The sequence below is a fragment of the Solea solea genome, chromosome 12 (genome assembly GCF_958295425.1).
Source record: "Solea solea chromosome 12, fSolSol10.1, whole genome shotgun sequence".
NCBI lineage: Eukaryota > Metazoa > Chordata > Actinopteri > Pleuronectiformes > Soleidae > Solea > Solea solea.
Window position 1 is genome coordinate 22,312,192 of NC_081145.1, and position 283,310 is coordinate 22,595,501.

Sequence of the window (283,310 nt, forward strand, 5' to 3'; positions counted from 1 at the left end):
ATGTATGTATTTATCATTATGTAAAAAAGTGGATTCCACTGCGTTTGGTTGTACTGTCGTCCTCCTCGTGCTCCACTTGAGTCTTTATAATGCTACTGACATGTTGTGAAAACAAGTTCAGCCAGAGATATACAGAGATATAAACCATATAAACAACCCTCTCTCTTTCTCACTTACACACACAGGTTTGCACATCTATTCTTCTCGGGACATTGCACTGACTTCTATCCATTTGGACGGCCTAAACAAAGCATTATCCCTAACCTGTTAATGCCTAACCCTCACCTTAACCTAACCACAATTCACATTGTAACGTACCCATTTCCCCAGAAAAGAGGTTCTACCTCATTAGGACCAGGTTCATGGTCTCCATGAGGACTATACTGGTCCTGACAAGGTCAGTGTTTATGCCAGAAATGGTACTAAAGAGGTAACAAATACAGGTTTGAAAAAGCTGCTGCTCCTGAATGATTTCCAAGAGGTTTATTATAGTAGAGGCTCCATAAATCTCTCGCAGAGTGAAAGCACTTCCACAGCAGCTGTGCTGCAATGGCCACATTTAGATTTTACTTTGCACGCTGGCACATCTGTCTCAGGAAGGCTACTGGGTTTGCATGGTGAGGGAGGATCATCTTTAATAATGTAAACCCAGCCAAAAAAAAAAATAAACTCAGCCGTATAATTTAGAGATTAAATCAGTTTGCATGTAAGTGATGAGGCTTGGCATGCCGTATTTTTCTTTCTTTCTTTCTTTCTGTTATTTTGACATCCCTATTATCAGTCTGTGTTCCCGTCATAAACCGCCTCCCGTCTCCTACACCATTTTCTTATTTCAGTGCTGGTATATTTATATTTATTTAAGGACTAAATCTGTGAGTGATGCAAACTTACCAAATAAGGCAGCAGTAGACCTGCGGCTCCTCTGTCACTGCAACCTACAAGTGACAGTTTCCTTGATGGACTTTGGTAGAGGGGAATGAATGGTTTTTCGAAGTTCCAACTGGAAACGGAAAATGGCTCTCTAATGTCGAATAAAGTGACAAATTTGTTTGAAAATATTTTTAAGATGGCATACACTAAAATGTACGAACAGTTTATTCAGTGAGATAGTTGTGGTAAGTGGCTAAAAACCTTGATATCCCTGCTGAGGGCGTGCACACAGGGAAGTTAGTGCCTCATACAACCATGATTAAAAAACCTTAATTATAAGGTTTATTATAAAACAGGGCACTGTTGCTTTAAATAAAGGAGTAAACACTGCATCCAGAACACTTTCATTGTGTTATGTAGCAGGATGCTACAGTATTTGTGGACATTCACAATAAGAGTGTGGCTCTTTCATTTCTTTTGAAACTATTTTGGAGACCCAATAGATCTTCATAGCAGATTGGAATATAAAAGTACTTTTTTTGTTTGTTTTATTTTATTGTATTTTGTGCCTTTTTCTGCCTTTTTTGACAATAGAAAAAAAAATTGAAACGTATTTGAGAATTAGTTTTCTCATTTCAGATGCCGAGATGTCTTCCTGGATTTGGAGGTGTCACCGTGGATCTGCTGTTTGATATGTAAACATATTCAGATATTCGGCTCCAGTGGGGAGGCTGGCACTATGAGCCTCTGTGGGCCTAAATTATGTTAGAGCATATGTGCAGCGGTGGATCAGGAGATGGGGTGGAAACATACTGGATGTATCATCTCTGAGTTACAGTCTGCCCGAGATTCATTATAGCTGAGGAACTGCACTGCATCACTGAGCGCTCAGTAAAGGAAGATCACCAGTAGCGGTCACCAGGAGCCACTGAGGAGTGCCCTGCACACCACAAACGGTGTTGTTTGATCGTGAAACAATAGACATGTGAGCATCATTTTCTAACTAATAGAGATGCAGAGTTCCACTGATAAATAAAATATGAAACAGATGGACATGACAAAAAATAGATCCATAGGTGTCAGAGTTGTGATGCAGTTTAAATCATTCAGTTGTGCTATCTATCTATCTATCTATCTATCTATCTATCTATCTATCTATCTATCTATCTATCTATCTATCTATCTATCTATCTATCTATCTATCTATCTATCTATCTATCTATCTATCTATCTATCTATCTATCTATCTATCTATCTGCAAGGTAAACATTTTGGTCCCATTTAGAAACAAATAGACCATAAACAGAGGTAGAAAGAGTACTGAAATATTGTCTACCCAAGTAAAAGTACCACTATTTGCGTACAAATAAAAGTACTTGTCTTAAAATGTACTCAAGTAAGAGAGTAGCTTGTTTAAAAGTTACTCGGAGTAAAAATTCGTCGTTCATCTGTCCTCATCGTTCACCTGTCCTTGTTGTTCACCTGTCCTTGTCCATCACCTGTCCTCGTCGCTCATCTGTCCTCGTCGTTCACCTGTCCTCGTCGTTCATCTGTCCTCGTCGTTCACCTGTCCTCATACTTTGACACTTGGATGGTACATATCTTAATTGTTCCTACTGTTGCATTGTTTATACAGATTCCTGTTGTTCCTTCTGTAAATTCATTACACCAATGAGAATTATCCAAGCTTAACTCAGCTCAAGCAAGTCCAGTTGCCTCCAGTCAACTACGGAAGATCACTCTACTCGTGACAGTGACCACAGTGCAACTATGAATCATCTTCCCTCTGATCTGTTGAACAAAGATGGTCTATGAATCATCACACGTAATGACGTCCGGCAGTAACAGCAGACGCAAGGACCCATGCCATCCCAAGCTCCTGCAGTGTATGCTGTCCCAAAGACTATTATTCACAGATGGGAGAAAGTCACACACATACGCTAAGTTTCAAGTCTCAAGAAAGTCCAAAGTTATTCTTACACAAATCAAGCAAGTCAAGTGGAGTCCCTGCTTTAAACCAAGCAAGTTACAGGTCAAGTTTTATGAATACAGATGAAGATGATTTCCCAGGTATTCCACATTTAAATCTAAACATCTAAAAACTGGAAATCAATGTCATGCCCTAATCATGATCAGCTTTTGACCCACCAAGATGTTAACAAGTGTTAGTTTAAAATAGCAACCAACTGACTTCCTCTCTTTCCTTCCTTTGTGGGATTTGAAGTGTCGATTTGAACCTACAGTAGTGGTGTTGGTGTCGCTCGGTTGCCAGGTTTGTACGCAAGGCCTCAGAAGCAGACACCCAATGTTTTTACATCGTTTCGTCAAGTCATTTCGAGTCATTTCACTCAAGTCTAAGTCAAGTTGAGTCTTTTTCCAACGTTAGTCATCAAGTCTGAAGTTTTCAAATTCACAGCAATCATTTTCTTTTTTTACTGGGTGAGCCTTTTGTTAAAATGGTTAAAATCTGTTTTCCTTGTGCCCACACTGCCAGCCATGTTTTCAGTGAAAGCAAACATCCATGTCTTATTTTTTTTTTTATGTCAGTCAGTGGCCGAATTTGCAAAGTGGGTGCAACCCGCTGTGATGTGAACAAACTGCAGCCTTTTGTGTATTCAGATAAAACTAGTTCTCATTCTACTCACACGAGACCTTGTGCAGCAACTCATTACCCGAGGGCTCGTCCTCAGACAAGAATGGAGCTTTTCAAGGATCACTGCAAAGCCACTCAAATCAGGAAAGGCAACACGCCTGCTGTAATTGTTGGATGTTTCCAGTGTATCAGACACTGTTTCCCTTCTGTAGGTGGAGAGATTTCTTTTAATGGTCTCTTTGGGGCTTCAGGTCTCTATGATTTAAATCCTGTTATGGCTTCCATGCATTTCCTTGTTGGGACTTTGAGATAAACTGTATCATGGTGGTTTGCCCAAATGAACATCTTGACGATCTGAATCTGAACCTCAAAATGAATAATCTTATCTAATCTCGAAAAACAAAGTTTGCTGTATGCCTCAGGCATTACCGACACTACTGTTTGACAAACACATTCTGTGCATGCCATGTAAAAGTCAACGACTTTGCCGTCCTGAATGATAAACTGGGACAAAGAACTCCAGAGAAGGACATCTAATCTCTCACCTCTCACTTTGGGTTTCTGGTAACACATTTAGTGCAGGTTCTTGCATACCTGAGATTCCACAGACCTCAAAAGCCTCAAACATACAGTGTTTACCCAAACCACTTTCCTGGTGGAGTATTATCTAATTTCATTATCTAAACTTTTGCTTTGAGTGACAGAAACCTAAACGGGCACCTCCTCCAGGCACATCTTTGTGCTTCGGTTACACCTCCAACGTTTGGGTTGAATGCATGAGTAGCTTGTGTCTATGAGACGACATCGGGAACACTGTGCCTTTGTACTGTAAACACTTTTAGTGCATGTGGTTTTTTTCTTATGGTGTGACTGCATTTAGGAGGTATTTAAAGAGACCATTCATTCCTTCCTGTGGTGACTAAGCTTACTCCTTACAGGCCAAAAAAGAAGCAGCACTAAATGTGATGGGAGCGAGTTCAAGTGTTGGGCCTCCTGGGCCCTTTCACAGCTCAATCTCAGGCTATGTTTTTTTTCTAAATCTCCACCTAAGCTAAACTGTGCTCCCTGTGCCAAGTCCCATCAGACCTGTGGCGGTGCCCAGAGTGTGAATACGATTTCATAGGGGAGATGGTGAAGATGTTTGATATGTGACATTTGGTGAGGCATACAGTGCATGCCCTGCCTTCTTGGCTCTATGGGGCATTAACCTTATCTCACAGTCACATAATAGCCTATTGAGTCCTGCCCATATCTATCCTATGGCTCCAAGTTCAATGACGTCTGATGTCTTTTTTTTTCCTCTGAGGGGACTTTTTTGATTCAGCACACCACCAGGATTAAGGCTTCATTTCCAGCTGAGGCTCACAATTTATACATCACTGATGCTCAAGAACCTAAGAACACTTAAAATGGCCAACTTTTTATTTTGTGCTATCCTTCAGTTTTGAGCTATTAGGAGAGACAGATAAAGGTCGAGCGAATGAGTAAATGAAGAAGGAGGTTTATAAACACCTCTTGTATAAAAGTTAACATTCATCTCACATGCAAATATCCGTCTTGTGTATATGAATATTCCCCCTGTTTGAACAGATGAGTCCTGGAAAATGTAATCCTGGTGGCTTACTTTGCCGTAATCATGAATCTCAAACTGACTCCGTTCATGTGCTTTCTCCCCTTAAATGCCTTGTACAACTGCGTTGCTAATGATCAATAATGTGTTGACATTATTAAGAGAGCTGACTGGTCGTCCGTGAGTCTCACGCAGAATCTTAATGGGCTGCTTTCTCCTGCTGCAGGTCCATGCAAAGGAAGGTCCTCTAGAGACCAAGCACTCCAGCTGAGGCCCAGCAGAGCTGGCACAGATCAGTGTATATGAACCTGTTTGAAATGCGATTGAAAGGGAAAACAGTGTTTTGATCATGAAATGACACTTGGAATTAACATGGATTGTTTGACGATTTGCATCATTTAATTTCCAGAACATGCCCACAACTTTGAAGATGTTTTTTTATTATTATTATTGTGAGCAAACAAATAGAACAACATAACAGAAAAAGCATTTTCTTTGATGGTTAAATTTGAACCTCATCAGACCAGAGCACCTTCCTCTATACATTTTGAGAGTCTCCCAAAATGTTCCATTTAGATTTTTGCTGAAAGTAATGGATTTCTTCTGGCCACTCTGCCATAAAGCCCAACCCTATGGAGCGTAAGGCTTATTGTCATCCCATGTACAGGTACTCCAGTCTCTGCTGTGGAACTCTGCAGCTCCTCCAGTGTTACCATAGGTCTCTGTGCTGTCTCTCCGATGAATGCCCTCCTTGCCCGGTCCATGAGTTTTGGTGGGTGGCCGTCTCTTGGCAGGTTCGCTGTTGTGCCATGTTCTTTCCATTTGGTTATGATAGATTTGACGGTGCTCTTGGGAATCATCAAAGATTTGGATATTTTTTTATAACCTAACCCTGACTTTTACTTCTCGACAACATTGTCCCTTACTTGTTTGGAGAGTTCCTTGGTCTTCATGGCAGTGTTTGGTTAGTGGTGCCTCTTGCTTAGGTGTTGCTCTGGGGCCTTTCAAAAAAGGTGTGTTTACATACTGATAGATCATGTGACACTTAGATTGCACAGAGGTGGACATAATTTCACTAATTATGTGACATAACGGGGTGAATACATATGCACATGCCAATTTTCAGTTTTTTATTTCTAAAAGATAGTTTTATGTATTTATTTTTCTCATTTCACTTCACCAACTTAGACTAGTGTTCTGATCCACCACATAACATTCAGATTATTGCACTATAAGGGTGTCATACCATAAGTCTGGTAAAGAGTGGCCGGTTTAGAAGAACAAGAGTGAAAAAAACAAAACAACATTTTAAAATTATAATTAATTTCATATCCCATTTTTAATAGTGATATAAAGTAGCAATACTTTAATCACAAAATAGACAAGTGAACATTGAACTGTGACATATTTCCAAATTTCACAAATACAATTCAATTTTCTAAACATTGTGAGTACTTTTTTCTCAGATATGTTTATATAGTTGGTGAAAATTTAAAAAAAAATGTTTCACCCGATTGCCTAAATTTGTGATTGTGTTTAAAAAAAAAAGGATGTTAAACACCAACAAAGCTTTTTAAATGTATCATTTAATGTTGAATGTAATACATTCAATAATGTGATAGTTACAGCCAAATTGCTCCTCGTGTTCACGTAGCAGGCAGCTCTAAAGAACAAGCTCGTGAGTCGCGGCATCCGACAGAAGCAGAGTTTTCAGTATAAGGAGCAACTTGATATTAAGTAATGCCCGTCAGCGCTCAAGGAAATCAGATCCTACTGTGTGGAGCATTTTGTTCTGCAATAGGATAGCAAACAGATGTAGGCTACTTGTTGCAAATAAGCATCCCAGGAAGAAGAAATGAGGAGTGAGGACAATTGCTGTGTGACATTAGATACAGCACTGAGAGGGAATACTTTACTTCCTGTTGCTACAACACCCGAGTCCAAGATTTCTGCAGCCATTTTAGCGTCCGTGTAAGACTGCGTGAAGAGCAACACCCACAGGGTGTGTTTCTCAGACAAAAGAGGTGTTGGACTATATACAAACACTAAATGCTGCTTGTATTCTTCCTCCACTATGTGGTGAGAACTTATTCTTATATGAAAAAAATATATATATCATGTGTCTTTTTTTTTTTTACAGTGACAGCGGTGTAATTAACTGGTCGTGTCCGAGTGGCAAGGAAACAACAAATACCTAAGAGAGAAAAAATTAGATATTATACTCCCATACACCATTATGTAAAATCGCATGTTTTTTTTAATGGATTTTGGTGCGGCATATGAACAACACGACAAACATCAGTTTCCACATGGGAAAGGCTGTCTAAGAATAAGAAATAGTGGCAAGCAGACTCTCCTTATTCTAGATTAATTAAGACTGATCCAGTCAACGTTTGAAACGTGAGGCATCTCTTCATACCTGTTGCAAAACAGGTATTTTTAAAATACAGGACCACTGTCTGTCTCCTGTGTTTTCTGGCACCAGTATTATGGCTCTGCCACTGCCTGAAGAAATAATAAACCCAGTCTATTTCACTTTCTGAGTTTTCATTTAGGACGTGCGTGCGTTTGTCTCCACTGCCTCGTTATTTTGATCCGTCCTCTGTGCACAGTGATGTTTTCCTCCCTCGTTGTTCATCTGAGCTGAAGGTGCATTTTGAGGGAGCCACTCAGCCGAGGAACGTACAGCGATGATTCATCTTTAACCTACTCTGTAATACATCGCAGTCGCGAGCATTAAAAACTAAATTCCTCAAGAGAACACAAGTGACAAGACACAAGCGACAAGTGATTCAGTCAAATGACTCCATAAATCTCCTTATTCATGACTCTATTTGTCATATTCCTAGATGTTTTGGCCTTACATAACCTGTTTGCATCATGGCAATGGAGGAAATGTTATTATTTTGTGGTCCTCCATGTCTAACAATAAGAAGTTTCAACTCCCAGTTTGAGCAATTCTCTCAGGATGTGCTGATTGAGGTTACTGGAGACTGTAGGTGAGAATTGAGTGAGAATGCTTGTTTGAGTGTGTATATGTGCTGTAGCTGTTTTCAGACATGAACTCCAGGTAATGTCTGAACAACAGCTTCTGGACGTTCTCCAGTCTTTGCTGTTCACAAATGACAAAACACGTCTCTCTGTTACTTGAGTTCAAAACAGCAAAGTAAGTCTTTGTACAATTACACCTTATAACACCGTCTAAGATAGTCACGACTCAAACCACACACCGCCACTGCACAGCGGAGAGCGCGCAGCTCCAGCAAGTGTGCAAAATGTCAGCCTGTAACTGGCTGCTCCCATCCCTGCTGAGATTTTCACACGTATAACAAGGCAACAGGATGATTGGAGTGCAGAAGGACTGGCTTCATTTTTTCTCCCTCTGCTGGTGTGATGTTTGGTCACACGCAGTGAACAAAGTGAAAACTCTCTTAACAGTCCTGGAACTGCTATCTTTGCTGGATGAAGCAAACAGAAACAAAGGAACAGAAACTTTTTTTAAGTCAATCAAGAAGCCAAGGAAATGTACACCAAAGTGCATCAAGGACAATTTTCTATAACCACCAGAAGTTTACTGGAGGTCCTTGTCTTTTCACTTAGGTCAATACTGCATAAGCAAAAAACTGTAGGTATTACAATTGCTGCCATTTTAACATCTCTTAAGGAATAAAAAATAATACACTTAAAAAAGTAGATCCCCATATATAATGTTTTTGAAACCTGTTCATCCTTTCACACATTAATTCATGTTTTTCTCAAATTAAATAAAATGAGAAGTTAGTGACGTGGGAGTGAAATGATCCTCTAAGGGTCGACGTTCATTCCCATGAGGGGAAAAGCCTCCTGACCCTGCACAAGACAGTCTGCCATGGCCGAGCAACACCATCTCCTCCTCGAACACTACCACCACGCAGCCAACACTGCCACTTTCTCTCATCTTTTTTTGTGTTTTATATGATGCCACTAAGTGCTCCCTCATGACGGCAGCACTCTACCAACTTCTATCTTCCACGATGAAAAGATAAGTGAACCTGCTGCATCCTCCGCCCAGCCCCCCTCTCCCCCCATTTTTCCATAAGTGGTTTCAGAGCCGCACTTGTGTCGTCACTTCAGACAAATGTCACTCTGACGTGTCCGCCCTCAACTGACGGAGGTCACTTCAAAGTGTTGGTTGTTAATATTAGTTAAACACTGATTTCAACCTCCTCCAGATCATTTTAGACCTGTGAATAAATGGATGCCTGGTCTGAATTAACGTGGACAGCTATTAAGGGTTTAAGATTAATGACTTAGTTCAAACAAAGACAAAAGAAACAACAATTCAGTTTGGTGTGAAAGATCCTCACTGTCCTTGGTGAATTCTGATAAAAAACAGTTACATTACAGCACACACAAGTTCTTGATTTACTGCAGTGGTGGTTTAAAGCTCTTCATAAGACACTTTGTTTGAATGAGTGTCTCAAAATACCAAATTAGAATTAGTATTAGAGAGTTGCTTATTCTCTGTGTTTGACAGATAACAGAGCTGTTCCTCAAGACTGTATCACATTTGGACCAGCAGGTGGAGTGACAGACTAAGTATTCACCACTTGTCTGAGCACTATGAAAGTATGGAGACACCCAAAATACCATGCTGTAGTGTGAGTGCTGAACATCAAAATTCACACCAATGAAAACCTTTTAGGTGAAGGTAAAAACTTTCCAGCAGGTTAGATTTACACCCTAAAGCTTCCATCAAATTATTTTATTGCAGGTAACAATGTATACTTTTTTTTCCTTAGACTATTGATAAATTCATATTTGCCAAATTCCAAAATATCCATATGATGTATCAAAACAGTGATGATAATGTCATATACTGTACATGTAAGTTAAGTATGAATTTTGACAAATATAAAAGTGAAATTGAGATGCAATATTTATTAACAGTGTATACATAGAAAATATACAGTTTTTCAGTTGATTCTTCTTTCTTAGTTTGCCATAAAAAGGCCTAAAGAAATGTGTATGCATACTAATGGCGAGTGAATATCTGTCACTTGAGCACTGAAGCAAATAGTGTTGGTCATATGCTGCCATCTAGTGGCCTCAAGAAGAGCTACATATTTCACATCTCCACACGAACAGATTCCAGGGTGATTAAATGTTGAAAACATTCCAAAACACAAGTAAACTCAACATACCATGCGTACTGCTTCAACACAGACCAATTTTTTGTTTACTAGAACTACTAATTTGATGTTTACAATTGCTGTATCATGCCAAGCAAACACTTCTTAAACTTTTTGAATTGTTTTTAAACAGATTATATTTGGCTGTTTTGGTTATATGTAGCCTACTATAAATTGAACGTTTGCCAGTTGCGTTGACATCACATACTGTGGGTATACTGTACTAACCTATGACTTTTTTGTCACGTTTTCGACGACATACTAACCTATGACATTTTTGTCACATTTTGGACAACATACTAACCTATGACTTTTTTGTCACATTTTGCACGACATACTAACATATGACTTTTTTGTCACATTTTGGACAACATACTAACCTATGACTTTTTTGTCACATTTTGGACGACATACTAACCTATGACTTTTTTGTCACATTTTGGACGACATACTAACCTATGACTTTTTTGTCAGATTTTGGACGACATACTAACCTATGACTTTTTTGTCACATTTTGGACGACATACTAACCTATGACTTTTTTGTCACATTTTGGACGACATACTAACCTATGACTTTTTTGTCACATTTTGGACGACATACTAACCTATGACTTTTTTGTCACATTTTGGACGACATACTAAAGTATGACTTTTTTGTCACTTTTTGGACGACATAGTAACCTATGACTTTTTTGTCACGTTTTCGACGACATACTAACCTATGACTTTTTTGTCACATTTTGGACGACATACTAACCTATGACTTTTTTGTCACATTTTGGACGACATACTAACATATGACTTTTTTGTCACATTTTGGACGACATACTAACCTATGACTTTTTTGTCACATTTTGGACGACATACTAACCTATGACTTTTTTGTCACATTTTGGACGACATACTAACCTATGACTTTTTTGTCACATTTTGGACGACATACTAACCTATGACTTTTTTGTCACATTTTGGACGACATACTAAAGTATGACTTTTTTGTCACTTTTTGGACGACATAGTAACCTATGACTTTTTTGTCACGTTTTCGACGACATACTAACCTATGACTTTTTTGTCACATTTTGGACGACATACTAACCTATGACTTTTTTGTCACATTTTGGACGACATACTAACATATGACTTTTTTGTCACATTTTGGACGACATACTAACCTATGACTTTTTTGTCACATTTTGGACGACATACTAACATATGACTTTTTTGTCACATTTTGGCAACACACTAACCTATGACTTTTTTGTCACATTTTGGACGAACTAACCTATGACTTTTTTGTCACATTTTGGACGACATACTAACCTATGATTTTTTTGTCACTTTTTGGACGACATAGTAACCTATGACTTTTTTGTCACGTTTTCGACGACATACTAACCAATGACTTTTTTGTCACTTTTTGTACGACATACTAACCTATGACTTTTTTGTCACATTTTCGACAACATACTAACCTATGACTTTTTTGTCACATTTTGGACGACATACTAACCTATGACTTTTTTGTCACATTTTGGACGACATACTAAAGTATGACTTTTTTGTCACATTTTGGACGACATACTAACCTATGACTTTTTTGTCACATTTTGCACGACATACTAACATATGACTTTTTTGTCACATTTTGGACGACATACTGACCTATGACTTTTTTGTCACATTTTGGACGACACACTAACCTATGACTTTTTTGTCACATTTTGGACGACATACTGACCTATGACTTTTTTGTCACATTTTGGAAGACATACTAACCTATGACTTTTTTGTCACATTTTGCACGACATACTAACATATGACTTTTTTGTCACATTTTGGACGACATATTAACCTATGACTTTTTTGTCACATTTTGCACGACATACTAACATATGACTTTTTTGTCACATTTTGGACGACATAGTAACCTATGACTTTTTTGTCACATTTTGGACGACATACTAACCTATGACTTTTTTGTCACATTTTGGACGACATACTAACCTATGACTTTTTTGTCACATTTTGGACGACATACTAACCTATGACTTTTTTGTCACATTTTGGACGACATACTAACCTATGGCTTTTTTGTCACTTTTTGGACGACAAACTAACCTATGACTTTTTTGTCACATTTTCGACGACATACTAAAGTATGACTTTTTTGTCACATTTTGGACGACATACTAAAGTATGACTTTTTTGTCACATTTTGGACGACATACTGACCTATGACTTTTTTGTCACATTATGGAAGACATACTAAAGTATGACTTTTTTGTCCCATTTTGGACGACATACTAACCTATGACATTTTTGTCACATTTTGGACGACACACTAACCTATGACTTTTTTGTCACATTTTGGACGAACTAACCTATGACTTTTTTGTCACATTTTGGACGACATACTAACCTATGATTTTTTTGTCACTTTTTGGACGACATAGTAACCTATGACTTTTTTGTCACGTTTTCGACGACATACTAACCAATGACTTTTTTGTCACTTTTTGTACGACATACTAACCTATGACTTTTTTGTCACATTTTCGACAACATACTAACCTATGACTTTTTTGTCACATTTTGGACGACATACTAACCTATGACTTTTTTGTCACATTTTGGACGACATACTAAAGTATGACTTTTTTGTCACATTTTGGACGACATACTAACCTATGACTTTTTTGTCACATTTTGCACGACATACTAACATATGACTTTTTTGTCACATTTTGGACGACATACTGACCTATGACTTTTTTGTCACATTTTGGACGACACACTAACCTATGACTTTTTTGTCACATTTTCGACGACATACTAAAGTATGACTTTTTTGTCACATTTTGGACGACATACTAAAGTATGACTTTTTTGTCACATTTTGGACGACATACTGACCTATGACTTTTTTGTCACATTATGGAAGACATACTAACCTATGACTTTTTTGTCACATTTTGGACGACATACTGACCTATGACTTTTTTGTCACATTATGGAAGACATACTAACCTATGACTTTTTTGTCACATTTTGCACGACATACTAACATATGACTTTTTTGTCACATTTTGGACAACATACTAACCTATGACTTTTTTGTCACATTTTGCACGACATACTAACATATGACTTTTTTGTCACATTTTGGACGACATACTAACCTATGACTTTTTTGTCACATTTTGGACGACATACTAACCTATGACGTTTTTGTCACATTTTGGACGACATACTAACCTATGGCTTTTTTGTCACTTTTTGGACGACAAACTAACCTATGACTTTTTTGTCACATTTTCGACGACATACTAAAGTATGACTTTTTTGTCACATTTTGGACGACATACTAAAGTATGACTTTTTTGTCACATTTTCGACGACATACTGACCTATGACTTTTTTGTCACATTATGGAAGACATACTAACCTATGACTTTTTTGTCACATTTTGCACGACATACTAACATATGACTTTTTTGTCACATTTTGGACAACATACTAACATATGACTTTTTTGTCACATTTTGGACAACATACTAACCTATGACTTTTTTGTCACATTTTGGACGACACACTAACCTATGACTTTTTTGTCACATTTTGGACGACATACTGACCTATGACTTTTTTGTCACATTTTGGAAGACACACCAACCTATGACTTTTTTGTCACATTTTGCACGACATACTGACCTATGACTTTTTTGTCACATTTTGGAAGACACACTAACCTATGACTTTTTTGTCACATTTTGCACGACATACTAACATATGACTTTTTTGTCACATTTTGGACGACATACTAACATATGACTTTTTTTTCACATTTTGGACGACATACTAACATATGACTTTTTTGTCACATTTTGGACGACATACTAACATATGACTTTTTTGTCACATTTTGGACGACATACTAACCTATGACTTTTTTGTCACTTTTTGGACAACATACTAACCTATGACTTTTTTGTCACATTTTGGACGACATACTAACCTATGACTTTTTTGTCACATTTTGGACGACATACTAACATATGACTTTTTTGTCAGATTTTGGACGACATACTGACCTATGACTTTTTTGTCACATTTTGGACGACACACTAACCTATGACTTTTTTGTCACATTTTGGACGACATACTGACCTATGACTTTTTTGTCACATTTTGGAAGACACACTAACCTATGACTTTTTTGTCACATTTTGCACGACATACTGACCTATGACTTTTTTGTCACATTTTGGAAGACACACTAACCTATGACTTTTTTGTCACATTTTGCACGACATACTAACATATGACTTTTTTGTCACATTTTGGACGACATACTAACATATGACTTTTTTGTCACATTTTGGACGACACACTAACCTATGACTTTTTTGTCACATTTTGGACGACATACTAACCTATGACTTTTTTGTCACATTTTGGACGACACACTAACCTATGACTTTTTTGTCACATTTTGGACGACATACTAACCTATGACTTTTTTGTCACATTTTGGACGACACACTAACCTATGACTTTTTTGTCACATTTTGGACGACATACTAACATATGACTTTTTTGTCACATTTTGGACGACATACTAACCTATGACTTTTTTGTCACTTTTTGGACGACATACTAACCTATGACTTTTTTGTCACATTTTGGACGACATACTAACCTATGACTTTTTTGTCACATTTTGGACGACATACTAACCTATGACTTTTTTGTCACATTTTGGACGACATACTAACCTATGACTTTTTTGTCACATTTTGGACGACATACTAACATATGACTTTTTTGTCACATTTTGGACGACATACTAACCTATGACTTTTTTGTCACTTTTTGGACAACATACTAACCGATGACGTTTTTGTCACATTTTGGACGACATACTAAAGTATGACTTTTTTGTCACATTTTGGACGACATACTAACCTATGACGTTTTTGTCACATTTCGGACGACATACTAACCTATGACATTTTTGTCACATTTTGGACGACATACTAACCTATGACGTTTTTGTCACATTTCGGACGACATACTAACCTATGACATTTTTGTCACCTTTTGGACGACATACTAACCTATGACGTTTTTGTCACATTTCGGACGACATACTAACCTATGACTTTTTTGTCACTTTTTGGACGACATACTAACCTATGACTTTTTTGTCACATTTTGGACGACATACTAACCTATGACTTTTTTGTCACATTTTGGACGACATACTAACCTATGACTTTTTTGTCACATTTTGGACGACATACTAACCTATGACTTTTTTGTCACATTTTGGACGACATACTAACCTATGACGTTTTTGTCACATTTTGGACGACATACTTACCTATGACGTTTTTGTCACATTTTGGACGACATACTAACCTATGACTTTTTTGTCACACTTTGGACGACATACTAACCTATGACGTTTTTGTCACATTTTGGACGACATACTTACCTATGACGTTTTTGTCACATTTTGGACGACATACTAACCTATGACGTTTTTGTCACATTTTGGACGACATACTAACCTATGACTTTTTTGTCACATTTTGGACGACATACTAACCTATGACTTTTTTGTCACATTTTGGACGACATACTAACCTATGTCTTTTTTGTCACATTTTGGACGACATACTAAAGTATGACGTTTTTGTCACATTTTGGACGACATACTAACCTATGACGTTTTTGTCACATTTTGGACGACATACTAACCTATGACGTTTTTGTCACATTTTGGACGACATACTAACCTATGACTTTTTTGTCACATTTTGGACGACATACTAAAGTATGACGTTTTTGTCACATTTTGGACGACATACTAAAGTATGACTTTTTTGTCACATTTTGGACGACATACTAACCTATGACTTTTTTGTCACATTTTGGACGACATACTAACCTATGACGTTTTTGGACGACATACTAACCTATGACTTTTTTGTCACATTTTGGACGACATATTAACCTATGACTTTTTTGTCACATTTTGGACGACATATTAACCTATGACTTTTTTGTTAAAATTTGGGCGACATACTAAAATGAAACTTTTATTTTGGACTACATTGTAACTTGTGATTTGGTTGATGACATACCATGACACTTTTGGGACACCTTACTCTATCACTTTGGTTGCTACAGAAGGGACTTGAACCCACAATCCTTGGTTTACGGGGATTGTCATATCCATTAGGCCACCGAGGCTGACGAGTGTCTATGTCACGTTGTTTTTTGTCACCATTTTAATGTCTTACTAAACGAGGACAGTTCTGTGCAATGTTGGACGACATACTTACCTATGACGTTTTTGTCACATTTTGGACGACATACTAACCTATGACTTTTTTGTCACATTTTGGACGACATACTAACCTATGACGTTTTTGTCACATTTCGGACGACATACTAACCTATGACGTTTTTGTCACATTTCGAACGACATACTAACCTATGACGTTTTTGTCACATTTTGGACGACATACTAACCTATGACTTTTTTGTCACATTTTGGACGACATACTAACCTATGACTTTTTTGTCAGATTTTGGACGACATACTAACCTATGACTTTTTTGTCACATTTTGGACGACATATGACGTTTTTGTCACATTTTGGACGACATACTAACCTATGACTTTTTTGTCACATTTGGGACGACATACTAACCTATGACTTTTTTGTCACATTTTGGACGACATACTGAAGTATGACTTTTTTGTCACATTTTGGACGACATACTAACCTATGACGTTTTTGTCACATTTTGGACGACATACTAACCTATGACGTTTTTGTCACATTTCGGACGACATACTAACCTATGACGTTTTTGTCACAATTTGGACGACATACTAACCTATGACGTTTTTGTCACATTTTGGACGACATACTTACCTATGACGTTTTTGTCACATTTTGGACGACATACTAAAGTATGACGTTTTTGTCACATTTTGGACGACATACTAAAGTATGACTTTTTTGTCACATTTTGGACGACATACTAACCTATGACTTTTTTGTCACATTTTGGACGACATACTAAAGTATGACGTTTTTGTCACATTTTGGACGACATACTAAAGTATGACTTTTTTGTCACATTTTGGACGACATACTAAAGTATGACTTTTTTGTCACATTTTGGACGACATACTGACCTATGACTTTTTTGTCACATTATGGAAGACATACTAAAGTATGACTTTTTTGTCCCATTTTGGACGACATACTAACCTATGACATTTTTGTCACATTTTGGACGACACACTAACCTATGACTTTTTTGTCACATTTTGGACGAACTAACCTATGACTTTTTTGTCACATTTTGGACGACATACTAACCTATGATTTTTTTGTCACTTTTTGGACGACATAGTAACCTATGACTTTTTTGTCACGTTTTCGACGACATACTAACCAATGACTTTTTTGTCACTTTTTGTACGACATACTAACCTATGACTTTTTTGTCACATTTTCGACAACATACTAACCTATGACTTTTTTGTCACATTTTGGACGACATACTAACCTATGACTTTTTTGTCACATTTTGGACGACATACTAAAGTATGACTTTTTTGTCACATTTTGGACGACATACTAACCTATGACTTTTTTGTCACATTTTGCACGACATACTAACATATGACTTTTTTGTCACATTTTGGACGACATACTGACCTATGACTTTTTTGTCACATTTTGGACGACACACTAACCTATGACTTTTTTGTCACATTTTCGACGACATACTAAAGTATGACTTTTTTGTCACATTTTGGACGACATACTAAAGTATGACTTTTTTGTCACATTTTGGACGACATACTGACCTATGACTTTTTTGTCACATTATGGAAGACATACTAACCTATGACTTTTTTGTCACATTTTGGACGACATACTGACCTATGACTTTTTTGTCACATTATGGAAGACATACTAACCTATGACTTTTTTGTCACATTTTGCACGACATACTAACATATGACTTTTTTGTCACATTTTGGACAACATACTAACCTATGACTTTTTTGTCACATTTTGCACGACATACTAACATATGACTTTTTTGTCACATTTTGGACGACATACTAACCTATGACTTTTTTGTCACATTTTGGACGACATACTAACCTATGACGTTTTTGTCACATTTTGGACGACATACTAACCTATGGCTTTTTTGTCACTTTTTGGACGACAAACTAACCTATGACTTTTTTGTCACATTTTCGACGACATACTAAAGTATGACTTTTTTGTCACATTTTGGACGACATACTAAAGTATGACTTTTTTGTCACTTTTTGGACAACATACTAACCGATGACGTTTTTGTCACATTTTGGACGACATACTAAAGTATGACTTTTTTGTCACATTTTGGACGACATACTAACCTATGACGTTTTTGTCACATTTCGGACGACATACTAACCTATGACATTTTTGTCACATTTTGGACGACATACTAACCTATGACGTTTTTGTCACATTTCGGACGACATACTAACCTATGACATTTTTGTCACCTTTTGGACGACATACTAACCTATGACGTTTTTGTCACATTTCGGACGACATACTAACCTATGACTTTTTTGTCACTTTTTGGACGACATACTAACCTATGACTTTTTTGTCACATTTTGGACGACATACTAACCTATGACTTTTTTGTCACATTTTGGACGACATACTAACCTATGACTTTTTTGTCACATTTTGGACGACATACTAACCTATGACTTTTTTGTCACATTTTGGACGACATACTAACCTATGACGTTTTTGTCACATTTTGGACGACATACTTACCTATGACGTTTTTGTCACATTTTGGACGACATACTAACCTATGACTTTTTTGTCACACTTTGGACGACATACTAACCTATGACGTTTTTGTCACATTTTGGACGACATACTTACCTATGACGTTTTTGTCACATTTTGGACGACATACTAACCTATGACGTTTTTGTCACATTTTGGACGACATACTAACCTATGACTTTTTTGTCACATTTTGGACGACATACTAACCTATGACTTTTTTGTCACATTTTGGACGACATACTAACCTATGTCTTTTTTGTCACATTTTGGACGACATACTAAAGTATGACGTTTTTGTCACATTTTGGACGACATACTAACCTATGACGTTTTTGTCACATTTTGGACGACATACTAACCTATGACGTTTTTGTCACATTTTGGACGACATACTAACCTATGACTTTTTTGTCACATTTTGGACGACATACTAAAGTATGACGTTTTTGTCACATTTTGGACGACATACTAAAGTATGACTTTTTTGTCACATTTTGGACGACATACTAACCTATGACTTTTTTGTCACATTTTGGACGACATACTAACCTATGACGTTTTTGGACGACATACTAACCTATGACTTTTTTGTCACATTTTGGACGACATATTAACCTATGACTTTTTTGTCACATTTTGGACGACATATTAACCTATGACTTTTTTGTTAAAATTTGGGCGACATACTAAAATGAAACTTTTATTTTGGACTACATTGTAACTTGTGATTTGGTTGATGACATACCATGACACTTTTGGGACACCTTACTCTATCACTTTGGTTGCTACAGAAGGGACTTGAACCCACAATCCTTGGTTTACGGGGATTGTCATATCCATTAGGCCACCGAGGCTGACGAGTGTCTATGTCACGTTGTTTTTTGTCACCATTTTAATGTCTTACTAAACGAGGACAGTTCTGTGCAATGTTGGACGACATACTTACCTATGACGTTTTTGTCACATTTTGGACGACATACTAACCTATGACTTTTTTGTCACATTTTGGACGACATACTAACCTATGACGTTTTTGTCACATTTCGGACGACATACTAACCTATGACGTTTTTGTCACATTTCGAACGACATACTAACCTATGACGTTTTTGTCACATTTTGGACGACATACTAACCTATGACTTTTTTGTCACATTTTGGACGACATACTAACCTATGACTTTTTTGTCAGATTTTGGACGACATACTAACCTATGACTTTTTTGTCACATTTTGGACGACATATGACGTTTTTGTCACATTTTGGACGACATACTAACCTATGACTTTTTTGTCACATTTGGGACGACATACTAACCTATGACTTTTTTGTCACATTTTGGACGACATACTGAAGTATGACTTTTTTGTCACATTTTGGACGACATACTAACCTATGACGTTTTTGTCACATTTTGGACGACATACTAACCTATGACGTTTTTGTCACATTTCGGACGACATACTAACCTATGACGTTTTTGTCACAATTTGGACGACATACTAACCTATGACGTTTTTGTCACATTTTGGACGACATACTTACCTATGACGTTTTTGTCACATTTTGGACGACATACTAAAGTATGACGTTTTTGTCACATTTTGGACGACATACTAAAGTATGACTTTTTTGTCACATTTTGGACGACATACTAACCTATGACTTTTTTGTCACATTTTGGACGACATACTAAAGTATGACGTTTTTGTCACATTTTGGACGACATACTAAAGTATGACTTTTTTGTCACATTTTGGACGACATACTAACCTATGACTTTTTTGTCACATTTTGGACGACATACTAACCTATGACGTTTTTGGACGACATACTAACCTATGACTTTTTTGTCACATTTTGGACGACATATTAACCTATGACTTTTTTGTCACATTTTGGACGACATATTAACCTATGACTTTTTTGTTAAAATTTGGGCGACATACTAAAATGAAACTTTTATTTTGGACTACATTGTAACTTGTGATTTGGTTGATGACATACCATGACACTTTTGGGACACCTTACTCTATCACTTTGGTTGCTACAGAAGGGACTTGAACCCACAATCCTTGGTTTACGGGGATTGTCATATCCATTAGGCCACCGAGGCTGACGAGTGTCTATGTCACGTTGTTTTTTGTCACCATTTTAATGTCTTACTAAACGAGGACAGTTCTGTGCAATGTTGGACGACATACTTACCTATGACGTTTTTGTCACATTTTGGACGACATACTAACCTATGACTTTTTTATCACATTTTGGACGACATACTAACCTATGACGTTTTTGTCACATTTCGGACGACATACTAACCTATGACGTTTTTGTCACATTTCGAACGACATACTAACCTATGACGTTTTTGTCACATTTTGGACGACATACTAACCTATGACTTTTTTGTCACATTTTGGACGACATACTAACCTATGACTTTTTTGTCAGATTTTGGACGACATACTAACCTATGACTTTTTTGTCACATTTTGGACGACATATGACGTTTTTGTCACATTTTGGACGACATACTAACCTATGACGTTTTTGTCACATTTTGGACGACATACTAACCTATGACGTTTTTGTCACAATTTGGACGACATACTAACCTATGACGTTTTTGTCACAATTTGGACGACATACTAACCTATGACGTTTTTGTCACATTTTGGACGACATACTAACCTATGACGTTTTTGTCACATTTTGGACGACATACTAAAGTATGACTTTTTTGTCACATTTTGGACGACATACTAACCTATGACTTTTTTGTCACATTTTGGACGACATACTAACCTATGACTTTTTTGTCACATTTTGGACGACATACTAACCTATGTCTTTTTTGTCACATTTTGGACGACATACTAACCTATGACGTTTTTGTCACATTTTGGACGACATACTAACCTATGACTTTTTTGTCACATTTGGGACGACATACTAACCTATGACTTTTTTGTCACATTTTGGACGACATACTAAAGTATGACTTTTTTGTCACATTTTGGACGACATACTAACCTATGACGTTTTTGTCACATTTTGGACGACATACTAACCTATGACGTTTTTGTCACATTTCGGACGACATACTAACCTATGACGTTTTTGTCACAATTTGGACGACATACTAACCTATGACGTTTTTGTCACATTTTGGACGACATACTTACCTATGACGTTTTTGTCACATTTTGGACGACATACTAAAGTATGACGTTTTTGTCACATTTTGGACGACATACTAAAGTATGACTTTTTTGTCACATTTTGGACGACATACTAACCTATGATTTTTTGTCACATTTTGGACGACATACTAACCTATGACTTTTTTGTCACATTTTGGACGACATACTAACCTATGACGTTTTTGTCACATTTTGGACGACATACTAACCTATGACTTTTTTGTCACATTTTGGACGACATATTAACCTATGACTTTTTTGTTAAAATTTGGGCGACATACTAAAATGAAACTTTTATTTTGGACTACATTGTAACTTGTGATTTGGTTGATGACATACCATGACACTTTTGGGACACCTTACTCTATCACTTTGGTTGCTACAGAAGGGACTTGAACCCACAATCCTTGGTTTACGGGGATGTTGTCATATCCATTAGGCCACCGAGGCTGACGAGTGTCTATGTCACGTTGTTTTTTGTCACCATTTTAATGTCTTACTAAACGAGGACAGTTCTGTGCAATGTTGGACGACATACTTACCTATGACGTTTTTGTCACATTTTGGACGACATACTAACCTATGACTTTTTTGTCACATTTTGGACGACATACTAACCTATGACTTTTTTGTCAGATTTTGGACGACATACAAACCTATGACTTTTTTGTCACATTTTGGACGACATACTCACCTATGACGTTTTTGTCACATTTCGGACGACATACTAACCTATGACGTTTTTGTCACATTTCGGACGACATACTAACCTATGACGTTTTTGTCACATTTCGGACGACATACTAACCTATGACTTTTTTGTCACATTTTGGACGACATACTAAAGTATGACTTTTTTGTCACATTTTGGACAACATACTAACCTATGACGTTTTTGTCACAATTTGGACGACATACTAACCTATAACGTTTTTGTCACATTTTGGACGACATACTAACCTATGACGTTTTTGTCACATTTCGGACGACATACTAACCTATGACGTTTTTGTCACATTTCGGACGACATACTAACCTATGACGTTTTTGTCACATTTCGAACGACATACTAACCTATGACGTTTTTGTCACATTTTGGACGACATACTAACCTATGACTTTTTTGTCACATTTTGGACGACATACTAACCTATGACGTTTTTGTCAGATTTTGGACGACATACTAACCTATGACTTTTTTGTCACATTTTGGACGACATACTAACCTATGACGTTTTTGTCACAACTTGGACGACATACTAACCTATGACTTTTTTGTCACATTTCGGACGACATACTAAAGTATGACTTTTTTGTCACATTTTGGACGACATACTAACCTATGACATTTTTGTCACATTTCGGACGACATACTAACTATGACTTTTTTGTCACATTTCGGACGACATACTAACCTATGACGTTTTTGTCACATTTTGGACGACATACTAACCTATGACTTTTTTGTCACATTTCGGACGACATACTAACCTTTGACGTTTTTGTCACATTTTGGACGACATACTAACCTATGACTTTTTTGTCACATTTCGGACGACATACTAACCTATGACTTTTTTGTCACATTTTGGACGACATACTAAAGTATGACTTTTTTGTCACATTTTGGACGACATACTAACCTATGACTTTTTTGTCACATTTTGGACGACATACTAACCTATGACGTTTTTGTCACATTTCGGACGACATACTAACCTATGACGTTTTTGTCACATTTTGGACGACATACTAACCTATGACGTTTTTGTCACATTTCGGACGACATACTAACCTATGACGTATTTGTCACAATTTGGACGACATACTAACCTATGACGTTTTTGTCACATTTTGGACGACATACTTACCTATGACGTTTTTGTCACATTTTGGACGACATACTAACCTATGACGTTTTTGTCACATTTTGGACGACATACTTACCGATGACGTTTTTGTCACATTTTGAACGACATACTAACCTATGACTTTTTTGTCACACTTTGGACGACATACTAACCTATGACGTTTTTGTCACATTTTGGACGACATACTTACCTATGACGTTTTTGTCACATTTTGGACGACATACTAACCTATGACGTTTTTGTCACATTTTGGACGACATACTAACCTATGACTTTTTTGTCACATTTTGGACGACATACTAACCTATGACTTTTTGGTTAAAATTTGGGCGACATACTAAAATGAAACTTTTATTTTGGACTACATTGTAACTTATGATTTGGTTGATGACATACTATGACACTTTTGGGACACCTTACTCTATAACTTTGGTTGCTACAGAAGGGACTTGAACCCACAATCCCTGGTTTACGGGGATGTTGTCATATCCATTAGGCCACCGAGGCTGACGAATGGGTATGTCATGTTGTTTTTTGTCACCATTTTAATGTCTTACTAAACGAGGACAGTTCTGTGCAATGTTGGACGACATACTAACATATGACGTTTTTGTCACATTTTGGACGACATACTAACCTATGACTTTTTTGTCACATTTTGGACGACATACTAACCTATGACTTTTTTGTCAGATTTTGGACAACATACTAACCTATGACTTTTTTGTCACATTTTGGACGACATACTAAAGTATGACTTTTTTGTCACATTTTGGACGACATACTAACCTATGACATTTTTGTCACATTTTGGACGACATACTAACCTATGACGTTTTTGTCACATTTTGGACGACATACTAAAGTATGACTTTTTTGTCACATTTTGGACGACATACTAACCTATGACATTTTTGTCACATTTTGGACGACATACTAAAGTATGACGTTTTTGTCACATTTTGGACGACATACTAACCTATGACTTTTTTTGTCACATTTTGGACGACATACTAACCTATGACATTTTTGTCTCATTTTGGACGACATACTAACCTATGACTTTTTTGTCACATTTTGGACGACATACTAACCTATGACGTTTTTGTCACATTTTGGACGACATACTAACCTATGACGTTTTTGTCACATTTTGGACGACATACTAACCTATGACTTTTTTGTCACATTTTGGACGACATACTAACCTATGACGTTTTTGTCACAATTTGGACGACATACTAACCTATGACGTTTTTTTCACATTTTGGACGACATACTAAAGTATGACTTTTTTGTCACATTTTGACAACATACTAACCTATGACATTTTTGTCACATTTTGGACGACATACTAAAGTATGACTTTTTTGTCCCATTTTGGACGACATACTAACCTATGACATTTTTGTCACATTTTGGACGACATACTAACCTATGACGTTTTTGTCACATTTTGGACGACATACTAACCTATGACGTTTTTGTCACATTTTGGACGACATACTAACCTATGACGTTTTTGTCACATTTTGGACGACATACTAACCTATGACTTTTTTGTCACATTTTGGACGACATACTAACCTATGACGTTTTTGTCACATTTTGGACGACATACTAACCTATGACTTTTTTGTCACATTTTGGACAACATACTGACCTATGACTTTTTTGTCACATTTTGGAAGACATACTGACCTATGACTTTTTTGCCACATTTTGGACAACATACTGACCTATGACGTTTTTGTCACATTTTGGACGACATACTAACCAATGACTTTTTTGTCAGATTTTGGACGACATACTAACCTATGACGTTTTTGTCACATTTTGGACGACATACTAACCTATGACTTTTTTGTCAGATTTTGGACGACATACTAACCTATGACGTTTTTGTCACATTTTGGACGACATATGACGTTTTTGTCACATTTTGGACGACATACTAACCTATGACGTTTTTTTCACATTTTGGACGACATACTAAAGTATGACTTTTTTGTCACATTTTGACAACATACTAACCTATGACATTTTTGTCACATTTTGGACGACATACTAAAGTATGACTTTTTTGTCCCATTTTGGATGACATACTAACCTATGACGTTTTTGTCACATTTTGGACGACATACTAACCTATGACGTTTTTGTCACATTTTGGACGACATACTAAAGTATGACTTTTTTGTCACATTTTGGACGACATCCTAACCTATGACTTTTTTGTCACATTTTGGACGACATACTAACCTATGACTTTTTTGTCACATTTTGGACGACATACTAAAGTATGACTTTTTTGTCACATTTTGGACGACATCCTAACCTATGACTTTTTTGTCACATTTTGGACGACATACTAACCTATGACTTTTTTGTCACATTTTGGACGACATACTGACCTATGACGTTTTTGTCACATTTTGGACGACATACTGACCTATGACGTTTTTGTCACATTTTGGACGACATACTGACCTATGACTTTTTTGTCACATTTTGGACAACATACTGACCTATGACTTTTTTGTCACATTTTGGAAGACATACTGACCTATGACTTTTTTGCCACATTTTGGACAACATACTGACCTATGACTGTTTTGTCACATTTTGGACGACACACTAAAGTATGACTTTTTTGTCACATTTTGGATGACATACCACTTTGAGGTCGAACTTTATTATTTGAACTTTGAAGGCTGTGTAAGCAAACTCAGCATAATGGGAGGATAATAAATTTAGAACGTGGGCAGCCTCCATTATTTTTTCTCACGTCAGGGGTCACAAATGATGTAAGGGCTGGTCACAGGCAGCAGGTGGCAGTGTTGTTTCACTAATCTGATATCTTGCTCTGCAGTGTGAGTGAATGATTGGCTCCAGGATTGCAATCCATTTGTCAAGACAGGGAAAAGAACAAGAGTCTCCAGAATTTTTTTTTATGTTCTTTTTTGTTTGTGTCTAAAAATGAATTTGCTGTTAAAAATGCCTTTTTATCTCTTCTACTGTTTCATTATTCCTAGGTTTGTGTCACGTAGGTAAAGGTAAACAAAGGATTCATAACAGCATTCGAAAAAACTTTCTGGGCTTTCTGATACTCAACTCTGTGCCATGATGTAAAATTTAGCCTCAATTTCCTGTTGGAAATGGTTCTCCAACATATATTTAAGTTATTGTAGACTTTATGTGTTTTTTACTGACAGCAGGCCTGTCTGTCTTCCACAGTGTGGTAATTCTTGCTATGTATCAGTAAGTCAAACTTCATTTAAACATTCATTCAATGCTGTGCAGACACAATGATCCTCTTTTTCAGACTCAAAAATCCACAAACTGTATTTAAAAACAAAATAATCCTAAATTAATTTTTGGTCTAGCTCAGAAATTATATGTGTTGTACAGTATAATGTATGTTCTCAATTTCAAGTAAGCCATGATCTGCTACAAACGATGTGAGATATTAGATTTCCAGTATCCTGCCCCAGTCTACTGCTCGTGTGCCTTTGCTCCTAAGCATATTTATAGCATAAATGAACTTTATGAACTACCTGGAGATGTAAGGCAAACACAGCCATGTCAGATATATGGGCCACTGAGGGACTCCAGTGGAGCCGAACTGTAGTTTGGTTTGGCCATCACACAGCGAGAGCCATCACCTTCCCTGTCAGCTGTCATGTGGAGGAAACGTTCATCTCTGTGATGACAAAAAGATCACAGCGCACAGTGTGTGCTGTCTCTCTTTTGTCCCAGGCCACTCCTGCTACTGGAAATATGCCGTGGAGCTTTTCCTCTTCTGCTCTGCTTTAATGAAACTGTTTGATTTTATTATGTTTAGTTAGGGATGACAAAAAAGTCACAGATGTCATTCTGCATTTATGTGTTTTTTCTTCACAGATACAGTCGCAGTTTGTTCATTTTCCTCACAAATCTCCAGTACATTTTTTGGTCCTCAGTGGGGGACACAAGTTCTGGACTAATCCATTTGTGATATATCTTAGTATCTTGTGAAGCACAAGTACTGAATGTGGCCCAAAAAAGCATCACCAAAGTAGGACAATACATTGGAATGGAAGGGAAATGGGAATTTGATCAGATATGCGAAACCTCACTTTAGTATGGCTGGAACCACAAGTCACAAGTGTATGCATAAGCGGAACGTGGGTACATGGGTGTGGGTGCCTTATGTATTAGTGCCTCATACAGCCATGCTTAAAAAAAAATATCTTGAACTATCTCTTTAAATGTGTACCTTTAAAAAAAAGGTGATGATGATGCTGTATCTGAAGAGTGCACTGATGTCATGTAGAGTGGGGACGTGACATCAGTGATTAGGTAAGAGCCAGTTAGATTCTCCATTTGTCACGCCGAAATTGACACATTCACCAGGGGAAGAGTTTGACACTTGACCTGAATATGTGTGTGTGTGTGTACATCCAACCATAGCCATTATAGTGTACAAACAAAGAGAAAATGTGATGCACATGAACATGTTGAAGGTAAAAGACGCACTCATACTGACCTCTATCTTACACATGCATGCAGGTTTGCACAGCTATTCTTCTCAGGACACTGCATTGACTTCCATTCATTTATTCAGCCTAAACTTTGACCATGACCAACAAATACCTAACCCTTAACCTAACCACAATTTAAATCCTAAACCTAAACATAACCAGTTCCTCAGATATTAGGTTCTGCATCACTAGGACCAGGCTTTGGTGTCCATTAGGACTAATAGTCCTGGTAAGGTCGGTGTTTATGAAGAGGTCCTTAACACACACACACACACTGGTAACTGGACACCTGCTTTCTCCTGCTCTGACTGACAGGCAGCAGCAGACAGTCCAGATCCAGTCCCGGCTCTTCCTAATTGGATTTGTGAGGCATCCTGCTACAGGCCTCTAATAGCCTCTTGTAAGTCGCCTCGGGCCCGTTGTGAACCACTTCCTCCCCGCGTTGAGAATAAGGGACCTCCTGAAAGGCATTTTTGGCTGCACACCATGATTCCTCTGAGCTATTAGGCACTTGTAGATTTTGAGGAGCTTTGACAACAATGTCAGAACAACAGGAGATATGGCAGGGAAGAAAAAGAAACATTAACTGGGTGCAAGGTTGTAGCATTAAAAGGCGGCAGCCACTGCCAACAGATGGTGGTTTTGAATTTTGGAATTGTACCACAGTCAGTCCAGGATAATTCATCAATTATATGAGCCTGTGTTTGACTTTCAAACCTAAGCAAGGAAATGAGAAATAAAAAGAACATTTTTAAAATTTACTGTATATCCTTGAACTAATGAAACTCACCCTTAAAAACCCACAGAGGGACTTATTGAATAAGCATTACATATCAACCAACCAACCAACCAACCAACCTACCTACCTACCAACATACATACATAGAGTTTTAAAGAAATGTCAGTTTTAGAGAAAAGTTAAAAGTCCCATATTTATACTTTTAATCAAAAACGTATCAATTTTGAGATGTACTAAAAATGTACTAAAAAAGTTCTGACCAAGACTGACTAGGTTGTGTTCAGGACTTCTATGGCTACTAGAATACTGCAAATCAGAAAGTTTTACTGTACAGTTTTAGAAACATTTCAAATTGTCCCATATTTGCACTTTTTAACCCAACAGGTTAAACCCAAATCAAAACATATGCATATCACTGCAAATATTTCCATTTCTTATGTTTTGTCTTGGCCAATTATTATTACACATCCTTCAAAATCCACAACCCTTTAAACTTCTCAACCTTCAAAGTGTGCAGGCTTGTAATTTCACAACCTTCAGAGTTCTTGGCCTTTAAAGTTAAAGTCCACAACCATAAAAGTTGGTCTTTAAAGTTTACAAACTTCAAAGTTCACAACCTTTACAACGTTTAAAGTGTGCAACGTTTAAAGTGTGCAACCTTCCAAGTAAGTATTTGACACTTCAAAGTTCATAACCTTCAAAGTTCAGATTTCACAGCCTACAAAGTCCATGGCCTTCACAGTCCAAACCCTTCAAAGTTCACATTATACAGCCTTCAAAGTCCACAACCTTAAGTAATGTCAGTAATGCCAAATAAAAAAAAATATTTGTTTCATTGCATTAACTGATTTACCTAATGTAGTTTTACTATGTTTTATGATTTAACACATAGGTCTGTGTGCTGCTCTCTTGTTTATTTTGTAATGATTGCTGGATTTCATACAGTCAGAACTGTCTGTGTTCCTTTTTTTCAAAGTCTAAGGTCAGCTCCAAGGCTCCTGATCAAACTCATTGACTAACACCTTTTTAGATGCAAGTCTTTGCCAACTGTGTTGTTATAATATACAGAATCCTCAACTCATGAAGTTTGCCTTTGCCACAGTCTGACAACAAAGACTTATATTAAATGGCCTTCGAAGAACTTTGAAATATTGCCGCGAGTCAGGGAGAGGGCTTCTGAGAAATCACTGTGCTTCCAGGGGAAATAAAGAAAAAGAGAGAAAAAGAAGATGGACTGGTAGTGAGCTGGTCTAACTGTTCCAGAGCTGAAGAAGAAGGAGTAGAACATCAGCGCTGAGTGATTAGAATAACAACAGTGGGTAGACTGCATTTTAGATCTCTGCTGTGGAACATGCGTGACCGATAACTCAATTTTTCAACCGCCAACATTTGATCTAGCTCTATTTCTTCAAGTCAACAGCTGTGTGTGTGAGTGCGAGTGTGTGTGTGTGTGTGTGTAAGAAGCCTGTCCTCCCCTGCGTGAGGTAGTGCGGGAAGTAGGGAGGCAGGGGAGGGAAGCTCTTATATTAATGGCTGCGGTTAACCTGGAAGGGTCAAACCCATTGGAGCTGTTGATGGATCTGGTCTGCAGGAGCCCTCTGTCTCTCTCACTCTCCCAATCTCTCACTCTCTCTTTATCATTTACATAAACACTCGTACTTGCCCACATGTTTGCAGACCTGCATGGTTGCATGATCAGTCTGTGGCTGTGGGCTCACAGATGATGATGACAATGGTCACTACAATAGTAATTAGAAGGGGACACACAGAGGAGTTGTTGTTTGTCAGAGACAGAGGAAGAAATCGTGTCATTGCATGAGGTCAACCTGAGTGGGTGGAGCCGCATAACAACTGTGTTTTTCAAGGAGTGAAACAAAAACTTTCCTTTTATTCTTTACCATGAAAAACTTAATCAAAACAGTTTGTGTGTTTTCCAGTTCGAGCCAGCACTGTGTTCCCACGACGCTACAGTAAACAAGACGGTGGAGTGTTGCTAAGAGTCTCCGCTGTCAAAGTCAGATGATGTGTCCACTAAACCGTTCCCACCGCGAGCGCTCGACGACCCGTAACAATCCCTGTTTCTCATAATCGATGAGGACCCAAACATACAGTTTAAAGTGATAAAATGAGGGACAGATGGTGACGGGCTCCAGTGAAGAATGTTTCCGCTGAAAGGTCGACGTTCAGTCTATTACTTCCACTGCATATAAAAGTGGACATAAACCAGATCCCAATGTTTCCCTAAAGTTTTAAAGGGATAGTGTGTGATTTAACGACATACTGATATATAATATATGTGAGCGTGAAACCCACATTAGGCAACCAGGTACGCTGTAGGTGAAACTATGGCTGCCAAGAGGGTCAACAGGAAACAGATTTTACTCAACAAAAGGCTCAGGCTACGTAATACTATGTCTGTGATCTCTTGAGAATAGGTTTGTCAATTTACTTTGCCATTACACAGCCTTTACTGTGTGGAAACTTTGTAAACTCTCCCACACCAAAGAGAAAATCATGTTTTTTTTAGCTCAAACAGACACATGGGCTGCTGCTCTCCTGCTGCTTTGAAGGATTTCAAACACCTAAAAGTCAGAAAACAACACATTTGAACTGGCTGTAGTGCAATAGATCAACAACTCCTGTGTGCCGTGATGTAATACCGTTGATTGTCTTGATGGACTTTGGTGCATGAAGTGACAAAGCGCCACAAACATCACTTTACAGCAGGAAAAGGACTGCAGTGAACATGTCAGAGATTTAAACAGGTTCAAATGTGTTTGTCCATGTGTTGAGCAACGGTTTTACTATAGCATGACATCTCAACAGGGAAGTGCAACTCAAGAAAGGTTTGCCTCACATTGCTCTACATCATAACAACAAGAGATTTGCTACATTGCAAAAAAGTGGTGCTTGCACGAGCACGGACTGCCAAGAGTTTTATTACACATTGTGCAAGTGGATTCAGAGAGACACACCCCAAACATGTAATGACCTCATTGTTCTTGTTCTCAGTAAAACAAGCCAGTCAGAAACCCCTCATAGTAAACGTGGCTTGTCAGCTGGCACGTAATCTTTACTGATACTGAAAGCGTCTCCAATTAATAATCAACAAATGAAGCCGGAGGACCGAAAACGCGGGAGCAGGAGGACAAAGAAACAACCCCGCTGCAACATCGGGAAACGTGTCCAAAACCATGGACCAAACCATTTCCATGGACACAACATGATCAAAGCCGTTGTGTTGTGATGCGTGCAGATAACATTCTTGGGTTTGTCCTTGTGAATAGCAGCAACCAGGAAGTACCCCAAGGAAACAAACTTGTTTCCAAACCAAAGCATCTGACACAAGTTACGGCCCTAATTGAATCAAGCCCAGCGATGGGTTTCCCTGAGACGCCATCCACTGCTGACTGTGATCCCAGAGCAAAAACAAAGAGATGACATCAGAGAGGAAACAAAGGGGGAAAGCAGGAAAAAAAAGAATAGAAAAGAAAATGCTCCCAATTATGAGACAGTGTCACAGATTAAAGAACAAGGACTGCACATCTTAGGGGGAAACATGCAGCACTGCAGCCACATGGAAAAAAGCTACGACTGATGAATGAGGAGATTAGCGGTGTTTAATGACATGAGAGGAGATGGCTTCAAGGGTCAGCCATGAATTCTGTGGAGTTTAAAGGATAAGCTTTATCTGATACAACTTCATAATTCTCCTGTGCCACAGGGCAATATTGTTGTTCGACCACTATTAAACACACATTAAAGTCATAGTTTAGGGGGCTTTTTAAAGTGTGGTTGCACAAGGTACTGACAGTCAGTACTGCCGGACCCCCGTGCCGGGCCCCTGAACCAGTGAAAACAGGCATGATTGTGCTCCGTGACTGTAAGGACGCAAAGAAAAAAAAAAAAATCACCTATATCTGCTGCTAAAATCAGCCCCAAATTTGTACATCATGACGACTCGTATGTGCCGTGATGTAAAGAAAAACAGACACAAGAGTTCTAACCGTGAGAAAAAGCAGAAAACATATTCTAACGATTTCACGGGCTAAAGTGGGTGGATATTTTATAAGGGATTTATATGGGTGAACTGACAACAATCTGTTTTTCCTTATGTTGCCGCTGGCAGCCATGTTCTCCGGGAAGATGAGCCTGAGTGTCTCAAGCTGGTTCCAAGTTTAAGACAGAAAATGGCACACAGCAAAGACAGCGCCGGGCGACGTGCCAGCATCGCATACACACACGGCCGCACGGAGCATAACCTTTTAAGAAGAGTGCAGTCATCGTGGAGTCAAGCAACAATTCATTTATTATGCTTACACCGGATAAATTCATATCACAAACACGATATTAGAGTCTGCCTCCGCCGCCTGCGTCTCATTCCTGTGATACAGTGCAGAGGCGGAGGACACACGTTTACAGAGCTTTGCTGCAAAGCACATGGACACGTCAGTATGTCAAGTCAGTATTTGTCTCTGCTGCACTGCTCGTCCTCGGTCCTGAGCTGGAACGAGGGAGGAGGATGAAGGGGGGGGGGGGGGGGCCGCAAGGTAGAGAAACCTTTTTCACAGTGCTTAGAAATGGGGGTAGTGGTTTGGGTCCCCTCTCCTCGGGGTCCCACATGTGCCCGCGATGACGCTCTCACTTGCCCTTTGCTTATGTGTTGGCCTCAGAAGAGAGCACGCTGAGCGCATGAACGACAAAAGATTACAGCTCTCAACTCCGCACCTCGCAAAGGAATCAGTAAAACATTGCCCTTAACGTCTGAATGATATGAATGTGTCTGACTGGAAAACTTGATTCTGATAACGCCAGTGCAGACCTGCCTTACAGCAAAGATGCTGCTGATTATCTGTCACAAACCATTACGGCTGTTTCAACTGTCAGGATTATGCAGAAAATCTGTCCACTCGTGCTGCTCGTCTTCTCGCGACTGGATAGATAAAAATCTGGCTATGCGTTACACGCGACGATGCGGATCTAATTAGCAGGGCAGTGTGATTTGCTAAAAAAATTGTCCACATCACTCAAGACAACAGAGAAGCGACATCTAATCTGTAGATGACAAAGAAATTGTTGATATATTTTTTTTACTGAGTTACTTTTTAAATATCATTTCAGACTCTTAGGGCAATCCACACATTTTTTCTAAAAGCATTATCCAAACTTTTTCTCCAGGATCACATGGCCCAGGAGATGTTGGCCGTGTGCTCCTTGGCCTTCATGCGCAGCACAGCGATGCTGGACGAGCGTCTCTCAAACTCGGGCTTGGTCTCGAAGGCGTGGTGGCCGTTGGGGGCCGGTGTGAGCAGGGAGTCTGCGCTGAAGAAGTTGTTGAGGGAGACGTGGCCGAACTGGTTCTGTTGATTGGGGAAGCCCATGTAGCCGTGGTCGGCGGCGCCGGCGGCGGAGCGCGGGGAGTGCGGGTAGGAAGTGACGCAGGGCGGGGATCCTCGGGGCAGAACACAGGAAGAGACCACGGAGCCGCCGGAAGCTGGGCTCGGCCACAGGTTGTTGGAGATCTGTTGGGTTAAGAGGACGTTAGATTCTGGGAGGAATGACTTTGAGTGTTGATTCATAAAGAGCTATGTTTAATTTGATGAGTTGTGTTTTGTACGGTACTGTTTTTAACCATGAGTGTCCTGCAGCTGCTGCGGTGTTTCGTTACACAATAAGAGGGCAGATAAGTACGGAGACGTCGACGGAGAAAAGATATGAAACCATCTGGCCATTTTTTTTTTTTTTTTTAAAGGGAGGAACATCAGTCCACAGAGCAGCACAGGAGTTCAGTCAAACTGACGAGACAAGCCAGTGTGACTACTGCGAGCACGTGAGAGGCACCGTGATTCATTAATCCCGAGACTGCATTCGCTCAAAAGTGAGTCAGTGAAACATGCAACGACAACTTTCCTGACTAAAATAAATGGCAATAAGTGCAGCACATTCAGAGAATGAAAGTATCCTGATTAAACAAACAAGGGCTGCTCAGATTAAATGATAATAATAATAATCAATTATGAAATTAATAGCAAAGTATTTTGATGATTTGTGTCAGTGTTTTTTTTTGTAAAATTAAAACAAAAAGTTCCTTATTTTTCAGCATCCTAGCACATTTATAATTAGAATTTTGTATTATTTTTTTTTTTTTTTACATTTCCTATAATGTGTCTAATCCATGCTTACAATTACTTTCTTTCACTTTTTACAATCATTTACGCTGCTGTAACACTTGTTCCTTGATCTTATCTTATCCTATCTTTAAATTGTGTATATATTGCAGTGGTGGAAAGTAACAAAGTACATTTACTCGCGAGTAGGTACTTATAATAGTAATTTTTTAAATTTGTAATTTTACTTTTGCTTAAGTATGTTTACTTTGCTACATTTGAAATGACATCTGTTACTGTGTTGGCCTGAAAAAGAATTGATGGTTGCAGGTGAATTGGCGTTAATTACTGTCCCTGAGTTAGTGAGAACGTTGAAGCATTTGTGACCTTTGACCTATGTTGACACATTATGTGTTTACATATTTTGTGAACTTGTAAACATTTGCCTAAAGACAATTCATGTGAGATTTGTGTCCCCTTGTTTAAAAAAAAAAAGTACATTTCAAAACAAGCTACTTATTTACTTTAACTTAGGTACATTTTTAGACCAGTACTTTTACTTGTACTTCAAAATAACGGTACTTTTACTTGAGTAGAATCTTTCAGTACTCTTTCCACCTCTGAGTGGCTGTTGCTCAACACCACATGCGAACTGTGTTGTTGTGGTGAAGAGTAAAAGTCAAAATTTGACACAAAGATAAACTGTTGCACAAAAGTGTACAGATATGGCATGAGAACCAGCTTGGCCCACGTCATATGTTTCTCCAGCAACAGCGTCTTCCTGACAACATGTGTCATTGATAAGCAAGCGTTTTCTAACTTTGCCCAAAAGGCAGCAACAATGGCCACAACCTGACAGTCAACAGAAGAAGACCAGAATCTTTCAAAAGCCAAAAGAATGCAGCCCGTGCCCACTTTGTTTAAGGAACACAGAAACCGCCACTTGCCCACGCGGTTACTTTAGGACGGTCTCTTTTTCTTTTTTTTTTTTTTCATGACAGTCGTGTGGAGGAGCTGCAGGGACAGGGACATGTATTAGAAACATGTGTGAGACAGTTGAGCGGAGTTGTTGACCCACTCTTTGGCCAGGACGTGCCCAACATGCAAGGTCTCCAGAATCACATGTTGCCATTGTATGTTTCCACAAACCGCAGAGGGCTCACGTTTCTCGACCAAAATGACGTATTTACATGTCTCACAGCACAGGCGAGCATATTAAAGTGATTGTGCTTTAACTGCTTTTGGCGGAAAACGAGGAAGTGAGGGTGATGATAACCGTTTTTTTTCTCTCCATGGATGTGGTTAGATTTGGGTAAACCTGTGTTTAGGTGCAACAAAAAGTGGTTATGGCTATGAAAAGTAACTTATAGCAATAAATTATCTATAAAACACAACTGTATTGCAGGGATAAAACAAACCAGGATCATGTGACACTGTAATCCTGATTTATCCAGGTGTAACTCTGGGCTGACACTGTCACATGTGGGTCTAATTTATTCTCATTCAGGTCTATAATGACAATATTTAACAAAGACATATTATAATAAACTTGATTCTAGGTCAGTATTACACAAATTAACATGCAAGAAAGCAATTTAGTCAAATAGAACTTGAACAATGTCAATAAAATCTGAGAATTTTGCCTCAAAAACTCAAATATTAAATGTTGGTATGAGACCTTTGAGTGGCACAGAATCCAGCTTTTTTTCTCGGGCTATCAGAGCTTTCTTTTTTCATCTATTGGCCTAAAATACAAAAACACACACACTTTTCTGAGAAGCTGCTGTCAGCATATTTCCATCTCTGGAAAAAAAATTAAAAAGAGAGTCAACTCGCAGGCTTGACAAGAGTCGGAGGCCCAATCTCAGTGTCTGATATACCCAGAGGACAAATTGACGCCGTGCGTCTCCTCTCACCTCATCTTGTACCTGACCTTTGTCCGAAGTGCAAGATAAATGTTCAGCCAACATGAAATCTGATATTGGAGCCCATTCATTCCGCCGTGACACCCTCGCGCAATCCTCTCTAATCAGCGCTCGCGCGGAATGGACACAGTTTTCATAATAAGTGATTCATTGTGCGTCAGTGACGGGTGACTGGGACTCGCAAAGTGCAAATGAAACTATGAAGCTATATCTTAAACGCATTTAAAAATACATGGGGATTTATTGTGCAGCTGTTGAGGCCTGTTGTTATTTTTATTTTATTTTTTATCTTATATTTTTTATTTGCACAGCTGTGCTTTGTTAAGCAGGAAATGAAAATCTGTCAAATGTTTTATTTTGTTCTCAATATTTTTATTTTATTTTGCGATGATGGCATTGAGTCAGAACTGAAAGTTTAGCACATTTTTTTAATATAAAATGCCCATTATACTGTATATGTGTACTGGCAGGTACATTTTGAGCCACTGTGCATTATTATTATTATTTGGTGAAATTAACTCTAGTGCTTCAAAAGTAAACTCAATGACTGATAATGTGGATTTACATTCTTCTTAAAGGCTGGATTATTTGAGAGACACTGGTCCTAGGAAGAGGAATCAGAGGCCGCTGACGCGCACCATTACGCACGAGAGTCCCCGCGTCCTGTGCGTTAATCTCCAATAATTAGAAGTTTATTTTAAGACTATAGGTAAAATATTAATTAGAACAAAATGGTGGACTTGGACTCGCCTGTGTGTAGCTGTCGCTCCTCGGTAACACTGATAAATCATAGGTGGCTGCAAAGTGACTTTTGGCTTGTTGGATCTGGCCGTAGCGCTCCCTCTTCCTCCACTTGGCTCTTCTGTTCTGGAACCACACCTGAAGAGGGGACAAGGATGGACACATGAAATACAAGAACTATAATGTTAAATATGATATATATATATATAAAAGATAGACAACAATATTACAATATAGACAAACAGTATTAATGACCTAAACCTCATAAAGACCTTTTTTGGGGAAATAATTCTGGTGAGTAAAAGAAACCATGTTTATATACAGTTAAATTATTAAACTATACAATTATATGAAATTATGTGTATTTGAAAAAAAAATGTTAATGGTCAGTTGAATTCAATCAGCACAGACGAAAAACAGTAACACATACTGTGAAGAAAAACACAAAACAATTATTGCAGAACAATTAATTAAATAAATAAATAAATAAATAAAATATATTACACGTGTAAAAATATCAGATTTGTTTCACGGGGAATTAAAAAAAAAAGGGTTTGATCTTGCAACGTTTGTTCATTTCGATCCAAAATTGGAGACGTTAATAGACGAAGAGTCGGTCGATGAATTACCTGCACTCTGGCCTCGGTTAGCTCCGTCCTCATGGCCAGCTGCTCCCGCACATACACGTCCGGATAGTGCGTCTTCTGGAACACCTTCTCCAGCTCTTCCAGCTGCGCGCTGGTGAACGTTGTCCGGTGTCTCCTCTTCTTGCTGCTGGACACGTTGCTGTCGCACTTGTCCCCCATGTCGTCCAGGTCCGTCTTGTCTTGTGGGCTGGTCACCGGGGACGCGCGCAGAGTGCAGCAGCCGTCCATCGACCTGCCGAGGTCCGAGTGCAGAGGGTCGTCGTCTGTTTTTGGCACCGCGTACGAGCCTGCGGGGAAGAACACGCAGGTGATTATACATCATTATTCATAGGGGGAATAAATAAATAAATCAGCAGCCAAGTGTATTTCCATGTGTGGTGTACTCACATATTGAATTCCATAAACTGGCATATGTAGAAAATGTTTCTAATAATGTACATATACACATGTTTCCACGTGTATTACTGTATTTATTACACATACATATGTCATATTTTACATTTCCATATGGGCTTTCTTGCTCCCCTACATATTTCAGTCAATATGTAAATGCAAAGAAACTCATAAAAACATAAAACATAACATTATGACAGAATAAATCACATTTAATATAAATTAATATTTGAGCTCCCTAATTTACAAAAACAACAATTGTGGGGGGGGGAAACAAAAGAAACACTTAGAATATAATCTACTGGGATTATTTACACAGACACAGATCAGTTCAGGGTGACACAGCTGATCGTATGTGTTTTACGCACCGTTCTGGTCTCCGCAGGGCGAGGAGCGATGTTCGCTGCTCTGCAGCCCGAAGGCCTGCGCGCATTTCGGGGAGGACTTGGCGAAGTACTGCGCGCTGTCCAGACTCTCCATGACCTGGTCCATGTAGTAGTCGCTGGCCTTCAGCGCTTGACCTTTCAAGGCAAACTTATCCTCCATGTACTCCATCATCTTCAATCGAGTCCGCTAATAATCAAATGGCAACATTAAAAGAAAAATAAAGACGAAAGGAACGAAAGAAAGAAAGAAAGAAAGAAAGACAATAATCGCCAACGATTAGCGGGGCGATGATTTGTGTGATGCAATAACTTTTTGCCAATGGAGTTGATTTGCTGTGTCTTGAAGGCGAAATGTCTTTAGAGTCCCGAAGAGAAGAAGAAGGAGACCTTAAAAGAGTATGCTCCCTCCCTCTTCTCCCCCTTCTCTCCCTCCCTCTCTCTCCATCAGTGGATATGAAACAGCAGCAACAGCCAACTCCTCCCATCGCGTCCAGACCAGAGAACCGAGGGTGTGTGAAGGGATCCCGGGTCCACGACGACTCTGAGAGGGAGGCGCGCGCACGCGCACACACACACACTCCACAGTGACTTTAATTCACAGCGTGTTCAGATCAGACGTCCACGTTTATTCGCATCTACAGGTTGTAAATGAGATTTCATCAGAGTTGAGATGATGGGAGCAAACCGAGAGAAGCTGCTGCTGCTGCTGCTGCGCAATCGTTCTACACGCAGGACCAATTTCTCTGAAATTCAACTTTATTATTATTTTATTTTTTATTTTATTTTATTTTATTGATTCATGTCAGGTCCAAGAGTAAAAGCCCCTTAAGCTTATTATTCAATATTTAAGCTTCGGCGCAAGTTATGGGAAAGTAAAATGTGAACTTTTCATCTTGGGAAAAAAGAAACTTGTTAAATATATTATATATTATATGTTTCTTTAGTCCAATTTATTTATTTAATTGTTTCTTTATTTATCCAAAACTACATATTCGTTTTATATACAGATCTGTTTCCACTTGCAATTATGCTCAGTGTCTATTTATTGATGTTAAATTATTTCATTGCCTCAGTTTGTACTGCGTTGCCATTCCTCTTGTTCTATTTATTTTTCTTATTTTCTTTTTGATGTTCGTCAATTAAAGATTGTATGTTTTTCATTATTATTTCGATTGAAAAGAAGTAAAAGCACAAGCTGATTTAACAATGGAGTTAGAACTATAATAATCCCGCAAATGCAATTTCTTAAAGTTCTTTATTAGTATTATTTCTGAACATTAAGGTTTGAATTGAACATGCTAGAAACACTATTATGAACATTTGCAATATCTATTCAGATCTGCATGAAATGTTTCGCTCATTATTGGTTGTGATTGAAAGTAAATCTGAGAATTGTTTGATTCTTTCTCTCGTGTCAGCCGCAGTGCGCAGAATAATTTGCTTTTAGTGAAGTGAATCACGTGACTGCAAGAGACAATTGATACGTTATTTGATTATTGATTGATTGATTTTTTTTGGTGACGAATTATTAAAACCACACTCGAGCAGAGCAAACACTACTCTCAGTAGACCACACCACACATAACCAGGCTCCTCATTCCTCCCTTCCACGTGCAATATACTTATACATATTTATACTGTAAATATCAAGTCCATACTGTGTATATTCTGCAAACTGTCTATAATGTACATTCTACATTCTATTTTATTTTTTATAGTCTAAGTGTTAATATCTTTTTATATTTATAATTGTTTTGGTAATGCATATTTATTATTTATTATCTTCATCTTTACTGTCTTTGCTGCTGTAACAATGTACATTTCCCCACTGCGGGACAAATAAAGGACTATCTTATCTTATCAAGTGATCATGAAAGGCCACAATAAAATATGCAATAAATAATAATAATGAAAAAAGAAATATGACAATTTATTTGTTGAAAAAATAAAATATAAATGAATAAACCTCAGGATTCTATGTTTTTATCATGTTATATTATTGTCTCGTGGAGCAGTGCTTCTATTGGGGTACATGTTACCCTATTTTAATAATCATTCCTGATAAATAAAGTCCTATTTTTAATTTTAAAAACATACATTTTCACATAATAATCTGAACTAGATTATAAATGTCTTTCTAATTGAACAGCTAATTATCACAATATGTTAAGGAGAATACATGAGAAGGTCCCCAGAAGAGTTTTGATCCATGAAAAATGAGGTGGAAAAAAACCCAAAAAAAACTAACTCTCTAAGAAAGGACATTATCTTGCTAAAGTTAAAGGGACAGTTCAGGTTTTTCTTTTTTTTGCTGCATGAGGTTCTGTGACATCTGCACTCACTGAACGCCCCCTTCACTGAAAACCAGACACACAGACTCACTCTCATTGAAAACATGGCTGCCAGTGGGGGGAACAAGGTAAAAGAAAAACTGACTTATGAGACTCTTACATCATGTCTGTTTGTTGATATCTTTATTCTGCTGTTTAACTGCCTTTTCTAACAGTGTTTCCTTTATTCCCCACAAATAAAAATAAATAAATAAATTAATTAATTAAATAAAGGGAGGAAAGAAACTTTGGCATTTGAAACCTTTGGTTTCTGAAGAAGGCAAACATTAGACCACAGTTCTGTTGTCCACACAAGCTTAAAACACAGACTTTGTCTTTGTGGGCATTTCTTACAAGAAGATCAAGTGGTAGAAAAAAATGCATAAGACAATGTAGGATGAATGCAATTCTACACACAAACTATTGGTGGCAGTAACGCAGTAAAAAGGAATGTTTACCGTCGATAAAACTTAACAGAACTTTTACCTGTAGGGATGCACCACTGCACTTCCTCACCACTGCATCTCTTCTGGAATACAGATGGTTTTGCTCGGAACAGATGAGATTTTTTTTCATTTGCTAATTTCGTCGGGGGATTTGCAACGGCAACAACTTCTGCTTACAAGCACCATTCCCTTCCACTTGGCCATGGTCTGTAATAATCCATCAGATTTGTAATGCACTCACTCACTCACCTCACCGCACTTCAAAAAATCCGAATTATCCCTTTAAAGGGCAAACGTTTTGGGGGGGGTGGGGGGTTTGGCGTGAGATGTCTTTGAACTCATGCAGCCCTCAGGAGCACAACACTGGACTTAACAGGAAGTGAGCTCCTTCTATTTCTCCTTATTGGTGGAGTTGTGTTACCACTAACCAAAGCCTCACTTCCACCAGCACATCTCCACCCTCATAGGCCCAACACCACCTGCCATGCACACCATGCATAGCTTTGGTTCGCTCGGGGGTCAGTGGCAGTTACCTGGGGCTGCAAAGCGCCATGGGAGAAAGTATCAAAACAAATAGAGGTGCTCTTAAGTAGCAGGGGAGGGGAGGGGGGGGAGACGGACGGACGTCTAAGATGGTCTCATAAGATGACCCCACGCACTGGCTCATGCTGAGAAGAAAATGTGAAAAGTTCACATGCGGTTGGTTGGTGGCTGGAAATGTTCCTGCCACAATGTAGATACAGCGTAAGTCAGCTGAGTCACCTGGAAACGTGTCAAAATACAGTTTTTAGTCAAAAAAAACCAAAAAAAAAAAAAATAAATATGACTGAAGTGAACTAATCGTCATTCATTTGGGTCCTAATGTGACTGAACGTCATCCAGCACAACCAGAGCGAAACCAGAGAGGCCCGAGAGTGTGCCACTTCAGAAGGCAGTGACATCATGATGCCTGAAGCCACCCTTGTGTTTAATTCAATCTCTTGAAATGTCATTTGGCTGGCTATGAAACGCATAGATTCCCCCCACCACCACCACCACCACCACCGAAAGCACACATATCGTGGAGGTTATGGAAGTCATCTGAGTCTGCAGAGCATTTGGCTCACGGAGCTGGGACATCCAAAAAAAGAAAGGAGTGCATGTGTGCTTTTAAAAAGGTTGTGTTTTCATTTTGTCTGTTTCTGACAAAGCTCGGCTTCACTTGACGATACATCACCATGAGGCTCCGTGTCCACATGCTGCGCAGGTCAGCTGTGACAGAGAGCACATCAAAGGAGCCAGGGGGCCTAAATCCATACAAGACGAGACGTTAACGGCAGCACAAATGAGAGCAGGAATACTTTTCGTCAGTTTAAATACCGCTTCTCAGAATGACAGTATTTTACATTTTAAAGATACATGAGATTTAAAGGAAAACTGAAAATGGTACCACTTTACGACGACACTAAGGAGTTATAAATGTGTCAAACATGGGTGATTCATTTCAAACACACATGACATAACATATAAATCATAACTGATTTAACAGGGATTTATTGCTTGCCAAATAGTGAGCCTGCATGTTTCTATGCACTACTCGTATGAAGACAGTTTCATATACCTGGTTGACTTTGATTTGAAAGAACCTTTTTAATTTTAACTTGTGTCAGAGTTACCATTTAAATCTGTCACGTTCATCCAATATTTCCTTTTCCGTATAACCTTCACAGTCAAAGTTGAATTTACCATCAATGTCATCGTCAAATAAACAAACTCAGGCTTTGGCAGATTTGTTTACCTGGACATTTTCAGCATGATGACGTGAGAGTAGTGCCTCACAAGCATTATTTCTCCAACGGGTGATTCTGTCGGTGCCCTTATATTAGTAACCATAAGGATGAGTATATTGTACTCTTTTTCTTACAATTATATTAAGTGTTAACAAACAAATTAGTGACATAATTATAAATCAAATAAAAACAGTTAGACTGAGTGGTTTAGGCATTGATTTTTTGATATTTGAGCACAGAGGTGTAAACACGTCTTTAAAATGTAGTATGAATTATCATAAATAGACAAAAGAAAAAGGTGTCTGCATGTATTTGAATTTGCATTTTAAAAGGCTAATTTATATTCTAATAAATGTGTAAAAAAAACTGCATGTATGCACGTGTTTTTATCCATAAATGCCCTCTGTATATGTGTAAAAAAAACACCAAATACCCTCAGTCTCGGAGCTGAAGAGGCCGATATGGATCAGAATCTATAGCAGTTGTCACTCAGGGCATAAATCAACTTGACTGACTTTTACCAGACTTTTGTCCACGGTGGCGCACTTTCTCCTTGTCTGGCTTTATGTTTCCAGGAGAACACGCACACTGAAGTCAATAAGAAAAGGACATTTATTCGGTCATTTGTCTTTGGAGTTAAGGCTACTTTACATCCTGGAGTACAATTTCAATGATACAATTAACAGTGTCTGTGTACATATATATATATATATATATATATATATATATACTAAAGATTTTCATTAAATTGCTTCTGCTATATAAATTGTATAAATGTAAAATAAAAAGAACCTGCAGGTTCTCCATAACAACCTGGAATGACTTTCAGAGTTTTGAGATCATTAAGAAATATTTTTTATATATTATGATATTCATTCATCAGTGTTGCTGTTCCAAATTTAAACATTTTTGACCATCGTATTATTGAAAAATTGGGTAAGACGGAGGCAGACGATCCGCTGTAGTGATCCCTAAAGGGAAAACCCAAAAGAAAAAAGTGTTATTTATCTGATGATTGTCTGCAAAGCTACACACGTGTCACACATGTTTTACACGGTTACTAATCATTTTCCTGATGATGTCGGCTACTAGACTTTATTTAAATTTACATTATTGCAATATTGTTATATTATAGGTGTTTGGGATAATTTTGGATATACACTATTGAAACATGCAAGATACTTAATTTCTAGGTTACTGTTGTAATGTAATAATAATATAGCACTGATAAACAGACTTGATTAGTGTAATTAATTACAATCAGTATGCTATCACTGTCAAACAGACAGAAATAAAAGTAAAATGTAAATAAATAAACAAAAACAAACCTAAAACGTCTGAATGCATTCATTCCTGTCAGCTGAAATATATTTGTTGCTAAAAAGTCCAAAAACCCCCACAGTTATACTGTAGCCCTTTAATGTGTTTCAGGACAGCGCAGTGGACGGATGTGGAGACAGAACCTCTCTGTGCCAGACTTGAGGTCAGGCTGGCAGCCTCGTCGTCGATGCTCGTCGTCTTATCTGAAAGTGTGGCAAAGTGCTCGTCTCACCACGCCAGTGGATTTTTTTCCCCTTTTTGGTCTCCTCGGGTTTCACATAATTCCTCCATAATGCAAAGTAAACACGTGTAATGAAGGCTGGTGGGTGATGGTTCAACAGTATCATTTCAAAAGTGAATTCGAGGGTACGAGAGCGTCTGGGAGAACTCGTGTCAAACAGAGCAAAACTTGTGACTAGATGTGCACATGTCACCTGTCTGCTCGTATTAGAGAAGCAACAACAACAACATGAATTTTCCAGTTGTGTGAGTGTATAACGACGATTTGTTGACAGAAAGCTGGGGGTCCTCTATATGGAGCTTGACCAATCAGTCTCCCACCCTGAGGGAGGACACTGCTCTTGGGTTTCACAACAGCCTCCAAGTGGGTAGCACCATCAGCACGTTTGTGGAGGAAAGCTAGAATCCCCATCAGCAGCTCGCGTACAGTCAAAACACACACACACACACACACACCGTCCAGACATGTGTAAGTGAAAGATAGAAGGAAAATAAATAGAGAGCCGTGCATTTCCTGCCAGGGAGCAGCTCCGCAGCTCAGACTATTTGTTTTGACATTAATTAAGTTATCATTTCCAGGCATCCGACCAGCGAGGAACCTCCGAGCCCGAGGTTCACTGCCTGCGGGAGGACGGTGTTTGTGCGCGGACGCCTTCGTCCAAACACACAAGAAAAGGCCATTCTAATCGACTGGCTGGAAATAAAGCAGAGAGGCCTCTAATTCTCACAACAGTGTTTGTGTTTGGCTCATAAAAGCAGTAATTACAAGCCCACTGTTGGTAAGAGCTAAACATACACACAGACTTTTTAAATTTTGATTAAATTTTACTCTTAGGAGTGTACAGCAGTGGAAAAAGCACATTTCTTCCCATGGTTGCAAAGGATATTTACTTTATTCCTGTTGACAGAGTGTCTAGACGAGAGTTCGGCATGTTGGGAAACATGAATCCGCAGGTACAACGGGTTCCTGCTTCTTATTTCCTGCCGTCATTTGCATACGGAGCGTGTCATTCGCCGATTTGCGACTTTGCTGCGTGGTGTTTTGGTGCTGGATGGCTGCAATCACAGTCAGGCACAGAGTTCAGCTTCAGCCGTGCCCGAGGATATTTGGGCTGTTCCAGTTCCTATTGGTCTGGATTCATTTCCAGCAGAGGGAGTCGAAGCAGATTCAGCACAGGTGATATAAAGAAATAAATAAATAGATACTCTTAAAATAAAACTAAATAAAGTCTTAACTACAGAGTCAGTTGCTAAACTCCTTCTTTCCATCTTTCCTGAGAAATCTACACAACCTCACGTCAATGAAAAGACTTTTCTACCTTATATTGCCCTCAGTTTGCATAGCTTGCATACCAAATCCCATGTAGAAAATCTATAATTTCCCATCATAGGACACAGGAGGTGTTGATCCACTGCTGCTTTGTTTGCAAATTTCTTATTCTGTTACTTTGGTGTATAAAATCCTTAGTTCTAAGTGACAGAATCTTACCAAAGGAGGCAGAATTTTCAGTTTCTAGTCCGAAAAGTCGGTCTAACGGTGACATAAATGTGTGATCATCATCTAAAAATAGCATAAATGGGGGGTTATGAGGGTTCTAGGCACAAAGGGATTTTACAGTGCAGTCCTATACCTAATACAATCTAATACAAATTTGTTCAAAAAACCTGAACTATTCCTTTCGTGCTATAGGCTTAAAGCTTAAAGTGTCCGTATTTATTCAGGTTACCAAGGTAACAAAGTAAAAACGGTTCCACCTTAGTATCTTCTTTAAATAGGTGCTGGGTCACAGTTCAAAGAAATTTGTGTTTTACTTGTGCACTTGACCCTTGACCCTCTTCTTGCCACCTCCCCAGCCGCCGCTCAGCTGGACGGGGTTATCTCGGAAGGAGATGCGTTCCTTTTTTACCGGAGCAGAGTCGGCTCGTTGGGGAGACGGGAGCTCTTTTCCTGCTGGAGATGTTGAGAGAGAGAGAGAGAGAGAGATTTTATTTTCTATTTTTTTTCTGCAAAGCATAGACTATGTTACATTTGTACATTCTATAAAGACAAAATGTCTGAATCTGACATTTTGATATAAAGTTTCAGTAGCAATGGCTGACAAATAAAAACATCCTAATGACATCTCTGGTGGTGCATCTTCATGACCATACCATTCCTACTCTGGTCTTTGAATAAATACAATGATATAAAACAGGCTTCTATGGCAACTGTAGGAATTCTAGTTCTACTTCTTCCTTCCCAGAAACGAGTGCGGTTCGGAGAACTCATTTAATTCTTACTTTCTACCAGGAAAATTTGATTCAGCTTCAATGCAGGAAATTCTGAGAGGAGAAGAATTGTGAAGTGCACTGTCGTCACCGCATGAGCTCAACTCTCTGCGCTTCACGGGGAAGAATGTCCACTTCACGTATGCCGAGTGGAGAGCGACAAAAAACTGAAAACAGTTGACTTTGTGTGTAGAATGAGATAATGAAGAAAAAGGAGTTACATTAGGACATGTAAAAGCTTAAGGGAATAAGGGAAAGGTCACATAGTTGCTTTCATATGGGGACTTTAAACAATAGGACACGATGTTAACGTACTCCAGGTCTTGAGTAAAAGTCTAATGTAATAAAATGGAATACATTTGCTGCTTTATCTCAGCATTAGACAGACATTTCCCTGCAGAAACTGAAGTCTGCTTGCATCACTTTGTAAACGGCTCACAGCGACTTCACATCGGCGTAGTTACACGACGGTTTGTGCTATTGGAAAAAGTCACGTGTTAAAGCCGACGTGTGGTTATTACGGTAATTTCATTCGCGCTGTTGCAGGGAGCCGGCGAATCAGCGTCTTTGTCACCAGAGAGGAGAGAGTTGGAAAAACACCTGTGCATAGTTTCAATTTTTTTGGCCTGTTTTTGGACATTGAGACAAAGACAAAGAATAACCAAATGTGATTTTAAATATGATTTAAATTGTTCAAATTTCCAAATAGTTCAGAAATGTCTGTGTACAGCGTTTTTTTCTTACTAAAACTTTAAGCTTTTCTTCATTTTAAATTGTTAATACACCATTTTAACAAGCAGTAAATTGTAAACAACTGCCAGATATTGAAAGTTATTCTGGAAACGACATTTTCTGGCCCTTTTGTGGGTGAAAGAAGTCTAAAGGTCCAGGGTTAAATGGTATTAAAGGGTTAAATCCTTAAATGACATTTAAATACATTTGAGTTAAGTTGTGTGTAAGTTACCTCATATGACCACACGGCAAAAGAGCTGAACTGTTCCTTTAATTAGTTAGCAGATACAATGAGCCTGTGGTGTCTGACTCAGTGGACAGTAAAGACTACCGAGTCAAAAAAGACTTAAACACTTAAGCATTGTGTGTGTGTGTGTGTGTGTGTGTGTGTGTGTGTGTGTAAACGTGCACTCGCATGCCTGTGTGTGTGTGTGTGTGTTCCCCCGGGGGCACTGTGTGCCGTATCGCAGCCCCTTCAATTTCACCTGGGGATCAGCACAAAGCTTTTCAAACACACAGAACAAAGGCAGCGCCTCCACGAGGCATGATGCGTTCCACGTGTAGAGCCGAGGCGCGCGGTCCACCACGGCCAAACCACACAGGGAGCCAAACAGTGGGGCGAGGTGGAGAGGCCCGAGACGCATCACAGGTACTGACCCGGCTCCAAATATCTGCACAGCTGGCACTCTGTATTGAATATCTCTCCTGTCACGAGTCATACCTAAGCTCAAACTCTCTAGTTTTTGATTCCATGGCGTAGCACTGTGCTTATCTTCTCACCTCGTGTAGTTTTAGGATAAAGCGCCCTACAGTAAAGTAGTCTTTGGTGAAACTTCAGTCCTTCTTTCATGGCTGAGTTTAACATATTAAATCATTTCTTTTTTTTGTCCAATTATCTGTCCTCAATGAAAAGCAGAATCCCCGGAGCCTTGATGCACATGTTGCTCATTTCGACGCGGGCCGTGCGGCCGTGCTAATACACGTGCAGAGATAAAGAAACGGCCACACAATATTTCGACTCAACCGCTGTGACCAAACAAATTGTTTTCCGTCGCTTTCCTCCGATTATCGCCGAGCGGCGGACGGCATCGAGGGGAGCAGATACGCGACTTAAGTGGTTTCCTCTGCGCACATAATGAAAATATTTTGTGAGGCTGGGGAACGCAGTTTATGGCATTGTCCCAGCGAGCGGCGGGTGTCGCGTTGCAACAGGTTATGGAGTCGGTTCTCGAGTATTTATATAGTCTTTACTGCTATGGCAGAGCGAGTGAACCCTCCAACTTTGAACCTTCACTTTGATGTGTGCGTGCCACGTCCCAGGAAAAGGAATTATACGACAGTGTTAGTATAAAGTTTGCCTTTTAGAGTCACACGTTTACTCCTCTTTTCCTCCTGATTATCTCATTTAACCCAAGTAACCAATTTCCCGTGATTTGACCTGGTCCTGCACGGACATCATTACGGCTGCAGCCACAAGCCAATTAATAATCAGCCACTTGAATGAATGAATGAATGAATGACGCATTTTGATAATCAGTGAATCAGTTTTTTCTTAAGAAGTAACAGGTTGTGTGTGACTTCTACAAGATAAGATTAGTCAGTGTCATCATTTTTAAGGTTTGCCAAACACCAATCAACATTTTCATCACGATGGACCAACAACTAAAAATAAATGTAATAGAATTTAAAAAAGAATAACTAAATAATTAGATTAGGAGATTAATAAGTAATTAAAACAGTCATTACAGAGATTTATAATCCTTGAAGAGGACTGCCTCATTGGTAATATTCTGATATTTGATCTAAAGCGCCACCAGCAGGTTTACATTTACATTACTTTGGTTGTCTTCTGCTTTTTCACTTTAGCACAAAAGTGTAACATTTTGGCAAAAAATCTGAACTACTTAATCAAACATACGGCCCACGGGCCAGAACCGGCCCACCAGTGGAGTCCAATCCGGCCCCAGAATGAAAATGATTACATTATACAGTTCCAGATACCAGTAAATGGTTAACTTAGGCATAATATTGTTGAAATTTGCATTTATTTTTCTTGAGAAATTTCAGGTTGTTCATAATATGTTTTGTAAAAAAGATACTTAATTTAATGTAAAATAAAGGGAAACATTTTGAGTGCTTGTTGTTAATAGGTTATTGCGATATTATTTGATTCAATTGTGCTGTATGTGGCCGCTGAACTAAAATGAGTTTGACACCCTTAACTTCATCAGTTGCCATCAGATGTACTTATCAAGTGATATAATGAGTTTTTAAGGGTTTTTTCGGGGGAAATAGAATACGTTTTAGATGCATGCACTAATTTTAGTTGGTTAAAAAAAAGTATCAAGTAAAAAAGTTGTGTCAAAGAACTGATATTTATATCAGTTTTTCCACAATTTTCTGGCATTTTGTGGACAATCATTTCATCCTAATTCATTAATAATGAAAATATTTGTTAGTTGCAGCCCTAGAGATCAACGAAACGCTTCCTTTCCGTGTTCATGAGTTATCTAATAACTTACTGAAATCCTTTTTTTGAACAGAACGCTCTAGCCTTACACATACGTTCATATTTCAATTTGCACTATGCTGTTTTCATGAGTGCAGACAAAGTTCCCTGCACCACAACAATAGTGTGTCTGCAGAGCATGGCAATGTCTGCTCCTGCTTCACCTCGTGGATATCATTTTGAAACGATCACCGGAATCCAATTTGGCTTCGTTAAACGGGGACAGGGACCTCCTTCACTCTGGACTCCTGAGCTTGTTTAATGTGATCATCTGCCGTGAGCCTGTCAGTAACATCTTTGTCGTTCAAACTCCTGAGCCCCATGTCTCCTGACAGAGGGACCAGTCATTATTCACTGAAAGGACTGACTTTTTTTTTTTTCTTTCCTCCTGCCCGTTTCCTGTCAGAGGAGAAATTCACGGCACTCTGTCCCCGCTCCGACCTTGCGGCACCCCCTCCCCTCTCCTCCCACACCAGCCGACCAGAGGACCCAGACTGGTCTGAGTAGACAGCCGCCTTTATCACTGCATGACTCTGTGCACTCAGCTCTGTGTGCAAACACTGAAACACATACTTGAACGTACATGTACATGCGTTTGAAACACGCGTGTGCACACAGGCTGAGCATGAAACTGCTCAGAAAGTTTGGCTTTTGGCCTCTGGTTTCTCCTGGTCTCAGTGTATTACTAGAAACACAGAAGGAAAAAAAGCAATAACACATTCACGATGAATCAATATGGAGAGAGAATAGGTGGAAAATCCAGCTCTGTTCAGTACGTTTGCTGGTGAAAATGAGAAAACATTATCACACCAATATCAATGTCCTGTCCCGCAGCGATGTTGGACACAAGTAAAGAAAAAGAGGACATTTTTCACTGCACACTTGTCCTTCAACAAACGCATAAATAGCAGCAGATAAAAAAAAAAAAAAACACTGGCTACAACAGAGGCATCGCAAATTGGAAAATGAAGAGATGAAATTGGCAAATTTCATAAAACGGAGCTAATAAACCACAGAATTAGGAATTAAGTCCATCTGTTTGATGAGAGATGAAAGAGGATCTATGAAACAAATGAGACGGGGACAACAAAAAAAACAAAAAACCCAGACTAATATGACCAAGATACTCCCTGAGCCAATCCTTAATATTTTTAAGATGAAAACATAAATGTACTTATGCGTCTAATAATCGTGGATCTTAGATCTTGACGTTACACTCTTTTATTTATAACTGAAATACATTTGGTTTTTCTTGTCCCCTTCTTTTCATTTCTTTGTTGTTTGTAATTATTATTGCAACAAATTATAGCGTAAGTGATACACACTGTAAAATAAAGCAGGATTTTTTGTTGGGTGTGGTTAGAGTGGGGGGATGGGATGTGGCCTATTTACGGCGGTTGTTGTAAAGTCGAGCTGCACCTCCCTTTTTTCTTGTCTTCTTCTCCTGTGGAGAAATAACTCCTGTAATATTCTGTCTCATCATTTCACTTCTTTCTCTTTTTTTTTTCCGGGGATACCAGTGTTTGTGTGAGAATGTTAGAAAGTGACAAAAATCATTTACTTTACAGAGAAGCATGGGCTGAACCTTTTAAGAAAACACATGTGTGTCTTGGACTCGGCTCAAAGTTCACTGTAACATTCCCAGCAACGCGGTGATCGTCGGTCGAAAAGGCGACTGTGAAATTGACAAAGACTCACTTGGACGACTCGCAGAGTTCCTGCGTGGATAATTTCTCTCTTTGCTCAGCTGGGCAGCTGAACTGCTGCTGGCCCACAATCCACTGGTGTGATGTAGATGCTCAGAGTAGCCTGGGTCAGCCTGCACACACACACACACACACACATATATATACACTACATGAAAGACTTTTCAACATGACACATCTCACGCAAGCAGTCCAGCATTTTTGAAAAACATTCAACAAGCAGCGGCTTTGCACTCTGAACATATCGAAGAAACAGGAGGAAGGGGGCGGCTCTCCTTGCCAGTGATCATAAGTCAAACCGCTGCATGAACTGCACAGGGAGACTTGCGGTTTCTGACTTCAAAGGGCGCGCACAAGCATCAGTATCGGACAAACTGCTCCGGAGTGACACTGACATTCCTGCGAGTGAAATAAAGAAATTGCAGCCGGTTGATCCAATCGAAAGTGTCACCGCGGAGCTAAACGTCCAACCCACCCCCATTTCCTCCTTTCAATCGAAGCTGACGAGACAGGCTCCAGGAGAGCGGGGGCCTACAACGCAGGACAGAACTCTGACTGGCGAAAGTAAATACTGCATACCTTCACATACAAGCAACTGCCCCGCACCCCGAAACTAAAAAAAAATGACACAAGTAAAGATTCATTCTGTTGCACGGGGGGGTGGGGGGGGGGACTGTACTCACCACCAGCTGCACTCTGCCGCCGTTCAAAATGTCCGAGCTGATCTCTGGCAAAAAGCGCTCGCTAAGATAGAGACAAAGAACAATAATGAGTTAAGTATAAGTGTTTTTTATTTCAAAAATGGTTTAAAGTGCTTACAAAACAGTGATGCTGTGGATGTACTTTGTAGATTTTACACATACAGAACATACGGAATGTGTACGTATTTCTAATTGTGCTTGCTTATTTTCTATTGTGTGTTTCTACTGAGAAAAGTGACATTTGACAACAGGGACCTTTTTTTTTTATCATGCGTCATGGATGATTAGTAGGTAACGTGCATTATCAGGATAATTCTGAACGAGAAAATGCATTAATATTTGATGTGAGTGACCAGAGTGAGTGTGAGTCTGGCTCACCAACACACAAATCTAATGATGTGATGTACTCATGTTTATCATGATCTCATCTGAGATTGTTGTATGTCACTTTAAACATCCGCTAAATATGTGTACCCTGTCTCTGATGGACAGTGAGTAAATATCACGTTTGAAAATATGCAACAGGAGTTTAAAAACTCAAGGTAATCACGTAAAAACATGTGGACATTACCTGATGTCTTGGGGTTGTCCAATTTTGGCACAGACTGGCACCATATGTGCCATTTGATATTTCTTAGATACCAAATTGTAAATTAAATTTTATTTAAATGTAACTATAGGTCTATAAAAATGTTTTTTTTACCACACATCAGTTTAAAAGCGGCTTTTTAAAATGCTTGCAATTGGGTTTTTTTTTTTCAGTCTGGTTAATCAAGACATTACATTTTCATACTGTCCAATGTGTGTATGATAATAAAGAGTCTTTATAAACGTCTCACTTTCCCCTAAGACTATAGACAAATTTAGGCGCCTTAAAATGTGTAATTTTGTGACAAATCCTTTGTTCTGATTCACCTCAGTGACAGTGGACCAGCATTTTCTTTGGCACATGAGAGTAAGCACTTTACAAACTTCAGTTTCCAGTGGCCAAAGGCCGTTTAAGCGTGAAATTAAGCAGTGAATAAAGTCTCACGATAACATGGACTTAGATGGACATCAATTTGATCACGTGAGCATTTAGTGAAGTGACTAAAATCAGTTTTTTTCTGGTATCCTTGGGAGCGAGTGTCCGTCTCTCAGGCAGGTTCTCAGCGCAGGGGAGTGACGCACTGTGCAGTCAGCGCTGATTATGTGTGAGCAACTTAAAAATATCCATCCCTCTAAAGTGCCTCACCTCTCTGAATCCCTGTCAGCCTGTTGGTGTAGCCACTGCTGGGCTCGCTCCTGCTTCACTTTCTCCATCTGCTTTGCTTGCCGCTCCGCTGTGCTCACTGCAGTCGACAGAAAACAATAAATGTAACAGGCAAACCTCTTGTCAGGTTAGTAACATTCTGGACGACACTTCTGTCAAAGAATGACTGCGCGGGGTAATCTTTAAAAGCTGTTTTGAAGGTGACGTGTTTCTAAAAATGACAGGTAAGCGTAAATACACGCACACGTTGTGTTAACATGCTGACCAACCGACGAGCTCGACAAATAAACAGCTCGGGGGCCTGATCTTTAGCAATGCTTGACATGTTCCCAGCACTCAGTGGCCACAGCTCCCAGCATTTATGTTTTGGCGTAAAGTGGCGTATTTTGGCGTGTATTACATGTATCATAAAGACGCAGTAAAGTAAGGTCGGTTTCGCGTCCCCCCCCCCCATCAGTTATTGGAACTTGTGGTTCTTTGTAAATGTAAAGCCAAGCAATGATCTGGCAGTTTGTTCGAAACAGAAAATGTGAAAGGCGGCTGATTTACGAGCTATGCTGGAATCCCATTATAAGGTCGTAATTCAAAGTAAACATTTATGTTGCGCTGACAGTAATGCTGCCGCGGATGGGTGTAAACCGATAATGAATTTTGACAGCTCCAAACGCTGGAACTAATGATGCATTTATTTAGGCCATTGACTTACTTTTGCCAAGCTGTAAAAAGAAAAGCGTTACAGTTTTCATGGGTTAATTGAGAAGCGCCACTAAAAACGTCGAGTGATGGATGCTTCCCCTCGGGGCAGCAAAGGCCAGGAAATGGCTACTTGCATTTCTCAAAGCTGAAAATACACAGACGGACCATCCAGTGAAAACCCCGGAGAAATTATTTTCAAAGAGCAAAGGTTCGGAATGATTTGGGGAGACTATCTATTTTTTTCTGGTGGATATTGCAATCTGATATTCACCGCGTAAAAGATTCAAAAAATGATTTAACATTCGATCAAAACAAATAATGCGCTCTATATACAAGCGTCCAACATTGTTCTAAATTGGCATTGACAACAGAACAATCAAAAATAGAATTGTCAAAATCTGTGACTGTATTCAACAAATTGAAGTATAAAGAACGGGTCAGATGTGCAAATTACAGCCTGTATGATTTACCAATTTTGACAATGATTACTTATACAGCAACAAGCTCAAATATTGTAATTGTTCATCCAAAGAAGGCCTCCCTACTGCTTCTTTACAGTATTCATATGTGCCATTCATATTGTAGAATATAGCCAGACCAAAAGCTGCTGCAACACGAGTGAACAATTTGGAACCACATACAATGTATATCTCGCTGTGGACACAAAACAAGAAACGTTTACATTCTTGTTGCACCGCGGTAGCATTAGGAGACTCGCCTCTCTGTTTTTCCCTCTGACCGCCCCACCGAAAAGAAAGAAAAAAAAACCCTCATGACATCCTCCAACCCGCTGAATCTGCCTCCAGTGCTCCTCCAGGACATCAGGAGGGGGCCTGTAGGAGTCACGCCTGTTAGGATGCAACTCTTAAGCACATTAAGAGACCTCATCTCCACTGAGGTGGGGAGAACCCAGACTTAATGTCAGACTCTTGGGGAGAAGGAAGGTGGAAGAAAGTGGAGGGTGGAGACAGCAAAGCAGAGGTGAAGGAAAGACAGAATTCTGGTTCCTCCTCCACTTCCAACATCACTGCAGAAACTAACAACACCGTGTCAATCAGCAATGTGGTTGTATGAGGTAATTACACATAGCCAGCGTCCGACACACACCACTCTTACTGTGCTAAGAAGCCGCAGGAGACAAACAAGCTGAACACTCAACTAATAAAATCAACAATAGCTTAAGTTTACATTATTGTAAGAATATGATAGCCTTTTCTTTGAGCCAATCACAAACCCCTGGCGTTGTAGAGGCAGGCGTAACGCGGTGACAACAGAGAAGCTACGTCGAGCAGCTTTTGTAAACACACATCCAACATGGCGGCCAGTAAGGAGAAGCTGTCTTTCCATTCAGCTCTTGCTTCCATTCTAAGCGACTTTCTCCTTGGAGCTCCCCCCGGGCAAAAGTCATTAGACACCAACCTTCTGATGACCTACAACAAGCACGTTTGTTGATAGTTTTTTTTCTTGCCCTGCATAGGTCTAGTTGACTACCCCTGGTGGTAGCCAATTAACAATTTAAAAAGTGATCTGGACTTCTGTTTCCAGTCAGAGAAGGTTGCCTGACAGAGACATTAAGTGGCAGACATATTCTTATAGGAAAACATCACCGATTAGCATTTAGCTTTGTATTACTAGAATAGGGGTAGTATTTTTGAAAAATTTCGCTTCCCAACCTCAGTCGAGAAATATCTTCATTCTTTTCTTTGTTACGTGCCCACCAGTGACACTTGGTCCAAGCCTTGGTCCGAGGCTTGAAACTTCAACACTAATTCCGCACTTTTTAGACCCACTCGTAGGGGGACGGGATCTCATTCCCAGAAGGTAAACAGTGTGCGCCATCTTTGCTAACAGTTACGCTAACAGGACCAAGTGTCACTGGTGGGCACATATCAAAGAAAAGAATGAAGATATTTCTCAACTCAGGGGAAACTGAGGTTGGGAAGAACAATTTTTCAAAAATACTACCCCCATTCTAGTAACACAACGCTAAATGCAAAAACCATTCTGTAATTATTAATCCAAAGAATGCTTCCGTACTGTGCTTCTTCCAACATCTCGATTATAGTGCAACCATATTTACGCACAAAAAGTCCTTCGGTGTGAACGGGCCGCAGTACTTGCCTTCTTTGTGTTTTTTTTGTGTTGGAAAATGTGACACAACAGCATGAAATGTTGCCTGAATCCTGTGCTCATGGCAAGAATAATCCCATTTTTAGTTGGAAGTTGGTCCGAGTGAGAAACTGCTGCCTCTGTGCATTGGCTCTGCGTACCTCTCCCACAAGTGTGCCAGTGCACCACAAAAACATACACCACGAGGACAGAGCTCCACTGCCTGAGATAAATAGAAGCTCCGAGATTACGGGGGTGAAATTGAATGCATATGAATGGTGGTAAATAAATCTGACACTAAGTTATTTTGGACGACGAATGATAAACAAGATGATTGTGTTTCAGTTGGACTTTGTAGAGGACCTGAAGTGTGAAATCGAGTTAAGTGCTCAGGAGGTGGAGGTTCCACGCTGGAATAAAAATATATACCCTTGTGTCTCTGACATGAGGACGGATGTTTGGTGAAGCTCACTCTAAATTTGGATGGAAGAAGAAGGTTGTGTGTGTGGTGAAAAGTAAGAGGAGAAACAAAGAGGACTGCCTGAAGGCATAAAACATCTCCAGCATCTGCAGTACCCAAACACTGGACAATACATATCATCTGAAAAAGGGAAGTGCATTGCTCTCTCGCTCTCGCTCTCTTCTTTGCCTTTAAAAGAAAATGTCTTGCGGCTCTGCTGCATATTCTCCCCCTCTCTGGGTATGTAAGCTGATACCCATTTCAAGTGGGTTACTCATGTCCAGCACATCCACACAAAAAGCCCGGATAAAATAAACACACCGCGTCGGATATCTTGGAAAGAATCTGTCATGGGTTTGGGGCTAATCACCTCCAGAAGGGGCTTGACTCAAAACCTGAAATGCTAGCCCCTGTCGGGGAGCACTGGCTGGGCCTGGGCTAGGCTGGCTCGGCCCCGGGCACTGGGGATGGATCCGCAGGAGGGAGTGCTTTACACAGGTCAGGACCAAGGAAGCAAAAGGGGTGGCTGGTTTGAGCCCATGCACACAACCTGGATCCCAGAGTCAGTTGAGTCTGCCTCATGGTTTTCCTTTTAAAAGGCAGCAGGACTTGTCTCGTCCAAGATAAACACATTTTACAGAACTAGGTCAGGAAACCAACTGAGGATGACTCCCACAAGTTTATCAGTGGCTGAAGCTTCTTCACTTGACATTGTCCAATGTGATAAATCATCAAGGCAAAGGTGGAGGGGAAAGAAAGGATACGGAAAGGAAACAGAACTTGAAATTCTGTTGTAAATCAACAGATTATTTCTTTGGAACCTGTCTTTAACGTCAAGTTGTTCTAAGAGCTGATCGAAACTTTACCAGTGAACATTCTCAAAGAAAAAAAACAAGAGGAGTCCCGCACGGGTGAGCCGCCCCAAAACAGATGAAGCAGAACGAAAAGCTTCCCAAAGTTGAGGGTACGATTCGTTCTGTTTCTTTTCGAACACGAAATCAACAGACTATGCTTCTCCAAAGCTTATTAGGGGGCATTTTATGCTTATGGCGGCACAGGAGTTGGACAAGCGTCAGAACCAGTTACTTTGTTGCCTGTTGGCAAACGCTGTTGTTGAAGCGTCACCCTGACTGCTGGATGACCGCAAGAGTCAAGCTCTCTGGATGTGAGGCCGTGACCCCCGTGGGTGGGGGTGGGGTGTAGAGAAAAGATAGAGACAGGCCCTCGCAATAAAAGCTGGCTGCCCACTGTTTTCTCTCCTGACCTGCCCCCACCTCTCCCCCACTTTTAAGTCTAGCTGTGGATGTAGTCTCTACACCTCGGGGCAAGAGATAGAGAGAGGAGGCTACTGACCTCAGACAACTACACATCACAGTCGACCTTTGGATGTTGCAACTTTGGTGAAATTGGCCTCAGATTCCTCATTAAGAGCGAAATGTATGTGCTGCTAAAGGGTTACCAAATGTGCAACATGTCCTAGGTCCTACCTCTCATGTGATTTCTCCTGTGTGGTGCAGGCCTGTTTCGTGTCGCCACTGGGCCCTGCTGGCAGACAAAGGGATCTAAGAGAATAAGGAAAAGAGGGTCAAAGAAGGACAAGGCAGACCTAAAACCAGAAGCAGAAGAACCAGGACCAAACATTCGGAAAATATTATAACAGCACTCTGCTTCCACTGAGGCAGATGCCATTCGCAGTTACAGCTGACATAGACCTGTGTGTCTGTGGACCGAGATGACAAGAACACTGCTCTTGGAATCAAGCGTTTGCAATTCAGATCAAAGCACTGCCTCACTCTACATGACCATGGCATGATATCCATAGTGGGACTACCGTTTCTTGGAGCAGAACAGAGGTGAGGTCACCTTTCCATGCAGCCGCACTCAACCACTACAATGAGAGAAAGTCATCGTGGGATGAATTGTCAAGAGGTTTCTTGGCAACCGCTATTTCCTTTGCAGGCTCTCAAATAAGGCCCAATAAGAGGCGACAGGTCCTGGCTTCTGCTGTCTGTTATGGCTCATTAACATATATTGGCTGGAAAGGTTCACTGCTGTTGAGGCTCAGTTGATGGAACAAAGATGATAATGATCAGAGGCAAAAAAATTAGTGTGGACCACCACCACCCCCCCAACCCCTTTAAGAATGTTTTTTTCTTTTTGCCATAAGAGCCATCCATTCCATATTGCCGGGATATTTTGGTGTTAAACATGTAGCAATAAGAGGACGGTATTTCGTAGAGATGATCTCTAAACAAAACAAACTTTCTGCTGGAGGTGATTTAGAAATAAACTGTCTGTTCTGCCTCTCCCAACCCCTTTAATCTAACTTTAAAGGGAAAGTTCAGGTTTTTGAAGTGTATCAATACTGACTGGAATAAGAGAGTTTGCCAATTAATGAAAGGCTTACTTAATAAAAGTCTATGAGATCTTAAGAATGCAACCACTGCTTAATCTCACTCCTATCCGTTTCTGACTCTAAACTAAGGTTTGTGTGACCTGTAATCCACTCACTCCCCTAAACGAAATCTATGGGAAAAAGAAATAGCAATTTTATATCACAGTAACACAGGAGTTGATGCTGTCTCCATATACATTCTCATAAGTAAGAAATTACTTTCTGCCCCATTAGGACCAGGCTTTGGTCCCCACAAGGACTGAGGGTCCTGACAGGGTCCATATGTATGCCCCAAAAGGTTCTAGACTTAATATGAATGCCAAGATTCCTGCCAATAAAATCTACACACACTCACCCTGATGTATCTTCTGATGTTGCTTCTGGGTTGTCCTCATCTTCTGTGCTCTCTTGAGCATCAGGAGAGCTGTGTTGCTGTCTTTAAACCCCCTGGAGTCCAAAACAACAGAAATTCCAATTCAGAGAAATAACAAATGCACACAGAAACAAGGCAAAAAAAATAGAGGATTTACCATTCTTCCACGATCTTTTCTGATTTTGCAGAGAGGCCGCTGAGCACTGAAGCTGCAGCCGATTTGAGTCTGAAATCACAAAGATGTCATTGTCCTGATTAGAAAACATCAGTTGCACATGTTGTGTCAATAAACCACAAAAGCGAAAAAGTATTTTGTGGCTTGAAAAACACATTACCACACTTAGTTTCGGTTTTCTCCTGCGTTCACTGAAACTCTCACAGCATTCGGTGTACTACTGAGAACTGTTCACTGTATAAATGTCGCTCCTTCGAGCATTCTTTCTTTTTCTGTATCAGATGTAGTGAAATAATGACGGAAACATATTGAAGCAGAGATAAAAATGGTTCATTCCTACATGTACGGGACAGTCAGACTGTGTCATGTGTCATCTTACCTGTTGGAACTCTCTGGAGAAGTTCTCTCCTCAGCAGGATCCACCTGCTCTCCATCCAACCAGGCCTGCTTTGGTCTCCAGTGTGGTATTGATGGGGTAGTGTGGTGGACATGTACAGGAGAGGGCCCAAGAGGCTGAAATGCATATTTGTTTGAGTATTTATCTCCTTGAGTGAAAACTGAATCTGTATCTGCGGTGTGTACACAATGTGGGGACATCTAAAGTCTAAACGGAAACATTGAGTTTAAAGGAATGGGTCAGGCATTTTGAAGTGGAGGTGTACAAGGTACTGACACAAGGTCAGATGTCACTGTGTGCACATTTGCTCCAATAACTCAGTGAAAATATGACTACCCCTGCCCAAGCTGACAATAGCATAATAGTATGTTTTCAGCTTTATCTAATTGTTAGCCCTTTCTGACTGGAAACTGAAGTTTTAGGGGACATGGAAGCAGTTGATCTACTGCTGCCTTGTTTGATTTGAAGTTTATTACTTGGCTAAATGTGAACGTAGGTCCTAATGGAGGCAGCAGTCGATTGCACCGTGATGTAAAAGTGCTGATTTTCTCTGTGGACTTTGACTTTAGCATCAAAAACTTTAATTTTGTGATGACGAATGGTGGAGGTAAAGCAGTGAACACAGGTGTAGATTTTATCTGTTTACCTGTATTTGTTAAGAGGTTTTTCCTTGACCTACGACCATGTTACAGAAAAACTAAAGTATCAATTTAAACCTCGTAATATGGAGTCATCAGTATCCCTAAGGGAAAAGGAAATATAATTTATAGAATAATGTTCACTCCCGTTTGACCAAACTGCATGTTTTGATTTGAGGTATTTGGCTGTCAATTTTTAACCAAGGCAAGTTTACACACTGAAGGAATGCTCATAACTAACAGCTTAATTACTCTCCTGGTCCCAGTTTCGCTTTGTCCAAGAGCTAAATTGTTCATCCCTGCCTTTGATGTATACCTCACTGTCAACACACTGAAATCAGCCATGACAGCAGCTGCACCACATCAGCTGACTTAAACTGGCGACCATGATGTACAGCGCTGAGCGTGCTCCAAAGAAAAGATCCAGCAAGAGGTAAAGGAAGGGGGGGAAAAAACGGGACGACAGTCCGCCAGTGTGAAAAATGACATCTGCTGGTGCTGAGCAACCTTCAGCCCTCCAGGAAACAATCTTGTTTTTCAAGAGAGTAAATCTCAAGATCAATCAGGGAGAGTGAGACAAATTCTTGAGGGGGCAATTATCTAGATGAAAAAGGGGGCAGGGTAAGCGGAACAAAAAAAAGTCTTCCACTGGTACCACACAACGGCTGGTGAATCCCAAACTTTATTGGCCACATTCGAAAGCAAAAAATAGGTTTTAAATGTCTTGGAGCAAGTTCTTTACCTTCAGAGAGAGCGGCTGCTGCGACACACGATGACGCCCTGAAGATGACGAGTCCTCAGAAAGCGTCAACGTCCAGCGTTTCTCTTCTGCTGCCTTTGAAAGAAATTAAAGGATTTAGTTTTACATGTTTACAGCATATTTCTTCCAGATATATTTTTAATAAGAATAAATAAAATGCTGTTGTTTTGTAGTGAAACAGTGTTTTCCCTTCATTACTGCAATTGTGACAACCCATCTTTAACTCATGTCAGCACAGTTTAAATGTTATAGACTGTATATAAAAATGGGCGTAGTCTTTTTCTATTGTGAAGCCTTGAGATTCAGGACTTGATTTTGATCATGTGAGGTTATGAAACCCAAAATTCACAGATGTCACCTACGTACAACCAATCTTCTATTGGGCGACATTAGCTGTCAATCACACTTGTGTCCACTCATTTGTGCTGTGTGCTTTATACACTAATTTCCACTAAATTTGCATACGCTTTACGAAAATGGACATCAGGGTCTATCGTAGAAGATCTGAAACTAGTAACTGATTAACCCAGTCTTTGTCTACTGCTTTAGCCTCCATATGAGGTTGGCAGGGAGATGGAGCCAATCCCAGCTGACATTTGGCGAAAGGCGGAGTTAAAATCTGGACAGGTCTACAAAACACGGCGAACCAGGATTCAAACCAGTACCCTTCTTGCTGTGAGTCAAAAGTGCTAGCCAATGTGACTTAAAGACCATTAAATGCTGAGCATTTTTTTTTTGACAGGCGCTATAAATCAAGTGAGAAGTAGGCTCATTAATCCGCAAACTTCCTTTGCAACCAGCAGAGTCTCGCCCCCTGGTGGCTAATTGCTACTTCTGTCTGACCTCGTAGACGATCCATTTTTTCTTTATACAGTGTACAGCGTATTAACAGCCGTGATATTATTGTAGTATAGTCAAACAGCGTGTTGCTACTATAAGTCTTTCCACATCATCCTGTTCTTTTGCATCATCTTCTCTTATCTTTCACCGCAGTAGATATTCAATCAAACAATGGCGTGCAGGAAACTTTTTACTCCTTCAAAGAAGCTCCTGGGGCTTAGGGGTCCTGGTAACGTATGGTGGAAATGTGGCTTTTGCAAATGTGGCTTGTTTCCATGTTGGTTTTATGTGTATATACTTTCTATTTATGCATCTGTGTTGCAGCCTGGGGTGCAGGTTTGTGTGTCAGAAGGGGGCTACGGGGGCTAAGGGATTACTGGGCCATGAAAGTGAATAACACATGAACTTGTGTGCATACCTCATCAAAGACAAATCCATCCACGTCGACTTCCTCAAAGGTTTCGTCCTCACCGCTGTCAGGCCATGTGACAACAGCGAGAGCAGATGCGAGCCTCCTCCTCAGAATGAAGCCCCTCCAGAATGCCTGACCGTACCCAAAAGAAAGAAATAGAAGGAACCTCTCCATGAATCATGCAGTAAACGTAAATATTGTGTGTTATCCCATTAGGGAGATAAAACATGTTAACCCCTCTTTTAATTGCTGAGCGTTCTGCTGTCTGAACTCTGCGTGACTCCTGGCTGTTCGGAGACAAATGGAGCTCCGGAGTGCCTCTAAATCCTCCAATTCCCAATAGGCTTGGGGGGGCGGCAACAGAGATCCTAGAGCTCCTACTACCACACTTCTTTGGAATCTGATTAATCACTGGGTACAACCCCAAAATACATATACACACACCAGTCTATTGCACCACCAACACCTACGTCTACCTCAGGGAGCCCTAAAGGACCCATCAAACACTTTTGTGCTGAGAAGGGAGTTGCGAGAAGTTGAGTGGCATGTTTTTTAGCAGAAGCGGAAGATTCCATGGCACGTATGAGGCATAAAGATGGATGTCTGAAAGGTGAAAATAGACCATTCTCAATCATACATGACGTTGAAACTCACTCGGACCTTCTGGCACAGCAAAGAAACCTGTGGCATTAGCTGGTGGCGTTTTAAATCTCTGCCCGACCTCCACGATCGTGATATGATGTTACTTATTTACATGCCTACAGCCAGGAAAATCAACATGATTTTGGTTCGGTGATGATGACATTTTCCTGGTTATGAATGTGGTTAGGTTTAGGCACAAAAAAAAGCAAAAAGGTAAAGCCTATAGTAAAAGATCATGCAGTTTTCCTCATCATGGATCAGCTGATCCGATACTTAATATCAGTGCTGGTCCAAGACTTGTCAAGATCAATGCATTGGATGTTAGAAAAAGAGAAATGCAAAAAAATCCAATTTGACTTTTCAATGCGAAACAATGGGAAAAGTCACATTTGTACAAAAAGGTTTTGTCAGACTGTGTCTTATCAAACGCATGTCATATCAATATTTCAATATCAATATTGATGGCGACATCTTAACACTGTTATGTTGATATAAAAGCATGTAGACATTTGAATTAGTAGCATCACAGAGGTTTGGAGAAACAATACAGTACAATGGCAACACTTGATTGGGTAGTCACACTTCATCTAAAACTTTGTTAGCAGGTCAAACATGAGACCAAACGAGTAAATATTTCTACTATTGGATTAAAACTCTCAAAAAAAAAGGTCTGGATTGTCAGGGAATGTTGCAGAAAGAGGCAAACTGTAAACTGCAAGTGAGTAAACGTGACAGAATGATGTGACATATTTTTTACCTGGATAGCAATTGCTGCATAATCTTGTTCAATAACGCTCCTGTCAACAGAAGACGATCCTGCGTCTGGCTCTCCTCTGTCTCCCACTCCTCCACCTCCCTTCTCAGCTGTGGGGGGGCAGCTGATGTTCCCACATTTCTCTCTGTATTTTCTCCACTGCTGCTGAATCACTGCCGCTGCTGTGCTGTGGACACACACACACACACACACACACACACATAAAGTGAGGGATATACATGATGTCATAGCACCTTTCAAAAACATAAAATATATTTCGGAGCAGACATCTGGAGAACAGGACTCTGGAAAGTTTAAGCCTGTCCAGAGTCACCCTTCATATCAAAGATCTATTGTCCTCCCATAGATAGCGCAGTGTTAATGATGAAGCTGCGTGTTAAAATGAATAGAATGTTCAACATCCTTGGCCGTAAATCATGCAGAGGAGGCTCCAATGATGACAAATGCTCTGCAGCAGAAACTAATAAAAACGCTGAGCTGCTATAAATAGAGAGCGAGCTAGCTCTCTCAATCAGCACCGTCCATACAGTATGCACCGTGGAAAAAAAAAAAAAAGGGTGAGATTTTCATTACAAACCAAGTATCAGCACTTACTGATATGTTGTCAACAGCATTGTGTCGGACTGAATTGATGTACAGACGTGGACATTATCCATCCGTTCACTGTATAAGCTGCCCTCCCTGACAAATATTGCTATTGTACTGACCTGCAAGTCACTGGAAATGTTAAATGTGTTCGTTCTGTACGAGATAAAAATGTTTGAATTCAATGTTTTATTTAAAAAAAGAGTCATGTCATGTTTTAGCACCGTTATGGTCACATGATGTCACCCATAAGAATTTGAAGTTCTGTTTAAAGCAGATGTGTTAAACATACAGCCCGTGGGCCAGAACCGGCCCACCTGAGGGTCCAATCCGGCCCGCAGGATGAATCTGTTAAAATTTCACTTTGTGATTACAGTCTAATCATAATGTGAAATACTAAAGTTGTCCCTTTCATATACCTGTGTGAAATGTTTCGTGCCTGTAAGTTGTGTGAATGTCAACTTTTGCATAATATTGTTAAAATTGCACTTATTTTTCTCACGAAATTTCAGGTTCATAATACGGTTTGTAAAAAGATACGTCATTAAATGTAAAACAAAAGGAAAAAACTTGTTTTTTGTAGTGTATTGTGCTATTATTTTACTGCTCCGGCCTACCTGAGATCTATATGCGTTGTATGTGACTCCTGAACTAAAATGAGTTTAACACCCCTGCTTTAAAGCCTCAAGAGTAATGATTTCGTCCAGCTTCTTCACTCCAAATGGTAACAAAATTTACAGCATTGTAAAAAAAAAAGACCTACAACTAATGATTGAGATCATTAAGTCCTCAGAAATATAGATAAAGTGAGAAACAGTGTCATTTTCTCATAGAATTCCATTCAAACATAATTCTGTTTGCACCCTCTAATGGCTGCTGAATATATTCTTACTTCCTGGTTGGCTTCAATGAGCAAACATGAAGACTACATCCACTTTTTTCACAGTTTATGGCCTTAACTCTGAGTTTTAACACTGTTATGGGGACATCCTGGTGTGATTTACCCTGTGATGTGTGATGTGTTTTGCTACAGAGATGTGATGTGTTTTGCTACAGAGATGTGAGCTCACACGTATCTGTGGCAATAGCAACAAAAAAAACGAGAGACTGAGTTGAGCCAATCCTACGAGCATTTGGTGAATTACTTTTTGGAGTCCAGTTCATGATGGTCAGACTCAGGTGCCATTTCCAGATGGAAGGAAGTTGGTTTTTCATTTGTTGTGGAGGAGTGAAAGCTCATCTCCGTGGCTGATTTATCCACTGGAATCATATTGCTTTGAATGACTGGTAGCTCTTTTTTACTGTCCATATCCGCTGTTTTCTCCACTGCAGTTTGGCCCAGTGTAGACACAGAGGTGTCCCCATATTCATGAGCAAATCTCTGCTCCACAGCCAGTTGCAGAGTCTCGGTGAAGTGTCGGCAGGAGCATTTCACAGCATCCAGGGGAGATGAGGCATTACTGCAAACCCACACATACACAAAATAAATATTATTTGCTATAGTGTAGATGATTAATTCACACAAAATGTAGAACAAATTTGAACCCTTTAACACAGAACGTATTACAGAAAACACATTTGTGCAAGCGCACTTTGCATTACCGTACATGTATTTACGCAGCAGTTGGTGCTATTGGAAAAATTCCAACGGTTTCTGAAAGCTGGGAAGTTGCCTGTGTGTGGTTATTACGGTAATTTCACTCGCGCTGTCTGTGAATCAGTGTCTTTGTTGACAGAAAAGGAAAAAGGGGGTAAAACGCCTGTACATAAGTTTCCATTTTTTGCCCTGTTTTTGGACACTGAAGCAAAATCTAAATTTTTTTATGTTCAATGGTTTATACTGTTCAACTTTCAAAATAAACACGAAGAATCTGGTGAACTATAGTGTTTGTTTTTGTTTTTCTTTATTTTAAATTGTTAACACACCATTTTAACATGCAGTAAATTGTAAATAACTGCCGGATATTGACAGTTATTCTGGAAAAATGGGCAAAAGCACTTACTCACGGGACATTTTCTGGCCCTTTTATAAATAAGCAAGGCTTAGGTGTAGTTCTATTTTGAACTGTGTGTTTTGAATGTACTTTACTACTTACCACTTTATAAAGAGGCACAGGAAACTTTTGGGTCCCTAGAAGGTTCTGTTTGATCACTGTCACATAATATATCATATAAAGAGGAAGGAGTAGCAAGATTTTATTCTCCTCATTGTTTTTGATACAGAATAATGCAGTTTATTTGTGCCATGGCCCATTTATCAAGTTTTAAAACCCTGTGCAAACACTTTTAACATCATGATGACAATTTTATTTTGTGTGTGTGTGTGTGTGTGTCTGTGTGTGTGCGTGCGTGCGTGCATGTGTGTGTGTCCCTAATACCATATAATGTCTCTTTCATTGAGGGGATAAACTGACTACAAAGCCACATCAATGGGAACTTAATGAATCTATTAGTGATGCTTGGCTCTGCACCCCGTCCCCACCCCGTCCTCAGGCCTGAGGGCCCAGAGACGCTTTAGTGCACAGTCAGTCTGGAAGGCCAGTACCCTTTGGTAGTCCGGCTTCATCTTCTCCACAAAGATCTACCTCTTCAATCTCAGTGGGATAAGAAACAGAGGCGTCGGGGGGGTCCAATACTACTGCGACCATAATGACCCCTACCCCTTGTACCTGCTGGTTCATTTTGGGGTCAAATTGACCATGTATGAAACTTTTATACAAGAGCAGGGAATTGAACCTGCAGTAAAGCATGTTCATAATGGACACATAATCATTAAAATAAACAGATGCATTGCTACCTCACTATATTTGTTCATTTTAGTTACATTTTAAAGACATCTTGAGACAAGAGGGCTCACTCTCACTCAGTAAAAACATGGCCACTTCACACCAAAGTCCATTGAGAAGGATCTGTGATTTTACATCATGGCACACAGGATCTGTGGACCCACTGCCGCCTCCACCAGTAAGTTCAAATGCACATTTTGCGACGTCCTTGTTGGAAATACGTCGACCTACCTACTTACCACAAGCTCCCCAACAAGCTTAAAACACAGATTTTATCTATGGGCTTTGGTGCACATGAATGACATTGTCTATTATCAGCAAAATAAGAGAGTGAGCCTCCGTGTCTCAGGCTGAAATTGTCATTCTATTTTACTGTGATGAAGGCGAATAAAGGATGTAGTTCTAGGGTGAGAAAAAAAAGAGAAAGCAAAGAAAAGTTCTTGTTTCTCTGTCACATATGATATAATATAATATAATATAATATATCAATATAGATTGATATAGAACCCAGTGGTTTCCCCACCTTACAGACTCCAGTGGACTGGCGTGTGGCACTCTTCTCACCTCCCCGAAACCTCAGTCTGACACAAGGTCAGGCCAGGGGTTAAATGGCTGTGTTGGTCATTGGGAAGCCCCCAGAAAGGCTCATTGTCCACAGGGCAGAGGGCTAGAGGGCACACAGTGAGGGGTGAAGCAAAGGGAGCACCGCGCCAACCCCCGAGCCATAGGAGTCCTCGGTGTGACCCGTACGGGGTAGCTGCCGCCTCGTTTCATCTTTTGTGTTGTGTAATTTGGAGGGGTCGTGAAGATAAGCAGGAAAGTTGACCACTGTTTTAAGTGTTGGTGGTCCGCCGTGCACAGGACCATCCATGTGTGCGGAGGCCAGTGACATCGAAGGACTTGTGAAAATAGATGGACGTTGTCTTTAGGGCTCGCTACACCCTCCGGATCAGACATAACAAAGGGGGATGGCTAACATTCCTGGCTGCTTCGTGTCTGTCTGTCTGGCAGGACGATCAGCACGTGTCCTTCAAAAGTGTAACATTACCTCTTATAAATACACTTTACAATTGTTTTGTTTCTTCACGGAAACATAAGTTTAGGTCATTTGATGATGAATTAATGAAGATTTTCAATTTGGGGTCTTTTTTGGGCCATTTAAGCATATTTATTTTTGCATTAATTACATTACTGAAATTGCAATTACTATGATGAGGATAATCATGACCTGATTCTTTAATAGCATCCCATGCCTCACTGTGACAGTTAACCAAATAATAAACAACTATTAAATGCATCGGCAACTGTTTTCAATGTGGAGGTCATTTGATTTAAGCATTTTAAATGTGAAAAAGTTGTTCATCCTCTACAACACTAACCTGAATATCATTGGTTTAAGGACTAAACAAGATGGTAGAAGGTTATTTTATGGATCAAAAAACTGATGGAATAATCAAGAAAATAATTGACACACCAGTCAACTATGAGAATTACTGTTATATGCAGCCCTAAAACTCGAGATGTTACCCATAAGAGTGTCATATACTGCATAGTTAATCCCTGTTGTCATTTTAACAGAATGTAATCATAATGAAAATAGAGAGATAACAGCAGCACACATTCTCATAGACAACCACATGCAGTAGACTGTAAGCATCGCTGTTCACCCACTTGCTGTGTACTTGTCCGTATCCTACACATCTTACTGGAGTATTCCACTAGGGGGCACACCACAGAACTCAGAACATACATTGCATATCATCTACAAAAAACATAGTGACACTAAAGGATGTTAAAGGAATACTTCACCGATTTGCATTTAGCTTTGTGTTACTAGAATAGGGGTAGTATTTTTGAAAAATTGTACTTCCCAGCCCCAGTTTCCCCTGCGTGGAGAAAAATCTTCATTCTTTTCTTTGTTACGTGCCCACCAGTGACACATGGTCCTGTTAGCGTAACTATTAGCAAAGATGGCGGACACTGTTTACATTCTGGGAATGAGGTCCCGTCCCCATATGAGTGGGTCTAAAAAGTGCAGAATTAGCGTTGCAGTTTCAAGCCTTGGACCAAGTGTCACTGGTTGGCACGTAACATAGAAAAGAATGAAGATATTTCTCAACTCAGTGGAAACTGAGTTTTTTTCAAAAATACTACTATTCTAGAGATACAAAGCTAAATGCAAATCCGTGTAGTATTCCTTGAACTGTTTTAACCACTGAAGCAATCACGGCACTATTGAAGGAGGCTTTCAAATCAACAACATCAGCTGTGACAATTACTATACTACCCTGCACTGCCCCCTAGTCTTCATGAGAGAACTGCACCTCATAAATGTGTCACATTATGTTTCTGAGGAACATCATTATTACCCTTAATGCCTTGGTGTGTCCATAACAGCTGAAGAAAGCAATGATAGCTAATTTTGGACACCATTCTGGCTCCTTTCACCGACCTCTGCCGAGAGCTCTCTCCTCCACACAAGACTCGGTGACAGTACTTCAGCACAAAGCAGTCCATAAAATCCCTATCTTACCTGAGCTCCCTGTGGTGCCGCTGCTGTAAATCACCCGTCTGTTTGAGCTGAGCCTGGCAAAACGTTAGGAAGCCGCCTGAGGCCAAGCTGACCTGTGGAACAGCGGGGGCCGACAGAAGGGAGTCTGTCTCCTTCCCATCAATGGTTCTCAGGCCTGCAACTGCTCTCTGCAGCACGGACCTGACAAAAGAGAGCAAACGGGATTAAACACGCACTTAGAGCCGTGATTTAATGGCCCTATTGTTTTGGCTGTTACAACACTGACGGCACTGTATATAATATTGACAATTCAAGCCGCCTGCTTAAAATGACGAAATGAGGAATGGTTTTGTATTTAACCAACGTATGAGAACAGTACAAATTTGTTTAGTACATAAAAGTGTGTTTTGGATGCACGCGTCAATATAACGGATGAATTCTACACTTAAATATAGAAATGTAATATCCGATACAATCCAAAAAATCCTATGTAAAAAACAAATAGAAGTAGAATAGAATATTCTTTTTTTGTGAGAACAATACTTGTTAGACAGTTGGAGAATTATGTCTGTGAAATGACTCGGCACAAATGTGTACCCAGACTCGAGTTTGGTTAGCTATTGGAGTTTGTGATATTGGTATCGGACACAAACATGAGGTAACGACTCATCCCTAAATAAAAAATTTTTTTTTTTAGAAGTATTCACACGTTAGTGAAAATGGTATAAATAGCAATATAACAAGTCAGAAAACACTGAGAGTATTTATGTATTTATGGTAATACAACACAGTTGCGTGAATGACATAACAGCTGTACTCCTGTCATGCTACACACACACACACACACACACACACACAGGCTGGCAAAGCATTGTGGGATGTGAGATTGTCGTGTCCACACCTTCACACGTCAACAGTTGATGACGATAAAGATTATGCAACAAGATGGAAGTAATGCTTGGTACCAGTGTTGCCAATGTTATAATAACCATGACTTTATAATAAAATACATCAGGAGAACTATGATTATTATTTCGGTAAACAGTGTATATACAGTATGTAGTTTCCGGCCATTCTCTGTTCATTTGACAGTTTTGGAACTACTCCCTGTACACACTGCTCTGTGTCCTCAGTGTTGTACGTTTTGTGCTCTAAGTAATCTATTTACAGTGATTTATATATGAACTTTATCCACTGGTATAACGACGCACACCGTTTACTGGCAATAAAGTCAAATTTAAGACTCCTAAAGGTTCAGTTACACAGCTACTTTGGATAAACCTCCCTACCGAATGGAGTATGTTAGGTAAGTATTAGCCCTTAAACTGGAGGGAAGCCCTGAACGGCCTTTTTTGATTCTGGGGGAGAGGTAACTGCCGCCTGAGGCTAAGGATGTGCAAACAGAAGAATCCCAACTATCTGCCAGAGAAACACAGACTCAGAGCATCGACCAGCGGAGCTTGAGCCAAATGTGGTTCAGTGTTCAGTGGGAAAATGTGGAGCTGGAAACTCTACAGGACACAAGGGACCAGCAACAATACAATCCACACGAAAAATACACAGTTTTAGGCCATGGAGTTGATTTTTAAATACATTAAGAACAACTGGATCTTTGATTCCCAGAGCACCATGTGCACAAAAGTCATGCCACCAGAGAAGGAGGAAACATGTGTTGAGGGTGAGCCTTTTCATTTCAGCAGCTCATAATATTTTGACCAATGCGTGGTTATAATAAGTCGATCTCTGGGTTATTTAAAACAAAAGCCCCGTTTTACACAGCTTATCAACATCAGTTGTGGAACCGAGGCAGCAAAACAAGTGAACGATGGAATGAGAGGAAATGATTTGCATGAAACAAACAAATAATTGTTTCTTTAGAATTATCACCAGCAAGATTATATTTTAAGTTTAAAAGACTGAAGCCTTGATGCAATAGCCTCAATTTGAAATTGCATAATGACATAGAAGTTTTACTACTTGTAAATTTGTTGTTGTTGTTGTTCATTCCTGGCCGACCTAATTGTGGATAATTGGTATTTCAGTTATTCCATGTACATTTGGTATCCTCATAATTTCATATTTTGTAAAACAAATAACCACGGATTGTGAAACGTTTAAAATAAAATGTACCAGCGATCGAACAGCTGCATAATATCAGGGTTTCAGCTGCTTAATTCTGTATTATGGATTTTATTCTGAGAAACAGTTTGTGTTGTGCACGCCACGAGACAGCGTCACCTGGAGTCAGAGATGTGACCACACAGGACAGAGGGATTCACTTTTCATGTGGCTCACTTTGACACAGAGGGATTAGATTAGATTCCAGGCCTTCGGGACACGTAATCTCTGACTGGCTGTCTACAGGTGCAGACTGTAATTCAGTTAAGGACTGAACCATACACACACATTCGGATGAAAATGGAGAAGATCCATGTAGTGTGTACAGAATACTTTTGTTCATTTCTCAATCCTCAAGAGAACCCGTTCACCCTCCGCATTGCTCGATCACTTCGTCGTTAACGCGGTTTCTCCGTCTTCTGGACAAAGTGCAAACGCTTTGTATTTATTGTACAACTGTCGTTATTTGCTAAATCACACTGTATAAATCCTACACGGCCAGAAAAGTTTCCAAACTCATAAAACTAAAGAAAAAAATAATCAGGATTTAAAAAGAAAGTGGTGGAACGAACTTTCCAAATACATATTTTAACTGGTGACACAAATGAATTAAGTTAAGGATGTGAAACTGTGTTCACATAACATGCTCTTTTTAAGGGTTTAGAAGCATTTATAAGGTGAGGCCCTTTGTTAAGTGAATAAACTCTGGCTGGTTTTGACTCACACAGTGTGTTTTTAATAATGTGCATTTACAGGGAAAATTCTAAATGCGATATTGAAATATCATATTTTTTACGCTCGAGGGAGGTGGAAAAGTTGGCGTATCGATAAAAGGTCAATGTGAATGAGTGAAATGGAAACAGTTTCCGTGAATAAAAGGGCAACTCGCTCCCACTTCCACATTTTGCAACACTGGAAATAACGTAAACACGGCAGATCCAGCGAGTGAGAGGAGAAACGTTTGTACAGCGACCGGAACATTTATCCACTTAATGCAAGAATACAATATTCCTTAACAAAACTGCACCATATTATTATTATTATTATTATTATTCGTTCAGCTTCTCCATTTCTTTTTTGAAACTTCTGCAATACAATAATAATGGAAACTGTTCATAGTGACTGTATGTGAAACATGAGAGGGATCACACAGAGGATTCTCTTCACCTACGCTATGAACCTCCTTCATTCTCTCATTCAACCTGATTCCTCTCTAAATTGATATAAATTTCCTCCTCCCTCCTCTCTTGGCTCACATTCCTTCGTCCTCGCTCACTCCGTATGAACACAAGTCCGTATTTCATTTAGTGAAGACTTCCTCCAAAACACTGGCTCTAAAAGTGGCCCTGATTAATCAAGCCCACCAGTGTTTTCTTCTTCCACGTCTCCAGGATCAGCAGCAGCGGCAGCAGCGGCAGCAACAGCGGCAACGGGGCAGGGGAATTCTTCACACCTCCCCCCTTTTTTCTGGAGCTCTAATTTAGCCCCGTGTTATCACTGGCTTGGGATGAAAGGGCCGGGGCATGAGCATGGGAATATGGAGGGTTAAGTCCACCGCTGGCAGTAGAGGTTAAGTAAAGTTCAATGAAATATTAAGGTAATGTTTCAGTTAAGGCTTAAGATGGGGAAAAATGTCTCTAAGTAACTCATGTTTTTTTTAATAGATGGATAAATAAGCGACTAAAACAAAGGACGTTTCATGCATTCATCTTATGAACAAACTGAAGCACTCAGTTGCTGATTTTGAGGCAGAGATGGATAAATCAGAGGGTTTTCTTGGGCAAACCTGAGCTCACTGCTAATGACAGACTGATAAAAACACGAAAAACATACTCAATGATAATTGTCCTAACACGGAAACAGCATTAAGGCACTGTGCTGCAAGTGAATATGCAGAAAAAGATAATTGTTCTTTCTGCCGTGTAAACATTTTGGGAATTACGTGATGTACTGTACGTGCTCGCAGGTGTCAGTGGCACGTCGCGGTAATCTAATAGCAGACGCGGATCACAGCGCTGATCCTGGGGAAATGGACGGGAAGGCCTGTGTTCTGCTGGAATGTTTGCACAATACCTGAGCCAACAGACCGCATTTGGGATCAAGAAATACTGGATTTCAACTGGTATGTTGCATCCATCACAGCCACTGAGTGATGTTTCAGGAAGCTGAAGCTGAAAGTAACGTTTAATACAATACTACTGGTTTGCATCTCCTACGTACTTCATACTACTACAACTAAAGCTATTACTCCTGCTTCTTACTTTTTATGACCTTACACTAGTAAAATAACACATTGACAACATTCAATAAAATGTATATAAAATAAATGTAGATACAAAACCAAACTACAATAAGCGATAATAATAATTCCAATTATTATTTCTAATTATATAGGATGTATAAAGTATACTCTTAATTGCAGACCTTACAATAATGACAGGTTATAGAGAGCTTTAAGAGTTAGTTAATGGATTTTAAAGTTATGTCATTGAGGCACACTGAAGTTAAATCATCATCAAACGTACGTTGAACACAACAAGGTTGAACAATTTTCCCAGTAGCAGGAGTTTGAATGACTTTATCAACTTTACAATAATGGACATACGTGAGGGGACAAATCCTCACCTAAATGTTCAGTTGTTGAGTAAAAGCAGAGTTTATTTTGAAAGACTTTGAAAGTTTCTTCTCCGGAGGAAAAAGCCCAGAGCGTTCAGAGCGTTCAGAGCGTTCCACTTACCTCCAGCTACTTTCTTGCTGAAGAGGATTCCCGGTGAGCTGGACGTCTCGCAGGAACTGACATCCCGCCACGCTCTCACACACACTGTGTAGTTCTGAGGGAGAAGCAGAATAAGTATAATAAATACTACACTAAATAGGATAAAGACAGGTTTTGTGTTCAATATGAAGGCAGGGGCATAAAATGGTGGAAACACAGGTGCGTCTACAATTTTTATGAAGTGAAATAAATCAATCTGCGGCTGAGTGGCTCGCCTGGATTTTATTTTACTATTGACGTCTTTACTTTGAGGTTAAACAGATAGTCCATGTGTTTGTTTTTTTGAAGTGTGGCTGAATAAGGTACTGACACATTGTCAGCGCTGCTAAAGACAGGTAAACTTATTCTTACTAAATATAACTAATCTGTCACTTATTTATAAAACACCTACCTGCTTAAGTCTACACATTATGTTTGCCACTGTATCTCAGTCACCAGTTTTGTTGAGGAGTTGTTGAGTGAAAAAAAAAAACCTTAGTGACAAAAAGCAGCTCCTGTGTCTCTGCCAGTAAAAAAACAAAAATGCAGATTTTCTCCTTGGACTTTGGTGCAGTACATCATTTTAAGGTGTTTTTTTTTCAATTGGAAAAAAAACTGTCTAATAGAAAGATAAAGATTCTATCATACTGTCTAATTAAGCACAATTTTCTGAGCTGAGCCGCTTGTTAATGACCTAAAAATCCGTTGTGACTGGTGTCGCTCCTTGTTTTCACTGATGGTGAGTTCACACACACTCACACAGCTCAGTGAGCATCATTTATCTCAAATAACTACAACCTAAACTATCACTCTGAAACCTCCTTTGCTTCACTTTTAACAAGAGGAAATAAAATAGTGTATAATTGATATTTAATCACACAACATGTTACCTGATATGCAGTTGAATCTCAGATCCAGGTTTGCAAGGGAAACAAAATCCGACATGGAAGGCAGGAGGGTGATTCTGTTGAACGAGACAAGGACATATTATATATATGTTTATATATATACATATATATATATATATATGTATATTATATACATATATATATATGAGTAGTACATGCAGTAGATATGCTGCTGTATAACATATGTGAGTCACAGAAACATTGAGTTTTGTTCTTTAACATAATCTCTAGTCTTAACATTGTTCTTCAGTTCATATGCTGTTCACAGTTAGTACCACTAGTGAGCGCTGTGGCACCACAAGAGGGAGATTTTGAGAAAGACCCGTTTGGACCTCACTAAAAAAAAAAGTGTCAGATCGGATAATTCAATTAATGAAATGAAGTTCCAAACTGACCTGGAAAAACATTGACCGTAAATGAAAAGCCTTCTGTTAATGTGACAACGAGACATTGCACAACAAAATTAAAAGTGCAGGTTTACCTAGTGCAGACATTTAGAAAAATAAAGAAGTGAGAAAATAAAATATAAATATATAAAAAATCTTATGGAATCTACCTGTTTTGAGCTGCAGACAGGTGCTGCATGAGGGGCAGCCAGCAGACAGCGAGGCCCTGCAGTGACGAGACGCTGTTGTCATCCAGGTGCAGCTCTCTGAGGAGGACGTGGTTGATAAGACTCGGGGGCTGAGAGACAAAAAAAAAGAAGACGGGGTTGGACAAACTAAATGACTCCGTCCATCTCTGTCAGTCAGTCGTTTTTATTCCTGCTGTATCAACAGTCATCACCGTGTGCAGTTCACACAGTCAAGTGTGTGTTTGAAAGAGTGAATACATTCTTAAACGGGTAATTACACAATGATTGAAGCAAAGAATCTGTCACAACATAATTTCCTCAGGCAGAGGTGGAAAGTAATGAATTACATTTACTCGCGTTACTGTAAATGAGTAGGTTTTTTTGTGTACTTTTTGTGTACATTTGTAATTTTCCGTTTACTTACGTATGTTTTTTTTACCCTGAATTTAAATAAATAATTACGTCCAGCCGGGAATGATGATGACAGGTGAAATGGTATTAAATTAAGGTGAGAGAGTTAAAGCATTTGTGACCTTTGACCCATTTTGACTGTTACATATATTTACAAATATCAGCACTTTAATTTGCCTTTAATTAAAAACCATTCATGTGAGATTCATGGCCCCTTGACCCTTTTGCATGACACAAGAAAGAACCTAGTTTTTAAAGTAACTTTTAGCTGCAACCTTTTACTAAAATGTTATCAAAATAGTGGTATTTTTACTTTCAATACTCCACCTCTGCAATCGGGCATGGAACAACAGGGAAATGATTGTTACTGACGATATTATTGCGATAAATGTCTCCAAAACCCACTGAAATCACATTATCTTACATTTTTTAGTGCAAAAACCAGAATCTTTACACAATTAGGTGCTGCATTTACAATAAATGTGCAGGTTCCTCCTTTGTGGCACTTTAAAATATATCATTAGGACTGTGAGTTGATGAGCTAGACAGCAGGAGACACATTTTACCAGCAAATGAACGTGATGTTCTGATGGTTTTGGGTCTAATTGAGGCCTTTGTTTGGCAGGAAAAAAGATTTTAGACACATTTCAGGGTTTTTTTGTTTGAGATTGTCCATGGACACCCCTGCATGCCTATACATACAGATTATTTTCAACCCTACAAGATGAAAAACGTTACGATGTGAGCTTAACTCGATAAATGAGGTCAGATGTACAGTGTTTTTACCTCAGTGATATTGTTGGACTTCAGGTCCAGCGTGTGCAGCAGAGCGTTGTTCTCCAGACCCTCCACCACAGCCAGGTGGTTGTGTGAGCAGTCCAGGTGAAGGAGGGTGGAGACGTCCCTCAGTCCTTTGGTGCTGATCAGCTGGTTGTGACCCAGCGACAGCGACTGCAGTCGTCTCGCAGACTCCAGACCAGCTGAGAGAATAAAACAGAAAAAAAAAAAGGAGAAGTCATTTCTTCAGAGTGAGGCGAGTCAAAAAAACATCATATCATGAGCGAGTTTAAAATCTTAATTTGACATAGAAATATCCTAAAGGCTCAATTTGTCAACACCATATAATTCTAGTTAAGTCACCATAATGTTATAAGTAAGTGGAGGTAAATCAATGCATTTAACTGCTTGTTTGGCCAATATCTATTTATAACTGCAGCTCAGAGCTGAGTCCAGTTTTTTAAATTACTTTTCAATATGGAAAAGTCAAGGAGATAAAAGAAGAGAGAGAGGCTGCCCTCTTGTGGAGGATTGCAGACTTGACAGGAGCTTTCCAGCATATTTTACTCCAAGAACAATAATACTTGGACACGTTGCTGGCTGCTCCAACAGTAGTGATAAAATTTAATAGAAATATACAAGACTTCATGTCTGTTCACCCATTTTTCTTAAATTCATGTATCTGCTGTGTAAAATGAACATTCTTAATAGTTTATGTTTAAAAGCTGGTACCTTTAAGTCCCATTTTTTTTGTAAATCCCTATTTTTTTCACTGACTACTTCCTAATAACAATTAATAAATATATCTATCAATTGATGTTTCTATTGTACAATTAATAATAATCAATGGAAGCTTTTACAACTCTTATGAAACACTTGAAAGATTTAGGGGAGAAAACGCTGGATTCTTCTCACCAATGCGGCTGATGAGGTTGTGCGAGAGGTCGAGAACGTCCAGATTCTCAGCGCCACTCAAACCGTGGATGGAAGTCAGCTTGTTGTGGCCGAGTTGAAGAACTCGTAAGCTCGCCATGTTTCCACAATCCACAAATGAGATGTCGTTCTCCTGGAACAACACGAAGTCAGTAAAGGCAACCTTTATAAAAGTAAAAAAGAGAGAGAGAGAGTCAGTAACACACCTGTACATCGACGCAGCAGAGGTTTGGTAAGTGGTTGAGACCTTCTAGTGATTTGAGGCCACAGCGTCTGAGGGTGAGCGACTGAAGGTGACGACACTGAGCAAGTGTGGATAAGCTACAGCCAGGTAAGTCCTCCAGGGTCACTGTGGTCACCTGACAGAGAGAGAGACACAGAGGGATGACAAAATCCTCCCACAAGAAAAAAGACATATTCTTAGCTGTGATGTTCAGTATATTACAATATGAGAAAATCTAGTCCTTATTCTAAAAACCCTATTCTAAAAGACTGAATCATTATAGGGTGCTTCGTTGGTAAAATCATGTAAAATCACTTATTTTGTCTATGGACTTTGGTGTGGGGTCACACGGTGGTGTAGTGGTGCATTTCCTATCAAAAATCTTTCATATCCATTCACACACAGCTGTCAACAGAGCAACGCAGGGTTAAGTGTCTTGCCCAAGGACACATAATAGACTAGCGGAGCCCGGAATCGAACCCACGACTCGCTCTACCTCTGAGCTACTGTCGCTTAATCTTAACTCGTCACGTTTTGAATACTTTTACTTCTCAAATTTAAGTACATTTTATACCAGACAATTGATACTTAAGTACAAAAGTAATTTTCTGGTAAAGATATTTGTTCTTTTAGTACATTTAGTGTCCTTCTTAATAATAAACTGACTTTGTGTCTCATTTGCAATAAAAACCTGAACTACCACTTTAACACTGCACTTCCCTTCCCTTTCATAAACAGTGTCACCAATGAACACACCTGCTGCAGGGATTCACAGCCTGTGGACATGAGCACAGTGTGAGGACAGACAGGAGACTGGAGACTGTCGCACTCTGACGTCCTGTTCGCTCTCCTCCGACTGTCAGCACCTCCTCTTCTCCTTTGCTTGTTCTTGTTCTGCAGAGACAGTTTGGACCACGGGACGCACTCGTTCATCCACGACAGTCTCTTCTGCTCCGGTTGCTCAGGGAGACACGCGTGTGAAGACACGTGGGACGTCACAGCCGCGCGGTGTTGGTCTTGTCGCACACTTGTTTCAGAGCTGCTGGGACTGGGTGTGGACTGGCTTTGTGAAGGACCAGGTCTTGAGGAGGACGTGATGGTGCTCAGCCTCTCCTCCTTTTCACTTTCCTTATCTTCTTTGAGTTGTATTTCTCCTGTTTTGGTCTTCTGTTCTTCTTTCTCTTCCTGCCTCTTTTCTTTGTCCACTTCATTCGTTTTATTCAGTTCCCTCTCTTTCTCGGGCCTTAATTCTTCTTCCATTTTTTGTTCTTCCTCCCTCCACTGTTTTTTCTCTTTTTCTTTTGCAGTTTTCTCTTCTTCGTTCCTTTTATTCTCATCCTTGGTTTCTCCATTTTCCTCTTCCTCTTTCTTCTTCATCCATACTTCAGCTTCTTTTGCCATCCTCTGCTCTTCCTCTCTTCTCTTATTTTCTTCATCACTGTTTTTCTTTTCACACTTCTTCACTTCTGTTTCCTCATCAGTGGTTCTCCTTCTATCTTCCTCCCTGAAGTTCTCAGTCTCCTCTCCTTCACATTTACTGTTTCTCTCCTTTTCCTTCTTTCTTGTGTCTTTTTGTATCTTGTTCTTCTCCTCTACCTCCTTCACACTCTTACACTCATCTTCCCCCATCCTTTTCCTCTCAATTTCTATCTCTCTCTGATTCATCTCCTCTTCCGATGTCCTCCTCTGCTCCTCCTCCTCCTTCTCTCTCTTCCTCTTCTCTTCCTCCTTCTTTTTCCTCTCACCCTCTTCATTTACAATTTCCTGCTCATCCTCCTTACTCCTCTTCTTCTCTTGTTTCTGTAAATCTCTGATCTCATTCTTCATCCTTACTTCATGTTCTATTGTCATCCTCTGCTCTTCCTCACTTCTCTTATCATCCAAGTCAGTGTTTATTGAGTCACCCTTTTCTTTCCCTCTCCACTCCTTCAGTCCTATATCTTCACTCAGTTTTCTCCTTTTGTCTTCCTCCGCCATGTTTTCAATTTGCCCTGTCTTGTTTCCCTTCATCTCTTTTATTTCCTCATTACCTTCCTTCCTTATCATTTCCTCTTGCTCTACGTGTCTCCTTGTCTTCTCATCCTTACATCTCGTGTCTTTTATACTTCTCTCTTCTTCCTTCTCCTCATGCATTCTGTTTTTCTCCTCATCTCTTTCCCCCTTTTCCTCATTCTCCACTCTCCTCCTTTCTTCTTCCTCCCTCCGCCGCTGTTCCTCCTCCTTTCTTCTGAGTTTTTCTTTGAGTCTCATTTCTTCTATTTTCCTCTTGCTGTCATCCTCCTTCTTCTTTCTAGTCTCTTCCTCCATCCTCTGCATCTCTCTCTTGTTTTTCTCTGCTTCCCTTTTCCTCCTCTCTTCTTCCTCCTCTTCTTTCTTCATCTTCTCTTCCATCTCCTTCCTTTTCTTCTCATCCTCGTCCTTTATCCTCTTGTGCTCCACCTCCATCTTCTTCCTCTCTTCATTCACTTGTCTCTGCAAGTCTCTGATCAGCTCCTGAGTGGGAAAAAAAATTAAATATCATCATTTCACTCAAACTTGTAACTAAATGAGTAAATATTTTAATTAGTTAATGAGGATTATTATTCAAATTAAACGTATTATTCCATTATTGTTATTAAATACAGATACACTGTACCTGCTGAAGCTGGAATTCCTGCTCAAGTTTTTCCTGAGCTCTCTTCCCCATCAATTCCAGCTCCTTCTGATGTAGCTGGATACAGACAGAAATAAAAAAATAACATAAGAACACAAGACACTCAGAGGCTGAAAACTTGCTGTTTAACATTCATCTGTTTGTTGTCTCTTTTCTTATATCCCAGAGGTTTATATCTGGGTGTAATATCTTGAAGAATCACTTAACAGCTATCCTGATCAAGAAAATAGCCTCAAAATGAAGTTCACAAGAATTCAACCTGAGCAAACCCCCAATAATAAGATGGGTTATGACATAAGAAAGCCCCTCATTTTACTTTTAAGTAGCGACATGTGTCAGACAAGAAGAACGGAAAGAGTCTCAAATGATTCACCTTCTCTGCCTCCATTATCTTCTTCAGCTCCTCCTGGAAGTTTATTTGGCTCCGTTTCCTTTCCTCCTCTTTCCTCTTCATCTCCTCCTGTTCCTCTCTGAGCTCCCGCTCGCACCGACTGCTTTGCTTTACCTCCTCTTCAGTCGTCGTCACTTCGACGTCCGCGTGTTTTTCACACCACCTGCACTCGTCCATTTCTGCCTCACCTATGACAGGTAACAAAAAAATGAGCACAAAGTGCCAAAGGGAGGTCAAATTGTTGTCTCTTATCACACATGGCAGAGAAGAGAAAGTACATCTCTCATTTTATCACCCTCAGAATTCAAAAGGTGGGATTACAGAGGCCTGGATCTCCATAATTACAGCTGACATTAAGTAGAACAAAACTAGGACAACACTGACCTCTTGTGGACTTTTTCTGACAATGCTTGAGTCTAGTGCAGGAAAATACAATGTCGTTTATTTGACGTCCTCTTGTCACGCTGTCATATCGAGCTGAATGCGCTTTTATTAAGCCCCAAAACAATAATGTTCTCTGTGCATTGAGTTTATTTAAGTTTGTCCAATAAGCTCTGAGAGAAAATCAGCAAACAGGAGTTGTTTCAATAAATGTTTCAAATGTGTTATTTGCAAAACTACTAAACAGCAGTGGGCAGCAGTAGACCAGCAGCTCCCATGAGCCTGGGTGGTAAAAAGTATTTGGTGCAAACATTTAAAGGGCCACTTCCCCAATAAATTCAGTTTTTTTTTTTTTACCAACTTCCAGAGATAAATGTGTTATTTGATCATCAGACAGTGGATCTGACAACTCATCCCAAAAATAAAATAAAATTGGCCAAAAAGTTGATTTTACCATCATTGCTGAGAGAGGACAAGTTTCCCTCGGGTTCTGTTTCACCAGGAACCTGCGTCACAAAGAAACAGTGTGGTCATTCTGATACAGTGACCAACTTAGGACCAGACAGAAGACTCAAAGTGTTTACCTGCATATTAAGACTCATCGTGTCCTTATCGGGTTCGTGAGGCGAGGTCATCCTGACGTCAGTGTAATGTGACGCAGGGAAGTCTGAGATGAGGTTTATAGACAGGGCAGAAGTCTTTATCATCATCGTCATCATCATCATCATCAAACATCATGATCTCATGAGGGGAAACAGAGGTTTCGAGCTGGTCCTTCTCCTCCCTCTTCTCTTGTTTCTGTAAATGTCTGATCTCATTCTTCATCCTTACTTCATGTTCTATCGTCATCCTCTGCTCTTCCTCACTTCACTTATCCTCTGTGTCAGTGTTTTTGAGTCATCCATTTCTTTCTCTCTCCACTTTCAGACCTTTTGTCCTCCTCCATCATGTTTTCCATTATCCCTGTCTTGTCCTCCTCATATTTTCCCTTCATATCCTTTATGTTCTCATTACCTTCCTTCCTTTTTCATTTCCATATCTCTCTTCTTCCTTCTCCCTTATGTCATCCTGTTATAACTTCTAACTGTGATTGGGAACTTGAGACTGTAGAGGGCAGCATTACATCTCAGAAATCACAAAACAGACAATATCATAAAACATGCAAAATGTAAGATCATTTCATATAATGACAAAGCCTATGAAGCCTACAGAAGCTCAAAGTCCCTCTGTCGTCATCTGATCAGGACAACTCTATACGATCTTCCTCAGGACCTGCCAACGGTAGAGGTCAGAGGTTCTGCAGCTAAACCCACCTTAACAAGCCGTCCAAGCCTATTCTTACTGGCCAGATTTATGCAGCTCTGTCTGTCCATAGACATTAAACTTAACTTAATTTAATATATAAATCTGATTTTGTTTTATTACAAGTTCCCATACCTTGAAGTTCCTCCAGGATGAGCTCCTCACAACGTGCTGCTCTGCATTTAGAGGTTTCAAAGTAGCTGAGCAGAGAAAGTGGAATATCGTCTGAGACCTATTGGGAGAAAGTCAATTTAATCTCATGTTGTGTTTCATTAAGATTGGTAAATTAAAGTGACAGTTCAGTCACTGACACAATGTAAGAGTGTGTCCTGTGTCCCTTGCAATTTGAAATCACCACTGTTTCTCTATGGACTGCACTATAAGGGGGTGAGAGCAGTTTACAAGGCGGCACAAACTTTCGTTTCCTGTCAGAAAAGGTTGTCAAACGGCGAGATAAAGCAGCAAACATATTTGTATGATATCTTAGATTGAAGCCAGCATGGGTGAAACTTTTGTTTTGTGTGGTTAAAATGTGTTTTTCCTCAGAGGAAGGTGTCAAACCCAAATGACATGGCGGCCAATGAGCGTCTAGTCTTGTCAAAAGTGTGAAGAAAGTAGTGTATGAGCAATATCTGCTTAAAATTATGACATAATACTCCATCATGGTATCACAATTAAGATATTCATGATGATATTTAAGGGAGTTTTAAAGTAACATGACTTTATGCAATAAAAGTGTCTTTATGACACAAACTAAAATCTATTTTACAAAAAAAGTTGAAAATGGAGTCAATAATAACATGAACAGCTGTAATAAAAACACTAAACAAGCTCATATAGAAATGTAATTTAAAGTTGTATGTGATACAAATGACTGGTTTTGGGTCTATTTTCTATGACCTCGCTGGCAGCTGTGCCTCTGTGTTTAAATACCTTCAACACCTCTGTCTCAGTGTGCGTGAGACACATTTCAAGCTGGTTCTAGTCAGTACTGACTATGTGTTATTTCCTACTACAACCACACGTTAAAAAACCTGAACTATCCCTTTAACATTGAGTCTGAGGGGGAATCTCTCTCTCTCACACACACACACACACATCTGTCAATTACGTAAAGTAAAATTAGAATAGAATAGAATAGACACCATGCACATGCTTTTTACCACATGACGTCTTCAGTGTCCTGTCCCGACTTGAGCGGTGGACACTTACACTCAGACACTCACCGTGTCCTCGCCGTCAGCACCACCTTCACACGCGACCGCATTATTCAGCTCACGCACGATGAATTCGCCCAACTCGCTGTCGTCCGTCATGACTTGAGTGAGTTTCCGCGGTCGCTCCGCGTCCGTCGATACATCCGTCTCCATGGAAACCGTGCTCCGCGGTACTACGGCACCTCGCAACGGACAAAATGTGCGAAAGGCAAATTGCTGCAAATCCTAGACCGAAGCAGAATTTTTCAGTTGCACATCATTTTTGAAATTTATAGTTATGTGCATTGTATATTACTTATAACATTAAATATATAATATCTTGACTAGTGAACTCATATATCTACATATATGTGTGTGTACATAAATAATAATATAATTATTATTATTTGTGATTATGTTATGTGAATTTATGTTTACACCCCTCGTGTTTTTGGCAGCCTGTGTTGTTAGATTGGAGAGATTTCGGTGACAGAGTGCGCGTCTGTCCTGCCGTGTTGGTATTAATAATATAATATAATATAATATAATATAATATAACATAGTGTTATAAAAGGAATCTGACTTCAACTGATGGGTTTGGAGGCCAAATTCTTTTTTCTTTTCTTTGTGACAATGAAATATTGTGTCATGGATTTGTGTGGGCATTTTGGGCATGCAGTCAGAGGGGGGGGTCAGTGAGCTAAAGACCTTGTAGGTGAGTCACAGGACCCGAAGAACAAAAACCAGTGAACAATCAATGGCCAGTGAACAATGTACACTTTTTCCATGCCATTTGTGATCACAAAGAGCGGTTCCTCTCTCCCATGGCGAGGGCTCTGCACTTGTGCTGTACTCGGCTGCTTTGAGGAGATTCCAGTGGCCCACACAGGTTTTCCCATACACATTCCTGAGCACTTTCTAAAAAGAACCCAGTCTCCTTCCTCAGAGTTTCAAAGAAAAACAGCATGTCCTCCATTCCCTGGCGTTTGGTCTCGAGACACCCTAAGGCCTGTTCTCCTTTCTCGTGATGATCCACGACAAAGAGAAAACAACGGAACGGCGCCACATCAGACTCATTTTCCCTTCAGGGGGCCAAAAAAAAATTAATTCCACAGTGGAAATGTAAAGCCTCACTTCCACAGCTCTTATGTGGCCCATAAGGCTGACACCGGTTCCTCACAGAAATGTTTTCACTGAGGTCATTAAGGGTCAACGCACAACCACCGTCCTGAGGCTGATAAGCGGAGATCGGACAGTTTGGTTGTGCCCTCGTCGTTGGAGTCAAACTGCCCTTCACTTATGTTTCATTAGGACCTCTTAGATCCTTTGACCAAGGTCAATTGCTCAAAAAGGCTCCATCAGCAAGCCTTGTCCGCTTCAATTAGGGCCAGGCCCTTTGTCAGTGGGCAAAGGTGACCGTCACTTTTGTCCAAGTGCACGGGACCCAGACAGCAGCTGGACGGAGAAAGGCTACAGATTTGTACAGCAGATTATGTCGGTCAGTGGCGGCTCTGACCCAAAGACAGCAGCAGTTTGGACAGACACTGTGTGTTTACACTGTCAAGGGTTTTGTGTTACTCGTCTTTAGCCAGTTATCTTGACAGTCACTGGGACTATCAAGCCTATCATTTCCATCGAGGGGCTTTGACCAAAGTAAAGGGGGAAAAAAGAAAAATGAACACCACCCAGACTGTCCTTTATTCTTCTATCACTGCACAGGTGGAATTTACAGACTTAATGATGCTTAAATATCAATTTATTCATTTATTTGTTTGTTTTGGGGTGTGTAATTTAAAAAAACACCTTAAATTACACCTTTAACACCTAAGCCTCAAACTGTCCATCCAGAATAACTTTCAATATCTGGCAGTTATTTGCAGTTTACTGCATGTTAAAATAGTGTATTAACAATTTCAAATGAAGAAAAACACTGTAGTTGTACACGAACCCAGAGTTTGCGTGCTAAATTTGAAATTTGAACAGTATAAAACATATTTGAAATATCATTGGTTTGTCCAAAAATAGGCCAAAAAATGGAAACTATGTACAGGCAAGTTTACCACCTTTCTCCTCTCTGGTGACAAAGCTGCTGCTTCGCCAGTTTCCTGCAACAGCACGAGAGAAATTACGGTAATAACTACATGTACATGCGTGATTGCGCTAATGTAAAGCACGCTTGCGCAAATGTGTCGTGATACAAAATAAACAATAAATCATAATATAAATTTAAAAAAAATATATATTTAACACTTACATTCTCCTACAAACACACCCAACTTTTCATAACAGTTCATTTAAAAATAATCTATCAGTCTATGACTTGGTTTAATATGACTGTGATGATTTGTTCTGATGCATTTCATGAACTCAACCTAAATCCCAGAGCTCTAACATGATGATGCTTCTCAATGCCCTGAGCCAGATTATAGTTTACTGAGAGTGAAATCACGTTCATGTAGACCTGATGGAAGCTTAAACATATTAAGCACATGTGAGGGGGGGGGGGGGGGGGGGGGGGGGGATATTTAAAGAAGCTAATCCTGCATGAATGCTGCTGTAAGCCCATAATTACTTCTATGTTGCATTCTTGTAGCTAAAAGTATGTAGTAAGTATGTTGTGTCCTTTGCGGTGTCAGCTCAAAGAGGTTACCTTTCTTTATCAATGGGAGGACAGAAGTATTAAACGGGACGGACTTGGATACAGACTCAGATTGTTATCATCACGCTGCCAGTGTGACCTGCAGAACACGTAAATCTGCTTCAAATGACTGTGAGATTAACGTAATCAGAATTCCCAGTAATAAGCTCCGGGGCTGGACAGAGTCTACCCTAATTTCAGAGAATTAAAGAAGCAGGGCTACAGTATTAAAGGGATAGTTACGGGAGAGTTGTATGACGTACTGACATATGACGCTGCTAAGTGTAGTTGTCAAGGTTACACAACTAAACAGCTTTCTCAGCCACTCACACTTCCACACCAAACACCCTTAGAGAAAATCATGCATCTTGATGTAAAATCTCCGATTTTTACTACGGACTAAGAGTAAGCTGTTTAACAACACAACATAAAACTTTAGGTTCCAGGTTCTTCAGTGAAAGCAAGCCTCTGTGTCTCAGGCTGACTACCTCACATTATGTCAATGCAGATAGTGTGTTTTTATAACGTCATAAAAAGAAAAAAAAAGCATGATTCCTTTCCCTGATCATGTGCTTTTTATATGCCCCCACTTAACCTAACCAAAAGCCCCTCCAGCAGTTAAAACACATTAATATCACATTAATATGCAAGTCTATAGACTCGTTTATAAAAGAAAAAAAACAATCTTGATACCAAAATGTGAGGTGACACATATTGGCAGAACTTAACGTGTGATCCTGGAGAGACTGGGTTGTTTCAAGGCTAAATCCAAGATTCTGCACTTTTTTTTGCAAGTACCACAGTCACATGCTGAGAACAGCATTCCGTACATGGCTATCGAGAGTAACACTGACAGCCAAGGGCAAAAAGGAAATGTGAGCTCTTTTGTTTCTTTCGCCATGGGACTGCATACGCGTAAACGTACAAATGTTTCAAGTTGAACTGTTCTGCAAGCAGTCTGTGCCCTGTGTTTGTAGAGCTCCACTGTGTGGAGACAGAATGGCTCCCAGTGAACGGACAAAGGTGGAGATCACGCTTGCTACTCTCTCTCTCTCTCTCCCTTTGTCTCTCAGAATATTCAACAGCAGATGAAACTTTTGTAGTAAGTTCATCTTTGTAATGGTAGAGGAACGATTGAATCGGACATAATATTTGTGCAGTTTGTTATTTCCAATATGTTATATTTACTACTTAGATTGTACCCATAATTATGTTTGTATAATTGTACAATCACATTCAAATACAAATTCTATCATTAGAATTTGCCTGTTACATGTACATGTACATGTTAGGGTTAGGGTTAACACTATGTCTTCTGCAGCAGCTGAAATGGAGAAAGAAAAAGAGGAAATTGCTGAGAAAGCAGGAGTATGGAGCCCGGGTAGGGTCATGGTGGGAAATATTTTTGGACCGAACTTTTGCGTTCCCTTGCAATATTTTTGCGTTCCCTCACCATATTTTTGCGTTCCCTCTCAGTCTTTTTGCGTTCCCTCACCATATTTTTGTGTCCCCTCGCAGTCTTTTTGCGTTCCCTCACCATATTTTTGCGTTTCCTCACCATATTTTTGCATTCCCTCACCATATTTTTGCGTTCCCTCACAATCTTTTTGAGTTCCATCACAATATTTTTGAGTTCCTTCGCAATATTTTTGAGTTTCCTCGCAATACTTTTTGCTTTCCCTCGCAATTCTTTTTGCTTTCCTTCAAAATATTAAAATATTTCCCACCATGACCCTACCCAGGCTCCGTACAAGAGAGCGGAGAGTGTTGTGAAAGAGGTTTTACACCATAGTTCCCTGGTTCACACGGGAAAGGGAATGGAGACGGTGAGTGGAAGAGTCCACTGTTTCATGCACGTTGCAGTGTCCCCATTAGATGCCATTAATTATTACACAGTGGTCCTTTAAATTCAGGTTAATTAAAGTGTGATTGTATGAGGTACAGACAAATGTAACCTTTGCAGAAAAGTATAATAGTAAGGTTGTTTTAGGAGACAAAACTCAAGGTCAATGGTAAACATGAGACCAAACAATTCAGGTTTCAAAGGTTTGGGGGGAAAAACATGGGCTTTCCAAAACTTTCATAAGGAAGGAAATGCATTTGTCATTCCACAAATATACACCGAAGCTACACACAATGCATGTAAACATACCTTTGTTTGATCGTAAGACAACTCCACGGGGCATCTTTAATCAACAGGGGATCTGAGGAAAACACCACAACAATATGAGTCCTTGGACCTGTAATTAAGCAATACCACACAAGAGGGAGTGCTATTTTACTGAAACAATAGAGTTTGATATTTTTTAATGAATTTTCAGATCTATATTTGTGTGTTCACAAAGAATTATAGTAGAGAGCACCTGTGCCCACTCAGTGGTTTGGATGGAGATATCCTGCTCCTTCTCTCCCCTCTTCTGGTGTCTATTTATAATTTAATTCAAGTGTTATTTCTGGAAAACAGAAATAGGTTGAAAGGGCCCAACAGTCAGTGTAATTATTGATTATTATGATAATACACCTGTGGAGTGGCGTGATACTACAGTTAAGAGTCGGAGTGTTGTTATAATTAACATCAATACTACATATAGTATAATATACCAAGATGGCAGGACACTGTTGTGGTCCACTGCTCTACAAAACGATCACAGACACTTTTTTTAAAAAGATGACACAGAAATACGTGCAGGGGAGTAAACCCGTTAAAAAACTAGAACACTTTGACTCAGACAAGACACAACATGGTGGGAGCAGATAGCATTTATCGCCATTCAGTGTGTCCATTTGTAATTCCAGTCATCAGCACTTTTCATGGCCTCACACTCTTATTCGTAGAATAGACAAAAAAAGTGAAGAGTGCATCAAGGCTGTTGCTGTGAAAATCATGTGCAGGGCACAAAGGCTTTCTCTCTGTTTGAAGGAGCTTCCTGACGGCACATGAAACATCCTCTTCCCCCCACCCCCGGTTACAAGAAAAGGAGCTTTTTAAGACAATTGCACACACCCTATATTCAGCCTTAGGTGTGTGTTTGTGGCGGTAAAAATAGCTTATCAAAACATAACCACTTTGCTATTACTGGATAATAGTCGCATGATGTTACCTTAGAGACTGCTGGGAGTAGCCATCAGAAGACGGCTAAAGATGGAGGCTTTAACAATGTCCAATTGTTACTAGAGGCCCCAAAGTGTGCCAAGAAATCACATCATTACACCAAAAATACCTGTTAGGATGGATGTGTGCTTTCATGTCATTTACACAAAATTCAGACTGTAGGCAATCTGTGTATATACAGTATTTACAGAGGGAGAGAGAAATTTGTATAATAGAGAAGCAAATTTATGTAATAAAATGAGGTGGAGTTTTGTCTTGTCTGTTCAAGCAATATGCAAAAAGGGGAATGAATGCTTTCTGCTTGTAATCGTGTAGCACAGCCAGTCCCATTTCCCCAGCCATTTAAGTTGAGAGCAATACACCTCTGTGCCACATAAGAGGAGCTTTTTCATTTAATACCACTCACTATTTCTGGGCGTAATAACGCACGATTCGGCAGCGAGACACAAGAAATGGGTGTTTGGATCTTCAATAAAGGCCCAGCTAAAGAGGAGACCGCAGCTAAAGTTAGCCAAACTAGTGCCCATCAGGCAACACACACGTTCAAGGTGGGATGATGTATTTTCACAAACAGATATAGACTGAATCTGCACCACATATTAATGTCGCACTCTACTAATGTACCACAAACTTTGACGCAATACTTAAAAAGAGAGCAGGCCACTTCGACCAAGTGAGCTATCTGGCACCCTACGGGGCAAAGGCAGTGTAGCCCGATGGAGAAATACAGAAATATTGCACCGCAACTTCAAAAGTATCGTTATTTTGACAAAATAAATCATACACACACTTACAAAAGTGCCAGGCCACTACATGTACATTTAATAGCAAAACTATGCTATTAAAACGGAGGTTTCGTCATTTGAAGGCAACTGTTCATTGCTTTACACACTAAACGGTCCGCGATGTGTCACGTCCGCAACCACATCCGATCTTACCCTTCAAAATACAAGCCAAAGGACCTACACACCGCGCCACTGCTTTTTAGCTTTTTACGAAAGTGGCGTAACTCAGAGCTGTGAAAATCAGCTCGGTAAAAACAGCCTACAACATATTTTGACATGAATATTCACACGACACCCAAGGCACATACATTAAGACAATGAACCCCTACTTCACAACACAAATAAGATAATACCAACCATAAAGAATAATTTACACTAGTTAAAATAGTCAAATTTTAAAGCTAACTGACAACTGCTGCTCCAAAGTGGTGATGCTTTACTTTACCAACGTGCTGCTAATGATGTGATTGGTTCGTTTTTGATTTGTTCAAGGAAACATCCAAATTGACGTAGATTTTTGAAATTATTTATCGTACAGATATAGTGGGTGAAAATATCGTAGATATTGTAGAACTTTCTAGCAGGCTTATCTTTCATTCTATTTATCTGTTGATTGTTAGCACCGTTGCATTTAAAGTGCCTTTAAGGTGCATTATCAAAGCCATGTTTTGTTATATATTAACCTTCGTATGTGCCTTTGAAAATGTATCTATTATCAGAACCTGTACGACTTGTCGGTTTTACAAACTAACTAACTCTAGTTAGTAGCTAACTTCTAACTGTCTAAACTAACTACTAACTGACTGCTGTCTAACTGCTATTTAACTGTGTATGTGGAATAAACCTTCAGAAAGACAGTCGAGATGTGCCCGCCGTACTTGTTCTGGTTACCCTTTCCAGAAGGGAGTAGAGCTGAAAGGAATGTGATTGTAGAAATCTGGACAGATATGATAGTTATCATATATCATATATCTGGCATCTAGCTAACCAGGTTATGTGTCCAAACTGCAGATTTTCCCCCTGGTGGCAATCCGCTATATTTCCACTTCCTATTTGGCTTTAGGGAAACCCAGAAGACTAAATCCAGTTTTTGAATCACATAACAGTTATATTATCTGTTGTTTTGCATGTGTGAATGTGAGGAATCAGTGGCAGCATCCAATCACTGACTCACCCATTCATGTCAGCTCTGGGTGATTCCCATTGGCTCAGGGCCTCCGTCTCAATTACGCAGTGAAAACCAATATGCCCTGACTTTCCATGGCCATGGGAGGGGGGGGGGGGGGGGGGGGCAAACTTGTGACGTCCAGATAACATTGTGTTAACAAAGTCGGAGTCCCTTCATGAAGAATTCATCATGTAGGCAGAGTAATCCGCCATCTGTGACTGGCTCTGCATGTGTTTACCAGCACAAAATCAAAACAACAACAACACAGAATGGGAAACAACAAGTAACAGCAGTCTGGGGGGGTCGTTCAAGGGACAAGAGGAAGGGTCAGACATGAAAAATCTCTTTTATAAATGATGAAGATATTACTTTATGAAGCTTTTGACAGCTGTTACAGACGTGCATATTAATGTCACACTGTTTTTACTGCATGTAGCACTTTTTTGCTGAAATGAGAAAAGGGGGTTGGTGATGTGGTGAACACACCATGTCACCACAACAGCATTAATACATGAAAATACGCCACAGCGTTAAAACACACCAGGATTTGGTCTCAACCTAAAATAAAAATCTAGACAAAATACAAAGATGGACATTTTTTTCAAAAAGGCAATATTACGAAGAAATGTTCGACCTGGTCATAAATACATGCCTTAGTGCCACTTCAGATGTGCTTTTATTTACATTTTTCTTTTCTGCCTTTATTATTATTATTTCCGCTTTTACCTGCTGTGACGTGAAGTACAAGGTCTTATCTGCTGCCTCAACCACCAAGTGTTCTCTTGGGCGATATGTGTCTTATTATCCTCATCTTTGTCCTTGAGTCACAGTGAACTGGCCCCCATACATGTTGCACGTAACACAGCCGGTCCTGAATGAAGTTGCACTTATCTTTGTATTCCATGCAAACAGTGACATCACTGAATAAGACACACATCAGAAAGCTCAGTGATAGTTCAAGGGTGTCTGTTGTAGCTCTTATCAATGATGTAAGAATGTGGACTCACTGCCACAACACACAACATCACAGTGAAATAAATAAATGGAGAGAGCAGTTGCCACTTTTTACATTGACCCTGAGATTTGCTAACTGTAACACATGGAGGACTCAACCCTCCCTTTTCCAAGCACATCAGGGAGCTTTGCATGTCATACTTCTTCCTTTGCATCATAAGCTTTCGCCGGAAATTGTATAAACTCACACTCTGGCTGGTTTATCTGCTTTGGAAACTTCGCTTCCACAAAGCAAGGTCCTCACATGTAAATGTCTTATTCTTAGGCTACAAAAACCAAAGAAGATTTTTATTTTGAAGCCAACAAACCTCCTAAATGTTACTGGACAGAGGACGTTGAAGATGGAGCTGCCACGCAGGAGGAAAAGAGGAAGACCACAGAGAAGGAGGATGCTGGGAAAGATGGAGGCAGATGATTCACTGTGGCGACGCCTAAAGGGTATAAGACTGAAAGAAGCAGCAGAAACCTCCTAGATGTTTAATATAATATATTATGTCGGAAATGAATTGCTCCCAAACTTTTTGTGTCGTCATCAGTTATTTCAAATGTTGCTACAGTTACTACAGCCACACTATTTAAATGTTTAGCTTATGTTTGTTTGTATGTTGGGCCCCTAAGGGCTCTTCACATAACCAAGGCTTCTTGCTGCTCTCAAGATTTACTGTATGTGCCGTCCTGCTGATGAGACAGAGGCTATTAACACCAATCAATAAGTGAGCTTCTGCAAAGGGAGAAAACTGCAGCGAGCAGCCAGTATTCCAGGGAATGAGGATGACAAACAAAACCCAAGGACATATTTCCAAAGGGACAAAAAAGAAAGAAAGAAATCAGGGCAGTAAGTCACAACGACAGCTTCAAAACTCCCATTGTCTGGACAAATGCACAACTTCCAGGAATACAGATTGAGTCTTAATAAAAAGAAGATTTGTTTCACCTTAATCTAATCAGGAGAAGCCTACTCAGATTAAAAATCTCAATTTTCAAGATAAGATGGGCAGCAGCTCATATACACAAAGTTCCAGCCAGAACCAAGGTTGATAAAAAAAAGAAAAAGAAAAAAGAAGCCTCTATGATTTCAGCTTCATAAACATTGCCACCTTGATGAATACAATATGTTCTTATCAGTGATGTGATGTAACAAATATTATCCATTAGTATTTTGGGGGAAGCATTTTTACTTTTTGATGAGTTTTAATATTGACAATGACTGTCTTTCTCCTAAATAAATTTCATATGTTTCCATTTTCCCCATGCATCTTTTCTAAGAAGACGTTTGGTAGCCGAAAACAATGCTGCGACCACTGACACAAAGTCTGGGATAGACAGCAAATCAGGGTTTGGCGAAGCTAGTTTGCAGTTTATGGTGTTCAAGTGCACACAGGCGTCACCGTGGATACATTTCCACGCAAACCCCATGCATGTCAGGTGTTTGCGACAACAATGATCTCGGGTAGAATGACAATCAAGGAAGGAGGAAGTACAAGTGTCGCCTGAAGAAGAGTTACTGTAAAGTTTGTTCTTCCAAGAGCAAGTGCCTCTTATGTCTAATATACAGAACATTAAGTAATGAGGGAAGAGGGAGGAAGGTGGGTAGGGAGGAGAGAGCTAGAGAAGGTCGCTTAGTGGCCTTAACATACCAGAAAGGATGTAGTTCTTTGTCTGTGGCTTCCAATCTAAGTTATAAAATACATGCTCTGACAAGGTTTCACCATTCACGCTGCTGGAACATGGTGCTTTAAGATGGATGCCATGTACTACGGATGGACCCTGAGCAAGAGTGAGCACAGACGACCCAAGCAGACCTGGCGCAGAACTGTGGAAGGCGAGATGAAAGACCTCGACCACACGCGGTCATCTCTCGGGAGGCTTGCCAAGGGCCGACAGCAGCGGAGGCTCTTCGTTGCTGCCCTAAACGCGAGCGTAATGAACGGTAACTGCCTTCATAAAGCAAGGCCCTTGACATTAGTAATTTTAAGTTAGTGATTACACAATAAACATAAATGTTATTTCTACCAATAAACCCTTTTAAATGTTACACATACTGGATCTTAAAGAAGTGCCCTGTACAAAAAAAACAGGTGAATTGTCTTTTTCCAACAACTTAATAGCACACTTAAGTACTTAACACATTTATAAGACCACCTGTAATAAAAAGATAAAATTAGAAATCTTTCAATAAATTGTTTATTTATATATTATTATTATTATTGTTATTATTATATTATATTCACATTGTTATACCCAAATTTAAAGTCGGAAATTAATCAAGCATAACATTCAACCAAATTTTTCTGTTCAGGAAATACCTATAATTTGACATCTTAATTAAGAAATAATAATGTTAATGTTTTGACAGAAACCACATAGTCTGTAGACTGAACTACTCCATTGGTCATGTTCTGTATCAGGCTGTGGAGGGATGATGGTATGCTTTGTGAATCCTTTGTGTCTCACCTGAGCTCGTGTGGATTTATTTCTCAGACATAAAAGGTGACGCGCGGAGGTGGTGGATGAGACGCACCGTGTCGACCTTGACCAACATATTCCTCCTTACAGTTTACACTTAATCACAAAATGTATGTATACCGTCAGTAAAATAATAATAAAACTAATTTTAAATTGAAAAAATCGCCTTCATATCGATGTTGATACATATCGAGTGGCCAAATGAGCGTTTATAAACAGAGGCACATTGCATCCATGAGCCAGCCCCTTTCCTTCTGGTAGTGGAGTGTACCAAGTCGACTAGAACAAAGGGTGGTGATGGAGGAGACAGGCGTTCGTTTTCACACACAAAAATAAATAAATGTGCCACACGTAACATGTTTCTTATCTCACAGCGGGGTGTGTGTAGACTTTGTCGGCGAAGTAATTGAATAAATACACGACGAGAGTGCGCTCGCATGTAAGCGCGTCGTACGCGATGCCCGCCCCCCCCCTCCGGGAGGGTGCATCCCTCCCAGCCTCATATGTAGCCGAAGCCGCGGCCCCGGAGAGACAGACGAGGAAACAACGCCACACACTGACACTACTAGACAACGTTACTTTGAAACCTGTGATAATGTCTCCGTGCATGTGTGCCCACAATTTCATTCCTTGAGGCTCTACATTTCTAACCCACACGGGTGAGTACACGCCATGAGGATGCTGTGTGTGTGTGTGTGTGTGTGTGTGTGGTACCAGTCCGCTGGATGTGATGAGACTGGCCAGTGAATGATGATGATAAAACACCACACACGGACGTGATTTCGTTAAAAACAAGGCGAAATGGAGGAGGTTAATGAATGAATGCGCATTAATAACTGCCTCAAATAGGTCCTGTTTACAGGAACGGGGCCACATGGCACATGTATGTGTGTGTATGTATGTATGTGCGCGTGAGGCTGACCGATGTGCCACAGTGCGCAGGATGGATGATGAAACACCTCCCGTGGATGAACGTGGAGGCTGGGGCTAAACGGAGCACAGTGGCCATTAAATAATGCGTTTTAATCACTGAACACATGGTTCGTGTGTATGTGTGTGTGTTTTCAGTGTTTTTTTTCCGCATTTTCGCAAACCGGCCGTCTTTGTGAATCATCATCATCATCATGTCTGAGTCATGTGCACCACGCCGCGAACAAGCCGCTGTAGTCTTTGTGCGCACAGACCTCATTTCCATACGACTGCCAACACCAGTGTGTCCATACAGTGATTCTCGTGCAACAGTGAAGGTTACACACATACACACACGCAGCATCAGCGATGCTCTGTGTTGTGTTGCGTTCACTGGATTGTGAAACAGCGGCTTTTTTTTTTCTTTTTTTTTTACAAACTGGGGCTACAAAGGAAACCTATTTTAATCCGGACAGTTGGGTTATGGTGAAAGACTCGATGATGGATGGGTGAGGTGTATCTGCGACATGGCCGCACCCTTAGTGTTTTAAATCTTTTTTTTTTTTTTTTATTGAATGAATGTGCCGGACGACCTCAGGGGGTGTCGAAATTGGAACGACAAAGATGTTGCGCATCAGAGAAAAAAAAAAAGCCGCCTCTGTCCAGGTAATATTCTCACCATTTGAGAATATGTGGAATAGTCAAACACGTAGTTAGGAGTAATTGTAGCAATAAAAAATACAAATAAAGAAGAAGCCGCTTCTTCCTCTTTCCCGTTAGTTTGGCGCACATTTTGCGCACCGTTAAACCTCACAGGCGGCCTTTTCATACAGTGTAAGACTTCAAGTGTTTGGGTTCGTATGCAAATGGACTCCTCCCTTCAATAATTCAGCAGGCTGTGAGCAGATACCGTGAACGCACCACAGTCACTCAACGTCCACAACCAGGCTAATGTTTCCAGCTCTGTTTTCTCTCTCTCTCTGTTCAAGGTTCTCTTGGCTCATTTTTATGAACAGAAACAAAATAAAAATGGTCCATTTTGTGACTTCTGTGCAATTACATCTGCTCCTAAGAAGACAGGAGGTGTGAAGGTTGTGAGAACACTAAAGGGTTAATAAAGTGAGCGTTTGTGTTCTCTTGAAGTGAAGTGTGACTCAAAAGAACTGGTACTAACACACAGTCACAGAGATCCAGCCCGATGGAGGCTCACTTGATAAAATCTGAAGATACAAGAATATAGTTTCCGCTTTAGCTCAGATTACCCAGCCTCCTCTGTCTGTGAACCACTTCCTTTTCCACACCAAAGTTCATTGAAAAAAAAGTTCTTATTTTCTTTGGTGCAAGACTTTACAAAGCAAAACAAACTTAGTTAGTCAAGCCTTTTGTTAAGAGGCTAAAATCTGGTGTTTTTAAAGGAGTGCACGTGTTAGTGGACTATAATATAATTATAATACTTCGTTTGTAATTTTACAATACTGTATATCCACCAGTAGAGTATTGTGTATTTGATACTTTGAAGGTATCTTGTGAAAATCATATATAAAAGAACCAAAACTAACTTATACATATTTGCATAACTAACAGAGTGTTTGCTTTTCTGTGCCACAGACATTTGGTTGAAAAGGAGACGTATTACAGACGACGGTACTAGCCTTGCCTTTCCAGCCTGCCAACTGAGAAGACTTTCCACCCCTTGCCCTTGATTGCTTTATCAAATGCCCAAAAACAGCAAGGCCGTCAAGAGAGAGCTTGACGACGATGTCACAGAGTCTGCCAGAGACCTGCTTTCCAACGAGGACGCCTGCGATGATTCCTTCAAGAAGAGCTCGCTGATCGTCAACAACCTCAATGGGGAAGGGAAAGACTGCGACGTGGAGGAAGGGGGTTCAGATGGAGAGGAGGAGGAGCGGCCAGCCTGGAACAGTAAACTCCAGTACATCCTGGCCCAGGTTGGCTTCTCTGTAGGCCTGGGAAACGTCTGGAGGTTCCCCTACCTGTGCCAGAAGAACGGAGGGGGTGAGTTACTGTCAGCAGGCCTCACTCAGTACCTATACACAGCAGGAGAGGGCAGTATGATAATCATAGGTACTTCTTCCTGTGTTGAAGGGTAATATTCACCAACCTGAGAGAAAAGGGCGCCAGATAGCTTAGCTGGTAGAGCCACCGTCCCACTGGGCAAAGGCCCATTGCAGTGTCCGGGGTTCAATTCGAACTTCACTGTCCTTATCCATTAAAGGCCAAGAAGCCATGTGTTGCATAGCTTTGATTATTGACTATTATTATTAAAATAATCGAGGAAATAGCAGAACACTAAGTTATGAGCTCTCATATTGTGAAAATTGTAAAAACTGTGGTAGCAAATTAGACTATGGCTATTTGTCCGGATTATTAATGGGACAAACCAGCAATGCCACTTTTTGTAAGTCCAAATAAGAATGGAGGCAAATATTCAGAAAAGTGTGTGAATATTGAAAGGAACCTGTCAAAGGTTTTACAAGACAATGGAATTCGATTCTGACTGAGGTAAAAGCTCTTAAAACCTGTGTCGCAAGTGAACCAGGATTAGATGTTTTCATATTAGTAAACACACTTAAAAAAACACACAGATTAACTTCCTGTCTGTGACCACTCCCAGTCCAGCTTAACCTGGGAGGGACAGCAGGATTCAGGAAAGAATCTGAATGAACAATAAACTCAGTTGAAACATGGTTTAAACTTATCTTTAAGAAACAATACACCCATGGTGGAAGTTTTGATGTTGTCATCAGTGACTCATGGCTCACACTACAGTACGTTGACTCACATACAGTGAATATAAATACTGGCTGGTTTAGTTTCGTGTCGCAAAAGGTTTTTCCAGCAGTGGCCACACAGATTTTCTGTGGCTTGTTGTCGAGGCCTATGATGCAATTTCTTATATTTTATTTATCTTATTTATCTCTGTTGTACAGCACTTTGTTTCAGCTGTTGTTTTTTAAAGTGCTTTATAAATAAAGATGGATTGGATTGGCTGAGAAACCTGAAAACCTTAACTCACACAGTGCACACAGTGGAAAAACCGGCCTCACTGCTTCAAAGACGATTCCCATTCCTTCCCACATGCAAAAGTAATATTAAAATGTCATTATTCTAATAAGCAAAAAAAAAAAAAAAAGTAAGAACAGGGTATATTTCATTTGTGTGGTTTTATGTTTGCTGTTTAATTTGATCTGATAGTGCACTATTGTTTAAATAACGTTTGTGGTTTGATTATATCTGTGCTTTTAATTATTTTTTACAATGCAATATTGCCTTTTGCTATGCATACTATGGGGAACTATGGGGAAACTGTACCGTTACAGTCATTGAGGTCATTTCAGACTTGGATGCAAATCATTGTGGCCATGTGCTGCTGGTAGACAGCTTCCAGGAAGTGAACAGGATGATGATGACACACTTTCACCTCTCTGTGTCTAACGTGCTGCTGTCTCTGTATGGTTTGCAATGGCAGGGGCGTACCTGGTGCCCTATCTCATCCTGCTGATATTGATTGGCATTCCACTGTTCTTCCTGGAGCTCGCTGTGGGACAACGGATCCGCAGGGGCAGCATTGGGGTGTGGAACTACATCAGCCCTCGGCTGGGGGGCATCGGTTTCGCCAGCTGCGTGGTGAGTCCGACACTGTGGTCTGCATTTGCTTTATTACATCGGGGATATTTGGGTTTGTGATTCTATGATGCACTGACGGCGCTGTGCTTAAAAACAAGGAAAAACGGATTTTAGCCACCAAACGAAAGGCTCGCTTAATGACGCACTCTTTAAATCCATAGAAATACATATTTCTATTCAGAAACGGACCGTTTTATTTTTTTTATTTATCAGCTTTAGCCGTCTCTGCTACAGCGAATGACGGGGAATCTGAAAAGAATAAACGTATAATGGAAATTATCCAAAGAGATTGGTTTGCGTGGAATATCTTAATATTAATAAAGTTATATTATAACATAGATGGGAAAAAAGGTGAGGAAATTCTGTTTCAAATAAGGTTGGGTGAAGTTTCACTTGAATGTTTATTTGGTGAAATTTTGAATTAATATTGGTCCTCCTTGTTGTGTTTGTCAGTGTAGACAAAGCGATCACTCGTTTGTCCTTGCTAGAACGGACAGAAGTGCCATAATTTTATCGGGGACCCATTGAATTTTCCCAGGGACACAATACAAATCAGCACCTGTGGGCCCTGGGACTCACTTCATTGAAAACCTATCATTATTCGGCACTAATGGATCACGACTACTCATTGCAATTTGTTGTGCTCTCTGCTGCAGAAGTTACTCCCGTAACAATGTCCGTGAAAAAAGGGTTTAAAGCTTTTGTTAAATGGCAAAAATCGCCATCGCCAGCCATACGTACAGTTTATTTTGTTAGTTTTGTGGATCTGTTTGTGTGCTAACATGATTATTTTGCCTGTAGGTGTGCTTCTTTGTGGCTCTCTACTACAATGTCATCATCAGCTGGAGTCTCTTCTACTTATCCCAGTCCTTCCAGCAACCTCTGCCATGGCACGAGTGTCCACTTATCAAGAACAATACCAGTCCATGTAAGACACAATTGCACATGTTGGCACTTCTGAGGCTTAGCCTTGAACCCCCTCTAGTGCTGTAAATGTTCACAAAAAGGTAACTCTTGCTGTTTTATTCCATAGACGTGGTGCTGGAGTGTGCCAAGAGCTCAGCCACCACCTACTATTGGTACCGCAAGGCCTTGGATATCTCCGACAGCATCTCCGATAGTGGAGGACTCAACTGGAAAATGACTCTGTGCCTGCTGGCTGCCTGGTCCATGGTTTGCCTCACCATGATCAAGGGAATCCAGTCTTCTGGGAAGGTAAGGATAAACAAACTGGATTTCTGTCTGCTCTACATCGCCGGTTGCCTCAGTCAGTTCTGCAGCCTGTGTCGCTCTTGCACTGCTTCAGGTTTACACAGTAAATGTGTTGTTGACACTTTGTGTGCTATGCTGCCCACTGTGTGGCCTTGATGAGGACTCAAATGTAACTTGCTTTCTCAGAAAGAAAAAAAAACAAAAAAAAACGCATTTCTCGCCAAGCTTTACAATCAGCTCACATTAAAGAGGAAGCCTACTGATTAAGCTGATTAAGTTCCTGGTTTTAAGGCACTGACGGTTGACTACAGTAATGTAACTTGGCAAATATTTCTAATGACCCAGTCTCAGATATGATCCTGTGAGCTCATGTGATCTTGTGTGGGATTTCTTAGCGTAGCATGACTCGCATCCAGAAGGGATTAGCCCACTGGCTAAAGGTTGACATTTGCCAATAATCTCACCCGACTCTTCCTCTCATTTTTTTCACAGGTGATCATTATTTTCTCTTAACATATGACAGGAATTAGCCAAGGTCACAGTCAAGCCTGCACTAATTGGGAAAATGGCCATGCTTTTAAAGATTCCCAGAGTATGCTTTGATGCAGAAGTTATTTGATTTTGATATTATCCCTACTTCTCATGTTAGAAGTGGGCTTGGGGTAAAACATAATCCACTCGGATAACTTTTCAGGAGTTCATGCATGAGTTTGAACCCAGTGAAACAAGTCTTGCTACGATTGTAGCCTACTATAGCTCGTTATTTTTGGTTTTACACTTTTTAAATTGTGGGCAACTGCCCTTGGTTAAATGGTGTAGGTGACTACGATAAAGAAATAAATCTTCATATATGATGATGAAGTCACCATGTTGTATGTTTCAACAATTGGTATGATGTGGCTCAGTCCAAATGTACATGAACAGGGGGTTTTATAGAGACCCATAGCGATGTGATGCGTCCGTTTTCCTGGTTGTGTGTTACAAGATGAAAAGATCTCCATTTTGTGGCTTTCAGAGCATCTTTTCATACTTGGGCCAAACAAGTGGGTCAAACTGCTCTTTGTTCACACCAAAATAAACTCCGATGTTGCTTTCTATTTTCTCCACACACGTATCAAACAGTGTGGTTTTATTTTCACGAGGATAAAATGGTGACATTTTGGGTTAAGGGCCCTCTGTCCTGAGCCTCTTTCACCAGAGGAGCACAGACAAATGCAAGTGCTCTTCACTTGAAACTCTCTGCTCATAGAACAGCGATCCCAAAATGCATTTAAATACTATGTGCCATAATAATTACCCTAATTTCCAGCATGCCTGCCAACTGCAGTTTTAGGGTTAAAATATTTGTCTTTGTAGAAAACAGGCTGGAATATAGAACTCCCACGATTCCACTGCAAGGTTAGTTTCCTCAGCTGCTGTGTGAACGTCGTCCTCAGTTCAAGTTTTCTTCCAACAGATGTCGACTGCATACTTGGGTTCACTGAGCGCTTCATTCACCTCAACAACAGACAAAACATGCCCTCAACAGTAACGGGGCCTTAACCTCAGTTCCTGCCACAATGACGTGCTGTGCTACACGGTGTCATTTCCCCCCCCCCGTCTGCCACATCACACAGCCTAGCCAGACGTGTCGCTGATAACCACGGTCTCTATCACGGTCATTCCACTGCCGTGTGAAATAAAATAAATGGCTAAAGCACAAACACAAACCACCCGTACTAATGGTTAATTGTCAGTGTGAGCCAACGCTCACCCTCTATTGACCTGCTGCTGAGTTTGTTTGGCCTTTTGAGTTGGCCATAGTAAAAATAAGTCTGATCTTTCCCCCTGAAGGGGCCAACTTGAAGCGTCTTTGAAGTTTAATCGGCACTGTGTGGCATAAAAGCATAAGAATGTCCTCTCCACCCATGTTCGCACAAAAGACCTTTCCAAGGAACATCCCTACTGCGATCTGCATTGCTCTCCCATTTGTGCATGTGGGCAGGCATGAAAGGGATCAGGCTGCTTTGGTTGCCATGGTTATACGCGCTCTTTTGGCTTTGTCCGATTGTCGAGCATGTGTCAAAAAGAGGGAGGGAGGGATCGCTGCCTTGTGGTGTTGGGGGGGGGGGGCTTGGCATAGATTTGGTAAAGTACTGTTGCTTTAAACGCGTCCAAAAATCTGTAATATTTTAAAATTAAGTTGGCTGATGAATGATGCATAGTTTCATAATAAACGGAACATTTTATTATTATTATTATTTAGAAGAATTGCAGCCAGTTTGGTTTGACTGGGATGATTTACAAGTTAAAAAAAAGACTAAGTGACGGAATGTATTCAAATTGATTTTATTTGTTTTTAAGTAAATCGGGTTTACATCTCATCAAAAATTATTTCATTAGCTTTTCACAAATAAAAGATGACTGTTTTTTTTTTGTGTCTGTGCCACCTCCTCTGCTGGTGGAGAGGAAAGTTCCCAGTATGATTTTCTCCAGTGCTAGAATATATTCAGGTTTCAAACACTGTCCTTGGCCACAGAACAAAGCTGTGGGGCACGCTGCACCTCTCACACAGAGGATCACAAACGCAGCAGAGTTGCTGGTTTCTGGGCGGGGAAAACTTCACACCATCACAACTACTACAGTACGAGTTGTGCTTTAATTCACTGTGAGCCCTCGCCTTCAAGAGGTGACATTATGCGGCGCCCATACGGACCACCATGTAGGCGACACACACAGGGTTTCAGAATCGCTCTAACTGTGCACATGACTCAAACCCATGCCACCTCTCCTTACCTGCACCCACACCCTGTAAACCCATGTGTCGCAATGTGCCGGCTGAGTCACGCCTTCATTATGGCTTTCAGTCTTTAACCACCATCTTGTCTATAGATGAGGGGGGCCCCCCAGGTTCAAAATGTTCAGTGTTCAACTAGAAAAGACCCAGAGGCCCAACATCTAATTAGCACAATAATGAGTTTTGGGAGAAGCCTGGCTCACTAACCAGCTACACCTTCACCATTGCACATTCTTTAAAATGGATCTTTGCTGTTTTAGTTCCAAAAGAAAAAAAATGTATATTATCAAGTGATTGTGTGTTCATCTCACAGCCCAGGACTTTAAATACGCGACTGTTTGGCAGCTGTATACAAATATTTTCATGAGCACTTCCTCCATTAAAGGTCAAGTGCTTGATATTTAGCAGGGTTTACCGTTAGAAATGGAATGTATTAGCCATGAGTTAGATTGGTTAAGTAAATAACCACCTGAAAATAAAAATGTGTTTGTTTTTCAATGAGCCTTTTACAGTAAATGCAGGACAAAACCAAAGATATTATACAGTAGAGAGTACTGTCACGCAGAAGCCCAATTCTTGATGTAATAAAAACTTCGGCACACACACACAAACAGATTAATTTCTAACTGTTATATAACTTTTCATGTAGCCAGTGGTAGCAGTATAAGTACAGAGAGCAGTTATTTCACCACTAATGTCTTAATCCGGGCGGAAAATCCAAATTATTGTTTTGTATGGAGTCACATGATCAGTGGATGGCTGCTTTCTCAAGGATTCAAAGGAAGAGAAGGGGAAGGTTAGATATGAGTCTTTTGCCTGAAACACCAGGAATAGGAGTGTGCTTTGAGAATAGGCTTAATTAGAGCTTCTTTATACCTTAAATACTGTGGTAGAGAGCATGGGAAAATCTTCACAAGCAGTCTACATGAGATGGGGCTGTTTTGGTCTACCGTGCTGGTGAAATATTAAGTTGCTTGCCTTTAGGGTCTTGTGGTAGCTATAACAATTTTTTTATTATTGTTAATATTATTATAATGAATTTAATCAGAATACTAACATTTGCTCCAAGAACCCAAATAACATGCATGAGTATAAAAGTATAGTATAAAAATGTGTCCTATGAAAATAAAGGTGTGTAGCAAATTACACAGCTATAAGTAACTATAATGTAAAGTATAAATGTTTTGGTTATTAATACAATTATCCATTTGCTTGCAGGTGATGTACTTCAGCTCCCTGTTCCCGTATGTCGTGTTGATTTGCTTCTTGGTTCGGGCTCTGCTGCTGAAGGGCTCCATTGACGGAATCCGCCACATGTTCACACCCAAGGTAACTGACGTTTCATGACTGAACTTCATATCTCTGAACTTACAAGGAGCAGCTGCTACAGTCAACCGTCAATCCCTGAGTTCCTGAACTGTTTTAAAATAGTGAAGAACTTTATTTTGCCAGAAGGTGACATCAGTGGTTTTTTTTCTGACAGAGAAATGCAAAACCATTATCTTTAAGATCTAAACTTGCACTGTGATTAGCTGGCTCCTCGGAGGCAACAAGCCAATGGCACGACAGAATATCAGTCGTGTTACCATGGCGATAGGAGTCACTGAGGCGTTATGCAAGCAGCCAGCCAAAGATGCTCAACTCACAGCGGAGTGTGTCTGTCACTTCTCAGTGTGTCTGCTCCGTCTCGTCAGCTGACATTACACAGATTCAAGGGACACGCTGTGTCCCTGTCCTCAGTGGACGTCAAAAGTCCTGCTGCATGTGTGATTCCAACTGTTTAGACAATGTTTTAACAGGAAAGGTACCAAGTGGAATCTTTCCAGATACCAGCAGGCACTGTCCACTGAGGGTCTGCAAAACAGACGCGCAGAGATGAATGTTTTTATGTTCATTCCGTGTCAGTGTTTCTTCAACTTTTTTATATGGGGGGGAAATCCACTTTTTAAAGACAACAATCTATTGTGACAAACTATTTTATGTACAATTTCTCTAACCGCGAATCTCATCTTGAAAGGGTAATACAGCCATAACATGTTTGATAATTGATTCACAACTAAAAACACGCTGCATTTATTGGAGCCGTGGAACTCCGGCTGGAGGATGAGTGTTGGCCTGGGGAACGGGGACCGTGGAGCTCTGGGGAGTTCTCACAGGGAGCGAGTGCCATGCCTGGGCAGACAGGGCAGTGTGAGGCACAGGGAGAGCTGGGGAACTTTGGGTAGCACCGGGGAGGGAAAAGTATTGTGAAGGAACGCAAAAAAGTATTGCGAGCGAATGCAAAAGTTCAGTGTCAAAATACTTTTCACCATAATCCTACCCAGGCTCCAGACAGGCAGCAGCAAACTGGAGATGCAAGCCTTTGGTGGAGAAACACAGTGTGCACTTACAGTAATATCAAATATTAGTATTAGTATCTGGCTCATTAATGTCTGTGTGCTCTCAGCTGCGGGTGATGTGCAAGTAAATAGAGAGCCTGACTGATTAGGCTGACAGACTTGTGTTTCTGGCAAATAGTAAAAGAAGTTATAGTGAGCCGTTTGCCTTGACTATCAGTTCTGTTTTAACATAGAACATATACATCATTTATACATTTTAGTTATAAAAGCTATTGAGGTAGGGCTGAAGGATTTTGAATAAATATCTAATTGTGATTATTTTGACAGGAATTATGATTGCATTATGATTCGCAATATCAGAGGGAAGTCATTTTTTACACCATTATTATCATTTTAATTCGAAAACTGTGTGATATTTGTGCAGATGTGTGAGAAACAAAGATGTTCTCTTCAGTCTGTAGAATAAGATATTTTGACACACATTTTGGCTTTAAAAAAAATATTGATCGAAAATATTGATCGATAAAATATCGATGAATTGTTCAGCCCTAATTGGAGGTCTCAAACTTGTGGCCTGCGAGCCACAAGAATTAAATGTTTGTTTTGGAATGTTATAGATGCATTTTGCATAATAAAGATGATTCTTATTGTGAACTATGTATTGTTCTGTATCAAAGCAAAATATTGTCACAAATGTTGTTAATGCTATATCATAATAGAATATTGTGATAAAAACTTGAGCTCAATTTTAATCAGTTGAATCAGTTGTGTTTTAAGGATGTGATTTAAATTGCTTCGAACATGAGTGCTTTACAGCACATCCAAGTGAGACAGCACAATAACTGTTTTAAATAATGAAAAGTAGACAATCTAATGAGAAAGTTAAAGACATTTTTTGGGAAAATATCAATCGCTCAACTACACTGTGTCATTAAATCGTCTTTCAGTTGGAGATCATGCTGGAACCTAAGGTGTGGCGAGAAGCAGCCACACAGGTCTTCTTCGCTCTGGGTCTCGGCTTTGGCGGTGTCATTGCGTTCTCCAGCTACAACAAGCGGGACAACAACTGCCACTTTGATGCCGTCTTGGTGTCTTTTATTAACTTCTTCACCTCAGTGCTGGCCACTCTGGTGGTGTTTGCTGTGCTGGGCTTCAAAGCCAACATCATGATCGGCGATTGTGTCCAAAAGTGAGTATGATCCCAGTCTCACGATTATGTATTTACAGTATAGACTGTCTCCCATCGACACACCTCACAGTAAATGATGTTTTGTGGATTATTTATTTTAGGAATACCATTAAGATTGTGGCTTTGTTGGCTAATGGCACCTTGGAAAACAGCCTGATCCCCCACCACATCAACCTGACTCAGGTTAATAACGTTACTGCTGAGGACTACCATCACATGATCAACATCATCAATGAGGTCGGGTACAACAACCTGGGACTGGATAACTGCAGCATTGAGGTCGAGCTTAATAAGGTATGAGCAGAAAACCAGTGCTAATTAGCATGTTGCAAGAGCATAGTTTTCAAAATAAAATCAGTATCAGTATATCACAAGAAGTTTTCATGTTATTTTATGACATACAACCTGAAGAAACTAAAATTTGTCTCATTATAAACATAAAGTGCTTCATGTAATAATGTAATAAATCATCTCACAATAATGTGGAATTAAAAAATGTCCATATTCCATTTCACAGCTCATTAGTTTAATCCCTAAAAGCTTTAAGGTGTGAAAAGGACATTGTGTTTTTTCAGTGCATTTATGTGCATGTTAAAAGTCTGATTTTAGTCAGACTAAGACAATAATTAGATTTTCTTAATGTCTTGTAAACACGCAAGTCCGACTAAAGTTCACCGTTTGTTTTTCTTTGACGTAAAAGGTCAACAGCAAACCAATTTATTATTATTATTTATTTTAGAGGTTTAGTTCATTATGTTTATTTTACTATGTTTCACAATCAAAGTGACTAAATGATAAATTATTAATCCTTAGATTTAAAAGAAAAAACAAACAAACAGATAAAAGTCTAGTCTAGTTAAGAGTCTGCCTTAAAATGGAGGTACAGTTGGTGTTAAATCTATTCTTCTTTAACCCTGACAGTCAGTCCAAGGCACAGGCTTGGCCTTCATTGCCTTCACAGAGGCCATGACCCACTTCCCAGCCTCGCCTTTCTGGTCCGTCATGTTCTTCCTCATGCTGGTTAACCTTGGCCTTGGCAGCATGTTCGGCACCATGGAGGGCATACTCACTCCGCTGATAGACACCTTCAAAGTCCGCAAGGAGTTTCTTACAGGTAAAGGATGACGGACAATAAAAGCTGTATGCTGCCTGCTTAAGTTGATTTAATTGATAGTGAACCTGTGTGATAGTGATCACTCGTGTCGAAACAGTGGGATATATGGAGGTGGTGAGGGTTTGGAAATATTGCAACAGAGAGCTCATGTAAGATTGAACAGCCGTTAAACAAGTGGTTAAAAAAAAGATGTCTGGGATGTCTAGTAATAGTTTTAAAGCTGTTAAGTAACAAAGATGGCACCTCCTTGATTTTGGGAGCAAGGAGCTTTGACAAGAGGGCCAAACAGGAGGAAGTGAGATGTGTTGATTCCCCACTTGCAGACCCAAGCTTCAATACTTTCAATACAGTCCCTTTCTTATCCAACATTGAATGTGAGAAGTGGCTTGTGCTGTAAAATGCAGTGTCTGTCAATTTACCCCTGAAGAAACTACATTAACCTGTCTCTCTCCTGCAGTGGGGTGCTGTGTGTTGACTTTCTCCATCGGTCTGCTGTTTGTTCAGCGCTCAGGGAACTACTTCGTAACCATGTTCGACGACTACTCGGCCACTTTGCCTCTGCTCATAGTGGTCATTCTTGAGAATGTGGCAATTGCTTGGGTTTATGGGATTGACAAGTGAGTATCATCATCATCATCATCTGTTGAAACTTTATCTGTAACTTTTAACTGTAATCCTAATCTTTGGGTGGAGCTGCATACTGTAACCAAGTAGGTACTTTCTTACTGAAAAAAATCAATGAACTCAATGAACTGAAACATTGGAGCACTTTTACTTTCAATAGGGAAGAGAAAGTGGTGTGTTTGGGAGGCATTACAGATAACGATAGTTCAGTTTCAGTTCAGTTTGTTTAAGCTTCTTAAATGTGAGTATGTTCTTCATTTATTTGCTCTGGATAAAAAATAAATCATTAAAAGTTAATGATTTTGGTTTGTGGACAAAACAAGACATTTGAGAACATCATCTTTTCCAGAATTGACGAACACCGATCAACATTTTTTAAGGTTTTCTGATAATTTATGGGCCAAACGATTAATCAAGAAAAAAATATTTGGCAGATGAATCGATTATGAAAATAATCGTTAGTAGCAGCTCTAATCTGATTTCCCCTCCTGCCGCTGCTGCTCACAGATTCTTTGAAGACCTAAAGGACATGTTGGGCTTTACACCGTACCGTTTCTACTACTACATGTGGAAGTACATCACACCCATCCTGCTGCTGGTCCTGCTGTGCTCCAGCTTGATCCAGCTGGCCCTGACGCCACCCAGCTACAGTGCCTGGATAGAGAAGGAGGTGAGTCAATGTCTCCCCCCCACCCCACCCCCACAACTAAGGATCAGGGGTGGGGGGGTCTCCTTCCGGGAGATCTAAAAAGCAAATTAGAAGTTCAAACTAAGTTAATGGGCCCGTTGCTAAAAGTGGCGTGGGGAGTTTCACTGATGTTCAGGCATCTTTTAACCCTCGGACAATCAACAGGATGTGTAGTCTACTACATTCAAGCACCCGTTTGATCACAGAGCCATTTTGAACCTTAACCAAGTGGAGCAAAGGTCAGATGTGGGACCAAGTGTCTCAATATTAATACGGACATTGATTAATATCAATATTTTTCAAAAATTGTCAAGAAATATCTTCATTCTTTTTTGTTACGTACCCACCAGTGACACTCGGTCCGAGCCTTGAAAGTGAAACGCTAATTCCGCACTTTTTAGACCCACTCGTAGGGGGACGGGACCACATTCCCAGAATGTAAACAGTGTCCGCCATCTTTGTAACACTTACGCTAACAGGTCCAAGTGCCACTGGTGGGCACGTAACAAAGAAAAGAATGAAGATATTTCTCAACTCAGGGATACTGGAAGCACAATTTTTCAAAAATACTACCCCTTTTCTAGTAATGCAAAGCTAAATGCAAATCAGTGAAGTATTCCTTTTTTTTTTTTTTAGTTACGTTTCCATTTTCCACACATATAGCAATGACAACTCTGGTGAAAAGCAAAAGTGCTGCTAGTGTAATTCCAAAATGACCTCAAACTATTTACGTCTGCCTAACTCAGTGTTTCCTTGTGTCCGTCCTCCAGGCCCAAGAGCAGAAGGTGAACTTCCCTCTGTGGGGCATCGTTGTCTGCATTTCCCTGGTGGTGATGGCCATCATGCCTGTGCCTGTCGTCTTCTGCCTGCGCTACTTCAACATCATTGACGAGAACACCAGCGGCTTCTCCACGGTTTCCTACAAGAAGGCCCATATCATCAAGGAGAGCGCCCGACCGGGTGAGGATGACGATGCTAGCCTGATCCACGGCAAGTCCCCCAGTGAGGCACCTTCACCAATGCCGGGCAACCGTATCTACCACAAGCAGATCGGCGGTGGACCCGATGCAGACACCGCACCCAACGGCCGTTATGGTATTGGTTACTTGATGACCGACATGCCGGATACACCCGAGTCAGACTTGTAAACTGACTGTAACAGTTCGTTCTCTCTGGCTATACCGGCTGGCCCCTCCCTGTCCACCCCTCTGCGTGCGTTTAGTTGGCTGTATCATCAATGGATATTTCACCTGTATTGTAGATATCGTAGCTGCTCTCCCTTTGTTGTCTCTGAACCTTACATGATTGTCTACTTTAAAACAGATAGTTCAGGTTTTTTCAAGTGGAGTTGTGTGAGGAACTGACACAGGCTACCATACCCTTAGTATGGTTCATTTGGATCGGTGCGAATGTGGTCCAAGACCTCTGATGTGGACCAAACAATTGAACTCTGGTCTGCTTGAAAGAGATTGTCTCGTAGTATTAATGGCTACAGTCTCAGTGTTCTCATCCAAAACCCTAACCCGTTAGTAAGAGGGGAGAACCATCCTACTGCCCACTGATTCTCACCCGTGGGCAGTAGGATGAGGACGAGGGTAACATCTGCGGCTCAGGACCCTCCTGTCTACGGGGCAGGAAACAGCAGCAGGCGCTCCAGGCTTAGAATGCTAGCTATAACTAAATGCATAAGTGTACCTAAGGAGGGGGAAGACGTGGCACCTCACAGACCTGGACGATAGACGCCGTTTAACGGCATATATCCTCTGCCTCTGTTCTGACTTTATAGTGGTTCTCTCCACTCCTCACTGGGGAATGTGGATGAGAACACTTAGGCTGTAGCCGCTCCACCACACGCCTTCAGGGGGTGCTGCGCATCACCAGAGCAGCAGGGCACAACCTCGAGTCTACATACAGTATCTGACCTGAGCAGTATTTTCGATCACCCGACAACTTATAGCGATAAGATTTTCCCATGTGAACGTGAACCGAACCAGCTGAAAAATAAACATAGTATCAAATTTAGGGCTGAAACTCACGAGTATTTACATAGTCGATCATAATCTCAATTAATCGAGTAATTGCTTGGTCCAGAAAATGCAGATTGTCGTTTCGCAATATGGAGCAAAGAAAGAAAACACTCAAATACACCAAAATCAAAAGAGTACGAATAGACGATTAATTTAGTAATGAAGTGATTAATAATAGATTAATCGAGTAACTGTTTCAGGTATAATCAAATTTCAGGTGCAGACCAACAAAACAAATGGTCTCCAAACATGGCTGCCAGGGGTAACACAAGGAGAATGGACGTTATCTATTTAACAAAATGTCTAAAAAAAATCTACACCTGCTCAAGTATACAATATCTTGATGTTCACTGATGCCCAATGGTGAGATAAAGGGGCAAGTGTAATATAACGTAGACCTGAGCAGGCGGAGGTTATACGAGGTGAACCTTCAGCTAAGGGACTGAAATGTGTTTTTCGTTGTGTCCCTGTGAGCAAGCCTCCGTGTCTCAAGCAGGTTCTTGTGCGAGTACCTCATATAACGACACTTAAAAAGCCTGAACTACCCCTTTCAAAAAGGTTTGGGATTAAACATTGTCCCTGTGTGTTGGCTGTGTCCCAAACTCATCTCCGTCTCCTGCTCCCCTCAGATCCCCCCCCCCCCCCCCACACACACTCTTTGAAGCTTTGGCAGGAGGGAAACGTTGGGTGTCAGATGTTCCACCGTTTGTACTTTAATAAGGATCTGCAAAGGAGCAGGTCAGAGGGTCAGGTCATTTTGGGACCGTGCCAGTGTCTGTGGGCAGTGTGTAAATCCTGGAGTAAAGCCACACAACACTGAGCAGCTTCTTTACATGATTGTTTGAGTGTGCCTACGTCATTTATATTTGTTTATAGAATACATGATGGACTCTGTATATTTAAGGTATTCTGTAAATATAATATAAATATTATAAATATATTTATCTTGATAGTTTGGATAACGGAGCACCGTGTTTTTAAAAAGGTTCAGATGTACATCAAACTCTCCTTAACTCTCCTTTCTGTTGTTTTTTTTACTAATGTGCTGTTGATGTTTGTGAGGACTAAGTCCTCCTCTGTGTAAATAATTTTTTTCCATGAAATGGCTTCAAATGCAATGTCTTTTTCCCACCCCTGTCAAAATTAAAGATCAAATATGGTCTATGCCGTGAAACAAATGGCTGCTTCCTTCCTTGTTTGTTTGTTTTTGTTCTGCTTTGGGCTGTCGCAGTCATGAATTTAGTCCCCACTGTTTAAACTGTCAAATGTAAATCCCACGGTCTTCTTCAAGACAAAAACATTGTATTCCTTAATATCGCAACGACATATGCCATGTCACTTGTGTCGCAGTCGTAAATTAAATCAAACTGTACAAAAACAGTTTCAAACAGAAACTGTTTGATGAGGAAAATCCCTAAACAATGAGTTTGCATTTAATTAATTAAGACATAAAACGCCTACAACTAGAGACGAGTTGGAACACGTCACTGCTAAACAAGATAGTGAAAACACAACGGATTTAGTATATTCAAGGTATTCTGTAACTATAATATGAATATTATAAAGTGATATTTCAATGAAAAAAAACTCCCAACTTGTCATTTGTGACTGACAGACTTCAGCACACAACACAATATTCATTATAAGATACAAATGAATTTGAACTCGCTCAGGCTCTGCAACTCGGGATGAACCACCTTAGCAAACAAGCTAACAAAGCACGATAGACGATCTCTGGTAGCGTTTTACTTCAGTTTTCGTTTTCAAAAACGGTGAAATCATCCCACATTTGCCTCAGCGAAGATCTCTGCTCTCGAGTCTATGATATTTCAGTTCCTATTCCGTGTGATTTGAGCATTTTCCCAAACAAACGTACTCACCTGTCGCGAGTCTCATAGAGTGGAGCGTCGTCAACTTTGATTGACAGCAGTTTAAACTTGGAAATGGTGGGGTTCTGGGGACGCTACAACCCCATTGGCTGAAGACGGTGCACATGACTGGGAGGCGGGACATAGAGCCGGAAGTGAAGTTTATTTCGAGTCATAGAAAAAAAATACATACAATTTCACGTATACGTATAGTATGAAAATGTGGAGAAAATAAACATGGTAAATTAACGTATATAATAATGATAAATAAACAGAATTACTGAGGAAAGAATGGAGACTTTTTTTTAATAAAATGTGGAAAATTTACTTCAAGTACTTTTGTGTACAAAAACAACTATTGCTCTTTGAAAATGCAACACACACACACACACACACAGCAATGACAGTGCATAAAAATGGGTGACTTTGGTGACGACAGTGACTTTAGTCAAAATGTAATTTAATAAAAATGTGCACAAAGCAGGCAGCATGGTGAGACGTCAGTTAACTGATGTCGAGTGACTGCACTCACTGGTAAACACACACACACACACACACACAGACATAAGAATAAATATACACGTTTTAAATTGTGCTTTTTTTTGTTCTTTGGCTTTCTTTCCTGTTTGTTTTGTTCTTTTCTTCTGTCATGCTGTTTTTATTGAGAGCAGGAGGTCGTCCTGAACATCTGCAGCTCTCCACTCTTGAGAATAACACAAATCTGATCATCTGTGTCCCTTTTTTAGAAAAAGAAAACAAAAATCCATCCGACTGATTGTCTTCATCTGATAAAAACATGGCACAATAATTCACAAGAACAAAGATATTCCACGTTTGTGTTGATCCAACATGCTCCACTTTCAGAAGATGAGGTATAATCGCTAACACAGCCATCGTCCACTCGGTCGATCCCTTTTCCGCAGGTAAATCTGGGGAAAAGACCAAGTGATTATGTTATTAATGGCGTCACTCGTGCCATTTTGTATCAAAACATGAAATTACCTTAATAACCAATCCTGCCACCTTTTATCTGTTACTTTCTGAGAAGTATTAAAGGGAAAGTTTAGGTTTTTGAGACACAAAGGCTCCTCCAAACTGTTTTTTTTAATTACTGTACAACCACCTGATTGCATGACTTGTTGTTTTTTTCATTACCCCAGAATGAGTTCATATCAGGAGCAGGGTCAGGTCTACAGAGCTTGGGGGAGGCACTGGTAGTGGTTAGCACTGTTGCCTCACAGCAAGAACAAGTGCTGGGTTTGGGTCTGGGACCTTTTTGTGTGGAGTTTGCATGTTCTTCCTGTGTCTGCGTTGGTTTCCTCCACGCTCTAAAGTTTCCTCCCGGTATCAAAACATGCATGAATGTTATGCAATTTTGGTTGTATAATGACACCAAAGATCAATTCCTTTTCATTGGTGGTCTAAAGGGAAGATGCTACACAGATTCTCCAACACACTTGAAAGAGAGGGATGAGGTGAGGGATAATCAGCTGCAATGTGCAACTTCACCCATAAATATTGCTTTTATTTTATACAATGTACCTTTAACAGAACACCAATGTCAATGTGCCAGTACTGCAGTTAAAGAACATTTCACAAATTCAATCAAACAAATGGTTTATGTACGTGAACGCAATTCACTCCAAGGGCATAGCAAAAAAACAATGAAATGTTAAGTGTCGTTAAAACAGTATTAACTCTTATGTTGTGAGTAAATACTACGTCTCTCTCTCTCTCTCTCTGAACTGCCCAATGATTGGTCAAAGTCTATCCGAGCAGTAACCACAGTCTTTCGGAGGTGGAAAAATGTTGTCCTCTATGAAATTATTTATAAATAATGCCAAGTATGTGTTGCCTACCTTGGCTTTAAAGGCAGTGAAAAGGTTCAGCGTTCTGACCTGAAGTGAAAAGTGAAGGCTATGTCACATAAAAAGGGAACAAACCTGTGGGCTCAGTTGTGATGGAGCTGCTCTCTCATTTTGGCCGCGGCCTGCTCTCTCCTCTCACAGTGTCTCTTCAGCTCTCTGACCTCCTTTGGCAGCGTGCTGTTCCAGACCATCAGCACCGACTCCTCGTCTGAGGGCAGAGGCCAAAACACAAAACCTTAGACCAACACGGAGAGACAGACCCTCGCTGAGTGTCGGACACAACAACGGACGGTCGCACTCACCCAACGGACCCTTGTCATGTGGGTGTCTTCGGCCCAGAACCAGCACCACATTCTTCCAGTTGAGATTTTCTGTTCATGGAAGAAAACATTTTTTCCCACACGTGAGAGGAGTTCATGAAGAAAAGGTCCGCAAGGGACACGATGAGCATTTACAGATATAAAAAGGATCCGCGGAACAGGAAAAGGGACAAAAACAATCAAACTATGAAAGGAAAACAAAAGAATAAGGCAGCTGTTCAAACTGATTCAGCTTCCTTCCTTCTTATTTTCATCCACCCTCTTTCTCTCTCTCTCATCATAAGCTGCAACATTTATTCACTCCAAGGTCAAACTCCTCAACGTTAAAAGAAAGAAAGAAAGAGCTTTTTGTCTCTTCATCTTTCTCCTTGAAGTTAGTGACGGTGAAATCCTTTCGTTACCAGCCATCACGGCTGTGTGCAGTGACATTCGTCTCTCAGTCTCAGGGTTCTGACACTAAATCTTGAAGGCTTGACATTGCACGGTATGGTATTGTAAACACTGACATGGCTGGACAAATAAAGAACGACATCATAGCAACAAGAAACGTCCAGTTGTAGTCGGAAGATGTCATTTCCAAGGTAGGTGAAAGTTGGCGCAACCACACGAACCCCAGCAGCGCTAGTAGGAGAAGTAACTACAAATGAACCAATTACTAAATCAACCCACAGCTATTTTGCTCATCAATGAATCAGTTTGAGGGTTTTTATTCATAATTAAAAGAGGCTTTCTGACTTTTAAGCTTCTTAAATGAGAATATGTTCTGGTTTCTCTGCCTCATATAACAAAGAAATCCTTAAAACTAATTAATTCTGATTCAATCATGGTTTGATAGTTCATAATTTTTTAGATTTGAGGAAACACCAATTGATATTTTTCAGCATTTTCTGTTGTTCAATTAAACAATCAATCAAGAAAATAACTAACATATTCATTGATCGTATACTGTGTATATACCTCGTATATACCAGTGTATATAACAAGGTGAATAAAGTGAAGCGCTAATCAAGCAGTTACTAACCAATGAATGCAGAGGTGATGCAGCGGATGGAGTTGCAGCTGGGGCTGACGACCAGCAGCGTCTGGTGTTTGGAGAGCTCCAGCAGCAGCAGGTAGCCCCCTCTAGTGCCGATCCACAGAGTCGCAGCGCTCTGCACCAGCAGGGTCTTCACCGAGGCCCAGGAGGGAGCTGCCTCTGCCGCCTGGTCTGCCTCGCTGCCCGTTCTGCCTCTGCAGCCAGGGTCATGTCTGCGGGGGGAGAGCCGTATATTAGCACACTGCAGCTACAGCTGCTGCAGACTCATGTATAGCTGTCACATACATGGTGTATATAAATGGCGGTACACAAACTATCTTGAGTGGAAAATGTGTGCACCTGTGCCAACGAATAATCCACAAGGCTGCACCTCCACTTATGAAGACATTTGTTTATCAAGGTCTGCTTCTGAGAGAGAGAGAGAGAGACTGTAGCGTCCCTTAATGCTATGGCACAATCAGCCAACTCTTTCAGGAACCATCAAAGAATAAAATAAGCTTCATGAAAACCTGGCAACCTGCACAGATTTTCATTCTTTCTTTCAAGAAGTGGAAAAAAAAACCTTGGTACCTGTTTTACTACCTCGACTAAGACAATAACGACGACGAAAAAAAAAAAAAAAAACTATATATCGCACTTATGACTAGCACTTCATAGTTTGATTTACTTGAAGCTCTTACTTACTTCTAGCTCTTATTTGTACCCAAATGTTTAAATGCACTTATTGTAAGTCGCTTTGGATAAAAGCGTCTGCTAAATGACATGTAATGTAATGTAATGTAATGTTTTTATAACTCTGGATACATGTATTTTTAAAAGGTATATGTGCATATGTGTGCATGTGCATTTAAAAATTACATTTTCTGGTATAAAAACTGGACCTTGTCAGGACCAGTAATCCCTATAACCTGGTCCTAACAAGGCAGAAGCTGATTTCTGAGGAACTGCTTAAGTGTAGGACTAAGACATGATAGCAGGTTGATCCACGTATGCTTATTTACGTGGTAGGTGGAATAAGCATCTTACATTTAACTTTTTTAAGTTAAAGCTTTTGTTTGCACATTCATTTTTGGCTGGATCCTGTGCACTCCTTTCTCAATGAGAGACCATTCACTCTCTTTTCCATAATAGTCCTCATTTAATATCTCACGCCACACTGTGTCTGTGTAACACTGTATCATTTAAAATGGCGTTTCGGGGGGTGTACCTGACTATCTGAGCACAGTTGATGCACTCCACCATCCTCTCGCTCCTCTTGTCCCAAACCTCCACTGTCGTCGTCCCGGCTTTGCTCAGGTACACGTACTTGTCCACAGCCATCCGAGACACACACGCCTCGGCACCCAGTGACTGCTGCTGCCTGGAAAAGTTCACACACACACACACATACACATCCTGATTGCCTGGCCTTCCAGTGATTCTACAACTACAATTCTGCTATAATTATAATTCAGGAAAAACACACTTCAGCCACTTGTGGCTTTATCAGCTTCTTCTCACCGAATGGTTGTAAGCTGCTCATGCTCCCACACCAAAGTCCATTGGGAAAATCTGTGTTTTCTAGCTCACTGGGACACAGCAGTGTGATTTGGTAAGTTTGTGTCACTTATATAAACCCATATGGTGGATTTCAAGCACCAAAGACACATTTGAACTAAGTGATGGCGGCAGCAGTGGATTAACAACTCCCATGTGTTGTTAAATCACACATTTTCTCTATGGACTTTGGTGAAGGTTGACGAGTGGTTGATATAAAGCCAAACTTCTTCTAACAATGAGATAAGTTGGCAAACATAATCCTAAAATATCATCCATTTAAGGTAATGGAGGTTTTAAGCAAGGATCCGTGTCTGAGGCTGGTGTCAGTTCCTCGCTATCACTTTAGGGAAAATTGATCAGTGAGTCAGAACATTTTTTTCCCATCTCCCCATGTGACCTTTAAAGATGAAGAATTGATGGTTCCACTGCACCCTCACTAAACATGACGCGGACTCACTGGAGGAAGAAGTTGGGTCTTGTGTCGATGGTCTTGCTGACATCGTAGTCGGCTGCAAACGAGAGGATCTTGGTCCCGCAGGCGGCCCACACGGACCTGCTGTCAAGGGAATGCACCGACTGCCCCAGACACATGACAGGCGTGTTGACGTTTCCAATCAAGACCGTTTTAACCGGCGGCCCGTTCTCCTGCTGCGAGGAAGGAAGAGGAAGAGAACCAACAAACTGCTTACAGGCGTACAGTAATGGGCGTTACTCCTAAAAACACTGGATCTATTATTTACCTTGAGAACAGAGTCTTCATATATAGTGAGAACTCCATTGGCTGTTCCAACCAATAAGTAGCTCTTTCTTTGGCTGAAATTATATAAAAATGAAAGTAACAATCTTAATGTGTGACCTTTTCATTCAACAAGAACAATCCAACGAATGTCCCCACACACACTTGCAGATACGTACCTCCGACAGGGGTACACGTGAAAGTACAGCGAGGTGACCGCATCTGTGACACTCTGCAGGTAGTGCCACGTCAAAGCGTCCTCAGCGCTGATGACCACCAAGGAGCCGGACTGTGTACCCGCCACCAGCCAATCACAGGCCTCGTTTGGGATTTGCACCATCGCGAGACACAGGACAGGACTGGAGTCGATCTCCTGTGGTAGAAAGACAATTTGTTTTTTTGTTTTACAAAACCATAAAATATACAAAAGGTAAGGTGAAGGATAACAGCGCTGTCCACACCTGTGTAGTGACTGTGTTGGTGTTGAGGTCCATAACTGTGATGGAACCCACTCTCTGGCTGCTGCTGCCTCCTCCCAGCCAGATTCTTTGGCCGCTGGACGAGGTCACGGCGAGGCACTCTGCACTGAATGCAGGGGGAAGCACCAACTCCTTCATCAGACACAGCATTTCGCCTGAATTCAGCCTGTCAAACACCTGCACACGCCACAGGGAGGACAGGACATGTTTTATGTCACTCTCGGGAAATAAAAAGCTTTGGCCCTGAAATCATCACAACACAAAAGTGCACTCCTGCCTTCCTCCCTCTAGAGGGAGCTCCACTACTGCACAGACAGTGATCGGGTTCTAACCTGAGCAGATGTGGGTCGATCCTGTGGATTTCCTCTCATGCAGTCCTTCATCAGTGTCTGGAATCCCAGCCAAGGTGAGCAACCGTAGTGTTTCACTGGATCTGCGCATAAGACAGGGGATTTAATGATGAAGTAATGATGATTTTTTTTTGTGCTCACAAACAGGAATGACGTACATGTGTATTTGCATATAGCATGAGGTGAGATCCAATCTACAGAGGTCACAAGAGACGCAGCTTGTGGTCTGGAGCTCTCGGACTCGCACACACATAAAACAGCACAACAGTGGCTCACCTGGCAGTTTTCCTTGCACTGCGATTTCGTCAAACTCACTGGGGAATTTCATGCCGTCAGAGATGCGCTGGCCACAGGTCAGGAGGTCGTACAGCAGGAGGCCGTATGAGAACACATCAGCCTGATGGTTGTAGATCACATTGCCTCGGGCAACCTCTGGTGCTCGGAATCCTGTGTGATACACAGCGCTCATAATCGTGGGGAGCTTTTTTGACCTACTGAACAGCTGACCTATATTCTGCAGATGTTGCTTAAGGGCGATGACTTTAGATCTAATATGGATCTTTAAGGACAGAGGAGAGATGTCTGACCTGGTGTTCCCTCTGAGCTTCTCACTCCCATGCTGCAGCAGTACTGAGCAATGCCGTAGTCTGTGATCTTGGCAATTACGTCGGAATCGGTCTTCAGGTTGAACAGAAGCACGTTGTGGGGCTTCAGATCCCGGTAGATGATCATGGAGGCGTGAAGGTACCTGATCACATCAATGAAACATGGCCAAAAAGAACAGTGCATGTAAATAAGTCAGCAACGTCGGAGGGTTGCTGAGCTATACATAACATTTCTTGTCATGTGAATTGAGTTTGTCTCCCGGGTTAGGGCCAAGTATTGTAAGACTTTGGTGATGTAATACATATCCACATACAGGGGTGAAAATAATATCGCAATAATTTAGAGTCATCCATAACTTCCTACCTAAGTCCGTCAGCCACATGCAGTGCGATCCTATGCTGGAGTTTTCGCGTGAGGCTGCCATTGTTATGTTCAAACAGAGAGTCCAGCGAACCGTGTAGAGCCAGCTCCATCACCAAGACCTGAGGAGCTGAGCCGGCTGCCAGCAAAGACACCAAGCTGGGGTGACATAGGCGACCCAACACCACCAACTCCTGAGAAAAGAAAACAAGGAATTGAAAAAAGACAATTATCAATGATCCTAAACCAAAATAATTGGGATTCATGACACTAATTCTGTGTCAAACACGTTAAAAATCACTTAACTTTATATAGACACTTGTACACAGCTTTAAAAAGCTTACAAATACACAGAAAACTGACGTAAAAATTATTTGCTGTATGTTATCAAAGAAACGAAACAAATAACAGTGTTTTTGGCACAGAGTCTTGAATCAGATGGTTGCATTTTGTAGTGTTAGTGCAACTGCTAAGACAATGAGCATACGGTCCGACGCCCATCAGTAGATTATTGATACATAGACACACTTTATCGGGAAATCTTGTATCCATTTTGTTTAATTATCACGTCATTATTCCACAATCCTACAAGGAAAAGACAAGGCAGTGGATGAATCGATAATATCTCAGTGACATACTGAGGTTCTTTAGTACAGTACGCTGTCCAGAACACAGGAAAAACATAGAAATGGTCGGTGGCACCTGTCTGAGGAGTCTGTAGATGTAAAGTTCAGATGCGTGCTTGTTGAATAGCTTCACAGCCACCTCTTCATTTTTGTAGACACCTCGATAGACGGTTCCAAAGCCGCCGTTCCCTGCAGCCAAATGTATGTAAGCATTCACGTCGCCGTCATTTGACTCGTTCACTGCGTTAACATGAACATACGGTAATGATGTATATAAATAAAAGCTTTACCCAGTTGGTTTTCCTTTGACAGGTCCACGTCGAGCTCTTCACTGTCCAGTATTGTTCTTGCCGGTTGATCACTGAGCACCAGGTCAGGGGCGATCTGTGAGATGGGCAGCGTGCAACGCGGATCCTCTGAATCCACCAGCAGGAAATCTATGATCCATAATAAAATCAAATCATGAAAAACATGACAAGGAAAAGCCGAACAGGTGTAAACAATGGGTATTTATGCCGTCAGATAGCCCTTTCCTTTGATACTACAGAACATATGAATAATAGGTCTTTATACATCCTGATCATTTTAACAGATGAATCTGAGCAGTTGTCACAGGCCTACTTGCGATGTAACTGGTTAATTAACATTAATTCTTCAGTGTGATTCACACACCGTTATCAAAACAGGTGAAGAGGTTCTCCAGCAGGATCTTGCTCCACTCCTGGCCATCCTCAAAGCTGTACAGAGCCCACTTCTTGAGCAGAGCCTCACCACTGCCATGCATGTCCATATTGAGCAGGTCGGGAGACCATTCCTCCAGCAGAGAGTCAATGTGGTCCACAACCTGACCCAGCAACACCCGACCTGTGAGAGCAGAGATAACGGGTTGTTATCTGACGGGGACTGACAGCGATTTATCAACATGGACACATCTGTGATCTGTGCATTTATAGATCCAAAGAAATACACCACAATCAAAGTATTAGAAGAGATTTTCAGTGGAAATCTTATTTATAAATTGAATGGTTTAAAAACATTTGACAGCACCTTTGCGTGAAGAGGGCACGGTTATTCTGACAAAGCTGGAGGGGTTTCCCTTCTCAGAGGCAGCTTCCACCAGACAGTACGCCTCGGGAGACCAGCTCAAGTAAATGCCTCTCCTCCAGTAGATCCGGTTAGGTCGCATTGCTTTCTCTGGACAGCAAAGCAAGTGAGATCGTTTTGTTAATAAACTGATGTTTATTACAAAAGGACGAGTGCTGATCAAACACCGATACTGAGGTCCTTTTACCTTTTCCACACAGCAAGTATGGAGAAACCTCCAGTAGGCGGCTGATTAGCCGAGACCAGAAATCCATGGGGAAGTACGGCATCTCGTAAAGGCGCACAATGACCTCTGAGTTCTCACTGTGAGGCAGCTCTATTACCGGTCGGTGTTTAGACAAACTAAAAAAAAAGAAACACAGATAGAAAAGGTAAGAGACGTTTAACAATAAAATGTAAAATGTTCAGTTTTCTGCACCGACACCAAAGAGGAATAATGTCTGTAGCTCATAAAATCACACATCAACTATCACTTGACACACACACACAATAGAGATGGGAGATGAAAACATACTTGCTGGGTACCAGCAGCTGGTCCTCGCCAAACGGCAGCGCTATCTGGAACTTTTCCAGCAGCTTGAAGAACTGCATCTGTTGGCTCTTTGGGAAACACTTGGTCTCGAATAAAAACCTTTCCACTTCTGAGCGCTGAGCGACCCCTTTAGGATGCTCCCAAACGCCACAGCTCTTAAATGTCAGCTTCTGCGCCGAGACGAGGCAAAACACAGACTTCAGTTTCTCTGCAACAAGCATGCGTCTGAATTTATTTCTCTGCTGTTTGCGGCTGATGTCTTGCTGCTTGTATATAACACAGCCGGTCTCTGGTAAAGTGGCCTTGGGTACATAAAAGGGACCTATTATATTAGTGTTGTTACATCGTACCTGGGAGATGATGTTGCACAGCCATTGTGGGTCAATAAAATAGAGCTCCTGAAGCTGAAGTGCAGGATCGTCAAAATGCAGTAAAACCCCTGCAGAGACAGAAATGAGACAGCGTATTTACGGCTGCACCAAAGAGGTGATCATTTAGAACAACATTTTACAACATATTACAGATAAAATGATTATTTTAAATGTTGGTTTATTCTGGAATCACATCAATACTGTCAAAAATTGGGAACTTAATAGTTGTGATGATCCATGTCGTACATGTGGTTTGGGTAGGCAGGATTTTTACAGGTATTTATAAACGTCATGGACACTTTTGTAAAAGGATAAAGGTTCTAACCCAAGACAGCCAAAAAAAGCTAAGTTATATCATGACAATAATTTTGAAAAGTTAACTAATGCAGAATGGGAAAAAACTGTTGGATATTGAATTATTTGAGGTCATGTTTTTGAGTGTATGCAAAATTCAGGTGTTCTCCAGCAACTCCCGGATCTGGATCTGCTAGAAAACATTATTTGGTTCTTTATTAGTCAAACACAGACATCAAAACAAACTGGGACTCAGTTATGTTACTGGAGGGAATGTGGAGAGTCATAGAAGACCAAAATTGCTGATGTAGATCAAACTAATTGAAGGTGCGTGTGATGCCCACACTGACCGGCTTCACTGAGGAAGTGCACTGCATGTGGCAGCTCAGCTTCCTCCAGCTGCAGCTGACTCTCGTGGATGAGCTGCAGCAGCTCCTGGTGCTTGATGATGGGGAACTTGGGCGGAACCCTGGTCCTCTCCAGGAGGATCTGGCGCTCCAGTTCCACGTAGCTGTCTGGAACCAGCTGGCCCATTACATGCTGACCCTGAATCTGTGAGGAGAGTCGAGCATGAGGCCGGAGGAGAAAGTAAGGCAAGAAAGCGTTTCAACGTTGACTTGAGTCCCTTTACCTTGTAGCTGGTGGCCTCTCTGATAATAGCCTTCCGCAGTCGGGTCATGGCGTCCAAGTCCTCGCAGATGGAGACCATGTGATAGTCAGCGATGGCAGGGAAACCCTGGTGGTTCAGCAGCTCCTTTCTGATCTTGCTCAGGCAGTCCTGAAGCTGCAGCTCGTCACTCATGTCTTTGTGAGTCCCCACCAAGATAACCGGGGAGAGTGGAGCTACTGCCTGAAGTTACACAGTTACACAGTTAAGTATTTCTCAAACTATACTTAATGTTATTATTAAATAGTTTCCATATTTGGTCCGGTTCTCAGTTTCCTCCCACATGTCCAAAAGCATGCAGAGGTTAATTGGACACTCTCAATTGCCTATTATGCTCTATATGCTGGCCCTGCGATGGAGTGCAAAAGGTTTGACCCAACCTTTTGCCCTGTGTCAGCTGGGATTGGCACCAGGAATGAATGAATGAATGAATGAATGAATGAATGAATGTCCAATGTCTTTCTACGGGAAACATCCCATTATTGTGACGTTTACTCCATCAAATCCATTCAGATCATATTTGGGATCGAACTTCAAGAAATTCCATCCAGATCAAAATCAAACAATAATTTTGAACTTTGACATTTGACCAACACATTCTAATTAGTTCACTTAAAGGTCTAAATTAACCTTTATAACAAATGTTGTTCTCTAAAGACTTTCTTGAAACATTGTTTTCAGAAAAATGGGTTAGATGAAAATACAACCAAAATGATTATGTTGTCCCTAGCTGTCACTAAGCATACAGTAGAGGCAAAAAAAATACAGAATATTAACTTCTACCATTGCAATTTAAACCATATAGATGCAAACAGTGACATACTTTGCACAACAGGACCAAGACATCGCACTTCAAAACAAACCATAACATTTTCATGATAAGAACTTGCATATCAAGGCGAGATGAATCACTTACTTTAATATTGAAGAGCCAGGGTTTGAGGGCGTCCACTCCACTGGCTCCTTTGCTGAGGTCGTAAACCATTAGATAAAGAGCTCGAGAAGTCATGAAGTGAGGGTGAGAGCCACTGAACTCTTCTCCACCTGCATAACGAAGCAGAGAGAGACAGTGCTGTGTTCATATGCTCAACACCCAACACTCAATACCCACAATTAACTACAACTTTGGCCCTAGTGGAGCAGGTGCCTCCCCTGTGCGCTTCTACTGTCTTTCAGCTATTGAGGTAAAAATCCATCTTCATGTGCCAAGTTCTGGATGAATTCATGCCAATATGAGATGACAGTTAATGTACAGTAGGTGTCAGTGATCCCTGAAGTGTTACACAATGTCACACTGATTGAACTGATAGAGGACAGAAGGAGTGGTGGAGATGTGTATAGATGTTGGAGAGGAAAGATCCTCAGCACACATGGTGGTGCCACAAGCAGCAACTTAAGGTATAGCCTGATTAGGAAGAGACACACTGTTTGTGTACCATTTTTCTACGCTGGAACTTGTGTATATCTGGGTCTCTATGATTGATTAATCCAGTTTTGAAATGTTGAAAATGGCCAACCTGGGAAGTCCCAGACGTTCAGCACCATTCTCTCCTTTTCCCGTTCCCTGATGGCCCAGTCCCTGACGTCAATACCAACGGTGGTCCTCTTGGAGTTCGCCTGGGAGCGCTTCTGTTTCATCAGCTGCTGAATCAGGGTGGTCTTTCCGCTGCCAGCATTCCCCACCACAATGAGCTTCATTCGAGAGTATGGCACAGCCTTCTTCAGGCGCTGCTGCAGGAACCTGCGAGGGAGGGAGGGAGGGAGGGATGGAGGGAGGGAGAGAGTTACTGCTTTTTTCACCAAATTTCTAAATGTCAAGAATGAGCTTTTATTATTAATATGCATATGTACAAAAACAGGGCAGCATGGTGCCTCACAGGAGGAGGGTTCTTGGTTTGAATTCCAGTGCCATATTCTTGCAATGTGCAAAGTTGCTCCAGACATTCTCCTGCCAGCTCTCTATTCTGATCTCCAAATGATGCCGTGTAAAAAAAGCAATCCTGCCTCCTGGGTGATCAAACCAGGCACCACAAAAGGTGCTAAATAACTCGCAAAATTGACTCGCAAAGTGGTACAGATGATGGATTTCAGGTTTGTTAAGTGCCTGACCTGATAATGTCTTTGGTCTTGCTGCCAATGAGTTTGAGATCCAGCTGGAGTCCAAGGCCTTCCAGCGGCAGGTCCCACAGTCTGCTTAGTTTTCCCATCTCGTTGGGGAAGGAACGCAGGTTAGCATTACGGCTCACATCTAGGGAGGTAAGGCCTTCCAGCAGGCCAATATCAGGAGGAATCTGCGAATGACCAAACCGTCAAAGGCAAGAACATGGAAATCATACTCGTAAGTGAGTTTATTTTCTTAATAACTGTTTTCAATGGTCCTATACCTCGCTGAGCTTGTTGTCACTCAGGTGGAGTTTCTCCAGTCGCGTCCATTTGTGGATCGGTCCGCTGAGATCCAGAGCTGTGATGCAGTTCTGACTGAACATCAGCTCTTTGAGGTTGCTGGACGCCCACAATCCTGGACCGGGAAGGACAGCTATCTGGTTGGTCCTCATGTCCACTGACCTCAAGCTGGACAAGTACAGAAAATCTCAACAACACTGTTACAGACATTTAACACCAAATGGATGCAAGAAACATAGCAAAGAATCATATTTACATTGGAAGATCAAGTATTGCCTCAGAGACATAGGTGAAGTTGTTGCTGGCTAGCTTCAGCGTCATGATCTTGGACGGCAGATGTGACAGGTAACCTGAAGCAGAAGAGTAACACAACATCACACGAAGCCCCTTCTTCAGGTTTGACCTGATTTTTAAGGTATGTATGAAAAAACAGTCATTAGCCATTTTCAGACATTAACTCCAGAAAACGTTGGAGATTGCGATCAAATGTGCGGCGGGAGACTGGATCTGGGTTAGAAGCATTTACAACATCAGGTGAGTTTTTCCTGCTGTGTTCTTGCAAGGTCAATTGAAGATCTTATATGCAAATAATAGGACTCACAAATTTTGTTCATGAAGCCATTGAAGGTTTCCAGTTTGGGGCAGCCCATCAGGAAGTCAGGAGAAATATTATCCACGTTGTTCCTGCTCACGTCGAGCAGCTTGATTTCTGGCAGCTGGAGCGGTGTGCACAACTCGCTAATACTGTTCCTGGAAATGGGAAAAGAGAAAACGATTGTTCTGCCGTTAAACATGTGCATTCATGAGCTGGTCATGAAATAAAACGGTTAGGGCTTTGCTGAAAAACATGACAAAGACATAAAGATACAGAGCAAATTAAAACTGTGACCATATGGAAGGAGACAGGGAGGGATAGTGTGGATGTGTGAATTATGACAGTGGTTACCAGGGAGACAGTTGGGGTTACTTCACTGCCAGCAAAATCAGACTAAATCAGATTTTCAACACTCCACAAAAGGCTGAACTGTCATTGATTTATCTTGTCTTTTCCAATGACAAACAAACAGCAAAGTCCATAAAGAAAAATCTAAAATTTGTTTTTCTGAAATCTGTTGAGAGTGTCCGTGTGAGAGGCGGACACAGCAGTCAGTTCCGGTTCCGAGCCTCATTTTCACAACCCTTAAGTGCACAATAGAAGTCATTAAATAGGCCATTTCCCTGTATCCAGTGGAGAAATGCCTGGGTTCCTCATATTAATCGTTCAAATTCAGATTCCTTAATTTTCCACATTTCCGTCGCTGTGTTATTTTCATAGTGATTTTATTTGTTCTACAGAACTTCTCTCTTCCCTATAATAGGATATCTTCCCAGCAGCCTACCCTTCAATCAACAGCTCCTCTAGCTGACTCAAGGCGTGGCCCAGCTCGTAAGGAAACATGGTGATTTTGTTGAAGGACAAGTTGAGCTGTCGTAGTGACCGGCAGGTGACAGTGGGGTCGACGGTCAGAAGGGGTCCCACACAGTTCCGAGAGATGTTCAACATCCCCAGAGAGGGCAAGGTCAGCAACTCCATCGGCAGCGTCTGGAGCTGGTTGCCCTGCAGGTCCAGTCGAGTCAAACTGTTCAAACTCTGGAGAAAAAAAAAAGAAATCAACATCAGAACACTGCACATTTGGTTTTGTCATTTGCTTTGAGAAATCAGCACAGATCAGATACATCACCTGGCAAAGAGCTGGAGGAAACTCCAGCAGACTGTTGTGGCTCAAGTCAAGTCGGAGGAGGTGCCCGAGCTGCTCCTGCACTAAGCCATTGTCCATCAGACAAGACAGAGTGTCCAACTCATTCCCCGACAAGTCCAGCAGGCGGATCCTCTCCCTCTCTTTGGTTAAAGAGGCAAAGTTTTCACTAGATCCCAGTACTGTGGAAGAGGCAAATCATTGGATGAAATTGACATGAGGCGCCAGAGTATCAATAATCCCCTTTCGAGAGTAAGGATGACATGTTGTTGTCTCCCAACTTCAATTTAGTATGTCTTGTACACCAAAATCAGCAGATATCTGGTTGTATCACTAAACCCCCCTTCAAAATAAGATGACTGACTTGCAGAAGAATGATAGGTGCAGAATCAGCAACTAGACTGCCAAATTAAACTAATAAATGGACAAAATACACCATTCACCCCAGTGTCTGCTGATCAAAGCTGGAGCTGCTGAAATCGTCTATCATGAAGTCTTTTGACCCTGGAGTAAATGTCGACTGTATCTATTGCAGACAAAAGTTTTTTGTTTCAGTAATAGAAGACCTACTGTATATATACTTCAAAAGTCAAACATAAAAGTAAACAATGTGGAGCTATATATTAACAGAAGGAGAAGAGAAGGGAATTTACATTTGTGGGTGGAGCCATTCCTCCCAAATCGTCTGTGGAGAGGCTCACTGTGTTCATTCTCAGTGTGACCACTCTGAAAGAATAAAAACACCACATAGATATTAAAAAAAAAAAAACAGCAGTGAGAGAAGGAATTTACATTTAAGTATTTATACATTTGACCTTTATATATATATATATATATATATATTTATTTAAATATATATATACAGTATATATGTATATATATATATAAATATACATATATACACATATATATACATATATATGTATATATATATATACGTATACTGTTTAAAAACAGTGTTACACATGGAAAAATGTAATCCCCTTAGAATAAAATCGAACATAATCATGATTCCCTCTTACCTCTGCACTGGCATGTCTGCGACGCCTCGGCTTCCTACTGAAGGACCCCCCCTTCAGCTCCTCCATTGAGTTATTATGTGATTTTCGAGACAAGGCCCCTGACAGTGAATCACTGCCTATAAAGGAAGACGCAACAAACCGCAACTAATCACATGTCAGAAATAACGATAACTCTGTACGCAATGAACAACATTGTATTGAGTCAAGGTGAATTAACTCAATAAGTGTGACTAATGTATATGATCCTTCGCAGAATTTCTGAGAAGGCAATGGTACAATTGGGGGGTGTTGCTGCTGCAGCTGCTGGAGAACAATAGAATTACAATAACTCACTGCAGTGTGTAAATCTAAAAAAAAAAGGCACATTACGCTTTCACCCCCGATTGTACCACCTGACATACAAGGCGGGATTCTCTTTAGCCATCAACAAGAAAAACTTACCATCGCTTTCCAGGTCGTCGTTGAAAAACAAGCAGTCGTCTGTCGAGACGAAGCTGAAACAGGAGTCATCGCTCTCATCGGAAATGTAGCCCGAGGTCAGACAGGGGTCGGCCACCGACCTGAGAGGGCCACTGAAACTCTTTGACCGCTGGAGGGACTGAATGTACCTGGCCAAACTCATGCCTTTACCTTAAAATGCAAGAACATGGTACATGGAAATGATGAACTGTTGCCCTCACAACTCAACCATGTAAAGGGACAGTTCAGATCTTTTGAAGTGTCAAAAACCAGCTTGAGACATGAAGGCTTGCTCTTATTGAAACATGGTTGCCAGCAGGGAAACCAGGAAAAGACATTTCATAAAAGGTTCACCGGATAAAATATACACCTGCTTGAGTCTATATTAAGAATATGAACAGTGAATGAAGAGTTTAAATCTTACTGGCAGAGCCTCAATTTTGTTAGTACCTTAGTATCTCATACAGCCACACTCCAAACGGTCTGAACTATGCCTGCCTACAATACGACGGAACGGAGAAAAGCATCTTCCTCACCGTTGTTGAAACGAAAACTGTGTCTTCTTCCTCTTTCAGCCAGCAGGGGACCGAGCCAGGCAGCATCCAGGCAACCCAGCTTAAAGCCCCCCAAGCAGAGGGTGCTGTTGTTGAGGTCCAGACCCAGGCAGCCCAGCAGCTGAATGACCGAGGGCACGTCATCCCTCTTCACACTTACGGCCAGAGCCCTGCGTAGGTGCTGCTTGTGTGCACCGCGGTTGATCAGGAGCTCCACCAGCTCGACAGGTCCGCCTCTCTCACATACCTGCCGGAAACAACACAGAGAGGACACACAGGACGACGTATTATGTCTGCATCACTTGACTTCAACTTCTATTAGTTAGTTCTAACAGGACACTCTACATGGGTCTGTGAGTTTTAGGGACATCTGACCTGGTAGATGAGCGGCTCCGTTTTGGTCTTCCTGTTGACGTCGGCTCCCAGCTCAATGAGACACTCGGCCATGCTTGTGTCTCCGTCCTTGCAGGCCTTCTCTAACATTCTGTAGTGTAGCTCCGGGTCGCACCACATCTTGGACAGAGCCAGGCACACCGACTTCCGCAGCTGACGGCAGACAAAGACGGAGAAATGGAGGCTTAAATGCTCCTATACAAACTGTGTGTGTAGGCATGTATGATATGGTGCAGCATTGTATTTGATTTGCTGTATTTTAAGCTGCACTGTCACTTGTGGCCGCATCACTTAAACGGAGTTCATGACGTTGTTCACGTTCACTGTTGTTCGAGAGCAGCTCCAGTTATTGCTTACATGTGAGTGCCGCGGTTTGATCAAGAAGTCATTAATCTACAGAGTAAATAGCAAATTATATCAACATCAGCAGCCACAGCAGTGGCTTTGTGAGGCTGTAATAAAGCACAATCTATACTCTCTTAATGCATCATGCCAGGTGGAAGGAGATTGTTCCTTTTCAAACTCAAGCTGGATAAAAAGTCAGGCATCAGCATAAAGACACTTAAAATGTCTAAGAAAACTTTCACTCTAACCCAGAATGTCCACTTTATGGTGTTGTTTGGACTTACTGAGCTGTTGCTTTGGTCCGAAGTGTCCTCTCTGAGCTGCTGGAAGATATGTGCATCAAAGTCTTCCCTCTGCAGCTCAGCAGCCGCTCCTGAACAAGCATCCATCATCCTCAGAGCCACCTGGAAGCACTAAGAAACAGAACAAGAAGAGGCAAAATAAGTGAGGAAGAACCAGCATCGCTTTGTGTTCCAAAGCACGCGAGTATTGAAACGTATCACGCTTAAACAGAAAAAACCAACTGAACGATTACCACGTGATTATCAAAGGAAATGCTTACGAGACACTCGGTTTACCTTCAGGAGCATCTCTGTATCTTCTCTGTACTGGATGAGTGAGGCGACGACAACAGAGGCCAGAACAGGCACGATCATCCTGGACAGCTTCTTCTTGGATACGAGGTAAGTGAGCAGGGTCAAACCCCAGTAGTGTATCTCTGGGGGGGGGGAGTGGGAAGACTGAGTCATTTTTTCTGATCACAACATTTTAAATGAGAGAACGCACTTTCTGAAGAAAGTGCGGTGGGATTTTCAATTTATTTTAATTGGGAAATGTTCAAAAACACATTTAAGCTTTTGGAAATTATGATAAATAGAAGCAATGATGTCCTTATTTTAAGGACATCATTTGATATTTTAAGTGAGCAGAACTATAAATAAAAAAAAAATATACAGTGGGATAAAAAACAACATATAGTGGGAGGAGTGTATTCGTCTGACTTCAAATATCAACAATCATATCCCCAACTGTATGCTGTACCTCGTTCCAGTGGGAACATCTGTAGTGTATGCAGCACGGTGTCCATGGCCCCCTGCTGGCACAGCAAGTCCACTGCACCGGAGCAGTCAGCCAAGGCGGATAAGACCTTCAAGCCACATCTCTGTATGGTGGAGCTGCTAATGAACTGCACACACACAAACAAACGCATTTCATCTTTATTACTCCATCTGCATCTACAGAAACTCCTCCATCTCAACTCCGCCATAACAACTATCTGTTTTTTATTTGACAAGGCAACCAAGGGATATTATAAGGAAATGTTGACCAAAAACAAAAGAAGAAGACACACAGTGCATAACACACAAAACCTTGGTCGAATTGCTTCCACACATACAAACGTGCAACATTATAAGTGTATAACGGGTGTACACATTAAACTAGCACATGGATAAATATGAATTATCAAGGAAAAATAAATATACATGCCTTCTGAAAACGAGTTAACTAGTTAGGGTCTCTTATCAAAATTCATCATTTTTAACTTTTGGGAACACAAAAGCGTTAAATCCAAATAAAGGATTTTAAAAACTTCACACATTTGAACATACTGATGGAGGCAACAGTAGATCAACAACTCCTGTGTGCCATGATGTAAAATTGCTGACTCCGGTTCAGGGAGTAACTGGCCTACAGACCTTGTAGGTCAAGATATTGTAGATATAAGCAGGCATGAGTTTTATTAGACTAGATGTAAAGTTTGTGGCTTTTGAAGTCGTTAAAATACCTATATATCAAGTCACATAACTAAAGAATTAGGGAGACGTGTGCAGTGTTCATACCCTATTCAGAACCTCAAGGTAGAGTGTGTGAGCGCCTTCCACCACACACTGGTTTTTCAGAACCTTCAGTGACACGTCGGCCATGTCGGGATCTGCGACCGAGACGCCGTGCTCCCTTAAACTCCGGTCTGCGGAATTCACACACACATGCACACACAGCAAAGAAACAAGTGAACATACAGTGCGGGAACAACCAACTCTGTTGTCAGTCACTAATCCTATTAGGACTGTTGCGAGGACAGTTAAAGGGAGCCGATGCCGAGGACACTGTAACCTCATTTTGATAGAAATTAAAACATAATAACAAGCTGCTCCACTCAACAGGCTTTGCATTCAGCTGGCAGTCGAAGAAATGGTTCAGCCCACTCAGGCCAGGATGTGAGCCACGATGAACTTGTGTAGGTTTTATCTTGTGCAGTATGCACGCTAAATAATCTATACTACATAAAATACTACTGTACACTTGAGGGTTTTTTTGAAATGTGGTTGCATGAACTGACACTGCGTCTTATATATATTTATACAGCTGTCTCAGCTGTGACTGAAGACCTGAATTATCCCTATTAGGACAAACTCGGCCCACATTTTCTTTTTCTCTCACATAAGTGAAATCGTATTTCATGGTAATGCAACGCAACAGCATATTGATTTGTTCAGCAACTCCTGACTCCTCTCTCTCTCTCTCTTACTCCATCTCTCCCTGACCCACACCAACCCCAGACACACACACAATCACTGCACTTCTGCCTTTTCTGTGTGTTTCACTTTAATGGGTCGTGTTGATGATATGAGCAGAGGAGAATGTACCTGGCCAGAGGAAGACCAGGCTGGCCTGCAGAGCCTCCAGCTGCACGTCCAGGTGGAAGTTGTGGACCTTCATCGTGCAGAGGATCTGACCCATGGCCATGTTTAACTCGTCCAGACTGGCTGTCCTGCAGACACAGAGAGGCAAATAATGTGGATTTTTGTCTGTGAAGGTTCTCAGCCATCAAGGCAACTGGTCTTCAGTTAACTATCAACTGATATTAAAACAAATTCTCAGTTTCCAATTCTTAATCGAACAAAAATGTGGTCGTTATGGTCACACGGAAGAGAAATTAAACACATAGTGACCAACACCAGAAACCAGACACCAGACGACACATTTGCGCAATTGCATTACCGCATTATGGTTTGTGCTGTCGGAAAAATTCCAGCGTTTTCTGAAAGCTGATGAACTTGATCAGTTGCCTTATTGTATCTTGTGATACAACATAACTTCTCTGGATCGCACGCAGGTGCAACCATCGGTACCCCTGCATCTGCCCCGTTCCTGCTATTTCATTTTGTATGAATGCGGCCACCTCCTCCAGGTTTGTACGGTTTATCCTCCTGAACAAACCAAGCTTCCGACACAGTCTCTTCAGTGTCCTAATACTTATCACCACACCGTGTTTATGAGCCAAACGAGAGAGAATTTCCTTATTATTATAGCCGATTCTGAAGTACCGCTTAATCGCTTAATACTTTGATATTTTCAAAATTAATATATTTTTATGCCTGACTTTTTTTTTTTGTGCCGTATTTTTTTTTTTCTTTCCCTGACTTTTTGTTCTTTTTCTTGTGCCAGATTTTTTTTTCCTGACTTTTTTTTTTTTTTTTTTGCCTGACTTGGTCTGCACGGATTGCTGTGACTGGACATTTAGGTCTGTATTTGCTTTTTTTCTTTCCCTGACTTTTTGATATTTTTCTTGTGCCGGATTTTTTTTTCTTGACTTTTTATTTTTTTTTTCCTGACTATTTTTTTTCTTTGCCTGACTTTTTTTTTTTTTTCTTGTGCCGTTTTATTTTTTCCTGACTTTTTTTTTTCTTTGCCTGACTTTTTGGTTTTTTTCTTTTGCCGGATTTTTTTTTTTCTTTGCCTGACTTTTTTTTTTCTTTGCCTGACTTTTTTTTTTTTTTCCTTGTGCCAGATTTGTTTTTCCTGACTTTTTTTTTTTTTTTTTTTTCTGACTTGGTCTGCACGGATTGCTGTGACTGGACATTTATGTCTGTATTTGCTTCATAATCCACTCATCAAAGAACATTGAGAAAATCAGCCATTTTACATCATGGCACACAAGAGTTGTGGATCCACTGCTGCTCCCATCAGCAGGTACAAATGTGATATTTTGTGATATTTTGTGATTTCAGTGTTTGTAATCAGCTATAGACCAGCAGGTCCTGTGTCTCCACAAAAACTGTTTGAGTGGAAAAGCTTTCCAGTAATTGAATATGTTAAAGATTAATGCATGGAAGCACATTCAAGCAAGCAAAAACTGTTCAGTGGGCGCCTAACTATGGTTTTAAGACTAACTTGAGAATTTAGAAAACAGCCATTTATCTTTTCACACCTGTTACATGTTTATACTCTTTTACATTTGACATCCTCTGTTCATGAAACCAACACGTTGGATTGAATGCCACGTCTGTGCCCACCTTCCCTGGAAGAGCAGACGGAGCAGTTTGCAGGCACTGATGGAAACATCTGCTGAGGTTGTGTGTCTCTTCATCATCTCAACCAGGTTCACGTGGAGGCCACTGGACAGCAGCAGAGAACGCATTTTACCTGGAACCAAAGCAGACATTTTACTGGACGAGCCAACATTATCAGTCCTTTATAGTAGTTTTTATTTATAGTATTTATATAAATGATTGAACCTATTCATACCATTGAATAAATGATTCACTAACCAATTTGTCTTTCTATAAACCTCCCAATCATACAGCAGACTTAAACTCTATCATAACTACAGTATGCTAATGAACAGTGCTTGAGACTTACTGTTGTGAGTAATGAGCGTGGCAATAGCACTGGTAGCAGCTTTGAAGACACTGGGAGAGGAGGAGTGGACCAGCATGGCAGCCATTAACTGCCTGTGAACAGGAGTCCTGAAAACAACAACAGCACAACAACACATCATTATTATGTATTAAACATGTTGTTTTTCTATTCCATATTTCCTTGTTTTCAGGACAGCACACCTGTCTTCCTGCTCCTCTTCGGAGCAGCTCACTCCAGCTCCATGCAGCAGCAGATTGTGAATGGCCCAGCTTGCAGCTTCCTGTGGCGTCAGACGGGAGGTAAAGGTTTGATGCTTGAGGCTTTACCTACCAGAGTTACACTGTGTATTATATAATATTCAACAAGAACATTTTTAGACTGACCTGAACGGCTGGCTCTTCAGTGTGCAGCTCCAGTGCCATACAGCAGGCCTCCATCCAGCACAGGCCCATGTCCTCCACCTCCTCTTTACCCCTGTTCTCCTCCTCCTCACCTTCCTCCAAACCCTGCTCAGCCACTGCTTTGTTCTGCACGATGGTCGCAGCTGACAGACGGAGACAGTATGGTGTGTAACTGCCAGGGCAAAGGTCACCAAAGGGCCCTTGTGGGCCAAATTTGTGTGTGGAACACAAATATGAATTATATACATATATATGTGTGTATATATATATATATAAACATATATAAAAAAAATTATATTTGTGTTTAATTCACCAGTAATACACCAGGTGTTTTGAGTTATCTCAGGGCCAAACTGTGCATGGCAAAGACTAAAAGGATGCACTGTATTTCTACCCCAGTGCAATCGTCACTAGGGGTCAAGGCTGAGGTTAAGCGATTATTCCGCTGTCGCCGTCACTAATCTGCCTGCATATACTATAACCAATTAGGGAGTACAGTATACTGTACAGTACTGTATATGTGAGTGTGTGTGTGTGTCCTCACTTAGGTCAGCCAGGCAGGAAAGAGCGGCAGCTTGCAGCTTGGCGTTGTTGGGGAACGTCTGACAGGCTCTCACTGCAACCCTCTGCACACCGTTCAGCACCAGGATGCTGTAGTAACAATCTGCGAAAGAAGACACAAAACAAGGCCATCCCTAATCTGTCAGCTGGCATGTTATCTTATCAGCGTGGATGAAATCCAAACACTGCTGTGCTCATAGCAGGCATTTCATTGGTTTTCGCAAACAGTGTTATCACCGCCGAATGTCAACAAGTGAGAGAGGCATTCGCTGACAGAGCCTGTGTAGTCTCTCAGAGTCTGAGAATGCTCGGTGTCTGTATTCAATAGTAGTGTAGCGAACAGTAAATGACCATAATTCACGTTGGTACATCGTATTGTGACGTCAGGCAACTCGCATCATGCATACCTGTAAGGACCGGTGGCGTAAGTGAGGTAATGGAAGTGCTGTGTGGTGCTTAATGTGAAGGAGTGTGAACAAATGGTGGGCAGCCATTGACAGCCTTGACTTTTGGACATTCACCAAAGAATATAATATTTGGTTTGAAAGTAATTAATTTAAAGAATGTTCATGCATTATTAGGAGCAGGAAAAGCAGGGTTTATTAAAAACGTTCCATAAATATGATAGTTGTCTGATCAAATGTGGGCTTGACCTGATGTAAACTTCTTGAAGAGGCAGCAGGCCGTCTCCTGCAGCTCCTCCACCTCAGGGAAAGCGTCCATAGCAGCAATGATCAGGCTGTAGCACCGAATGCCTCCCGACATCAGCATCTCCACGTTACTGCCTGCAGGGGACAAGCGCAGCGTTGCGATTGGAGCTCAAATAGTTCGCGATCAAAGTCCACACTATTCACAATACAACTGATTATATGCAAGAAATGTGTCACGACGTGAATGGCACGAGTGACAAAACTGGAAATATTGAGCTTTCAAAAATAGATCCTTAGCCTACAAAGAAAGTGTCAAAAATAGCAAACAGAAACAAAGACGCGAGGGGTCATAAAAGTCCTTTTTATGAGGAATAAAAGACTAGAATCCCTGCACCCCATAATAATGTTCATGACTGAAACTTTGACATTGCATTTTCTGCACTGGTGACTATGTTTAGCCTTTAGCCTATGCCTGTCTCATTGTCAAATATTGTTACATTGGGAAAACAATAGCTCACTATGTGAATGACTGAATCCTTTGTGATGTGGCAGAAAAATGCAGATGTGGAAATCCAAGGAGTTGAAGGGGGCTTCCTGCTATCTTATAATTACATTTACTGTTCCCAAAAAACATACATTTAATCATACATGTCCAAGAATAAGGCATATCCAATTATCTACATTATAACTATGCTTTTATAAAGCAAATACAAAGTGTTCACTCATACACCACTAACCCCGCAGTAGCATTTAATCAGACTCATAAGATGTTTCGGTGACAGTGTTACAGTGTGGTGGTCAGGCTTGAAATAGACTATTGCTTCAAATAAGCCCTGTGGTGGTGTACATTTTCTTAACCAGACTAAACTTACATCTAAATTTTTTGAAGTGCCTCTGTGACAAAACTCAGCCTTGTACATACATCTGACGACACTGTGCACCCACTGCACCCAGAACCAACACGAGACAAGGCAGCCGGGAAACTAGAAACTGATGATTTTATCCATTTAAATATGTATGCAGTAGGTAGGAATATATTTGCTACTTTGTGTTTCCATTAAACAACCATTTCTGACTAGAAGGTTTATTAACAGCTCACTCTCCCACACTCAATGTCCACAGAGAAAAATCAACATTTTTATCTTGGGTAGTTTAAAGGAATACTTCACCTATTTGTATTTAGCTTTGTATTACTAGAATAGGGGTAGTATTTTTGAAAAATTCTACTTCCCAACCTCAGTTTCCCCTGAGTTGAGCAATCTCTTCATTCTTTTCTTTGTTACGTGCCCACCAGTGACACTTGGTCCTGTTAGCGTAACTGTTAGCAAAGATGGCGGACACTGTTTACATTGTGGGAATGAGGTCCCGCCCCCATATGAGTGGGTCTAAAAAGTGCAGAATTAGGGTTGCAGTTTCAAGCCTCGGACCAAGTGTCACTGTTCCTTGGTTACTTAGGTACATCTGAACAATGGATTTCAAACCACCAAAGTCTCAAAATTACACATTTGACTAAGTGATGGGTGCAGAACCATCCATCAACAATTCCTGAGTGCCGTGTTGTAAAATCACTTATTTTCTTCATGTAATTTACAAAGAGACACATACTTAAGTTTCCAGGCAACAAACATAACATATGCTTAAGATAGCAGCACTTGCAGCAATGTTTTCAGTGAAAACACACCTCACTGTCTGCCTCATGCAGTTTGTAAGCACATAGAGTGTGTGCAGTGCGTGTACATAGGATGCTATGTGTCAGTGGCTCATACAGCCACACTTTAAATACCATGAACTATCACTTTAATCTGTTGACAGCCACTTGCCATTCACAACTGACCCATGGCAGAGATCAGAAATAATTGTTTTGAGAGCACTACTGTGGCCCTAATGAGAAATCGCTGGGGTGTAATGAGGTCCTACCTGCACGAGTCAGTGGGAGCAGCACTTTGATGGCTTGCAGGAGCAGCTCAGAGCTGTCAGAAAACCCCTGAAGTGCTGCTAAGACCACTATGTGGTCCTGGTTCTCTACAAACTCCACAAGGTGGTCATCACTCACTGAAAACACAGGCATAAGAAACACTATTAGTTACAAGGAGCTCAACCTGGCATACATTTTTCATATTACAGATAAACCCAAACTTTCCTTGTCTTAATCCCACTGCTAGTAACGCAAATTCTGGTATGCACCATGTAACAAGCCTTAAAGAACTCTAAGCATGTCCATAGCTTTCCACTTCAATTACGTGACCATGTTAACTACAATCAATGTCACAGCACAAATGTAAATGAGTTTACATCACCTGCAACAAAATGCATCTGAATTCACAATTGCCAGAGGCAGGACGGCCGTGGTATACAAGAGGTTACGTATGTGTGTTCACCTCTATGCAGGAGGAACTGCAGCGCTCCACATCCTTGTAGCTGCACTTCTTCACTGGTGGGAAACGTCTTCATGGCCTGCACCACCAGGACAAACACATCCTCCTCCTCTTCCTCCAGCACCAGCAGAGTCATCATGTCTGCACAGCCGAGAATCAAACAAGCTTACAGGCCACACGTAAGGGAATAGGGAGAGCGATGCTTACAACAGACAGGTAGTTAGCCAGACCTATGTACTGACCTATTTAAGACAATGTAATGGATGTCATTTTAGTGAAATATCTTGTGCTGGTGGTTGGATCATTATGAAAAACTTTGATGTAACTGTTTTTATTGGCCAGGCCTGCGAGAGAAGGCAAAGCTTTCAAAACCAAGCTTGTAAAACAAACTGTAACTTCTGTAACTGATTGAAATGTATTGAAATAGAGAATATTCAGTCAGTCAGTCATATATATATATATATCCAGAGGCAGAGTGGAGCCATAAAGTGTTGTAATGTATTTCCTGAGTACCTGATCGCAGCAGCAGTGCGAGAGCCCGTAATCCCACCACCGCCACTCTGCAGTCTGTGCTGTACAAGGACAGCAGCTTCAGGATCTGCCTGGAAATCACATTGATCATGCACAATCTGTTACTTATTACTTATACACCATTTATTTAAAGGTCCCAGGTGAAAGCTCTAAGTGAAATTATTATCATTAGGCAGAAATTGTTTATCTGGACTCTGTGTACTGAAAAAAACTTAAAATAAGAAGGTAAATGACAGACTAAAAAGTCTCTTATTTTTTATAATTAATTAAGTAGGCGTCTGTTAAATGTCTAAAATCTGTTCATTTGTGTGTAGCCATGACAGACCAATGCTTGAACTACATTTACAAAACCTGAACTGTACATGAAAGTACAAATCATGGGCACACATGAGTACAACTTCACTGTATTAAAACTGGTCAGTCACATGGCTTTATAAATAAACCCATGTGACTGAATTATTATAACTGTTACATAGCTCATTATTTGTTTTTCCATCTTGTGGCAAATTATACAAGATATTCTATTTCTTTTTTTCCAAATAACAATATGAACGCTTTCTACCATGATCTAAGGGTAAAATACTTTAAACCTGCTTTTCGGCATACTTAGTGTGTGCTTTTTTGTTCAGGTTACAAAAATGTGTGTCTGTGTGTGTACATATGAAAAATAACTTCTTTGCATCATGAATGCTTTGTAACGTGGATGATGACATCTTCTACTTCCAGGCAAACCACAACAGCAGCACATTGGTTCGTTCTCGTATGCACTGACTTACTGGTGAACTCCCACGACCTCCCACTCGTTGGCTGCCTGTAGAGGTCCTGTCACCTGCGCCAACACACCAGGGCATATTTCTAACAGCTGACACAGCAGCGACCAGCCATCCTGCAGCAAGGACATGACATCATCATCACACACTTTAGTTCAGTAAGTGAAGCTGGACAGCTTTTCGTGACATAGATGAAATCATGTCGGAATCACCTGTAATAAAACCAACATTACTGTATTGAGCCACATACGTAGGCAGCTCACTTATACAGACAGACAGACAGACAGACAGACAGACGGACGACTTCATTAATCCCTTTGGGAGGTTCCCTCTGGGAAATTAAAACAAAGATTAATTTTTTTAGGGAGTAGACACAGAATTCATGAATTTGAACAATGCATTTATCCCATTGTTTTGCCACACACCAGTACTGACTCACAAACTGAGAGCAGGATCAGACGATCTGCCTTCCTCTTAACTGTGGGCTAAATTAGAAGTGGAGATGCTGGGGATTGAACCCAGGACCTCATACATGCGAAGCACGCGCTCTACCACTGAGCTACATCCCCTGTGCAGTGGAGGCTTCAATAGCAACATTAACTTTGAGTGTGGTGGCATCAGGCACTGTCAAATTGCAATGTGCATCAGTTGCTTTTCCTCTGTTCCTGCTGATAAATGTTACTTAGTGACTCAGGCTTATTCCTGGATGGCTATTAGGAATCCCAACAAATGAGATTCAATGGATGTTTCCAAGATCATTTTGATGATACGTCAACTTACAACAGGGGCAAGGGCAGCGCTGTCAAAAGCCTGAGCGGGTCTGCATGGCCTGCATTTTGAACTATGCAACTTCTGGTCCGTGGAAACCAAAATGACTCTAACATTGACATATGCCGTATTTACGTTAAGGAATGTAATAATTCCTCCTGACAACTCAAATTCCAATCAGCAAACAAACAAAGTGCCTACAGCTTTTACAGAAGCTGAGATCTGAATATTTCAAGATATGAGTATATAACAGTTATGCATTCAAATGTTTGAAAAAATGACAAATTTTATATATTTTGTTGAGAAGTGTACATTATCCCGACAGCCCATGGGCCGCAAGTGGCCCCCCAAACGATTACATGGGGCCCACCACTTAATATCATGTTACAATGAAAACATGTCTGGCAGTAATGAGATATTCAGTTGTAATTATCACATTATTGAATGTATTACATTCAAACATTAAATTAAATGTATATAAACTAAAATTTTAGATTTATTTATGTCCGTTTTTGATATTTATAGATTTATTCTGCTTTATATATATATGACTTTATTTTGAAGCATATAAACAAGCACTTTTACTTTGAAATTCTGGGAAATACCATCATAAACGGTCTTTATTGCAATCTCATGATGGAATATTGTGTCACGATATTAACTCATATTGCCCACCCGCTACTAAAGTTGCCCTATACTTATTGGCCCCCCCAGGTCATTTGAGTGTGACACCCCTGCCAACACATAGCAGAACCAAGCAAGACAAAACAACAAATCCCATGATCCCACGCTGCATCCAAACATCATCAGACTAGATGTGTTGTTGTTTTAATTTAACGACTGGCAGAGAGTGGCAGAGATTACATGTCACTCTCCTTAAGAATTGTGAGTAATTACCAAAACGCTGCCGACATCAGTTTGTTGTGGCATTTTCAGCCGTACACAAACTGGCATCTTGCTTTACTAGCGCAATGGTGCTGCTTTACTGAGAAATACAGAGAGGGTTTTCTTGCCAGTTTTGGGGTCGGATTGTTTTACAGGTATGTTGTGACTTAACCCAGATATGAGTTTCACAGTCTGACTTTGGTTATGTGTTTTACTGCACCGAGTCTCACCCCTGATAAGCTGCCGTGCACAGTGGTCACAAGATACCATAAACATGCCGAGTCAGCTGCACAGAGGAGGTGATGTTGCATCTCTGAATCAGTCAGTATAATGTGTTATGTAAGCAAAGATCTACAGACAGCAGCATAAATCAACCATGAAAATAGTGATTAGACCCGTCCCTGACATTTGCCATCGATATAAGTTGTGTTTTAAAGCCAACAAATGAAGTCAAAGTCCCAAGGTGGCCCATTGTGTTCTGAGAGCGTGACCATCGTAAAATACACTGCACATTTAAAGGTTTGTGTGGTGTGCTGTGCTACCTGCTGGACTCTTCTGGTGTTCATGTAGGATGACAGCACTGCCAGAAGAGGGCCATGGACATCTTTGTCTTCAAACAGTTCAGCTGCTGCAAGACAAAGCAACAAAGGGTGTGATGAGACAAAGCCTTCTCGATTCTCTAACACTATTTTCTGTTTTGTTTTCTCTCTTTTTCTTATTAAAAGCCTAAATAAAAGCCCAGCATTAAGAATAAAAGTTCTCCATGTTCAGCTGCAGTAAAGTGATGGAAGTGTGATAGGAATAGAGTAGGATACACATAATGAAAGGAGAAAAGAGGAAGATAGTGATTGATAAAATATTCATAATGTCACAATACCACAATATACAGAAGGAAAACTTTTTCAAATAGGGATGCAATAGCATTTTTACAGTTTTGATTAAAATGGATGGATGGATAGATAGTCCACTCTGTTTGCATGTTGCCTCTTTTGCCTATCAATTTGGACTTGCACCTGCAACCCTTAGGTCACAAGCCGAAATACTCTTTCCTCTTGGCTATGGGTTTATCAAAATGCCAATAATCTGTTGAATATCTTTAAATTCATAATTTAATGCATAAAATGTCAGCAAATGTTGAGAAGTGTTGATCTGTGTTTTTTTTTGTTTTTAATAATTTCTTTGTTATATGGAGCAAATAAACCAGAGCATATTCACATTTAAGAAGCTGAATAAGCTGACAACTTTTAATTATGAGGAATAACCTAAACAAAAATAGTGGACAATTCATTTTTGTAATCGATTAATAACCAATTGATCATTGCAGCCCTACATTACATCGACTCATCTCTAGTTTATGCCAGAGAAGTGGTCTTAAATAGGTAAGAGTCAGTGTTGTAATGTAACAAAGTACAAATACTTAAATTTGCATTTCTGCACTTTACTTTGTTTGTACTTCTAGCAAATGTTACTTTTACGCCAATACTTTTGGCCAAACTATCTTTGTTACTGTTACTACCACATAAAATCAGAAGAAGAAGAGTTGGTAATGGTCTGCATCTATATAGAGCTTTTCTAGTCTTGATGAGCTGCGTTACACTACAGTTTTGTCATTCACACATTTACCCGCTACTAGCAGGGCCAGGAATTGAACCCACAGCCTTCCAGTTGAAAGAAAACACCCTAGCATTGAGCTGCAATGGCTCAATGCTAACTCATCACTTTTTTAATACTTTTACTTGAGCACATTTTATATCAGAAAAGTACTTTTGATACTAAAGTACAGTAAATGTCATATACTTAGCAATATTATAAAAAGTGACTTCAACTTCAACCCAAGTCATTTTCTGGTAAGAAACTTGTACTTTTACTCAAGTATCCCTTTTTTAGGTACTTTATAGAAGGCTGGTAAGAGCACGCACACACACGTCTTCTCACCATGCTCTGTGTGCGCCAGGAACAGCAGGTCCTTGATGATCTGAATGAGTGTGCTCAGCTGTCGGTCCTCCTGCGGCGTCCTCAGCCTCACCAGCAGCTTCTCCAACTTCTCCTCCAGCTCCTCTTTACTAACCATGCTGCTGCCCGATGCGCGGTCCTCGTCCAGCTGACGACCCGACGAGCATCGAGGTAAAGCGGGACGTTCCCTCCGAACCGACAACTGACTTCGAGCTGCGGCGCCGCGGCACTGATACAGCATCAGGGAAGGACGGAGCAGAGCTTCATGTCACGATAATAATAATAATAATAATAATAATTATACTAATAATAACACTGTCACATCATAACACCGCATTACACTATTATGTCACATTAGCTACAGCACTGCTAAAAGTGGCTGTCACGACATGAAGAGCAGTCGGCGGTGTCGCACACTTTCTGTTCCGATGTTGACACCACGTTCCGCGGCTTCGCTAACTTGGCTGTGGCGGAGAAGAAGACATGCCGCCGTCCGTCGAGCCGCAAACTTGGTGGCTTTGTCGTTTCTGCGGTGAATCCGACTGTAAACTCACGTCATACATATCATATACAGTAACGTTACTCTGCCCCACGGTCACGTCACATGACTCCTGTTAGAGAAAACTTCCCGTTTGGTGGAGAAGGGGGAGGAGAAGGGGGATTCACTGCCACACAGGCCGCCTCTCATCACTCAAACCCAGTCTTGTATGAAGTACCTAAAAGCGAAACTTGAGTAAAAGTACAAGTATCTTACCAGAAAGAAGTTGAAGTCACTTTTTTAATATATAATATAACTTCAGTAAAAGTCTTAAAGTATATTACATTTACTGTACTTAAGTATCAAAAGTAATTTTCTAATATAAAATGTACTCACGTTTTCGAAGTAAAAGTATTTTTTGGTTTTTTTAAAGTGAAGATATAGTATTAAGCCATGGTAGCTCAGTGGTAGGGCACGTTGTCTTTCAACTGTAAGGTTGTGGGTTCTTAACCCCATGGTGCGGCATGTGAATGGGTATGAAAGATGTGTGAATGGGTGAATATCAAAACTGTACACAATTTGCGTCATGTGCACGGTGAGCGGTGGTTCCGGGAGCGCTGTGTGTGGACTTATACCGGGGCCTTTAGCAGATACTCTCTGGAGGATTGTGGGGCGGAGCTGGAGCCAATCCCACCTGAGATGGGGCTAAAGGTGGGCTTGCCAGTCCATTGCAAGAGCATTTATTTTTATACAGTAATTTTATAGAAACATGTTCAACTCTATAATGTATTTTTGTTTCTGTTTTTTTAAAGGCCACATAGACCGGAAGCTCGAATTAACGCTATCTGCGTCATTACCTCGTTTATGAAACCCTAAAGTTTCAGAACAACAGTTCAGCCACTGCTGAGAAAATAGTGTTGTATTGTTTTCCTGGGGTCTGCGAAGCGGATCGGCACTTCCGTAGTTTGATGTCGTCATCAGAAATCCTCACCACTCCTCTCACCGTAGCGCCTCCCGGTGCGGGCACTTGTCCGGGGCACATCCGGTTGCGTACATTCAACCACAGAATAAGAAGAACTACTCTCGTTGTAGCTGCTGAGATGCAGAGCATCCACCGTGCCAGAGGGGGAGCTGTGTATCTGAGAGCTGGCCTATCTATTACGTCACTTCCAGGTACCTAGCCAATCACAGGACAGTAGGAAAGCTCTCGTTGGCTGGCCAATCACAACACAGTCCACATTCTGGGGGTGTGGTTTCGGTCTGAAACAGCGCGGCTGAGGAGAGCGTCAGTGAGGAGATATTTTGATCGGCTCGTTTGCAGCGATTAGGAGGATTTTAACCATGAAAACAAGTTAATATATGTAAGTAGACCTCCATAACTAACATATATGTGTGATACAAGCATTCTATGTCGCCTTTAATAATAATTATGAAGGGGTGCCCTTTTGCACCAGAGCCCCTGCCCCGTGAAATGTCTGTGCACGCCACTGCTGCGAGGTGCGCGAAGAGCTGTCATTGCTGCATGTATCCAATAACAAATAGGCGTGTACATGTAGCTTTCCCAGTGTCAGCAGCACAGTCATATGATCTGGTGAAGAGACGACCAACTTCCCGTCTCGTGTGTTAAGCAGGGAGACGCATTTTCACAGGTACAGTGTGAGTTACTTTGCACAATTTTGAACGATTAAGAACAATCTGAGCTAAGGCTATACATGCTTCGCGTGTGCCGTGTTTTCCCCCCCTTCCATAATAATGTGGTACGGTCACGTGACGGTTGACGTTGCACAGACATGGTGGCACAGTGAGGAGGGCAGACTAGTCTGGAGTCGCTGGTTAACTGGGATGGATAACATAACTAGTGGCGGTAAATAAATCGACAGAAAAGAAGAGTCACACTGGAGAAGCCACTGGTCTTTTGTGGCCGATGTCCGTCATGACGTAGCTCTGACGTGGCGCCACCTGGAAGTATTCGCCGTGTTAACCGCAGGCACCGACCGCGACCTTATCGTTAGTTAAGTTAGTTCAGGAAGTATAGTTTTAAACAGGCGTCATTGGGGCTCAACCGCTGAACACATGCATATAAGCGGTCACGGAGAATGTCCGCTATTTACATAGTGAGGCAGTGTTATCTCTTGTTGTGTGGAACCGCGTTTTATTCCCTCTCAGCTCTGCCTTGATTTTTGATCTGCGTACGGCTGTATAGTACACTCCTCAACCAACTTCGAGGTCTCAAACTCGCGATCCGCGGGCCATATGCGGCCCTCCAGTCCATTCCATCCGGCCCACCACTTAATATCGAGTTATAACTGAGTTATATTTGTATGTCCTTTTTTTTTTTTTTTTAAGTAATTCATTTTGTATCATACTTACATTGTTATTGTGAGCTATACACCATTCCATATCAACACAGACACTTTTATTTGGAAATCCTGTAAACTATCTATCATGGTGGGATTCTGTGATATTATTTAAAGCTCATATAGTATATATGATATAGCATATTAGTAAGAGGGAAATTGAGAAAGGTCAACTTCATTGTTCAGAAAATAATATTTGTTGTTGTTTACACTTGTTTTGATGTTTACAGTAATACTGACTTCATATTTGTGTCATCTAATTTTTTTATTTTACACCACGCCACGGTTTAAGTAGCGTTTGCACTAGCATAGTACCTGGTACCAGCTACTATTTTTAGTACCTGGTTCCAAAAGCGTGCTGAGTAGGTACTATGCAATGATTGGCTGCCGGCCATGGACTGGCCAGAGTGCCGTCCCAGGAAGAGACGTCCCACACACAAATCCCGCCGAACAGCACCGAACTGTAGATCACTTAAAACTACTTAACGATCCTAAAAACGTGGGTTAATCTCCAACAACTACAGGAGTCTGGTGTAAAGTCACTAGTCACTCGTGTGTGTGTGTGTGTGTCGCGTATAAAACGAGTCGTGATGACTCCGCCCACATTAAGTAGGTACTTTTTGTAGTGGAGATGCAACCTAATCGTGCCGAGGCGAGTAGAGCTGGTGGAAATATGCCATTAATGTTCTCTGAGTTGATGTGCTGCTATTACAGGTTGTTGCCACTAGTGTGTGCTATGGTGCCATGAAAAGGGAAGAAGAGAGAGAAACCGGTCAATTCTTACATTTACACCCATGTTGCAATATTGATTCCGAGGGGAGCTGTTTGCCGAGTAGGTGTGGTGGAACAGCTCTGACCTGCCCTGTGATTGGTCAGAATCTAGATATTAGAAATAGATGTTAGTTGTTGTGAGGCTGTGAACAGAGCCCAGAAGGTGTGTGGACATGTACTTCTCTCGCTCAGATCTCTCAATTTATATTTTGCTGGAAAGCTTTTGATCGTTCTATGTTCTGTACCAAGTAAGAGAGTATGTACGATGGTTCTGTAGAGAGTGAAGTTTGACTAAAAAGTTGCAAAATCTGTTTAAAAAGTATTTGCAATGAAATATCCACCCCAAATTATTTAACCCTAAGTCCCAGTCAGCTTAACCTCACTTTGCCTCACTATGTCCTGCAGCCAGGACGTATACTGCCTGGAGCACATGAGCCACTCTGCAGGCACCAGCAGGCAGAAAACAGAGAGTGATGGAGAGCGGCGTCTCATTGGATCTTCATCTGGGGACCCCAACGCAGGTGGAGATCCCAAGGACCAAGATGCACCTACGACGACATTTGTCTACGTCTTGGCATTTTTCTCCGCCCTGGGAGGATTCCTCTTTGGCTATGACACTGGGGTGGTGTCCGGGGCCATGCTGCTCCTCAAGAAGGAGATGAACCTGAACGTTCTCTGGCAGGAGCTGCTGGTCTCCAGTACGGTCGGAGCTGCAGCACTCTCTGCCCTGAGTGGGGGCTACCTGAATGACTGGCTGGGGCGCAAGATTTGCATCCTTATTTCCAGTTTCATCTTCGCCATTGGAAGCATCATATTGGGTTTAGCCCCAGATAAGGTGGTCCTTCTTGTTGGCAGGATCATAGTTGGTCTGGGGATAGGTGAGTTGGTGTTTGGAAACTCAAAGCAATAAAGCAAAGCTATAATTCAGGTTTTGGCTGTCAGCACTGACTCTGCTATTCATGCTCTGGCATTTAAAACCAGCCTGTAACACAGAGGCTGGCTCTCAGTCAAAATATTTAGTTAAATATAAATATAAATAAGTATATACTATTATATTATAATAAATATAATAGTTTAGGATACTTTCTTGAGAAAATGTTTGCAGCTTAACCTTGCTTTTAGACAGCCCTTTATTACTGGAAGCTGAGACTAGTGCTCACTCTCTGGCACCAAAGTCCATGAAGAAAATGAGTAATATGACACCGTGACACACAGGAGTTGTTGATCCACTGCTGCTTTTGTTAGTCAAACTTCAAACATAATTTGCCTAACTGACACAAACTTATCAAACTGGATCAAGAGTAGACCAGCAACTCCCGTGTCCCTGCAAGCTAATAACACTTTACTTTTCATTTACTTTATAGACTCTTGTGCTGGGAGTCAGTGGTTTACTAACATCAGTAGATAAACCAGTGAACATTCATCTGTAGATTGTATTCTAGTGGTTAAAATGAATTTTTCACTTGAATGCTATCGGTAATACCTGTTGTGAAAAGACAAGTATGAATTGTATGCGAGGTAAGTCCTTCTGAATCCCGATATCTCCCTCTCAGGTATTGCCTCAATGACCGTTCCTGTTTACATCGCTGAAGTTTCCCCGTCTCAGCGGAGAGGTCAGCTGGTCACCATAAACTCCCTCTTCATCACTGGTGGTCAGTTAGTTTCCAGTTTGGTGGACGGAGCGTTCAGCTTCCTGAGGCATGACGGCTGGAGGTGTGCACATGTTTATTTTCTGTGATGCTTTAAATCGCCATCGAAAATCTTTTAATCCTCATTCCCCAACCTGCAAACCAGCAGTTTTATTTTCTCCCTTTCTTTCTGCTGTGTTGTCCCCTCACTATAGGTACATGCTGGGACTGTCCATTTTCCCAGCTTTGCTGCAGTTTTTTGGCTTTTTCTTCCTCCCCGAAAGCCCCCGCTGGCTTCTCCAAAAGGGTCGCAGGTCAGAGGCCCGTCGCGTTCTCATCCAGATCAGAGGAGGCCAGAACGTCGATGACGAGTACGACGCCATTCGAACCAGCATTGAGGAAGAGGAGAGAGAGGCAGGAGCAGGTGAGGATGTGTCTGAAAACACACGACAGCAGCGGTGACACACTGTGAATTAAGTGATTACTACACATTTAAAAAAAAAAGAGATGAAGTTCATAAGTCATGAAAGATCTTGCCTTGTTTTGCAGGAGGCTTCGTCATTTTGAAGATTCTTGGTCACGGACCGACTCGCCGGGCTCTCTTCGTCGGCTGTGGCCTTCAGATGTTTCAGCAACTGTCTGGGATAAACACCGTCATGTGGGTGATCTTCTATGACTCTCTGATTATTTATTTTCTTTGAGTAGCAAAATCATTTTCCAAATTTGAATATTCATTCAGGTACTACAGTGCAACCATTCTGCAGATGGCCGGGGTGCGGGACGATAAACAGGCCATCTGGTTGTCGGCTGCAACCGCTGCAACCAACTTTTTGTTCACGCTGGTCGGAGTCTGGCTTGTGGAGAAAGTGGGTCGCAGGAAGCTGACCCTGGGCAGTCTTTTCGGTTTGTAATTTGGAAATGACTACAGTGACAGCCTGACAAATGATGGATAAATCTATTAATGAATTGACATTCAGTCTTTTTTCAATGCATTTATTTGCATTTTATTGAGACAGTAATGCCTGTACTACAGTGTTGTGTGTTGTCACATCCTTTACTAATGACTTATTTTTCATTGATCGATGACACGCATGGCATTGAAATGGTAAAGTCATGAGAACATGTCTGGGCTATTGCAATGCCAGCCAGAGGCAACAGGCAACATTAGCTTAATTCAACGAGAAAAACAAGGATATTGACTGTATGTGCAGGCTTTGTTTGTTCCTAATCAATATGAGTAATGTTAGTCAGTTATTAATTGTGTCTTTTTTCCCTGATAAAGGTACTGGGCTGAGTCTGGCTTTGTTGGCAGTCGGGTTCCTGCTGTCTTCCCAGAACTCCCCGCCTGTGACCCTCCACCCAGTCGACTCTCAGAACTCAACCTGCAGACAGTACGGGTAAGACATCGTCAAGCATTTACAGTTGCAGGTGCTTGAGTCCATTAGTTTAGGGGCTGTTTGTCACAGATAACGTGAATAGCCTTAACTCACCTTTTCTACTCCTTCAAATATCACATTTTTACCACCCATGTCTTTTGAAGCCATAGAACACAGAGCCAGATGTAGCAAAGCTGGGCTTCTCCTCTTGGAGCACGTGAAATGCAGTACTATGGGCTCTTCAGTGATCTTTAGAAAGAGATGTAATACTCACCTACTTTAGTGCCTTTAAAGGGAAAGTTAAAGGGCCGCTTCACCCCAAAAGGTATACAGTTTTTTGACTAATTTTCAGAGATAAATGTGTTTTTCAATCATCAGACAGTGGATCTCAGACACATGACATGGATTGTAAAACATTTATAAAATTGACAAAAGGTCGACGTCAAAGTCACTTCCTTCAAAGAAAATAAAAGCCCTACACTGCTCTTTACTGTGTTTCTGTCAAGTTTTATGAGTAAAAGACCTGAAAAAATCTAATAAATGAAAAAGAACTGCTCAAATTTAATCCAACTCTGTAATAGAATGTGATTTAAACAAGACATATTGATATTAGGTTGATTGATATAAAGCCAATAGGTGGCAGCAGAGGCCACCTATTAGTAGTGCATGTGTCAAACTCCTTCATTGCCCTTGCTGAAAAAGGTTAATAAAGCAGCTGTTGTAGTAAAGTCTGTGTAGGATGGATATGGTCATCACATACTCTGCTCTAGCTACAAGATAAGTAGCTGAAGAGACTGAATATCATCGGGCATTGTTTTGTTTTTGTGTCTGTGTTTGTCTTTTGCTCAGTAGACGTGTGAGTGTCTGTGTGAGAGCGTTTACTATCGGCTCTGTCCTCCAGGTTCTGTGAGCCGTGCATGTTGGATCCAAGCTGTGGATTTTGTTATCGTGAAAACGCAACCCAAGTGTTCGACTCCTCCTGCGTTCCCGCCGGTCAATCGTCCACAGATCATGCAGCGTGGGGAAGGTGAGACACTGATTGGGGTTTTTTTTTTAATTGAAAGAGGTTGAGGTCTGTGATGCCTCTTGTGTCCCTTCAGGTGGAGCAGCTAAGCTAAGCTCATCCATGGTGTAGAACATGAAGTACTCGCACACAACATTTTTCAGTTGCTTTGTTGTTGTGATTGTCTGCTCAGAGGGATGCTTGTGTCCATTTTCACTGCAAAACATAAGGTCAAGAGGTTAACACAGCATAATCTATCTGTCTAAGTGAATATTATTATAGGCTGTATATTTTGAAGTAGAACAGGTTTTTAGGTCAGTATCTGTCTTGCCCCATCTCACAATTTCTTTTGGACAGAAAACTCCACAGATGTCACAAATGTCCACAGAAAAAATCTGTCACTTAACATCACAGTTTTTAATCCACTACTGCCCCCACCTGTCATTTCAAATGTCTGTAACTCAGTTTGGATTTAGTGACACAAATTAAGCAAATGTGGCAGCAGGAGATTAACAGCTCCCATGTCCCCCACAAGCCAAAAACACAGACAAAAAACACTCACTTCAGTTTCCAGGCTGAAAAGGCGGTTGAGTAAACGTATTCTTCATATATAGTAGATATAAGCTGCCATAGATCTCAGGAGCGAGCCTCCTCATGTCTCAGCCGGGTTCTCAGTGCTGGGGGCACCAACTACAAGTAATTAAAAGCAATGAGAGTCTCATTCTGTGTGCTCATTCTCTGTGAAGCTGAAGTTTCAGGAGTAAAAAGAGATGCTACTGTCAACGTTCTAAACGAGCAAAACCAGAAAATAAAGGTTGGTTTTAATATCTGTTTCGATTTTCTTTCTTTTTCTTTTTTTTAAATAAATGCAGATGCTCCAACATGACAGAGGGAAATGACAGTGCAATCTGGGCCTATAACTACTGTCCCACATCCTACTCCTGGGTCGTCCTGATTGGCCTCATTCTCTACCTTGCATTCTTCGCTCCAGGTCTGAAAGTGTTCCACTTCTTCTCACTCTTTACACACTTTATTGATGAATGTGTACAATCATGAAGGACGTGCCGCTTCCCTTGAATGTGAAGTCTCCTCCTCTGTGTGTCTGTCTTAGGTATGGGTCCGATGCCGTGGACAGTGAACTCTGAGATCTACCCACTGTGGGCTCGCAGCACTGGCAACGCCTGCTCGGCGGGGGTCAACTGGATCTTCAACGTCCTGGTGTCTCTGACGTTCCTCCATGCCGCCGAGTTTCTGACCTATTATGGTAAGATTGTCGACGTCAGCTGCTGTTAAATACTTGTATATAAAAAAAAAAACAAGTAGTGTTAGTGTTTATGGAAAAGCCTCATTCAACCACACACATAAAAAAAAAGTTCATCTATATATCATCAGTAAAAGTGAGCATGTGAATCTGTCTTGCAGGGGCGTTCTTCCTGTACACAGGCCTGGTGGTGCTGGGTCTCTTCTTTGTCCTGGGATGCCTCCCAGAAACTAGGGGCCTACAGCTGGAGGACATTGAGAACCTGTTCTCCGGTCCGCTCTGCTCCTGCGGAGCCTCGGCACCTAACAGCAACCGCGAGGTCCACTACGTCCGGGTAAAAGGCAGCAACCGCCTCCTTTCTGACACTGATGCCTCAGACGTAGACTAGGAAGTCTTTACTTCCACTCTGGCTTCTTCTTGTTTTTTCTTTTTTTAACACTGTTGGGTTGACGTAAGGGAAAGACTGTCCATACGGGGAAGAGGAAAGGTGGCCATGTTGCTCTCTGGTGGCTGCAGTGGACCATGAGCAAAAAAAATAATAACTAAAATGAATAACTATAACTGGTATTTCCTCTTGCTCCGGGGACTGTCTGTTTTCCTCTGTTTCTCCGTTTACTGTCCTTCCGCTTGAGTCGTGTCGCTTAAAGTTACACTTCTGTCCACAACCAAGGGTGCCTGAAGCCCAAAAACATTCCAAATATTTATCTTTGTGTTGGTCAAACTGATTATTTTGTTTAACCTATTTCAGGTTTTCTGAAGTTTGGTTCTATGAGGTACTGACACGGACAGCATGGGTTTTCTTTTTATGCATTGTTTTAGATTTGCACATATATTTCATACATTGGCGTGAGAGACAGTGACTAAACCACACGACTGAAAATCTTCAGTTCGTTTCACAATGAGCAGATACTGTGATGGGTGACGGGACTGATTGGTACAATAACGTACCGTCCTCTGAGCTAAATCTCAAAGCTTTCCTTTCTGAATTTCCTCTCTGGATTAAGAATTAAGAAAGGTAAATCTTACTTGGTTCCGTGCCATCAACTTTGATCTGTATTTCATACAATTTGAGTCAGATATGAACAATGTGGCAGCTAATCGGTATATGGTGCTCTCCTTTTTATACGTATACATGAATTTATGTTTTTTTTGCTCAAAGTAAAATGTTTCCTCTTGAGTGACTGAAACAAGTGATGCAAATTTTGCATCTTTTCCACGTCGTCCAGTGCAAAAATCCTTGCTTGTATCTATGAATTAAATCTTATGGTCATTGTTCTCTGTCAGTGCACTAAACAGGGTTCCCCAATGTGGAGGAGCGTGGACATTAGTGTATCTGTAGATTCTGTGGAGTGGTGTGGAGTGGGTTGCCATTGTACGTTCCTGCAAACACACTTGGAAAAATATTTATATGACATGTATGAAAGGTCAAAAGCTAAAATTCAAACACTTTTGTCTGCACAAACGTAACACACTGTCGCTGTCGACGCTGCACAAACCTTGCATATTATCGCAAACTGGGGGGGGAGGGTGTACAGTCAGCTCTGTCAAACACTGTCATCCAAGCTGATATTCCTGTCATTGGCTCACTGTATATTGCAAAACCCATTGACGGATGTAAAGGGTGAACAACAGTATTCCATTTTTTTGTTGTTGTTATTTCTAATTTCTTAAAGTGTTTGCAGAAAAAGTCAAATGGCAACATTTTTCGCTGAGAAACCAGGTTGTGATTTTCTCTGAAAATCTGTGTTGGTGTAAATGAATCAGGTGGTGGTTGTGGACTCTCTGGGAGGAGCGATTGCACCTTTGTCTTATAGAATTAAAAAGATGATTTCGTGTCATATTGTGAGAGTGAATTCCTAGTTCAAACTCTTTGAAGTGTCGTTTATTATGTGGTCCTGGCATCGTTTGTGCTCTCACTGAAAACATGAGTTTATCCACCCAGTCAAGCATATGTAAAGAATGTTACTTATAGATCCTATGAGGCAGATCATATTCTTCTTCACAAATATTTTTTTAACACGTCATAGTCTTAAGCAGGCATATATTTGATTACTTTAGTAGTTATATAGCTTAAATTAGTATTTTTCCCCATGTTTTCAGTGAGGTTCATGCTTTCATACAGCAGGGGCCGGGGGTTTTGTCAATCCTGGTCCTGGGGACAAACTGACCTGCATGTTTTAGATGTTTCCCTGCTCCATCACACCTCACCACAGCTCACCAGGGCGATGACACCATGAGATTGAATCAGATGTGTTTGAGCAAGGAAAGGAAATATAAAACATGCAAGGAAAGGTTGAAGCTGGTAAATGACACTTACAGTCAACTTGAGATATCCCTTTTCAATTTTCAATTTTCAATTTTCTAGCAAGGTTTGGATTTCAGCTCGCCACACTATGGAACTGTGGGGTCAGACAGTGGCATAGCATATATAACTGTAAGTACTGCTCCAGAGTCGAGGTCTTTGTTGCCATGCTACAACGTTTGTAATTATGAATCTTATTTCCTTCTTTCCACAGCTCAGATAATGGGGACCTGAACAACACTTTTGTACACAGTGTCCTAGATGCGGTCTGTTTTTGTAACAGTCTCAGCTAGGAGTTGCTCTTCTTTCTGATGTTTAAGTTGCTCTTAATGTTTGATTTAGGACCAGTCTTCCCTGTCACAATTATTCCATAATAGTCTGATTGTGAACATTTGCTCCAGTCACCATTGTTTTGTCATAACTGTTTTCATTAAAAAAATCCCGAAAAAGGGAACGCGTGATATTTCTAAAAAAAATGTTCACCTTTGTTTTATTTCAGGATCAAATGTATTAAACCCTGCAAGGGAACAAAGATGCTGGGGGGTATATATGGGGAAAGGTACATTGTAAATGCCAATGATCATAGAATTTGACGGACAGACTCAAACTTCACTCCTTTGGTCACAAGCCAAGTTCCCTTTCCTCACAGATGATACGCCAATTAAGATTGACTCATGTGAGAGGTTTCACTAGTGTATGTGAGTGTGTAAAAGGCTCTTATTTTTAAGTTCTCCTTCCCGCTGCTACGGGAAGTGAGAACAGCAGCGCCTGAAGAAGTTAGGAAAAACAACAACAGCCATGACTGACGAATCCCTTTTTTCTCTTTCCTGTTGAGACTTTTTTCTCTCGCTCCTGTTGAAAGTTTGTGCACCTGAGAGATCAGAGCTCTGAGACTTACCTGTGTTTTGACGTGTATTTGGGACGTGTGCTTTGTATTGACATACATGAATGAATAAACGTAAACGAGTATCGCTCATATCGCAGTATTTTGATTTCCTCATTAACTTGTTAATAGTGCCAGCAGTAATGTGCATATTTTCCACCGCCGTGTCTCACCTTATTTAAAACGTACTGTTTGTACTAGTCTATGTGAGAGGTTTCACTAATCTATGTGAAAGGTTTCACTAATCTATGTGAGAGGTTTCAGTAGTCTATGTGAGAGGTTTCACTAATCTATTTGAGAGGTTTCACTAGTCTATGTGAGAGGTTTCACTAATCTATGTGAGAGGTTTAGTAGTCTATGTGAGAGGTTTTACTAGTCTATGTGAGAGGTGTCAGTAGTCTATGTGAGAGGTTTCACTAGTCTGTGAGAGGTTTCAGTAGTCTATGTGAGAGGTTTGATTTTCAGTAGTCTATGTGAGAGGTTTCACTAGTCCATGTGAGAGGTTTCAGTAGTCTATGTGAGAGGTTTGATTTTCAGTAGTCTATGTGAGAGGTTTCACTAGTCCATGTGAGAGGTTTCAGTAGTCTATGTGAGAGGTTTGATTTTCAGTAGTCTATGTGAGAGGTTTCACTAGTCCATGTGAGAGGTTTGATTTTCAGTAGTCTATGTGAGAGGTTTCACTAGTCTATGTGAGATGTTTGATTTTAGTAGTATGTGAGAGGTTTGATTTTCAGTAGTATGTGTGAGAGGTTTCAGTAGTCTATCTGAGAGGTGAGTTTGGGTTATGGGAGTTATGGCCTATACGGCCCCTCATACTGTCACCTTGTGGGGACCCTATTGTTGTTTCAAACTCAGCTGAGTGGGTTGACCCAACACAGACACAGTTCGTCTTCATTGAATCCTGCCAGATCCAGCACTACTAAGATCTTAGACCTTTTGATGGTGCCAAAAACCCGGGACATGTCTATGCCCATCTTGTGAAAGTCCCAGTGCTTAGACATAACTACTGAGGCAGCCGTGAGCCTATTACAAACATTGAAGACATGGCGTTTTTCTGACGGAGCTGGTTGGACTGTACCGTACCATTTTACTCTGGTACCTTAAGTGAAGGGCGCCAAAAATTGAACAGTTTTGGGAACTAATGCATGAACACCTACCATACCAAACATGGCTATACTGTGTTATAATACAGTAATTTAAACTGTGTTCAAGATGTGTTCACCTGCCTTTGATCTGCATGAATTGCCATGGCAACCATAGGAGTCATCTGCCTTTGATCTATATGTTCCAGATCACGTGCAGCAGCAGCATAAACAATACAAGGGTTTCGAACTAAAAGGTGTCATGCACCAATCTCAATCTCCACCACCGACCTACCTTCTCAGACAAAGCAAGGAAGAAGAGAAGGGGTAGGAGGCAGTGTTTGGTAAAGGAGAAGAAGCAAAGAGAAGAGAGGGAGACTTAATGAAAAACAGCTACAGCTGACAACCGTTGTTGTAAAACAACGGAACAGAAGAACAGAGATGTAATGGAAGAATCAGTTCAGAATAGAGCGCTAATGCAACTTAACAGATGCAAACTGCAGTGAAACATTACCACCAGCCAACGGGAAGCTCAGTAGCAACCTGTGGATCAACAGCACAAGCAGAGCAAGGCATTATTAGTTCATTAAAATCTTAAGAATGAAAAACCAAAAGAATACACCTCAGGATGCTGAAGCAGAAGATACAGAAGCAGACCACCAAAATTGGTCTTATGGCCTAAGTGAGAGAGAAGATGATTTCGTGAAAGAACTCCCCAGATCAACAAAAAATATAACTGATGCATTTAAGGCTGGGAAGTCTAGAGCCACAGTCAATGATGATGAGGTTTCAAACGATGACGGCATATGTGGGGAAAGCCACAAATATCTGAAAACCCAAAGAATCAGCAGGTCCTCAGAAACGGACCACCAATCCTGCTCTAGTGACTTCAGTGAGGTTGAGGCTGAGTTTAGGGATGAACTCCACAACTTTGAGCTTTCAGATGATGAAGACACAGAGAAAGGTGCATTCATGACAACCAACAAAATCCACAGTTCTTCAGAAGCAGACCTTTTTTCCTACTCTAATGAGGATGAAGAGGATTCTGTGAGGGAACCCCTGAAATCAACAAAAAATAGGGCTGGTGTGTTTCAGACTGGGAGGTCTAGAGGCAGAACTAAACACTTTCAGCTTTCAGACTCATTCTTGAACACCCAAAGTACTCGCAACCATTTAAATGACGACCACCAATCCTTGTCTGATTACTTTAATGAGGTTGAAGATGAGCCCCCCAAATCAACAAAGAATACGACCGATGCACTCAAGGCTGGAAACTGTAGAGCCACAACTAATGATGAGGAGCTTTCATATGATCAAGGCAAATCGTCTCTGAAACCCCAGAGAATCAGCAGTCCCTCCGAATCAGACCATCACCCCTGCTCTAGTGACTTCAGTGAGGCTGAAGATGAGTTTATGGATGAACTCCATAAAACAATAAAACATAGGGCTGATGCATTTAAGGCCGTGAAGTCTATAATCACAATGAACACAGCTGTGCTTTCAGATGACGACGACACAAACAAAGAGTCATTTTTGAAAGCCCCCAGCATCTGCAGTCCCTCAGGTCCCTCAGACCACTACTCTGACTCTGAAGATGATTCTGAGAAGAAACTCCTCGAATCAACAAAAACTAGGGTCAGAAATGCATTTAAGGGTCGGAAATGTAGAGCCAGAATTAGCTATGCTGAGCTTTCGGACGAAGAAGGCAGGAAAGACTCAGAGCACCGCAGTGCCTCAGAAGCAAGCCACTACTCCCACTCTGATGAAGATGGAATTCATTCTGTGGAGGAGATCTCCAAATCATCAATAAATACTGCTGATGTACAAATAGCTGGAAAGTCCAGAGCCAGAATGAAAGACTTGGAGCTTTCAGATGACGACAGCTCAAAGGAAGACTCATTCTTGAAACGTCAGAGAACCAGCAGTGCAAAAGCAGGCAACCATTCCCGCTCCGGTGTCTTCAATGAGGTTGACGACGATTGTGAGAATGAACTCCTCAAATCAAGAATAAGCAAAGCTGATGAATTAAAGGCTGGAAAGTCCAGAGCCAAAAACGAACCGGTTTCTGAAATCAATAAAGCACATCTGTCTATCTATCAATCATGTAATGACATTGAACGTCCTGTGGATGAGGAGACAATGAATCAGTCATTCCTGAACATGCAAAAAATCCACAGTCCCTCTGAAGCAGACCTCGACCCTGACTCTGATGAGGATGAATATGTTTCTGTAAGGGAACCCCCCAAATCAAAAAACAGGGTTGGTGCATTTAAGACTCAGAAGTCCAGAGCCGGAACTGAAGACGTGGAGCTTTTAGATGAAGTTGCCTTCCTGGAGATGCAAAGAAACAGCAGTCCTTTAGAAAAGTCGAGTCAAAATGTGATATCAGATCCCACCATTGGTGGACATAACACTATTAAGACTCGACATCTATCAAGACTGGACTTTAAACTTGTGCCTTTAGCAGATAGTGCTGCAGAGAGGGAGCCACCGAGTCCCACTGCTCAAGTTGCAGAGAAGTTTCTTGAAGAAGCCGTAACCCAGGACCTCGACAGGTCACGTACTCCCTCTGTCCACTCCACTCACACATCCAACCCCACTGCCGTGAGGAGCTGTAGTCCCAGATTCCATCAACCTTTTGAAGAATTTAATGAAGACTTGGGAAGTCACTCAGTTCATTGTGTCGCTCAATTCTCACACAACCAGGAAAGAATATCTGACACCAGGATTTCAAGTTCTCATCCAGAAATCAATAAAATCGAAACAACCAAAAATCCATCCATCAAATCCAAATTCCAGAGAACATGCTCTATAAAGATAGAACCAAAGTATCTGGGAACGCTCAAACTTTTAGACCAAAAGGTTTTCCAAACAGAGTCTGAGCCTCTTACTGTCAATTTACTCAGAGCGGCTGTTTATCACAAATGGCTTAAAATGAAAAATGAAAAGTCGAGAGAGAACATGCAAACAAAGAAAGAAGAGGAAGAAATCAAGAAAAAGACAGAGCAAGCGAAAAAGGAAGCTGCTGTCGCGTCATATGAAGCTTGGGGGAAAAAGAAAGCGAGTCTCAAAGCCGAGGCCAAACAAAAGCAAGTCATGAGGAGAAAAGAGCAGCAAGCGAGCAGAAGGCGAAAAGCCGAGAAAAGGCAGTCTGCGAAAAGGGAATTTGAAAAATGGAAGCAGGAACATGATCATCTGCTAAAAGAGCGGTACAGAGAAGAGAAAGAAGCTGAAAATGACTTGAAGCTCAAAATCAATCAAGAGAAATTTGAGAAAACTCGCTCTGCTCAAAAAGCATTTGAAAAATGGAAAAAGGAACATGATCATCTACAAAAAGAAAAGTGCATAAAAGAGAAAGAAGAGGAAAACAACCTCACGCTCAAAAAGCAAAAGGAGTGGCTGGAAAAACAGAGGAATAATGAGTCGAATTTCCGCAACTGGTGTGAAAAGAAGCAAGCCATGACAAAGTGCCAAGACTTTAAAAGAAAGCAAGCAGAGGAGGAACGCATGAGAGAAAAAGAAGAGAGAGATAAACAGGCTTTGGATGCGTATGAAGACTGGCTGACAAGAAAAGATCTCAAACACAGGAGCGAAGAAAAACTAAAGACGGCAAACTTCTACCACTGAATCCTCCAAATAAAACTATAACATTTTGAAAAGTTAAATATCACCAATGCTGTGTTACATTTTAGGTTCAGTTACCCTAACCCGACTTGACATAAGAAAAGGGCTTTTTACTTTTATAATAAATCACTCTACCAGTGCATCAATACACTGGTATAGTGCATCAATGGTTAATGTTGTCACTTCCTACTGAAATGTCCGGGCCAGAACTGACTGACTTCTCGTTCTTCCCAACGTGAGAAAAAGAACAAATGTCTCTGTTCTTGCAGAGTGTGTACAGGCCTTTAGTCGGACATCTTCAACATACTATTAGTGACGGAGAACCGGGACAGTGACGACAGCCCGGTAAGAGCCAGCTAATGTGAAAATTCACATGTAATGGGTGGTGTTTCTCCAGAGAAGGCAGTACATACACCCATTTTTAACACAAACAAAATACGTAATTCAAATACTTTACACAAAACTACCAAGAGAATAATAAGGTTTAGGGGTTTAGTTACTCTTTAAGTAGGTGATTTTCTGTCCCACTCTGTTCCTGGTCATAAATAACACATTAAAGAACCGAAGCAACTGAACCGTGATTTCTCCGCGGGCCAGACTTTGGACATGCTGGTGTAAGGGGTTTGCAGCTGCTAGGACCAGTATTGTAAATGTGTGTTTGCATGCCACATTCAGAAAGCATTACTGATTGGAAAAAAACAACAATAAAGGACAGTTTTTTGTCTTCCTGGCCTTTTAATGAAATAACAAACAGACCATTCAGCCATTTTATGAATGAGATTCCTGATGAGTTTCAATTACTGTCTTTACAAAATATATAATTACAAATATGTGTGCTCAAACAGTAAATGGTTTCCCACGGTTACAAAGACCTGGATGGCTGAGGACCTTCACAATTAAAATAGGAACTATTGTTGATAAGAGCTGATGTTCTGTGGATGTTTCATGACATATGTTTTGGAGTGGCACACACCAGTTAGCAAGAAGTGTTGGTTGAAATGGTTGCCCATGGATACGAAGACCTGGATCACAGAGGACCTGCACAACAATGTCCTGTCTAAACACACACTGGACGAATGTTAAAAACGTTAGTCCCGACTAAAAAAAAGGGAGAAATATCCTGTCCTCCACCAAAGAGTGAGAAAAGTTCTTCAGTTCTCTTGAGTGGAAGACAGCTTTGTATCCCAGACGCTCCAGAAGTGGTTTGCAGACAGTTTGAACGTAAACCACCATGTCAAACGAGAGCTTCATCTTCCAGTTCTCCGCATTAGCAGCAGAGTCTCGAATTGTGGTGAACTTACGTCGGGATGACACACCACTGCTGTCGTGAGTGTTGTTGTTGATCCAGTCCTTCACACTCTGGTCAAGATCCAGACCAAGGAACCTATAGAGTTCTTTGGTTTTCTTCAGAGGAAACCTGGCCATGTCTTCATACCTGACCAAGGAAGACAGGACAGATCATTGTAGTAGATTATAGGTAATAAATTGGACACAGTTCTTCTTAAACGTAACTGATAACATCTCTTTATTTGCTCCATTCGAAGATTGTTATTTTAGTCCTCCTCACCTGAGCAGCATGTACCTCCCTCTAAGCCAGTGGGGTCTGGACAGGCCTATGGACACAGACTTGAGAACGTCCTCACACAACGTGTGGATCTGTCCCAGGTCCAGGTTAGCAGGTCGGCGTCCAGTTGCTCTCCACAGACGCCACAGCCGGTAAGAGTCGCGAAATGCCTCAATACGAGATGCCAGGATGCCGCGCGGGTCTCGAACAAGCTGGATCACCTGGCAACGATGATGATGATGATGGTGATGAACGATGAGAAATGAGTGACACGCTAAATATCAGCCGAACTTCTTCCTTGTCATCCAGGTCATAGTCTTCTTCTGGATGAGAGGTGAGACATCTTCAACTCAACTATCCAGTCCAGTCGCCTAAGGCTAAATACAGTTGTTAACTTGTTTCTCTGGCACATCAGGGTTTATCAGGAAAACCATGTCTGATGTACTGCAGTGAAATATCTCGGGACCGCCGTGAGCGTAAACTCGTGCAAAAATGACACATATGCAGCTGTATTTACACGAGTACAGAGGTTTCATTGCTGTCATTGTCTGTCACCTGCCGGGTTGTAAATGATGCACAATGAAGTATTGACTGTGTGGTTGATTCCATACCCCTCTCTGCTCTCTAAGTGGGTGTGCCAGTGAAAGGCAACACAGCCTACTGAGACATAGAGATAAAAAAGCCCATGCTTCAAGGCTGACCTCCATTATCTATTATCATTAGCCTCTTTTATGTTATTTTATGTAAACTACACGTTCCCTGTGCTAATAAGAAAATGTGATGTTTACTTTGAGCGGTTGCAGCCTCCCTCGCTGCACAATCACAATCCATAGAATTAGTTGGACATTAGTTTACATAGTGATTGCAATAACAATATTTTTGATGATATTTCACAGAATTTGAAAATGATATAGAACAATATATAGCTCAAAAATAATAATGAAGTTATGATGTAAGATGAATCTTTGCATTAAAAATAGATACAGAAATAGCTCATAATAAGTTGAATGGCATTATACGGGTATGTGCCATCTGTTATATGGTCCACATTGGTGTATATAGCAATTTTCTTGTCTTGATGACCATTCATAGCACAGCAGAGGGTGCACACACAGTACAGTCAGCACCGACTATGTGTCAGTACCTCACGCAGACACACATTTCTCTACCTTTAGATTGAGTGTTGGGTCCTCGATCAGCGTTCTGAGGTCACTAATTTGGGGAATGCGAACTGTCTTGATGGCTGTGTGGCGTTTGGCTCTGCAGGCATCAGAGGCCAGTGGCATGCTGAGCGGCCCACATCTCTTCTTACACTCCCTCTCGTCATTCAGCACCAGGCTCTGCTCATCTGGACCTTGAGGAACCTTGCACACAGGAGGAGAGCACAGAGACTGGCCTGCAGATAGAATACAGATAAAAACAATCAATGGTGGAACAAAGACGACACCAACATCCAGCAAGTGACTAATGAATGTTTCTTACTAGCGCCTCGTCTGAACAGATGGTCAGTGGAGTGGTTGGTAGGATAGGGTTGGATATAATTCTCCAAACTACTGAGGTGACAGTGGTACAAAGACCTCAACAGATCTCTGGCTGCTCCCATCAATGTCTTCCTCCAATCCAAGTCCCGACTCTGTTCCAGGTGAGGACGCAGCATCGAATGGACATGAAACAGGGGCTCAAACAGGTAAAACACCTGGGATTTAAAAAAAACAAACAAACAAAACCTTAAAGACAATATATGGCAGAGTGAGAAGTGACAGTTTAATGGAAGTGACAGGGTTTTTTTTTTTTGTCACCATCTGCTCTGTGTGTGCCGTCTTTGCAGAGAACCAGTTTGAGAGATGGACATTCCCTTTAAGGGAAAACATAGCTGCCAGTGGGGACACAAGGAAATACACATTTTAGCCTTTGAACAAAAGGATCACTTAGTAAATGTACACCTGCTTCAGTCTAAGATACCTCGAGAATGCTTTTTCTGCTTCATCGTCCAGTATATCGTTGTAAACTTGTCAGGCTCCCAAACCGAAGTCCATCGAGAAAAACTGCAATTTTAACTTGTGGGTACACAAGAAAGCTGGTCTAATGTTGTCTCATATGGTACGTTTGTGTTGCTTGGCTAAATCCAGACAAAATCTCAAACACCAATGTCACAAAGAGCTCCTGTGTGCCATGAACTTCTCTCTGGATCTTGGTGTGGGCAGGAATTAATAAAGACTTAGGCAGGAATTTGGCTCGTAAAATGTCAAAAAAGGTTGATCAGGGCATCTCAGACATGGACATGATGATGATCATCACGAATGTCATGTTTTAAATGATGTCTTTGTTCTATGGAGCAAAGAAACAAACTCAAACCGATTAATAGTTGACGGTTAATTTAGTCATCGAATAATAATCAATACATTGAATAATCGTTGCAGCCCTAATGGCAAACACCCATCTTTCCTTGTGTCCCCATGTTCTTGGTGAGAGTCTCGTTCAGTTCACTATTCATTTTGTCCCCCTGTGGTAGTATTTGTGTGACGCTAATGTGATATGAAACAAATCATATTTACAAACTGCATTCTTACCTCTGGATGCTGGTTGAGCAGCTGCCCAATAAAGGAGGATCCGCACCGTGTCGTGGCCAGAATGAGGATATGCGTTCTCACGTTGGAATCATTTGTGGGTGGAGGGAAGGCAGGGGCCGATGAAGTGTAGGAGAGGGCCTCAGGGCTACAGTTAACAGCTTGGCGTGTGGGTACCACAACCACAGAGTACAACAGGCTTAAGGGGTTGGTTAAGAAGGTGCTGATGGCCACGCACTGGAAAGCGACGAAGGCTAACACAAGAAGCAACATGAATTTCCCAAAGCGGTTCATGATGGCTACACGGATGGACTGGGAAGCCGCAGCAATGTCTGGATAACAGGAAACAAAACCGATAAATATTCAATATTGCTTTATTTACACACAGCTAATTCTTATTTTTGTATGTCCTTATGTTATGAGGCTGGGAAGACGTGCAGTACGCTGAAAATGCCGTCAGGAATCCATCATTCTGACAGAACCAAAAGAGTTGAGTTGGACGCCATCACATAAAAGATATAAAAAAGGGAGTTAACAAGGGAAACTTAGATCTGATGGGAGCCAGCCCACGTGTTTTTGGAGCCAAAAAACATGCGGTGTGAAATATATGTATATGATGTTGTACTGGTGTACACAAGTCTAGCCTACGTCTGCAGTGGACCCAGACCCAGTCTCAAATCTTTTACGTCTTTTACTTCAGTCCCACAATCAGTGTTCACAACTCTGCAACAGTTTTGTGTGGTTTCTGTATAACATAAATGAATAAACACTTATACAGTTAGAACAGCGAATATAAAGTTAGTAAATATGGAAATTTCAAACACAAATAGTCTGTTTAACAGTATAACAGAAACACAATGACTGGAAATATCCAGTAACTACAACTTGGTAGCAATAATTAATAATTGTAGATAATTGAACTATATCTCCGGTATTGTTAAACCATCCTTCATTCCCATAGTGTGTAAAAAGACAAAAGTTGAGAGAACGCAATACATATTTGTGACACAAAAACTGTAACTGGTCTTAAACAGGCAATTAGGATTTAAATATCACTGAACAATATTTGTTTGGGGTTAAACTAACAAGCAGAACATGTACACAACAGAAACTGAATGACACTTACTTAGGCATTCACGCACACCAGTTCCAGAGCGTTTCCAACCTGTAGAACACCAAACTTGCTTGTGCTGCATCTGTTATTTACAGAGCTCTAACTAGAGTGCACACCTGACCTGCTGCACCACTTCAGGGAGTGTATGCTTGTGGCTAGACTGACCTCTAGGGGCAGAGCAGGGAAGTTTGCACATGGGGCCATTGTCAAATTTATTATCATGCATTGGAAATTATGAAACTGGCAGAGAGTGTTTACTTTAGAGCGCCATTCATTTGTTAATTAAAATATTGACTTTTGCCATGGTGTATCAGAGGACGATATATCACCGAATTGATATCTTGACCCTCGTGTTTTTGTGTGAAAAATATGAACAGTGGATACTGATGACATTTTCTGAGGATGTTAGTTATAGCTCACAGAAGAAATTGTTAGATTTTGGTTATAATACAGAAAATAAGCAGCCTTGGTGGAGGCTCTCTGAGGACTCTGCTCGATTCTTGCTGCTCATCACCTTTTGTAAACCCTATATTTGAAGTGCTTTGTAACATATAAAGATGAGATGGACTATATTTTCCCAAAAGAAAATGTGTAATATCCGGTTTAAAAATATCTAAACATCTACAACGAACTGCACATTGCCCATAGTACAGTCATCACAAGAAAAAAAGGAATTATGATTATATTGGAAAAAAAAAAACCTGCATTACTGAGGATGCCTTATAGCCATTTTGATATTCAAGGCTTGAGGTATGAAGGAATTCTTTATCCTCTGAAGCTGTCGGTCTGTTCATTCAAAATATGGGAGAATTCTGTGAAAGGTTAAATGTCTAAAAGACTGACAGACCTTCGTCTCATTGACGTGACTGACCTCCAGTCACATCATCAGCGCAGCTTCATCTCTCAACACCGCACACTCACCAGTGCGCATCGAATGGCGGCGGTCAGTGCATGCAATTAGTTACCTCTCTCCTGCGTGTTTTAGCAGTCAGCTGGAGGCGGCGGGCAGGCAGTGGCTGTGACATGACGATGCTGCTGCTGCTGATGGTGCTGATGCTGCGGCGAGCGTGAGCCTCTCCTCATCCTCCACCACCGCCGCTGCTGTCAGTGAGGAGGAGGAGGAGGAGGAGATGCCGTTTCTGGCATGGAGACAATACTGACGTTTTTTCGGTCGCGTCCATAAGCGAACTAAGCGCCTGCTTAGTGTGGAGGACGATAAATGTTTATTATAAATTATTATTATTGTTATTATAAATACATTAACGAATAAATTAAGAAATTAATACATAGATAAATAAAATAATAAATAAATAAACGAATGGGGGAGTGCAGCAGTTCAACCTCACCGTCTCCCTTTTTATTCCTGAACCCCCTCAAAAACGACTGCAAAGCCGCAGAATAATAACGTAGACGTGTTCAGGGTCTTGTGTTATATATGAAGTTTCTAGGCAATCGGTCAATGTATGGCGCAGTTATAGGGCACTTCCTGTTTTGTGGCGAATGGTTGATAACTTTTTTGCCTCCGATGTGTCTGGTACAAATTGACACATTTTTTATATCGGTACAATAAATGTTGTCAGATGAGTCAAGTTACAGGGCACTTCCTGTTTCGGGTGATCTACTTCCTGTGTGCAGGTCATGGCTTGCAGACATGCTCAGGGCTGGCCCCTGGTCTCACATAAGAAGTTTCGAGCAGATCGGTCAATGTACAGTCAAGTTACAGGGCACTTCCTGTTTTGGATGATGTACTTCCTGTGTGCAGGTTATGGCTTGTAGACATGCACAGAGCTGGCCCCTGGTCTCACATAAGAAGTTTCGAGCAGATCGGTCAATGTATGGTCAAGTTACAGGGAACTTCCTGTTTTGGATGATCTACTTCCTGTGTGCAGGTTATGGCTTGCAGACATGCTCAGGGCCGGCCCCTGCCCTCACATAGGAAGTTTCGAGCTGATTGATCGATGTACGGCCAAGATACAGGGCACTTGTTTTGTGGCGAAATGGCGGCTACATTTAAAATGGCCCAACTTCCTTTTGAGTCAAGTTTAGATGTGTTCGGGGTCGGTCTCTTGTGTCATGCGTGTTTCGAAGGTGATTGGTCAATGTATGGCAAAGTTATATGGCACGTTATGTTGGTACAATAAACGCGCTCAGACAAGTTTGTTTACGAAGCGTGCAAATCGCCAAAGATGGACGGCAAATTCAAAATGGCTGACTTCCTGTTGAGTTGGTGCCATGGTCCCAATGGACTTTTTTGTTCATCTTGGGTTGTGACATGTGTCCACCAAGTTTTGTGAAATTCGGTGCAACTTGACAATATCTCATTTCCGCACCTCCAGGGCTCTATAGCGCCCCCTAAGGTAAAACATGGATGGAGCAAACCAAAATTTAATTTGCACTGAATTTCACCAAACTTTTTGTTCGTCATAGCCCAAGACGAACAAAAAAGTACAGGAAGTGCCCCATAACTTGGCCACACATGGACCGATCGCATCGAAACATCATATGTGACACAAGAAACCGACCCTGAATACGCATATGTTATTATTATTATTGTTCTAGCAGCAGTCCTTGTTTCTATTATGGGGTCTCTTGCAAGGAGTGAAAGGTTTACAAAGTGAGACCAAATTTCATTTCATACTTTAGCAGACATACGAGTAAGTATGCAACCATATTAAGGCCCTTAAGCACTTTCAATCCAAACTTAAATCTAACACTACATCTTTCTGTTGGTGGCTTATTCAGTAATGACTTCCCTGTGACCAGGGTGATAAAAGGGATTTGAGGTTTCCTTCAAAGAAAACACAGCTGTTTTTTTTATTTTCACAGAATATTCAGTCTTTTGCAAAAATAATTCTATAATACACAAAACTGCTTTAAAAAGTATCAGGGTTACAAACTATCAGAAAGGGACAGAGATAGAGTGGGGGATCTGAGGCCAAAATAAAAGAGACAGAGAGAGAGAGAGAGAGAGACAGAGAGAGAGAGAGAGGAAAAAGCCTTTTGTCTGAATGTCAAACAATTCGGAAGCATGCAGCAAAATGGAGGATTTAAACTTCACAGCAACAATGAAATTACAGAATTCAAGCAAATGTGAAAGGTGAAATACTGTTACATCATGATGGGACCAAAAATCACTTACATGTATATATATCTATATAAAAAAAACCCTCTTTATGCCATGTCTTCTAGAATTCCTTAAGATTTTTAGGCACCTATTGTAGCATCAGAACATGGACTATAGATAAAGACTATCCTTTTAACTGATTCAAGCATATTTACAGATGTTTTTTTGTGTCTGTGTGAAAGAAAACCATTTTTCAGCAGTCTGTTTTTAACTGAATTGTGAGTTTGGCATGTTCAGCGCACATGCTACATATTTACACAAATATTCTCTTGGTTCCACAGACAAAAACATGAATGTTGAATGAAATGATCACTTGATTAATCAGGAATGTGTTATACAAAATCACGAGCCCCCTCGTAAATATTTAGCATTCCGTTTAGGTCCACAGACTTCTCAGAAGTTTATATTCACTTATTGTATTTTTAAACAGTGTACTGCTGTTTTGGGACCAATATTATGCATAAAAGGGATCACACGATTCAGAGCCATGGTGCTGTCCTTGAACAGCTGAGAAACAGTTTGGGATGTCCACCAGGTGGTGCTAACGCCGTTTTCTCTCCACTGTGAGATAAATAAAGCTATCTTATCTTATCTTATCTTATCCTATCTTATCTATCCATGCCGAAAAACGACAAACAAACTGACGAGAGACAGAGCTCTGTGTTTGTTCCAGTTACCTCCCACACTAATAATATCGCCACCGAAGAGCAAACTTAAACATACAATGATGATACAATGAAAACATTTTTTTATGTATATATATAAAAATAAATACTGGTTGAAACACTGAAACAATTTCATAATGAGACTCGAAGAACGTGATTTGAACTGTTAGAATTGAAGACCATGTCAGTTGTGACTGTGGAAACTGCTTGAAGTTAAAATCGGACTTCATTCCTACACCTGTGTCTAATTCTCTGAACAGGACCTGGTTTTAATATCCAACCTGTGAGGACTGAAGAAGATCAGTGTCTATACTGACGTAACAGAGGTGTAAAATACATGGACTCATTCTTTAATATAATTGGAACTAGAGTATTGTCCTTTTCTGTGAAGATCTCACGTGTTCCATAAATGATGGGATATTTGCATAACGTTGCATCCCGTTCTATCCTCCAGTGTTGAATTCTGGGATTACTTTAGTACCACTGACGCCAGTGCTTCTTAATGAAGCACATTTCTATTGAAAACAACTGATTTCTATTGGGGCTTTTCCATTATATAGTTCTGAGACGGCTTGACTTTTTTTTTATTTGCTTTTCCCTTTAGCTTTCTTTAAACCTAACGACTCAGTATAGACCAGCTGCAACTGGCAAATCACAAAGGCCTCTGTGTTACCCTGGCAGCCATCATTTGTCAACAGAGTGTTCCTCATTATATCTTTGTTGAACCTGACTTTACTGGGGCAAAGGACCGATAACTCAAATATGCAGTCCTCCCCAAGGTCGACTCTAGGTATCAGCAAAGGAAGGCGCCAGACATCTTGACCGGACGCCTCCTTTCCTGCAAACCAAATTCCGAGATTCACTGGCAGAATGACAAAGGAAGCCCAACTATTAACATCTCCTTGTTCATGTTTGGCATTTGTCTCAGTTCTCCTTGGACCTGAGCCGTCTTCAATAAAGCTTTCGTCTCATCTGATAATCAGAATCTCCACAAAATGTAACATGGACAGAATGTCGGCCACCAGTTGGTCAGGTGTGAGAGTGTCGTCACTGGAAGAGTCATGAGCGTGACGTCGAACGCAAGAATCAAAACCAAATGAAACCACACCGAGCAGAGTTGAGTCGTGCTAGAACTGTATAATGGAAAAGCGCCATAAGTAGATGCTCGTTTCTTAATTGTTGCAAGAGTGAATGTACAAAGTGAATCAGAGGAACTATGATAAAAATCCATTCAACGCAGCCGAGGTATCTTGTTCGCATTAAACACACACACACGCGCGCGCTCCAACACAGTCAACTGTCATCAGTCAGCTTTGTCCTTCTTCCTTGGTGTGACTTTACTTGCCACAGCAGAGCCCACTGCGCCGACGCCTCCTGTGACCACAGAAACGCTGCCTTTGACCAGTCCTACGCTGGCTGCCGGTACGCTGCTCACAGCCGTTTTGGTGAGCTCAAAGCTTTTTGTTCCTACCCATGCAACCCCACAGAGGGTCGCACCCACAGCGCTTCGTGTCATGCTAAACAGGCCGCCGCCCACTCTCCATATTACTCCTCCCTCTGGCCCGGGGTGGTTCTTCTCTGTGCCTGAGAAAGACACAAGGAGAGTGAAATAACGGACACGAGAGACAGATATAAGACGTAAGGATGTGGATGCTGTTTACACCACCATGCACATGCCCAGTGTACGTGAATAGTCAGGTGTTTCATTGCAGAGTTATTTCTTTAAATGTTCAAATGATAACATAATATGGATGTACACTAAAAGTCAGCCTGAGCCCGGTCAGGTCTGGGGAGTGTGGGCTGTAACAATTATTCGATAAACCGATTACTAAATTAATCGTCAACTATTTTGATAATCATATGGTTTAGGTCTTAAAATATTTCCCACCGTGACCCTAACCGTGCTCTGTATGATTATCAAAATAGTTTTGATAATTAAGTGGTTATTTTTTCAATAATTAAAACATGTTTTCTCATTTTTTTGCTCTTTAAATGTAAATATGTTCTGGTTTCTTTGTTCCATACAAGACATAAATCATTAAAACTGAATCCTTTTTGGTTTGTGGACAAAACAAGACATTTAAAGGAATCGTCACTTCCAGGTTTGACATTTTACACACCAAACGACTCTTCCATTAATCGATTATGGAACTAATCGTTAGTCGCAGCCCCACTGTGTATAAAAATGGACACGGTCTTCTGGTTACAATTATGATATGATTAGATATAATTGTGAAGCTTTTTGTCATTTAATATTTATACGGGGTTTAGCTCTAAATAATCTATGTTTGTAGATTAACAGAGGAAACAGCAGTTTAATCACATTTATGTTTCCTGGTCCAACCGGTGTTTGTCCTACTTTTCATGTCGTAAATTATAATGACAATCAATAATAATAATCATTAATTATCATAAATAGTAAGAGTAGACTGCACTGGTTGAATAGTTGGCCTACATATACTTATATGTAGGTCATATGTGTAAATAAGAATAAGAAATGTGTGTGTCAGGGTTGTTTAGGGAATGAAGAGATTTAAGGATAGTTATTTGACTCTTGAGAGCCTGAGATACATCACACACACCAGCATCTGCGCTGATGCATCTCCATTTCCTCCAGTATCACATAAAATATTGAACTATCAAATCAATATTATATTTAAGATATCTTCTCCATTTTATATCAGACACATTTAAATAGATCTGGCTATCTGTCCAGGGTGTACCCGTGACCCTCGTGTGGAGGATAAAGCGCTAGAAGATGGATGGATGATTGTTAAGGATACTGTGTGTGATTATGGGCTTCAAACTGTGGAGGGCAGCATTTAAACTCTCGGTGAACAGCATGCCAGAAGTTATTAGGTGGAGAAAAAGCTGGGGACTTTGTGAGATGTGTGGGATTAGACCGTCTCATTTCCCACCGCACCTGACCTCCGTCTCCTTCAAGTGTGCAGCCGACAAGGCCCTAGTAGGATGCAGCCTCGACTATTGGGACACAGCTTGTGTTGATACACATTAGAATGTGGCTGCTCTCACCGTTTGTGTGTTCCTCTTCAGGGCAGAAGGGGGCGTCCTCCTCCACCTCCTCCTCCTCTTGTCTGTTCTCACAGCTCTGATGGTTGTTGGAGTCAACAAGAGGTGAGCGGTTCTCCACCTCCTGCGGTGAAGTCAGCACCTGAATAACATTGTGAATACAACACACTATGTTGACAATGAGAATTCTATGGAACACCTGAATGATTGCTTAGCTTTTTTCTTTTACTGGCATCATTAATATCTCTTTCTGACAATCAGGGCTACTGACTAACGATTATTTTCATAATTGATGAATACGTCGATAATTGAAAAAAAAAAAAAAACGTCACAGAATGTTGATCGGTGTTTACTAAACCTGGAAACAAGTTATTCTTGGGTTTCTTCATTTGTCCACAAACCAAAAGGATTTACTTTTAATAAGGGATGGGACAATATCACAAGCTTGAGTATCTATACCAATATCAGACCGATACAGTCATTTTTAGACCAATTTATGAACTATGAAGCTGTTATCAAAGACATAATTCTCCAAATGTGTAACAAATATTGTTCTACCAAAAAGAAGAAATAAACATAGTCTGCATAGTGAAGCATGCAATATAGGATTTTTGGATTGTATCTTTTACATTTTTATCTGTCCCATATCTGATCCAGTGATTTTGACCATTAATTCCCATCCCTAGTTTGAATTATGTCTTTGTTATATGAGCAAAGAAACCAGATTCACATTTAAGAAGCTGAAAAATCCAAAAGCTTGCTTTAATTATGTTTTTGATTATCAAAAGAGGGGATGATTAATTTATGAACCGTTGCAGCCCTACTTGCAATACAGCTGTATTTATGTTTTCACTCACCAGTCACTTTATTAGGTACACCGAGTCAATGCAACTACCTGAAAAAGCCAATCAAATGGCGGCAATAAATAAATAAATGCAATTCAGGTGACTTTGAACGTGGCATGGTTATGGTATGAGTCTACTGGGGTTTTCATATAAAAACAAAGAATGGTCGCAGTGAGCTGTGAGCGAGTTCCCCGGAAGGGGGACAAATAGTGCTAGAGGTCAGAGGAAAATGGCCAGTACTGGTTTGAAAATGATAAAATGGGGAAAGTAACGGTTACTCAAATGTCCACTATAATGAGAATAACGCAGGACACGTCGAAGCCACAACAACAGAGAGCCATCCCGGTGTATTAGTGATGCCGTTTAATGTGTACCTAATAAAGTGGCCAGTGAGTGTGAGTGCCATATTGTTTGGATATTTTAATTGATTGCATCTGTGCAGATATCTAACTGCGCGCGCGCGCGTGTGTGTGAGAGAGATGACACACTGTCCACAACATTACTGACTATCAGGCGTTACTGACACACACACAGCCTGGGACTCCGTCTCCTACCTTCATCCCGTCACCGTGACTGTTGTCCCGTCGTGTTTATGTGCTGCGCTGCTTCGTTCTCCCCCCGTTTCTCCTGATGCGCTTCTGTCAACAACGGGAGCGGAAGTGACGTCATGCTGTTGACTTAACTGTAGGCTGTCGTGGCGGCGCTCGTCCGCACGGTGTCGGCAGAAACCTGCCAGTACAAACTGTACAGCAGCACTTACAGGGCAGACTCAACAGCCGGGGTATTACGACGGGGTATTAGAGGCAAACTAAAAGAAATAAATGTTTTAATCTTTCAAAGAATTAACTCGTAATATTATGAGAATAAAGTGGTAATATTAAAAAAAAAGTCATAATATTACATGAAAAAAAGTCGTAATTTCACGAGAATAAAGTTTCTCTTTTTTTATCATCATTATCTAATATATTACTATTAAATATCTTTCTCTGTTTCTTTCACAATCTTTTCTAAGATCTCGATACTGATGATAATGTGGTGCTCATGTGCCAAAAACATTAAGTATTTCTTTATTTGTGAAGCTCAAATCGAAATGTAACTTTCCTCATCTTGACGCAGGTCTGATCTGATCTGAGATTTTGCTTGAATAATAATTGCGACTTTATTCTCATAATATTATGACTTTATTCTCGAAAGATTAAAAAAAATAAATCTTAAGGTTGGCCCTAATGCTCAACCCCAATGTCTGGTTCCCAGAACGTTCTGGGAACGTTATCTTTCGGTTGTGGGAACATTCCCTGAAGGTTCCCCTCTCGGTTCTCCTGTGGTTGATATGGAAAGTTTTCCTAATATTCTCCTGACGTTGCTTTGTCACAACCTTATTGACAAAACTAATCAAGAAAGTGTGGTGTAAATATATTCCTCTGTGGTTCATATGAATAAATAAATAAAATGCTAGATATAACCTTAAATTTTAACCCTAAAGATGAATGTAGCAACGGCAAACCTCTGGACAACGTTCTCAGAACGTTCTCTTGTAGTTAAAAAATATAACCAACAATGATGGAATGATGTTTCAGTTTTTGGTTCTCTCAACAATTCAGGAACGTACCACACTGACCACACTGACCACACTGTGCAGTGTCGTCAGTAGCTTTCTCTTAGTGTTGCGCCTCCTGAGCATTTAAGGAAGTGAAGTCTTTGTGGTATTTGACCTCTGCATCTTACCCATCCTTCTGACACACCCAGTGCACACCCTAGTCGTTTTTTAATTCAGGGCCTGGATCCTCCCAAGTGAGCAGCCAAGGGAGGAGATGACTCTGTCGGCTGCTCACTCAGGAAGAGACGGAAGTCATGCGCTGTGTGACGATTTAAGCTCTAATCAGTCAAAACGTCCCAAAAAATCTGGTATATTTATACATCTGATGTAATAAATAATTTATAACTGTAAAGAGTTCAGTGATTTTTGTGTTGTACCAGTTTATTAGTTTTAATGGAGCCTCCAGTAAATATTATTATGTAAATATCTCATGTAATACTGAAGTAAATGTGAGGTCTCAGACTGAGAGACAAACATAGACAAACTATTTTTATTTCTACAACAATAGTTTAACAACAATATGTAAGAAGTAATAATAATAATAATTCTATAATATGAAGAATCAGCTGAAATTACTTGGTTTAAAAGCTTTGTAATGATATCTTATTAAATCATGATTATATCTTATTTTTGTAATGCTATTCTATTGGAGTTTATTATATTCATTTATTATTTTACAATTATCCAGACTCCACTGAACCTGTTTTTGTGTTATTTTACAAAAATGTTACCAAAAAAAACCACAAAGATTTCTGGGATAGCCTCCACTGTGAAGGATACACATACGTATCAATTTGTGTGGCAATTGGGAAACACTGTGACACATTTGGACAACATCTAGACGATGAATACACACTTCACAGGATCCAAACCCTCAATTGAGACACGGCTAATGCCTTGCTCGGGTGCAGCCCCAGTCCTTGACCCGTCCCGTCATTTGCACTGGTTTTTGAAGTTTGAATTAAGTTTAAGTATGGGAACATGTTACAGGTGAAAATGTACAAAACATGTGGAATATTTTGAAACATTCAAATAACAAAACTGCAAGCAATAATGTCCTAATTGAGTTGAACACTGTGATTGAAGTTTCTACGTTGAAGTATGTGGAACTAGTTAATAGACAGATAAACGACAGGATAGGAAGAAGAATGGCAGCAGCAGAGCAACAGATAGTAAGTAGGTCTCGTAGGCGTTCATTAATTATATGCTTTATCATTATTTCCATGACACCTGGGAAACTCTGAACAGTGGCAACTTGGGTTTTTCTTAGTAAACAGTGAAGGACATTCAGGCACTTTACAAAGTAAAGAAGCGTCTTTGAGTGTCCATAAAAGTGCTATATAAATATGATGTATTATTATTATTAAGCTGAGGCCTGACCTGATAATTACAAAAATGTGCAACATCATTGTGCCATTAATTTATTAAACACCCCTTTCCATGACATGTGCAGGAAGTACTGCAAATTTGAAATACTCACGCACCCAATAAACCTGTGACCTGCTTGTCACATAAGAGGCCACTCCTTAAAGAAAAAATTCTTGCTGCTGGGTTGATCTTTGTTGACACAGGTGTGGATTAGTTTCAAGAAGGCAGCGATGGATATTTCTGATTTATTTGCATCCAGGAGACGGCTTTGTTGTGTAATGGTAATGCATGTGAGCGTTCCGCCAATATAAATAAGCAGTGAATGTTGTTATTGCAGCTATTGGTAAAGAATTGTTTTTTGCTTTAATTAAAGCAGTTCTGCAGCTGCTGCTATTATTATTCAGAAAGGAATCATGCGTTCTCTCGATTCTTCAATTAAAGGGATAGTTCAGGTTACCTATGTAATAAACTCTACACCCAACATCTACTTTAATCTGTAATATGATGAGAAAACTGTATTTGGCCACTGATCGGTTAGGGAGTGTCGTCACTAGAAGAGACTTGAGCGAGACGTCCGACACAAGAATCAAACTGAACGCTGCCAAACTGTAGATTAGGGCTGAAATTGTATCGAAATTGCAATATGGCGTACTGCAATTTTCCAATCGCAGGAGGCGCAATGTTTGTTAAAGGGGACATATTATGCAAAATCAACTTTTTAACCATTTCAATACTTATATTTGGGACTCTGGAGGCCCTACCAGTCGCCAAAGTGTGGAAAAAGAATACTCCGTCATGTTTTCGTGGTCCCCCTTAGTGTAAGTATAGGCGATAAAACACTCGATGTTGAATTCCCTGCGCTTATGACGGCAGCATGCGCATTTCACCGCGAATGTTACCGCACCACCAGTAAGTTTGCCTCGAGAGCTCCACCTTAGCTCCACCTTGTCCCTGCAAGAGTGCAGGAGAGGGAGGAAGAGCGGTATTATGTCAACGCGAGGGGACAAGTGTGCTGTTGGTGGCTGCACAGTGGAGCACAGTGTTTTACACAAACTTCCAGCCTCAGAGGATTTTATATATGAAGCTAATGTGCCAGATAAAGTCAGCAAACGTGTGTTTGTGTGTTCGCACCACTTCGCATCAGACTGCGGCCAGCGGTCGCCGTATTTAGTCAGCGAACGTATTTCACCGACGTACAAACACACACATTGTTAAGAAAAGGTCAAATAGAGCTCATAACTGACCATTCTGACACGTCCTAATTCAAAATATTTGTTCAGTACGTCCTCCATGACCGGAGCACAGACTCAGTCTGATACAGTCACATACAGCGGCAGTTTATGCAGCTCGTGCCACTGGCGATCAGCGGTGCTGCACTCTCTGTGAAAATCAGTTAAAAAGACATAGGGACAGCACTGACTGTGCTCCGGAGACCTCGCCACCGCTGATCAGCGGCAGTTTATGCAGCGCGCCGCTGGCGATCAGCGGTGGCGAGGTCTCCGGAGCACAGTCACCGGTCTGATACAGACACATACAGCGGCAGATTATTCAGCTCGACGCACGCTGCTGGCGATCAGCAATGGCGATCAGCGGTGCTGTCCGTAAGTGTTTTTAACTGATTTACAGTTCGGCTCTGTTCGGCTCAATCCTTATGTAGGACGTCGCTTCCTGTGACGGCACTCTCGCTGTTTTCTGCGCACGCTGCCATGTTGATATTGTCAGAGAACTAGTGGAGGGAGGGGGAGACGAATAGAGCTGTAAAGCGCTCTAACGAGGACAAATCAGAAACCCCCTGGAAGAAGTGGGTGTGTGTTTGCCTGTGTCTCATTTGCATATAAAGGGACCATGCACGAAAACCGAGCGTTCTGAAAGGGGCGGGTTTAGCAGGGTTATTGAACTGCTATGATGCTTCATCCTTATGGTATTTTGACCAAGGCATGTCACTGACATGTTCATTAGGACACCAGGGAACTATTTTAATGGGGGAAATAGGGCATAATATGTCCCCTTTAAAGTGTCAAAATCTAATTTTAGATTAATTATTGCTTGGATCTATACACATCTTAGATCAATTAAAAAGTAGGGATGCACCAAAAATCAGAAAATCGGGAAACACTTGGCTGAAAACACGAAACCGAAAGAAATTATTTAAAAAATTTTAAAAAATTAATACTTGGCCCAAAATCCAAAAATGCCGAAATGTTTCGGTGGCTGAATTTTCGGTGCATCTCTATTAGAAAGACTTAAAAATTCCGATTAATCATTAATCTCCAACATTTAGCATGGAAATGTCTAAAATTTGTGTGTGTCGCGTATAAAAAGGCAATTTCATGCAGCAGTGCTATGATGACCCCGCCCACGTTGAGGAGGTACTATATTGTAATGGAAACCAACCAAATCGTGTAGAGTGGAGCCATGTCGTACAGTGCCATACCGTGCCGTGCTTGGCATTCAATTGTGTAAATACATTCTCCAATGCTGCATAACTTGGCAGAACTTTCTCAACTCATAACTTGAAACCTTTTGGAAATCCCTTAAAAATACTAAGCAAGCCAGCTCCTCCTCATGCCGTACAGTAAATTGTCACGTTATATGTCTATATGACGCGACATAACGTCTATATGTCACTATATTGTCTCATGATGTGATGTGCTCAATGGTTAAACGCTCCTTTATTGTCATTCCACACAGGAAGTGACAGAGGCAACAGCGACATCGTGCTAGTAAAGTGAGATGACAAACAGGCAGAGATATGAGTGAAAACACAAAGAAGGAGCCACAAAAAGTTTCAGGAGTCAATTCTACTGCTCAAAAAACCCGGTGTTTCATAAGTGTAATGGGATAAACTCTTCTTGTCCACGCCTGTCCCTGAAATGCTGGTGGACAGAGTCCATTGTCAGATGAAGGACTCATCATTCAAATGACGTAACATCGCTTTCGTTTACCAAGAACAAAGAACTGTAGCTTCACCACCAAACTACTGAAAAACTACTGATGTCACTACTTCTAATGACCCACTATCCAGCACTGTTCGTTCAATTACCTTTTTTTGTGAAACCGTGTTCATATTACTTGCTAACTTAAAACCTCATTCATTTGGCTGTGACTTAGTGAAGAAAGTTTTCATTGTCACGTTTATGTAAATACACAGGAGGAAAATCCACTGCTGCGTCCATTGGTAAGATCACATGTGTTATTTCGGGACTTGGGCATCTTTTTTCCTATCCCTTCCATCCCTTGTCTCCATTTCCCAAGATGTTCGGAAGAAGATTTTCTAAATCAAGTCCAATCCAAGTTTGTACGAATTATTTGGGGCAGGCGCTCCATATCACATGTCGTATTCCCTCGGACCATTTTTTGAGGACATGCAGAGTTTGGTTGAACAAGCTTATAATTACAGGTGTTACACATTACGTGTTTTCCACTCATCAGTAATCAAACATGCAAATATACAAAACAATCATCAGGCTGTATGAAGTTATTGTAACAAGAACAGATGGACACTAATTGCTTCAGCTTGAGAACATTCCAACCCTCTGGTGTTCATGGTAGTAATTATGACTTGAACTGAGTACACAATCTTTGTCGAACAGCCTTTGTCATCATTAACAGTAAGTAGTGTGGTTTGATCTGTATTGTTGTTAGTCATTGAAACCACATCACAATTATACTGGGTGGCTTCCTTCAAGCTACCAGGAACAAAGCAGTTAGGTTTTGTTTTTACAGGGGTCATATACTGTATAAATTTGTATATGTATCTATTGTAATCTCCACATTTGAATGTTGAAAGGTTTATCCTTTTTATGAGAGTATCTTGCTATGCCAGTGTATTATTTTTGTTTTCTATTCTATTTTTTTGTTATTGATCACTGACAATCTGTGTCTGTTTGGGCTCAGTGCTGCTTGGTGTGATCTTATCATTACTGTTTTTATTATTATTATTATTATTATTATTATTATTATAATATGAAAAACACAACATTTGCATTTTATCATTCACTTCAGATTCACAGCTGGACAAGTGTTCACAGCTGAGCTAAATAGAGCACAGGACCAAGCACAAAGACCTGGCAAACCTTTTTGGCAGTACCTGAATCAAAACTATATATATATATGTATGTATATATATATATGCATTACACATAAACTCATTGTCAGTTTGCTAATATACAAGACTAAGGCCACATCTACACGGAAACAGCAATTTTTTTTAATTTCGCTGAGGGAACCTCCAAAAGGGATTAATAAAGGCGTCTGTCTGTCTGTCAAAAACAAAACTGATCTTTTTCTTCGCCTTGTTTCAGGATATGTCTCCGTCCACACGGTACCCCCTGAAACTACTCAAAACGCTGCAGTACATGTGCCAAAAAAAAAAAAGGGAGACGTTGTAAACATTAGATATAATAACGGAAACCGACTGTTTGTTTACGTTTACGGGTTCGTGCCGTTTCTGTGTGCATATTTACAGATCCCCGGTGACTTTTCTGAATAAAAATAAGCAAAACTAAAAAAAAAGCAACTAGCAACAAATTTAGCGACTTCCTGTCATGAACCTAAATACTTACATACAAGAATACAATATTCTGCTGCGCCAATACAACTGTATTTACTGCAAGCAGAGAGTCAGACACACACACAAACACAGTGTCACAGACGAGCTGTGGATGTTCAGTACAGTCGACTGTGTGGAACAATCACCGATCTGTTTTGTTTATTCAAGTAAAACTAGGTTTTGTTTTGTCCTCTCTTTATTTTACGATTCAACACTCTTTTTTTTACCCCCGTGTTTGAAATCTCTAAAGACAGGACGTGACTTTAGTTACCTTTTATTGACAGTAGTTGGTAACACTGTCAAACAATCTCCAAACACAAGACACTGATTGACAGCTCCCTTCACTCTATGGACAGTATAAATAGACGTCAATTGAAAAATTACAAACTCTGACCACCAGGTGTTGCACTTCAGTGTCTGGACATAAATATCTACAGATCTGAAATGGTCAGTAAATCAAAAATAAATAACACATTGTCATTTTTTTGATGCTTATTAGATGCAGGTTTAAATCTGAGCTGAGAGTGAATGATGAGGATGATATGATACACTGATGAAGTGCAAAAAAAACAGGCACTGGTGGCGCTGCGACTGTGTGTTAAGTGAAGCCAGGTCTACTGAAGGGGGTTTGTTACGGTGACACCAAATGCCATTTTTTCAATAGTCATTTTTTATTGCTACACATCAACACATCCTCTTCCCTTAATGGAGGTATGAGTGGCTCTGAAATGATAAAAACATACAGATAGAAAACATGCTCTATACAGGTCTAAAAAGGTTGTAAATAAACCATCAAATACCAGATGAAATGAACATCATTCAATACATCTGTATCAACAACCTGGATAATTATAGGCCTATGACCAAACCAGGCATACACTTACCGTAAATATTCTCATAATGCCACCTACTGGTAGAGAGGGTAAACATCATCTCTCTCTCTATCTTTTTTCGTCTAAAATGACTTAAGTAATTTCAGATTGCAGTGGGTTTTTTTTGGCTGTGCATGGGAATCTCTCTTTTCCTTAAACATATAGGAGATTCTAGAATATACTGTATTAATTTTGTTGTTCAATGACAATAAAGTCTTTCTGTGTTCTAATCTATTCTATTTTTATCCATAGCTTGTCACACATAAGGAAGCAAATGAATTAAATCAGCTCCTAAAAAAAATGAGGACACAATTATTTACAGAGTAACAGCAGACCTGACTCAGAATTTGGGTCAGGTCAAAGAAGAGTAGCGATGACACCCTCAACAATCTGAAATTAGAGTTGTCCTTGAATGGACAGGGTAGAGATTCCATTTTTTATGAGGTTTATGGCACTTTTCCACTACACAGTTTCAGCGCGACTCAGCTTTCTAAAATCTCAATATTTAATGCACTGCTGATAGCCGCCGATCGCTACAACCCCTTCCACCGTATTTCAGTTCTGAGACTGTCAGACAGAGTCTATGCTCCGGTCACGCAGGAAGTACTGAACTCATCTCTTTAATTAACTGCTTCTAATGATTCAGTACACCGAAAACAACTGCTTTACTAGTCACTAGTTTGCGTGTTTGTGTCCACGCTGAGGAGGTACTATAGTAATGGGAAACGATACCAAACCGATTAGAGTCGAGCCGCGCCGAGCCCAGTCATGCTGGACCTGAAAAGTGGAAAAGAGCCAATAGAGTCTCATGTTTTATTTTAGCTTTAGAGTGAAGATAGTGAGGAAGCTCCCACAGGGAACCTCATTTGTAAGTGAGAAAAAAAACCCTTGTTGATCTCATAGAACTCTTCAACCATTTAACTAATATACACCAGTAATATCACAGATTAGTCCTGACACCATGTGTGCATGTTAGAGCTGGAGAGCAGTCAAAGGAAACTGGTATTGGTACAGGTATTGAACACTAAGATCTGTGGGTTAATTACACACGTGTTTATGTTTGATGGGTGAGTCTCATACTTGTCTAATTGACAGGAGGCGCTTAATACTGTTGACTGATGACCGTCATGCCATTCATATTATGTCCCGTTTGATCCAAACACAGTCGTTTTATTAGCGTAACACAATGTTCCTTTACAAAAGGTGTGGTTGTTGCAAATGTTGTCACATTTGTTAAAGGTTATGTTTATGCAATTTATTTATTTTAAATCAGGCTGTAGTAATTCATTCAATTCTCAAATCTGAATTATGAGACCAACTTTTTGCTGTAGGTATAGCCGAGTACTGGTCTTCAATGACCTAAAGGTTCATTAACGGTTATTTTTCAATTGACACAATTTGTTTTCCAAAGTTGTTTTGATGCACATATTTAGAGACCCCACTAATAACTTTCAGAACATCTGCTCAAGTTAACATCCTACCTAAGTGTCTACAAGATATATACAAATAGAAGTGTTTTCCACAGTTAAACACAGATAGGGGAAAAGGTTGATAAAACAAGGATTCAACATTTTCACTGAAGTGGTGTTGACGTTAAAGCTCATGAGCCTTTTTTTACAAAGAGCACCAACTTGGCACCAGAGTATCAAGTTATTTGTACTGCTGTACAACGTCTCAATGCACTCTGCCACCAGAATATTGTCCAGGATTAGGACATCTCCCCAATATTGGATACCCTCTTCTGGTTACCTGTTGCATTTGAGTGATTTTAAGATTTTGCTGCAAATCACTGGATCAAAAGATGACATCTGCAATAAATAGCCTCACTGAGGAAATCGAGGATGCAGGAATGTGGAAGTGAATGGTTGTTCGTCTCTATATGTATATGTATATGTATATATGCATCACAGTGATGTTAGTTTTCCTTTCGATGCAGTCTGAGGAGGTTCTCATCCTCAGATGTGTACATACATGTATAGACAACTTCCTTGAATGTTCCTCACACCACATATCTACACTTCTGAGATCCAGTAGACCCAGTTTTTAACTGTGACCTTTGTTTCAGAAAATATGGTTTAGTCACACTATTAACTCACACCCTGCAGCAATAATTGTAATCTTCACCATATTTATCATTAGTTGTTGGTACAGTTTTTCACTGGCATGACAGTAATGACAATGGGAGATTGTTGATTGATTAGTGACTGAATAATTAGGCCAATAATTACAAAAAGGGGCGTGCACTGTAGCTCTAATGAAAGCCTACTTATTTTCAACAGATATATCTAAATTGTTCCATATCTCCTGGGGACACAGAGAGAGTGATAACGTCTGATTCTTTTCTATCTAGACCAACACCTTGCTTACTTTGGTAAGTGTATTGAATTCTTAAGTATCTTGTTGTCACCTGTGAAGTTACATGACATGTTATTTGTAAAAAAAAAAGGTTAATTGGTAGTATCTATGAGTGTAAAGTTCCTATTTTTTGTTATATGCTATATTTTCATTCTTTTTAAATTCAAAGTAAGATTTCACAGCAAGAGGGGAGGTTCACATTTCATATTGTCTTACTTTAAAGCTTGTGTTGTATTCTATTTATTTATGAATTCATTTTAATGCTTGCAGATAAAAGGATCCAACAGTCACTTCCAGAATGAAAGGGGTAGGATTTTTGTACCTTTTAATACATGAATTATTAACTCTACACTGAATATGGGCATATAACTATATAATGAGGTTGTTGCATTTACTCTAACAGGTATGCATTACCCTGATCGCTGTGCTTCTCATTGGTAAGTACTCATTTAAAATATTATATTCATTATTCCAGATTAAAGTACCCATACAATGAGGTTTCCAGAGCTTTCAGGCACACATGACCTGGGGGGGCGACATCGAACCAATTCTTGTATTGTCTCTTGCCTTCTCTTTCTTTTTTAACTCATGCAAAGCATAAGTGAACTTGATCATGAGTCTGTCTATCTATTATGAAAAAAGATACATTTCTTAATTCACTTTGAACTAATTTGTCCCTGATGGTCCAAATGCAGAAATGACGACTCATTTGAGTGAATTGGTCAATTGTTTCGCCATTGACTCGGTTTCATCTGTTATCACGGAAGTAGCAGTTGGGCACAAGTTACCAGAGTGATTTACCCGAGTAAAGAGTGAAGCATCGTCTTAGGATCAAAAACTCTGGATTAAACCTTTTAAACGATCTCAGTTCTCACACATCCTGCTTTGTAGCACAGGCTTCAGGAAGAAAAACAAAAAATAATGTGCAGCTTAAGGAAGGTAAGAGAGCGGATGATTAGATGAATAAAACGAGTGTGCATGTGGACTGTAAGAAACCTAAGAATAAAGGGATGAAAAGATGAATGAATTAGCTCACTGCCGATTGTTGCAGTCTGCACTGTCCTAGTCTTGATGACGACCCAAAATGTATACAATATACATCAATTCAAATGCGTTTTTTGAGTGTTTTCTAGTTTTCATTTCAACAAGGACGACTTATTGAAAAATATAAATTGTTTTAATATTTGCAAGCAGAGGTGTTTCGTGGCATGGCTCTGTTCTGGGACCTTCCTGCCCTTTCTTGTGCATAGGTGGAAAATATAATATAGCAACAGCATCTTAAAAGAGATGCTGAACTGATCTGGAGCAGAACAAATGCTATGCTCAATTGTATTTCTTTACTAGGGTCTTTGCACTGATGAGAAACAAACCTTGAGATAAATTAATTTACAGAAATGTGATGCCCAAACTTAGGAATGACCTTTAAATGTTTCCCACTTAATTTCCAGGAAGTAGCCAGCAGACCAAGACGAAAGGTGAGTCCAATGTACCACAGAACACGTTTGTTTGTTCCAAAAAAGTATTGAATAATTACATTTGTGTATAGCTAAAAGTTTGAATTTACAATGAATTCAAAATTTGACTTTTAAAAACTGACTGATAGACAGGTTTGAATACCTTGATGTGAATTGTGTTACAAAATTGCAAATGAATGTATCAATGCAAACAATGACATTTCATTGTATCTTCCTGGATGACATGTCATTAGATATTAATATGAAACTTCCTGGATGACAGATAAAGAATGCTGGACACCCTGGTTTGACAGAGATGACCCATCTGCCACTGGAGACTGGGAGACCCTCATAGATCTGCACAAGGAGAACCCGGGAAAGATCTGTGGTAATCCTCTTCAAATCCAGGTCCAAACTATAGCTGGTGGCAGTATGACATCAACAGGGGATAGGATTTTGCAGTAAGTACTGTATACACACCTCATGAATGCTGTTTTTTTATGTACATTGTGTCATTGGATCCTCCAACAGTCTAGACCTAAAGCAGCTTGACCAGGGGAGGACGCCAGAAGCTTTTTAGACTTATTGGAACATCCTGAGAATAAAGAATTGAAATAGTCCAGTGTAGAGATAGTCAGTATGAAATTCTTCCCCTTATGCCATCTTAACTGTCTGCACAATAAACTTTCTAACGCTCCGAGTCTTTCGTACACATAACAATTGTGGATGTGTTTTGAACTCCCTCACTATGTATTTTGTAAATCATAGGTGTAATATCTCCACTTATCTACCTCACTATACTCCATGCTGTCACCCTCCATTTAAAAACGAGTGGTAACAACAGTAAAACATTCTGCAAAACGTTTTATTTTCCCCCAACACAGTGACAACCTTGTCATGTTTAGACGGCATGTAGAGAAATCAAGTCAAAAGAATCTTATTGCTGTCATATGATCAATGTAAAAACCATAGTTTGTAAGTTGTGCTGCATGATCACTGTTCCCCTGTGCAGAGCCGATACAACCACTGGATTCGTCTGTAGGAACGAAGACCAGAAGTGTGGCAAGTGTGAAGATTACCGTGTTCGGTTCCAGTGTGATAAAAGTTTCTGTAATGCAGGTCAGTGTTAGTAGGGTTAGTAATTTATCATTAGTTTAATGCAGACATTTAAGATACATTTGTTGTTCATCAACATTAATATGAATTGCATTGTATTATCTCAAATGGCATACCCTTGCTTCTGTGCCCAGTTATAGTATGGTGTTATTAGGTGTCACTGTGAATGTGATATAAACTAAAATATAAATGTCTCCTCTTCCTGGATAAAAGGTCCAAGATGCTGGACATCCTGGTTTAACAGAGATAACCCATCTGAAAATGGAGACCAGGAGACCCTGAAAGAGCTGTGGAAAGAATACCCAGGAAAGATCTGTACTAATCCCCTAAATATTGAGGTCCAAACTACATCTGGAGATAGTATGGCTTCAACAGGGGATACAATTGCTCGGTAAGGATTGAAAACTGTTTTTTACTTACTTACCCCAGCTGTTGCCTTAATCGGTGCTACAAATATGACATAACCTGTTTGTGTCTGCCACAGCCTCCTGTTTTCATTCTGCTCTGTTAACACTGCAATTTCACCTTTAATCATGCCACATTTCTTACTTTGTTCCTTTCCATACGACTTTATTATTTTCATTGCATAAGAAGCTTCCGTGCATAGTGTGCTGCATCTTCATCTTTGGTTATACTCTTCATCACATCTTTCCATACTCACATTCCCTACCACAACAAGAAAATATTCTCTTAACATTGTAGTGTCATATCCATATGTCCAAACTCCTCTGTACATATCCTCAGCTATAGAATGTACTCCATCTCTCTGTATTTAATTAATATGTTGTGTAACATTTTCAATGAATTGTCCCACATCAAGTTGTCCACCAATTCCTTCATACTAGCTGTCGAGAGGTATTCTCGAAACAAGTGCATCTGGCCACCACTCCTTTGCTAAACAATAGAATAGGAACAATGTAACAATATTATATAACTGAACCTATTTAGGCCATAGGTTGAATACAGAATGTTCTTCTCAAAACTGATTGCATTCCAAGGCCAATCCAATGCCATTGTTTAAAACATTAAAACCATGTCAAACATGCCAAAACACACTGACTCCTCTGTCTGCTTTTGTTTGGATAGCATGTGTTCAAAATAATGCTACTGCTTTGTGTGTAAGTTGTGCTGCATGGTCATTGTTTCTTTGTGCAGAGCTGATACAGCCGTTGGATTCGTCTGTAAGAACTCAGACCAGAAGGATGGCAACTGTAAAGATTACCGTGTTCGTTTCCAATGCTTCAAAAGTTTCTGTGACAAAGGCGAGTGTTGAAACAATCTTGAGATTACCCATTTATTTTATAGGAACATAAAGCTGTGTGTTCTTTATCTTTGATAGTTGTAATGGTTGCTTCTTATTGCTTTTATCATGAACATGAAAATAGTTAAGTGTCATTTGAATATGATAACCATTTATTGTAAATGTATTTTAAGTAGTAGCTCAAACGGTAGACCATCGTTTCTGTGCCCACATGCGATATAGTGTTATTAGATATTACTGTGGGTGCTATATCAACTAAATTATTTATACTTTTATCGTTCTTAAAGTGTCCTGAAAGGTTCTGTAAACCAGGTCAGAGTTAATCACAATCGATTTCATATTAATGTAAATCTGTATGATTTAATCTCTGATATTTGTAGGGGGTGTTTGTCATTGGTTTTATAAGGAGAATGAAGACATTTAAGAAGCATTTGTTTTTCATCAACGTTCAAATGAATTGCATTGTATTATCTCAAATGGCATACCCTAACTTCTGTGCCCGAATATAGTATGGTGTTATTAGGTGTCACAGTGAATGTTATATCAACTAAAATATAAATGTCTCCTCTTCCTGGATGACAGCTCCAAAATGCTGGACACCCTGGTTTGACAGAGATAACCCATCTGGAACTGGAGACTGGGAGACTCTCAAAGATCTACGCAAGGAGAACCCGGGAAAGATCTGTGGTAATCCTATTCATATCCACGTCCAAACTGTAGATGGTGGCCATATGACTTCAACAGGGGATAAGATTCACAAGTAAGTACTGAATACACAACAGCTGTTTTTTTTTATGTACATTGTGAGATCCTCCAACAGTCTAGACCTAAAGCAGCTTGACTAGGGGAGGACGCCGGAAGCTTATTAACAGACTTATCAGAACGTCCTGAGAATAAAGAATTGCAATAGTCCAGTGTAGAGGTAATCACTCATATAGAAATGTTTCCCCTTATACCAGGCATGTCCAAAGTGCAGCCCGCGGGGCCAATCATGGCCCTTGTGAGATTTTATACGGCCCGCAGCTTCAGTTTTATAAAGTATAATTCATGTATTAGCTCAGCTCGTAAGGACTTGCGCCTTGAAAGCAGAGTCCTGGATTTGAAACCCACCTGTGACAGACATCTATATGCACTCAACTCACATCATGTTATTTGACTCCAGATGGGTGTTTTTCTTTTGCTTTTTTTTCCACTCCTGCATGGCTTTGATTTGGTTACATTTTCATTTAAAAGTGACAACTGTGACGAATTTATAAATTAGTGTATTAGTATGTAAATGTTACTGTTAAAAAAAAAAGAAAAGGTATGAAGTGACCATTGGCCCTAGTTAAAAAGCTTGGACATCCCGCCTTACACCATCTGAACTGTCTGCATGAGACACTCTCTTCCGCTCTCAGTCTTTCACCCCTTCACCCCCTCATCTTATTACCTGTGGCTGTGCTTTGAACTCTCTATTTATTTTGAAAATCCTAGGTGTAATATCTTCACATAGTGGGACTCATGCCTCTTCTCCCTCTTACCACATCTTCTCACTCTCCCTCCTTTTATGTACCTCACTATACTCCATGCTGTCACTTTGTCAATTTAAAAACAAGTCAAACAAGTGGTAGCAACAGTCAAACATTCTGCCAAACATTTTATTTTCCCCTAACACAGTGACAACTTTGTCATGTGTAGACAGCATGTAGAAAGGTCAAGTCAAATAAATCTTATTGCTGTCATATGATCAATGTAAAAACCATAGTTTGTAAGTTGTGCTGCATGATCACGGTTTCCTTGTGCAGAGCCGATACAACCACTGGATTCGTCTGTAGGAACGAAGACCAGACTGGGAGCAATTGTAAAGATTACCGTGTTCAGTTTATGTGTCCATTAAGTTTCTGTATGGAAGGTAAGTGTTAATCCAATCACGAGCTTCACAATCTATTTTATATCAATGTAAATCTGTATGCTTTTAATCTCTGATATTTGTAGGGGGTGGTTGTCATTAGTTTTATGCAGACATTTAAGATGAATTTGTTGTTCATCAACATTAATATGACTTGCATTGTATTATCTCAAATGGCATACCTTTACATCTGCCCAAATATAGTATGGTGTTATTAAGTGTCACTATGAGTGTTCTATCAACTAAAATATAAATGTCTCCTCTTCCTGGATGACAGGTCCAAAATGCTGGACACAATGGTTTGACAGAGATAACCCATCTGCAACTGGAGACTGGGAGACCCTCAAAGATCTACGCAAGGAGAACCCGGGAAAGATCTGTGGTAATCCTCTTAATATCCATGTCCAAACTATAGCTGGTGACACTATGGATTCAACAGGGGATAAGATTCACATGTAAGTACTGAATACACACCTCATGAATGCTGTTTTTTTATGTACAATATGTCATTGGAGATCCTCCAACAGTCTAGAGCATGACTAGGGGAGGACGCCGAAAGCTTTTTACAGACTTATTGGAACGTCCTAAAAATAAAGAATTGAAATAGTCCAGTGTAGAAGTAAACAGTAATGTCAAAATTCTTCCCCTTACGCCATCTTAACTGTCCGCACGAGAAACTCTCTTCCACTCTGAGTCATTTTCACCTACACCGCCTCGTCTTAACACCTGTGGTTGTGCTTTGAACTATCTCACTATCTATTTTGTAAATGCTAGGTGTAATATCTTCACTTAGTGGGGCTCATGCCTCTTCTCCCCCTTACCACATCTTCCACCTCACTCTCCCTCCTTTTATCTTCCTCACTGTACTCCATTAAAAAAACTAAGTCAAACAAGTGGTAGCAACAGTCAAACATTCTGCCAAACACTTTATTTTCCACCAGCACAGTGACTTTGTCATGTTTAGACAGCATGTAGAGAAATCAAGTCAAAGGAATCTTGTTGTTGTCATATGATCAATGTAAAAACCATAGTTTGTAAGTTGTGCTGCATGATCACTGTTTCCCTGTGCAGAGCCGATACAACCACTGGATTCGTCTGTAGGAACGAAGACCAGACTGGGGGCGATTGTAAAGATTACCGTGTTCAGTTCCAATGTCCTAAAGTGTTCTGTAAAGCAGGTAAGTGTTAATCCAATCGCAAGCTTCACAATCTATTTTATAACAATGTGAATCTGTATGCTTTTAATCTATGATATTTGTCGGGGGTGGTTGTCATTAGTTTTATGCAGACATTTAATTTACATTTGTTGTTCATGAAGATTACTTGCATTGTATTATCTCAAATGGCATACCCTTACTTCTGTGCCCAAATATAGTATGGTGTTATTAGATGTCACTGTGAATGTTATATCAACTAAAATATAAATGTCTCCTCTTCCTGGATGACAGCTCCAAAATGCTGGACACCCTGGTTTGACAGAGATAACCCATCTGCAACTGGAGACTGGGAGACTCTCACAGATCTACGCAAGGAGAACCCGGGAAAGATCTGTGGTAATCCTCTTAATATCCATGTCCAAACTATAGCTGGTGGCACTATGGCTTCAACAGGGGATAAGATTCACATGTAAGTACTAATAATAATAATAAAAAAATAATTATAATGCATTTAAGGGCACTTTCAAAGTACTGGGGTGGGGGATAGAAAGAGAAGGCAATTCTGGAAAGGTGTGTCTTTAGTCTGGATTTAAAGGTGTGATGGAGTCAATGTTGTGGATGTTGTGTGGGAGAGAGTTCCAGAGGCGGGGGCAGAGTGGCTGAAAGCCTGGACCCCATGGTAACGAGACGGGCAGAGGGTGTAGTGAGTGGGAGGGCAGCTGACGATCTGAGAGTACTGAATACACACCTCATGAATGCTGTTTTTTTATGTACATTGTGTCATTGGAGATTCTCCAAAAGTCTAGACCTACAGCAGCTTGACTAGGGGAGGACGCCGAAAGCTTTTACAGACTTATTGGAACGTCCTGAAAATAAAAACTGAAATAATCCAGTGTAGAAGAAACCAGTAATGTAGAAATTATTCCACATGAGAAACTCTCTTTCGCTCAGAGTCTTTCGCACCTACACCCCCTCGTCTTAACACCCGTGGATGTGTTTTGAACTCCCTCGCTATGTATTTTGTAAATCTTCACATAGTGGGACTCATGCCTCTTCTCCCTCTTACCACATCTTCCATCTCAATCTCCCTCCTTTTATGTACCTCATTATACTTCATGCTGTTACTGTCCATTTAGAAAACAAGTCAAACAAGTGGTAGCAACAGTCAAACATTCTGCCAAACAATTTATTTTGTAAGTGACAACCTTGTCATGTTTAGACGGCATGTAGAGAAATCAAGTCAAAATAATCTTGTTGCTGTCATATGATCAATGTAAAAACCATAGTTTGTAAGGTGTGCTGCATGATCACTGTTTCCCTGTAAAGAGCCGATACAGCCACTGGATTCGTCTGTAGGAACGAAGACCAGACTGAGGGCGATTGTAAAGATTACCGTGTTCAGTTCCAGTGTCCTGAAAGTTTCTGTAAACCAGGTAAGTGTTAATCCAATCGTGACCTTTACAATCTATTTTATATCAATGTAAATCTGTATGGTTTAAATCTGATATTTGTAAGGGGTGGTGGTCATTAGTTTTATGCAGACATTAAAGATACATTTGTTGTTCATGAAGATTACTTGCATTGTATTATCTCAAATGATATACCCTTAGTTCTGTCCCCAAATATAGTAGGATGTTCTACGGTGTCACTGTGAATGTTATATCAACTAAAATATAAATGTCTCCTCTTCCTGGATGACAGCTCCAAAATGCTGGACACCCTGGTTTGACAGAGATAACCCATCTGCAACTGGAGACTGGGAGACCCTCAAAGATCTACGCAAGGAGAACCCGGGAAAGATCTGTGGTAATCCTCTTAAAATCCAGGTCCGAACTACAGCTGGTGGCATGATGGCTTCAACAGGGGATAAGATTCACATGTAAGTACTGAATACACACCTCATGAATGCTGTTTTTTCATGTACAATATGTCATTGGAGATCCTCCAACAGTCTAGAGCATGACTAGGGGAAGATGCCAGAAGCTTTTTACAGACTTATTGGAACATCCTCAAAATAAAGATTTGAAATATTCCCGTGTAGAAGTAATCAGTAATGTCAAAATTCTTCCCCTTACACCATCTTAAGTGTCTGCACGAGAAACTCTCTTCCACTCTGTGTCATTTGCACCTACACCCCCTCGTCTTAACACCTGTGGTTGTGCCTTTTGTAAATCCTGGGTGTAATATCTTCACGTGGTGGGACTCATGCCTCTTCTCCTTCTCACCACATTGTCCATCTTACTCTCCTTCCTTTTATCTACCTCATTATAATCCATGCTGTCACCCTCCATTGAAAAACCAAGTCAACCAAGTGTAAACAGTAAAACATTCTGCCAAACGTTTTATTTTCCCCCAACACAGTGACAACCTTGTCATATTTAGACAGCACGTAGAGAAATCAAGTCAAAAGAATCTTATTGCTGTCATATGATCAATGTAAAACCATAGTTTGTAAGTTGTGCTGCATGATCACTGTTTCCCTGTGCAGAGCCGATACAACCACTGGATTCGTCTGTAGGAACGAAGACCAGACTGGGGGCGATTGTAAAGATTACCGTGTTCGGTTCCAGTGTCCTGAAAGTTTCTGTAATGCAGGTAAGTGTTAATCCAATCGTGACCTTTACAATCTATTTTATATCAATGTAAATCTGTATGGTTTAAATCTGATATTTGTAAGGGGTGGTGGTCATTAGTTTTATGCAGACATTTAAGATACATTTGTTGGTCATGAAGATTACTTGCATTGTATTATCTCAAATGGCATACCCTTACTTCTGTCCCATAATATAGTAGGATGTTCTACGGTGTCACTGTGAATGTTATATCAACTAAAATATAAATGTCTCCTCTTCCTGGATGACAGCTCCAAAATGCTGGACACCATGGTTTGACAGAGATAACCCATCTGCAACTGGAGACTGGGAGACCCTCAAAGATCTACGCAAGGAGAACCCGGGAAAGATCTGTGGTAATCCTCTTAAAATCCAGGTCCGAACTACAGCTGGTGGCATGATGGCTTCAACAGGGGATAAGATTCACATGTAAGTACTGAATACACACCTCATGAATGCTGTTTTTTCATGTACAATATGTCATTGGAGATCCTCCAACAGTCTAGAGCCTGACTAGGGGAAGACGCCGGAAGCTTTTTACAGACTTATTGGAACATCATCAAAATAAAGAATTAAAATATTCCAGTGTAGAAGGAATCAGTAATGTCAAAATTCTTCCCCTTATGCCATCTTCAGTGTCTTCACTAGAAACTCTCTTTCACTCAGAGTCTTTTGCAACCACACCCCCTCGTCTTTATACCTGTGGTTGTGGCTTTTGTAAATCCTGGGTGTAATATCTTTACGTGGTGGGACTCATGCCTCTTCTCCTTCTAATCACATCTCCCATCTCACTCTCCTTCCTTTTATCTATTTCATTATACACCATGCTGTCACCCTCCATTGAAAAACCAAGTCAACCAAGTGTAAACAACAGTAAAACATTCTGCCAAATGTTTTATTTTTCCCCGACACAGTGACAACCTTGTCATATTTAGACAGCACGTAGAGAAATCAAGTCAAAAGAATCTTATTGCTGTCATATGATCAATGTAAAAACCATAGTTTGTGAGTTGTGCTGCATGATCACTGTTTCCCTGTGCAGAGCCGACACAACCACTGGATTCGTCTGTAGGAACGAAGACCAGACTGGGGGCGATTGTAAAGATTACCGTGTTCGGTTCCAGTGTCCTGAAAGTTTCTGTAAACCAGGTAAGTGTTAATCCAATCGTGACCTTTACAATCTATTTTATATCAATGTAAATCTGTATGGTTTAAATCTGATATTTGTAAGGGGTGGTTGTCATTAGTTTTATGCAGACATTTAAGATTCATTTGTTGTTCATGAAGATTACTTGCATTGTATTATCTCAAATGGCATACCCTTACTTCTGTCCCCAAATATAGTAGGATGTTCTACGGTGTCACTGTGAATGTTATATCAACTAAAATATAAATGTCTCCTCTTCCTGGATGACAGCTCCAAAATGCTGGACACCATGGTTTGACAGAGATAACCCATCTGCAACTGGAGACTGGGAGACCCTCAAAGATCTACGCAAGGAGAACCCGGGAAAGATCTGTGGTAATCCTCTTAAAATCCAGGTCCGAACTACAGCTGGTGGCATGATGGCTTCAACAGGGGATAAGATTCACATGTAAGTACTGAATACACACCTCATGAATGCTGTTTTTTCATGTACAATATGTCATTGGAGATCCTCCAACAGTCTAGAGCATGACTAGGGGAAGATGCCAGAAGCTTTTTACAGGCTTATTGGAACATCCTCAAAATAAAGATTTGAAATATTCCCGTGTAGAAGTAATCAGTAATTTCAAAATTCTTCCCCTTACACCATCTTAAGTGTCTGCACGAGAAACTCTCTTCCACTCTGTGTCATTTGCACCTACACCCCCTCGTCTTAACACCTGTGGTTGTGCCTTTTGTAAATCCTGGGTGTAATATCTTCACGTGGTGGGACTCATGCCTCTTCTCCTTCTCACCACATTGTCCATCTTACTCTCCTTCCTTTTATCTACCTCATTATAATCCATGCTGTCACCCTCCATTGAAAAACCAAGTCAACCAAGTGTAAACAGTAAAACATTCTGCCAAACGTTTTATTTTCCCCCAACACAGTGACAACCTTGTCATATTTAGACAGCACGTAGAGAAATCAAGTCAAAAGAATCTTATTGCTGTCATATGATCAATGTAAAACCATAGTTTGTAAGTTGTGCTGCATGATCACTGTTTCCCTGTGCAGAGCCGATACAACCACTGGATTCGTCTGTAGGAACGAAGACCAGACTGGGGGCGATTGTAAAGATTACCGTGTTCGGTTCCAGTGTCCTGAAAGTTTCTGTAATGCAGGTAAGTGTTAATCCAATCGTGACCTTTACAATCTATTTTTTATCAATGTAAATCTGTATGGTTTAAATCTGATATTTGTAAGGGGTGGTGCTCATTAGTTTTATGCAGACATTTAAGATACATTTGTTGGTCATGAAGATTACTTGCATTGTATTATCTCAAATGGCATACCCTTACTTCTGTCCCATAATATAGTAGGATGTTCTACAGTGTCACTGTGAATGTTATATCAACTAAAATATAAATGTCTCCTCTTCCTGGATGACAGCTCCAAAATGCTGGACACCATGGTTTGACAGAGATAACCCATCTGCAACTGGAGACTGGGAGACCCTCAAAGATCTACGCAAGGAGAACCCAGGAAAGATCTGTGGTAATCCTCTTAAAATCCAGGTCCGAACTACAGCTGGTGGCATGATGGCTTCAACAGGGGATAAGATTCACATGTAAGTACTGAATACACACCTCATGAATGCTGTTTTTTCATGTACAATATGTCATTGGAGATCCTCCAACAGTCTAGAGCATGACTAGGGGAAGATGCCAGAAGCTTTTTACAGGCTTATTGGAACATCCTCAAAATAAAGATTTGAAATATTCCCGTGTAGAAGTAATCAGTAATTTCAAAATTCTTCCCCTTACACCATCTTAAGTGTCTGCACGAGAAACTCTCTTCCACTCTGTGTCATTTGCACCTACACCCCCTCGTCTTAACACCTGTGGTTGTGCCTTTTGTAAATCCTGGGTGTAATATCTTCACGTGGTGGGACTCATGCCTCTTCTCCTTCTCACCACATTGTCCATCTTACTCTCCTTCCTTTTATCTACCTCATTATAATCCATGCTGTCACCCTCCATTGAAAAACCAAGTCAACCAAGTGTAAACAGTAAAACATTCTGCCAAACGTTTTATTTTCCCCCAACACAGTGACAACCTTGTCATATTTAGACAGCACGTAGAGAAATCAAGTCAAAAGAATCTTATTGCTGTCATATGATCAATGTAAAACCATAGTTTGTAAGTTGTGCTGCATGATCACTGTTTCCCTGTGCAGAGCCGATACAACCACTGGATTCGTCTGTAGGAACGAAGACCAGACTGGGGGCGATTGTAAAGATTACCGTGTTCGGTTCCAGTGTCCTGAAAGTTTCTGTAATGCAGGTAAGTGTTAATCCAATCGTGACCTTTACAATCTATTTTATATCAATGTAAATCTGTATGGTTTAAATCTGATATTTGTAAGGGGTGGTGGTCCTTAGTTTTATGCAGACATTTAAGATACATTTGTTGGTCATGAAGATTACTTGCATTGTATTATCTCAAATGGCATACCCTTACTTCTGTCCCATAATATAGTAGGATGTTCTACGGTGTCACTGTGAATGTTATATCAACTAAAATATAAATGTCTCCTCTTCCTGGATGACAGCTCCAAAATGCTGGACACCATGGTTTGACAGAGATAACCCATCTGCAACTGGAGACTGGGAGACCCTCAAAGATCTACGCAAGGAGAACCCAGGAAAGATCTGTGGTAATCCTCTTAAAATCCAGGTCCGAACTACAGCTGGTGGCATGATGGCTTCAACAGGGGATAAGATTCACATGTAAGTACTGAATACACACCTCATGAATGCTGTTTTTTCATGTACAATATGTCATTGGAGATCCTCCAACAGTCTAGAGCCTGACTAGGGGAAGACGCCGGAAGCTTTTTACAGACTTATTGGAACATCATCAAAATAAAGAATTAAAATATTCCAGTGTAGAAGGAATCAGTAATGTCAAAATTCTTCCCCTTATGTCATCTTCAGTGTCTTCACTAGAAACTCTCTTTCACTCAGAGTCTTTTGCAACTACACCCCCTCGTCTTTATACCTGTGGTTGTGGCTTTTGTAAATCCTGGGTGTAATATCTTCACGTGGTGGGACTCATGCCTCTTCTCCTTCTAATCACATCTTCCATCTCACTCTCCTTCCTTTTATCTATTTCATTATACTCCATGCTGTCACCCTCCATTGAAAAACCAAGTCAACCAAGTGTAAACAACAGTAAAACATTCTGCTAAATGTATTATTTTCCCCCAACACAGTGACAACCTTGTCATATTTAGACAGCACGTAGAGAAATCAAGTCAAAAGAATCTTATTGCTGTCATATGATCAATGTAAAAACCATAGTTTGTAAGTTGTGCTGCATGATCACCGTTTCCCTGTGCAGAGCCGATACAACCACTGGATTCGTCTGTAGGAACGAAGACCAGACTGGGGGCGATTGTAAAGATTACCGTGTTCGGTTCCAGTGTCCTGAAAGGTTCTGTGAACCAGGTAAGTGTTAATCCAATCGTGACCTTTACAATCTATTTTATATCAATGTAAATCTGTATGGTTTAAATCTGATATTTGTAAGGGGTGGTTGTCATTAGTTTTATGCAGACATTGACTAAACTAAGTAAAATATAAATCCCTCCTCTTTCTGGATGACAGGTCCAAAATGCTGGACACCTTGGTTTGATAGAGATAACCCATCAGGAAGTGGAGACTGGGAGACCCTTAAAGATCTATGGAAAGAATACCCAGGAAAGATCTGTAATAGTCCATTTGATATTGAGGTCCAAACTACATCTGGAGATAGTATGGCTTCAACAGGGGATACAATTGCTCAGTAAGTATTGAAAACTGTTTTTTTACTTCACCCCAGCTGTTGCCTTAAATCAGTGCTACAAATATGACATAACCTGTTTGTGTCTGCCACAGCCTCCTGTTTTCATTCTGCTCTGTTAACACTGCGATTTCACCTTTAATCATGCCACATTTCTTACTGTGTTCCTTTCCATACGACTTTATTATTGTCATTACATAAGAAGCTTCCGTGCATAGTGTGCTGCATCTTCATCTTTGGTTACACTCTTCATCACATCTTTCCATACTCGCATTCCCTACCACAACAAGAAAATATTCTCTTAACATTGTAGTGTCATATCCATATGTCCAAACTCCTCTGTACATATCCTCAGCTATAGAATGTACTCCATCTCTCTGTATTTAATTAATATGTTGTGTAACATTTTCAATGAATTGTCCCACATCAAGTTGTCCACCAGTTCCTTCATACTAGCTGTCGAGAGGTATACTCGAAACAAGTGCATCTGGCTACCACTCCTTTGCTAACCCAATCAAACTTTGTATACTTTCTCAAATTTTCAAGATTTTCAAGAATTGCTTCTTTGCTTTCTGTTCAGCACCTCTACCTTTGAACCAATAAGCAAGTTTCCATCCCCAAGTTTTTTCATTCTTCTCATCATCAACTTCAGTAATGCTGCCATTAGTCTTTTCACCCACTCTGTCCTCTCTCTCACTTCCGACTGAACTAGAAACTCCTGAATTCCTTTTTCTTGCTCTAGCAACCTTTGTGGCACTTGTGCCTGTTCTCCCTCACACCACATCCTTTCACCCACTCTGCTCTCTTTGATCTACCTGACTATAGGTTGAAAACAGAATGTTCTTCTCAAAACGGATTGCATTCCAAGGCCAATCCAATGCCATTGTTAAAAATAATATTAAGTGTCAAACCATGTCAAACAAAGCAGACCACACTGACTCCTGTCTGCTTTTGTTTGGATAGCATGTGTTCAAAATAATGCTACTGCTTTGTGTGTAAGTTGTGCCACATGGTCATTGTTTCTTTGTGCAGAGTTGATACATCCACTGGATTCGTCTGTAAGAACAAAGACCAGAAGGATGGCAAATGTAAAGATTACCGTGTTCGTTTCCAATGCCCCAAACGTTTCTGTGACAAAGGTGAGTGTTGACAATCTTGAGATTACCCATTTAATTTATAGGAACATAAAGCTGTTTGTTCTATATCTCTGATAGCTGTAATGGTTGTTTCTCATTACTTTTATCATGAATATAAAGACAGTTAAGTTGCATTGAATTTGATAATCATTTATTTTAAACGTATTTTAGGTATGGTTTTATTAGGTATTGCTGAGAGTGCTATATCAATTAAAGTATTTTTATTTTAATGTCCTTAAAGGTTCTGTAAACCAGGTAAGTGTTGATCATAATGGATTTCATATTAATGTAAATCTGTATGCTTTTAATCTCTGATATTTGTAGGTGGTGATTGTCATTAGTTTTATGAAGAGAATGAAGACATTTAAGAAGCATTTGTTTTTCATCATTGTTCATATGAATTGCATTGTATTATCTCAAATATAGTATGGTGTTATGTGTCCCATCCACTAAAATATAAATATATCCTCTTCCTGGATGACAGCTCCAAAATGCTGGACACCCTGGTTTGACAGAGATAACCCATCTGTAACTGGAGACTGGGAGACCCTCAAAGATCTGCGCAAGGAGTACCCGGGAAAGATCTGCGATAATCCCATTCATATCCACGTCCAAACTGTAGATGGTGGCCATATGGCATCAACAGGGGATAAGATTTACAAGTAAGTACTGAAAACACACCTCATGAATGCGTTTTTTTTTTTTTATGTACATTGTGCCATTGGAGATCCTCCAACAGTCTAGACCTAAAGCAGCTTGACTAGGGGAGGCTTTTCACATACTTATCGGAACGGCCTGAGAATAAAGAATATAAATAGTCCAGTGGAGAAGTAATCAGTAATGAATAAATTCTTCCCTTTAAACCAGAGGTCACTAACAGGACCCAGACCCAGACGCTGTCCTATATGGACCTGGACCTACAGTCAATAAATTATTTAAATATTTTAAATTTTGACGGGGCGCTTCTATTTTGACCGGCACAGCTTCTCTCGACTTTACGGTACTGGTTTAGCGAATCAGAAAATCCATCTGACCAAATGCATTCGAGTTAAGCCGTCCCACGTGATGCCATTGAAGCCAATCAAATGTCTGCATTCACATTGCGACCCTGAATACGGACAGATGAAGGAGGTGAGAAGCGAGTGACAGATGGAGAGACGAGTGCACCACACCAGAGAAAAATAACAAAACATGGCCCTCTCTAAGAAGAGAAAAGTGGACAGTGACAACTTTCACCCCTGAATGGACAGACTCATTCATGTTCATTCTTTCCTCTGGAAGCACAAAACCAGTCTGTCTCATATGCTCAGAAACCGCTGCAACGTCAAACGCCACTATGAGACAAAGCACTAAGTTTTTAGCCAAACATACTCACTCAAAACTGAACTGAGGGCACAGAAAATAAGCACTAAAATAAATGACAGTCAGTTGTTGATTATATGCAGACATTGATACAACTGCTAGGCTACTTCAATTTATATCCCACTACTAAATCATAATGCAAGTTAGACATTATGACGTTCCGGACCTTTGCTTGAGGAAATTTTTTAGAATTTTAGTTAAATACCCCTGCCTTAAACCATCCCAACTGTCTGCACGAGAAACTCTTCCGCTCCTATTTTTACATGTGTGTATTAGATGTCTCAGGGCCAGGGTTGTATTATTGCTTTACACCTGGTAGGTCAATGATCGCTTTTAAATCCTTTTATATCATTTTAATTTTAACTTTGGTTTGGTTCAAAGAAAGAACCTTGTGTACAATAGCAAGCAACATAAACCGATTCAACAGCATGCTGTTGTTGCATCATGAACAATAACAAAGCTACATCAAAATCCAAGTTGTGTCTCAAGACCATTGTTCATTTGTGCAGAGCTGATACAACCACTGGATTCATCTGTAAGATCGAAGACCAGGCGGATGGCAAGTGTGAAGACTATCGTGTTCGTTTCCAGTGCCCCAGCAGTTTCTGCCCAATGGGTGAGTGTTTGGCACTTTTCATGAACGTTAAGCCATAGTAATGCTCTTTCACTCGTTTCTTATTTTTTTTGTTCCATTCTAATAAATATGAAGAAGATTACGTTACATTCCCTGCTGTATTAACTAAAGTATTACATTTCCTCTTCCTGCATAACAGGTCCAAGATGCTGGACACCCTGGTTTGATCGAGATGACCCTTCTGGAACTGGAGACTGGGAGACACTCAAATATCTTCGTGGTGAAAATCCAGGAAAAATCTGTCATAATCCACTTCAAATTGATGTCCAAACTAAATACGGTGGCAGCATGGATTCAACAGGGGACGTGATTACTGTGTAAGTGCATACTCAAATACACTTTACTTTTGCTGGTAGAATATCTTGCTTCTGGGTCATTCCCACAGAAAAAAATCCATCTGTTCCATCTGGTTGGTGGTGAACTGCACATACACACAGTTCACACTGTACATCGGGGTGGAATCTAGAGGTTGGTTACAATTCAGAGGGGTTTGCTTCAGTGATAATGAATATCAATGCAACTTGATGCATTTTTTTTGCATTTAACATGAATAATGTAATGATCTAAAATGTAATTAGGAGATACAAGTCACCGATTCAGACCCTGCTTTGACTGAGTATTTCTTGTGGAATGTGTATGTTCTCCCTGGGTGTTGGTGGGTTCTCTCCAGATATTGAAGCTTCCTGCCACAATCCATAACATGCAGATTGTTAATTTGGACATTCTAAATTGACCATAGGTGTGGATGAGAGAGTGAATAATTGTTCCTCTCTGTATGTTACCCCACTATGAACCCCACTTTTTGTCGTATGTCAGCCAGGATTGGCTCCAGCGTAGTAGCCGGAGCAGTACAAAATGGATGGATGGAACAACATTATATTTCTCCTGCTCTGTTTTGGCTTAATGCAGTTATAAAATAAATACTGATGAGGGAGGGAGATGCAATGGAGTGACCAGCTGGTTTTGACAGAACATTGTTCATAAATGTAAACTTTCAATGTACTTTTAATATTTACCATTCTATGTCATCTATCTGTGGAGAAATATTAACTGAGATCAGTGCCACTGCATGATCACTATTTCTTTTGTAGAGCCGACACAGAATCTGGATTCATCTGTAAGAACTCAGACCAGAAGTGCGGCAAGTGTAAAGATTATCGTGTTCGTTTCCAGTGCTCTGGGAAGTTCTGCACCCAAAGAGGTTTGAACATGTTTGTGCTGTTTGAGTTGAGCTAATTTGCTTGTACTTATAAACTGTTACACCGGCTGGTGCAGTTGGTGATGTTGATCTTTTTGTCTTGTCAGTATGCTGGACCAAGTGGTTCGATCGTGACAATCCTAGTGGAAAAGGGGACTTCGAGTATTTGCCGTACCTGAGGAAAGCTTATCCAAAAGAAATCTGCAAAGTGCCTCTCTACATAGATGTTGTCACAACTGACACAAACAAGCCATTTATTGCTACAGGCCAGACATCTTCTGTGTAAGTTTCCTTCCACAGCTCAAACACATGCAGTTTACGCTTTTGGTAGACAATCAAAATGTTAAACTTGAAAAAAATAAGCTGTGGATTTTGTTTGAACCTTTTGCTCACCAGTTATTTGAAATTGTATCCAAATCACAAAACATCCTACTGCATTTTACAAATCGCAGGAGGCACTATATTTCTTAAAGCCCAAATGTCTGTCCCATTACCATGTGAGATTTGAGAACACATCATATTCTATAGACTGAAGATAAAATGTTATTCAAAAGAAAATTAGAATGATGTAAAAATGACCATATACTCTGATATTGCGAATCATATTGCAATTAATAGCAATTAGATATTAGCTCAAAATTGTTCAGCCCAAGATTCAGCCAGGTTATTGGTGACTACAATGTCATTCCTACTTGCAACACTGATCAAAAGTTGTAAAAAACAAACAAACAAACTGTAATGTAATGTTTTAAAATGTGAGCAGACACCGTCTTACCAACTGCATTTCTTTCTTTATTACAGCTTCAGTCCAACTCAAGGATTCGCTTGTCGCAATACTGAGCAGAAAGAAGGCATGTGCCTTGACTACAAAGTTCGCTTTGGATGTGCATGCACCTGTGAGGGTATCATCCAACATAGAGAATGACACCAAAAAGGATAGCTCATTATCACTTCCCTCCCCTACTGAGTGACATCTGAATATTTATTAAGTTATTTGTGGTTCACTTTTACAAAATCTTCTTTCATTAAATTCATAGCTCATATTCCCAAAACTGTTTTATTTCTAATGCCAAGTCAATAGAGATGGTTGTCAACTTTACAAAACATTAAATTATAAACTTTCATTTAGCTGTGGTGAGATTAAATGTAACCAAATGTCCCATATATTTATTAATTTCTTGGTGACAATAATGGTGATAATAAAAGTGGTGAAGCATCTTTGATGTGCGTGTGCATTTTCTTTTTTTTGGGGGGGGGGGCTTGTCATTCTACCATCCATCCATGAAATACACATGTAACTGAGTAGACATATACATGTTCATTTGCTTAGTTTATATAAACTTCCAATGTCCAGTGAGTTTATTCATCAGACAGACGTGGACTTACTTATTCATCTTGGCTCTGACACCCGTCACCTGGTGGAGTGTGCGTCGGCGACACTGCTTGCTCCCGTTGACGTTAGCTCTGGCGTCCGTGTTCGCTGCTACACGTTTAGCATTGAGGTGACACTTGAATCCTAAAAGTGAAACTTTCCATCCACCGGGCCAAGCAACGCGGTCTCATTCGTGTCATGCGAGTGAGACCAGTTAGCTGCTAACTGCCGCTAACCACCGAAACTTGTCACTCAACGCACCTGGAGGTGCACCGGTGTATTCAATATGCTAGGAGCTGAAAGGAACGTTTCTCAGGTGCACTAGGAGAAGAAAGGTTCCGTGTTGTCTGGAGTGTAAACAAAGAACAATTAAAATGCGCATTTTTTTTTCTGTAATTAATTAATCAAAATAAACACGCCACAGCCCCAATCCCTCTATACATATATCATGATTCTCCAAATCCCCTTTTCTCTTTCTTTTAGCGCAGATGGGTCTGTCATTTTTCAACTAGTTTAGTCTCAGACAGGGGTCACATTTATGGGCGTAATCACAGTACTTTCAAAGTAATCTTCGTGAAAAGAATTATAATGGCAAGTATTTCATGGTCAGTATTCATATGAGTATTATTATTATTATTATGAAGCTAGTTCATGTGAGTTCTCTTAAAACCATCTGGGGTTACGCCTGATTGAGAGTAATAACACACTGTCTGTCCACAAGATGGCGTCATTGAACCACTGTGAAACTATCCAAATTATCCAAGGATGGGGTTACTATGCAGTACAAGGCTATAATAGTTTGGGATTTTTCATTATTTTTAGATTTTATTAAAACATTTTGAGTTAGTTTTAATTAGTTTTTAGAACCAGTTTGCTAGTTTTTATTTTTTGTAAATGCTTAGTTCTAGTTGACTTTTTATTAGTTTTTTGTAATATGGAGTATTTGCTACACAATTCAAAAAGGTGATAATAAAATATTGTGTCATTAAAAACCCAGGAAAAGATGTCAATTTAAAAATGCATTAGGACAGATAATGACCAATCATCCTTGAATCAAATGTAACAGTCTACAAGAAATGGTGCATCGTACTGCTGAGGTTGGATATAGATAGTGTGCAGTCAGGTAAAAAATATAGCCAACAGATTAAAGTCACACATGAACATAACAACATAAATAACAATAATATATAACCCTCATGAGACACATCACATTGTTTGTGAGCCAGGAGCTCAATTTGGGGAAAAACATGAGCAAAATTTAACAATAAACCCAATAAAAGACTAAAGGTTTGATTCACTTAGATGAACCAACTCAACCCAATTAACTACATAATGAATGTTCTTGCAGAACATAATGAACTTGCAGAGCCTTGTGTCCCACATTGGAAACAAAAACAAATTAAAAACATTTTATTGTGTATGAATGAAAATTATGTCTCAAACACAACCTTTCAAAATTGCCATGAACCCAAAAGAATTATATATGAAATAAATTTAGAAAGACGAAAACTAAGCACATTTTTGCTACAATACTACCTTTATAAATACACAATTCAGTTTCAATTAGTTAAGTTTTTTTGTTGTTTTTTTAACTCAAGTTTTTATTAAACAACAATGTTTTTTTTCAAATATTAGTTTTCATTCTTTCGTTAGTTTTGGCAGACTATAATAACTATACTTGCTGTAAGAAGTGACTGTGCATGTGCCCGCACACATCAAAGTTCAATGTCTTTGTTTATTTCCCATTATGCTCGTGTGTTCACATACCTGAGGACAGTTATCCGACACTATAAATAAACCTCAAGCTTATGTTGGCTAAATATTTAGTTTCACATTCAACGTTTGTCTTGATGCTGAACATTGTCTGGTTCGCAGCAAAATAGACAGTGGATGCTTCATAGCGATGAGGCATTTAGTTGAGTATAGAGGGATATTTTTTTTATGCCATTTTTTAGAGGCAAAAGAAAAGCAGCAGCTCGGCAGCAGCTTGGATCTTATCAGGTGAGCCTTTAGTTCAGTGACTAAAATCTGTTTTACCCTTGTGGTCCATGCTGCTAAGAGCATTAATATACCTCAACAAGCACTTTAATATTCAACCTCCTTCTAGTAAATCAGGTTGCTCTGCTTTCTGTTTTCAGAATTCTTGGATATTTTCCATATATAAGCACATAAATGAAAATCTGCCCCACGGAACAAACATGGACCATGGGAAACAATCAATTTAACACCATTACTCACAGAGACGTGCACTTCCTGACCCCCACTCTGACCTACAGACGTACAATGGAGATAATTGTGACACATAACTCTGTGTATGTTTGTGTGTGTGTGAGCCACTAAATGCCCTCGGGCCTCAGTGTGTTGTCTGACTGACCCAGTTCAAATTGACATTTTAAAGCATTTAACTGACATTTGCTTCCTCGGATCAGATGCTGAGATTTACTCTGATCCAGCAGCAGATCAGAGTAAATCTCAGCATCTCGGGGGAATCTCAAATTTCACTTGCAGATTCTGTTCATTTTTGCCAAATCAAAAGTCATCTCACAATCTCTTTCTCACCCAAAATATATCCCAAATATGTTCGACACCAGGATAGTGCCGGGGACTTGGTCCATTTGGGCGGGGGAATGCCAAAAAATGTCCCAACTTCATTTGGTTTGGTTCACTTTCACACTGCACTTTTGTAAGTGGACCAAACCGCCTGGACAATGTCACGCAGTTTACAACAGCTGCGTGTTTGGGGCGGTGTTGCCTGACATGAGCTCTGACCAGCAAGAAAAAAGAAGAAAACCCAGTTCATCAAGCACTGTAAGCGAACTGCACCAGGGTTCACTTGCAAGCAAATCGAGGCCTATGTTTTCAGGCGGACGACGCAGAGTATCTGAGGAAAATAAAATAACTCTAGTCCGTTTAAAGTGGACCAAACAGTTCTGGTGTGAAAGCACCCTTAAGCACCCTTCAGGGGCCACAGATGCCGCACTTTGATCTCAAGTGGGCCAGAGACGCAAAAAATAATAGCACCTAATAACCTAAAAACAACATGTTCTGAAATTGTTTTTCTTTGTTTTACATTTAATTAAGCATCTTTTTTTTTTACCAAACATATGACGAACAACCTGAAATAAGATGGAAAAATAAGCACAATTTCAACAATATTATGCCTAAATTTACCATTTACACATGTGCATAACAACTTACAGATCACAGTGGATCAAAACATTTAGTCACAGGTATCTGAAAAGTAAGTCATCATTCGGGCTGGATCGAACCCTCCGGTGGGCCAGTTTTAGCCCGCGGGCCGTATATTTGACACCCCTGTCTTTATGATAAACAGTGCCCCGTGTTCAGGTGGTTAGTTTCACCTGAGTCGAGGTGTGAAGAAAGGTCGTTAGGGTCACCTGAGAGACACGTCCTGTGATTGTGTGAGTGTTGGAGTTCACCTTTGTTGTTCTGTGTGTGATTGTGGGTCCTTTTTGGAAGAGAGCTGCAGGACAGACAGAACTGTAGGTGGAAATGGAACATGTTCCCTCCACTCAGGCATCCCTGGCCACAAACACTTTGCTGCTATTCTTTGGTCCTGCAGATGACACAAAAAACACTCTCAGTTTCTTTGTGATGAGAACAAACACCTGTCATCACACCCTGTCCCCTTTCATCACAGTACATCCAGTTCAGTCTGGGTGAAATTATGTGAGTATGTCAGTCGCTTTTCAGTTCACTGCATCATGGAAGAGCCTGTATAATATTCCCAAACCCTTTTGTTTAGTTGGTCAAAATGTTGCCAGTGTCCTCCGTGGATTTTACTCACTCATTTATTCAGCGTGTGCAGTGCCTGATGGCTGCATCTCACGCACCTCTGTTTTTATTACATACAATAAAAGCCTGACTGGATTCATGGAAGTGCTTTTGCTCCAAAACTGGCCCTGAAAGTGCTGTTTTTTTGTTGTCAGTGTCAAATTTGGCAGATATAGATATTGAAACAGTCTATTCTGGTGTGAACCAACATGCTGCTCTCAAAAAGAGCAGCATGTTGTCTGATAACATGCTGAAATGAATAATAATCACGTGTCCAGTGTGGCTCATGAATGATCATTTGCATCCTATTTAGCGCCACCTCCCATTGCATGCGTTTGCTTAGTTTTATAATCTTGTTAAATTAGTCATTTATTTGTTGATGTATTTTTCATAGACAAATGTTTTTAAGGTTGCACCGATGTTTGCATTCCACTTTCATTGTTTTGTACAATCACAATAACATATATATTCTATTCTATTCTATTCAATATCACATTTTTACAGGCCGTTATTTTCGTCCTTGCCGCCTCCTCTCTTGTATTTTGGAAACTTTGGCAACCACGCTCTCCGGTGTTTTGAATTATGATTTGCAGTAACAGTTTTAAGTGCGAAAGGTTGCTGTGCTGCACATATTTTCGTACGTCCCATTTTATTTTCAGGCAACAACACATTAATGAGAACTTATTGTATTCAGTTTCTGTTGACAGATCCTCCCTAAATCCTACTCATTGCATCTATAAAAAAACCTTCATTCTTCTTATTCTTCTTTCTTCCATTTGTATACCCCCTCCCTCTCCTCTCCTCTCCTCTCCTCTATCGAAGCCAGTTTCTCTGAATGAGCACACTCGTACACCGTGTGTCCTCTGATGACGCCATGCTTTCCCCACCCACGTGAGCTCTCTCTAACCCCTCCCTTCTCTTTTCATTCAGCTGCGGTTTTCCTGAATGAGCGCTGAACCCATTCCATGACCTCACCATTGGCTTGGTTGTGCTCCCCCCCCCCCCCCAAAAAAAAGAAAAACCTGAAAGATGATGTAAGATGATGGCAGTGCTGCTGTAGCTGATGATGATGATGATGATGGAAAGGCGGTGTGGGATGCAGCAGTGGTCGTAAACCTCCGCAGTTTCCATATTATATCGAAGCCAGAAACATCCGGTCTTGTGCACAAGACTGTGCATGTGCTCACACACACATACTGTACACTGCCATCCCTGCACTTCAGGATTAAAACACTTAATCTGCACAGCAACAGCCCCCATTGCTCTGTAATGCTGAGCTGGTGGGTTGGAGAAAGAGGATGGAGGGGGAAATAATAAATGAAGGAAAAGGCAAGTATGTAAAATAAATGCCAGATAGGGAAGGTAAACATATACAGGGAGACAGAGAAGCCTAAAAAGATCAGAGAGAGAGAGGGAAGGAGCGCGATGAGATTTAGAATGGCTGCATTTTCATTCATTCCCCCTTCATTCACATAGCCCTGGCATGAGGCAGGGGGAGGGGCGACAGGAGGTGATGCCAGGTGAGGGAGGGTGAGGAATAGAAAAAGAGGTGAGAAAGAGAGAGAGAGAGAGAGAGAGGGAGAGAGAGCAACACAGCACGCTGCAGTAAATCCTAGTTTCTTAGTGCTGCAGCAGCCTCCTTATACTAGCATGGGAACAAATGGTGATTGCAGCACATGATGATGTTATAAAGGTGCTAAATCAATGCAAATCCACCTGTTTTGACCGAAATACAGTGCAGCGCTGATGTGTTCTAGCCACATCTGTGATATAGTGTAGGAAATACGATTAACTAGAATTATTGTGTTTCCCCCTGCAACTAAAAGTGCAGGCAGTTTATCAGGAACTCCCTGCAAGCAAAACATTTTTATATGGGACAAAAGAAGAGGAGAGGAAAGGAGATACTACGAGAGAGAGACGTCCAGAACATCAAAGCCACCGGCTACACATACAAACCGTCTGCTTTATTCAGTTTTAACATCTTGGTGTGAAAACTCATTCTTGACGCTGTCGTCTTGTGATCAGATCTCTCTGGACACATGTCTGAATGGGGTCATGCCTGCCTGCATGTGTGAGTGTGCCTTTACTGTGTGTGTGTGTCCTTAAACAGGAAGAAGAGTGTAAAGACCCATTTAGAAATGTGCCATCACATGGGAGCGCTTGACTGCGGGGTGGGGGGGGGAGGACAAGATGACCTCATTTTTCAAGGACGAATGTTTACATTTACTTATTTACATGTCAGTTTTTGCAGAATGAACAGCTCTCAGGTCGCGTTGGGTTCTGTGGGCTATTCTCTGCAGCATCTCTCTCGTGTTTGTATTATTTAAAAGAGGCCGACTTCGTGAAATGCGCCTCCCGCCTCCATCCTACTCCCCAAACATGGACATCCCTTCTGCGTCATCCTGCAGAGGCACCCAGACTTTCCTCATGGATTTTGTTGTTTCATTCAACCAAAAAAGAAACAAGAAATAGCCTATTTTTGGGAGGAATGGATGATTCAGACCCCAACACCCCCTCCATCTCTCTCTCTCTCCCTGAAACACTTGCTTATTATGATGCATTTTGAAGGCTGTTGTCTTCCACTTCCTTTTCTCCTTTTGATCCAAGGCTTCCACCCATACCTTCTCTTCAGTCGCCTCCTCAATAACTATTCTTTGTCAGTCTTTTTATAGCCTCACTTGTGGTTTTGCACTCCTTCATAAAAACAAATCACACCGTCAAGTATGAGTTAATGCACGGATTATTGGTAATTGTGTCCCCTGGACTACATGCTCAGACAATCATCAGGATTAGGCTAGGCTTGTTTACAACCATAAAACATTAAATTGCAGAGTGGAATAGTGGATATTTATGAAATTGAGGTCTTGACATCACAGTTTGTGAAAAATGTGGCAAAAAAACAAAACAATAGTGAGGTAATATTACAGTAAAACCGTCTTATTTCAAATGTAACAATGGTAGTTTGGTATGAACATAGACTGCATTGCAAAACACACCGTCGTACCCGATATTTCTAATTTGACCATGACACCGGAACTTCACAGATGTCACAAATGTGTGACATAAATGTAAAAAAGTGTAAAATTACAATGACCTTCTCTCCTCCTCATGTATAAAAACAGCGGGATCCCATCTTTTCCGTTTTGCACATCCCCTGACAAACGCAGTACAATCTAAAAGACACACCATACCTGCTTCTGCACTTTCATGACCTCTCATCAGAAATCACATATACAGGTGAATCGGCAGGCAGGCGGACGCTGTCGCTGATTCAGAAAAGCTTGCCAAAAGCAGGGGAAAAAAAAAACCCTGCAACAGTAACAGCTAAGAATAACACATCACACCTCCAGCAGCATCTCACACTCACCCCGAGCAGCGAGAGAAGAAAGAAAATGAGAAACAGAGAGAGAGAGAGAATTAACTTTCCTCTCCGGCACACTCACACTGTACACTGATGTCTGCCTCTCTCATTTTACACTTCATGAGCCTCCGGTGTTAATGAGCTTTTTCTGTCACCTAATTTGTAATTATTTCCCTCTCCTTTGTTTCTATGTTGTTGTGCTCAACTTTCTCCTGAAGCCTGCGACTGAGATTTAAAAACAACAACAACAGCACGATGAGACGAAAGAATGACGTTGGATCATAGTCTTTTGACAAAAATCAACAAATCATGGATCCATCACGGATGTCAATACAATAGTGATCTTCTCTAACAAACTAAGCAACTCAGAAGGCTGATTGTGTGTGTGTGTGGTACATTATGGGGACTTGTCTTCCTAATGGGGACAAAAATAGGTCCCCATAACATAAATGATTACATTTTAACCCTTAACCTTTAAGCCTCAATATGTCCTGCTTATTTTAACCGTAAAAGTGCCAAAAATAGAATGGAATAGAATAGAATAGAAATACTTTATATAAAAAAATGTCCTCGGAATAAGTGAATTTTGACAATTTTTTCCAGAATAACTTTGAATATCTGGCAGTAATTTACACTTTACTGCATGTTAAAATAGTGTATTAACAATTTAAAATAAAGAGTAAATTGATTTTAGAGAAAAAAAACAACACTGTAGTTTTGCATGTTAAATCAGAATTTACAGTAACATTTAAGCTAAAAAATGGAAACTATGTACGGGCGTTTTTCCAACTCTCTGCTCTCTGGCAAAGACACTGATTCCCAAGCTTCCTGCAAAAGTGCAAGTGGAATTACCGTAATAACCACATTCTTGGCTTTCACGTGCAAATTCTCAGCTTTGAGAAATCATGTTTTTTTTTCCCGATAGCAAAAACTGATGAGGTCAGTGTTAGGATTAGGAAGTTAATGTACGTTAATGCAATGTCCTCTGAAGTCATGGGAACCAGACTGTGTGTGTGTGTGCATGTCAAACTAATAATTGTCTGAGTATTTGCTTGTTAACTTGAGGCATTTGATAGTCAAACACTTCAGCTTCATTCCTTGGGGCTTTTAGTGGACCACAAGCTTAAGGACACATCACGTGGTCCGAGTGGAGGTGTCCTGGCACGACACGTGGGATTTTGTGTCAGCTGAATTCTCCAGCTGCTCTGAGCAGTAAGACAAGGAAATGATTTGAGGTGAGGCTTTGTGATGTGCTCGGTCACTGTGTGCGAGGCTCCGTCATAAGTGTGGTTTTGGAGGATCCGCTCAGGGAATAATGTGTGGTCTCGAACTTCCTGTTGCTTTTTGGTAGCTGTACTTATCCAAATGTCTCCTCTTTTACACAATTTGGCCATAAAAGACTGATTACTTTTGGTGTAGGATGGTCTCTGAAACCACCCGGCTGGCTCCATGCTACCACACATTAGGTGATATGAGGACAATGGCAGGTAGAACCACGGAGAAGCCATGTGACACGACGAAGCAGCTGTGCAGCTGTCAAACCTGTTACTCTCACCTAACTCGACTTCTTTTTTCCGAGGTGTGTTTTTCTGTTAAACGGGAAATATAAACTAAAATAAGTTGAGTGGTGAGTCGTGCAGTGGGTTCATGTTGACAAGGTACAGCCAGGAAGTACGAGCTCTGCAACTCTTTCAACATTATCAAACATTAGAATATTGACAACATATAATATAATGTGGAATTTTTCCACTATTTATTTAAGTGTTTCTCTCTCCTTTCCCTAGCTTCTGAGTATTGTATAGAAGGTGTTTGTTGATGAGAAAATGCAACAGCACATTACAGAGAAACCAGCAAATGCCCTTTGGCTTTCGGTGTGGCATGGGACTGATGTAGAAGAAGTGGGTGGAGGCATTCTAGGAAAATATACCACAAACAAGCCTGGTTCCAAAAGAAACTATGAAAATAAGACGTAACCAGTATTCAACATCATGATATATGTTGATTTAAATCCAGTGATCTGTGGTCTGTTTGCCTCGAGCTGCGGCTTCAGGGTGAATGGCTCTAAATATGCAGTCATCACTTCATTAGATGACACGTAAGATTTAACAGTGAGCAAAGTGTAGAATTATAGATGAGCCTGACTGGGATTGTTGGTACATGATGTGCTTAACTCATATAGAGTACACAGTATATAATATTTTATCAACCTGGGGCTTGAAAAGTACAATGGCATCCAAGTAATTGTCTCGTTCAAGTGTCTTCACTTTCTTGCAGAAGCCTAATGCGCGTATTTATGACACAGACAGCAGTGGAGTGGAGTGTGCGACGTATCTTCCAATGCTATTTCTCTCAGTTAATCCTCACTACTATACTTATTTGGTGGCGTTTTTTTAGCCATGGTGGATGTGGACATACAGTACATGGTGTGTGGTGACTTCTTCTTCTGCAGAAGGTGTGGTGGTATCAGGGGGCAACTGAGTGTGACGTACTGTATGTCACCCATAAGGATCTGAAGTTCTGTTTTTGAAACCTCCCGATTTGCAACTCGGCTGGCGCCAAGTTAACACTGCCAAACTTGAAGTTCAGGGGCGTCCATTAGATGATACCGACTATCAGTCTCATCTTCTACCGCTTTATCCTCCACATGAGGGTCACAGAGGGTGCTGGTGCCAGTCTCAGCTGACATAGGGCAATAGGCGGGGTACACCCTGGACAGATCGCCAGTCCATCACAGGGCCACATAGAGACTAACAACCATCCACACTCACCTGTCAATTAAGAGGTCAAAAGTAGATTCATTTCCATTGGCCCAGAGTCGCCCCCTGGTGGCTTTTCATTATATGGTTATTTCCTGATTGACTTCACTGAGGAAACTGGAAAACTGTCCGCCTTTATACAGTCTATAGGTGGCATTCATGGTCAAGGACTAAGGTGGGTGAAAATGAATCGCAACAATTAACGTTTTGATTTTGACAGCAATAACATATACTGTGTATATACTTTAACTTAAGGGTCTTCAAAGTCAATAAATACTGTGCTTTTCCCTTCTTGAAAGCCAGTATTGTGACACTCACAGAACAGTACAGACTAAAGCCTCCCCATAATAGCATCATTGGCGGGTGTAACTTCTCCACTATGACTCATCCTCATTGAGCAACGCAAAGTCCTGGAGCTTTCAGAAGGTGTTTGCACAACACTACATTAAAATAATGGGGATCACAAGCATGTTATTACGGAAATGACTCACCTGACATGTTTCCCGCAGTGTCTGCAGTGATTCAGTCTTTCCAATCTCCAACTTGCTGTTTTTCCATCCCCCCCCAAAAAAAATCTGATATGATTCATTGTTACAAAAGTGTGCAAAGATCACAGTCAAATTGTGGATCTCACAAACACACACACATAGTAAAATCTACTAAAAACTATCTGCAGGTGGAATCTATACGAGCAGACTGCCACTGTGGGTCACCACGACCAGCACCAAAATCCTTCTTACACCCCAAATACACATACATGTCTGTCATATAACACATTGTATGTACATGCTCTCATACAGGTGATCATTCGCTAGATTTGCTACCAGAAACGCTGAAGCAAAGTTGCTTGTCGTCCTTACACTGCCAGTGTTTGTGTCATGTGGAAGACATTAGCTGTTATGCTTTGCCAAGAGGAAAAAAAAACCCAACACAAATAAGACAAGAATTTGCAAGAATGAAAAGCAGACTTGAATTGTGAAATGAAAGGCAGAATAATACAATAACTCAAAAATCTCTGCAGCTCCGAAAACATTTCATTCAATCTCACGGGTTCTTCTTAGATAGCAAATGCAAATATATATATATATATATATATATATATATATATATATATATATATATATATATATATATATATATATATATATATAACATGTATCTAGTCTTGATAACCAATCAAAACAATACAGTTCTACCATTCACAGCCATCCACACAGTTATACAGCTATACAGTATTCGCAGCACAGGACACGTCACTGACTTCCATTCATTTGGACAGAATACACAAAGGGTTACCCCTAACCTTGAGCATTAGCAGCTTACAACCTACTCACAATTCAAATCTTAGCCCTAAATCTAAACAGTTGATTGGTTAATAAGGTTCTGCCTCATTAGGACCAGGTTTTGGTCTACATAAGGACTAGTGGTCCTGACAAGATCTGTGTTTATACCAGATAATGTCCTAAAGATAGATAGATGGATAGATAGATAGATAGATAGATAGATGGATGGAGTTCTACTGTCTTGCAGAACTGAACAGTTGCTTCGTGCAGCCACATGGTGTCATGAGTTGAGTGGACAACATGTTGCATGTCGGCTTCATGCTTCAGGGTGATTCAGTTCTTACCTGTAAGTCATTCCAACGTCATTAATCTCTTACTGTTTGGTATTGATGTCTGTTTGGTGTTCAGTATTGTTGTCTTCAGATTTCTACCATAACACATATTTCACAGCGTTTAGTGTCGCGAAATGTCATAGTCAAAAAGAAACGTTGTTTTTAGTAAAACAAAGTACACAAATCAATATTATTAAATATATTAAGAAATGAAAACGTGCAATACGCAACATTCAACCTTAATAGCTGTTGCATTTGAGCACCACTGGAAAGACGAGCACTTTTAAACACTCCCTTGTTATAACAATTACATCTTTTCTAAAATATCCAAGTTCCAAACAACTTCACATATTGCAATAACGAGTTGACTCGTTCCACTTGAATGTGGCTACAGACAAAGCCAATGTCAAGCTGCATGACAGTGGCAGAAAATACTGTGGTAACAAAGTGTCCGGCTAAAGTCAACCAATCTGCTTTTACTTGCAAAGAAAGCTCTTCTCAGGTTCTAATTTCCATTAATAGTCTATTTTATGACGTTCAACAGGATATGTTAGTCATATCCACCATTACACCAGTCTATTACTCACCCTGCAATCACAGCCACTCTCTTCTTCTTCCTCACTCACTTCTTGCTACAACAGAGCTGCCTCACACTGCTGCTGCTGCCACTTCAGCCGCCACACCTTTCTAGGTCAGAGTTTAGCAGGGTTAAAAATGAAAAATGTTGCTTGGGCTTGTTCTTGTAAAGGGATTTCCTGTCTGCTTGGAGCATCTTAGAGGCAGAGCAAAGTATCAATGTGTGTTCCTTTGTTGCAATAATAATATATAACGGAGAAAATAATCAGGCAGACTCTCAACATGGTGCAATATGTGCCAAAATGTTTGTTTTGTTAACTGCAAAACTCAGCGCATTTCATTGGCTGTATCGTAGAGAAATAAGTATAATTTCCTGGGTTTGTAGCAGAGAGCAGGAGGCACATCTGCAAACTCACGCCTCTTTTCACAGCATCAATATTTTAGTCGCTCACAAGGCTTTGTTTCCGCTCAGCAGTGATGCCATGATGAGTCAGATGTTTGACTTATGCAGTCGTAGATCACTGTGCAGAGACTGGGGGAAGGTTTAAGCTATAACTCGGTGGAAAGCATAGATCTCAGTTCAAAATGAGTGTCACTGTTCTTTCCTTGCTCTCGATCTGGTGCAACCAACATACGTTATTGTGGATGAAAGGAGCAGATAGGAAAATGTTTTAGATTTTCTGCCCTTAGTGTGGAAATGGGCTTAAATCAGTGTGTGACAGGTCTATCTAAATGCAGCCGGAAGCCTGAGATTAACATGACTCTCCTGAGGGACAGTCTTCCAGTGTAGAGAATGGCTTTCATGAGTTGCCAGTGTTGTATATGTGTGAGTACCCACACACGAGTAAAAGTATAACTGTGCCAGAAGCTACAGTCGTGTTCCAATACCACATGATTAAACGTCTCACAGTATCTCATATTTTCACGAACTTGAGTATGAAAAGTAATTTCTCATTAAATACTGTAAGTTGATTTGAGAATTTAGAGAATTGTGACATTTATTCCCTAACATAAACAAAAACATGACACAAGTCCATTTAATTTCACGATGAGTATTCATTCTATTTGACAACAGTTGATATTCTTTTCTTAATAAATCACTATATTGGCCTCTAATATGAATTCCTTGTCCATTTATGTCACAATCAGGACCAACACACTGCAGTTTGAATGTTGTTTGAAATATAAAAAAGTTCCTTAAAAATATGATGACTTTGTTACTGGAGCTGCCATTTTCCTCTTCTACACTATGATTACCAGCAGGAAATGTCTAGATTGATTTTTTTATGAGCAATTAAATAACTGATTAGAGTAAACAAATTCTTTTTTTAATCAAACCTTCATTTCATTCATTCACTGCTTGCCCTGTGACGAGTCCCAAAAATATTCAAAGGTCACCGGGGGCCGTCCCCAATGTATAGGAACCTGTAATCTGCTGCTTATCAGGTGTTTGTGTGATACGGCCTCCACCCACCAAATCCACTGTGACCTTTTGAACTTCCTGTTGGATTAGGTCAAACGTCTTTAGCAGGATACGCAGGAATTTTTACAGCGCGAAAGGTCTGCTGGGAATTCCACAAGTGGCCCACTTCAAATGAGGGCTGTTGTGTCTTGAAGGGTCAAGCATGTGACCTGCTGCCTAGGAGGTCATGTAAATAAAGGTTTATGGCAGCCCGTGAGGAACAAAAATGTTAGCTTTTCAAAGCACAGTTCCTCAGATGAACTTTCCATTCTTTCGTTCTTCTGCTGAACTTGTTTTCTTCTTTGACAATGTGAGAAATGTCTGTGAAGCAATTATGATTTTACTGATCTTCCTCTTCCTCTTGTTCTTCTTGTTGTTCTTCTTCTCCTCACCCATGGACCACTGCTGCATTACTTTTTTTATGCATTCGTTCGTAGTACATCAGAAGCACATGGACCACAATACGTGCTTTGCTTTAGTGGTATTAGTGTCTGAATGAATGGCAGCATTTCTTGAATGGTCATGTGAGCTGTCGTGGTTAATGTGGACTTCCTCTCTGCGTCCCATGACATCCTTTGAGGGGAGAAAGCCCAGGCTGGGGAGGAAGAGGCAGAGAAGGAATTCAGCACACCACAAGCTCAACAGGGATACAAGTGAAGATTATCATGAGGACAAACACAAAACAACCTCTCTTGTCAGCGCAGAGTGAGGGAAGACATCATCAAGCAGGGATCCATAGAATTGATACTCATCAGGGTCAGGGTGTGAAGACTGCCTGTTCAATACCCTGTGATGGTGAACATCAGCATGTTAAAGGGATAGGTGTGTGGTTATATGAGGTGCTGACACAAATGGCGTATTTCCACCGGCTCTACTCGCCTCGCCAGACTAAAATGAGCTTTGGGGGATCAAGATTGAGTTGCAGCAGCTTTTCTCTCGCGTCCTGAAAGCCTTTACTTCATCAACACTCCTCTGTTCAGGGAGTAGTGAACCACCAACGAGTTTAAGTTTTCTCAGCTTCCTCATCGCTAATCACAGCGGAGACAATTTCAAACACTCCATTGTTGCCACAGCCGGTGTCATGTCCCTGTGGATTAAGCAACACACATACAGCGCTGGTTCAGTCCACTCAACCTGGGGGATGTGGCGGCTCCTCATAGCTGGGTCTTGGCATTCTCCGGTTACTGAGCGTGCATGTGGACAGGTCCTTGTGTGTGTGTGTGTGTGTGTGTGTATCCCTTACACTTGCCCGGGCAGGCAGGAAGTTCCTGTTGACATGAATGAACTAGCCTTTCAATAATGCAGGAGGAGCTCAGGGGAACATTACCTCAGCAACTGTCCTGCTTAGGCTGGCCCTCAGGCTATATGTGTGTATGTGTGTGTGTGTGTGAGAGAGAGAGTAAGGTCAGGGATATACTTGCTTTCAATTACCCACACTCATCACGCTGCCTCGCGTATCTCTCAGCCGTATTGTGTGAGCACATTTACAGAAATTAACGCAATGTGTCTACAAGACGCAATACTTGCCTTAACACTAGGGGAAGCACAGACAGACAGTATAGCCATTCATTAGCCTAGTCATCAACCAGCGCGTTATCAGCGCATGCACAAGCTGAACTTCCGCCCCTTCGGAAGGTGGAGTATAAGCCCCGTTCACCAAATAGAACAAACATTTCGACAGCAGTAGAAGTAGTCGCAGAGGATAGTCATCCTTGACCTGGTGACCCTCGAACCGGCTGACACCCTGACTCCCCTGCCTGACGGACTATTCAGCTGGGAACCAGACGTGTCTGAGGGAGCTGTAGCATCGTTGTCTTCTTCTTTGGTATGAATGCGTCCCATTCCCCGCGTCCAGACTTGTGCCGCCAACCGATGGTGAAGTGGGATACTACAGGACCTTGGCGCGCGGGTATACCAGAGTCCACAATACGCAACGTGCATGCGCCTTATACTAGGGCCTTAACATATGATGAACAATGGAGCTGCTTTTGTGTCGTGGACTAAGCATAAAACTTTCTGTGTGAGCACGTGACGATGTCTATGTTTATTTCTGGACCTAAAATAGCAGTTAACTGGCTTGGGGTTGGTGTGGATGGTGTATTCAGTGAGAGACAATAGCTGTCAAAACTGGGGACTGTTCCGTGGAAAATGGGGGTGGTCTGGTTACTCTATGATATGCAGCCTGTGTTGAAATCCACATTCACCAGACCAGATTTCTGTTCCTGGCTGACAAGAGTGAAACATGATCTTCTGCTGATGTAGCCCATCTGCCTCAAGGTTGCACTTGTTGTTCAGAGTGGTTGTCTGAGTTACCATGGCTATTTATTTCTTTTTTTTGTAAGTCAGTCCACTGACCTCTCTCCTCAATGAGGCATTTCTCTGAGGCAGAGCTGCCTCTCACACCATTCTGTCTAAACTCTAGTGTGTTAAAATAGGTTAAAAAGCTCTGAGATTACATGTCAGATCCTCATGTGTGACTGCTGACTGCCAATCATGTGAGGATTAGGGGTGGTTAGCAGCAACTTAAAGCAAATTATCTGGCAGGAAATCATGTGACGTGAACCTGGATGAAGCCAACTTCTGGATTCACCCTTTTATCAGGACCAGAACCAGAGTTTTTCTACCCTGTTCTGCATCGTTCCACAAAATATTTTCCCGTAATCCTGCTAAAAGACGAACAAGACAACAGATAGTGAAAACATAACCTCCTAAGAAGAGGTATTATTGACTCTACAGATGAAAACAACCAACGTGTGGATTTTTGGGTGACTTGTCATGAGACATACAACATGGCCTCTTCTGACACCATGTGCCAGACATCGTTCAAATGCTCCCTCATTATCTGACCTGGCTAAACGGAAACATTCTTGCTCGGCTATAAAAGCTCAGGGTGGACCCACAATCACCACCCCCACGACATCCCACCCCAACAGGGCCTGCACACCACAATACTCAGCAGTTCTCCACAGTGAGAGCCAGCTGTGCCACAGCTACCTCAGTACCAGCCTACTGCTGCCACCGCCACGATCAGAAAGAGTACACTGCGTGCTCAAGTAACCATAGTGTTTCCTGACCTGACAGCCCATTCCCTTTCCTCTAATTAGCAGTTGGCTGTTGACTTTTATTGAACTAACATATCCCCAAACCTTATCCACCCCCGCCACTACTTACTAGCTCATTACGCCTGGAAACAAAAACAGTAAAAGCGCATTAAGTGCCCGAAGAGCACATCTCCACATGAAGAGCAATGTCATATAGGCAAAATAAGTCAGCATGGTTTCTTTCTTCTCCTTGACCTCGGATGAGGGGTTTTAATGTCTTTTGTTGTGCCTTATACTCGGAAAAGAAAGAAAGAAAATCAGCAGCTGCTGTTTTTTTCCCCTATCCTTCACCAAGTGGTTTTATTTTCCTCAGAGTTACTGTATATTTTGAACACCCATGTTATTACGTTAATAATGACCCAATTCACGACCCTGTTTTTGAATTGGCAAACCATATATATACATTTTTATTTTTTTTATTCTGCTTCCAGCACATGACCAGCTGATCTGAATGCTCGTTTGCATGAGGCCACGGTTGCTGGAAATGTTTAGCTGACCGACCCGAACCTGCCGTACTTTCTTTTAACTTAAGGACGACCCCGCGCATCACTATGAACTTGATCCGGTTAAGCTGTAGCTCATGCTGGGGTTTACAATGCTCTCTCGTGTTACTAGCATTAATGTTTCCTTTAGCGAAGCCCCGTCATTCATCTTACACGCCCGTTTTTTCCATTACTATAGTACCTCCTCCATGTGGGCAGAGTCATCATAGCACGGCTGCATGAAACTGCCGTGCCTTCGCTTTACACGAGACACACACAAACTAGTAACCAGTGACTTGTAAAGCAGTTGTTTTCAGTGTAACTGAAAAGATTTGTTCTTGACTTTCTGCATGACGGGACCACAGACTCCGTCTGACACAGTCACTGACCTGAAATACAGCGGCAGGGTTTTACGATTGCCAGCTTTCAGCAGGGCTGTCGCTAAATACACTAGACTCTTCTGTTAAACGGCTAAATGTTGGAGATTAACACACATTTTAAGGGTTTTTAAGGGTTGGCTCACTTGGAACTTCACCAGAGCAGGTACTCAAAAAAGTACTAATGGGAAAAAAAACCATAAACATGCTGTGACATAAGACATGGGTGTCGGTAGGGACACTTCACAAAGAAAGACCAAAGAACCAACATTTTCAGGTGTGCAGCCACCATTAAAAAATGAATGAATGAATGCACAGGCTAAAAAAAAAGGAAAGACATCTGTTTCCAGATCAGAAAGCATTAGCTTACCACTCAGCTATCCGGTATCTATTATACTGTTCCTCCCTTTCTTGTTTTTATACGAGGGGTTGTAAACAGCCAGATAGCCTCTGGCTTTTACTGCTCCCTTCCCTCTCCCTCATTTAGTGACTTCCTCTCAGGGTGGCAGTAAAAAAAAAAAAAAAGAAAAAAGAAAAAAGAGAGCTTGATCACTCATTATTCCTCTGGTTTGTTGTTGCTCCAGACAACAGGATCAAGTTGAGGTCAGCCAGGTTCTTGTTTGCATGCGAGGGCAGTTAAGTGTGCGCAGTCTGTGCCGCTGCACCAGACCTCGTCATGTACATTAGACACAGCTATCGGCTGATTAGAAAGATATGCTTTGACAGCGGTTTCAAAGGTGAAGGGTATATAAAACACTTCCACAGAGAAATAGTGGCCATTGATTTAGTTTTATGAAGCTGTAAGTTGAAACAAAGGTCAGTTAGGTGAGTGCACTGCAGCAGGGACTCGAGCACAGTCTGTATGTAAAAACTGACTTGTGAGGACGAGCTTGGAAGCTGTATTCTAACATTTTACCATCAGGGGGCGACTCTTCTTGTTTGTTTGTAAGCATTTAGCTTCTACAAATCCTCTGCCCCACTGTCCGCCACCTGGATTTCAGCACTTGTCAGGCAGTTTTTTAGAGCTTTGACGTTATGGGAGAGGGTGGCGTGTACCATTTTCAGTATAACCTGCTTTTTGAAAGCTTTTTCAGAATTCTACTACAGTGCATTTATTTATTCCCCCCCCCCCAGATAATTTAATTTATTTATGACTTTCCAGATTTAACACATAACAACAAAATAAACTGTGGTATGAGCTTCCTCTGGTGGAGAGTTTAGACCAGAGTTCATAGGAAATGAAAGAAATGACAAAAAGTCATTAAATTAAAGTCACCTTATCTCGCTCCATCTTGATCTAATGTCACTGTACCAGTGTGTGAAGTATATGTGCGGAGGAGGATGATGATAAAAGTGGGAATAAATCTGCCTCCTGTGAACAGTGTGCTGATTTTGCTCGACCTGTTTACACCACTGTATTTTAATGTTGGCGATAACGGTGTCACTTCAAGTGCTCAATATTTTCTCAGGTGGTACTTGGTATAAAAAAAAGTTGGAGAGCCCCTGAAATAAAGCATACAGTACTTCCACAAATAATAATGCCAGTAAAAATCAGAAGGAGTATCCCGAGCTCACATGAGCACTAATGGTCATATGTTGCACAAGTGTGACACATCGCACACTTCAGTGCTAAGTTTTTCGGTTTATGGCACCAGCCGTCATGTGCTTCTGCACCACTTCCTCTCACTTGGGGTCGCGGCGGGGTCATCACATCACACATGTTCACTCGGAGTACAGACGAAGCTGAGGCCTGACTCACCTGCCCCACTTCACTTTGTCAAGCGCACTTCTGGTATCCACGTTTAGATACACACCTACAGAAGCTTCCGCTGTGAAAAAAACAACAACAACCCTATGCATAACGTTTGCTTGCACCATTTTTTAAATGAGACAATCTCTGCCAGTGTGTCAAATACCATTTTTTAAAAAGCTAGTGTTAATTATTTTTGCCTTCACTCAACAGTCTGCAGAGGACAAAGACAGACAGTCACCTGTCAAATTCTTGTTTTGTCCTGTTGACAAAGGCTTTCAAAACAAGGTGGGAAAAGACTGGAGGAGACATAAAGAGATGCCTCACATGTCAGCACGGAAGTGCGCGCCAGTGCCAGAAACCATTCAGATAGTGTTGCTGTGGCTGAGATCCAGAGACCTTCAGTATCCTGTTTCACAGAGTTGGACTGCATGTGTGTATCAGTACTTGTTTTTGTGTGTGTTTGCAGTCTGGAGGCAGACACTGTGATCTGGGTCTTGGGGGTGGGGGGTGGGGGTGTGCGCTCATTAGGTTTCATGGTGCAGGTTTCTGGAGCCGTTTCAGAGCAGATCGAGCACTGATCAGCAACTGCTGCTCAACTTCAACCTTTTTATGTGGACTTTTTTTTCTACAAAAGGAAAACAGAGAGCTGTAAAATGTGCAGGAACAGGAGGAGTGACAGAGAGAATCAAGCCTCTTTCACACTTTCACAATTAGCAGGGATTTCTTTTTAATGCAGACAAACCTGCAAGACCCTCCACAAAAAACTGTATCACCCATTTGGGAAATGTGACGCCCTGAACATGTATGACAATGAGTCAGAGGAAGAAGAAAATAACAACAACAACAACAACAACAACAACAACAACAAATTGGAGCTCAGTGACAATGCTATTGTATAACTTGTATTTATTTAAGTACGGTCTCTTGGTTCAAGGATTAGTTTGGTTCAAACTTAACGGTGAGCGAATAATTATAAGTTGCGAATAAAAATTAAATTAAATATTTAACAACATTAAAAACATTGAGTGTTGCTAAAAACATTCATGGGTTCATTATCATTCCATATCAACACAGACACTTTTGGAAATTCTGTGAAATATCTATCATTGCGATACCCTGATGGGATTCCACCCTCCTACTGAATTGTTTTTCACTTGACCCGCCCCCTGCTGGCCAGACTAGATGCTCAGTGGCCCCAAGGTCATTTGAGTTTGAGAGCCCTGGGTTATGTTCACAGCTGGAAAATCAATGTGCATCTTAGCAATGCACTGGAAATGATGACTTATTGACCAGCTAGCATGTTCAGGCAGGTCTTGTGTTCCCACTAATGCTGAGTAGTATTTCATTGGGTCTAAAACCCTTTGACCTGGGTTTAAACTGTTTTTTGTCCTGGGTTATTAAAATAAAATAGAGGGGAGAGAGGTCCATATGCCATCATTTCTGATTTACCCACTTAAATTGATGTCTTCAGTGTGGATGGAGGGTTACATTAGTGGAAAGCATTCGCTTTTAGACTTAGCCTGCATGCTTAATGCAGGCATGAGTGAGCAGGCCGAGCGGGGAGTGAGTTCTGCTCTTGTCACCACCTCTGCCCGCGCTATGAACCCGACATGGCAGCTGGCAAACCTCTCAGCAGCACGACACCATCCTGTCCACCTGCACGCCACGCATGCCTGCACCTAGAGCCAGTTTTTTCACTTCCTCTCTCCTCATCGCGTCGTTGTTCGTTGCCGTCGCACGTCACTCACGCTGCGTATCTCGCAATGCAAGACTGACCGAGGGCTTTACCGTTCAAAATCCTACGGTACTGTACCATGACGGAACGAAAATGAAAAAGTAAGAGGTTAAGAAACACACAACGAAGGCTAATCCGTTGTTTTCTTGACCTTGAATTCATAAACAGACACATTCTTTCATCAGCATCACCTACCTCCTGACAAAAGACCGACTTTTATTCAATTGAGTTTGAATGTAATAAAAAAAGTTTAGTAGTTAAATAGATTATATTATTGGCAGAGTGGTAAAGCTCTTGAACAGATTCACTTTGCATATTCTCCTCAGACAGTTTAAGATGTCAGTGTTCCCAGAATTCTCATGGGTTCACAGAAATCCAGTTAATCAATGTTCTTGGTAGTTGACAACAGTTTCCAAGTATAATTATTTTTGATCCACAATGGGACAATAATAGCTATCAATCTTGGATTCGTTCGAGCAAATTATGGTCTGTATGATGAACGAACTAAGTGAGACAATCATGTTACAACGACACTGAGAACTCTCTTTGACAGACTTATGACAGACAGGTTATTGTGGGTATAAGAAGTACATGAACGGCGTTTCTGCCGTCGACCCTGTCGGTTGAACTCGAGACAGTGTGACACATGATTTTTACGAGTGGGTGTGACCACAGTGTAAGCGATCCATCCGCATGAAGCGCGAATCGCTGAGATGGGACGGAATTCTGTACTGGCTCCAACCTGCGAGACGGTGTCACATGTCAAGGGGTCATCTTTGAGTCAGCCAACAGTTTACAGTGCATATGATGTATTAGAGTTTGGTAGTCCGAAATCATTATATAAAGTCCAGTTTATTGTTATCGTAGTTGAAGAACAGAATCATAGGAGGGTTGCATTGAACACATTTTACATTGGAAATGTGAAAATAAAGATTGACGTATGTATTTAAAGCCAGGTTGACTTGACACATGACATTCAGAGTTGAATGATTGCTGTGCTTTCAATATCTGGTTGTGCTACCCGGAGTCTTTCCTGTCTCTGAGACTTCACACTGCACGAGTGAACGGCGATGCAGGGTCTTTCACCAGAACGAGCCACGACTGCATGTCTTGTCATGAAAACACACATGAGAAGTGACAGGAGGAATGGTGCGTGTGAACAGGTTTCACTTAACTCGGTTTAGACTATTTTGAATGTTATATTTCTTTGTTTTCCTTCGTATTCTCTACATAAAAAAAAAGTTAATTTGACACAATATTTGTAATACCTCAGTTAATATTTATAACATATGAAGCTATATTTCTTTGAATAAGACATTTTGCACCCCTGAAAATGATGTTTATACTAAATACAAAGATGTATGAAGAGAATGCACAGAAACAACAACGATTAAAAAGAAGTTATGCAGTTCAGCTCAATTAAAAAACTATTACATATTAAGACCACCCCCTAAATCGCGATGGCATTTAAGAGAGTGTTCTTCTAACTTCTAATCCTACTCCCGTTTAAAAAAAAGAAAAAGGTCATTCTCAAAAGTTCTTCAAGAACAAAGTGAGCTCCTCTGGTATTTCAGTATCAGTAAATATGCATGTGCCACTGAGACCCTTTTTTACTTAAATCCTGGTGAATGGGAACATTTATAACCTTGTCACATAAACTTAAATAAATAAACCAGCCTCTATTCAGGTCTGCTCAGCCAGAACAGAGCAGCCACCACCCTTTATCTGGCCATCTCTCTTTCTGTCAACTCAAAGGCCAACCTCTTAACCCCGCGGTGACCCCTGTTGCCCCCCACCAGTGGAACAGTGAGTGGACTACAGGATAAGCAGCACTCTGCAGCCTGCAGAAAGCGCCTGACCTTTAACCCCACCACCTCCCTTGTTTTTTTCACGTACACTAAGAGGAGGTGCATTTCCACTGCAGTGTGAATAGTTACTCTGCAAATGCATGTGATTTTGGATCTTAAGATTTCACTCCTGACTGCTGAAGTAAGCAGCGGTGAGGATGACCACAACATTTACCTCTGGCCATTTGTCATGATACAGATCTTAACCCCAGCTGCTCCAGTATCAGGCTTTATCAAAACAAAGTGAAAAAGAGGTTGTTTGCTATAAAAGTCTCTTTCTCAAAGGTATTCATGTCTAAGTGAGAGGCACGAGCAATTTTCTTTTAGTATAGTCAGTGAAGAGTCAGCCATTTCACTGCTTGCAGTCCAACCCTTAATTTTTACCAACATGACACACAATAAGAACAACAAAGGCAAATATATAAGAAGCTAAAACCAGTTAATACGTTAATCAGTGAGAAAAACACCTAACAATGTCTGCCTGGACTTATTTTAACCATAAAAGCACCAGAGAATGTCCTGTAACGAAGTGCTTTCGCCCATTTTTCCAGAATAACCTCCAACATCAGGCAGTTATTTACAATTTACTGCATGTTAAAATAGTGTTTTAACAATTTGAAATGAAGAACATTTTAGAAAAACACTGTAGTTGTACACAAACAACAGATTTTTGCATGTTAAGTGTTGTCAGTGATACGCTCGGTTTTAAAGGGTTAAAACATGAATGGATGAAGCCCGAGCAATTACTGTATAATTCAGGACAAGCAAAAATAAATAATGCTGGTTGAGTACAATATTCTGTCCCACAAATCATTTGACCATAATCAGCTTTGTGTATGTTCTCAGCATCATCTTTAAAAACACATCATCGCTCTTGAACTTCAACTGACCTACAGAGCAGTGAAGGAAACGCATAAAAGACCTTCAGGGACATCTAATGGCTCATGTGCACATTATTTTGGCACCTTCAAAACATCAAAACAATTAACAAAACCACAACAACTTAAGCTATTCATCTCCATGTGAATGCTCTATCAAGCTTCCAGCTGGCACTACACGCGAGCCCACAGTGGAATTGTGGTTTTGGTGGAAAACCAACCATCTTTTTCTGAGATGGTCTCCGCTCATAATTAGTGTTGGCCAAGTATAGCCAGCGACTTCCGTATTGTTTAAATATGCACGACTGTCTGTTGTAGTTTGAGGACACTGGACAGGCATGGACGGAATCACTTACAGAAGAATCTCTGGAGAATGTCCAGAGTAACTTCTGAAGACATTTACATCCCCACACTATGCAGAAGAAGCTTTGTGCCGAGGTCCACACAAGTTAAGCATGACTGTAGCCCATTCCAGCAGACGTAAGGTGTCAGGACCCTTTGGCCCCAAAAATCCATCTTCCTGACAGAAATGTTGGCATGTTTGTTGTTTTCTTTCTGTCTTCCATCACGTCAGTGATGTTGACCAACGAGAAGACTGAGCACATGCAAAACAACATGAACAAACAAAAGAGGGTAAGCAAACAAAACTGTGACAGGAAAGAAGAGTGATGAGGTCGCATTAAGTTCTCTTTGAAGGACTGATGGTCCCACCTGCCCTCTTCTTGCAAACCAACACAGAAAGTATTAAACAACTTTACACCGGACGCCATTGCTTGATAAAAGTCTTTGTTCCCAGTTGTCATCCAGCCCTGCGTCATGGTCCAGAACCCTCCTCCCCTTTATGTCTGTTATGATCGTTGGTCAAGTCAAGTATGTCCGTGTAGCCTGTCGTGTCTGTCACATCAAGGCAGAGAAGACGGACTGGCTTTGTGATCGCCTAATGCAGTGTTTCCCAATCCTGGTCCTTGGGGACCTCCGCCCTGGATGTCTAAGATGTTGCCCTTCTTCAACACACCTGATTCAAATGGGGTCAGCTCGTCCTCAAGCTCTGCAAAAGCCTGATAATGAACCAGTCATTTGAATCAGGTGTTTTGTAGTAGGGCAGGGGTCCCAGAGGACCAGGATTGGGAAACACTGGCCATATTGGCCCCTTTACACCTGCGTTTTCTGTAATCGGATTGCAATCATATAGTGCCACCTGATCTTTTGTAAGTACATGTGTAAAGACAGATTGTGATCTGATCTGTCAAACCACTTCATGAGGTGGTTGTAGGCGCATTGTAGTCAGATTGAACAGAAGTGTAAATGCAACGAGTCTTCAATGCGTCTCCGCTCCCCCTACAACAACTACAGCAGAAATACGTGGCAGAAAGTGGCAACAAAACTGTGCAGTGTTTTCTGCGTTTTCTCGCTTGACGACTTCTTCCATACAATAGTGCGACTTCATGTGCGGCTAACATTATTGTTGTTGGTGAGAGGACCATGATCGGATATCGTTCAGATCTTGATGTGGACACTGGAGATGCATGTTAGTACCATGTGTAAATGCATGTAGTGAAGCGCTATCCGATCACATTCTAATGCCATTCTAATGATCATACAGACCATAACAGACCAAAATATTGTGCAGTGAGTGTGACCCCTTCAGTAATATGGTCGCAGGCTGAGTTCGTCTCATCAGTTTCTCTCTAATTGCAATTTCACTTTCTCTCAGTTGCAAAAACAACAGTGTAAAGAAAACAAAAACCCTGCCAGGGTGCAGGGAAGGAAGCATGGAGGGGGGAGAGAAGGAATGGAAAAAAAAACAGGGATTACTACCCCACATTGTCCTCCTGCTAATCCCTCCTCTGCTTCGCACAAAAACATTTGACACATATCAGTCCCAGCCAACACTTCCAGTGACTCCCACACACTCGGGGTAACACAGACTCACACAACGTGGAGGAACACGTTCGCGCATTCAAAGCGCTGCCTTGCCCGGTTCCCTCCGCTCCTCAGACAGCATGAAATCAGCCTTTCATTGGAGGCTGGGGGGCTCTCGTCTGTTACAGCTATGGTTTTCCTTCCTCTTTGCTTTCATCCATTCTCCATGGAACCCGCCTCCCCTTGGGGGCCCCATGAGGCCTTTGTGCAGATCGATAGCCTGTGGCTAAGCTTGCAAGCAAGGTTACACAGAGTCCACCGTGTTCACTGGTGGAGGATTTTCAGGGACATTATGGAGGGGAATATTCAAATGTTACACCCACGATTTCCCCAGTCATTCAGAACCACATAGTTTTTCCACTTACACAGAATTATGACACAATAATTCGATTTTTTTTTCCTAACGTCCTGAGTGAAAAACTAGGTACAAGCAGAACAGGTCACCAGCCTCTCACACACACACACACAGACTAAGATTAATTCAATTAATTCAGTGTGAAATATATTGACTTTATTTAACATTATCCTGGAAAAAGTCAACTGTTCTGTGTTTAAACTAAACCAAACTAAAAGTTTGCACAGAATGTAGAGAAAATTAGAAGAAGTATTGGCCGGCATGCTTTTATAATCCTTTATTTTTTACTTTTTAAAGATAAAGTGGTTTTGTTTAAGGCTCTGACAAAGGGCCCTGCCCAGGCCTCGCACCCTGTAATTAATGTGTAATCCTGCTTTTCACACATCCTCCTCCTCCCAGAGCGGGCTGACTTCACAGGTGAGGTGTGACCTCACCGACCCCTTCACTGAAACACTTTCCCCGCCTTCTCATTTGGAAAGAATTCATTTTCGGGGTTCCTTATTTTCTTTTTCATTGCCACTTTCTGTCGTGGTCCCACCCCCTTGTAGCCCCCTCCTGGGGCAGTTAAAATGCAGCTGTCGCACTCAGCTCTCTATTATCCGGCCTGAGGGCTGAGCAGGGCAGGGGGCAGAAGAGGAGAGGAGGAGGAGAGGAGGAGAGGAGTGGAAAGAAAAAAGAGAGTGAGAGAGGAAAGTATGGGATGATATTTTAGCATTTCTGGGAAGCCGTGGGTGTAGTCCTGGATTACTTGAACACATGTTACCCGCGTTTCTTCACTGCCCTTCTCCCATACACTTCAATATGCCAGGAAGTCATTTTATTCATTTAGTGTAGACACAAAAGAACCACACAGAACAGACAGTTATACATTATGATTCCATATCTCAGCAACTTAACCCTAAGCCTCAAAATGTCCGTCTGGACAGAAAAAGACCTGTAACTGGGTGCTTTTTGCCCATTTTTCTAGAATAACATTCAATACCTGGCAGTTATTTACAATTTACTGCATGTTAAAATAGTGTTTTAACAACTTAAAATGAAGAAAAATTAAAAGTTCTATTAAAAAAACAAAACAAAACACTGTAGTTGTACTTGAACTCCAGATTTTGTGTGTTAAATTCGAAATTTGAACAGTATAAAACACATTTGTTTGAGTTTCTGTCTCAATGTCCAAAAACATAAAAACTGGAAACTATGTACAGGCATTTTTCCAACTCTGTCCTCTCTGGTGACAAAGACGCTGATTCGCCGGCTTCTTGCAACAGTGCGAGTGAAACCACCGTAATAACCACACGTTGGCTTTGAGAAGAAACCGTTAGAATTTTTCCGATAGCACAGACTGTCGCGCAATTACGGTAATGCAGAGTGTCGTCTGCGATACGCTCGGTGTTAACGGTTGTACTAAATACACTCCAATAAGTCTTTGGTTTGGTTTTTAGTCCGACAGTCGTGTCCTTTGGCTCCAGCTTTTCTCATTTACTACTACGTGCATGCAAACCAACACTCTCTCTCTCTCTCTCTCTCTAAACAGACGTTGCACTGACTGAACTCTGTCTTTTGTAATAATCCAATAAGAAAGTATCTTGTGCACCAAAAAAAAAAGAAAAAAGAATGCTTTTCAGACTCGAAACTCCATTTTCAGGGCTCTTAAAATACTGGGTATAGTGTGGACGTGAGGCATGTCGTGTATCAGAGTTCAGTGTCTTGCACAAGGACACTTTGGAGTTGACAAGAGGAACAAAGCGCTGAGCCACAGGAGATAAAGAAATAATATTACAACAGCGTTTCTAAAAGGGTTATTCGTTTTCTGCGTTCTTTTAAACTCTGTTACTCGTGGGTCAGAGTTACAGAGAGAGAGATTTTTCTGTCAATAGTGAAATCTCTTTGTAATCTCGGGCATTTCAAACATTTCAAATCTGGGGAAAATCCTTGTAGATTTTCTTTACATTTCATTTGATAATCCATTGTGTGCTTAAGACAAAATACAGTCCTAACTGCTCTATGTTGTATGTCGCTCTTTTCTTTCGCTCCGTTGTAAAAACAAAGGCGGTGACAGCAGGTTAACGTGGCCGACATGAACTCCACCCACCAGCTACTTTACCTGGACCAGACGGAAACCTCCATGTAAACTGAACTCTGCTCGCCTGCCAGTCTGTCGGCTCGCCCGCCATCCTATCCATCTCACCTCTCCGGATCAATTTGGCTGAGTTGAACGAGGGGTCAAGGAGATTTAACTCCTGTATCGTAAAAGCAGGAGAGGAGGGGGGGGGTCAGGGTCAGGTAGTGGGCCATTCCTGCATTCCTGTGTGTGTGTGTGTGTGTGTGAGAGAGCGATAAGGTACTCCTTAACAAATGCACTGTTTACTCTGCGCTGAAAACCCTCCTGTAGTCTCTGCTCGATGCATAACTGCCACAAAATGTCTGTTTCTCATTGTTACGCAACAGTCTTTTCATCATAATGACATCGTTTTAACAACGAAGGTGTCAAACCACGTGTGGGCTTAGGTGGGTCGGGGAGACAACAGGGAAAGTATTGTTAATAACAAATTATTAAGTGCTAATAGTCGTGATGTGAGAAGTTCTCCACCAGTCTTTCACTCACACCTGAGCACAGAGAGGGCGAGGTATCCTCACTGATGATGAATGACGACATATTTCATGATGAAAAGATAATTACAGCAACAGACTTTGCTGAACAGATAATCAGATAATCTTGACTAATCAATGTGTTGTTTGGTTCCTAAAATGCCAATCAATCAGTGTTTCCATGACCTCAGCATTAGAGCTGAAACAATGACTTGATTTTAAATCCATTACTAAATGAGTCGTCAACTATTTTCATAATAGATTCCTCGGTTTGAAGCTTTTTTCATTATAACAACAAGCTTTCTGATTGTTTCAGCTTAGATATGTGAATATTTTCTTTGTTTCACAGAGAAATCATTCAAAGTGAATCATTTTGACTTTGTGGACAAAACAAGACATCATTTCCAATTTCCATTTTTTCTCGATTACTCGATGAATCGAGAAAATAATCGACAGATGAACCGATTATGAAAATAATTGTTAGTTGCAGCTCTACTGATATGAATGATGACGTTTTGTCCATAAACCAAAGATATTAAGTTTTCTTTCTTGGCGAAGCAATAAAAGCAAAAGTTTTCTTGTTATTTTAGAATAGAAATTTGGGTTGAAGTCAGTGAATGTCTGTTTTGTGCATCAGTGTGTGTTTCTCTGTGAGTTTGTGCCCATGGTTTGTGTGTGTGTGTGTGTGTGTGTGTGTGTGTGTGTGTGCGTGTGTAATTTACTCTTTAAATGTTAGTCATTATAGTGTTGGTCTCCAGGAAGACGGAAGGAAGTAATCCAGCAACTAGCCTTCTATGGTTTCATGGTAATCACTAGTGCAATTATGTGTAAGTACGAACACACGCACACACACACACACACACACAAACATGGATTTCTTCACTGTCTGTCATGACAGTGCCTCTCCTTCTGTCTTTGCCATTTTCCTCCCACAGTGTCACTGGAGGACATGTTTCATTGAGAAAAGGACGTGCAGAGCCCACTGTGGGTGGATGTGGGGACGGGGTGTTCACTTTCACCAATATGCAGACTCAATCAGCGGCTGTGAGCGCTGCGGACTAACATGTCTGAGCTCGATGTAACAGATGGCTCAGCCCACTTACTTCCCTTGTCACTGGATGTTCATTAAATGCGCTGTGTGGACGCTGCGATGTGTTTCTCAGCATTTTGTCCGTGAGCTGTTAAGCAGATGTTTAATAGATTTGATGAATGAGTGATTAGGTTTCAGATTACAATTGCAAAATCTTAATCGTTTCTGTCCTTAAATATGATGATTTCAGACCGTGCATGACCCTCCTTTCTTCCCCTGTTTTGTTTGTTTGTACAGGGAATATGAAATCTGGTGAATTCACAACTGTTATTTAAAACTGCACCGTGCCGAGACTCTTCGTGATACTTGCAAAAGGACTCGCAGAAAAACTGATTTTAGCCACTTCACAAAAGATTCATCCAATAAAATCTTCACGTGTAGAATTAGTTTGCTGTTTTATTTCACTATTAGACAGTGTTTTCTGATTTGAAACTGAATTAAATACAGCCACACTCTCAAAACTATTAACTATCCCTTTTAAGCCTGCCCAACACAAGAGATTTTAACCCTTTAACACTGAGTTTGATATTACAGTAACTTCACTTGCGCCGTTGCAGGAAGCCCGCAAATAAATATCTTTGTCGTCAGAGAAGAGAGAGTCAGAAAAACACCATTTATTGGCCCCAAATGTTACTTTAAATGTGTTTTATACTGTTCAAATTTCAAATAAGCAAAAAAGTCAAACGAACTTTGTAACCGATTTTCAGTGTTTTAATCCTGAGAGAGCACAGACTAGACTAGATCCAGTCAAGACGCCAAAAACTTGCGTGATTTAACGTGACTTCAGAATATAAACAGACATCACTTAATAGCTGCTAAAAACTGTGGATGACGTCATGGCTGAGAAGACTAGAGAATCAACTTGTCTTGTACAAGTTACGGTTCTAAACAACAGTATGCAACATCCTCGACTCGCTCTCATTGGTTATTGCGGGGTTCTGCTCACGCCCCCAATCTCCGTTCAGCGGAAATATCAAACATGTAATCCGGAAGACTCTGATGCGTCCGATGGCGTTAAAATCGCGTCTGTTAATCCCTCACACTACAGGATCATTTGGTCAGATTATCTGAAAATCAGCCTGAAATCAGAAAGCACCCAGGATTGTCGGAGGGGCCAGATCGGGACTCAAATCTTGCCAATTATCCTCTAGTGTGGGGGCGGGCTTAAGCCAATAATCCCTGACTAGACTCATGCTTCCTGTTACACTGGTATTCACCATTAATGGTCACGTGATATGTGATTTCATGAGTGTTCATATGATTAGGATTATTTAGTCTGAAAGTAAAAGCTAAATTCGTTGGGAGGAAAAACATCTGTCGTCCGTTGACACATCTTTTATCCAGGCACTGAACATCTGTGTCAGGGCCCCAGGGTCTATTCAGAGTCTGTAAAGTGCATCTGACCCTGACCTCCGACCTTTCTCGTTCAGGAATCAGACATTATGAAATGAGGTGAGGAGTAAAGTTGGTGTTGAGTGCCAGTGAGGGGAGGAGGGGGGTTTGGGCACAGCCAGGGAAAACATTACATTAGACACACTAAAATATTTACAAACCACTGTTGGCTCCTGAGCCTGCGGCCTTCATCGAGTGCCAGAGCTCTGCCATCCGGTGTGGCCCCTGCTGTTTGATAATGGACTTCCTCCTCTCCACTAACAGGAGGACGGCTGCTGTGTTTATGTGCCCGAGGCCTCTTACATGAGTGAGTACAGGAGGATATGGGAAGAATAACACATTTCAAAAGATTGAAGACCGGTTTCAGGAAAATGAGGACCAAAATTGGCTGTTTGTTCGATTCATTCAGTCCCAATTTTGTCCACTCACCATCTGTTGTTAAGTTGAAATCTGTGCAGTTAAATAAATAAATACGTACAGCAGGAGAAGATAAAAACATATACAGATATTTCTTGTATGTATGTAAAATAAGTGAAAGCTCGTCACCTCAGGTGAGCCTGTGGAGCTTTCTGAAAGGACAACTAGGTCTATACTCCAACTGTTCTCTTTCAAAGGATTCCTGCACACAGACATAGACAACAGCAACATTATGCTACTAAAGCAGAAAACTCTGACAGGATGAATGCTCCTCCCCCTTCACAACAACAGTCATGCTCCCTCAGTCAGGTCTGATAGTATTACTTGACAGACACAGGACACGGCATACATCACCCCTGTCCTCCAGAACCTGTACTGGCTTCTCAGTCCCACAACATCATCCAGTTCAAAGTCCATCTAATCACCTTGAAAGCCAAGCTCCATAACCAGGTCCCTCTTCCCTCTTCCCTCACAGAACTTCTCCACCCCTACAGTGAGTGCCTCTCTCCCCCTCCCCCCCCTGAAACTGTTCTGATCTTTCCTCATTGAAATCACTCGTCAAAACTCACCTCTTTAAGACTTGTGCTCTTAGTGTTTCATTATTCGTCGTACAATCACTAAGTGATTTGCCCTCCTGAGGTGTGAGTTGGGTTGGAGCAGGCATGCAAGAGGTTTCCGGGGAGGAGCCACGGTAGTGTTTATGGGATAGAATGGTTCAGGGCCTCATTGGGGTTATCGGATGGGGCACCCTCCTTCTCCGGTGTTTCGATGACAGGCCCGCGGCACCTCCAGAGGGTTCATCGGCAACACCTGGCGTCCCAGATGCGCCCCCCTCAGCTCTTAGCACCTTCTGTGCCACGGATGCTATTTTGGGGCTTGCCTGTTCAGCTGCGTTTGAGAGGGCTTACCCAACCCAAACCCAAGGACTCAACGGAGGCGATATAATATATAACAGAGTTGAAAGTTACACACTGTAGCTTTAAACCGCATTTCCAATGCCACTAACTAAAGACCCTTTCTCAACGTTCAGGAAACTTCTCTTATTGTGAGCATTTGCGATAGAAAACACTTAAAAAAAATTAAAATAAACCACACTGAGCAAAAATGAATAAGAACAGATGCTGATAGCACAATTATCAAGATATTGTAATGCAAAGAGTAGATGGTACCGTATACGGAGTAATAAGTGCACATTGTTTGTGATACAGCTCATGACTACGTGGCTCAAAAACTGGCAACTTCTATTCATATCACTCCTTTTCACAGGCAGCAGGCAAAGGGTTCATTCAAAGCAAGGACACACTGTCTGTACCATGCAGTCCTCTCCCATTTTAAATCTCCTCTGCACAGACTGTGTATTTATGTTGACATGACAACAGAAACCCAAAATGATCCAAATGATCCCACCTCTTCTCTTTGGCCTTCGCTTCAGGATAAGAATAGTCAACCTGGACACTTCTATCTGGATTTTACACTTTTTACTACGTTATTATGTTACTATTTTACTCTTTATTGATGTTATGCTTTATACATTTCATGTTGCTGCGTCTTTACCTCCGCAAATGTTTTTATAGGTTTTATAGGTTAAATAAAAATATTTTATATAAATTTCTTTCAGCGAACTTTGTAACCTTATATCATATCTCCTTTTTCATTAATTTTCATTTATGTTGCCCTTCAGTTGCACATAATTACAAATTAAGTTTATGATGATCTTATCTTATTAGGCTATTAAATATAATAGTTCAATAGTGCATTTGCATATTATATAGAGCATATGAAATATCTTGACTAGTAAACTGAGATATATATAAATAACTGTGTGTATATAAATAATTATATAATGTGAATTCTGTTTTATTTACACCCGTCATGTTTTTGGTTCCTACCTGCCTGTGTTGTCAGGTAGAGATTTCGGTGACGGAGTGCGCGTGCTGTGCGATGCACATGTCGTGTGCATAAGAAGTAGAACGTGGGAACTGTCCTGCCGTGTCGGTATTAAATATGTCAGTGTATGATTGTTTCTGCTTCTTAAATGTGAATACTTTCTGGTTGCTTTGCTCCACATAACAAAGAAATCATTAAAAGTGAATCATTTTGGTTTGTGGACCAAAAAAAACACGACATTTGAGAACATCATCATTTCCAGGTTGGACAAACAACTTTCTGACATTTTATGGACCAAACGTTTATGAAAATAATAATATAAGCAGCCTAAATGCTCTGTGTTCTAAGGGTTAATATCATCAGACCAATAATAAATCATCAATAATAGGAACATATATTCCAATGACCAATGGAAACAAGGCCGACACATCCAGAATAAGTCCCGATTGGTGATAAACCAGAATTATCAAAGCAGCATTATAGTATACGGGCACATTTCATGGCAGCATCCATACAGAGCATCTATTTTGGTAGATGTCAGCGATCCTGTGAAGCATTCTGTTGATCAGCCAATAGTTTGTGAAGTGTGCTTAAGTGATGAAGTGCCATTTCCTCACTCTCACTCTCTCTTTCATTAACAGCCCCCCCATTCTGTCGCTGAAGTGGCACAGTTGTGTCAGTACTATTACTCATACCTCATACCATAATATAAGCCTGGATCTGCCTTAATCACCCGCTCCCCCATTTCCTGTGCCACAGCGTGCCAACAACATGTTTGGGGGCGGACACATGATGACAGGAAACAACACAGACGAACTGGTGAGAAATGGGAGGGAGCGCTCGAGCAGGATATTATTATAGTTTCACTAATAAAGGGGTAGGAAACTGAGGAACAGAGAAGGCTGTTGTAAGACAACACACACACACACACACACACACGAGGTAGGAGTTTTACTGGTTTACGTAAGAAAGGGACACTCATGGTCTCACAGGGGATAAAATAGCTATTTTGCAAAGTGTAAGATTCGTTACGTTAGTATTTGTCATATGTCATATTCATAATATGATGGTTTTTGAGGCGAGAAGGCGTCAGTGGTGTCATTAACCTTCTAACACCTGAGCCTCAAAACGTCCGTTTGGACTTTTTTGCTCATTTTAACCATAAAAGGGCCAGAAAATGTCCTGTGAGTAAGTGCTTTTACTCTTTTTTCCAGGATAACTTTCAATATCTGGCAGTTATTTACAATTGACTGCACGTTTAAATAGTGTATTAACAATACAATACAATAAAACCCTGTAGTTGCACACGAACATCAGATTTTGCGTGTTACATTTTAAATTTGACTGTTAAATCTTCCGCCCCTCCATACACCACTGAGTGCCAGCTCAAGAAATACTGATAGAAATAAAAGCCAGCTTAGTTTTTTATTTTTATCAATCCATGACTTGTTGACTTGTTGATTTAAGCAACAACACAGTTGTGAGACGCTTTGACAGGTGTTAAGACGTTCTGCTGAGAGTGTCAACGAGAGAAGACGGTCAACAGACAACAAAAGTGTCTGAGGTGAAATCAGCCCGACAGTCTGTGTGTGTGGGATGTGATGTTTTCTCACCTGGGCCCTCGATCCTTTTTTTCAAGCAGCTTTTATATGATAACTACGATTTACACTCGTATTTTGGCTGCGTGGGCTCGACGGAGACAGTGGCGATGAGTCTCAGCCATGAGAGACCGCTTTTTTCCCCTTTATTTTCAATCACCACCTCGTTCATCGCCATCTCTCGCTCTCTCTGTGCTTCTCTGTGTCTCTGTATCTCTCGCCCTCCCTGCATCTCTTTTCTGCTGCAAAGCAATAATAGAAAGATCATGGTAATCACTTCAGGTAGAGGCTGCGTGGGCCGAAGGACACGTTGACTCAAGGTTTATGATGGAGCCAAAGATAGCTTTCAAAAGAAAGGTTTCATAAGTCTCTGGTCTGACTCATGATGAATTCAAAGGGAAAAACAAAAATGGGTTAAGTTGCAAGCGTTGGCGTTTTCAGCCGGGGAGAAGGTCCACGACTCGGCCAGTAGAGTGCTGCATTTCTTATGTTGCACCAGAAATGTTGAAGGTAACATACGAGGCAAAGTTATTTGTGGAGCTCAATTCAACAGCAATTCAAGGTCGTTGTTTTGTTGTTCTGAAAATAGCCGGCAAATAACAGGCATCGTGACAGACTGCAAAAGCAACACAAGACAATATCTATATAACACAATTCAATGAAGAAATAAATAATAAACGTGCATGATTCACACTCTTGGCGTTACGTAGGGATGTCCCGATTCTACTTTTTCTGTGTCCGATACTGACTCGAGTATCTATCTACCGATATTTAGACCATTTATGACCGTTAACAACACATTTTCGCTGAGTCATTTCAAAGACATCATTCTCCAACTGTGTAACAAAGAAGAAATAAACCCAAAAGCCCAAACATGACTCAGGTAAAATAGTTTTGCAGATTTTTATCTGTGCATTGTGACTCATGATATATATATCTTATATAGACATAGCATTTTTGGATTGTATCGTGTTTTTACATTTTATCTGTCTGATATCCGACCCAGTGATTTTGACCAGTATCAGACCGATATGCCGATACTGACCGATACCAATTCCCATCCCTACTTAAAAGTGATTATTCTTACTGTCATTACTGTTTTTTCCTTTTGTATTTGTTTCAATAAATTCATGTATTCATTCAAAGGTTGGGTCAAAATACTTTTCTGGTCACTGATTTAAAAAAAAAAAGAAGGAAATAATAAAATGTATGTTTCCAAAGAATTGTCGTTTGCTCTTTTTAAATCATAATGACAACAGAAACTACACAAATTCCCCCGATGAAAAGTGCCCATACATTAGTTTTTAATCGCGTGTATTATGCCAGCCTGGTGTATTTTGTGGTATAGCTGTGGATGAGACACTTGATTTATTTTCTCAGATGGTAAGTCTATACTGTTATGAAGCGTTTTCCCTCATCGCTTTGCCTACACCTGGGACATCCCACTGCAGCGTGTGAGGCACTCCACATCCTGCGATAGCAACACCTTGCAAATCCATCTGATTTGCACATGGCGCACAGTGGGAGACGATGTGACGAGGAGGATGGGACAGGACAGGAAGGTGGGTGTTGTGAAGACACATGGGTCCATTCCACAAATGTAAAAAAAAATGATGTGAAGGGTCTGAGTGTTTGTCGCTGGGAGATCAGACCTGAGAACAATGAGGGAAACCTGGCAGAGTGACAGTGTTTCCTGAACGTCTCGCAGCCTGTCGGCACAAGGTTACTATTGTTGAGTTTGGCAGCAGCTGCTCTTGGAATCAAGCGCTAAAAAGTTTTACTGCAAACAGTCACTTTTCCTTGTTCTGCTCCTGCTTTTAGTGTTAAAACACGCCACATCTTCCTTTCTTTAAGTCTATTTTGGTAAAGTAGGTGGTATTTTTGACGTTATTCTATAATAAAAGCTGTAATAAATAGTCAAAACAGTTAAATGTCCATGTGAACAATGCAACTCAACTCTTGAACGGGAATCGAATGCAAAGGGAGGTTCTTTATGAGCTCAACTTTTAGATTTATTTGATGATATCAAAGTGTAATAAGTATTTGCACTTTGCTGGAGTTCTTTTGCAGCGTTAGTTGCCTTCTCTGTTTCATACAGGCCGTGTTTTGGGGTCAGGTAAATGAATGAACTTGGCTGCAGCATTAACATCATCAACTATCTTGAAACAAAATGTGATATTTCAACAATTTGGAATTAAATAACAACAATAGTCATGTCCTTACAAGATATATTAGTAAAAGCTTTGATTAAACAAAATACTTCCTTATAAAATGCACAAGTTTGGAAATGACCAGGAGGCGGAGCCCGTACGTCTGCACAAGATTTGCAGCGGCTAAAAAACCGACGAGGTCAAGAACAAGGACGGCGCTTGTGGTTCAGACCAGAATAAAAATCTCAACAACATGGGTCAGGACCTTCGAGTCACAACGTTAGAAAAGTATTGTATTAGTCCGATTCTGAGAAACGTTAAATCTAAATGTCAGACTGTTCTGTTTTATATGGAAAATTATGAAGAAGAAAAAAAAATCCTCTCCGTGGAAATAGCGTGGGCCGAATGGCCGTGATGAAGAGAGAACACTGTAATATACTGTACACATTCAAAACACACGAGTGGCTCTGCTCAACAAGGCTCTTCATTCTGACTTTCCACCCACTCCACACATTCTTTCCCAACATTCCAGAGGGCACTCGTGGGGTCAAAAGTCACAGTGACGTGAGAAGTCACATGTTATTGTACATTTACTGTAGATCCTCAGTGACACGGAGCACAATCTTATCCTAAACCTACAAAGTCTTCAACTCTCTCATGAACAAAGGTCAAATGATTCAATAAAAACCTTTTTAAGGCTAAAACTCTTTTAAAGACATTTGGCTACTTTTCCTTTGGAGTTAGGTTTCCGTTCTCCCTCCTGTTTGTCATTTTCTACGTCACAAACACACTGGAAACCCAACACACAACAGACACACACACCGTACAAACCACCGACTGTGGCATCCTGAATGTGCATCATAATATCGCACCATAAAGGGTGTAGAATCTGCTAGTTTCCATTACTGATCAAAAATATTGCATCTATTATTGACAAAATCTTGGATTAGGTTAGAATCCGGTTTACATGACGGTTAGAACATCATGTTGTGACAAAAGTTAAACTGAATCAATGCTTTGCTTTATTTCTACAGGCTTAAAAAACAGGCAATGAGAGCATCAGCAATGGTCACACAAAATCGCCTTCAGCAAACATACGAGAAAAGAGGGACTCAGAGACGGCAAGATGTCCACAGGTGTCTGTATGGGCTGCTTAACTGACTAATGTGTGGTGAGTTAAAAGTCTCTGGATGTTGAGCTTGCAGACAAAGGGACCCAAGAAGACTTTGTTTGGGACGTCTGAGATGGTTCAATCCAAAACCAGTGGAACACAAAACAAGCAACAAGAAAAACAAGCAACAGGACAGAACATGGCAAGACATAAGGCAAATTCACACGTGGCGTACGAGGTTCAGGAATGCAGAGTCAGTTGAATCAGCCGGTGTTTTATAGACTACAGGAGGTGGAGTTGATGAGCCAGATTGGCTACAGGTGTGCAGGTGAGACTCAGGTGAGCAATCAGCCAAGTCCAGCCCCAGGGAGAAGGAAAGGGGAGGAGGGAGAGGATGACAGGACAGGACAGCACCTCCCATACTAGTTCACCAGTCTCTTTTAGACCATATTTCAATCCATATTACAAAAGAAGAAAACCTATTGCATGAGATTGTGTGTGTGTGTGATGAACGGCTAGTTAAAGCTCCTTTTCCAGTGGAAGATCCACATGAATGTAAACATGACATCAAGATCAACATGGAATGCTCGTGTTCTGCTTTATTTAGGCAATTTTAACAGAAAAATAGAATATAGAGGCAAACTCTCTTATATCAATGGGGAGTGATTTAGGGAAAGGTTTTCCTCACTTATGTCACCCCTTAAAAAGGCTTAAGAGGGTTCAGACTTGGTTTTAGGGTTAGGCATTTAGTTCTGATGGTTAAGGTTAGGGTAAGGGGCTAGAGAATGTATTATATCTATGAGTGTCCTGTCCACACTGCGTGTGTGTGTGTGTGTGTGTTAATCTGCCAACCGGAAGTATTTTGCTATCTTTGTTGTTTTTTTTTGTGACCTGGTCTATCTGTTGCTTTTGACAGGCTTTTGGTCACAGGCTGTTCCCTGAGCTGGATTAAGAATCCAGTGAGGAAGAGAGCGAGAGAGAGAGATTAGAAAAGTGTTACGGTGTAAGTGATGAGATTGTGAGGATTGGCCCTGGAAATGATATCATGGTTAGCATGTAAGAGGGAGTTAGTGTGTGTGTGTGTGTGTGTGTGTGTGCGTGCGCGCCTGCATTTGCAATTTTGGAACTTGTAACACGATCTGTGAGGGCAACAGGAAATTACTGGAGAGGATGCGAGGGGAGCAGTGTGACATGAGACAGGTGGGTGGGGGGGATGCCGATGGGGGGGGAGATGAAGGGGTGGTGGAGGCGGCTGTCAACACTCTGTCACTTGGGTGTAAGAGGGACAGGAACTGTTAGCAGAGCTTTGGCAGGCTGGCCAAGTTTAGCCTCACAACCTCTTGCCTTTATTTTCATGGCCAAAGTGTCAGTGGGAAGCAGCAGCAGCAGCAGCAGCAGCAACAGCAGCAGCAACAGCAGCAGCAGCGCTCCACATCAAGCCGTCATCCGGATGTCATGTCCTTGATCAATCATAAAGCGGATGTGTCATGCTCAACACTTCAGCACGCCGCATGTGAGGAGCAACAAACACAGGCTTTGATGCTGTGAAGCAAAACGTGACAGGTGTTGATTCAGAAACTCAAGAGCTGCTTTTCCAGGTGCTAATTTCAGACTTTCAATGGCGACTTTTTTGCCCTGTGCTTTTTGTTGCCGAACAAAAAGACACCTCAGCTGCTCCAACTGCTCGAGTGCTGTTACTAGCAAGCACATCAAGTCTTGAGCCATTTTGAAATAATAAAAAAAAGGAACAGTCTATTCAGTACTGTGGTATCAGTGGGTGTAATTCTGTGAAACTTTCAACAATTACAGCTACAGTGTTCAGGGTTTTTGTGTAGTATCGACCAATAATGCCATAATAACTTTTCAGCATAATGTAAATTGAGTAATTTGAGGGAGAGAGAGAGAGGAACGGATATTCCACCTTGTCTGGGTATAGGTGTGAAAGCTCATTGTTGTAACTGCGTGACATTGTCCAGGCAGTTTGGTTTGCTTACAAAAGTGTAAATTGCCCAATCAAACCGAGTTCCTGGTGTGTCAGACTCCCTAAAAAGGAGTCTGACAATAAAACACTTGTCATCAGCAGAGTGTGAAAGATCACCTTGGATTATACACATCTAAAGAGAGGAACTCAGGCCAGATTATTGGTATAAATATTTTACAATCCTCAGATGTAACTCAAAAATGACCCTTTTATTATAGTAAACCTACCTATTGCAGCTCTAAAGTCTTCCTCAGGCTAAATCCATATACTTCTGCATTTTCACTTACAAACACCAGATCCACCTGCAGCTGTGGTGCTGTAGAGTCGCACCAAACAGAGATTTTTCTTAAAAATGAAGACCTTTCGTGACCCACTTCCACTTCCTGACTGTTTCTTATCAACAACTCGACTATCTGCTGTGAATAAGAAGCTGTTTTTATCTTCTTCTTCAGTCAAATAACACAAGTCCTTGTTCTACTTTATTCACTACTGTTGTAATTCTCTCTGGAACGAAGCAGAATCAACTTCCTGTTGCTCTCAAACGATCAAGTGTTTTTTAGGTGCGTTACTTCTGACACAAGCTCGATAGTTTTTGTCTGAAAATGCCACTTCAAAGGAACATGTAGCCGTATGGACGGAGCCTCGCAGAATCACAAACAGAGCTTCGGCATCCGGTGAGTCTTTAGACAAAGAAATGTAGTCCACTGCTGAAACTGTGTATGTTTTTTTTTAATGCGGTGCTATTTCCAGTCCGAACACCTGCTTACTCCCCTCACTCCTGTTCATTTAAGTCCAGGCCTATCAGTCTTCTGACCGCATGCCTGCATGCCGACCCTGACGGCCTTCACCATAACCCAGCCATACGTGCTTCCAGGTCCCTGTATGGCCTGCCCTGTCGCAGCAGCCGCACCGTGGCGATGTGGGTGCTCATGGGGTCTGCCAATACCATCTGCATTCCTGTATGGAATTAGCACTGCTAGTTTCCGGTGCCCTTTAATCCTGAGCTTTAAAGCAACGGAAGGCCAAGCCGCAGACAGGAAGAATGGCCACAAGAGCCTGCGGGGTGCTCAGCACGCCACACATACCCCCCCGGCCCAAACTGTCAATCACTGTCCTGCCATGACATCACAGCAGCCCCACTCTAAGAATAAGAGCTTTCCAGACCTGGCTATAGTTGGGTTGAGGTTTGATGGATGATATCTGGGTGTCTGCAGAGACCTGTCCCTTCACCCTCACCCTCACACGGGTTTGTTCCCCCGCAGAGAGTCCAGATCTGTCCCACTGTCCTTGAGCAAGACATTGAATTTCATGCTACTCTGAGGGCACCACTCCTCCAAATTGTCCTATTATGTTTAATATTTGTGAAGTATGATGAAAATATCCAGTGAAAACAATACATATTGTCTATATGTAACTTTAACTTCACCCTAAATAAAACATAAAAGAAAAATGTGCAAACTCAAAGTTAATTGTAAACATTTGTTTTAAAGGTTCAAGTTTCTGTTTGCTTCTGTCTGTTGCCAAAACACTGCCACCTCCCAGGGAATTAGAACCAGGATTAACTCCCTGACCTAAAGTTCACTGCCGTCTCACTTTACTAGTGTGGCTGTTATGCTTCTGCTGGGGCGGGGCCAGTGGCCGGCACTTCATTTTAATCTGAATTAAGAGAGCAGCCGAAAAACAGACCTCTCGTTTCAGGATCTGAGCATTTGAAAGAGCCTTCATGACGGACACGTTACAACTCAGTTTCATCAGCGTAGCTTCAAACAAAATTCCATACCTTTTTTGGCAATGTAAGAAGATTCAAGCAAATGGCCAAGAACAGAGCCCTGTGGTGCTCCGTAACAAAAAATGATTACAGGAAACACACTGTGTTCATTCAGATACAGTCAGATAGACGTGGGTATGGATGTTATCACTCACTCAGTGTGTTTAGTCATGTAAACAACTTAATCTGACTACAATCGAGTGAGTATTAGTCGGACTAACATACCTGGATAACACCATTCATAGTCCGATTACTCTTGCATGTACAGTATACGCTTAGTCGGACTGGAGTGGTCTCGTTCTTTGACCCGGAGGTAGAAGGAGACGACGCATAAACTGCAGTACTGTTGTCAGAAAAGAACAAACAGTGACGTCATTTTTGGACTGATGTACAACACAAAACATAGAGAACAACAGCACGATCCATCTCTATGTACAAATCTGAGATTTCTACACAGGCTTTTGCTATCCATTTCCTCTTTTCAATTCACTTCACTTCAATTCTATTCTTTTTGCAAAGCGCCGAATCACAACATACATTATCTAAAGAGGACAGAGAGAGAGAAGACAGGGAGGGAAAAGTACAAAGTTAATGTCATGTAATAGAGTGTGAGTGCACCACTGAAGTTCCCCCAGCAGTCTAGGCCTATAGCGGCATAAATTAAAGGATGGTTCCAGTTTCCCTGGCCACACTTCATGGAAATTGTTGCGGGTAACGTGGGATATTAACAACTTTCTAGTTGAAGCCAACATAACTATTTGTTGTGGAGTCACATTATTGTGAAATGATTACCCAGGAAGTGGAAACAAAGTCACCTCATTGAGAACACGGGCAGAGCGTTGGCGCCCGGTGAGATGAAGATTCGAGTGAGGTTATAAATCATTTACGTCAGAACATGAGTGTGCATGATTGTGCAGGTTTAGCCCTTTTGTTTCATCGCCAATGATTCACTGGCTTGGTTCAAACGCATGCCACACAGTATTTCCAGTCTAAACAAGAGATGCCAGGACCTTTTTTCCATTGTTGGTTCAGTAATGGACTCACACATGAACACACATGCACACATTCACTTACACAACACATGTAAAATAATTGTGTGTGCAACTGAAGGTTTGATTTTTATCTTTACTAAAAAAAACAGTGAAGACATCATTGACAACCAGTCTCATCAGAGTGCTTGATGGATTGATGGATTTCACTCTGCTGCAGGATTATTAATGAATTATTGTTTATTAATGCCAAAGGTATGTTGCCTACCCTGGCTTTAACCTTTCAGCTACAGAAATCCGTGCTGTTGCTTGTTCTTTTTTCCAAACTGCATTTAGAATGAACACACTTTCAGTCACACATAGAGTACATGGTCTGCTTTAGCTGTTGTGTGAAGTGTGTGAGGATGTTGGCACACAGCAGTGAATGCCTGCTTAGATGCTCCTTGTGTGAGAACACAAAGCACCTTCTCCGTCACTTTTAACTGTGAGGATCATCGTTTCCGGACCTCATGGTCCTAATAGGTGCGAGTTACTCTTTAGAACCAATCTGAATGACTTTTAAGAGCTTTTTAACACCTGAAAAAGGAAGAATTAACACCATTACTGGCGAAAAAGAAGTGACGACTGGCAACGATCGCTTATGCTTATCAGAGTTCATATGAGAGTCCATCGCTATGCGGCCCATACTCGAGGTTTTTGGGACATTGCTCACATCGTGCCTCATACACGTCGCTGCATTGTTTCAGCCAGCCACGGTGTTTGACGTCTTCCAGTCACATTTGCCCAAAGTTCACCTCCATTTCCTTTTCCCGCCACTGTCTACTTCTTCATTTTAAATGACGTGTCATGATCACATGCGCAACCAATACATAACTACATCCGTGAGTCGGGATATCAAATCAAAAGGTAAAATAAAACATTAAACTTGAGGGTTAAACATTAAACCAATATGTTCATTCTATTTAATGCCTCACCTCGTAAATTTCCACTCTTTTTAAGACTTTATAAGAGACCCTGCTCTTCTTGCTATCAGCCGACATAATATCTATGCTATCTGCTGCCTTTGATGGATGACGCCCCAACTTCAGGAAGTGCCCGCGGGAGTGTTGGCTTTAAGCCACAGAGCTGCACCTAGAAACCTGTTGAGTAGCATTTCGCAGTTCACGGACAATTGCTGCAGCAGACGGCGTGTGCATAACAGTCTTACACAAGCGCCATGTGACAGGGGACTGCTAATTTTAAATTGTGAACTGGAAAGTGGAAGCTGTGTCGAGTGTTGTAGTTAAGGGCTTTGTGAGTCGCCTCATGATTCACTGTGGCTGTTTTTTTGTTGTTTTTTTTTTTTGCCGTCGTGACTAAACGCTAAACTACACCGTGGGTGAGGCGTCAGTGAGGACACAGACAAAACACCAAGGGCCTTCATGGAAAAAACAAGAATAAAGCAGAGGGAAAGTGTAGACAAAATAGCAATTTATTAATAACTTATCTTTCCTTTACATTCGTAAGAGAGGAGTGTTTGAAGGGGTGGGGAAGTGGCAGAGGTCACCGGGATGGTGTCCTTCAACAAGAGGCCATCTCTTTGGATGGGGCAACATGACCCTCCAAAGCTCTGGATACCTTTTTTTTCTTTCTTTCATCTTGACAAATGACACTGCATTTCACAGATGTTTCCCTGAAGAGGAGTGGCAAGTCACGTGGAAGAGACTTTCAGTCCTTGTGCACAGATCAGGAGTACTCGCATTAACCCTCAGAGATTCAACTGAAACAAATTCAAATTCATCTTTCATGTGATGCCAAATAAAAAAAAAAAAGCTACTGTTCAGAATGTTCATGGTTTTGATTGTTTTTTGATGTTAAAATAATAATAATAATGATAAATACATCTCTGAATAGAAGAGAGTTGGTTGATTTCTCTGAAGGCCAATGCATGAAAACCCTTCTGAACCCAAACTTAAGGCAAACAACCACGGTGACTTTGATTTGTGAGAGGGCGGGTGCAAATACAAGGCCCGGATCGGCTGAATTCACACATAAAGCGATAATCAAATATATATTACACATGTACACGTTTTTTTTTCCCAATGATTCTTGGAAAGTCTACTTGATTTTTGGCATAATTAACTTTGAACATACTGATCGATAAGCAGTTTTGTTTGCTTACATAAAATGTAGAATATGAAACAAAGAGAATCTTCTGTACCCACTTGTTGCAAAGGGTTGATACAAGAACAAGGCTTTTTTTTTAACATAGTGTTTCCTTATATTAAGATATATACACAATGTATAAAGGTTTTGAAAAGACTCCACAAATGTAAAATGAAGTCCAGTATAGAGTGTGCCATCGAAAGCTGGGGTGCTTCAGCCCCACACAGGCAAGTCTTCACAGAAGACAAAGGAGACGTCGCACCTTTTAAGTCTTGGGAGAAACCAGTGCTGGACCCCCCCCGCCCCTAAAAATCAACATGAAAAAGACTTTCATTTTCAGACCTGTCCATTGAGAACAATCATGGATCTTTGGCACACCAGCCTAGGAACTTTGAAGCGTAACGTACAGCTGTCTGACAAAACATGTCCTCAGAAGTCCAACAGCAATAAAGGATTGTAGAAATGATCTGCACTCTTTAATCGACTCTCCTCCTATTTTTCCGTCTCTGTCTCTCCTCATTCAGTCAACAGCAGCTGCATCGTGGCCAGACAGCTTCGGCCCCTCCAGCAAACCGCGCTCCGCAGCTGTCGCCTCAAACCAGCTGTATCAATAACGTCCAGAGCCTAGTCGCATGGCAGACGACGGAAAAAAGAGAAAAAACGTTTGCAGCTTTTTCAAACGTGAGGCCCGCGGAGCCCCCGGCAGGGAGAGATGCGGCGACGGCGGACCTCACGTGGACTCCAGCGGGTCCAGCTGGAAGACATTGTGGTTGGTCGGCGTGGTGAAGTAAAGCTGCTGGCTGGGCGCAGCCATGCGGTTGTCGCACGGGCTTTTGAGGCCCAGAGTGCGCTCAAAGTCAAGGAGCTGGCCCATGAAGTTGAAGTTGGGAGAGATGTTGGACTTTTTCATCTTGACAATGTCGTAGGCGTCGTTCATGGACAGGTTGAGCTTCTGCATCAGGTAGGCCACCGTCACTGTGACGGAGCGGCTAATGCCGGCGAGGCAGTGGACGAGGACGCCGCACTTCTGGCTGCGAGCTTCATCTGCCGGAAAGAGAGGAAGCGGAGATGTTAACACATGTCCTCCGAGCACTACTCGTGTATTCATAAAACAACATACAAATAAAGAAAGGGAATTTTAAAGCTGCGGCCAAGAGTTATGCAAGCTCGCACAAAAACCTGCTATGTAAATACTTGGCATTTAAGCGAAACTGTCTAAAGAGTTTATTATCCTAAACAAAGAAGGGACTGCAAGAGTAGTGAACATGAACAGAGACAACATTCTTTCAATTTTGCCCTAGAGTAGCCGGTTGGGAAATTGACTATTACGGTCTATTAAACCATTCTTCTGCTCGCTAGGGTTACTCTGACAATGGTGCCATTTGGGCGTGTAAATGTAGGAGTCATGAGGGCACCCTGTCAAGGCAAACAGGATGTCAACAAGGCCTGTAAATGGCTCCTTTTGTACTGTGCAGGGAGGAGAGAGGGGGCAGTGCCATGTCCTAGATTACTTTCAATGCCACTTCCTTCCTGTTGCACTCCAATTACCGCCCTCCCCTCGTTCACTCTCCTCCATTCTCCAGTTTCAACGTTGCCTTTGTTCTGCAATTACACAAGCCCCGGGACAAGAGATAGGCCAGGAAGTCTGCCATTGAAGTCAAATCATTTGTACACAGTGCATTTTAGCCTGTATGTCATTAGAGGCAGACATGTATTCCTCGGCCTCAACACAATGGCCTTAATCTGCCTGCTCTGTGTGTCCCTGCCTGACTGACTGATAAAACCACATCCAGGGACACCTCATCTAATCTCAATTGCACAATAAGAACCTAAGAACTTCCTGCCACTGATAACACACAGCAACGGCCACTTGATTGTAATTCCAAACTACCATCAAGTGGGAGGAAGTCAATAGCGTGAGGAGATGATTTGTCAACTGACAAGCCGGCTGCAAACTGAGCCCTCCATTGGCCACGGGAGTCAACTTTTATATTCATTTTATGGACAAACCACTCAAAAGCAAAAATTTGCAGGAGACTAATTACTTTTTTTTTACAGCACAAAAAGTAAATGAGCTTGTAAACAAAAAGGAGCACTGCGGGGCCTGGGGGGGAACAGTGTGCAGCCAGACAAGCAGCAGTTTGTTTTCAGCGCTGCGAGATCACCTACCGATAAAACTGATGGCCTCAGGGAAGAACTGAGAGAGATTCTGGCTCCAGTGATCCGAGATGGGGATCTGCTTGTACTTAAACTCCCCCGCGTTCTCGAAAAGATTGGGCAGGTTTGGGGTGACGTTGAGGATGTACTTGATGCCGTACTCCTCCAGCACGTCCAGGTTGGTGGAGTCTTTGGCGCAGCCCAGGTACAGGTGCGGCAGGATCTCCACGGGAAAGGAGGGCTGGGGGTTGGACAGCGGGCTGCCGTCCGAGTCGGTGGCACTGCTCGGGTCCCGGTCTATGTCTGACTCGATGTCTGAGGAGTCGGAGCTGATCCGCAGGCCCCCGAGGCCCAGCACCTGGGCAGTTGGTGAGCTGCTGTTGTGGGAGCCGTCCAGGTTGGTTTCACACAGAGCTGGGTACTCGGTGTGGAATTTACTGAATCCACCTGTGAGGGGGAGAAACAAAGACACAGATCTGATAAGAAGGAGGTCACATGAGCATCTGAGTGAGGTGAACAGATGTTAGTGAGTGGTTTATTACCACGATAGTGTCATAACATTTATCGTTCTCTATTCAAATGCAATAAGAACCTTTACTAACTTTGCTATTTTAAAATTAAATTAGCATGAAAAACACAATTTTCTATATACATTGTGATGAACACGTGAACAATGAATAGGGATGAATTCTCTGCTCTAAATGCATAACGCGGTGTCATGTTGCAGAGGAAGAAAAACAACATCACTAAAACAAACATAAACTCTGCGTTAAAACACCGACTGACGACTGACTGCGATCAGCATGAAAACACACATTCTCCTGTCACATTCAGGTGTTTTATTTTAAGACTGGGCCTCGAGCCGACTGGGGGTTTCATGTGAACTACTAAATCCGCGTTTGCGCTAAGACAAGAAGCGGGCCCCGAAATGTGAATGAACCGCTTTCCCTCCCTCCCTCCTTCCTTCCCTCATCCACTCACCCTCCAGGTAATAGGCCTTGTAGCCTTCGTCCTTCATCCTCCTCAGCAGCAGACCCAGCACCGAGCCGCCGTCCACGTTCTCGTTCCACTCGCGGCTGTACTCGTCGTACAGCACGATGGTGTCCGTCTTGCAGCGCCGCACGAAGCGCTCGCGGTCCTCGCCGTCGGAGAGCAGCGACCGCACGGGCAGGTTGCCCTTCTTCAGCCGCCGGAGCATGAGGCTCGGGATGGCCACGTTGATGGCCGTGTCGACGTGCGACGACTCGTACAGCTCCTGGGCGCGACAGTCCATGACGAGCAGCGCGTCCCTGCGCGTCTCCAGCTGCTCCCGCAGCCAGCCCACCGTCTTACTGATCGCCATTACCGAGTCGAGCTGGACGACGGGCCTGAGCTTGTCAAGCATTTATAAGCAGGGGTGTTGGGAAGCTTGGAAGTCGGGGGAGAAAGCGAGGAAGGGTGAGACGCGTCCTGGCTGCAGCGGAGGCACCGAGGAGAGCGGCGAATGTGAGTCCGCGTGTGGGCCGCAGAGGAGACAAATAAACAAAACAAAAAGCGCGGAGTCACAATGAAAACGAGTGGATTCTCACTCTGGATCCTGCGCGCTTCAAGGCTCCCCAGACAGAATCAACAGCCGCGGTTCCCTCACTGATTCCCGGCTGCGCGCTGCTCACACTGACGCTCATTCATGCATCTGGTCAGAGAGAGACTGTGTTATTTATCAATGAGTCACACCGGCCCTGCGACCAGCCTCGCGATCCCTCTGCTGTTATGTAACGTCCACGGATCCAGCTGCGCACCTTCCACCTCAGAGCTGACGCTTGGGTAAATAGATGCTGCGGGTTTATATCCGATTGTTTGTGGCTGCGGACGCCGTCTGATTCCCCTCGTCTGTCTCTGGCTGTGTTGTTGTCGTGCGCACAGATCTGAGTGAGCTTTGACTCAAGTCTGTCTCTCGCTCTCTCTCTGTGCGACGCCAGGCTACTGAATGGGTCCAACCAGGAGGCGTGCCATTGGATACATTATACCCAGTGGCCAATCAGAGCAGCCTGAGCGGCGGTCGCCTTGGAAACGGGGGCCGGATGGAGCGGCCCCTGTGTTGATGAATTGTTAATGAGTTTGTCATTCACAAAAACGGAGAGGAATTTCCGCTCTGGATCAAGTGAGTGCAAACAAACAGAAGAACTGCGGGGCGAAGGAAGGAAGGGAAGGAGGGAAGGAGGGTGGAAGGGGAGGAGGGAGGGAGGGAGGGAGGGGGGGGGGAGAGAGTATTTAAAAAAGTGCTGTAGGGTATTATAGGGCCGCGCTAACAAATGTGCTTTACATCATCCACACTGACCGCTCAGAGAGTTAAAGGACAGTTTTAAGTCATGCTAAAACACACACACACACACACATAATAAAACTAAAAAAGATATCAGAGCTCTGTCCTTAACTTCCTTCACAGTAAAAAAAACAAACATTTTTATGTTCTTTAAAAATGACATTTAGATAAAAATAAATAAATAAATAAAACATAGGAAGTGCTCATTGATCTCCCTCAGGGGCTAATAAAGTTCTGTCTTATCTTATTTTATCTTATCGTAGCAAAACAAAGGACGAATGAAATAGAGCATAATATAATATGAAGTGATAATAGATAAAAATAATAACAATAATAATAATAATAGATTTATAGATAGATAGATAGATAGATAGATAGATGTGTTGCGTAAGACCATGGTTTTCAAACAGTCACGTGTGCACATGGACTCAAAAACAACAACAATAATAATAATAAAAATAATACTTTTCTTTCATCCCACCAGTCTCTGAACGTATGAATAATGTTTTATTCAAACATAACTAGATATTTTCCTCCTCCGCAGAACCAGACTTTCAAGTGTTTGCGGTTTCAATGGCGAGCGGCTTAAATGAAGGCAGCAGCAGCAGCATAACAGTGCTGTGAGATACTGAAGCACACAGCAGCACTGGAGCTATTCCTGTCTGACTGAAGAGGCTCGTCCGTGTGGGTGGCAGTGAATCTGAATCTGTCACCAACATTTATGCCTCTGCCTGGCTCTGCCTTACTTAACTGGACTCATCAGGGTCTCTTTGATGATTCTTTACTGCTGCTGTGAGAAAGAAATCACACGGATCATTTACACACGTGCAATGATGTGGGATTTGTTTTTTGTAAGGACATTGAAGCGACACAATGTAGGATTTCAACCTTCAAATAATGTCAGAAAGATTATTTTGACGGTACATTTTGAAGTACGGCGCATATTTTTTTGCGTTTCCATTAGGAATAGTACCAGAGTTAGATCGGCTCCACCCACAACCGTCAGGTGACTAACAAACCGAGCAGGGGAAAAAAGCGATCTGCTGGATTTCCTCTGTTGTTGTCTGCTGCGTCACGTTCAATGTCGTTTCTCCACTGTTGTTGCACTGGTGCGACGTCACACTACACCCCGCGTACAAAGTAAAGGTACTGTTATCATTCCAAACCCCACTGCACCAAATTGTTATTGTTATTACCAAGTTATTGCCTTTAAAATACATTTGAAATATTATTTCCGTGCTATAAACCGGGAGGTTTGGATGCCTCATTTGTGGCGTGTTTTGTCAAACGCAAGATAAGTGCACTTACAAATATTTGCTTTGCAAGTGCAACTCATCTTTCAAAAGATAATTTTTCCGCCGGAAAGAGTTCAGATATCAACTCCTGTCCATGTGCAGTCTGAGCAGCCAGGACACACCCATCATTGTTGACAGCGAGGTTTCGTTTCATGTAAACAATACTTGCGCTTCCTGCCTCATGACTTACACGCCGACAGCTCTGTAACAATACAGCGTCTGTGTTCAGGAGGAGTCTGCCGAGCGTACGAAAACATGCCCCTGAAACACGCTGTGCGGAGTCATCGTGGCACAAAGTGGGGAAATGTGGAAGTCTGGAAAAATACCGGTGTGTTTACATGACATTAGAAAGAAATGAATTATTGTGTTAGCTCGAATAAAACTGGACATAAACATGTAAAAAATGTTAGTCTGAGAGAAAGTGTACTGAGTCGCACGAACACAACAAAATAACACAATCAGGTGTTGAGCGAAACTACAAGTGCGTTCCTTTCAGGTGCTTTTGAAAAACATGGCAGTGAGACACGTGCCTAACATTAATGGACTTGCATCATCTTTGGGTAAAACCAAACAGTAATGGCATTTTTTAGAAGTAAAAAGTATAAAACATTAACATTTTACACACAATCAACAATGAAGGAATTAGAATCATTAGAATAAAGGAATTACTACCATTCGTGACTAATCTTGTCTTTTTTACTCTGCTATCTTGAAATGTCAAACATTATCTCCACTCATTCACTCACTCACTCACTCACTCTCTTATCTTCTACTGCTTTATCCTCCACATGAGGGTCGTGGGGGTCACTGGTGCCAATCCCAGTTGACACAGGGTGAAAGGCAGGATACACCCTGGACAGGTCTCCAGTCCATCACAGGGACACACAGAGACATTCACTCTCACTCACACACCTACGGTCAATTTAGAGTGTCCAATTTACCTAATCCCCAAATCTGCATGTTTTTAGACTGAGGGAGGGAAGCCGGAGAACCCGGTGAAACCCTGCCTCCCCCCCCACACACACACACACAGGGAGAACATACAAATTCCATGCAGAAAGGCCCTTGTTCTGACCGGGTAGACAACCCGAGTGCTAACCCCACTTGGGAACTTGTGTATCTAAATAATCTGACGAATTTCCCACTGGAAATCACGACATTTTGCACATCGGGAGCTCATAGTTACCATATTTCACAGAAAAAGAACGGTACCCAGAGGAATAAGACAACAACAACAACAACAACAACAACAAAAACCTCAGGCTGAAAATGAGATTGATTTTATGCTCTCTCAGCTAAAAGAACAGCATATTTTAAAGTTCATAGATGGGCACAACTAGCTGCATGCTAAAATAAAAACACACACACACTTATATTAAGTAAGAGGAGAGGCAGAATAAATAATAATAAATCAAATTCCCTGGGACAAGGGCAGTAGTCTGACTGAACAGCGTAAGAAAGTGTGTTTGTTCTGTTGAAATGAAAAGTCACATCGTCACTGTTAACGTCGCACCGTTTAGGTCAGTTAGACCAAACAAATGGACATGCGTACAGAAACATAGTTGTTTTTTCTCACATTTGCAACAGCATTTCAAAAAAAAGTGTGATTTCATTTTTATTTTTACACGCTGTTTTATAAATCACATGACGGCAGCTGTGTGTGTGTGTGTGTGTGTTTGACTTCACAGAGACATCTACATCTCATTTTATCAACAATCCTGTCTGGACTTCCCTCACTCACTCCCTCACTCACTCACACACACACAGTGATAACCCCCACTGTCACACTGATACCCAGCATTCCCTCTGTTCTCCCAGTCTGTCCCTGGCAGCGTCTCTGCTGCGTGTTAGCATATGAAGCGTGTAGCGGCCTCCAGCGTTAACATTGGCCCTTTTGGCCCCCGTGGCACAACCCCCACCACCAAACAGCCAAGCTGTTTCTATTCACCTTCAAATGTATTCTGTTCTTTCAGCAGTTCCCCCACCCCTGCTGCTCACACCCCTTCTTCTGTTGTCACCCCTCTTTCTTTTTGTTACCCTTGACCCCTGTTTCTACATCCCTACATTTAAACACATAGATTTTATTTTGTGCTCTATGTCGTGATTTTCCTGGGACATTGTTTTAACACTTGTTTGCCGCTTGCTTTGTTTGACTTAAAGCTGCAATTTTGATGATTTTTGTTTTCGGTGTTGATTTTTCTGCAATGAAACATTATTTGAATCGTTATCATTTAAAACCAGTACTGCTATCAGAACTAACTGAGCGAGTGTTTGTATGTGTCGGGGCAAGAAAGAAGCATTTATCCTGTCAAACTGTTGAACACCAACGTTTTTTGGAGCTTGAGACAAAGGCTCAAGCCAATGTTTTTTTAAATACTGTTTTAAACTGTCCAAATTTCAAATTGAACATGCAAAATCTGGTGTTCGTGTACCACTAGTGTTTTTTCAAAATGGAACTTTTTGTTTTTCTTCATTTTAAATTGTTAATTCACCATTTCAACATGCAGTAAATTGTAAATAACTGCCAGATACTGAAAGTTATTCTGGGAAAATGGACAAAAACACTTACTCACAGGACATGTTCTGGTCCTTTTATGGTTGAAATAAGTCCAAGAGTCCAGAGGGATGTCCAAATGTGAGACTGAACATTCTTAAGAAATGTTCAAGAAATTGTACTTGTCGAGAAACCTTGTCATGAAATCAGGTTGTCAGTTGACATTTGACAAAGGCAACAGTAGTTTCTCCAATGCTGCATTTAAAGAGGGGATTTTATTATGATTATTTATTATGAAGTGAGTTCTATTCCAGAAAACCCTCAGTAAACCCCCTGACTGTATGTCTCACATCCTGGTCTGGGTTGTTTGTCTTTAATTTGCTGCAATCCAAGGATTTGGTTTTCCCCCTAACGTGTCAATTCCTTTACAGATTCACCTTTGTCACATCCTGTCCCTCTGTCTTCTCACATTTACATTACAATTGCTGCACATTTCCCCATTGACTGCCCTAATGGGTGAGGATGAGTGAATAGATGGAGTTTCAATAAGCATGCATACAAACACATGGAGTTTAAAGGTCACTTACATGTCCATTAACTCCCCGGTTAATGGACGGGTTGAATGTTGATAAAAGCTGCTTTCACACCTGCGTTGAAGTCCGGACATGTTTACGGGGACAAAACTTCTCCAGATCAAGAATACTGTGTGCAGACATTGGGTAAAGTGCACGACCCAGGTGCCACCCAATCGCCTGGATGATGTAGAGATGTTCCATGCTTTTGGTGAAACCATCTCACTGACATAATGGCAATCTACAGGGACTGTACGGACCCAGTTCTCTGAGCATGGCCTGAAGTTCGTGTCTGAAAAGCTGGCCTAAGAAACTGGGAGCTGCAGTTTCACTTTCACCCGTGTGTTCTTTCTCAGTCTACGACTTTCCTTACGTTACACTGTCTGACTCAAGTCGAAACACCTGAGCAGTTTCCAACTCCTCAAAGCGGGTTCAAGTTCCACTCGCTCCATCTACCGCCGACTTGTCCCACTTGCCCCCACCCGACTGTTCCAACCCCACTCGCTTTTCTCATTCATTCGGCGGCTAATCTCGTCCCCCCCCCTCATTTCTTTACCACCAGCTGCTCGTCTCAGGGAAATCCTTTGTCCTCAAACAAAGACTCACCACATGCACTAATCAGGTCTGGAGCTAGACCTGTCTCACTGTGTGTGTGTGTGTGTGTGTGTGTGGGTGAAGATGTACACTCATACAGAGGAAGTGAGCGTGACTTATCACGGAATTTATTGTGTGAGAACGACACAAAGACAGACAGAGGCAGACAATGACAGTGTGTCTGTTGCTAAATACTAAAGTTAGCACATGATAGACAGGAAGTGTGTTTTTTTTTTTTATTATGATGAGCAGTGCTGCATGCATACAGTGAACGCACACACACACACGCATCATAATTCCACACGGAGGCGTCGTCGTGTGTGTGTTTCCACGGGTGGATTCTGTGGATATTTCACACTTCAGCGACTGCTGATCACGCACAATTGGCTACAAATTGGAAAATCTGTCAGAGGCCGGATTATCATCATGTGGTGTGAACTCTAGGATCAAGAGATGACAACAGTTATTATGGTGATGATATGTTAGCGATAGTCGCTAATCCTTAGACTTCAGAAGTGCTATCTATAAGCTATATTTTGAATAGTTTAGGGAGCGATTGTCCACCAGTAATTGTTCAAATGTTTACACCCCAACTGTAAAAAAGGTCTCAGGGCAAACTGTGCGAAAGGATGAGTTAATCACAAACTCAGTATCACCATCAATAGTGGTCAAAATCACACGAGATTGAACACGAGAAAATTATAAAAGCAATATCTGATATATAATATAATTTCCGCCATCATGTGACCAGAATGTGAGGGCTGCAATCATCTGCCATGCTGCAGTAATCATGTCACCTATGTTTACTTTCCTTAAAATAAATAAATGAGAATAAATGTTATTAATAGAATCGTCATGTAAAAGGGGTTAAAAATACTGATGCCAGTAGATATCCTCTACAGATTTTTACAGTATATTGGTATAAGACGTGAAAAAATACTGTCCATGGGTCCATTTGCCAAATAATATTGCTGATTTTCTTTTCAAATGTGTTATTAATCCATTGCCCGGCAGATCCCATCTTGAATCCATGATACTGTAAATCACGTGTTAATGGACACCATTTGTGCCTCAATCAACGCTGTCAATAACACTTATTCATCAACATTCATATGGAAATTGTTTGGCGTATGGGGCCCAAGACGAAACGGTGCGACGTGAAAGCCAGAGAGGGTGACGTGTAGCAGGAGGAGGGCCATACAGCATGCAGACAACGGCTCCAGGGAAGTCAGCTGAATGTTAAGAGTAGCAGAGAGACATCTTCAGGTGGAGCCGGGCTCCTGCTCATAGATAACAAGCACATGCTTCCCTTTTCTTATCGGACTGATCGTATCTGCACAGAGGCAGGAACGTTCTCCAGAACAGCACACACACACACACAGACACACGCCCATGGGTTAACGGCACGCCATGATGACTGGACCGGATTCAATCTGATCTGATTTATACTGAACTTTGTACGGTGATGACTTCATGCCAAAATCTTTAAGAGGGTGACAAAAGGCCTGTCTAATAAAATCAATGCCTATTTAAGTCAATAGTATCTATAGTAGTAGTCTATAGTCTATAGTAGTACAGTATAGTAGAAATGTAACACCCAAATCTTAAAATATCCTGCTTATTTTAAACAAGTGCCAGAAAAATGTCCTGTGATTTAAAAGGTGATTTTTTTCTTTGAATATCTGGCAGTTATTTACAGTTTACTGCATGTTAAAATAGTGTATTAACAATTTAAAATGAGAGATAAAACCCTGCAGCTATACATGACACATTTTGTGTGTTAAATTAGAATTTTTGGCCAAAAAATGGAAACTATGTACATGCGTTTTTCCGACTCTCTCCTTCCTGCAAGAGCGCGAGTGAAATTACCGTAATAACCACAATGTTGGCTGTCACGTGCAATGTCTCAGCTTTCAGAAACCACTGGATTATTTCTGATAGAGCAAAGTGTGCTGTGCAAACGTGCCATCGGCGATGCACTCGGTCTTAAAGCTTTATTTGAATAAGTATACATTACAATGTATACAATCACAGAAAACAAGCCAGCAAGGTAGGCTTTCCAAAAACTCCTGGATTCTTCTGAACTTGTTTTGGTGTTTTCAGCCCCACAGAGACTCTTGTCTCCGCCGCTCAGTCAGCTGCTGTCTCCACCACATTCACATTTAAATCAAAGAGCACATTTACACCTCCACCACCCGGGGGGGTGTGGATCATCCAGGGACACACACACACACACACACACACAGATGTAGACAAGTAGGCACACGTTTTCCTGTGTTACACCACTTGTCTTGTTCTCACAAACACAGGTTTGCATTGTTATTCTCCTTAGGGCAGTGCATTGACTTCCATTCATTCGGACAGCCTAAACAAAGCCTTATCCCTAACCTTCACCTTAACCTTAAGTTAACCACAATTCAAATCTTAACCAGTTGAGGTTAAGAGGTTCTTCATCATAAGTAACAGGTTTTGGTCATAATGAGGACAACTGGTCCTGACAAGATCAGTATTTATGGCAGAAAATGTTCTTATAAATACAAGAACACACCTCACACACACACACACCCACTCCCTGCTTTGTGAAGACAATGGCGGCTCCACTGTTATCAACACCATCACGTTGTCTCTGGTCTGCATGGCCTCATGACAGTCCTGCTTTAGTGAGCGTGTCTGTGGACGTCTCCAACGTCATTTTATTGTTTTCTTTGTCATCTTTTTTAAAAAGTGCTCCATAAAAACGCCATAGTTTTAGGAAACGTCTTCATCCTCATCCTCATCCTCGTCATCATATTAACCCACATATGCCAGGCCTGTGTGTGTGTGTGTGTGTGTGGCGCTGTAACTGCTACACCAAAAACAGCAGCCAAGACGCTGAGCATGCGCATAAAGCATACGGGTATACAAAACAACGTCTACCATCACAGAGACAGAGACAGACTGGGCCAAACCAGGGGAAAGGAAGGAAAAAAGAAAGCAAACTTTAATTTAACATATGTTTAAGTGAGATTTTACCCATTTTCAAATAGGGCTCCCAAAATGTGGATGAAACGCTGATACAATAAAGAACTTTGGCGGATTTACCTAGACTTGTTTTGGTCTGGACAGACCTACAAAGAGGATTTCCCCTTCACTGGGCGTCCACTTCGCTCTGCCTTTGGCCCACGTGTGTCACTCTGCTTCTGCTCTTTCTCACTCGGAAGCACTTAGCGCTTATCAGAAGCTTCTTCAGTGAGGAAGAGTCAGTTGTCCTATCATATCACTAAGTCGGTATTTTAGCAACGTTGTGTGTTTTGTCTGGGGGGGGGGGGGGGGGGAGTCTACAGCAGAAAGCATTTCCCTTCGCTGTTTGTCTGGTTATTGTTCACCTTTTACGACCTTCACAGCTCCTTGTGCCACAGACAGCGATGGTTTTACTGCACAGAGAAAAACAACCACATCATCTGCATAATGTAAGATACTCTGTTTGCTAAGATTGACCAAACGACACATTTAGTTTCCTTCCAAACGTCTCACACACGCCAGCGTAAGCTCAGACGCTCACAATAGTTTCTATAGTATAAACACATGGAAAACAATATTGGGTAATTAGCTTAAAATTAAGCTGTTAGCATTATTTAATACTAATGTTTAGGGATCACAGCTCCCTGTCCTGAGCTCTTTTCATTATATATTGACATATTGCATTTATTGTCCAACTGTGCAGGATGTGAATTTATGTGTATATGATGTGCAATAATATTTAGAAGGGGGGGGGTGGGTGCTCACCATTTATACATTCGTACCTCAGGTACGTTGTGGGTGAGTTGTGGTACTTTTGGAGGTGGGGTAAGGTAACATCATTCTTATCGGTTCAGCTGTGTTTAGTACACAGTATCTCACATACGCCCAGTTAATGTCAGTTTCCTTCCACAACATTGGCTGTTGTTCAAAAATAAACTAAGTGGACTGACTGATGCCCAGATTCCAGCTTGTTTTGGTAACACACATTTCCAATGTTGTGGCTGGTGATGTGAATGAAGATGTTTCTTAAATTAGATTTACATCATTAGTATGTTTAGGACCCAGAGGAGGGACCCCCCCCCCCCCCCAAAAAAAAATATGTAGTTCATTTTAAAGGTAACAAAAAACACAAACCCAGATCAGTTCTAATGCTACCATACACTTTGACTAACAGGACTGTGGACTGTGCCGCCATCGCTCTTCCTGTGCGCTGTTGTGTTTTGCCGTGAGCAGGTGATGTGAGGGTGAGGGCGTTTTGTTGCCGGTTCAAGAGGACAGCAAGTCCTGTTTGCCATGCACTTTTCACTTTCGTGGTCAAACGAAAACAGGAAGCATCGAGACTGAAGGGCGTCCTTCGAGAGCAGGTCAGCAAACAAACAGACAAGTGTAAGCAGGAGGAAAACAGGAAACACCAATTGGGGGGGAGGGTGGAGGGAGAGTTTCACAATACTGAGCTGGAAGTGTGCGTGTGTGTGTGTGTCTACAGGAAAAAGAAACACACAGACAAAAGGAGGAGGTGGGAGTGTATAAGCGAGACAGAACAGGACAGATACTATTGTTTGGGATTGAGTGACAATTTGTCCAAAAAAGGTCATTCCTCCCGCATGCGTCCACTTTTGTTTCTCGCAGCAAAAACATTGCTGACATTCCTCGTCAGGCCATTGGGAAAGACGAGGGCGTGCTTCAACTTCCAAACAGCTGTGCAGGCGTTGATGTCGGCCAGTGGGTCTCAATGCACAGCCAACAAATATCTATACGTACATGACATTAAAATGTGTCATGTATCCTTTCTGTACGGAAATTGTACGTTTCAGCTCTGTAAGCTCAAGGAATGACATTGTAGGGAGTTAATAGATGGTTGCAAGACACGGAATCATGCTCCACATGCTAACAACTAGGCACCAGCTTAAAGGCCCTGCTATACTTCTGCACACAGCGTGCCGTGCGCTTGGCGCAAATTGCGATGGAATGGATGAACCAGACGTGTCTCTTCGTCTTTGGTAGGAATGCGTCCTATTCCCAGTGTTCAGACTTGTACTGCCACCTGATGGTGAAGTGAGATACTACAGGACCCTGACGTGGGAGTATACCAGGGTATACGAGGGCCTTAAGTTGTTTTGGTATGTGAATGAATCGGTCAAGTGGGAAATGTCTACATCTGCTGAAAGAAGCTGAAAGAAGGCATATTGTTACCTCAGTAGCAGAGGGGGACACATCCAGTAAATTGATTCTTAGCCAGTGCTGGTAAACTGGGACAAGGACAGCGGTCAAATTAAACAGCGTAGTCTTAACTGTGCATGGAAACGTACTAATTGTTTCTGTCAAATATTTACCTTGCTTGCAAAAAGAGAGGCAGGAAATGATCTGAAATAGGATTTAATTTGAGGCAGACGTTTTGGTTGCATGCCGCCCTGTTTTCTGATCTGGTCCCAGTTGAATCTGCTGTTAATTCAAACTGGCAACATGTTGCTGTTAAGAGATCCAGTAGAAATTCCCATCAACCACAGCTCTGTTTACATCAGCACATCAACATCAACATCGCCATATCCTGCTCTCCGATCTCTTGCTCCGGGTTTCTGTTTTTATTTGAAACACACTCTTCATTCACTAATTAATTGCTGCAGGCACCACATTAAAAGCTTCCTGCAGCTCAAAGAGCATCGTTTCTTCCTTCTCCTGAGAGGCTTTTAATGTGAAACATCTGCACAAAGTTTCAGGGAGAAAATGGCTGACAACGGTTATTTGTGTCTGTGTTATTTGGATTAGATTCTTGTTTTCATATACCAGCAGTTATTTGATTTAAGATAGCAGATGTGTATCAATAACAATAAACTGTATCTACTGTGCACAACAATGTCTTGTCCTAATAATATCTTTCTCTTCATAAAACAATGTGCTGGGGACTTTTCAACGAGAAGCAGCGGCCAACAGGTAAAACAGCAACAATTGGAAATGTGCAGACTATGATGTGATGCATTACAGCCAGACAACATGTGCTTGTCCACTCAGGAGTCCTAAAGCAACACAAAGGGTCATTCTGTCACTGTAATTCACACAGCAGCCTAAATAAGGAAGACAGGGAAACTCTAAGCATCATACGACCTCAAAACTGCATGTGATGAAATGTATTAGTCTCATACCTTGAAAAACATCCAGGCAGGATTATGCACAAAGCACTATGGCAGTTAAATGGTTTGTTGCCCAATCCCACTGGAAAATCCAGTTTGGGAAGTCTGCCCAACGTAAGCTTCAACTAATGATCTATAGTACAATTCATCCTTATATAGTCCATCCAAACATCTTCTACCCTGGACAGTTCACCAGTCCATCACAGGGACACATAGAGACAAACAAACATCCACTCTCACACCTACAGTCAATTTAAAGTTCCCAATTTACCTAATCCCCATATTGCATGTTTTTAGACCCGTAGAAAACCCTTGCACACATGGGGAGAATATGCAAACTCCGTGCAGAAAGGCCCTTGTTCCGGGTCTTCTTGCTGCAAAGGCGAGAGTGCTAACCATGACACCAACCGTGTGGCCCCTTTTCAATGTTTTATTCTTTCAAATTTCTTCTTAGTTAACTATTAAGTACCAATAACTGTCTGTACTGAGTCAGAACAAAAGACAACATGGTCTGAGCTTGTTGTTTTCTGGTGCCACATGAAGCATCCCAGTCGTCCCCTCCAAACGAGAGCAATCACGCGGCAGGAAATGAGTCAAGAGCTGCAAGTTCAGGCAAGACCCCCTCACTCCTCGGCAGCTGTTTCAGTCACACACACACACACACATACACATGCACACACAGGTATCCTCACAGGGTCTGGTGCTTCCCGTCTAAGTATGGCCAAAGAATGAGAGGAATGTGATAAACACTGGGAAAGGATGGAGGCCCAGAGGCAAGGTTGGTTAATGAACCCCCAGAACCAGTGTTGTTGTGATGGCGGGCAGGATGAGGGCCATTATGTGGTTGTTTGTTGCTGATTTGCTGTTATTTTGTGACCTTAAGTGGAGAGGCCCTTTAATTAGACTGCTGTTGCAGTCATTGTTGTGAGGGTCAGGTCAATGGGACGAACCAGAGGAGGGAATATTGCACAAGGACTGCAGCTGGGGTCGGGATGTTTGCATATATGAAGCGGAAAGAGTCACAGTATTTCAATCTTCGTCATCAATGTAGTATATGCTGCTTATGCTACAGGGGTGTGACCAGGGTTCAACCACTTTTCAAGGACCTTCAAAGTCCATTTTCAAGCATTTCCAGTACCTTACAGGGGTTGTAAAGTGTGCTCTATATGAAAACAAACTAAAATGGGTAACTTCGCCTCACCATATTAACATATTAACGAAACAAAAGTACACCAGTTTGCTGGAAACTGATCTCACCACATACTGGTGATAAGACTGGTGTTGCTACATATCCTTGCACATTTAAGTGGTTTTTCAGAAATCCTTACCTTTTACTAGTGGATATATGGTGTCTACTCACTAAATTTTCAAGTATAAGCAAATTTAGTTCATACCAGGAACATAAAGGAAACGTGAACAATAACACGACCCTGGATCTCTTAAAACTGGAGAGGAATGTGGAGAAATACCTGCCGTGAAAAAGGTCTTTTACACCAGGTTAAACTGAAAAGACCAGCTTTCAGCCACATCATTTCAATCCACAAACCAGTGATCACAGAATCTGACAGACATACAAACAACAAAGCTGCTGGTGCCCTGAGACCTTTACACAGTACTATATGAGAGTTCCTTTCCCAACTCCAAAGCCTTGCTTGCCTTTCACGTTCTGTGTTCAGCAAACCCCTCAGAGCGCCAACCCTGCATTGTGCCCTGAGAGTTGGAGGTGCTATGCAAATGTTTGTAAAATAAGAGGGAGGGTCTGGTCTATGCAACAAAACAAAAACCGATTCTGCTTGACTTGAACCCACTACACCAAAACATAGTGTATAGCTGTGGACCACCCAGCCTGACACACACACACACACAATATATTGTTCAGATGTCTGGAGTTGGTCCAGGAGAGCAGGCCTCGCTCCACTCCATCACTGCTGGAACAATTAACACAGAGGATAACCTTTGACCGAGTGAGCTGCAGGGAAGAAATGAGCTTTGAGGAACTCTGAAGAACACAAAGCCAGGAGTCTTACACACTTGTGAAGACAAACAATCACTCCAGATTTTGAAGAGAGAGGGTTATTTGGGCCAGCTAAGAGGATGTGCTCTCTGTTAAACTGCTCCACAGCTGAGATCAAAGACTAAAGGTAATCCAGCTTTTAGGCAGTTTAGGCTCCCTGAAGTTTGAGAAAGTCCCACTGAGTACGTTTACACGCACTGATTGATCGAGCTAAGGCCGTAGTCTGACTAAGACAGGCAACTGGACAACTGGAAAAGCTAGTGTGTATTGAATCAGTTACCTGTTGACCTTTTTACATCACAGAAAAACAAAAAAACAAAAAACCAGATGGACTGTGAGATGGATAGTGCTGTGGTTCTGTATGTCCAAAAATGGGTAGCACCAGCCCATAAGCTTTTGCTCTCGCAGACATCATTGTTTTGTTTTTTCTTTACCGGCAACAGTACTGCAGTTTTCACATCGGCTACTTCTACTTTCAGGTCAAAATTACCGGGGAGGTAATTTTGGGGCATACGCAGAACGCCAAGTCTGACTCCAGTGTTTACAACATGCAGGAGTAATCAGACTATGAATCACATTATCCAGGTATGTTAGTCCGACTAAGACTCAATTGTAGTCGGACTAACGTGTTTACATGACATTACGAAAACAGAGTTATTGTCTTAGTCCTACTAATATTGGACTTTTAACATGCATGTAAACGCACTCTGTCAGTTTCTGCTAATGTCATACACTAAGTATGCAGTGAAGTATTGTAAGTGTACTGTATACTGTATATACATACACATGTTACTGCAATTGTTGCTTTGTAGTTTCAAAACTAAGTTACAATGGCAGTTAGGTGCACCCCTAAAACCCTGACCTGACCCACTCACAGCATTGCTGCATCCCTAAAGTACATGTCATCCAGTGAAGCTGTGGCAAGTTTAAATCCAATGACAGCAGATTTTCTCTCAGCTGTGACAGTGACGCACAGCAGTGAGCAGACGGCCGCTTCACGCCAAGAGTCGACAGCTGTTACCCAAATGCCCGAGACGCAGCGATTACCACTGTCACTGCTTTGCAACCTGGGCCACCAACTGTCACTGCACTGAGCCACATCACACAGCCAAGACGATCTGGCACAAGGGCACGTATAAGCGCATGAATAAGTGTATGTGGGCCTGCACAATATTTCACTAACAATTCAAATGTATGAAATGCTTCTCTGTTTGACAAGTATTGTTTAAAAGCATAATTATCGTGTTTCTTTCACGGAGGACATTAGACATTTATTGCTTAGCGATATCATCGATTTGAAAGTTTTATATTGTGATAAATTCATGACTGTATTGTCCAGCCCTACATGTATGGTCCTATAAAATACAACACTGGGTATTTAAACTAGGCCAAACGTGGTGACCGTTACCTTGCCAGCACCCCTCCCCTCAACTATTCCCTGGTTTTCCTTTCCCCTTTCAGAATCTCAATCCGATTTCACTTCCCCAGAGTTGCTAGCACTCCCTGGCTCCATCAATCCCATCAGCTCTGGACCAGGACCAGCTGCCCACGGGTCTCGTGCTAGTCTGTGACCTCTTAAAGGATCTCCCCACGGTTAATGCCAATTAGTGCCTCAGCCGAGGAAGGCTCAGCGCTGACGCTGCCTTCCTAAGGAAAATCAAGCATCACTATGTCACGGCCCGGCTGCTCGCTGGTTGGCCCACTGCCTTCACAGCATACTACAGTAAGATGCCTGGACAGGGGGAGGTGAAGGTAAGGTAGCCAGATATGACAGGGTGGGGTAATGTGAGGCTGGCGGGGGAAAAAGCAAAGCAACACAGCAGATTAAAGGAATGTGAGGATAAGGAGAAAGGAAGTCCCGCTAGCTGTGTTTTTACTTGCTTTTAAGTTTTATGCCACATTCTCAATGAAGTCAAAAGAGATGGACTTAGATAGATAGATTTTGACCTTAAAGATTTAAGCCACTTAAGAAAAGGCTTACCGAATAAAATATATGCCAGATTAAGTCTGTAATGTCTTCATAATATGTTCATATATGTCTAATATGTCTAAACTGCTCTCCAATGTCCATAGAAAAAAACTTTATTTTTTTAACTCACAGAAACATGAGCGCTGCTCGTCTACATCGTCTTTGTGTGTTGTAATTTTATGTCACTTAGGTTAATCCAAACAAATTATTTCAAATACCAAAGTTATTACTTGTGAACTCACTGTTTGAGGCAGCAGTGCAGTGGATTAGCTTGAATCTAACTATGTGTAGATTTAATGAGGTGAGCTTTTACTTAAGTGTGTATGATTTCCTCGTGTTCACACTGGCAGACTCTGAGAGCAAGTGTCCCAGTGCAGCAGCAGATTTGGGCGCACACATCGCACAATGTGTCAGTACGTCATGCAACCACACTTCAGAAAACTATCCCTTTCATGTGCTCTAGTTTTATGTTTGTTTTATGTGTTAGATCCAGCTAAATACCCAGAGTGTGCATGTGTTTGTGGACATGTGCCATTTCCAAGAACTAACTGTGCCTATACTGCCCAACTAAACTGTGGTGTGGTCACTGATTCACTCTTATCATGATTATTTTGTCTATTTATGTTCTTCATGCGAACAAACAGTTCTGAAAGTTGACTCCGAAGTGCTGAATCTTTAATGTTTATGTTAAAAATTCACTTCCTGCCTTCCTGGCGCCCAATCATGACCTAGCCACAACACTGGCCTCTTTCCCATCCCCCCCCCCCGTCTGTTCAAGAACACCGACAGCGAGTGAGGTTCCTAGTGAGGAAACTGGATCTTTACACTGAGTTAACCAAACTAATGGCTTTAACCCGGGAGAGACACAACAACATCAACAGTCTTTAAAGGATTTATTGGGGTTTTCTCAAGTGTGGTTGAGCAAGGTGTACTGACACGTAGGTGCCAATGTACAGACAGTTACCAGCGTAGTGTAAACAGCAACTGTGCCAGGTCCAGATACCACAAGCGGTGCCTCTTTATTTGTCAGTGCTTCTGTTTGCAGCTGGAGTTAAGCACAATAAAGAGTGTGGACACAGAGGAACGCACCACTCCTGCGTCATTATCTAAGGTTGTGTTAATGAGGCACATTTAAAAAGTAATCTTTTAAACACAGATGACACAAACTATGATATTTCAACTTGCTCATGGAGGCAACAGTGGATTTTCTGTATGGACAGTTTATATATAAAGCCACAGAATCTTCAGAATCTCTTTGAAAATGCCTTGAAACCTTAAAATACATGTACAATCCTTTTTTTATGTTCATTTTATGTGTTTGCTGATCATGACTGTCGATTGAAAGTATTTTGTAGGACAATGAGGAATGGGGGTAAATGTAATCAGTGACATTTTTGGTAATCTCAGTGTCAACTAAAGCTATAAACGTTAGTGTTTGCAATTGCTTACACAGGTAGTGTGGATGACCTGAGAAAGTAAACGGGGAACATGATTGTCTTGGGAATCCCAGAGGAAGAGACCTGATCAAATCTATGAATTCACCAAAGAGGGATTCCCCAGCTTTAGTCACAGTATTGATGTCTTTTCCGAAACGGGTGGAATCCACTTTGCAGCATCAGTCGCTGATTGATCTTTGGTCCACTGGGACCTCTTTGATGTAAAGAACAAAGGGTCCCTATTGGGTTACACAGGTCAGGATTGATGATGCATGAAACCCAGGCCTCAGAGGGGAATATCGGGGGAAGACACTCATCTTCCCAGGGGAAGATCACTATTTCTCCAAAGCTTGTCGTAAAGGCAAATCCAGCTACGAAATCTGGCAAAGCATCAAATAAAAGTGAACTTCAAAGCAAGACTCAAGGTCCAGGATCTGACCAAAGCAGTTGGCAAAGCACTGACCAAAGTGGTTCGGTCCCCTCTTGTATGACAATAAAAATTCCCGTTTGTCTATACAGGAAGCAGATAGGAGCCATTTTTGACAGCTCATGCCGCCTCCTCTGAGGCCTTTAGCTGCTCCTCTCCCTTTCTCTCGTCTGTCATCTCCTTCCTCTCTTCCCTTCCTTTCCGCAGTCTCAGCGCTGACAGATGGACCGAGTACATCCGGACACAAGAGCGGGGAGGGTCAAGGGCTTATAGAAAAGGATGGTGGGCCTAGTGGGCAGGGAGCCAGAAGAGTGGGAACATCAACAGCAGTCGGATTCTAAGTATTTTTACTTGCAGGTGGAGAGGAGATTCCATGAATAGAATCATTAAGAGGGAGAAAAAAGGGAGAAGAGGAACTGGAGTGTGGTGGGGGTGTAAGTTGGCCAACACTTGGAGGGAAACCATCTTTTCTCTTGTCCTGTTGCTACAGAAGATATTTGCAGTGACCTATAAGGATTTAGAGTTTTGCCATAGTGATAATAAAATGCCTAAAAAAAATACAATTTTAGCTACTTGATGATACTTTCATTATCTCTTGTTTATGTACAATAAACAAAAGACTGAATACCTTTGGTCCGACCAGATGAACGAGTATGTCTTTTAATTTAGGCTCCTGTGTTATCCGATTATAGTGTCTCCTGTCTAAATGTTAATCTTTTTTTTAATTTGGTATGTTTATTTTATGCTACGGCGCTTTTTCCACTACACAGTTGCAGCACGACTTCTGGGTTGTTTTGGCTTTTCCATTAGTGGTAGTACCTGGTACTTTTTTAGTCCCTGCTCACATTAAAATCTCAATATTTTACAGGGGAGTCTGGTGTATTTAGTGACAGCCCTGCCAAAACACAGCCCCTTCTGCTGTATCTCAGTTCAGTAACTGTGGTCTGGTCAAGCAGGAAGTACTGAAAGATTCTGTGACTGATTCTAACGATTCATTATACTGAAAACGATGGCTTTGCCTGCCAATGTTTGTGTTTTTGTCGCATATAAAACAACATCACGGCAGTTTCATGCAGCCGTGCGATGATGACTCCACCCCCAAATTGAGGAGGTACTATAGTAATGGAAAATTGTACTAAACTGAGTTGAGTCGTGCTGGGACTGTTTGGTGGAAAAGTGCCCTAAGTTGTCTACTGTGCCACAGATCCATCGTGCAGCTGAACCACCCAGTGCTTCTGTGTCTAATTTTAAACCAGGGACTCTGAGAGGAAGTGGATGTGAGGAGAAAACAAGGTTATTTAAGTGGGAGAGGAGATGTCGCCGTCCTGACATTCAGAGGAAAGGTCAGCAAACCACTTGGGAGGCAAGCTGTGTTTGTGACAGCAAAGCCTTGTTTACTATATGGCAACATTTTATGATTTTCATTATTTTACATGTACACTGGTAGTTTTCTATATTGCACATGGCCACAAGTTTCATATAAGTAGGTATAACATATAAAAAAGAATGTGAGACAAAAGCTTCAGTGCAAGACTGCCACAGTCTGAGGCCGACAAACATTAAATTAATGCCCTTTCTTCCGGTTACCTACTCATTTATTTATGTTATGGTGTCAGTATAGAGAAGTGAACAGTGAAGGTAACTCACAGCAGAGTGAAAGCTGGGTCTGTCCTGTAAATCCAATCAGTGAGGTTAAGAAGATCAGAGACGGTGAATGGAAAGAAAAAAGGGATCAGGGCAGTCAGATGGCAAGAGAATGTTGTCATGTACTTGTAAGTGGGCTACGCCACAGGTGCATTGTGGGAGCTGACCCCACAGTGCTCACAGTGATGAATTAAGAATGAAAAATCACAAACAGCAATGACAATGATACAGTGCTACTACAGTATATTTTCTAAAATCTAATCGCTGTACTTACGTAAATACATAAATTAGAAACATATGGTGTTAGCTGAGCACCGTCTCTGTGGATTTTTTATTTTTATTTTTCATGATCCATTATTGAATAAAAACACATCTCGGTCTCCACACGTGTCACGTTTGGTGATTAAAGTAATCCCCAACTCCTCGTCACTTAACCCACTACGACCTCACCACTCGTGGACAAGCTGTCACAAGCTATTAACCAGGAAGAGGAACCGAGCACCTGACTGAGCAGACACATGGAGGCGGAGGAGGAGGAGGAGGAGGAGGGACGATGGCACATGAGAAAGCCAAGTGACACAGTTACTCACACGAACAGATTGTCTCAGGCTGTGTGTCAGTCACTCGGCCGAATATCTGTGCTTCAGAGGTTACAAATGTGGCTCTGTGGAGTTTAGAGCTGAAACGATTAATTGATTATTATTAGTAATCAATTAATCGTTTCAACTCCACAGAGGTTTGAAGCTTTTTTTCATGATTAAAACAACATTTCCGATTGTTTAAGCTTCTTAAATGTGAATATATTTCTTTGTGTGGATGACCTTTGACCTTTCCTTAAACAGAAATGTGCCTGGCACACTGTGTACATCCAGCAGCAGGTGTTTAACACGATCAGTGGTGAGCGCTTTAGCTTCTTACTACATCTGCCGGGAAAGACAGGATGTTTGGACTGGCGTGAGTCACTAGTTTATAGTTTCATTATCAGCTCAACTAACTCATTATATATTTATTAAGTCTATAAAAATATCAGCATGAAATACAAATGCACATAATAAGGGAGGGTATGGAATCCAAACTGAAATGAGAAGACAGGAGCTCTAAACACTTAGACACTTCACTTTGAGAAACTCTTCTTTTGGATCATGTATATAAATAATACAATTAATTCTTGAAGTTCTTAAATGAGACGCACAATCAAATAACATTCAGATAAACTATATGAGTGATTTAACAAAAAATCTATATATACACATATATATATACATATATACATATATACACACACACATATATATATATACATATATACACATATGTATATACATATGGATATATTATGATAAAAATATATAAATAATAAAAATAAATTCTAAATTCTGCATAAAGTATAGAATATTTTAAATTCAGTATAGACGACAATGCCTTATAAACATGGTATACAACCTGATTGATCACAGCATTGGACAGAATTTTTTCTGTAGTTTGTGTCATTTTTAAAACTGCCGAGTCTCTCAAACCAAAGTCTAGAAAAATTGGTGGTTCAACACACTGACACAGGAGTTGCTAATTCACTCATGACTCCATTAATAAGGTCAAATGTGTCATTTTGGTCTCATCCACAAGGAAACAGACATTTCCCAATACACATATTTTTCAGCAGGTTTTCAGTGAACACTGCGTTGCATGAGCACAACACGTACAATCATAGAAACGGACAGAACGAAGCGAGCCAGGGAGAGTACGGACAGTAAACTGAGCAAACAATCTCCAAACACAAGAAGGAAACGAGTGACAGCGTCTGCACGAGCAAGAGAGAAGAAGAAGAGAATGTGGAAATGTCTCTGTACAAACTTAAAGACTCAAATAATGTTCTTACTATTCAGTCAGGGTTTTTTTTTATTATTATGAAAGAAAGTCCTTGAAAACAGTCCTTGCCAGGAGAAAGAGTCACACCCACCCACCATACAGGTTGTGGAAAGACAGGCAGGAAGGACGTGTGAGCCTTTGGAGTGACCTTTTGACCCATTTGGCCCTGGAACAATATCACACTGGGATGCCGGGAAGTCCACCGCTTCCTTATCTGAGGAACGGACGTGGCCTTTTTCCCATGATTTGTTCCTTACTCCAGAGAAAGGGGAACCAGATAAAACAACTGAAAACCGAGACGCGTCGGAAGCTCGGCAGCATTTTACGGGAAAGGAGTCGCCAGTGAGTTGTGTGTTTACAGCCGTGTTCTCAATGAGAGCGAGCGTCCGTGTCTCAACGTGGCTTTCCGGCGCACGCACAGGGTGTTCACAGCACAGTGGGTGCAGACTAGGGTTCAGTGTGTCATATAGTCACGTTTAAAAAACAAAAACATAGTCCAACTGTGTGTAGCTGCTGTTGTGCTCTTCTGCCTCGCTGTCACACCGTGTGCAGCAATGTCTCCACAGACACAAAAACAAAACATTGCTACATTGAGAGCAATAGAACGACAGTACCATTACTTAAAAAATAGAATGGTTAGGGCCAGTTATTTTTGGTACTGTTCCTAATGCAAACGCAGAAAAATACGTCCATACCATAGTGAACCCGCTCCTCCCAGGGGAAACCTGCCAATACAGAGTGAGATGTGTGTATGTTACAAACATTTGTTTATATTTAAAAGTTACCCACTACAGCTTTAAGATCTGTGAAAGTTGATCAAATACTGATTTCCTGAGTCACTAACATGTGGACTTGCAGGTCAAGTTTGATCCAGGCCTCGTCTGAACGTGAATAGACCATTTTTCAGTGCTCCTCTGCTCGTCTTAAGCTGATTTTCTTAGTTTATGTTTCATGGTCAGCGAATAACATCTTAAGCAGAAATATGTGAGTGGGCTGCAACGCAGTTCGTCGGTTTTCCTTGAAAATGTTCTGCCCTGAAAGCAGACTATTGTCGCCGTCTGCGGCTCGAGACAATGACAAAACACGAGATGACTTTTTGTCATGGAAGTGAGTCGGTACACTGTGTGTCCAGGATGCAGGAAGTATTGAGGAGAAACAAATAACATTTTATTGTCCCACAAAGGAAGGGGAAAATGGTGAGGCCTTGTGTACATGCATCCCTCTCTGTTTCCTGCCAGTGAAAGAAAGGCACAGGAAGGCCCGAAGAGAGAGGGAGGGATAGAGAATCAGCCCGGGGGATCATATGACAACCGACAGATCACTCAGGAGCGGAGGTCCCTTTGAACCTTCTCTGTGTGGAGGTCAGCGTTTTTTTTCTCCCCCTGTGCTCGCTCTCTCTTTCCTCTCGCTTTTTGTTTTTACATCACCCACCGCTCCCCCCCGCGCTTTCCACCGGAGATATCCTTTCAACAAATGTATCCCTGTAAAAACAGGCCACGTGTTTAAACTAACACGGGCCTGTAAAGATGACCCAGCATGCCGCGTTGCATCACAGAGCTGCTGCTGCTGCTGCTGCTGCTGCTGCTGCTGCCGCTCAGGGCCGCTTCTCTACCGTTAGTCCTCACCAGATCAATGGAGTTTGGGGGCCTACGGTGGGGCCATACATCCAACTGCAGCAAAATTGAAAGCAATAGGCCATAAATCTGATGTTCATACATTAACGGTTTCACATTCCCATTCAGGCTCATGCAAAAACAAGAGATGACATGTCATTCAAGACCACAAAGACACTCACTATATATACAGGTCATCATACAGAGGTCATGTTTGGGTCAGCTCGCAGTTTCCTTTTCCACGGCGTGTCACTAAAACACTGTTTTGACCATTTTGTTCCACAACAAACATCCGTGCTTATTTCACTTCTGATGGAAGGAAAAAAAAAACCTGGGATTTGTAGGATACAAATGAAACCTGTTTTATTATTAAGCGTTCATAAACAGAAACAGGACGTTGACCCTCTGTGACAACAGGAAGTAGTTAGTCAAACAGAAGGTATGAAAAACAAACGGTGTGTACAGGCCTCAGTATTTGCCTGTCCCCTTCTGCACCTATTTGAACAGGTGTCACTGTGTGTGTGTAGGTGTGCACACTATGTACAAACTACAATCAATTATTGTTTAGGGCAGACTGAAACTCACTGTAACTCAATAGGCGTGGGTGAAGCGTCCACCTCTCTTCCTGTCCGTCTTCCTTCTCTTCACACTCTATCCTTCTTTGTCCATTTATCGCCTAAACCCCTGAAGGGGCTTCGGAGGGACTTTCCAAAAAAGACAATCCTCCTGTTTTCCAGAGAATGGAAACGAGCAGCAGAAAAGAGGAGGAGGAGGAGGAGGAGGAGAAGTGGTCTGTCTATTCAGTGGGGAGCTAAAGCTTTTTCCGCCAGCTATGACTTTATTTCTTCATGTGACGTTAAATGGAGGTATACATGTGCACATGTTTGTCCAGAGGGGGAGAAAAACCTCTGAAACAACATCTGGACCCCCAGAGAGACTTTCAGCCACTTTCCACAGAAACATAGCTTTTACTGTGGACAGTTCATTGAGTAATGGTGCATTCTGAACATGACACTAACGTTTTTACTCATAATGGGGACATTGATTTTATTTTTACATTGCAAGCACCACACAGTCCAAAAACCCAGACCCCTTTTCAGGACTTGAATGAAGACTCTGTTTTTTTGTATTAGGCTAAGTCTCGACTATTTATTTATATGTCAGCTCTGAGGGGAACAATGGGGTCCGCTCTTAAAGCTCCATGAGTCATGCTTAACCTCTGCTAATGGACGCTTCTTTGGTGACTCAACTACAAAAGTGATTACTGTAAAAGGCTTATTTCTTAAATTCTGGGTAAATAAAACCAAAAGGGAGAACCAGATGAGTTCTGAATGTCTTAATATAAAGACTTACAACAGGTGATCAATGGTCGTTTTTTTTAATTTTTTAATAGTCTAATATGTATGTTAACATTTTTTATTACCTTCTATATTATTTAGTGTTTATTTATTCATTTAATAGGGACAGATAAAACAACACTGAGACCTGCACAGCAATTATCAGATGCATCAGCATCAGTATTGCCTATTTTATTGTTTAACACATTTTTTATATTCTTTTATCGTGTATAACCGTGGTTGTTTTAATAAACTTTTTTTTTTGGCAATTTAAAAGAACTGTTTTTACAAAGACTATAGCAGACTGATCTGATAAAGGGTTGATATCAGGTTGAGGAATCAATATACAGAGCTGTCTAACTAACAGACTTCAAGACATTGCTTACGCAAACACTCCCGCGGCCAATAAACCTAAGGACAAACATATGACATATGACACACACACACACACACACAGTACAGCAGTAAACTGTGACAATGTGTCCGCCTGGTGGCAAGTCAACAAGCCTGGCTGTAAGAGATCCTTCCTTAATCTCAACAGGAAACTCCTTCTCCAGGAAGCTATTAACAGGTTATGGGATCGTGTTCACAATGTACCCAAGACACACACACACACACACACACGTAAGGGTTTACAGCACGCCTGTGTGTGTACACCATGAAATGTGCCCTGTGTGCACTTAATGAGATGGAACTGGAAGTGAAGGTGGAAATTGGTCTTTTAACTATTTGCATCCAGCTCGGCTTCTGCTAACAACCGCTTTAGCACCCGTGTCCGATTGTGCCTTCTTGTGTTTCCACTCGCACAGAAACAGTAAGATGAGCCCGCAGGCCTTTAGGGGACATTTCTGCAAGGTGAAGTCATGTTCCTGCAGGGAAATAAAAAATAATCAGCTTCCGAGTAACAAGAGCAAAACAAAAGAGAATTTCTACTTCAGCCTCCACTAACAATCCTCTTCTTCGAGCGAACATTAAAATGCTCACCTAATTACATCTACGTCTTCTTCCTCTAAAGATAAATTCAAAGGAACTCACTCTACCACACCAAACTGCAGAGAGGACCTTTTACAACAGGAATTGTCAACATACCACTGCCTCCATTGGTTCATTCAAGTTCGTTATTTTGAAACTTGTGAAATTAGCCACAAAAGACTCAGCAGCTCCAGTTTTCCCAGCTAGAAATGCTGATTTGCCCAGGGGAATAAGCTGCAACATCAGTTTCCAGTCGGAAAAAGCGATCTCACAGCGAGCTAAAGAGGCAAACAAATGCTTAAGATATCATAGATTTAAGTGTGTGGACATTTTATTGGGAGACTTATTTGTTAAGTGGCTAAAACCTGGTTTTCTTTATGGGGGCAGGCATATCTCAGGCTGGTTCTTGGCACAGCGGGAGGCCACAGTCCCTCACAGAACCAGACTTCAGAAGACCTGATTATGGCTTCACAGTTTGGCCCAAAACCTGGAACTACTGAACCTTCAGAGACTCAAGATTTCAAAATTGATCCTATTAAAATGTCCTTTCAGTTTCCCTTTTCCATAATGTTACATTATCCAAGTGACTGCAAGAAAGTGGTGAGTAGAAATTAACTCAAAACACAAAAGAGAGTGCAACACTTTTTTTTTTTTGCATGGGACAGTTTGGATTTGATCTCCTCTCTCAATTTGCCAAACCACTTTATGTCATCGGAAGAGAGAGAAGCGGCAGGAGCAGGAAAACCAGTAAAACCAGAGAGGAAGGAAAAGTGGAGGATGTGGCTGGCCAAGCAAACAGCAGCCAGCGCAGAGCCCGCCCTCGACTTTGTGTGGCTTTTTTTACTGCTTCCTCCCGAGCCGGCAGCGCCGCTCACCGCATCTCCGCCTCTGGAGGAACATAAACAGCTAACGTCTCCATGCTGGGCGACACAGAGACAAAACATCTGATCTCATAGTCACTGGTGGAGATGAAAGAAAATGTGACATCGATCATATGATCCAGCTTCACCAGATGATACATACGAGTGCCGTCGCTGCTAAAGGAAATACAAAATGTACGGTGCAGAATTGGACAATACACCTTTCGCCCTATGTCAGCTAGGATTGGCACCAGCAACCACCGCAACCCTCATGTGGAGGACAAAGCCGTAGATGACGAGATACTTGGTCAAACTATGCGTGTTCCGTGTTTATGAAGGATTTATAAATGATATCAGTCAATAAGACATTATAGCATGTTAGATATAAAGGGTAACAGGGTTTTTTGTTGCTTGCCAAATAGTGAGCCATCATGTATCTGTATAGTGGAGCCTCAGATCTCAAACCGAACTTTTCCATCAGTTATAAATAATTTATACCCGTTTGCTTCACCAGACATTTAAGGGATAATTCAGTCAAATAGTTAGTTCATGCAGGTACTGACACATATAGCAGATTATAGCAAAAAAAGAGACATTATGAAAGAAATGTATTGCAAGTTAAAATATATATATATATATATATATATATATATATATATATATATATATATATACACAAAAATATGTTTAAATGGTAACAATGGTAGCACTTCCAACACCCAAGATGCCAGAGATACTCAAACACAGCTAGCTGCAGATGTGGGTCAGAAATGCCAAACCTTACTGAGCAAAAAGGGTCTCACTACACATCTCAAAAATGGCTCAACAAGAGAAGGAAAGCGGGTTTATGTTGCAAATAGACGGAGAAGGTTGAAGACAGATGCCGGTGTGGATAAATT

The 283,310-nt window shown here is 41.1% G+C and overlaps 10 protein-coding genes, 1 long non-coding RNA gene and 1 other non-coding gene across 26 annotated transcripts; 5 read left to right on the forward strand and 7 right to left on the reverse strand.

The window, feature by feature from the left end:
• Window positions 1–34,277: 34,277 nt before the first annotated feature.
• On the reverse strand, window positions 34,278–39,906 carry alx1 (ALX homeobox 1). The gene is made up of 4 exons (XM_058645750.1): window positions 39,638–39,906; window positions 38,859–39,163; window positions 38,239–38,367; window positions 34,278–34,978 (listed from the first exon to the last, which is right to left on the reverse strand). The coding sequence occupies exons 1-4, from the start codon at window positions 39,825–39,827 to the stop codon at window positions 34,637–34,639; spliced, it is 966 nt and encodes a 321-aa protein (XP_058501733.1). The 5' UTR covers window positions 39,828–39,906; the 3' UTR covers window positions 34,278–34,636.
• Window positions 39,907–45,124: 5,218 nt separating this feature from the next.
• On the reverse strand, window positions 45,125–93,178 carry lrriq1 (leucine-rich repeats and IQ motif containing 1). Of its 6 annotated transcripts, none has more exons than XM_058644396.1 (28): window positions 91,845–93,178; window positions 91,107–91,196; window positions 90,896–90,947; window positions 85,045–85,141; window positions 84,192–84,274; window positions 84,062–84,113; window positions 83,209–83,414; window positions 82,818–82,892; window positions 80,939–82,675; window positions 80,166–80,318; window positions 79,942–80,092; window positions 79,036–79,229; window positions 77,821–77,948; window positions 77,247–77,320; window positions 76,339–76,432; window positions 71,505–71,684; window positions 67,331–67,645; window positions 65,583–65,766; window positions 64,190–64,315; window positions 62,914–63,006; window positions 61,516–61,649; window positions 61,119–61,187; window positions 60,944–61,035; window positions 59,681–59,755; window positions 54,911–55,007; window positions 53,659–53,719; window positions 52,968–53,088; window positions 45,125–47,711 (listed from the first exon to the last, which is right to left on the reverse strand). In XM_058644396.1, the coding sequence occupies exons 5-28, from the start codon at window positions 84,240–84,242 to the stop codon at window positions 47,569–47,571; spliced, it is 4,605 nt and encodes a 1,534-aa protein (XP_058500379.1). In that variant the 5' UTR covers window positions 84,243–84,274; window positions 85,045–85,141; window positions 90,896–90,947; window positions 91,107–91,196; window positions 91,845–93,178; the 3' UTR covers window positions 45,125–47,568. The 6 variants fall into 6 exon arrangements, with proteins under 6 accessions (XP_058500379.1, XP_058500380.1, XP_058500377.1 ...); XM_058644397.1 differs by having other exon boundaries at window positions 90,896–90,983; XM_058644394.1 differs by having other exon boundaries at window positions 91,107–93,178.
• Window positions 93,179–97,787: 4,609 nt separating this feature from the next.
• slc6a15 (solute carrier family 6 member 15) lies at window positions 97,788–114,992 on the forward strand. The gene is made up of 12 exons (XM_058644727.1): window positions 97,788–97,947; window positions 99,806–100,213; window positions 101,688–101,845; window positions 102,647–102,773; window positions 102,879–103,060; window positions 107,052–107,162; window positions 109,120–109,361; window positions 109,463–109,655; window positions 110,283–110,475; window positions 110,933–111,092; window positions 111,607–111,769; window positions 112,558–114,992. The coding sequence occupies exons 2-12, from the start codon at window positions 99,913–99,915 to the stop codon at window positions 112,933–112,935; spliced, it is 2,208 nt and encodes a 735-aa protein (XP_058500710.1). The 5' UTR covers window positions 97,788–97,947; window positions 99,806–99,912; the 3' UTR covers window positions 112,936–114,992.
• A 2,633-nt stretch (window positions 114,993–117,625) lies between these two features.
• lrrk2 (leucine-rich repeat kinase 2) lies at window positions 117,626–147,631 on the reverse strand. Its single transcript, XM_058644726.1, has 51 exons — window positions 147,003–147,631; window positions 145,610–145,695; window positions 143,421–143,530; window positions 142,627–142,715; window positions 142,117–142,254; window positions 141,656–141,790; window positions 139,742–139,873; window positions 139,072–139,191; window positions 138,510–138,670; window positions 138,327–138,406; window positions 138,127–138,233; window positions 137,781–137,910; window positions 136,131–136,255; window positions 135,324–135,451; window positions 134,524–134,668; window positions 134,061–134,200; window positions 133,767–133,895; window positions 133,120–133,290; window positions 132,727–132,991; window positions 132,173–132,361; window positions 131,732–131,847; window positions 131,363–131,435; window positions 130,695–130,891; window positions 130,353–130,603; window positions 129,575–129,723; window positions 129,230–129,323; window positions 128,955–129,141; window positions 128,680–128,861; window positions 128,088–128,311; window positions 127,487–127,614; window positions 126,535–126,753; window positions 126,254–126,455; window positions 125,589–125,677; window positions 125,221–125,408; window positions 124,894–125,048; window positions 124,650–124,796; window positions 124,275–124,466; window positions 123,893–124,039; window positions 123,679–123,791; window positions 122,980–123,170; window positions 122,598–122,758; window positions 122,287–122,457; window positions 121,993–122,093; window positions 121,643–121,837; window positions 121,361–121,554; window positions 121,186–121,258; window positions 120,903–121,093; window positions 120,114–120,266; window positions 118,892–119,118; window positions 117,853–117,921; window positions 117,626–117,758 (listed from the first exon to the last, which is right to left on the reverse strand). The coding sequence occupies exons 1-51, from the start codon at window positions 147,259–147,261 to the stop codon at window positions 117,634–117,636; spliced, it is 7,743 nt and encodes a 2,580-aa protein (XP_058500709.1). The 5' UTR covers window positions 147,262–147,631; the 3' UTR covers window positions 117,626–117,633.
• trnaa-cgc (transfer RNA alanine (anticodon CGC)) lies at window positions 143,912–143,983 on the reverse strand. Its single transcript has one exon. It is a non-coding gene; the product is annotated as a tRNA-Ala (tRNA).
• Window positions 147,632–148,836: 1,205 nt separating the features above from the next.
• LOC131470223 (proton myo-inositol cotransporter-like) lies at window positions 148,837–159,172 on the forward strand. Of its 8 annotated transcripts, XM_058645905.1 has the most exons (13): window positions 149,030–149,147; window positions 150,570–150,627; window positions 151,032–151,504; window positions 152,180–152,339; window positions 152,470–152,678; window positions 152,804–152,912; window positions 152,994–153,157; window positions 153,537–153,651; window positions 154,532–154,657; window positions 155,506–155,624; window positions 155,745–155,897; window positions 156,056–156,228; window positions 158,260–159,172. In XM_058645905.1, exons 3-13 carry the CDS (start codon window positions 151,057–151,059, stop codon window positions 158,428–158,430), a joined length of 1,947 nt encoding a protein of 648 aa, XP_058501888.1. In that variant the 5' UTR covers window positions 149,030–149,147; window positions 150,570–150,627; window positions 151,032–151,056; the 3' UTR covers window positions 158,431–159,172. The 8 variants fall into 8 exon arrangements, with proteins under 8 accessions (XP_058501889.1, XP_058501887.1, XP_058501888.1 ...); XM_058645906.1 differs by lacking the exons at window positions 149,030–149,147; window positions 150,570–150,627 and adding an exon at window positions 148,837–148,859; XM_058645904.1 differs by lacking the exon at window positions 150,570–150,627 and having other exon boundaries at window positions 149,016–149,147.
• A 1,247-nt stretch (window positions 159,173–160,419) lies between these two features.
• On the forward strand, window positions 160,420–164,175 carry LOC131470298 (microtubule-associated protein 9-like). The gene has a single exon (XM_058646030.1). It carries the CDS (start codon window positions 160,762–160,764, stop codon window positions 163,786–163,788), a length of 3,027 nt encoding a protein of 1,008 aa, XP_058502013.1. The 5' UTR covers window positions 160,420–160,761; the 3' UTR covers window positions 163,789–164,175.
• Window positions 164,176–164,882: 707 nt separating this feature from the next.
• LOC131469503 (carbohydrate sulfotransferase 1-like) lies at window positions 164,883–170,237 on the reverse strand. 2 transcript variants are annotated; one of them, XM_058644480.1, is made up of 6 exons: window positions 169,996–170,237; window positions 167,920–168,248; window positions 166,832–167,045; window positions 166,519–166,745; window positions 165,353–165,570; window positions 164,883–165,220 (listed from the first exon to the last, which is right to left on the reverse strand). In XM_058644480.1, exons 2-6 carry the CDS (start codon window positions 168,208–168,210, stop codon window positions 164,884–164,886), a joined length of 1,287 nt encoding a protein of 428 aa, XP_058500463.1. In that variant the 5' UTR covers window positions 168,211–168,248; window positions 169,996–170,237; the 3' UTR covers window position 164,883. The 2 variants fall into 2 exon arrangements, with proteins under 2 accessions (XP_058500463.1, XP_058500462.1); XM_058644479.1 differs by lacking the exon at window positions 169,996–170,237 and adding an exon at window positions 169,043–169,567.
• Window positions 170,238–171,803: 1,566 nt separating this feature from the next.
• On the reverse strand, window positions 171,804–207,744 carry LOC131469760 (transmembrane protein 263-A-like). Of its 2 annotated transcripts, XM_058645066.1 has the most exons (4): window positions 207,616–207,744; window positions 177,249–177,332; window positions 175,853–175,991; window positions 171,804–174,403 (listed from the first exon to the last, which is right to left on the reverse strand). In XM_058645066.1, exons 2-4 carry the CDS (start codon window positions 177,252–177,254, stop codon window positions 174,123–174,125), a joined length of 426 nt encoding a protein of 141 aa, XP_058501049.1. In that variant the 5' UTR covers window positions 177,255–177,332; window positions 207,616–207,744; the 3' UTR covers window positions 171,804–174,122. The 2 variants fall into 2 exon arrangements, with proteins under 2 accessions (XP_058501049.1, XP_058501048.1); XM_058645065.1 differs by lacking the exon at window positions 207,616–207,744 and having other exon boundaries at window positions 177,249–177,376.
• On the forward strand, window positions 191,938–193,522 carry LOC131469762 (uncharacterized). Its single transcript, XR_009241835.1, has 3 exons — window positions 191,938–192,029; window positions 193,054–193,160; window positions 193,435–193,522. It is a non-coding gene; the product is annotated as an uncharacterized LOC131469762 (long non-coding RNA).
• Window positions 193,518–207,447, forward strand: LOC131469759 (mucin-5AC-like). Its single transcript, XM_058645064.1, has 22 exons — window positions 193,518–193,612; window positions 194,229–194,335; window positions 194,606–194,783; window positions 195,641–195,747; window positions 196,016–196,193; window positions 196,803–196,909; window positions 197,178–197,355; window positions 197,969–198,075; window positions 198,344–198,521; window positions 199,131–199,237; window positions 199,506–199,683; window positions 200,293–200,399; window positions 200,668–200,845; window positions 201,459–201,565; window positions 201,725–201,902; window positions 202,932–203,038; window positions 203,520–203,697; window positions 204,907–205,013; window positions 205,171–205,348; window positions 206,123–206,232; window positions 206,337–206,511; window positions 207,031–207,447. Exons 1-22 carry the CDS (start codon window positions 193,584–193,586, stop codon window positions 207,152–207,154), a joined length of 3,003 nt encoding a protein of 1,000 aa, XP_058501047.1. The 5' UTR covers window positions 193,518–193,583; the 3' UTR covers window positions 207,155–207,447.
• Window positions 207,745–252,034: 44,290 nt separating the features above from the next.
• Window positions 252,035–256,858, reverse strand: dusp6 (dual specificity phosphatase 6). Its single transcript, XM_058646211.1, has 3 exons — window positions 255,870–256,858; window positions 254,901–255,335; window positions 252,035–253,775 (listed from the first exon to the last, which is right to left on the reverse strand). The coding sequence occupies exons 1-3, from the start codon at window positions 256,270–256,272 to the stop codon at window positions 253,462–253,464; spliced, it is 1,152 nt and encodes a 383-aa protein (XP_058502194.1). The 5' UTR covers window positions 256,273–256,858; the 3' UTR covers window positions 252,035–253,461.
• Between the last annotated feature and the right edge of the window lie 26,452 nt (window positions 256,859–283,310).

Coding starts and splice junctions, on each gene's coding strand:
- LOC131470298 (XM_058646030.1), top strand. CDS start 160,762: ATGAAAAACCAAAAGAATACACCTCAGGATGCTGAAGCAGAAGATACA.
- LOC131469760 (XM_058645066.1), bottom strand. Junction 174,404..175,852: donor TGAAGAGGAACACACAAACG/GTGAGAGCAGCC, acceptor TGTCTTTCTCAG/GCACAGAGAAGAACCACCCC.
- slc6a15 (XM_058644727.1), top strand. CDS start 99,913: ATGCCCAAAAACAGCAAGGCCGTCAAGAGAGAGCTTGACGACGATGTC. Junction 100,214..101,687: donor GTGCCAGAAGAACGGAGGGG/GTGAGTTACTGT, acceptor TTGCAATGGCAG/GGGCGTACCTGGTGCCCTAT. Junction 101,846..102,646: donor TCGGTTTCGCCAGCTGCGTG/GTGAGTCCGACA, acceptor TTTTGCCTGTAG/GTGTGCTTCTTTGTGGCTCT.
- LOC131469759 (XM_058645064.1), top strand. CDS start 193,584: ATGGATTCAACAGGGGATAAGATTCACAT. Junction 196,194..196,802: donor ACAGGGGATAAGATTCACAT/GTAAGTACTGAA, acceptor TTCCCTGTGCAG/AGCCGATACAACCACTGGAT. Junction 205,014..205,170: donor CAGCAGTTTCTGCCCAATGG/GTGAGTGTTTGG, acceptor CCTGCATAACAG/GTCCAAGATGCTGGACACCC.
- lrriq1 (XM_058644392.1), bottom strand. CDS start 84,335: ATGATGATGATGATGACGATGATGATAAAGACTTCTGCCCTGTCTATA. Junction 61,650..62,913: donor AGCAGCCGCTCTCTCTGAAG/GTAAAGAACTTG, acceptor TATGCATTTCAG/CCTCTTGGGCCCTCTCCTGT. Junction 53,089..53,658: donor GCGGCAGAGTGCAGCTGGTG/GTGAGTACAGTC, acceptor GTGTGTGTGCAG/GCTGACCCAGGCTACTCTGA.
- dusp6 (XM_058646211.1), bottom strand. CDS start 256,272: ATGCTTGACAAGCTCAGGCCCGTCGTCCAGCTCGACTCGGTAATGGCG. Junction 255,336..255,869: donor CAAGGCCTATTACCTGGAGG/GTGAGTGGATGA, acceptor TCCCCCTCACAG/GTGGATTCAGTAAATTCCAC. Junction 253,776..254,900: donor TGAGGCCATCAGTTTTATCG/GTAGGTGATCTC, acceptor TCTTTCCGGCAG/ATGAAGCTCGCAGCCAGAAG.
- LOC131470223 (XM_058645903.1), top strand. CDS start 151,021: ATGTCCTGCAGCCAGGACGTATACTGCCTGGAGCACATGAGCCACTCT. Junction 153,158..153,536: donor GACCCTGGGCAGTCTTTTCG/GTTTGTAATTTG, acceptor TCCCTGATAAAG/GTACTGGGCTGAGTCTGGCT. Junction 154,658..155,505: donor GATCATGCAGCGTGGGGAAG/GTGAGACACTGA, acceptor AAATAAATGCAG/ATGCTCCAACATGACAGAGG.
- LOC131469503 (XM_058644479.1), bottom strand. CDS start 169,112: ATGCAGCACAAGCAAGTTTGGTGTTCTACAGGTTGGAAACGCTCTGGA. Junction 165,571..166,518: donor ACCCAACACTCAATCTAAAG/GTAGAGAAATGT, acceptor CATCGTTGCCAG/GTGATCCAGCTTGTTCGAGA. Junction 165,221..165,352: donor GGGAGGTACATGCTGCTCAG/GTGAGGAGGACT, acceptor TTCCTTGGTCAG/GTATGAAGACATGGCCAGGT.
- alx1 (XM_058645750.1), bottom strand. CDS start 39,827: ATGATGGAGTACATGGAGGATAAGTTTGCCTTGAAAGGTCAAGCGCTG. Junction 39,164..39,637: donor GCCCTGCGGAGACCAGAACG/GTGCGTAAAACA, acceptor TCTTCCCCGCAG/GCTCGTACGCGGTGCCAAAA. Junction 38,368..38,858: donor TAACCGAGGCCAGAGTGCAG/GTAATTCATCGA, acceptor TCCCCTCTTCAG/GTGTGGTTCCAGAACAGAAG.
- lrrk2 (XM_058644726.1), bottom strand. CDS start 147,261: ATGCTGTATCAGTGCCGCGGCGCCGCAGCTCGAAGTCAGTTGTCGGTT. Junction 132,992..133,119: donor CGGAGCCGCTCATCTACCAG/GTCAGATGTCCC, acceptor TGTTTCCGGCAG/GTATGTGAGAGAGGCGGACC. Junction 125,409..125,588: donor TGTGCAACATCATCTCCCAG/GTACGATGTAAC, acceptor GTCTCGGCGCAG/AAGCTGACATTTAAGAGCTG.